At 40.0% G+C, this 261,061-nt stretch overlaps 4 protein-coding genes across 14 annotated transcripts; all 4 read left to right on the forward strand.

The window, feature by feature from the left end:
- The first annotated feature begins 35,155 nt into the window (after window positions 1-35,155).
- Window positions 35,156-41,697, forward strand: LOC127658728 (ATP synthase F(0) complex subunit C3, mitochondrial-like). Its single transcript, XM_052148181.1, has 4 exons — window positions 35,156-35,425; window positions 36,328-36,402; window positions 40,594-40,784; window positions 40,995-41,697. Exons 1-4 carry the CDS (start codon window positions 35,387-35,389, stop codon window positions 41,107-41,109), a joined length of 420 nt encoding a protein of 139 aa, XP_052004141.1. The 5' UTR covers window positions 35,156-35,386; the 3' UTR covers window positions 41,110-41,697.
- A 655-nt stretch (window positions 41,698-42,352) lies between these two features.
- LOC127658713 (cyclic AMP-dependent transcription factor ATF-2-like) lies at window positions 42,353-89,204 on the forward strand. The gene is made up of 12 exons (XM_052148155.1): window positions 42,353-42,379; window positions 43,209-43,278; window positions 45,961-46,057; window positions 46,150-46,268; window positions 52,595-52,720; window positions 54,259-54,440; window positions 56,270-56,384; window positions 61,110-61,196; window positions 71,278-71,445; window positions 72,266-72,463; window positions 75,668-75,773; window positions 88,735-89,204. The coding sequence occupies exons 2-12, from the start codon at window positions 43,231-43,233 to the stop codon at window positions 88,968-88,970; spliced, it is 1,482 nt and encodes a 493-aa protein (XP_052004115.1). The 5' UTR covers window positions 42,353-42,379; window positions 43,209-43,230; the 3' UTR covers window positions 88,971-89,204.
- A 3,597-nt stretch (window positions 89,205-92,801) lies between these two features.
- LOC127658714 (N-chimaerin) lies at window positions 92,802-232,268 on the forward strand. Of its 11 annotated transcripts, none has more exons than XM_052148159.1 (14): window positions 92,802-92,886; window positions 127,440-127,478; window positions 135,261-135,316; window positions 159,233-159,366; window positions 164,602-164,666; window positions 164,941-165,054; window positions 167,736-168,024; window positions 191,074-191,151; window positions 194,817-194,901; window positions 205,257-205,430; window positions 207,725-207,802; window positions 220,547-220,684; window positions 221,699-221,804; window positions 224,287-225,345. In XM_052148159.1, exons 5-14 carry the CDS (start codon window positions 164,662-164,664, stop codon window positions 224,456-224,458), a joined length of 1,239 nt encoding a protein of 412 aa, XP_052004119.1. In that variant the 5' UTR covers window positions 92,802-92,886; window positions 127,440-127,478; window positions 135,261-135,316; window positions 159,233-159,366; window positions 164,602-164,661; the 3' UTR covers window positions 224,459-225,345. The 11 variants fall into 11 exon arrangements, with proteins under 11 accessions (XP_052004119.1, XP_052004126.1, XP_052004123.1 ...); XM_052148166.1 differs by having other exon boundaries at window positions 164,602-164,633; XM_052148163.1 differs by lacking the exon at window positions 159,233-159,366.
- LOC127658725 (zinc finger BED domain-containing protein 4-like) lies at window positions 138,750-141,240 on the forward strand. The gene is made up of 2 exons (XM_052148178.1): window positions 138,750-139,167; window positions 139,976-141,240. The coding sequence occupies exons 1-2, from the start codon at window positions 138,758-138,760 to the stop codon at window positions 140,460-140,462; spliced, it is 897 nt and encodes a 298-aa protein (XP_052004138.1). The 5' UTR covers window positions 138,750-138,757; the 3' UTR covers window positions 140,463-141,240.
- Window positions 232,269-261,061: the final 28,793 nt, after the last annotated feature.

Below are 261,061 nucleotides of genomic sequence, written 5' to 3' on the forward strand. Positions count from 1 at the left end.
CGCCACCTTCGGGTCTCCGCCCAGTCTGAGCCTGGCGCTTAAGAAGGTACGCTATGCTTCCCGGGCTTAATTGGTTCCGCGGGCATGTCGCCGCTCACAGCCACGCCCCGGATTCCTTCCGGATGTGCATGACGAGCTGAACAAGCCCACCTTCCTCGCTCCTCCGCTCTCGCTACCCTCGGTGGTAGAACGGTCCCAGACCGCTCCCCCTGCACGCCATGGCCCCCTCCTGCAAGTCCACCGGGCCAGGGCACTTAAAATCTGCACTTGGGTGGTCCTGTTCTTGGCGTGCTGCAGGAACTGCACTCAAACAGGCGATGGCCACTCCGTGGTCCAGAGCGCAGCGATGGACAGGCAGTACGGGAGGCAGACAAAGCACGCTTTCTCAAAGCGCCCCGTCTCCCAGCTCCGTCCATTCAGCGACACCACTTGGCGACTTCACCCAGCAGTCCTCAGTGGTGAAGAAACAGACGAAGGCTATTTTCAAGCAAAAAGCATCCTGCCCTGCGCAAACCTGCGCCAGGGGCCATGCCCTGTCTGCTGCGCCGAGGCGTCCTCCTGCGGCTTTCAAGAAAGAAAGAAAGTGGTGCTCCGCCTCAACTAACAAGTGAGTGGGCCCAGCTCTCAGCCCCAGCGTTGAGCTCCCCGCAGAAGTTGGGCGCCCATCGTCTCCACGGACCCCCTTGAGGACCCAGAAGGCTCCCAGGCGCTCCTGAGATGACAGACCCAGAGACCGATACGTTAGCTCGGAGCTGGTAAGACCACTCTGTTCCCGGTGGAGGGCGGGAGGAGAATTTTTTGTTACATTCGTTACACTCTATAGAGCTATTTCCTTGTTGTCTCTGGGGTCACCTGGCCCGCAAATGCCGTTCTCACGGCACTCTGCTTTCAGGCCTCAACAATCCCGGCTCCATGGACACGGTGTCCCCGCCTTCAGCCCCACGACTGTTCCCCGGCCGGCGGTTCAGACGAGTCCAGAGGACGTGAACATCAGACCTCCTCCTCAGTCACGAACCCGCCCCCTGCCGGATGCGCGGAGCAAGGTAAGTGCTTTGAGTTTATTCTCAGCACCAGAGCCTCGGGACGCCACGTTGCCTCCCGACGCCGCCGTTACCTGTTCCGCACCGCTGCAAAGCCCCGCCGGGTACGTCCAAAAAACTTGTCCCCTTGGTGCCCCTAGCACGGAGTTTAGAGCAGTGGCTTTCACTGCCCAACCCATCACGCTGGCTGCACCGGACCATTCGACTCGGTTATGCAATTCAGTTTGACAGGTCTCCGCCCCCCTTCGTGGGCGTACATTTTTCCGCAGTACACGGCCAACATGCCCATTCCCTGCACGAAGAAATCACCTCCCTTCTATTAAAGGATGCGATAGAGCCTGTCCCTCCAACCGAAACGAAGAAGGGTTTCTAGAAGGTCCTTGTACCCAAGAAAGGCAGCGGCTTACGACCGATCTTGGACCTGCAAGTTTTCAATCGGACCTTGTCCAAACTCCCGTTCAAAATGCTCACCCAGAAACAAATTCTATCTGGCGTCCGGCATCTAGATTGGTTCGCAGCGGTAGACCTGAAGGACACGTACTTCCACGTCTCAATTTGCCCTCGACATCGACCCTTCCTAAGGTTCGCGTTCGACGGCCAGGCGTATCAGTACAAAGTCCTCCCCTTCGGCCTGTCTCTGTCCCCTCGCGTCTTCACGAAAGTCGCAGAGGCAGCTCTTGCCCCGCTCCGAGAAGCCGGCATACGCATACTCAATTACTTCGACGACTGGCTGATACTGGCCCACTCCCGAGAGTTACTATGCGCACACAGAGACCAGGTGCTCAGTCACCTCAGCCGTTTGGGGCTTCAGGTCAACTGGGAAAAGTGCAAGCTCTCCCCCGGTCCAGAGCATCTCTTTTCTCGGTCTGGAGTTAGACTCAGTCCCAATGACAGCACGTCTCTCCAACGAGCGTGCTCAGTCAGTGCTGAAATGCCTCGCTTCCTTCAAGCCAGGCGCCGTGGTCCCGCTAAAACGTTTCCAACAGCTCCTGGGGCATATGGCATCCTCTGCGGCGGCCGCGCCGCTGGGGTTGATGCATATGAGACCACTTCAGCACTGGCTCCGGACTCGAGTCCTGAGACAAGCATGGCGCCGCGGCACGCACAACGTAAAAGTTACCTCTGCCTGCCGCCAAACCCTGGACAGACCTCTGCTTTCTAAGGGCAGGAGTACTCTTGCAGCAGGTGTCCCGATGCGTTCTGGTCACAACCGACGCCTCCAAACTGGGTTGGGGTGCAGTGTGCAACGGGCGCGCAGCCGCAGGCCTGTGGAACCGAGGCCCGCTGTGCTGGCACATCAACTGCCTAGAGCTGCTGGCTGTTTTTCTGGCCCTGCAGAAGTTTCTTCCGTTAATTCGGAACAAACACGTGCTAGTCAGGACAGACAGCAGAACGGTCGTAGCCTACATAAACCGCCAAGGCAGAGTATGCTCCCTCCACATGTCACAGCTCGCCCATCGTCTCCTCCTTTGGAGTCAGCAGCGACTGGAGTCACTGCGCGCCACTCACATCCCCGGCAACCTCAATGTGATAGCGGACGCGCTGTCAAGACAAAGCTTGCCTGGCGGAGAGTGGAGGCTCCACCCCCAGTCGGTCCAGCTGATTTGGGACCGGTTCGGCAAGGCTCAGGTAGACCTGTTTGCCTCCCAAGAAACCTCCCACTGCCCGCTCTGGTATGCCCGGACAGAGACTCCCCTCGGGGCAGACGCGTTGGCACACAGCTGGCCGGCGGGGCTGCGCAAGTACGCATTTCCCCCAGTGAGCCTTCTTGCACAGGTGCTATGCAAGGTCAGGGAGGACGAGGAGCAAGCCATTCTGGTAGCCCCTTACTGGCCCACCCGGACTTGGTTTTTAGACCTCACGCTCCTCAAGACAGCCCCTCCCTGGCGAATTCTCCTGAGGAAGGACCTTCTTTCTCAGGGACGGGGCACGCTCTGGCACCCGCACCCAGACCTCTGGAACCCCCATGTCTGGCCCTTGGATGGGATGCGGAAGATCTAGCCGGCCTACCACCGACCGTCATAGATACAATCAATCAAGCCAGAGCCCCCTCTACCAGGCATCTCTACGCTCTAAAGTGGCTGGTGTTCTTCCCGAGCCAAAGACCCGCAGAAGTGCGCAGTTAGGTCAGTGCTCGTGTTTCTTCATGAGAGGCTGAAGAGGAGGCTGTCCCCTCCACCCTCAAGGTGTATGTTGCCGCTATCGCGGCCCACCACGACACAGTAGACGGCAAGTCTCTTGGTAAGCACGACTTAATCGTCAGGTTCCTAAAAGGTGCCCGGAGGATAACTCCCTCCCGGCCTAACCTGTTCCCCTCCTGGGATCTCTCAGTCGTCCTTACGGGACTCCAGAGACCCCCCTTCGAGCCGCTTGACTCAGCTGGACTCGGGGCCCTCTCTCTCAAGACTGCCCTGCTGATCGCGCTCGCTTCCATCAAGAGGGTCGGGGACCTGCATGCGTTCTCTGTTAGCGACGCTTGCCTGGAGTTCGGTCCGGCAGATACTTTCATGATCCTAAGACCGCGACCGGGCTATGTGCCCAAGGTTCCTACCACGCCCTTCAGGGATCAGCTGGTGAACCTGCAAGCACTGCCCCGGGAGGAGACAGACCCAGCCCTTTCACTGCTGTGTCCAGTACGTGCTTTACATATTTATCTGGACCGCACACAGAGCACCAGACGCTCTGAGCAGCTCTTCGTCTGCTTTGGGGGACAGCAGAAAGGGAACGCTGTCTCCAAGCAGAGACTCGCCCACTGGGTTGTCGACGCCATTTCCCTGGCTTATCACACCCAGGCCGTGTCCCCCCCCGCGGGTCCGAGCTCACTCCACCAGGAGTGTTGCGTCCTCATGGGCACTGGCTAGGGGCACTGCCCTAGCAGACATTTGTAGAGCAGCGGGCTGGGCAACACCTAACACTTTTGCGAGATTCTACAATCTCCGAGTTGAGTCAGTATCGTCCCGTGTTTTCTCAGGTACTGAGCCCGTAGAACTCGGTGGCACGCCCACGATCTGACCAGGTGAATCGCTTGCACCTAGCCCTTCCCCTAACCAGGGAAACAGTGCGCCTTCATTCCCAGGAGATCTCAGGTTTGGGACACTGGTTGATTCCTCACTAGCCCTCGTGGGTCACAGTTCAGCGGAGGAACTCGCTGACCCAAGCCACTGCGGGTACCGCAAGCTACCCTGTACTGGTATAGGTGCTCCACAGGTAAGGCCTCCTTCGGACTCCCCCTGTGTTTAACACCACGGTTCTGTCCCCTCTGGCGAGCTGACTCCCGTGTTTCCCTTAGGCAGTCATGGCTGCCTCGGTTGCCGTGCTGTATGTTCCCCCCTCTATAAGGCTGGATCCACCACCGCACCGACCTTTCCACATAGGCCCTAAGCAGGCCTCTGATGGTTTTGCCACTTAAACTTGCCTCCCCTCTTGGGTAGGCGTGGTCTCCGCAGGGTCTTCTCTGCCCTGAATAATGGTGTGGCAGCGGGGGCGTGGTCAAGCGCCCATCCGGGAGAGAAAAGCGGTAAGGGCGCTTACACCTGAGCTAAATTAATACCTAACACCTGTGTCTAATTGCAGCAGCGTGAGGAGAGCGGATAAAAAAAGCAGCAGCCACAGAACATCGAGAGAGAGAGCCCGAGACCAATGCCAAGAATTAACTGTGATGTCATTTGTTGTAAAAGACCAAAATACACATTAAAAGAAAGCTTACCCTTGAAGCTGATGCTGTTTCCTGTCCCTTCCTTAGTGGGAAAACGTTACACTGGTGCCGAAACCCGGGAAAAGAAGGAATTTTTTTTTTGTCCAAGCTATGGAACAGAGTCATAGAGTCCTCCCAGCTGGCGGAAGTCCTCCAGTCCCTCGCTACACTCCATCAGAGCCACCAACAATCCCTGCTTGAGCTCCGGCAAGACCAGGATCGTCGGTTCTTCGAGATCATGCGGGCTCAAGCAGAGGACCGGCTCGCCATCCGGAGCCTCCTCAGCCAGGAGGCCGCCGCAGCCACGACCCCGGACACCCGCGCCACACTGCCCCCGCCTGCGTTGCAGAGGATGGGGCCGGCAGATGATCCAGAGGCGTTCCATGATTTATTTCAACGTTCAGTGGAAATTTGGGGTTGGCCACAAGACCAGTGGGCAGCCCGCCTAGTCCCTCTCCTGTCCGGGGAAGCACAACTCGCGGCGCAACAACTGCCAGCAACAAACCTCCTGGCATATACAGACTTGAGGAAAGCCATCCTGCAACGGGTTGGTCGGAGCCCAGAAGAAAATCGCCAGCTCTTCCGGGCTATGAAACTGGATAAGTCCGACCGGCCGTTTGCGTTCGCCCAGCGGCTCCGTGATGCCTGTCGGAGGTGGCTGCTTGCGGGGGACCGCGACGTCGACGGACTTGTCGATCAGGTGGTACTGGAGCAGTTTGTTCAGCGCTTGCCCAGGAGAACGGCGGAGTGGGTCCAGTGCCACCGCCCGGCGTCGCTGGAGGAAGCCTTTCGTCTTGCGGAGGACCACATGGCGGCGATTCCGAGAGCGGATGAGCTCTCTCTCTCTCCCCTTCCCCTGTGTCTTCCCCTGTTTTTTCCCCTCCCCTGTGCCTTCTCGCTCTGCTCTCTCCCCAGGGCCCGTTCCTGCCCCGCGCAGGTGTGGAGGATACCCGAGACCAACTTCCCGGCCGTTGGAGAATCCGCCTACCCCTTCCCCATCCTTCAGCCGCTCTCCTCCTCAGGTGGGGGCGCCCGCCAGCACAGGTGCGGCCGTGGCGCCTGGGCCGGCCTGCTGGAGATGCGGAGACCAGGGCCACTTCCGGGATCAGTGTCCGCTGATGGAGGTGGGGATGGTGGTGCGGGTCTCCGATGTCCCGCAGGCTGCCCCCGATCGGGCTGGAGCGTACCGGATTCCGGTAAGGATCCAGGGGGGTACATACCAGGCATTGTTGGATACAGGCTGTAACCAGACCACCATCCACCAACGCTTGGTTCAACCCGGGGCTTTGGGCTCAGCTAAACGGGTGAGGGTGAGGTGTGTGCATGGGGATGTTCACAAGTATCCCATGGTGACTTTGGCGATCAAATTCCGGGGAAGAAAACATAGTGTGGAGGCAGCGGTTATTTCCTGCCTCACCCATCCGCTAATCTTGGGTACTGATTGGACGAATTTTAGAAATGTATTAGAGGGAATTTGTGCGGATGGGTCCTGCATGAAAGTGAAGAGATGTGTGATGTGCGATGCTTTGGCAGGGGAGGTGGAGCCGGGGCCGTCCTCAGCTGCTCCGAATGACGAGGGAAGGGGCGAGGTTGTCGCCCCTCCTCTCAGGGAATTCCCGGAGGGGGACTTCCCCTTGGAGCAGTCGTGGGATGAAACCCTTAAGCACGTGTTTGACCAAGTGAGAGTAATCGATGGTCAACAACTCCGGCCGGGCGTCGCCATTTCATATCCATATTTTGCAGTTATTAAAGATCGGTTAAACAGAGTGACGCAGGACGCTCAAACAAAGGAGGAGGTGACACAATTGTTGATTCCGCGGAGCCGCCGGGAAATGATTTTCCAGGCGGCTCACTATAATCCAATGGCCGGTCACCTAGGGGAAAGGAAGACACTTCTCCGTCTAATAGCCCGTTTCTATTGGCCGGGCATTGGCGGCGACATCCGCAGGTGGTGTGCGGCGTGCCGCGAATGTCAGCTGGTAAACCCACCGGCCACCCCAAAAGCGCCTTTGCGCCCCTTCCATTGATTGAAGTCCCCTTCGAGAGAATTGGTATGGACCTCGTCGGGCCATTAGAACGGACGGCAAGCGGACATCGCTTTGTGTTAGTCCTGGTGGATTACGCAACGCGATATCCGGAAGCAGTGCCTCTGAGCAACATCTCAGCACGTAGTGTTGCCGGGGCACTCTTCAAGATAATCTCCCGGGTGGGGGTTCCGAAAGAAATCCTCACCGACCAAGGCACTACTTTTATGTCATGAACACTTCACGAACTTTACGAACTACTGGGCATTAAGTCAATTCGCACTAGCGTGTACCATGCTCAGACAGATGGACTGGTGGAACGATTTAATAAAACGCTCAAAAATATGATTCGTAAATTCGTGCACGAAGACGCTAGGAATTGGGATAAGTGGCTGGACCCCCTGTTATTCGCAGTACTAGAGGTTTTCATTGTCTCACTGCCGTCCGCCGGGGGAGGAGCGAGCTGGCATCTGGAGTGCGGAGGAGTGGTTGAGGACCAGGCGACAGCATGTCCGGGAGCCGGTGAGCAAGTTCTTCTCTCTCTCTCATTGTCTTCATTGTCATCAGAGTTTTCCTGCAGGTTCACCACTATCGGTGAAGAGCTGCAAACTTCTGGCAAACATTTGCGGTGAATCACATGCATATTTGCATAAAAATATAATGAGTGGGAAATGTGCGGCAAGTTTGACAGAACTCTAGATTTTTTGTAAGGGTTTTCACACAGCGCATATAGTATAAGTATGTGCACTGGGACAAATCTGAAGACATCTATACACAGATTTAAAGCTGCTCTGTGCCTACTTAAAATTGTGTGTAAAGACACAAAGCCACATAAAAGCCAGACTAAATTGATCCTTCGCTAAACCCCACCTTAAAAGCGCTTCTGGCTAATCTTGTTTTAGCAACTATTGCCCTGCCGCCATTACTCTTTTCATTCAGTTATTTTTTGGAACCCATTCAACTTAAATATTGTTATAAACTGTAAACAAATACTAATGATGACAATAATAATAATAATACATTGTTATTAAAATTATTATTATTTACTTTTATTGAATTTTAAATATAACAGTAATATATTTAAATCGTGCACTTTTTAAACCTTCACGCTTTTATTTTGACATTCTGAACTCTCAGTAGTTTAATTTGCTTCTTGACTACCACACAGTAACAGATTTGGATCGGGCTCGTCGGACCGATACGTCTAAAAGCTTCAGTATCAGAGTATCGATCAGGTATCGGATCAGTGCATCACTAGAGATGACACATTTTTCTTTCTTTCTTTTTTTAATCTTTAAATAATCTGGAGAAGAGCATGTTATGGATTAAATGGTGTCAGCCCTCATTCCTAAATGAACATGTGACATATGCAACGCCACCTACATTTGCTCCAAGGTAAATTAAAGCTAAAACATTTACGTTAATTAATTTATGTATTGATTTAAGTCATAGTAAATGCGATAGTAAATAAACAGTTCACAGGATCAAAATGAGTGTGTTATGAGACATTATAAACAGCTCTGTTCATTTAAGCTAATGTTATAAGAGCTGTTATCATTATTAAATGATGTGTTTCTCTTTTCAAGTGACTGTAATAATCGTTTGCCTTGATTCTGATTCAGTCGCCAATGTTTTAAATTAAATTACTGTGTAATTTAACAATTTCTTACACAACAAACGTCAGATAAATATACATTACAATGTCACTCTTCATACCAGCCCACGAATTGTTCATGGCAATCTCCAATTCATTCCAAAGGGGAGTTCTGCCAGAACCCTTTTAATAAGGAAGCCAACAAGCTTTGCCTAAAATAGCCTAACGCAGCGGCCCCATAGACATATCATGGCGGTATACCGACAAAAGGCCATTCACTTTTAATATATGTCTATGGAGGAGATGCTTCAGTGTGCTGAATAAACTGCTTTTGTGAGTGTAACAAGACTGGTCGTTGTAGGAATTAGGAAGCGGGGTTCAGGTAACATCACACTCTTTTATTAACTCCAAAATAAACACTCTATGTGCTTGTAAACACTCTAATACATCACACTCCTGTGCATCTCTCTCTCGCCCTGGGCTCTGGCGTGGGGTCCTCTTATCTCTCTTCCTGAATTACTGCAACAAGAAACAGCTCTTATACCTAATTGTCACCCAGGGATGAATACTTACCACTTCCCCTCTCCCTGGATGGACACTCTACCATGCCCACGCCATACCCCCACTGCCCGACACAGGCCAGGGAGCCATGAAGAGGAAACCACAACAGCCATCTGTGCCCCCGGCCTGTGGACCACCTCATACTTAAAAGGCTGTAACGCCAGATACCAACGGATGATCCGCAACGACAGTATCCTTCATCCGGTGGAGCCACTGGAGCGGGGAGTGATCTGGTGAAGGCCTGCCCCAACAGCTAGTAATGGAGAGTGAGGGTGGCCCACTTAATGGGCAAGCATTCCTTCTCCATGGTGCTGTACTTAGTCTCTCTCAAAGAGAGCTTCCGACTAATGTACAGCACTGTCGTTCCTCCCCCCTCCACCACCTGCTAATTATATTCCAGTCACTGTGGGATTCATCTATTACTCCCATCTCAAGCATTGCATCCAATTCTTCTCATACCACTTTTTTCTTGTGCGCGGGAAGTTGGTAGGGATGAGTACGTACCACTACCCCAGGCATAGTCTCAATTTTGTGCTGTATGAGGTTTGTTCAACCAGGCAGAGGCAAGAACACGTATGCAAATTCTTTCTGTAATTTAGCAACCTCTGTGAGTTGAGACGGTGAGAAGTGGTCTCCACAAGTGACCGGGGTAAGATGATTGGCTTTTAAGTTCACCTCCATCATCAACATTAAAGGGATCGCCTCCCTCCATAATTTCAGGAGGTTGAGATGGTATATTTGATGTGCGTTACCTCTATCTGTTCGTTTTACCTCATAATCAAGATCTCCCACTCGTTGTGACCTCAAAGGGCACTTGCCGAGTAATTTGGAGCTCAAGGTTGGGAGTAATACAAGCACTTTGTCTCCTGGTTCAAATCCCTGTAGCCGAGCTCCCCTATCATACAGTTGCTCCAGAGCTTGGAGCAAATTCTCCTGTGTTAGCTGACCCAAAGTGTCTTTTCTCCAAGAACGTACTGAATAAAATGTTTATTATTTGAAGGTCCCTCCTGCCAAGCTTCCCGCATGACGAGGCTTGGAGAGGTCCTCTCAGACTGCAAATAACAGGGGATCAAGCCACTTATCCCAATTCCTAGCATCCTCGTGTACGAACATACGAATCATATTTTTCAGGGTTTAATTAAATAGTTCCTCCAATCCGTCTGTTTGCTGTTGATAAACACTGGTGCGAATTGATTTAATACCCAATAATTCATACAGTTTGCTTTGTGTACTTGACATAATAGTAGTGCTTATATCAGTGAGGACTTCTTTCGAAATCCCCACTCAGGAGATTATTCTGAAGAGTGCCTCAGCAACACTGCATGCCGAGATGTTGCGCAGAGGCACTGCTTCCGGACATCGTGTTGCATAATCCAGATAGTTTGTATCCAGAACTAACACAAAGTGATGTCTGTGTGCCATCCATTCTAATGGCCCAAAGAGATCAATGCTAATTCTCTCGATGCGGACCTCGATTAACAGCAGAGGGCACAATGGTGCTCTTGAGATGGCCGGTGGATTCACCAACTGACATTCACGGCATGCCGCACACCACCTGCGAACATCCCCGTGAATGCCCATCCAATAGAAACAGGCCATTAGATGGTTTAGTGTTTTTTCTCACCCTAAGTGACCCGCCATTGAATTATGTTGAGCCGTCTGAAATATGGTTAAAACCACTATTGACCGCACTGTTATGTTGCACTATTGTATGTTTTGTATGTCAAATGTTGTACTACGATCAAGAAACCACCATATTTGTTTAAATTTATCCTGTATACATGACTTTTATTATAAAGAGAAGATCATTTAAATTATTTGAGAGTTAGGAAGCAATTCGTCAGTGTTAGCAGGCAAGATCAAGTTAGCTAAAATTACACAGATCAAGCCTTAAGGCACTATACACTCACCTAAAGGATTATTAGGAACACCTGTTCAATTTCTCATTAATGCAATTATCTAATCAACCAATCACATGGCAGTTGCTTCAATGCATTTAGGGGTGTGGTCCTGGTCAAGACAATCTCCTGAACTCCAAACTGAATGTCAGAATGGGAAAGTCAGAATGTGCAATTTTAAGCGTGGCATGGTTGTTGGTGCCAGACGGGCCGGTCTGAGTATTTCACAATCTGCTCAGTTACTGGGATTTTCACGCACAACCATTTCTAGGGTTTACAAAGAATGGTGTGAAAAGGGAAAAACATCCAGTATGCGGCAGTCCTGTGGGCGAAAATGCCTTGTTGATGCTAGAGGTCAGAGGAGAATGGGCCGACTGATTCAAGCTGATAGAAGAGCAACTTTGCCTGAAATAACCACTCGTTACAACCGAGGTATGCAGCAAAGCATTTGTGAAGCCACAACACGCACAACCTTGAGGCGGATGGGCTACAACAGCAGAAGACCCCACCGGGTACCACTCATCTCCACTACAAATAGGAAAAAGAGGCTATAATTTGCAAGAGCTCACCAAAATTGGACAGTTGAAGACTGGAAAAATGTTGCCTGGTCTGATGAGTTTCGATTTCTGTTGAGACATTCAGATGGTAGAGTCAGAATTTGGCGTAAACAGAATGAGAACATGGATCCATCATGCCTTGTTACCACTGTGCAGGCTGGTGGTGGTGGTGTAATGGTGTGGGGGATGTTTTCTTGGCACACTTTAGGCCCCTTAGTGCCAATTGGGCATCGTTTAAATGCCACGGCCTACCTGAGCATTGTTTCTGACCATGTCCATCCCTTTATGGCCACCATGTACCCATCCTCTGATGGCTACTTCCAGCAGGATAATGCACCATGTCACAAAGCTCGAATCATTTCAAATTGGTTTCTTGAACATGACAATGAGTTCACTGTACTAAAATGGCCCCCACAGTCACCAGATCGCAACCCAATAGAGCATCTTTGGGATGTGGTGGAACGGGAGCTTCGTGCCCTGGATGTGCATCCCACAAATCTCCATCAACTGCAAGATGCTATCCTATCAATATGGGCCAACATTTCTAAAAAATGCTTTCAGCACCTTGTTGAATCAATGCCATGTAGAATTAAGGCAGTTCTGAAGGTGAAAGGGGGTCAAACACAGAATTAGTATGGTGTTCCTAATAATCCTTTAGGTGAGTGTATTTCACATGCTTTGCAGTTATGTAAGCTTACCTGTCCAATAAGAATAATGCCAATTCAAATGCCCGAATCTAAATCAAATGCCCTGCCGATGTTCACTCTAGTTTTCGCTCCACCACGATCATGTTCCCACTTAGCCAGATGGGATTCAGTAGAAGATTTTCCCAGCAAAAGCAACCCACTCCCTTCACATGAAAATCAGTCTACAGGCTTTAATAGGCAACCTAGGAAGTCTGGGAAGGGTTAATTTCTTAAGTATCGTTACAAGCCTTCCACACATTGGCAAAAAAAAGGTGAATATTACATGAAAATTGTTACATAATGCACCTTTAACTATGCTCAATGATATGGTCAGATGCATTACATTGGTTTCCCTGTTGTCGGTAACCCCATCAGAACTTGACCCTTCCGTTGAGAACTACTGCTGTAAAAGATCATCTTTGGCATTATGACATTGCAGTCCTCTTTGGAGTTACATCACAGCAGCAAGAGGAGTTACATCACAACATCCTCTTTTCCAAACACAAAAATATTACGACAGATGCCTATAATCAATATATTTACCAATATCTAACCGACAAACACTCACACTATCACCTCCTTAACGCTACCAAACATCCCGTGTGATTACTCATATGGCCTCCAGCAGCTTTTGACCTGATGCAGTCAGGGGTCAAAGGTTACATGTCCTCGTTTTAAATGTTTGATTGGGCCGTGTTCTAATTACTGTCATTGTCATACCACCTCTCTCTGCTTCCCTGTCTCTATCTTTCTCTCTTTTTATCTCTGTGGCATCCCCTGTGTTTGGCAGCCTTGTACAGGCATCATTTTGCCCTCCCCCAATCTGCTGATTGCCTGCAGAAGCCGTAGTAACGAGATGTCAGCCCACTATGAATTCTAATTTAGCTCAGGACAGTCGTGTCAGTTATTTGTACCATTCTTCAGCATCATCAGCCTGCCGAGAGGCCATGTAACAGCTCACCACCAACGCGCCACTGATTATGACTAAATTACTTGTTTTCTTCTCATTTTGGCTGCACTTCGCCAGCAACATTAGAGGGCCAAATCCCAGACGGGCACTATGCAAAGGTTAATAATCCTTTTAATTAATGAACAAACCTGATATTGTGCATAAGATATAATCGCTGAAGAATTACAACTCAAATTAGTAGAGTTGCGGCAATTAGACTGATGATTAACGTTTTAAGTGCGAGACTATGAGCCCACGTGCTCCACAATGGGCTGTAAAACCCATAATGTTGTTCAGGGAGGTTGTGGAAATGTTAGTGTGCGTATTAACCGTAGTGCGCGCCGCGGTGTGCGCCCGGGGTGGCTGTGAAATGGGCGGTCCCAGCGGGGGCGAGCAGCAACAGCTGGTCCCTCTCTATCCCGACGCTGCACGCAATATGATCTCTCCATCAGCGAGCTCTCACATTTGCATTCATCCAACAGTCTTATCAATAAACAGACTTGCAACCATTAGGCAAATCGAGGGGGGACAAAACCTTGATCCAGGAACAAAAACATTCCAGCCGCACACTTGAATCACTGTTAATTAGTAAGACAACTTCAAATCTTTTAATTCAACTTTTATTTGTAGGAAATACTGTTTCTGAGATGCTAATTTTTGGTCAGAGGTGGCGGGACACTCTCGATATTGCCTGTGTGGCCATTCGGGTTTGTGTAATTGTGTTTTGTCACCTACAGAGAGAGGTGAGGATGCCAGTTAACCGTACAGGGGAAATCTCTCCCTAACAATTATTGTCAAGCAAATTACCAGGTAGGCAATATCTAAACTGTCAGGAAAGGTTAAGAAGAAATGGGTTAAGGAAATGAGGCGCTCAGCTGTTCGTCATGGAGGCAGTTTCTGGGTCCAAATTAAAAAAAGTGTCATTCTATCTACAGGAATTAGAGGATGTTAGCTTTGCTTATCACGGCAGCTGACAGAGGATGGGGGACAAACTGTGTCATAAATGCTCTCTATCTCACTTTTACTATTCGGCTGTCCATCTAGAAATAAAACCAAATACAGCAGACTGTGAAAAACGCTGGCTATACAAAAGAGATTAACAGTGAAGGAGAACAGAAATCCCTCAATTCCTCCCGTTGTGGTATCAATGGAAAACAGTTTTGTAGTCACATGAGAGCTGTATACTGCCATCTGCTTCAGTCTCAGCATGGTGCCTGTACACACACACAAACACACACACTGGCTGGCTCACTCTGGTGCACATGCACATACACAAATGCAAAAGTATTCAGACACATGCAGATGTTTAATCGGGTGAATAGAAGAATTTAAGGAATGAATTCAGTTTGGTGGGAATCAGAATGAATCTATGCTTGACTAAAGTTATATCCTTTTTAAGGATGCCATGGTGCCATGTCTAGGATTGCATTTTATTTGAAAATAACATTATGGTAAACCATTTCTTCAGTTACTGAAGCTGTGGAAGGGTAAAAGTCACGAAACCATAGAAACAATTAAAGAATAAAATATAAATCCAGCATAAACAGGGGATTGGACAGCACAATTCACTACAGTCATTATAGAAATGTTAATATAAAGGTGCTTTATTAGTTGCATTTAGTCAACTTTTTTTAATTAGTTAAATGAATGTTCAATTATTTGTTTATTATCACCCTAACTGGGATCGTCATTGGTTTATGCCAGATAAATTCTGTTAAATTTATAGCAGAATTAAAATAATATGCGTATTATTTTATGGATATATTATTAATAGTGTTCTTCCTTTAATAGCTTCAACATACTTGTGAAGTGGCATAGCCCACCCAAATTAGACCCAGGCCCACCCAGAATATTAGAGATTATCCTTTGACTTCAATATATATTTAGAAAACTGTCAATAATGCATAAATTCTCATTTCTGAAAGTGTGAAAGAACAATTGAATGTGCTGCTTTCAGGTCAATTTGGTCCAAAAAAAAAATGAAATGTGGGTGAAAAGTTGACCCATCCATTTTTATAGAGGCACACCCAAAAGTAATTTTCTGGCTACACTTTTGGTCAGGACCACCACTGATCAGATACCATAGTTTGACATACATTATCAAGGTACTAAATAATTACCATTTTAATTTCTGTCATGGTATTTACATGGTAACCATGAAATAAAATGGAATTACTATGTACAAAAAAACGTGATAATAGTATGGAACTGTAGTTGTTATTGTGCTTGTTGTTTTCATTGGATTACATGAAGGATTTTGAATGCGCCATTTCATTGTTCAATATGTTGATCATGGTACGACTTATTCTAATTTTGCTTGTGAATTTTACCATATAAAATTCATAAGCACATTGCTGCAGACAGCAAAGGGTCTCATTGTGTTGTATTACTGCATTACAGGCGCTGCTAAGCTAAGCGCTAGCTTTATTTTCAAATAACCATTTAGCCGCCATGTTTCTCTGGACATTCGCCATTCTTGTAGTTCAACCTGTTAACTCAGGTTGAATTTGCTGTTGCCTGGATAGCACAATCTGGTTTTTATTATTGTTTTCTGTGAAATCGGCTCATTTTGAGGTTTAATGGTGGCGTGTAGTGTTAGCGCTGAAACTGCTCTCGGGGGAACATGGCATCAGGCAGCTGAATTTCCACAGCCATTAAGCAGTCTCCATTCAATTAGAATGCATAGAATCCTGACACGCCATAACTTACAGCCCTCTCGGCCAACATAAAGCATGTCTATAGTGCAGCTCTCCGCTCTAAAAATACTGAGCCAATCTGACCACCACTTTTATAGGAAGCTAATTACATCCTTGATTTTTTGTTTCAGAAAATTAAACCTGGATTAATGGTTCACCTTATGCGAGGAGGAGCGCAGCCCAGGTTTGTGTGCTTTAATGCAGATGGATACAGTGAGGCAGGAGGCGAGGAGATGATTTTCCGAGAAGAGTCGCACAGCCGTATACTCGCCTGCAATCAATTAGACTGCACCTCAGACTAGCACTCTCATACCTCTACGTCTAATAAATTATGCTACATATCAGAAATGGCACCGTTACCTATTTAAAAAGCAGAATTGTGTCAGGGAGAGCCATAAATATGAAATATGAAAGGCAACAAATTGAGACAGTCAATAAAATCTGAGATTTGTTACCAGGCTAAATGCTACGTGCAGAAAGGTGTTGCTGACAATCAGGAATTATGATGATAGAAATGGACTTTGATTGGTGTTTATTTTATTTATTTATTTATTTATTCGATGCAGCGTGCAGGTTTTGCTGGAGTATACAGTTCTTATTTACCACCTGATTAATAACATTCCAGTTCCGCCAAATATAGAAGTTATTCCTAATACACATTTTATTGTAAAAATCACCTCTTTTTGACACCAAGATTGCATTAATTTATTCATTATTATTCTTTAAAGAATCTCTGCTGGCTTTTAATTTGAAAATTTCACCTAGCTGTTAATTTTAATGAAGAAGTGCATAATTTGTTTTAATGGTAGCATACTTTCTCTTATCCCAGATTAATATACAGAGACAACTAGTAAGATATTTGTAGATTTATTACCCCAAAAGTGCACTGTAGATTTCAAAACATTACTGTTTGATTGAGCATCCTGGCTAGGTTTGCCTATGCCAACAGTCCGGTATTGGCCGGGACGTCCTGTAGTTTGGTGGTGCAATGCTCCAGTTGGACCCTTTTCATCTTTTTTATTTTTAACAATAAGATCGTTCCCTTTCCCACAGTTTATATACAAAGGTTTAAATATATAGATGTATATAAATGTAGGTATCCCAGTGGTTTCTGACCTTCTAATTGCTACTTACATAAATCTGTCCAGAAGCTTAAAATAAAAGCTTTTATAGGGCACTCACCTGAGCTCATGAAAGGCCTGTGAGGTGACACTGACAAACTCCAGACAGGCCACATTTGTTTGGAATTAGTATGACCACTGTGTGTGTGTGTGGGGTGGGGGGCTCCAAGTAGTGGATCACAGAGCGACAGATTTCTTTGCTGGTGGCCGATCGCAGGTGAGCCTTCCTGCCATCAAGAACAAAGTGTGGTCCAGCATGTTCACACTCTGAGGTCACCAGAGGTGCTGCTGCAGGTTCTGACAGTCTGACAGATTAAAAGAAGGTGACGCTGAACTGATGCTTTTTGGACCACCCGTATTCTCCATTCTGTTTGCATTAATGCAAAGGGAGTTGGGTTTAACCAAACCTCGAATAGTGACAGAGACATAAAACTAGATGGAATCAGATGTGATTTAGGGGGCCAATGGGGCCAAATCAGATGTGTTTTCATAGTGACTGCAGCCACGGCCCCCAATTCACACAAAATACAAAGAAAAATGTCTGAAACACATTCGGGGGATAATAAGGTGTATTTTGTCATTTAGGACAAAGTGAGCATAGTGTCTTTGATCACTAAGTGTGACATGCCCATTAAATGCCTTTACGATGAATCATGACAGATTTCTGGCAGAGTATTATTGAAATTACCTTCAGTACACTCTGAAGAATAAGCAGTCCATTCATTTCCCCCTTTTGCTCCTGTTTTTGGTGCACTATTGTCTCCATACAAAACTGAATTTTGAAATTTTGAAAACACATAGGACCAAAGGTATTATACCTGTATTTAGGGACAGTTATTACATTGTGTGCCCTCTGTAGGTTGAGTTTTATTTTCATTTTCCATATCTTCCGTCATGGCCGTTTCTGAGCATAAGGGAGCCCAAAGCAAAATCCCACTTGGAGGCCCCCGCAATCTCCCTTCCCTCTCGGGCCACAAGGGTGCCCCCATTTCCTGTCTAATTGAGACATAACAGCTGCCTGAGTCTTATTTGCAGGTTTTAGTATGTTAGAAAACAAAAAGACCTTGCATTGCGGGGCCCCCTGGTGGCTCGGGGGACCTAGGGGCCCACTTACACTGCTTATAGCTAGAAACGGTCTTCCATTGAGTTTTGACCTATCTTGGTTAAATGTATTTTCTTACTTGTCCTTTCTTAGAATTTTCAGGGTGATTTTCATTTTAAAGTATTAAGTCAACTCTCCCTTCATGTCAACAAAACCGCCACCTGGGAATCACAGGCAGGGATCAAATCAATGTTTGCATTAGCAAAGCTTCGAGCCATATCCATGAGACCATCATCACCCCTCTGCAGAACTTCAGAATCAACATCCAGCCAAATGCCTTTTCATAACAACATAATTTCCTTCATTTTCCCATACCTGATGGAGTTTTGTGATGGCCTTTGAACTACTGGAGGTATCGAAGGATTTTAAATATGTCTGAGTGCGAGCTCTGTGTTTCTACCAAACAGCCCTGAGCAGACTGCCTGTGCTCATATCTAGCGAGAGCAAATTAATGCTTATTAATGGGGCCTATAAAAGCGACTAATTGAGCATTCCGGAACTTGCTGAGTTTGGCATCTGCCGCTGACATTCCACAGCACAGGGCTCTCTCTCACACACACACACACACACACACACACACACACACACACACACACACACACACACACACACACACCTCGCTCTGTGTCTGTGTCTCTATCTCTCTCTCTCTTTCTGACATTAGGTCAGGCCATTAAAAATCAGAGGGGTTCGACAGGTTATTACTGTGACTGTCATATTAATGACACCAGGGTTCAGTGCAAAGCGAGCCATGCAATTTGTGTTCTTTGAAGATACCAGCGTTGAAGTGTTGTGAAATTACAATTACGCCATGTTTGTGGATTAAAAACACATATGTGTTTCCATGTCAGGCGTGTTCTGATTCACTGATGCACGTCTAGGAAAATTCACCATGACATACACGTGCAACTCCACCCAGTATTAAACTTAAACACTCAGCTGTCTAACATCTACTCTCTCCAGATGTCGTCAGGAGACCCATCTACATGCGTTTGTGTGTATGAGAGGTAACCTGGTCTCATAGAATCATGTTACTATTACTACATTTTTGCAAAGTGATTTCTTTGACCGGTGAACGAATACTGAAGAGGCAATACGTAAATTGTCTGCACTTATATTGCACCTTTTTAACCTTAGCGTTATGCAAAGCACTTTACACTGCATCTCATTTACCCATTCACACTCACATTCACAAACCAATGAAGGCAGAGCTACCATGCAAGGCGCTAACCTGCCATTGGGAGCAACTTGGGGTTCAGTGTCTTGCCCAAGGACACTTCGGCGTGTGGAGTCATGTGGGCCGGGAATCGAACCGCCAACCCTGTGATTAGTGGACAACCTGCTCTATAAGTTAGGTATAAGTTACGTTTAGGTTTTAGGTTTAGGGTAGGACAGTAGGTTTAGGATTTGATTTAAAACTACATAGAGCATTAACCCTAAAAACCTTATCTGTTTGGGAGAATATTTAACTCGCTTTTAGCGCCACACGGTGGACATTTCACCGTTGTGATACGTGTACTATTATGCGTAATGTCATTGTACAAAAATGTTCCCACAGTCATGTAATTTTCATGGGATCAGGCTGGTGAGTGGTGTGTGGTTTTAATGGAATAGTTCTTGCAACAACAAAAAAATCATATCCCTTTAATGTGACCATAACTCCTTTGCTGAGTACTGTAGAGGTCATGTGTCTTCCATTATCTGGGTTTTTTCTAATCAGCCTGCAGTGGCTGAGATTAAACAGGGAGGAATTCTCCAATCAAACTCAGTCGTCGTAAATCCAGCTCACCTTGGAGACCAGAAGGGAAGTGCACATCTGTAAGCCAATAATCGCTCGGCTACCCCTGTCAACTGCACTCCCACCCAGACGCACACATAGACACACTAACAGAGGAGTGTGCAGATGTATACAAAAACATGCACACTTGCCGTGCAAAAGGGACCCCATTTAAAAGAATAGTTCACTTCAATTAAAATCCTCTCCTTATTTTGTCTTGCTTACCCCTTATTTTCAAAACCTGTAGGCCTATGACTTTCTTTCTTCCGTGGAACATAAAAGGAGATTTTTAGCATAATGTTTACACCACTCTTTTCTTTACAATGAAAGTTAGTCAAGAAAATTACGTGACTGTGCCGACATTGTACAGATATGCGACTGACACATTAGCTGGTAAGTATTAAACTGCCTTTATTACGCATTTCGTGACGTTACAGTTCCCTGCTACGGTGGCCTCTTAGGACCCTAAAAGTGTCTCACAGAATATCCTTACATCTCCCTTATTCAGTAAACAAAAACAGATTCACTGTGCATTCTTTAAGCATAAAAATAACTAAATAATTTGGTGCCAGAGGTTGCCAGTACTTAGCACACCATAGGAGGACGGTCTTTACCACCGCCTCATTCAAGACAGACTGTGTCACGATTACTTTAGCCTAACCTGAGCATGGAACATGACTCAACCATAAGGCTATACATTACCTGGTGAACTCATGACCAGATACTAAGGCTCAACACATTTAATTTTTTTTTTTTTTTTTTTTAATAACAATAAACTTGTATACCTCAACTGTGTAATAATGAGCTTAAAGTCGTCTGCTATAAATCAAGTCTTTCAGGGGCATTTCTAATGCGCTCTGACCGTCTCTCTGGAGCTGCCTCTGGCTCCGTCATGACAGGTGCATTCTCCTCTAAAACCCCTGGCTGATTGCTTGTTGCTGTTCCATGCTGTGCACATTTGTCCCTGTACTCCTCTACTGAAGGAACTGCATTGCTGGCCTGTGTTTTAAGTAGCTGCAACCTGTTTCGTCTGACCAGAGCCCCGGTGTCCGTCTGGACTGCATAGGACCTCGGAGCCACTTCATTCAGCACTGTTCCAGCGCGCTGCCAGTCCTGTCTTTCTGTGTTGAAAACGCTGACTCTGTCACCCGCCTGCAGAGGTTGCATTGCTTTTGCTGTGCGATCAAAGTATCTCTTTTGTTTTTCCTTTAATTTTTTCATGGCCTCCAGCACAGGTGTGTGGACTTGTTTCTTCACTGTTGGGATCTGTGTCTGTAGTCGTCTGCCCATGAGCAGTTCAGCCGGAGACTTCCCACTCGCCAGAGGTGCTGCTCTATAAGCCAGCAGAGCCAAATAAGGATCCTCACCATTCTCTGTTGCCTTTGTCAGAAGACTTTTCACTATTTGAACACCCTTTTCAGCCTTGCCATTTGCCTGTGGAAAGTGTGGGCTTACTGTGATGTGTTCAAATCCATACTCTCTGGCAAACTGCTTGAACTCCTGACTGGCATACTGAGGCCCATTGTCCGAGACGACAGTTCCTGGAATGCCATGTCGTGCAAAGCTGCACTTCATGTGCTTAACTATTCCTGTTGCTGTTGTGCTCGTGAGCAAAGCCATCTCAGGACAGTTGGAGTAGTAGTCGATCATCAGTAAATACTCTTTTCCTCTGAAGTGGAACAGGTCCGTCCCAATTTTTTCCCAGGGGTGCTCCGCCCTCATGTCTGTGAGCAGCGGTTCTCTTTGCTGTCTGTTATGGTAAGTAAGGCAAGTGGCACAGTCATTGATCATCTCTGCTATGTCACGATTCATGCCTGGCCAGTAAACAGTCTGTCTGGCTAGTCTCCTTGTTTTCTCTATGCCCAAGTGCCCTCTATGCAGTATTCGGAGGACCTCCTTCCGCAGCTTTGTTGGGATGACTATTTGGTCACCTTTCAGCAACAGGCCATCAGCTACCGCCAACACATCCTGGAATGAGTAGTACTGCGGGCACGCTTGCTTTGGCCACTCATTTCGCATGTGCCATATCACTTTCTGGAGCTGGCGGTCCACTACCGTCTCCATTACTATTTTCTCTTTCAGGGTAGAGCTCACAGGTAGAGCCTCCACCACAGCATCCACGTGACCTCTTATGGCTTCATATTCCTCTGTGCTGTCTGTGTTCAGTCCTTGTGCTGGTCTGGCCCTTGACAAAGCATCAGCCACTACCAGGTATTTCCCCGGCTTGTATGACAGTTCATAGGTATACTTCTGTAGACGCATCATCATACGCTGAATGCGTGGTGTCATCTCATTCAAGTGCTTTTTGCTGATAGTTATGAGTGGCTTGTGGTCAGTCTCAAGTTCAATGTGTGGCAAGCCAAAGACATAAGAGTGGAACTTGTCACAGCCAAAGACGAGCCCCAGACACTCTTTTTCTATCTGCACGTATCTTTGTTCTGTTTCTGTCATGGATCGTGCAGCATAAGCCACTGGTTTCCAAGCCCCATCATGATACTGCAGCAAGACAGCCCCCAGTCCCGCTTTTGAGGCGTCTGTGGAGATTCGTGTCTTCTTACTCGGATCAAAAAAACCAACACTGGCTCTGTGCTTAAAATGTCCTTGATTTCTTTCCTCTCTTTGTCATGTGTCTGGTGCCAGGACCACTCTGTGTTTGACTGCAGGAGCTGGCGGAGAGCAACAGTCTTTGCGGCAAGATTAGGCACAAATCTTCCCATGTAGTTCACCATCCCTAATGCTCTTTGTACCGCCTTCTTGTCTGTTGGCTGGGGCATGTCAGTCACTGCTTTGATTTTGTTCATGTCTGGCTGTACTCCTGCCAGTGTCAGTCGATCCCCAAGTAACGTGACTTCTTGGGTGCTAAACTGGCATTTCTCCTTGTTCAATCTGAGCTCGTACTTGTGGACTCTCTGAAGTGCACTATGCACTCTGCTGTTGAGCTGTTCTTGGGTCTCCGCCCATATTATGACATCATCAATATAAACCCTGAACCCCTCCAGTCCTTCAAACACATTCTCCATTGCACAGTGAAAAATTTCTGGTGCTGAGGAAATTCCAAAGGGGAGTCTCTGATAACTGTAGCGCCCAAAGGTTGAAGGTGCATAGGTCTGCGCTTGCACTGTCAATTTGCAACTGCCAAAATCCATGTGACGCGTCAAGTTTTGTGAACCACTGTGCCCCAGCCATCTCACTCAGGATCTCTTCTCTCTTGGGAATTTGATATTGTTCTCTGAGGATGTTTTCATTGAGGTCTTTTGGGTCCATGCATATCCTGAGAGCTCCATTTGGCTTCTTTACGCAGACCATTGAGTTGACCCACTTCGTGGCTCCCTTAGTGGGTTGAATGACATTTAATGCCACCATTCTGTCCAGTTCTTTGCGAAGATCTTGTCTCAGTGGAACAGGAATTCGACGTGGAGCATGCACCACAGGTCTAGCATTATCCTTCAGTTTAATGCTGTATGTGAACGGCAGCACCCCTATGCCATCAAAAATATTGGGATACTGCACTTCCCAGTTGTCTGCTTGTGATGTGGTGACTCCTGCATTTTTCAGCTGCGGTGACTGTAGGCCTACTTTTCTCTCTGTCTTGGCAATGCTTAGAACACGTTTAACAAGTCCCATTTCCTCACAAGCTTGATCTCCCAGTAGGGAGTCCTTGCCTTTCGGCACTATCACAAATGGTAGATGTCTCTTAATGTGCTTGTTCTGGACTTGTAATCATTTACAAAAAACACTGTATCCGCAAAGCAACCAGCATTGTGGACGACCCCACACACCCCTCACACAAACTCTTTACCCTCCTCCCGTCTGGCAAGAGGTACCGAATCATTCGGGCCCTCACGGCCAGACTGTGTAACAGCTTCTTCCCCCAAGCCATCAGACTCCTCAATACTCAGAGACTGGTTTGACACACGTGTCCTGAGTTGCACTTTAATAACTGTCACTTTATAACTGTCTGCTACCTCAATAACTGCTATGTGCATAGAACATTATCTCATAGTATGTTATGTTTACATTTTTAGAAACTGTCATCTTTTTGCACTACTGAGTACTGGTCGGCGCTGCACTGTCTATTGTCCTGTTCATTGTCAGTAATTTGTTGTACTGTCCTGTACTTTTTGCACATGTTTGCACGTGCACTTTATATAGGTATTTTATTTCGTTGTGTAGTCTCATGTGGTCCTATGTTGGTCCTTTGTTGTTTTTATGTAGCACCATGGTCCTGGAGGAACGTTGTCTCGTTTTGCTGTGTACTGTACTAACTGTATATGGTTGAAACAACAATAAAAACCACTTGACTTGACTTGACTTGCAGACGCCCTGTGTTTCAATCATTTGTCCATTGTAAGCTCTCAATCCCACTTTTTTGTTTTCTATAACTGGCTTGTGGCGCAGAGCTTTGAAGTCTTTTAATGTGATAAGATTTGCCATAGCTCCTGTGTCAAGTTTCATGTGAATCTCTGTGCCATTGATTGAATCATGTGCGCTAGCTCTGCACATTCTGATTGCATCTTCTAATTTCAGACTGTCCTCCCTTAGCAGGCGTTCCCGCACCTTTTTATTGTGTATTCCAAATACTATCTGATCACGTAATATGGAGGACTGCATGTCGCCATAGTTACAGGATTGCACTTTCAGCCTTAGATCAGTCACATATGAGTCAAACGATTCATCTTGCTGCTGAACGCGGCAACGAAAAACATGTCTCTCGTATACTTCATTCTTTTTCGGACTACAGTATGCATCGAACTGCTCCAGAACTTTGTTCAGTTTGTTTTTATCTCCCACCTCTGTGAACTCAAACGTATTGTATATTTCTATCGCTTGTGTCCCTGCTATCGTCAGTAACAATGCCACTTTCCTCTCACCGCTCTTGTCGTTGGTGCCAGTTGCAGTCAAATAAAGTTGAAACGCCTGTATAAACTGTTTCCATGCATAATCAATATTTCCTGTGAGCTTCAATGGTTCTGGTGGTTTTATGACGTCCATCCCGTCTTTCTCACACAGACGTTAACTATTTATACTTTTACTCCTGGTACCATGTACAGATATGCGACTGACACATTAGCTGGTAAGTATTAAACTGCCTTTATTACACATTTCGTGACGTTACAGTTCCCTGCTACGGTGGCCTCTTAGGACCCTAAAAGTGTCTCACAGAATATCCTTACAGACATATTTGCAAAATAATTGTATGTGGTTCTTTACACATATTGTGGCAGTGCTGAGGTGAAATGTCCACTGTAGTGCTAAAAGTGAGTAAAATCTTTAAACAGATTAATATATTTTTACATTTCATTTAAAAACCGACCGACCTCCCTACCCTAAACCTTAAACCTCAAAAACGGCATATCCTTTCCAATATTATTCTCCAAAAGGTATTGAATTAGTAAGGCGGTATTATGGATTCAGAATGGTATCACTGAGTGGTAACAGTGAGAGGTCTGAAAGTAGCAGAAATAATAAGAGATATTAGATATACAGCTATAACAATAAACATTCACTTTTACACACGCAATAGAGTCTGATTATTTTACAGGATTAAAGCTGTTGCAGTAATTAGTTTGTCCACAAGATGGCGCCTAGAGCGCGCACATGGCGATAGAAAAGGGGCGCCATTTTAACGTGTCATTACAGGCAGTAACGACAAATATAAGAAACATGCATATAACTCAATATATAAACATATAAACAAACCACCATATAAATCCCTATTCATAAAAATTACTCAGATATTGATCATGAACAACACTAGCGGGAATCACCACGTTAATGAGCGGATGAGTTCAAAACACATAAAGTCCACTATTTAAGGAAACCGCAATTCTGCATCAGAACACAGTTCATCTTGCACTGGTTACCGGACACTGACTGACGTCACGATATCGAGCATTCTGATTGGATCCTTCTTAACAACCATGTCATTTTGTGTTGCTTCAATGACACTTTGGCTAATGCGTGCTCTTTAGGACTCGTACCCGATCGTTTACATCATAAGTGCAATGCTCTATTAGTTGAGCTACCATGCAATTTGATGTAACACAAACGTTAAAGTGTATCTCCATACAAGATGCATTTTAGTAAGTCATAAGATAACATTGTGTAAGGAACAGAGCGAAAAGTGTTCCTGAACTGATAAACTGCCGTTTTACTTGTGTCATTTCACCAGGAAACTGCCATGATATGTACAACGAGCCATGTAAAAATCATTTTGCAAAAATGTATTACATTTCAGTCTGTTTCCGACACAAAGCTGGCATGAAGCACACAAGTCACATGGACTACTTTTGGTTATTTCTGTAGCTTGAAAACCCCTGGTCACTGTATGCTTTTATTCTATGGAAAGGTGAATATAAGTATATTTTAACATATACTTTTTGTTTTCCATGGAAGAAACAAAGTCATATGGGTTTTGAAACAGTAAGACTGTTATTTTTGGGGTGAACTATATCTTTAATGCTGAGCAGATAGGCTGGAAAAATGACAGGGAAAGAAAGAAAGAAGTGTGGACAGCCAGTCAAGCCATGGGCTGTTTTTCTCCTCACCTTGTAGCCCATTTGACTCCAATAACACTTAATAGAGACCACACACACAAACACACACTGTTCATGTTACAACATCCTAGGTCATTTTCTCTTCTCACCAAACTCTCATTTAATGAATTCTGCAAATCGATCGACTTGATGATTCACTGTGTAATATTCGTATTATTATACCTAAGTATTTCCAGTTTCCAGTCAAAAACACATTTCATTGCTCCTAGGGGAATCTTTCACGTATGTACGAGAAAACAGACTCGTTTCTCTTGCTGTTACTCAGAGTGTGGAGACTGTTCATTTAAGAGACTGTTGGTTTTCTTATAGAGGTTTGGTGTCATTGGGGTGAAATTCAGGTAGATTACACTGATTTATGATGCATCACACGCTGGTCTAAGTGGTAACCTGCAACTATTAACTTATGGGACTAGATCCACTTTTTTTAACCCATTAGTTTTGTTGGTGTAGCCTGAAGTACACAGGCTTATTCAGTGTTGTTACTATAAATATTTTGTTTTATTTGATGGCAATTAATTTACATTTCAAACAAAATTAATAAAGCGCATCGGTGGATTTATAGTTATGTGGTGCTTACGAGTGTTGTTGCATCCATCAAAACATACACCTTCAAATGAGATGACAGACAGACAGACAGACAGACAGACAGATGATGGATGGATGGATGGATGGATGCATTTGTTTGAAAGAAAAAGAGAGTGAGATTATTTTCCTGTATGTGTAAGGCAGCCCAGACCAGTGCTGTAATAGATCAGCTAAGAAAATCAATCTTGAGACTACTAATAATATTTACATTTACATTTATGCATTTGGCAGACGCTTTTATCCAAAGCGACTTACAGTGCACTTATTACAGGGACAATCCCCCCGGAGCAACCTGGAGTTAAGTGCCTTGCTCAAGGGCCCAACAGTGGCATCTTGTTAGTGCTGGGGCTTGAACCAACCTTCTGGTCAGTAACCCTGAGCCTCAACCACTGAGCCACCACTGCCACCAGTCATTTAGATAGCTAAATCCCTTCAAACAGGAAGGAATCATATCCACTAAGACCACACAGCCTGAGACAAAAGCCAACTTATCCATCCACCCACACACACTAACAATTTTAGAAAAAGAAAAAAACTGTTAAAAAACTTTAAGAAATGTTTACAAGTGAGGACATCCACGGATTTCCCCAAAAGGAAGTTTTGTCAGAGCTAAATTCTGCAGAATTGGCATGTGTATTTTTGCCCATACACACTTGAATATATTGTGTATTATTATACATTACATTGTCTGAAATATAAATGATATAATGACAATAAAATATATTAAAAAAATTGTAATCTTACATGTATAGATAAACTGATCCTGTGTCCTAAAAATTGAAATATGACAGGCTTAAAATGTCCTTATAGTTTCTCTGATCCAATAAGTTAAATATAGTATGTGTTAACATATATATTTTATTGTATAAAAAATGACAATAACAATGAAAATATATAAAAAAAAAAAAAAAAACATGTATACTATATTATTTATACTTCAGATATGTGTATACAGTATTAATGTTATTTATTCATTCTTAAAACAAAATAAACATTCCCCACACCATTACACCACCACCACCAGCCTGGACTGTTGACACAAGGCAGGATGAACCCATGGATTCACGCTGTTGGTGCCACATTCTGACTCTAACATCTGTGTGCCTCAGTAGAAATAGAGATTCATCAGACCAGGCTACATTATTCCAGTTTTTAACTGTCCAAGTTTGCTGAGCCTGTGCCCACCTCAGCCTCAGTTTTCTATTCTAGGTTGTCAGAAGTGAAACCCAACTTGTTCTTCTGCTGTTGTAACCCATCTGCCTCAAGTTTGGACATGTGCATTCTGAGATGATATTCTGCTCAACACAATTGTCCAAAGTGGTTATCTGAGTTACCTTATCCTTTCTGTCAGCTCGAACCAGTCTGGCCATTGTCTGTTGATCTCTCTCATCAAGAAGGCGTTTTCACCCACAGAACTGCTGCTCACTGGATGTTTTTTGTTTTTTTCACACCATTGTCTATACACACTACAGCCACTACTGTTGCACATGACAATCAGTTACAGAAATGCTCAAACCAGCCCATCCGGCATCAATAATTATGCCAATGTTGAAATCACTGAGATCTAATTTTTACCCCATTCTGATGGTTGATGTGAACATTAAAATAAGCTCCAACCCATATAGTCCTTATTCACACTAGTGCCATCTTTGATTTTTAATGGGAATGACAATATAAAGCTCCAAGATCACATCTGATTTTCCACAACTCATGTTGTCTGGAGTTCTTTGAATGCCCTTGGACAGATATTTTATCAATGTTTTGTTTGTGGAGTGATTCAAAAACACTTTAAACTGCATTACAGCCCATTGAAGAGACTGTAAATCTATCCCTCTCAGCCTCGATGTTGTTCCCATTAAAAATCAAAGATGGCGCTACCGTGAATAAGGTCTAGCTGCATGATTGTATGCATTGCGCATGATTGTATGCATTGCACACGATTGGCTGATTCGCCTGAATAAGTAGATGTAAAGGTGTACCTAATAAAGTGGTCACTTAGTGTGTGTATATATAAATATATAGAAAGAGAGAGAGAGAGTACATTATTAAGTTAAACATTTCTCATACATGGAAAGGTATAGAGCAGCTAAGCATTAGCATTAGCAAAATCCTTCCAATGAATCTTTGGAATTTAAAACAAAATATTCTCTAACCTCTTGCTTTTTTTTCTGAATGTCTGTAGCCGTGCAGGCAATGCATGTACGGCCTATCTGCATGTGCTGAAGGAGCATGTAGGCCTATCTGCATGTGCCGTGACTGTCTGCATGTACTGATGTAGCACGTTCGTGTTTGTGTGTGTGTGTGTGTGTGCATGTGTGTGTGAGGGGCGAGTGTTTCTGTCAGTGTGCTGAATGCCTCTCACAGCTTGTCAGAGGTGTTGACCAGAACCTGCATGAGCCTTTTTCCTCTCTAACAACTCCACAACACACACACAGACTGCTCCATAGGTGCTCACTGACTCCTCTGACAGGATGTGCTGCTGGCACAAATTCATAAAGGTTAAGGGGGTCAATGCCTTTTATCAGCAGCTCATGTGTGTGTGAGTGTGTGCCGTCTGATGAGGGCCGCATGCAAATACACCCACTCAAGATGTTCCACTCACTGAAGGGGGAAGGGAGGAGGAGCGAGGAGACATCGGAGCATGAGAATGAGGTGTAGGATTGCTGAGAGGATCATAAAGAACTGAAAATAGAGACACAGAAGAAGAAAAAGGTGATAAAGAGGGTATACAGAGGATAAACGTTATCTCAATGACAGTGAAAGAGCGAGACGGACAGCAAATTGACAATTAAACATCCATATATTGTTCCCTGGTGATTAATCTGTTTGACGTCCACATAAAAAAAAACATTTCTGGCGTTTTTGTGTTTATGTGGGCACATTCCTGTCTTCATTAATAAACAAAATAGTTACAAAATAAAAATATGAAACATTCTGAAAATAAAATGAAAACACAAGAAAAATTGTAATTAACACTTTACATGAATGTTTACACTGATCCATACCTATTTTAATCAAAAACGCAAAATGTCCTAATTCATGATTTATGAATCCATGACCCAACCCAGTTCCTGAACCTAACCCAATTATCAATGATATAAATCATGGATGAGGTTCCATGTTTAACATTGTTGTTAACTGGTTAGGTTTAGGGATGGGGTTGGGTACATTTAGTAACAATAATTTAAATTAACATGACACATTTTGGAATGCACCCGACCCCACCGTTATGCCTAAACCTAACCATCAGTCAACAATGAACCCTTTAAAATCCTTTAAACTCCCTTGACAAATAGGTCAGAACATTCATGTAAAGTGTTACTAAATGATCTTTAAATACTTGTGAGCTGAATACTAGCTTACTGAATGCTGTACAGTACATATTAAACACTGCTTATTTGGATTATATGAAACAGTATGAAGTAAATGCAATGATAAACATTTTAGCATGCTGAACACTAAAACCATTTTTCATGTTTAATTCAGTGAGTGGTGTGAAGTTATCATTTTGGAAATAAGTATGGTTATTATACATATTTAATCCAATCGTATGTTTATATTATGTTTAGCATTTGGTAAGTTACTCTAAAAAAGTAATTAATTACTAACTACTAATTACATCTTCTACAGTCTAATTAGAGTACTGTACACTGTCTGTAAAGTAATTGCATTACTTATTTACTAATTACTTTCTAAAACCCTTATCAACCTCGACCAGATGAAAAAACAAGGATAGACTTGAAACTGTTCTTTTAATTCTTTCAAATAAATCATGTAAAATCAAATCAATTATTCATGAACTGGCCAAAGAATTTAAGGGGTCAGCGTTAAATTAGAAAACATTTTTTACATTAGATGTTAAATTTTGATTTCAAATTCATTATTGTTTTAACATAGAATTTCTCTATAGTCTATAAAGTATTTAACACAATTACATCAGAAGTAACTGTAATTAAATTACTGAAAATTAAGAGTAATCCCTTACTTTACTTTTCCCAATGAAAAAGTAATTTAATTACAGTAGTTAGTTGCTTAGTAATGCATTACACCCAACACTGATTATGTGAATGAGTCAAGAAAGAGTTGAATGTTTGATGTTTCTCTGGTCCACACTTGAAATGGACAGTCAAGTCAAGCACACTGCATTGTGCAATACGGTACTTTACACAGTACATTTCGGCCAATGTAGTTGTACAAACAATTTGCATACTGTGCATACATATGGTAGGATGCTATTCCTTAGCCTTAATTGACTGGTGTGTTCAGTAGGGGAACAGTGGGGCACTGGAGGCTCACTAACCCCCTCTGGTGGAAAGGTGACACAGGGAGCATCTTCAGAACAACAATCCTCAAGATTCTACAGAAAACATTGGTCCTTAGCATGTTATCAACTTTAGCTCTTTTAATTCATTTAAAAGTACATGTTTTTAATGGTACGTTTTAATAATATATTGTTTTGAAATGTATTATCTGAGTTTTTAATAAACATATATCAATTAAATAAAGTCTTAATAGAAATATTAAGATGTATTTGGAGGAGTGGCCATGGGCCCTTGCACCCCAATATAATACAGATAAATAGTAATATTTATCAGTTGTTTCTATTTAAAAACACAATGGTTAGAGATAATGTGATAAGATCTGGCTCGCTTTACTCACTTAGCCTAATATAATTGAGGTGTAATAACAAAACAACAATGCATAGGTTCGACACCTTTATATATGTCAGTTGCAGATAAATAATATACATGCTACCATGCAATACAAAAAAAAAAAACAACTTACATTTATAGTAAAATTGATCATAAAGTTTTTTCAGTGTAGGTTATTTTAGAGAGATGTTGAATGGTTTGTAAAGGGAAGCTTTGATAAATAAAACTATGAAAATGAGCATTATAATTTAGCTGGAATAAAACAATATTAAATATTCTTCTCTCTTAGGTCGATTTGAAATCTAACATCACGTCAACATCACAGTTTAACAATGGAGAAGCTACACAAACATTAAAATACTGTAATTGTGTGTGTGTGTGTGTGTGTGAGAGAGAGAGAGAGTTCGTTTTTGTGATTTACCAAGACATTTTTCTTAGGTTACACACTAGTAATTACGAGGCTATTTTGCTATAAATGTGGTTTATGATGACACCCCTAGTGTCCCTGTAATTCAAATGGCTATAAAACATACTAAGCGACGTACAGTATAGAATATACAGTATAGTTTGTACAGTATAAAAAGTATGCATGCGTGCGTGTGCATTATACTGCATTCAGTATATTACCTGCAAATATGTGTTATTTTGCATTGAGGCACCTCGGTAGGTGTGATTCTGTGTGAGTGTGGTGAGATTGAGTGCCTCTCACCTGTGCTGACACCTGAGACTCCAGCAGTGGATTACAGCAGTATTTCAGCTCATCAACACTCACTGCACTCATTACCTGAACCTCCACACGCCCTACGGAACCCACAAGCCATTCATCACCCTCAACTAGAAAAATACTGCATCTGAAACTGTACAACTTGAACCAGACGCTCAGCAACGAGCCCTCCAGGAGAGCATTACTTGCATCATACCTCTGACTCGGAGACTGAGAACAGAGACAAAAGAAGGAACGAGAGCAGAGTTAAAATTAATTCAATTAGGTCAGTGTTAATTAAAGAGGTAGTTCACTGGAAACACACAAACATTTTAGGTTTTCTTAGGCTGTCAACCACTGTAGACTAAACACACACACTTGAAAATAGTATAAAAAAAATTAAAATAAAAAACAATGTATTGATTTTTGCTTTCACCATTTTGTTAGTCTGTTATCCACGGTAATCCTGAGCAACCACTGGGTGTCGCCATGATGATTCGAATGGCCTGTTTTGTATTTCTGATCTCCAGATGACAAGTAAAAACTGCCAAAACGAGTGATCCAGTGAAGAACAACAACCACTGAAGTGTTGATTGATGTAAAAGTGAATTTCAGGCTCAACTTGTGCTATTGTTGTCATAACAACTCAAAGTATTTAATGAAATCAACGTAACTAACCTTGAACCATCACTTCATGTCACCTACACACTGCAAAAAATTATCATCTCAACTCTGGGACATATCAGCACATGTTTTTTGACAATTTAACAAATGTGATAACTTAAACATTACATTACCCGCTAAGAATATATGCTGATGCGAGTGAAAACACTTGAATCGTGGAACACTTCCGTCCGTGTTCAGGAAAAAGGTGGATAGCTTTTATTGTAAACTTTTTTTGCAAAGAATTATACAGAAGGTGCTCCACCTTATTTCACCTTGGCAAAATAATAAATTCATTTTACTCTCCGTTCTATATCAAAGAGCATTCTCTCTATCTTAACAGTGTATAGTAAATAGACAAACAGATCATGCATTCAGCATTACTTATAAAACATCACTTTTGGAAATAAACAAATAAAGGCATCATCAGAGGTTATACAGGTACATATAAACATAGGTTTAAATGGAGACAAGAAAGACTGCATCATCACAATCTCTGTAAACAAAGAAGCAGATTTAATTACAGTCTCTTCATTACAACAACACACAGCAACAAGTAACATTTTTTTTTTACTCTTTTACTATAAATGCTGATGTTAGAATGTTAACTGACATTGGCACATAATTCTGCTGTACATCATGTGGTTGTGTGATAGTTTACAAGCCCAGATCACTAAATTCTGATCACACTTAATTTACACTGTGGTCAATGCCAGCTCTACTTTCTCACATTCGCAGGAAATTCAGCCGCTGCTTCCGCGTTGCAAACTAAGGTGGATAAATGAAGTTAAACATGTATATTATTATAGCCTATATATGTTGAATGAAAATTCTTTCAAACACACAAAACCTTATGCCTAAACAGTTTCTTTGAGGATAATTAAACTGTTGTGTTTTTAAAAATGTTTTATACACACGTTTATGTCATTTTATTTAATTTTTTTCATGCCTGAAAATCTCCTCAAATAAAAGAAAGGTCTAAATATATATATATCTAAAAAAATATAGTAGTACATTTTTTATGTTATTGCTTTTGATTGTGTATATTACCTCCATTTCTCAAATAATATCAAACTGGTTTTGGATAAAGTGTAATTTTCTTAGTGTGTGTGTGTGTGTGTGTGTGTGTGTGTGTGTGTGTGTGTGTGTGTGTGTGTGTGTGTGTGTATCACTTTGTAGGGACCAAATGTCCCCATAAGTATAGTGAAACCCAAATATTTTTGATGCTGAGGAAAACAGCTTATAAATCATACTAAATTATGTTTTTTGAAAATGTAAAAATGCAGAAAGTTTTCTGTGAGGTTTAGGGGTAGGGGATATAATATATAGTTTATACAGTATAAAAACCATTATGTCTATGGAAAGTCCCCATAAAACATGGAAACCCAACATGAGTGTGTGTGTGTGTGTGTGTGTGTGTGTGTGTGTGTGTGTGAGCATGTATTTATCACTTTGTGGGGACCAAATGTCCCCATAAGGATAGTAAAACCCGAAATTTTTGACCTTGTGGGGACATTTTGTCGGTCCCCATGAGGAAAACAGCTTATAAATCATACTAAATGATGTTTTTTGAAAATGTAAAAATGCAGAAAGTTTTCTGTGAGGGTTAGGTTTAGGGGTAGGGTTAGGTTTAGGGGATAGAATATAAAGTTTGTACAGTATAAAAACCATTATGTCTATGGAAAGTCCCCATAAAACATGGAAACACAACGTGTGTGTGTGTGTGTGTGTGTGTGTGTGTGTGTGTGTGTGTGTGTGTGTGTGTGTGTGTGTGTGTGTGTGTGAATGTAATGTAATGTAATGTGAATAAATTAATATTGAAAATAAAAAAGTCACTCTTTTTTTAAAAGTCAATTTTAGCAAACTGGCATTGGTTTTAAAATAAAAAAAGATTAAATTCACAATTTTTTTAATTATGTTTAACAAAATATGTTTTGATAAATTAGAATCAAGATCGATAAAAATACAATCTTGATTGCAGCTTTTAATTAGAAAGTGCAGTGACTGAGTAAATAAAATAATAATTATAAAAGTTTAAAAAAGAGAAACCATAAAGTTCTTGATATGAAAATTTCATAATAAAAGGTAATTTTGATGCCATTAGCCTATGTCCAAGTCTCTTTTAAACCAGATTACAGAGTGAAACATTTTATTATTCAGATTGGTGCATTTATTATCACGCCAAAGCAAATTTGTAAAAAAAAAATAATAATAATTTTGGTTTTTCTGCTCTTGTCTCTATGTACTTGTCAATAAAGCTCGAATGAAGCGACCTTGTTGACGTCACACGCACATCTGTAGTGCGCATGTGCATTATCTCCGGCGGTTCGACCTCTGTTTTCGGTGAGTGAAACAGCGTTGACAGATTTCACCCTGAACACACCAATCTACATTCATCCGCTGTTTTTAACTACACACCGCGGCGGTTTGAATGAGAGTGTTGTTGTTAAGAGTTATTGTCCTCTTCAAGTGAGCCGTATTTTTGAAGTTCAAGTCCCGGGCCGATCAAAAGCACCTAAAGCTCAAAATGTTCACCTGCGCAAAGTTCGTCTCCACACCCGCCCTGGTGAGTAAGATTAACTTCATTAAATGTTTGTCTGCTGAACTGTCTGTGTTCGTGAAAGCTCCTCTGCTCGGGCCTGCAGGCTGAACTTGACGTCAGTCATTCATTCATTCATTTCTCGACGGAGTTTAAAGGGTTCCCATGAAATGTCACGTGAGGAATATATAGATTACCTTTGACCTTTTGCTTCAGTTTTAAAGTTGTGAGTAAAGGCCGAATGTTTTGCTAGTTAATCAGTCATTAATTGTCTTGTTCATTGACGGAGTGCTATTGCAAAGATGTAGCTGGTCATGCAGTTCATGCTTAATGAATCAATCTCTATTAGGCAGCTGCTGCCTCATATTTAAGTTGTCATTTTTACTGTGCACTTTCATTAAAAGCAACTCGCAGTACACTTGTTTTGAGCTACAGAGTCAGTGCCTCTGGAGAAAACTGAGGTGAGGCTTGTGTTTATCAAGGGCACAATTTTATGGTCATTGACATGTGGGATGTGAACCTATAACCTTTGAATTACGAACCCCCCTCCATAATCAAAACAAGCAAGTACAACCCCCCAATATTTATACCATGATCAATGGAAACATGTAAATGCTTCATGCTGCAACCCCCTAATGTTCAAGACAAATCTATGCCCTTGAATCCAGAGCGTTATCCACTTGGTTGCATCAAGTTTTGTTGCACCAATTTGTGAAAAGTGACATCTTCGTATACAGTATTAATACGCTATATGTTGACCTTTGTGGTTTTGTTCATTTAAACCTAGTGGAAAAACTTATCGACAACATAGTGTACATATTTCTTTGACTTTCCCTGATGCCTGTTATTCCGAAGACATTGAACTCTATTATGGCAGATGTTCTGTTCATACTACTATAAGTTAATCCAGTGCTATTTTGTATTTTTAGGTGCGTGCAAGCTCTCGTGCCCTGTACAGACCAGTTTCTGCTGCTGTCCTGTCCAGACCTGAGGTCAAACCAGAGGTGAGTGTCAGACCGTCTGAAATCCAAAAGGCAGTTATTTCTCTGAGCTCTTCTCAAATGTTTTACACTTTTTTTTTTTTGGATATCAACAAAATATTTTTCACTAGTTAAAAAGTGCTCATTTTGGATATCAGGATTTACATTCTGTTAACTAGTCGAGGCGCCGCTACTCTAATACCGAAATCACTATTCTGTAATTCTACACGTGCATTACAGGTCTTACCTGAACTTGGTGAATTCTGACAAACTGCCTGGTTTTCCGGCTGTGTTTGGGCAAAGTCTTTCTAGCGAGTCAGTCCACTTTCGGCCATCTTTGGAATGCTCTCTGGAGGCTATTTCTAGTCAAGCCACTGCAGCTCCTCTCTACTTGAATGGAGAAAGATAAAATCTCCAAACAGTTGGTCAAGACTACGATCAAATAACATATTTCAAATCAGCAATAACATTTTATAATTTTTACATCAGATTACGTTAAAATGCGCAACTTGTAAACGCATCCTGTGTTGTTTTGCTAATGCGCATGCTCGAGTTGATTTACTGGCGATGTCTGAATCTAAAAGGTGATTGGCTCTAATCCTTTAACTGTAAGGCGGGATTTCCTTTCTACATCCGTCGGGTGCTAGAGCTTCTTGGTTGGGCTTTCCAATTTCTCCCATTAATTTAAATAGAATTGGCTCAATTCTGCTGAATAGTGTCTGGTTTGGGTCAGTTTTTCAAGTATTGGGGCTGTTCAAGCATGCTTTTGTGTGTGTCTGCACTGTTTTTTTTTTTTGTTTAAAAAAAAAATTATATATATATATTATACTGTTAACACACAGTTGGACGGACGACTTTGTTGTGTTGAATCTCACTTTTTTTCACGTCTCTTGCAGGATCGCCACATTTTAAGGCACCATGTAAAGTTAAAAAGACCTTGAGTTTGTATAAATGCACCTCAAAACACCTGCGTGTGTTTCATTCATTGTGCTGCGTTCTCAAGAAGTTCATGTGACTGTTACACCATTAAACATAATTCAAGGTTGTTTGTTTCAGCGCTTGATAAACAGTAAGAGAGTGTTTTCTCTCTTTTGCTCTGGTGTGCATATTTATGTACAATGATTTGACAACTTTAAAGCCATTTAATTTTAAAAGAACCCCGAAGGCTGTTTAACGACAGCAGTGTAACTCCACACACGACAATACTTGCATTCGCTAATTATTGTACTAATATAGATGCATAGCTCACTTGAGGAAATTCCTTTGCAACAAACATTCTGTATTCCCGCATCCCGACTCTCTTCAAAAAGAGATTAACAGTTTGTGAAACCTTACTGTTTACCAAATGTTAAAAACAGTATCATTGCACATCCCTAATCACAATAGATGTAATTATTTGCAGAAATTTGCTTTTTTGATATCAAAAATTAAAATTCAACTATTAAAAATTTCAATGGTAATTCTTCATATCTGTAATTGCCTTTTCACTAGTAGAATTTCACAGTAATCTGTCATTGACTCCTGTTCAAAATGCAATTGCAGACATTCTAGTTGAAATTCTAATTTCACATATCAGCACTGCACTTCTTACTAGTAAAAATAAAAATGTTTATCAATAATATGATTACATTTTTACTAGTGCAAATGTCCATCGCTTATGTCAACAGTCAAAATTGTCATTTTTGATATAATTTGGTTTTCACTAGTGGCAATGTTAATTCCAGATATCTGTAGTGTGATTGTAACTGGTTAGAATGTCTTTGAAGATATCTTAAATTACTCTTCAATTTATTGATCTCTGAAATACCAAATCTACCTGTTGGAATACATTTACGGACATCAAAAATGAGCATTATCAATTCAATTGTTCATATCAGGAATGGCTATTTGCACTAGTAACAATTCAATTGTTGATATAAAATAAAATAGAATATATTGTTTTTACTACAATAGTCGATATGTGTTTTTGGAATTTCAGCTAGTAAGAAATTGCGCATAACAGCATTAGCATTGTGAAATTCTACTAGTGAAAATGCAGATCATGTATTAAGTAATTGTTATTATATCAACAATTAATGTTTTAACTATTGCAAGTTTAATTACTGATATCAAGCATTTCAACTTGTGAAAATTGAGTTGTTTAACTTCATATCCTGCATGTGATTGAATGTCGAAATGGCTTGTGATATATTTGTCAATTTATGTATATAGCACAGATAAATCAACGACGGTTGAAGGAAATAGCTTGTGGATAAAGTTAATTTACAAGGCATGGGATGTAGAATAAGACAAAAGATAAGGACTTCTAGGAATGGTTCACCCAAAAATGAAAACGTGCTGATAATTTACTCGCCCTCAGACCATCCAAGATGTATCTGAGTTTCTTTTTCATCAAAACAGACCTCCTCCTTTAACATTTACATTTATGCATTTGTCAGACGCTTTTATCCAAAGCGACTTGACAACCTGGAGTTAAGTGCCTTGCTCAAGGACACAATGGTGGTGGCTGTGGGGTTAGAACCTGTGACCTTCTGATTAACCTGTGACCTTCTGATTAACCTGTGACCTGATTAACAGCCCTGTGCTTTAGCCACCACTCCACCACCACTCCTTTAAACAATGCAAGTGAATGTACTCCATTTTTTTATGGTCCAAAATGCATATTTAAGGTGCATCAAAATAATCCAGTCGACAAATAAAGTTCTTCTGAACCCAAACCATTGATTATTTTTAGAAAAAAATACTTAAATAATTTGTAACTACAAATGTTCACTTCCGTACATCTGTGACGCGCGCTTATGAGAGGGATGACGTAATCTCATTGGTAAGGTCACGCGTCACGTGGCGGAGACAGGAAGCGCATCGTTGTTTAAAAAGGAGCAGCGCTGTACTAAAGTTTAATTGTCTTTGCTGTAGATTTGTATTGTTCAAAATGGTCCTTTGCCGTGTATTTCCTGGATGCTTCAAACTTCATAAATATTAACTTTTCATCGATTGTCTATACATGATCATGAGTGATGGAAGCTCTGGCTTATCGCGCTGAACCTGGATATCAGTACACCCCTACAGTCTCTCAAATATTGGAGGGTGTGCAGTGAACATTTTACCCCTGAGGATTTCAGACCATCGAAAGAAACAAAGGGTCGATATCTGAATTCATCGGCTGTGCTCGTGCCTTTTTCCAGCAAACTCATGTATGTGTGAAAATGTTGTAATTGTCACGTCTCCCTCAGCGCTCCGATCCTCATCACCCGATTTCTAATTCAACGAACCTGCACTCAATTCACTCGCTCATCACTGCTGCATATATAACTCTCCTTCACGCCACTTCACTGTCAAGTCTCACACAAAGGACTCGTAGTGTTTATTTATCTGTCTGTATTTGCTCTTGAGCGTTGATATCTGTTTAGTGTTTACTCTGTTGTTTCGCCTGTTACCTCTTCAGTTTGTGAAGCTTCTCAAAGCTTCACCTGTACCGTTGATCTCACTGTAAACACTATAAATCTCAGTAAACGCTCTCGCATTTGGTTGCACTAACTACAACTTGTATGGCTTGAATTCCTGACAGTTATATAGCCTATATTCTGTATTTCTGTTAAAGAACTGTTTACTGCAGTAATGTTTTAAAAAAAAAATTATTATAATTTATATTTTATATTGTTTTGGTTTGTGAACGGTACTTGGTGTGGAAAGTTTCTCTTGTAAACAATGATGCGCTTCCAGCCTCCTCCACGTGACCTTACCAACAAGCTTACGTCATCCCTCTCATGAGGGCGTGTCACAGAGATTTACGGAAGCAAACATTTGTAGTTAAAAATTAAGTATGTTGTTTCTAAAAATAATCAATGGTTTGGGTTCAGAAGAATTTTTGTCGACTGGAGTCGATGCACCCTAAATATGCATTTTGGACCGTCAAAATATTTTGTACATTCACTTGCATAGTTTAAAGGAGACCTGAAATGAAATGCTAAAAATCTTAAATTCTGTTTTGATGAAGAAAGAAACTCTGGTACATCTTGGATGACCTGAGGGTGGGGAAAATTTGCTGATAATTTAATTTTTGGTTGAACTATTCCTTTAGAGTAACAGGATAGTCATTGGCGTAGAGCTGTTCAGGCCTATGCTGATTAAACTCTGAAATCTTTTCTGCAATGGAAGCACAAAACATTTGCAAGTGTAATGCTTCTGTTCTTTTATAATCTTTTCCACATTTAGGTCGGTGCTGCTGTCCTGTTCCAGTCGCCCTTCACTCAGGTGGCCCTCAGAAGCTTCCAGACCAGCGCCGTGAGCTGCGACATTGACACCGCTGCTAAGTTCATCGGAGCTGGAGCTGCCACCGTGGGAGTGGCTGGATCCGGTGCTGGAATCGGAACAGTGTTCGGGAGCCTTATCATCGGTTATGCCAGGTAACATGCTCTGAAATTTCTTACACGTAAGTAAGTGTTGGATATTTTTACACAGCCGTAAATCTGTAATTTCTATGGTGGAACATTACAAAGAAATCTTCAAACAATCATACAGATTTAACTTGTCAAGATTTTTGCAAGTGTCGCTGCATGTAAATGTGTTTTTAGTAAAATTCTGAGGTTTGTCTTGCTTTATTATTTATCTTGCAGGAACCCATCTCTAAAGCAGCAGCTCTTCTCTTATGCCATCCTGGGTTTTGCTCTGTCTGAAGCTATGGGGCTCTTCTGTTTGATGGTTGCTTTCTTGATCCTGTTCGCCATGTAAAAAAACATTTGTGTACACGCATTTGGTACAGTTGTGACTACATATTTTTGCTGTTGTTACCAAAATGTCTGCTGGTTGATATTTTTAATTTTTTTTTAAATGTTAAGTCCACTCAGTAAAAAGAAGAAATCATGTAACAAAGAATTGTTTAACTATTTAAACCTTGAATCACGTTCATGCCCATTGAATGAGAAAGGCAACAGCTCCAATAGTGCTATTGGAACATCGACCTGAAATTCGAAACTATAGAACTTGATTGCACTTTCTGTACATCAGAATTGGAGAATTCAATGTGCAGACTGTAAGGGTCCACTCGGATAGCATGACTGTAAATATATACCAGTTGGTTGAAAGCCAGTTCAAAAACCTTAATTGCTTTTGTAAATTGCATTAAATTTAGATCAGTTACACAGACTTTGTGGTGCATTTTATTTTTCTTCACACACAGCTACATTCACCAGTCATGTGTAGTGGTGTACCAGCATGCAAAGTTATTGAACTTCTGTAAAAGCTGCCACAGATGCGTCTATGCTTGGCCTGCCCTGATGGCAATAAAACGGGTGATTTATGAAAGGATGGCTTTTAATTAAATACCAAAATCATCTTGATCAAAAATCATCCTGGTGGTCATTATGGTTTGCTTTTCTGGTAAGAGGCACAGGTTTTGCTCTGGAGAACTTGAAGCATTTTTCACCCATCAAAAACGGTTCACATTTTTAGTGAGTGAACTTAATTTGAAAACATTTAAAGCCTTGTTTATTAATATGTAATTAAGAATTTCTTAAATGTGTTAGATGCCGAAAAGCAGCATTGTGCTACAGTGGAATGGATCCAGCTCATTGACCTAAAATTGGCCAAATTCACTCCCGTTGTAAGTACTTCGCGGTAACAGATATTTGGAGGGACGTGTCGAAATAATGGAAAAAAGTGGAAAATGCTGTCGATTGAATTTGTTTGAATGAACCGAAAACAAGAGAACTACAGTAGAACTACAATAAAACACGGCGTTTTTGGTGAAGCGGTATGTCAAAAATTATTGAAATCTATGACTGATGGCGACACAATTTTAAAAACATACACAAACACTATAGAAAAACAAACTCACGAGACAATGTTTTAAAGGGCTTGACTCAAGGTCCAAATCTGGTAAAGCGTAGTTCCAATGTCTCGCGAGAGTTGGCATTAATGGCCTTTGGCTCTTAAAATTTTTGCTGTTTTCAACTCTCGCGATAGTTGCCATTTACAGTGGGCTCTTGGGTCCAGCCTGCGGGTGAGTGAGCTCATCAATACACCGTTTTTTAAAAAAACAAAACAAACGCGAGTTAAAAAAAAAGAACGCGATTATCCGTTTGTCGAAAGGAAGACTGCATATTAAACACAGATGTATGATATGTTAATAGCTTGCCGGTGCTTCTTTGTTATTAATATGGCGATGGGTATATAGCATGCTAACAGCTAGTTCAGATTTCATTGAAATGAATGGGAGATGAGGATAACGGCGCAAGCATTGATTAGCCTGCTGAGAGCTATGTAAACAAGCTGTTTAGTATTGATATAGTGCAGTTGTCACTGGAAATAGCCTAAAGGAATTCGGGGTTGTGTTGAGAGACCCTGGCGCTTTGGGTTTAGCTCCGTGAAAATACAAATACAGTCTTATTAAGTGGGATTTAAAGCAGAAAGTGACAATAGTCTGAGTTGTAATCTGAGTGAGCATCAGCCTGATCATTAGACCGCACTTCACTAATGTATATGAGTTACTGAGTAGTTTAATGAACATGTGGACACCTCTGAGAGGGGGTTGTGTTACATATAGAAAGTGATGCATGCTGTATTTCATCCTACATTTGGTCTTAAGAGCATCCTTAATTCACATCCATGTCCTGTCAAACATCCACTTGCTGTGATAGCATGATCTGACACAAAGCAAATCCATCAGGATTAGAAGACTAATATTCAATGTTGCACATTGTTTTAGATGTTGATTACTGGATAATGTATTTATGTAAATCTCCTGTTTTGGTTGCATTGAGTCAGTACATTGATGTTAAATTATCTAAAAATTGCAAGTTTGGTGTTACTTATATTTTCCAATGTTTTAGGTGGCAGACTGAAGCTGTGAATATGAGTGATGATAAACCATTTCTCTGCACTGCTCCTGGCTGCGGACAGGCATGTGATCAATGCTGAACACTTTAAGCACTCATATACAGTTGAAGTCAGAAGTTACATACACCTTAGCCTAATACACTTGAACTCAGTTTTTTACTATTCCTGACATTTAATCGTAGAAAGCATTTCCTGTCTTTCCTGTTCAGTTTGGATCATTACTTTATTTTAAGAATGTGAAATGTCACATTGAATTATTTATTTCAGCTTTTCTTTCTTCACTTTCCCAATGGGTCAGAAGTTTACATACTCTTTGTTAGTATTTGGTAGCATTGCCTTTAAATTGTTTAACTTGGGTTGAACGTTTTGGGTAGCGTTTCACAAGCATCTCTCAATAAGTTGCTGGATGTTTTGCCCATTCCTCCAGACAGAACTGGTGTAACGGAGTCAGGTTTGAGGGCTTCTTTGCCTGCACATGCTTTTTCAGTTCTGCCCATAATCAGATTGAGGTCAGGGATTTGTGATGGCCACTCCAATACCTTGACTTTGTTGTTCTTAAGCTATTTTGTCACAACTTTGGTGGTATGCTTGGGTCATTGTCCATTTGGAAGACCCATTTGCAACGAGCTTTAACTTCCTGGCTGATTTCTTGAGATGTTGCTTCAGTATAGCCACATAATTTTCCTTCTTCATGATGCCATCACAGGGTTTCCCGCAGAAAATGTGTTAGTTAAGGTGGTGGGTGGTGGTGGTTGTGCATAACTCCTGACACAAATTAAGACAAATACTGAAACTTGAGTCATATCTTTTTAATGATGTATTAGTTTGTCAAAGTAATAACATTACATCTAATAGTCCGTCAAAATGTGCAAAGCTTATTTTCAATCACTGCTTGTTCTGCAATTCACTTGCCTAGTAACCATATTAACGGTGCGCACGCTTTCGCGCTTTCTGCTATGACGTGGAGTGCGGGATGCACTCAACGTTGCATGAATTTTTAATTAGCCTGCATTAGTAACAGTTAATTTTGTTATGGTATGAACTTAATCCTAGTAAAGGCAAAAAATATATAATACCTTTGTAACGAAATCCAAGACTTTGTATACCAAATCCAAGGCTTTTAAGGCCTTAATTTGAGATAATTTTTCAATGCTTTTAAGATCCTGCGGGTACCCTGGTTAATGTGTCTTGTCCCCTCACAATGACAGTAAATTAATTATTAGGCTACATTACATCAGTCACGTCACATAGTGGTCTATTTTCAGTTCAAAATGGCGAAAATAGACAAAAGTTTATTAATTTGCCTGATTATTTTTGTGATTCGTTTAACATTTATGACCTAAAAAAAACTGTCAAATAGCAAATGTTTAGTTTAGCAACTTACATCTTATCTCGCACTTGACCGACCGTAAACTGAAGCGCGTCGAGTCGCTCTGCTAAAAGTCGCGCTGTGAACATAAAGCCCGCCCACTTTGATTTGATTGGTCATCTCAAATATTCTGACATTGACGAGCAGTGACAGACCAATGAGGCTCAGATGAACACACACACACACACACACACACACGCACACACACGCGCTCGGCGCCGCTGCGGAAGAACGCGCTGATAACAAGACTGAAGCGAACACGAAGGCTTATCACATATTTAAAGATGGAAAGGGAGAAAACAGGACAGAGTAACACGGCGAATATCGCTCATATATATTTTTTTGACGACGTAGTTAAGGCGGCAGGCGTGTGTTGCTTAGGCGGCCGCCTTAGTTTCAAAGTGCTGCGGGAAACCCTGCATCTATTTTGTGAAGTGCAACAATCCCTCCTGCAGCAAAGCACTCCCACAACATGATGCTGCCACCCCCTTGCTTCACGGTTGGAATGGTGTTCTTTGGCTTACAAGCCTCACCCTTTTTCCTCCAAACATAACGATGGTCATTATGGCCAAACAGTTCAGTTTTTGTTTCATCTGACCAGAAGACATTTCTACAAAAAGTAAGATCTTTGTCCCCATGTGCACTTGCAAACTGTATTCTGGGATTGTTTTGCACTATTTGCACCAAACTATGGTCATCTCTAGGAGACAGAATGCATCTCCTTCCTGAGTGGTATAATGGCTGCATTGTCCCCATGGTGTTTATACTTGCGTACTATTGTTTGTACAGATGAACGTGGTATGTTCAGGCATTTGGAAATTGCTCCCAAGAATGATCCAGACTTGTGGAGGTCCACAAGTTTTTTCTTGGATGATTTCTTTTGATTTTCCCATGATGTCCAGCAAAGAGGCACTGAGTTTGAAGATAGGCCTTAAAATACATCCACAGGTACCCCTCCAATTGACTTAAATTAGCCAAAATTTCAGAAGCTAATTTAGGCTTGACATCATTTTCTAGAATTTTCCAAGCTGCTTAAAGGCACAGTTAACTTCGTGAATGTAAACTTCTGACCCACTGGAGTTGTGATATAGTCAATTAAAAGTGAAAAAATCTGTCTGAAACAATTGTTTGAAAAATTACTCGTGTCATGCACAAAATAGATGTCCTAAACGACTTGCCAAAACTATAGTTTGCTAATATGAAATCTGTGGAGTGGTTAAAAAAATGAGTTTTAATGACGTCAGCCTAAGTGCATGTAAATTTCTTACCTTCAAATAAGCACTGCAGTTGAGATGCATGTTTTTATGATCATACTGAATCCACATTATTCAGATTATTCCATGGTTCATAACATAATGATTGTTTGCCTGCAACAGCGATTCACAAATGAAGACCACCTGGCTGTGCATAAACACAAGCATGAGATGACCCTGAGGTTTGGACCAGCACGCAATGACACTGCCATTATCGCTGGTAAGTTTGAAAAGTCACCCGTGCACAGAAATAGACTGTACAAACAGGCACTATTATTCCAGAGTTTATGGTTTTATGGGCTTTATATGCAGACCAGACACCAACACCAACTCGCTTCCTGAAGAACTGTGAGGAGGTCGGGCTGTTTAACGAGCTCACCAGCCCGTTTGAGCATGACTTTAAAAAGGCCACTGAGGATGACATTAAAAAGGTACACATCTCAATATATTCAACTGTATGTGATTCAGCTTTCACTGCATGTTTATAGTAAAAGTTGTTCCATGGCGTATGTCAAAAGACTAGATTTTCTGTCTTCACAGTTGATCAAAAACAACATTTCATTCTTATCACGCATAGCACAGATAAGACAAAGAAGCTATTTGAGTCTCTCTCATTATTATGCGCTCATTAACATACACTTTTTACATGAATACTGTTTTCTTAAAGAGACAGTGCCGATTGTTAGCACATGTTCAACAATGTAAATACCTGCAAATAATACAAATTGTGCAATTAAACAATAAACATGTAACAAAAAATTATATATGCAATATGATGCCATATTTATTGATTGAAAACATGGATTTGTTCATTTAAAAAAAGCTAAAATGTGTCCAAAATTATGAAAAAAAAATATATATATATATAATTAGTATTATAACTATATAATACTATATAACTATAATAACTATAACTAGTTATAAGGTCCCCTGTAAAATCAACAGCAATAGCTGGAAAATAATATCTTTCATTTGTAATCAAAATGAACATTATAACATAAAAAAATATCACCATATGATTCGATGTTGAATTGAAATCTGAATCGAATTGGGAAATCTGTATCAGCCCTACCCCTCAGCCCTACTCTCAAAGAACTTTTCTTCTTACATCACCAAAGCAACACAGGTGGGGAAAAATAACATTAACTAATAAATATAGCCACAAGCGGCAATTATCAGGGTCCAAGAATTTTTGAAAAGTGGAGAAAATATTGGATGATTTTAATCTCAATATGATTAATGAATGCACACACAATTATATATGTACTAGATACATTTTGTGAATGTATTTTACTAACCACAAACAAATGCCATTTGATTTGAATCTGTGGAATTCGGGATTGAATGATTGTGCAGCGATTTGTACAAATACAGACATGTTTGCAAATAAACATGTTCTGTTCTACATTAATAAATCAAAAATTGCTCAAGCAAAAATGAATCCGGGCATTTGTGGATCAGAAGACACGCGTGTATTTATTGACATCTTGTTCGAATCGATCGTGTTCGGTTCATTTGGATTTTGAGACTTCCTTTTCGCAGTTTACAGCATTCCACACACACACACACACACACACACACACACACACACACACACACACACACTAACTAACGAACAAGCCAGTGCTATTCATTAACGTGAACACGATTCGTAAATGGGTGTCACTATACAATGAAACAAATGCTTTTCAACCGGTGTCTGTAGAATTAAGAATTACATAAATGTGCAGCAATTTGTACAAATAAAGTCATGTTTGTGAGTATAAATGTTCTGCTTTGTATTAAAGTGTGACAATTTCCGCGTGCAAAAAGGAATCCGTGCATTTCTGGATCAGGCGGCACGCGTGCATTTATTGATTCCTTGTTCGAGTCGATCCTGTTCGGTTCATTTGGATTTTGAGACTTTCTTTCCGCACTTTCAGCATTGAGGATCCACACGTAACTGAAAGGCGAGGCAGGCAGCTACCACTAGATGGCAGTCGCAGAGAATTACAGAGTTGGCCTGCCCTGGTTTGAGAACAGGTGATAATGGACATTGTTCGCATTCTCCCGAAGAACCTTTAAAACATGGAAATACCATTTTAAACCAACAAGCTGGTTGGGTAAGTAACACTAATGTTTTTTTCTTTTTTTCTTTTATTGCATACTGAAAAGAAGAAAAAAAAGTAACTTCCTATAGACTAGCAAGTTAAAAACAATGTACATTTGATATATTTGACATATTAATTACATTTTATAAATATTCATTTGATGAGATATTAACAAAAACATGTTGGCTCTTCATTATGTATGTTAGATTATTGTTTAGAGTGCGAGCTGATCAGGGAGGAGAGAATGTTGGCGTGGCTCGTCTGATGTTTTCTGTACATGGAGAAACTGCAAGAAAAACAAAACTAAGGACACTTGTGACAAATGTCAAAAGGGGACAAATGTGTGGGATCTACTCATGGAAGGTAGAGACATGTGTTGACTTGAGTAATCGATCCACAAGCGTCAGTGAATGATGTGCAGGGTTTGCCCCCAAAACAGCCAGATGCCTTGTTCAAGTGAGCCCACTTTTAGGAGAATTCGTTCACAATGATTTTACAGCATGCTATTTTCATTATAGTTTTACAGCATGATATTTTTGCTCACAGTAAAACAAATATTGCTTTCTAAATCAGTTCGTTTTCCCACAGTTTAGCGAATGTTCATATTCTTTATTAACCGCTTTGGCCATTTTGGGTTTGGCCTATATGTGTTTCATACATGTCTAAGGTTTTTACTATCCATTGAAATACACATTGGTGATGTTTTTATAAGCTATTGTATTGATTTGTTTTTATTTTACAAAGAGAATAATTTAATATAAATAATCAAAGTTGCATCTGTAATTAGCTACAATAGCAAGTTCTGTGATTTTCGATGAACTAATACATTTTCACATTCATTAGAATTTAAATTTCGTGTCCTGGTGTTTATTATTAATATAACAGATTAATTTATTCATGGATTTCGATTCCAGTGGTGGCTGCATAGTTGTTTCCAATTACGTGTTGTCCAAACATTTCCAGTAACTCCAGAGCATTGTAAAGTCAAAAGTCAACATGTTTTGAAAAAATATAGATTTAATAATTTCCCAAATTCACAACATGTTTTTATCTAACGAAATATTCCGCCTCAATCCATGTTTGTTGGCGTTTAGACTTTCAAAAACATTTTCAATGTGGTGGAAAAAACTTGCTGGACACAAAGCGAGACGCGCACCTTCCGGGGCAGTCTAGCAGCTAATATATATAGGCCTATATATATTGTATAGTCTAGCAATATTATATATTACAAAAAAAGATTGTATTATATTGGACTATCTGCGTTCGCTTGGCGCTCCATTTAATCCATATTATTCTATTTTATTCAAATTGAGGATTTTGTTCGAGGATTTTGACATTTTTTAGGGTGATGTCGTCATAAAATATGACGACAGACATTAGAAGCTTCATTCTAAAACCTCAATAGAAGTGTCGAATGTAAATATGACATGACATTTGGTCCAGTATGAACGGTCAGAATGACCGCTATGGCCATTCTAGTAGTTATAGAATTTCCACGAGCATCTTCCTAATGGTCGGAGCCCCCGAAGTTACCTGTGAAAAAAAATAAAAATCTAAGAGACTTTCGCGTGCGCACGCGTTACAGTTTCCGGTGTGTGTATAGCTCTTTTCCGATTGCGTTATGGCCATCATTCATTTACTCAAAGATACTGAGAGCATGGATGCGCATGAATTTATAGAGATATATTTTAAACTTGGCCTTCAAAGACATTACTGTCTATGACATTTGTAATACTGTCATGTCTGAGACACGCTTTGATCTTCCAAAGGACACTAATCAAGCAATAGACTTGTACTTGCATTTAACACTAGAACTACCGGAATTCTAGAGCTACTAGAATGGCCATAGCGGTCATTCTGACCGTTCATACTGGACCAAATGTCATGTCATATTTACATTCGACACTTCTATTGAGGTTTTAGAATGAAGCTTCTAATGTCTGTCGTCATATTTTATGACGTCATCACCCTAAAAAATGTCAAAATCCTCGAACAAAATCCTCAATTTGAATAAAATAGAATAATATGGATTAGCTGAAGCTGAGCATGAGATAGTCCAATATAATACAATCTTTTTTGTAATATATAATATTGCTAGACTATACAATATATATATATATATATTAGCTGCTAGACTGCCCGGAAGGTGCGTGCCTCAGCTTTGTGTCCAGCAAGTTTTTCCACCATTGAAAATGTTTTTGAAAGTCTAAACGCCAACAAACATGGATTGAGGCGAATATTTCGTTAGATAAAAACATGTTGTGAATTTGGGAAATTATTAAATCTATATTTTTTCAAAACATGTTGACTTTTGGACTTTACAACGCTCTGGAGTTACTGGAAATGTTTGGACAACACGAATTGGAAACAATCCTATGCAGCCACTACTGGAATCGAAATCCATGAATAAATGAATCTGTTATATTAATAATAAACACCAGGACACGAAATTTAAATTCTAATGAATGTGAAAATGTATTAGTTCATCGAAAATCACAGAACTTGCTATTGTAGCTAATTACAGATGCAACTTTGATTATTTATATTAAATTATTCTCTTTGTAAAATAAAAACAAATCAATACAATAGCTTATAAAAACATCACCAATGTGTATTTCAATGGATAGTAAAAACCTTAGACATGTATGAAACACATATAGGCCAAACCCAAAATGGCCAAAGCGGTTAATAAAGAATATGAACATTCGCTAAACTGTGGGAAAACGAACTGATTTAGAAAGCAATATTTGTTTTACTGTGAGCAAAAATATCATGCTGTAAAACTATAATGAAAATAGTATGCTGTAAAATCATTGTGAACGAATTCTCCTAAAAGTGGGCTCACTTGAACAAGGCATCTGGCTGTTTTGGGGGCAAACCCTGCACATCATTCACTGACGCTTGTGGATCGATTACTGAAGTCAACACATGTACTCTCTACCTTCCATGAGTAGATCCCACACATTTGTCCCCTTTTGACATTTGTCACAAGTGTCCTTAGTTTTGTTTTTCTTGCAGTTTCTCCATGTACAGAAAACATCAGACGAGCCACGCCAACATTCTCTCCTCCCTGATCAGCTCGCACTCTAAACAATAATCTAACATACATAATGAAGAGCCATCATGTTTTTGTTAATATCTCATCAAATGAATATTTATAAAATGTAATTAATATGTCAAATATATCAAATGTACATTGTTTTTAACTTGCTAGTCTATAGGAAGTTACTTTTTTTTTTCTTCTTTTCAGTATGCAATAAAAGAAAAAAAAACATTAGTGTTACTTACCCAACCAGCTTGTTGGTTTAAAATGGTATTTCCATGTTTTAAAGGTTCTTCGGGAGAATGCGAACAATGTCCATTATCACCTGTTCTCAAACCAGGGCAGGCCAACTCTTTAATTCTGCGACTGCCATCTAGTGGTAGCTGCCTGCCTCGCCTTTCAGTTACGTGTGGATCCTCAATGCTGAAAGTGCGGAAAGAAGTCTCAAAATCCAAATGAACCGAACAGGATCGACTCGAACAAGGAATCAATAAATGCACGCGTGCCGCCTGATCCAGAAATGCACGGATTCCTTTTTGCACGCGGAAATTGTCACACTTTAATACAAAGCAGAACATTTATACTCACAAACATGACTTTATTTGTACAAATTGCTGCACATTTATGTAATTCTACAGACACCGGTTGAAAAGCATTTATTTCATTGTATAGTGACACCCATTTACGAACATTTCACGTTAATGAATAGCACTGGCTTGTTCGTTAGTTAGTTGTGTGTGTGTGTGTGTGTGTGTGTGTGTGTATGTGTGTGTATGTGTGGGTGGAATGCTGTAAACTGCGAAAAGGAAGTCTCAAAATCCAAATGAACCGAACACGATCGATTCGAACAAGATGTCAATAAATGCACGCGTGTCTTCTGATCCACAAATGCCCGGATTCATTTTTGCTTGAGCAATTTTTGATTTATTAATGTAGAACAGAACATGTTTATTTGCAAACATGTCTGTATTTGTACAAATCGCTGCACAATCATTAAATCCCGAATTCCACAGATTCAAATCAAATGGCATTTGTTTGTGGTTAGTAAAATACATTCACAAAATGTATCTAGTACATATATAATTGTGTGTGCATTCATTAATCATATTGAGATTAAAATCATCCCATAAGAAAATGCTGGAAATTCCCAATTTTGAAAGAACAGATCCGTTATTGACAAAGTAATTTCATTGCCAAGTACTCTAGTTACTTTTTTGAATTCCTCCTGGACCATTGGTCTGATTTGCATGAAATGTAATGCTTGTATTATATAGAGACCCGCTTGAAAAAACTGTGATTCATCATGCAGTACATTCAATAACCTCAACCCTCAAACCATCCTGGGACCATCTTGTCAAATTTGGTGACTCTAGGACTTGTAATACAATAGTGTTCCAGCACCTTTGGTGCTTGGACCCCTAAAAAAATGATTGCCTAACGTTGCACCACCCAATTAAATCGCATTTGATAAAATCACATCTCGACTCCCGCCATACATTCTTTCCCGTGAAATAATCAGTTTTATTTGGAAATACATGGCTTTTTTAGAATATAACTGTGTTGCGAAAGGCTGAATTGGTGAATTGAATATGTACACAAATAGTAATTTTGGGGTTTATTGCAGTTGCCCCTGGACTTGTCTCCTCTTGCGACTCCTGTTGTTCGAAACAAAATAGAGGAGCGCACATCCATTGAGTCTCACAGAGACAGTCCTCTTCCCCACCCTGAGTCTACAACCACTGATGACAAGGTGAGACAAAGTTCTGCTTTACAGAGGACTTCATAAGCACTGGCAGAAATTGGTAGGACTTATTTTAGGGGCCTCTCTGTGTGTTATTACTGAGTTAGTGCTTGTCATTTCCTAGACAGTTTTCATGCAAAGCAACTTACAGAACAGTCATTACAGTTAAAGTTTGCCCTGGAGGGCTGATATCATGCAAATTTGTGATACCAGTAGCCTAATTCCTTCATTCCCAGGTCACCCCTACCTGGGATGAACCAGTAACTTGTGTGATAGCAGGCCAGATTCATGTGTCTGCCACCTTCCCTGTGAAAGGAGTTTGCTGCTTGAAATATTTAGGCCAGGAGCAAGTTGGTTTTAAAATCCTTTTAGATTCACACATAAAAAGAGATTTCTTGACAATTAAATCAGCAAATCAACACGTTGGTCAGAATGTGTGAGACAGCTGGAATTTTCTTCCTGATAAGACACATGCACTGACATTAAGATTAAGAAGCTAAGTCATAGCTGCTATGAACAAACTCTGCGTTTTGAGCACCATGTGTTTTACTATTTGCTTCTATAATACTTTTGTAAACTCTTGATGTACTGAGATGATGTCCTCATAAACCCCCTGCAGAGGGCAGTACTTGATTATTTGCTGTGCTGTAAATAAATATTTCTTTAAACACCGCAAACAATAGCACACAATCAATATAATTGGAAAAAAGTGATGTTGTAATGGTGCGTTCACATACAACGCAAAGTTAGCGTTTCGCGTGGTGCGATAACATGCAAAGATGCGAATAGACGCAAATTCTCACCAGACGGCACGAATGGCATGACTCGATCACGCAAAATCGCTTCATTCTCGTATTCGCGCAAGTTGAAATTTTGAACTCGAGCGAAAAATCCGCATGACACGTTGTCGCAAGTGGCTATTAAAATTGAGATTGTCCGGATGTCACTGATGTACTGACGTAGTAGCAGATGAAATCTGGAAAAATGAATGAAAAAATTGTTTTAGCTGTGTGTGGGCACGCGGAATTGTATGACACAACGTCATACATGTACAGAGACCAGACGAAAAAAGACTACATGGGAAGTTGGAAATGTTGGACTACATGGTAAGTTCTGAAAATATGTGCGTCTACTTGATTTCAGCTATTACTCCAGTACTTTACTATGAACCAAGTTGTAGAAGCCCCTCCTCCTGGGGAATACTCGTGGGTTCTTTATATAATCCAGCGGTCAAACTCGCGTGAGCAATGCAAGGCAAAATGTTTCTTTGCGTTGTATGTGAATGCACCATTAAGGCATACTAACTGACATGGAAGTATATAAGTGATTGATTTTAAAAGCTCTTCATGGTTGTGAGCATCCCTAGGATGCCCAAAAACTTTGACTAAATGGGATGGCTTGGTTTTGGAACACAGTATATGCATAGAAATGTCTTAAATTGTCACAGAAATTGCGGTCTCACGGTCTATAGGTTAGTAATGTACAGGCAGAAATGTAGGTGTTGTGTGAGCGGTTGATGCAGCTTGGCTTTCGTGTGGTGTTTTCAGGAGGTTTCTTTGCAGCCGACCTCTCTGCCTCCATCCACTATAGTCCGTCCTGCCTCCCAAGTTCCCAATGTACTTCTTGCCAGCTCTGATGCTGGTGTTGTTATTCAGCAAGCTCCTCTCGCATCTCCAACAACATCTAGCTCTGTTATAACCCAGGTCCCGTCCTCTAATAGACCGATAGTGTAAGTAACTTCTAAACGTTACTTATTCTGCTTCTATTTCAGTTTCCCATCAATTCCTCCTACATGTCTAATTCGGTTTCGTTTTCGTCACTCATTTACTTTGAAAATGTATGATTTCATTTCAATTGCTTGTGATCCATGTGCCTTTACTTTCACATTGCTCAGTTGTTAAGTGCTCTTTTACCAGACAATTCATAGGTTTTATTTGAGCATTTTGTTTTGTTTTATCGACCTTACAATTGAAGAACACATTCTTGCTTTTTTTTAATGGTAACTTAAAAGTCAACATGAAATCAAGATTGACCCTGTATACTTCCTTAATACAAAACAAAAGCTTGTCTTCATAGTCTTTTATCAAAAATGTAGTGACATGGTCCACTTCTAAATTTACTTTAAAAAAGACCTAAAATTTGTCTTTGTCATTTTCTGCACTCATATTGGGAAAATTCTGCGGAACGGAATTCAAATGTGTTAAACTGAGTGTAGAATACACACTAATTGGTAGATAAAAGTATAATCAGATTAGCCAAAATATTGAATTCATGAATATGCAAGGGGTGTATTGTGCTAGAACAATGACTAAAGTATTTGAATTTGAAATTTTGTCATTTACATTTCTGGCATATATATATATATATATATATATATATATATATTTGATTTTTTTAGAGGTGTAATTAGCTGTTAAATTGTCAGATTATGAAGAAATGCAGAACTACAAATACAAATCTCTTGCATTCAGTTCTCAGAATGCCATTATTGAACGCCGGTAACACGAATGTAAAAGTTTAACGCAGTGATGGCAAATAAAAAATTACATCAAAAACAATAGATTTGAATGTGTGTTACCATTTGAATACATCAGGATGAGTGAGAATTTAATCTCAGCATCCATGTTCTGGTCCAAAAAACACCCTTATAAGTGGATGCCGGTGGTGTTTCAGGAGAGGAGTACCGGTAGCCCTCAACAATTCACTGCAATCTCACTTTCTGGTCTACCCCATTCTGGTAAAGAATCTTTTCACAATCCAATTCATTTTTGATGGTTATAGTAACGCCAGAAATATTTCACGTTATGGAAGTAAAATGAGTTGACAATTTCATGTTGTCTTTAAAGCATGGAGCTATTTATCTTTTTGCTGTGCTTATCTGAATAATATGTTGAATTGCTTTGTAAAACTGTTACTCTATTACTATATATATATATATATATATATATATATATATATATATATATATATATATATACAGTACTGTGCAAAAGTTTTAGGCACTTGTGAAAAATGTTGCATAGTGAGGATGTCTTCATAAATAATGACATAAATAGTTTTCATTTATCACTTAATGTCAAACAAATTCCAGTAAACATAAAAAGTTCAATATTAAGTGTGACCACCTTTGCTTTTAAAACAGCACCAATTCTCCTAGATATACCTGGACATAGTTTTTCTTGGTTGTTGGCAGATAAGATTCTTGGAGAATTCACCACAGTTCTTTTATCAATTTCAGCTGTCTCAATTGCTCTTTATGTAATCTCAGACTGACACAATGTTCAGTGGGGGGCTTTGTGAGGGCCAGGACATCTGTTGCAGGGCTCACTGTTCTTCTAATCTTTTCTATTTGCAGAAGGAAAGTTTGGGGGTCTTAATATTTATATTTCCTTTTGACACACTAAAGCTGAAGATATAAATAACCATCTTAAGACAAATGCTTTTGTGAAGAATCTTATGTGCCTAAGACTTTTGCACAGTACTATATATACAGTAAATATTAAAATACACTTGGTCTGAATATTGTTTCTGTGTTTCCCCCTGTCTCTTTTTCTTCAGTCCAGTGTCAGGCACATTTCCGGTTCTTCTGCAGCTGCCTAACGGTCAGACCATGCCAGTTGCTATCCCAGCCACCATCGCCAGCTCCAGCATACACATACCCACTGCCATTCCTGTGAGAATCCCCCACACCCCACACACACTCCACTCTTTAGTATGTGTTCATGCATTCAGAGACAGATAATTACTCATGCTCACACTGTCTGAGGCAGTTAAAACCCTGTGTAGTTGGTGGACAAAAAAGAGAGGTCCATAATATTTTCCTTTATGCCTATACAGTGAGGGAAAAAAGTATTTGATCCCCTGCTGATATTGTACGTTTGCCCACTGACAAACAAATGATCAGTCTATAATTTTAATGTTAAGTTAATTTGAACAGTGAGAGACAGAATAACAACAAAAAAATCCAGAAAAACGCATGTCAAAAATTTTATAAATTGAATTGCATTTTAATGAGGGAAATAAGTATTCGACCCCTCTGCAAAACATGACTTAGTACTTGATGGCAAAACCCTTGTTGGCATTCACAGAGGTCAGACGTTTCTTGTTGTTGGCCACCAGGTTTGCACACATCTCAGGAGGGATTTTGTCCAACTCCTCTTTGCAGATCTTCTCCAAGTAATTAAGGTTTCGAGGCTGACGTTTGGCAACTCGAACCTTCAACTCCCTCCACAGATTTTCTATTGGATTAAGGTCTGGAGACTGCCTAGGCCACTCCAGGACCTTAATGTGCTTCTTCTAGAGCCACTCCTTTGTTGCCTTTGCTGTGTGTTTTGGATCATTGTCATGCTGGAATACCCATCCACACCCATTTTCAATGCCCTGGCTGAGGGTAGGAGGTTCTCACCCAAGATTTGACGGTACATGGCCCGGTCCATCGTCCCTTTGATGCTGTGAAGTTGTCCTGTCCCCTTAGCAGAAAAACACCCCCAAAGCACAATGTTTCCACCTCCATTTTTGATGGCGGGGATGGTGTTTATGGGGTCATAGGCAGCATTCTTCCTCCTCCAAACACTTCGAGTTGAGTTGATGCCAAAGAGCTCGATTTTTGGTCTCATCTGACCACAACAGTTTCACTCAGTTCTCCTCTGAATCATTCAGATGTTCATTGGCAAACTTCAGACGGGCCCGTACATGTGCTTTCTTGAGCAGGGGGACCTTGCGGGCGCTGCAGAATTTCAGTCCTTCACGGCGTAGTGTGTTACCAAATGTTTTCTTGGTGACTATGGTCCCAGCTGCCTTGAGATCATTGACAAGATCCTCCTGTGTTGTTCTGGGCTGATTCCTCACCATTCTCATGATCATTGCAACTCCACGTGGTGAGATCTTGCATGGAGCCCCAGACCGAGGGAGATTGACAGTTCTTTTGTGTTTCATCAATTTGCGAATAATCGGACCAACTGTTGTCACCACCTCACCAAGTTGCTTGGCGATGGTCTTGTAGCCCATTCCAGCCTTGTGTAGATCTACAATCTTGTCCCTGACATCCTTGGACAGCTCTTTGGTCTTGGCCATGGTGAAGAGTTTGGAATCTGATTGTTTGATTGGTTCTGTGAACAGGTGTCTTTTATACAGGTAACAAGCTGAGATTAGGAGCACTCCCTTTAAGAGTGTGCTCCTAATCTTAGCTCGTTTCCTGTATAAAAGACACCTGGGAGACAGAAATCTCTGATTGAGAGGGGGTCGAATACATATTTCCCTCAAAAGATTTTTTTTGTTGTTATTCTGTCTCTCACTGCTCAAATTATCCTACCATTAAAATTATAGACTGATAATTTCTTTGTCAGTGGGCAAACGTACAAAATCAGCAGGAGATCCAATACTCTTTTCCCACACTGTACTTCTAAAGTACTAATAAAAAGCACCATGGTTTTGGTGTAAAAACAAACAATATAATAATATAAACAAATGGAATTTGAGCCTCTGGCGTTGTTATTCAGAAAGTTGTGCATGAGTGTTAAGCACACGAGATGTAGCTGTTACTGATCCATGACTGCATCTCATATAACAGTTAATAAGAAATACATATTAAAGCAAAATCACAAAACCAAAAGTGCTGTATGGCCTCACGGCTGTGATTCGAGTGTGATATCGCTTTTATTCAACAGTTCAATGAACAAGTATATAAAAAAATGTCACAAACATTAAGGACTGTCACACAAAATCATCAAATGCATAGCACTATCTTACACCACGGATCAGGATCTGCCGTTGATAGTTCAAAAGATACGCGCGTGCCTCTGTTAGTAACTCAAAAACGTCACTTCAGAACTAGTAATGACGGCTTGGGCTGTTTATAACAAGTTATTGGAGACACAAAGATGTGTGTTTGAGAGAGAAAGAGTGAGATTGATCATGTTTGATTACCTGCGTCTGTCGCGACTAGCATGCAGTGATGAACTGTAAAGCTGTAGCTGTTCAATGCTATTCCTCAGCCATTGTGTAATTGAAACAATTAAGGAAAGGAGGAAGCTGGGGCAGGCTTGATAAAACATGTAGACATTTATTGTTGCAATTTTCAGTCACAAACAATAAGGCCGCTTTTCAGCAGTACACAAAAGATTTGCTTTTCAGCAGCACCACACTGACACACAGACAGCTTTGTGAGTCTCTCACTCTCTCGTGGACCTCATTCACCACTTATCTTCCTGGCCTTGCTCTGCCCAGCCACCGCTCGCCACAGTATGTTAGTAATGTTAGTCAGCCATGTTCCTCCACCATGTTAAATGTTTACATCTCCCAACCAGAAACTCTGGTAAAATAAACACCTTAAGTATGTTTTTTGGCACTTTTCCACTGCACATTGCAGTTCGACTGGACTCCTGCTGCCTCAAAGTGGGTGGGATTATAAGCTGATCGTCATAGTTGCTCCGACCTCTACTTTCATATAGAGTAACGTCTGCACCTCAATCATTGACCAAGGCGTGGTTTTGCGCACAGCCATTTCTTTTTATGATTCAAAAGTCACGTGAACAAATGATACTGCTATCACTGTAGCTAACTTTAAAACTTGCGGGTTGATGTTCCGTGTCATAAATCCAGTGACGCTGGTAGTGACGATTTTGACGTCACATTAATGTCGGCTAGGCTCGCTTGGAACCTCGACCGAGGTGGTACTAAAAAAAGTACAAGGTATCAAGTACTATGCACAGTGGAAAACCCCAAATAGGGAGCAGAGTCAAATCGAGCTTTACCTTGCAGTGGAAAAGCCCCATTTGAGTACTCTGTCTGTTGTGTCTCTCTGCTGTGATATGCCTCAATGCTAAATCTATTAGTTTAACAGTTTTTCACATCTGTAGTGTAGTAGTAATCCAAGCGATAATGAAGTGAGAGACAATGCTGATGACTTCAAAAGAAACCGCTCACTGGCTGATGTGTGCTGACTCTATGCACATCAAACTTAATTGGCTCACAACACATAAAAATGGTCTTTTGTCGCCATCCGCTGGCTTACTTTGTCTTTAAAGACACTCATCTAGCTGCTCTTATCTGCGCTGCTCTCTTACACTTAGTTTAGAACACCACGAACACAAGCTGAGTGATACAAAGAGTGAAGCATATTTGGAACTTCTCTCGTACAATCAGATTTGAGGACATAACTAACTTATTTATAATTAAAATAAGCAAATAAAATTTATTTTTATATGGGGGTTTGTCAAGTGAAATGGAACTTAAACAGATATGAGTAGGGAGCAGTGAACACTATTGTTAGTGGTCCTCAGGGAATGGATTGAGAAACACTGGTCTAAACACTGCTAATGCTATGGTGTTCTTTTGAATTACCTTTGAGTATCATGTAAATACAGTGCTAGCCCATATCAATCAGACTACCATGATTTTTGTTTCAATTTATTTCAATTATTATCAATTTGTCCTCTCAATTTATGTTCATTTTAATTAGTTTTTACTATGACTATATATGTTTGTAGTTTTTACTATATATTTCAGTTTTTCTTTCAATGCTTTAGGCTGTCAATTTATGTTAACCAATATAATTTACTGGTAAATAATTTCTCAGTTCCATGTTGCTATTTTGTGAAAATGTCATATTAATTGAAGGCCAGTTGTTTTAAATGTTATATTGTACTATGTATAAAAAAACATTTATTAAATAAAAAAATATATATTTTATTTTAGTTAGATTTGGTGTCTTGGAAATGTATTTTAGTTTAATTTTGATTTTAGTTAAAGCTGAAGTATGTAATTCCTGCAACACCAAATGGAATTTCAAAAATTAACTGTTTTCAAAACAGCTTTCCGAATCCATCTGCTGTTCACGCCATTGGTCGAGTCAATGACTTGTTTGTATAGGTCGCTCAAAACAAACAGGATTTTCATTGCTCTGTAGAGAGACAGTGTTTACAGTTTTCAAGAAAATTAACCTATGAATGGCTTACTTATATTTATAAAGCATTTTTACAGAAAAAAGTTACATACTTAAGCTTTAACGAAAATGTTTTCATTTAGTTTTCTGATTAGTTTTTGTTAATGAAAGAACATTGACATGATTATGGAAATCATTCAGCTTTATGATATTTATCAAAGTACCCTGGTAACTGGTACCCTTGTATTTCCATCTGATACCATCTCTGTACCATGGTACTGCCACAGTACTTTAAAATGGGTCCTTTTGCAAATCCTCGTCCAACCAGAGATTTGAATGCATGCTGTTCTCTTACAGTGTGAGGATGATTGTGATTTAGGGTTTCTTGTTGTTTTCTTTTAGTTGTTTCCTTCTTATTCCTCATTATTTTTCTTTCCTAGTTTAGTGTGACAGAGACAACGACTGTCTGACCCACTTTATCTTTCTGTGTGTGTGTATGTATATTTGTACTTTCAGCTGGTCCGACCGGTCACCGTTGTGCCTTGTGTCCCTGGGATCCCTGGCCCCCCCTCTCCTCAGTCTGTCCAATCTGCAGCTAAGATGGTAATTTCCAAGTCTCATTTGCATATGCATGCACCTGTGAAACATTTTTTCCTTGAGGAACTGGAGGACGTACAATCTACCATATCAACACAACATTGAGCTTTGCACTGTAGTTCTCGTTTAGGAGCACTAGAGGGCAACTTTGTGTGTGTGTGTGTGTGTGTGTGTGTGTGTGTGTGTGTGTGTTTGCTCTGTTTACACAACAGACTAGCAGGAATTGTTTTGTTAATATAATGTTGGGTAGGAGACAGTTTGTTGGCATGAACTTTGAAATCTGTGTTAGACCAGCCATTCCTATGCTTACTGACATAAAATTTTTACAAATTGTGTTGTAAGCATTCATCAAGCTCAATCATTCGACCCAATACCAAAGTTATAGAATGAAAGTTGTGTGTAAATTTTTGTTATTTGGTGTCTCCTATCCCAGATTAATAACTATAATTAATTAAGTATCAGCTTTGTTTAATTTGTTTAATCTGTCATATTTCTTTCTAATTTGTTTAAATGATTATTGCTAGAAAATAATGAACTTGTAAAAATCAGGGTTTTAATCTGAATTCACACATCCAAAAATGGCAAACTTAATTTTAAATAAATATAAAAGACAATGGTTCATAGAATATTTAGTTTGACCTCCTTCTGATTATTTTTTTTATTTTTATTGATTCATACATATAACAAAGAAAAGAAAACCATATATACACAGAATCATCATTTAACCAACACTATTAGCCCTCCCCAATCCCCAACCCCACCCTGACTCCCAACAAACATCCCCGTGGTCACATATAAGTATACACACACAAAAAAACAAATGAATATATTATAATTACACATTTAAAACTATGCACCGAGAGCCCTCCAAAAATGCCAAATAGCTGCCACATTTACCATCAAAGGAATCCCAGATTGCCAGCAATCTACATGACACCTCCTCAAAAGCCACCACCCTCCCCATCTCTGAGCATCACTCCCAAAACGAGGGCACTCCAGCCGACTTTCATCGCATTAAGACAATCTGTCTACCGATCATAACACTGGTCAGGACCCAATTTCTTTGTGCTTATCCCCTATATTGATGACCGCCCCTTCGCTTAAAATACAGAGTCTGGGGCAAAATTAAATTTGAGTGCCCAATACGTCACACTTTCTCTCTGAACTTTCAACCAAAATTCTTGGATCTTAACACACCACCAAAAAACTTTGGTTGTGTCTCTATCTTCCGATTGGCATCGCCAGCAGGTGGGTGTGTCTTTAAGACCAAGCCTATACAATTGAGAGGGGGTCTAGAATCTATGTAAAATCTTGAATTGCATAAGGCACACCCTTGCATCTCTAGATACAGACAGGGCTAGAATCCTAGCCCACACTCCCTCCTCCAATACCAAGTTTAAATCTTTCTCCCATAATCTCTTGATAGAAGTTAAAGCTCCGTCCCCCAGACTCTGAATTAGCAGGGAGTAATACACTGTTGCCTCATGACCTTTTCCAAAAGCAGTAATCACCACTTCTATTGTATCTGCAGCTTTAGGGGGGTGTATGCTACTCCTAGAAATGGTACAGAGCAGGTGGCACAGCTGTAAATACCCAAAGAACTGAGATCTGGGAATCCCAAAATGTTGAACCAAATTTTCAAGGGATCTCAACACTCCACTCTCAGTGAATTAACCTTCCTCACAATCCACTCTGACCAACAGAAAGGGGACTTATTATTAGATAATTTTGGGTTCAGCCATATGCTCGAGGCAACATTTAAATAAATGTCCAAATGAAACACTCATTTGTTCATACCAAGTGCAAATGCAAGATAATGGGGTGTAACATAATTTCTCAGTTTGATAGAAAGGCTTTGCCATGGCAAAATAGGGGCAAGAACATCCTGTTCAATACAGAACCAGGGAGGGGCTCTCTCAGGTGAAAGCGACCAATGAGCCAAATGTCTGAGACCGAATGCATAATAATAAAACAAAATCATGTGTAGGCCTAGCCCACCTTTGTCAATCGGCCTGTGCAACTTACTGAAATGTAATCTGGGACGTTTATCATTCCAAATTAAGGGCTATCAAATTGCTTGAAATAAGAGAGGGGGACATCTACAGGGAGAGACTGTAGCAGGTAGTTGAATTTTGGAATACAATTAATTTTAATAACATCAAATCACTTTAATGTCACACTACCATGTACACAAGTGCAGCAGTAGGTGAAATTCTTGTGTGCAGTTCCGAGCAACATAGCAGTCATGACAGTGACGAGACATATACCAATTACAATAAACAACATACACAACACAATTTACATATAAAATGTACACATACTTACACAACACAATCATTATATACAATACACACAATATAGAATATACAATACAATAAGTAAGGAGTATATGAAATATATATATATATATATATGTATATGAAGTAGTATATTGAGGAGAATATGTTGACAGTCCAGTGTGAGATTATAGATTAATAAAGTGCAGTGCTAATTATTGATCCTGATAGATCAAGTGTTCAACAGTCTGATTGCTTGGGGGGAAAAAGCTATCATGTAGTCGGCTGGTGTGGGTCCTGATGCTGCGATGCCGCCTGCCTGATGGTAGCAGTGAGAACAGACCATGACTCGGGTGGCTGGAGTCTCTGATGATCCTCCGAGCTTTTTTCACACACCGCCTGGTATATATGTCCTGGAGGGAGGGAAGCTCACCTCCGATGATGTTCCTGGCAGTTCGCACCACCCTTTGCAGGGCTTTGCAGTTGTGCGCGGTGCTATTGCCGTACCAGGCGGTGATGCAGCCAGTCAGGATGCTCTCTACAGTGCTGGTGTAGAACCGTGTGAGGATGTGTTGGTTCATTCCAAACTTTCTCAGCCGTCTCAGGAAGAAGAGGCGCTGGTGAGCCTTCTTCACAACGGCCTCAGTGTGGACGGACCATGTGAGTTCCTCAGTAATGTGGACACCGAGGAACTTGAAGCTGCTGACTCTCTCCACCGGTGCTTCATTGATGGTGATGGGGCTGTGTTCTCCGTCTTTCTTCCTGAAGTCCACAACAAGCTCCTTGGTTTTACTGACGTTGAGGGAGAGGTTGTGCTCCTGACACCAGCGTGTCAGAGTGTGCACCTCCTCTCTGTAGGCTCTTTCATCATTGTCAGTGATCAGACCTACCACCGTCGTATCGTCAGCAAACTTAATGATGGTATTGGAGCTATGTGTTGCCACACAGTCATGTGTGTACAGGGAATACAGGAGTGGGCTGAGAACACAGCCCTGCGGGCTCCAGTGTTGAGGGTCAGTGATGAGGAGGTGTTGCTGTCCATTCTAACCACCTGACGTCTGCCTGACAGGAAATCCAGGATCCAGCTGCACAGCGAGCTGTTTAAGCCCAGAGCCCGGAGTTTCTCATCAAGCTTGGAGGGCACTATGGTGTTGAATGCTGAGCTGTAGTCTACAAACAGCATTCTCACATATGTGTTCCTTTTTTCCAGATGGGAGAGAGCAGTGTGTATTGTAGATGCAATGGCATCATCGGTGGAGCGGTTGTTGCGGTAGGCAAACATATTAGAAAAAATAGACTGTGTGTCAAAAACAAAATTATAAAGACCATATTCCAACATTAGTGCAACAATCAAACCATGAACTTCCCCCAGAACCAAACAAACCGAAGAAGAAAAACATGCGCATTAACCCCGTGCACGATAATGTCAACTGGCGTCCTTCCCTCCAAACTTAAACATCCATGTATGCCTACAAGAGCCCCCATGACAACTTTGCTACCGGATTGCTCAAATATGGTGTTTCAATAAAAATTGTGTGAGACAGAGTTACACAACAAAAGATAATCTATAAAATATACTCTTCCTTTAATACTCGCCTCATGTAACACCAGATCTTTATCGGATGATCTCAGAAATTTGGCCAGAATTGATTGGGGCCTGTCTCCCTCAGCGGATCGCCGAGCCGGAACCCTGTGAGCTCGCTCGATTTCCAACTTACGACCTTTTATGTCGAGCAGACCATGATAGAGGAATTTCACCATATCCTGTCCCTATTTGGCTTTAGGAATATCGACGATTCGGACGTTATTCCGCCGACTGCGGTCCTCAAACTTCTCCCAGACACTCTCCAAATCCACCTTGGTTACTAGCAGATTAGCAGCTAATTCCCTGTTCGATGACAACAGATAATTGATCCGTTTCTCGACATCCCCCACTCTTGTAACCACCTCAGAGAACTTTATCTCCATGGCAGTGATTGATCGACGTATTAAAGCAAGATCCTCCAAGTCAGCAATGACCTTCGTCAGCATTGACATGTTCAACATTTCTCGCCGAATTTCCCGAAACTCTCCGACCACATCGGCTCCCTGGTGTGCGGCCTTCTCAGGGGTATCAGCCTGAGTACGTAAGAGTCTTTTAATGTCTCCAGAGCCCCAGGATTTTGACTTCTTAGACATGTTGTCCTCTTAGAACAGTTATGAAACAGAGTGTATCGCACTGGTTTATGTCAATAATAGTGTTAAAACTAGCATAAAACTAAATAATTTTTTTACTTTTTCTTTTTTTTCATTTATGTTTGTGTATCAAGCCTAAAATTGTGAACATTTTAGTGTTTGTTTTTTTGTAATTTTTGTTCTTAAATGCATATGACAATAAATGCCTGCACACTTATTCCTTAATGCATCTAAACATTGTTGGTAATTGAATCTTCAAATAACACATTTTCTACAAATCCACCAATCCTCTAAAAATTTGTAATAAATAAGTAATCAGATTACTGACCTTGTTGATTAATTCATCAAAAAAGTAATCTAATTATTAATAACTTTTAATTTCCAAAACACTTTTTCCCAGATACATTTTTTTTTTTTTTTTTTTATGTAAAAATGTTTACATTTTAAGCTTTTCTTTAAAATAATTTAGTTCAGTAATTAAATACTTTGCAATTAGATTATACCCAATACTTCAATTAAACATTAAGAGAGACACTCATACCCCATGGCCAAACATGTACAACACACACAGCACATGAACACACACACACACACACACACACACACAACTCCCATCTTTTAAAGCCATTTAACATATGCCCCCATCCTCCATATAACCTCCATCTACAGAAACGCATGCACAAAACCTCAAGTCATCAGAAAACATCTAATGAGCCCTCATCAAGCGCAAACACCCACCATCTCTCTCTCTCTCTCTCTCTCCCCCCAGCCACACAGACATGGCACTTTACAAGGACTGATGATGCTGCAAAGACCACAATAATGATAATTATCTTGCTGAATTTAGAAGATTATGCTGTTAATTAGTTTCAAAATAAAGATAAGTAATAAAGGAGCAGATGGTTGAATAAAACCCTGGAGATGGAGGGCTACTGCTCTGCTGGGGCTCCGATGGCAGATATGAAATATGAATCTGACTGGCCCTGCACACATTGTTCACATATTGCCTCTGTCTCCCTCTGCCTGAGTCTTTCTCTCAGCCCCTGTATGATTTGTTCTACGTGAATAATTTCTTTCTAGCCATGTAGAAAGGTGGAGTTTGGGAGGGGTACTGCTCTATAAAGCAATGTTTATTTTATAAATAAATAAACTCTATTTATCTTCCTTCAAAATCTTTCAGAGTAAAATGGTAAAAAATGATCTATTAAGAAATATAGCTTTTCTGCCTCTGGGCCTCTGAAGACTGTTGTGCGGTGTGTGTTTGTGTGCATAGATATACACTGATCAACCACAACATTAAAACCACCTGCCTAATATTGTGTAGGTCCCCCTTGTGCCGCCAAAACAGCACCAACCCGCATCTCAGAATAGCATTCAGAGATTATATTCTGCTCACCACAATTGTAGAGAGCGGTTATCTGAGTTACTGTAGACTTCTGTTTGAACCAGTCTGGCCATTCTCTGTTGACCTCTCTCATCAACAAAGTGTTTCCGTCCACAGATCTGCCACTCACTGGATGTTTTTTGGTTTTTGGCACCATTCAGTGTAAACTCTAGAGACTGTTGTGTGTGAAAATCTCAGGAGATCAGCAGTTACAGAAATAATCAAATCAGCCTGTCTGGCACTAACCATCATCCATTTGATTGGTCTAATTAGACAACCATGTGGCAGCAGTGCATAAAATCATGCAGATATGGGTCAGGAGCTTCAGTTAATGTTCACATCAACCATCAGAATGGGGAAAATGTTGATCTCAGTCGTTTGGACCCATGGCATGATTGTTGGTGCCAGATGAGCTGGTTTGAGTATTTCTGTAACTGCTAATATGCTGAGTTTTTACCAAAAATGTTTTACCAAGATAAGCTGATTTCATCAAATTCGATTCCTTTCCACAAATCAGTTCTATTGAGCTGTTTGAATGAGCAATTAGTTTGCGTCATCGCTCAAACATTTTCACGGAAGTCATTTGCATGTCCTTTTACATGCCAATCAGAAAAGCCATCAATGCGCTTGTCTGATTCGCCGTGTGTTCAGAGGTTTATTGGCACATTGGTGCTCATACTTGCAGCGTGAGCGTGTCTCGTGGAACACGCATATGATGAGTTCTCACTTGATCTTATCTGTCAGCCATCTGGGAACATCATTTTAAAGATCTTTAGAGATTGTCACCTGGACGGAGCTTCCCATAGCGTCAGCAACTGACACAACGTCTCATTCCCTCCTTTCAGGAACAACATATTGTTCAGATAGGGTATTTGTTGTAAAACAATAGTAATTATAAAATTCAACATGGTTTACTACAGTAACTATGAACTATTATTTGTTGTAAAACAATGGTTCATTTTCATAAGGGATTTCTAAAGGTTTTGTGAGGGATATTAATGATTTCAAGGGAACACAAAACATATTGCAAAGAGAATGAGAAACAGTTAAAGCTTATTTGTACATTTAAATAAATGTGATTGAATCTAACTTTCATTATTTCGTTCAGCAAAAAACTGTGGATTTTTGTTTATCTAATTTCAAGTCTTGTATTGCATTTTATATTAACTATGCAACAAAGGCTTTTTGGTCGAAACAATAGTTCCTCTGATCACACATTTAAGCCAGTTCAGAGAAAATGCATACGTGGATATAGACACATGTATCGACTTATATAAAAATTATTTTCTTTTTTTGTTATGTTTCCCAGCCGTGTTGTCCTTATTGGGGGTTGCTTATAGTGAAGAAAACAGCTCTTAGCGCTGAGGTCTCTGTGCTGCACATGCTACAGTACGCCAGGGAAAGGCAGATTTCCCTGACAAGAGAAAATCACGCGTGTCTTCAGGGAATAGGGAATTGGCTACGACAGCTCGTACTCCTGTGCGAGAGCTCTAAGGGAAGCATCTGTTTAAAGCTGTGATGAATATGTTGTTTTAATCCTTGCCTCTGGTTTTCTGTGGAAGTTAATTATTCTAATATTCAGTTCTAGCCTCTCGCTAATGTAGTTTAGCCTCCTGATCCCTGAGAGAGAGAGCGAGATAGCATCATGTTTTTCTCATTACACTGCAGTTATGCTAGAAGTATACAAAAATGAAGAAGCTGTGATTTCATGCAAAAATGCTGTGCTCATGTAGTCTCGCCTAGGCTTATTCTGTCCATGAACCACCCTCTTAGATGGACAGAAACTGTCTGACATACGAAATGACAAGTCTCAGTGACTTTTAGGGGTGGGTTAATCTGAAATTGAACACAAATTTGAGAACAAAGTGGAATATGCAGTTGAGCTCAAGGATAACTTGGTAATATGTTTTTTTATTTTTAAAGAAACGCCTTCATAATATTTTGAAGATTTGATGCCTTGAACTTCAGAAACTTTAGAGACTTCCTCAGAATAGTTCATTGGTACCATCTGGTTCCTTCTAAACAAGACTTTGTTATCTTGCAGACTGATTCAAATTTGTGCACCCTGACTCCTGGAAGCCAGCCAATGAAATTGGAAAATATTTCAGCTTCTTCTTGCCATTTTTGTGTGCAATAGTTTCAGACATGCCCATGGGCCATTCATGGATTGTCTAGTGCATGAGACTAGTGCTCATGTAGCTAAAATAATGGTAACATTTGTAAGGAAATACAGTTATACCCAGTAAAGAGACCAGTATGATCAATAGCCTAGTTTGCATCCACTTTTCACGCTATTTTGTTATCGACAATGTGAAAATGCATAAAAAGAATTTAGCTAAATTTTGCATCTTCTGCCTGTTTCCATTCAAATGGCCTTTTATCGATAAAAATGGTGTGCGTGATGTAAAAAAACAAACACTTTGTCTCTAAATCTGCCCTTAAGGCTTTTCCATACAGAAATGTGTTTTTATCGCTAATTCACTTTCCAGATGTCTCAATTTTTCCTCTGAAGTTTGGGTAAAATGGGGAGAGTATTGTGACAATTCATTGAAATTAGCAGCTTAATGTCATTTTAATTACCAAATAAAAGCAATCAGAAGAGGAGGAATTGCAATCAAAAGGGAGCAGTTGCCCTTCTGATAGGACTGTAAAATTGGTCCTGATGTTGCACCTATCGCAGGTTGTCACCGGTTCTGACCTGAAAGCGGATCGTCATGGCCCTGTTCAAGCTGGCAAACTGCACCAAGTATTGGAAAAACTTTCGGTCTTAATATAAAGACCATCCATCGATGTGTATATGCTGTGTGTACAGCTATTAAAGAAACATTGATGCAGTGTAATATCAGGGTTTACATATGATACATTCCTGATATTCAATAAGCTATTTTGAACAATCATCTAATCTAAAGCATCACCATCACAACTACATTATGTCCAGCATATTCATCTAGCAACTTTAAGTGACCAACTGAACTTGATTATCATCTAAAATGTATTTTATTATCATAATGCAATTGACATTTTCTGAAGAAGCTCGGCAAATGCTGTCTGAGGTAAAGATATATGCTGTCTTATGTAAAATATTTAAACATTGTAAAATGTTCAAAAGATCATTTTCTGAAAGTGAACTCATTGGACAAATAGTTCTGATAGTTTATAGACTTGAAAAAAGTGCAGAACATTCTAAGAATGTCATTCAGCCAATTTTTTTCATCTACAGAACAGGGTAAGGCTAATTTAAGTTTGTGGCACATATAGGTCTAATAATATAATTGATTTAATTTTGTAATTAATTTTTCTAATTTAATGCTTTTTTCGTTTAGTAATTTATTTAATTTAATACAGTGAATTTTGCCGGCATTTTTTCAAAAGTAAGCTGAACAATATTTTTATAGAATTGGGCTATATGTTAGTGTTCCAAAAAAGCACACTGATGCTGTTCTCCTAGTATTGTGTATTTATTTTTAATTTAAAACATCTATGTGCATACAAATGTTTTTTTTTTTTATTATGGGTTAATTCCATGAATGCCGTCAGATCTATATGCCGTTAAGATCAATCCATAATCACGGACCATAAATTAGCTTTCAAGGATGTCGCTTGTCGTCATGATTAACACAGGCTAACGATTGGGGCAAACTCTGTCATGTCACACTACATTTTTGCGTTAATGCCAATTTAAAAAAATAAAACGGTTTCCAAACCAGTTTTTCATGACATTTGAAGTATCGACATAAAAATTTTATGTGCTAGAGTTAAATGGAAAAATTGGCGTCCAGTTCCTCTGACTTAGTCACATGATTCTCAAAACTACAAACAATCCCTCCAGTGACATCATTAGGCAGAACACAACATTGGCTATCTATTCTCTCATGGTTGAGATACACTCACTGGGACTCAGGCCTATCCAGATGTATGTTTGTTCTCTGGGAGGCGGACTAAATGAGAAAGCACTGTTAACAAGCAAGAATAAGAACTCTACACAGAACTTTATAATGCCAAACAAGTCTATAACTAGTCACAAGTGTAATTATTAGTCATGAATTACTATCTAATTTCTGATCCCTAAAATAAAGTGTTACAAAAATAATCATAGTGTCTACTGTATTTTTCTTTTTCTTTAAGGGGCATTTACTAATTGGGTTCACTGAATGTATTATGTTTTAGAGGCAGCTAAGTGGACATTACCGGTTGCTAATGCATACAATTTGAGTCTTGATATTAACCTCTCACCGGTTTTCCTCATCTGTAGAAGCTGAAGGCAACCCTCAGTCAACAGCTTCCTCAGGTAACCAATGGCGATGCAGGTGACATCCAGAGCAGCTCTGCCAGCCAAACCCCACCCCCAGCCCCACCTCCAGCTGAGGAGCCACGCCTAAAATCACTACAGCAACCAGCTACATCCACTACAGAAACTCCTGTATGTACTGTCTCCAGTTGGCACTGTTTAACAGTGCCAAGCATTAACTGTCTTTGGCAAATAATGAATAGTATGTCTATGACAAATGCAAATCAAATTTGGCTGTGGAGTTACTAGACAGTACCCAGTTACTTTATTAGAAATTGCAGCGTAAAGCATTGTTTAAATCGCAATGTGATAGCCTGATCTTACTGTTGAAAGTGACATCAGCAAATTAAATGCAAAGAAAAATACAGACAGACAGTGTACTAAATAAAAGATCAGTGAGTGATTTTTTTTTTTTCTTTTCGCTTTTAGTACAAGTCAATCGTCAGCATTTGTGGAATGTTGATCACAACAAAAAAATATTTACACATCCTTCATTGTTTTTTGTTTTTTTTATATATATAAATAAATCTTGAGCTTCAGTGTGGCACTTATTATAGAAGTGAATTGGGCCAGTCCATAAACTCCCCGTTTCAAAAGCATTGCCACTGGACATAAACATTATTGGTGTTTACATGATTTTAATATGAAAGCATTGCTTACTACACCTTAACTCTGTAAAGTTATATGCAATAATATATAGGCTGATTTTTTTTTTGTATATATATATATATATATATTTTTATCACACTAAAAACATCTTAATTGTAATCATATATGCTATATTAGTATGCTGTTTCTCATACTATGTTTGTTTTTATTTATCTGCTTGTGTTTATTTTTCATGTTTTCTCTTTGATCAAATTTAGAATCTGTTAGACTTCTTTTGATGAGGGTGGTTTTTCTTCTAAAATATTCTAAAGTGTCTATTTTTATGTTTTGTTGTCCTGTCTAGGTGTCTCCAGCCCAGCACACGACCAGCACAGGTGGGCGGCGGCGGAGAACGACCAGTGAGGACCCAGATGAAAAAAGACGAAAGTTTCTGGAAAGAAACAGAGCGGCTGCGTCCCGCTGCAGGCAAAAGAGGAAAGTCTGGGTGCAAGGGCTGGAGAAAAAAGCTGAAGACTTGAGCACCATGAACGGACAGCTACAGGTACAAGCACATACATTTACCTGTGCGGGTGGGTTTGATTGTATTTAACATGCGTGTTTGAGAGCGAGACAAAGATGGTGATGAAGTCATTAATGAAAATTAAGAAGTGTGTTTGCATGACAGCCATGGCGTGATTGTTCGAGTCTCCTACATCGATATGGCCCTGTCAATAAAGACGTTTCCTCCAGATGTCATCGGCACACAAGCGTGTCGTCTCTTCTGTCGGAGCGTTTGTGAGCTGCCCTGGAACTCTCTCAGGGAAAGCCGTCTCTTTCTCAACCCCCGTTTTGTAGCAGGCAATTAGGATCCACCACTGACAAGTTCGAAACAGTTCAAGTAACCGTTGTCACCACTGATAACTGAGAGTGCGACTCGGCGCCGGCGCATTCCAGACAATATAATGATGAATGTGCCACGGTTTATTTGCATGTTGTCTTTTTTATTTGTCCGTTTAAACAAAGCGCAGTGGTTTAGCGAAGGGGTGGGGAAGGGGGATTAATTTGTGGGTTATATGAACGAATAAACTAACACAAAACAGATGGAGCACTGAAGAAGGCTGTTGGGTGAATAACAGAATGTTTGAGACTCTGAAAACAAGCGTGACTATGTTTCATCGGAGAGAAGGTGTTTAATACGAGCGCATTTATCAGCGCTGATGGGCTCGTGTAATTGTCCCTCTCTGCCCCGTTGGCCCAGCTGATTAGAGTGTAGAGCTCTAATGATGCTCAATTACGGTAACATCTTCCTTAACTGGCTTTTTAACGAGGTGTCAGGGTTTGCCGACCAGCACATGAAAACACTCGAGCCAAACATCCCCCCGTGCTGCATTTATGGATGCAGCCGGTCTGTGATAACATTAAACACTTTAATGGTCTAAACGGGCCTGCTCTGCCATCTCTTTGAAAACTGGAGATTTTATACATGTCATTTGGTATTTGTTGTTGTTGTTAAAAGGCAGGGTGGGAGGACCAAATCTAGAGCAATGGTTAAGTTAAGCTGTTCGCCTCATAGGAAGTTTTTATGTGTTTCTAACTCAATTCATGCCATTTTATATAGGAACCTGATGAAGGAATAACTTGAAACAAAGCAGCACTTTTTTGTGACCATGGTTTCCATTTTTTTGTTTACAAAATATCTGAACTAATGATAATGAGTTATCGGCCTGGCCAATGAAAAGATATCTGCCTTTTTAGATTATTAAAAGAAGGCCAGTTTGCATATTTTGCAACCGTAAATTTTGGGTGGAATAAATGTTCTTTTTAATGTCAACAGTTTTATATAAGGGGTAATGTACAGTCAGTTGGGGTCCTGATCACCAAATCAGGGTTTCATTTGCAGTAATGACCAAACTATTCACCATCCTGCTTCTTACACTGCTACTTGCTAAATAAATACATAAATGGACATGAAATATTTAAAAAATAATTTTAGGATATTTAACAGTGTTTACAGTGTGACTAATTGTCATGTAGTTGGTAGCAGTGGTGGGGATGCTACTTTGAAACTGGAACTTCTTATAGTTGTTAAACTTACAAAATCATAGTTACCACAAAATTAACCCATGGTTACTTTATGAATACTACATTATTACTATATTAAGTAGTTAACCAAATTAACCATAGTTAATTTTTATAAGAGTTGCCCAAATAGTGTGACAACATTAAATTAAACATAACTTTTATGCTTCAAAAACTGAACAGCATTATGGTGATAAATAGCAGCAATACTCTGCTATAAATATTTGGCTTCAGAAAAAAGGCAGGGGACTTAAGTGAATCAGCAAATCATTTATGTGAACTAGTTCATGTACATGAATCGTCCGACAGAACCAACTATCTAAAATGAATTGATGTTCCCAACGATTAAAGGGATAGTTCACCCAAAAATGAAATTTCTCTCATTATTTACTCAACTTCATGCCATCTCAGATGTGTATGACTTTCTTTCATAAGCAGAACCCAAATGAAGATTTTTAGAAGAATATTTCAGCTCTGTAGGTCCATACAATGCAAGTGAATGGTGACCAGAAATGAGAAGCTCCAAATATAAGTCTGCATAAAAGAAATCCATATGTCTCCAGTGGTTTAATCAATGTCTTCTGAGGCGATCCAATTGGTTTTGGGTGAGAACAGACCAAAATTGTATTCTTTTCACTATAAATCTTGACGGCAGTCTCCTTGACTATCGTGATTTCAAGCTCGAATACACTTTGGGGTGAACTAACAATATAAAATAAGGGAATCATTCATTTTATCTGAACGAACCGATTCACTTAAATGATTTGGTTTTCCCAGCGCTACATGGACAGTTTAGGCGTGTGTTTGACTACTCCCTCGGCTCCATTGCTCCAGCGCAATACAATGTAAATGTCAATGTAGCTTTTTATGACTCCACAAAGCTACAGTACTTATAGGAAAATGTAGCTCATTACTGGAAAAGCTACACTATTGTGAAAATAGCTGAAGTACTGTCACACTACTGATAAATGCAGTTAAGTTAGCATCACTACTTTTATTTAACTACTCCACTGATTAGCTGAGTTTTAGACATGCATATTAACTGAACAATGCTGGAAACTCAGGGACGCAGTGCATTTTGATTTGATGTGGAAAAACTGAGAACCAGAAAAGAGCGAGTAAGTGGGAAAGAGGCCACTTTTGTGGTCGTAATGGAAGATGGCAGAGTATAGAGTACATTTTGTCGACGCGGACTTTCAGTATTGGAGCAGCTGCATTCAAATCTGCTTCTCTGCTGCCCACCGTGCCAGCGCTGCCATGATCAAACAGATGGAATGAAATGAACTTGCACGCTTTTAGAGATTAAATGTCTGCCATGTTTCTAAGAGATTGAGGAAGTGTTTCAATTTGTAGTGCTGTGCCCTTCTCTCGCACCCGTTCAGCTCTCTGTAAATCCTGATAAAGTCACCTTGACTGTTAAACAGACTGTCTTTAGCGCATACAGAACAGCACGGCCCCATGGGAGCCCTAACGGCAGCCGAGAGTAAATCTCACCAGAATGGGTGACAGTGTTTCGCTGATGGAGGGGAGCACTCTCTCTGTTTCTCTCTCCTGGGATTCTGCCATTAAGCAGCTATAATTGTGTCCCAAAAAAGCACAAATGAGGGAGATGACAATCTTTTTGATTCCTCACTAATCTGGCCGTCTTGGCGGTTAACGTGTTTCTTTTCTCTTCTTCTCTGTGCAGAATGAGGTGACTCTTCTGCGTAGTGAGGTGGCCCAGCTAAAACAGCTATTACTGGCTCATAAGGACTGTCCTGTGACGCTGCTGCAGAAGAAATCAGGATACCACCGTGAGTACTGCACCAGCAGAGCAGATTCACTTCTGCAGGCCAAAATGCCAACAGACACAACTGATCCAACAGAAAACAGGCCATTGCCCTCAACACTATCATCAGACTCCATTGTACTTTTAGAATATTAATTTGAACAAGTGTGAACACTGTCACCTGAACCTTGATGCACACCAAGCAAGCGGACCGAGACCGCCTGAAAAGTGGGTCTCGGTCCACTTCCAAATTAACTCTGGTGCAGTTCGATTGATATATGAACGCAACATGGACAAAAGACGTCTAAACGTACCAAAAACAGGAAGTAATTTGCCTAATACTGACCTCAAGCATACCTGGTTCTTCTCATCATAGAAGCTATGTTGCCCATTACAGTTCGATTATGTCGGAAACGCCATCAGCCGTCCTTAAAGCATATCTTCGCTTGTTTGTGCAACGGAGGAATTTCTGGTGCTGTTTTGACTCATTTACACATTTCATTAACTTTGTTTGTTCTCAGCTGGTAAAAATTCCACCATATATACATGTATAAATATAACGAGCGCATTTCGCCCAGAAGCCAGCATTGTTTTGGATGACCAGCAAGTTCAGTCAAAAATCATACGTCATAAAAGCTGTCCAATCAGGATGTGCCTTTTTCCTGATGCCTTTGGTTTTGTATCTTTAGGTTCGGTGTTAAAAATGCCAGTGTGAACGCTAAGCGAACCAGGACTAAATGTATAATTTTCCTTTTTGGTCCAGCCCATTCACTTCCATTGTAAGTGTCTCACTGGAACCCAGATTTTTTTCTTTTTTTAAAGAAAAGGAGGGATGAGTCACAATACATTTTTGTGATAATCTACATTATGCCACAAATGCTGTCAATTGAGTTTCACTTGTATTGAACCCTGATAATTCCTTTAATGGTATAATCTCATAGTTTATTTCCTTGTGAATATTTTTTCTTATTGGAAATTACAGAGATTAAATACATTGTGGAAGTCATTTAATGTTGTCTTTAAAGTAGTCTCTAGCCTGAGATTTACTACACAAAACCCCAGTTGCAGTTGGCAGTGAAACTTTTTTATATTAATATATTGTTCAATGTAGCTCAGATTTTGAGACATATTTATTCCTAGCTGAACTGACTACATTTGAGTGAGATAATATCTCTGGACTGCCAGGCCGGCTTAATGGGTTGTAAGGTTTTTGTTTTTTTGGGCTGTAACAGATGAGCATTATTCCTAATGAGTGTTCTGTGGGATGTTTGATGAAATGTGAAGAGTGGAAAAGGAACCAGCCCTGAGTGTGAAATAACACTGATTCATCTCGTCCCATTATTACTGTAGAACAACCAAGGACTCATATGTTTGCATAACTGTGATGTTCGCTACCAAAATTATCTCTGCTGTGTGTTGCACCATCCTCTTTAAAATGAGTGATAAAGAGGCATTCAGAAACTGAGGGCTGCTTTTGTTACACATGCATCTTTGGCCTTATGCTTTAATGGCACCTTGTGAAATGTGCAGATCTGCGGTTCGTCTGCCATATGCAGCCAATTCATATCAATTAGCTATTGTCACGGGGACAGAGAAGCGGTTGAGGGAGTGATTGCATGTGTATGGGTCTACTGCAGCACTTGCACGGGCTTCAGAAGACACTAACAGCTGCATATGCTGCTCTGCTGGTGCATAAGCACTTTTTGTAGATAACTTTCAACACTTTTATACCATAACCCAGCACGTGTTTGAGTTTGCATTTGGCTCACTCCGCAACCTAGAGCTGACTTGTATTGACAATGATTGCCTCTGAAATGAGTGTATTATAGTGGTGAGCCTGACAGAACTGCAGTTTCACAACTCCGATGTGGCGCTGCAGCCGTGCAGTTCATTATACGACAGCATTGTTAAGCAGCTTGACTGACAGGTCTCATGCATATTATGTGCAAGATGGTTGCCGGGTGAGATTGGGTTGTCAGGTTGCGGGTTCATTTGCAGGCATCTGGTAGGTCTTTGCGAGGAAGAGAAGAGTATGGAAATGATCGAGACCATTCCTCAATCCTGTTTATGCCGCCAATGTCACTGAGCACCATGAGGGGTCATATATTTTTCACCTGTGCAAATGAGACTCAAAAAGAGCAGCGTTCCATCTTTGCCGGATTTGTAAACAAGGCTGGTGTGTGCCACATTCATCGCAGGTCGGTGAGCACAGCAGATGGTCATCACTTGTCAGAGAATGGTCTTAATATGGTGAAGAAGTGCAGTCTGAGTGATGGGACAGGACAGGTTTCTAGTGCTCACGTTCAGTCACCATAATGCCCCAGTCTTGTTTCCTCCAGTCCTGATTGTGCTGCTGTCTAGGTCCTACAAGTGATGCTCTGTCATGTGACCAAAAGTTGACAGTAGGACTGGGAAAATATAGATTTTTATTTTTAGAGGCATCTCAATATTGATTTAAGACAATCACTTGTCTATACAACCAAATTAGGCACTGTGCAACTAAAAATGCCTTAGATTTGTCATTGGATTATACATTTTCAGATTTATTTTGCCAGTGATTAAGTTGAAGGCGAAGAAGTTCAGTACCAAGATCCTTTCCCTGCATGTTGAAAGTAAATGTTTGGTTTGTTTCCCAAGATGAGATCCACACACTCCATTTTTCAATATCTCTTTTAATATCCTTTCTGTTCTTTACAGTCAGTTGTTCATCAAAAACAAGAAAAATAAAATAAACATTTAAAGTAGGGCTGTCAATCAATAACAAATTTTAATTGAATTAATTACATGGTGTCCCGATTAATTAATTGCGATTAAACGCACATACAAATATTTGCTGAGAAAGCCCCTCATATAACAATAATTCAATATATAATGATGAAATAATGATACATAGTTATCTTTAAATATAAAAAAATTATATATTTATATATATAAAATAAAAACATATTCAGATAATTTAAATGCATTACATTCTTGTAGCAGAAGAGTTCATTATAGAAAAGACAATACAAAAAGCAGCATTAGAATACAATGTATTGTTTACTACCATATTATTGATCATAAGTCAATCATTGACATACAGTTCACAGCAATCCATTCACAAGTGAATTTGTCAATCAGTTGGAGATTTATTATGAGGACTTGTTTAAGGACCCATCAATGAACACCTGCATCAGACATGCTTGTGTAGCGTCTTGGAATGTGTTGTGTCATAAACATAAACTTTTTAGGTCACTGTGTCAAGTTAAATATAGTTTAATTTTTAGAACAGTTTAGAAATTTTAGCTGTTTAAAAAGTCTACAGCTGTCACAGAGAACGGTGCGATATCTCAGGACACATTTAATTAATATCTAGGAACATATTTGGCATACTTTTCCATGAAAGAATCGCTTGCATAATTGCTTCATAATTTGAATCGCACATAGCACAGATGCGGTTCAGAAGCCATTATATTGTTAATATGCGCTCAACCTAAACTCTTCTGTAAGATGCTCACTAAACTGACGCTATTCTTTAAAAGACTGTACCAGTTTTTAGCACATATTCTACAAATCAATGTAAAGACTTAATAATTGTAAAAATTATGCATTTAAACAATAAACTTGTTTAAAAGGATTATTAGGAACACCTGTTCAATTTCTCATTAATGCAATTATCTAATCAACCAATCACATGGCAGTTGCTTCAATGCATTTAGGGGTGTGGTCCTGGTCAAGACAATCTCCTGAACTCCAAACTGAATGTCAGAATGGGAAAGTCAGAATGTGCAATTTTGAGCGTGGCATGGTTGTTGGTGCCAGACGGGCCGGTCTGAGTATTTCACAATCTGCTCAGTTACTGGGATTTTCACGCACAACCATTTCTAGGGTTTACAAAGAATGGTGTGAAAAGGGAAAAACATCCAGTATGCGGCAGTCCTGTGGGCGAAAATGCCTTGTTGATGCTAGAGGTCAGAGGAGAATGGGCCGACTGATTCAAGCTGATAGAAGAGCAACTTTGCCTGAAATAACCACTCGTTACAACCGAGGTATGCAGCAAAGCATTTGTGAAGCCACAACACGCACAACCTTGAGGCGGATGGGCTACAACAGCAGAAGACCCCACCGGGTACCACTCATCTCCACTACAAATAGGAAAAAGAGGCTACAATTTGCAAGAGCTCACCAAAATTGGACAGTTGAAGACTGGAAAAATGTTGCCTGGTCTGATGAGTTTCGATTTCTGTTGAGACATTCAGATGGTAGAGTCAGAATTTGGCGTAAACAGAATGAGAACATGGATCCATCATGCCTTGTTACCACTGTGCAGGCTGGTGGTGGTGGTGTAATGGTGTGGGGGATGTTTTCTTGGCACACTTTAGGCCCCTTAGTGCCAATTGGGCATCGTTTAAATGCCACGGCCTACCTGAGCATTGTTTCTGACCATGTCCATCCCTTTATGGCCACCATGTACCCATCCTCTGATGGCTACTTCCAACAGGATAATGCACCATGTCACAAAGCTCGAATCATTTCAAATTGGTTTCTTGAACATGACAATGAGTTCACTGTACTAAAATGGCCCCCACAGTCACCAGATCTCAACCCAATAGAGCATCTTTGGGATGTGGTGGAACGGAGCTTAGTGCCCTGGATGTGCATCCCACAAATCTCCATCAACTGCAAGATGCTATCCTATCAATATGGGCCAACATTTCTAAAGAATGCTTTCAGCACCTTGTTGAATCAATGCCACGTAGAATTAAGGCAGTTCTGAAGGCGAAAGGGGGTCAAACACAGTATTAGTATGGTGTTCTTAATAATCCTTTAGGTGAGTGTGTATATATATGTGTGTGTGTGTGTGTGTGTGTGTGTGTGTGTGTGTGTGTGTGTGTATGTATATATATCTATATCAGAATGAGCTTTATTGCCTAGTGTTCTCACATACACAAAGCATGTTTTTGGTGATAGGAGAAACACAGCACACAGAACATTGCAGTAAGACACAGAATATAAAACAAGGTGATTGTATAAATAGTCATACAATTAATAGGACGTGTAACAGAAAGGCATATGTACATGTGCAAGTGGTAATGTATGTGCAAAGTAGGGGTATGTACAGTTATTGAATTAAATATGTGAATTTACATATGTACATGAGATATGTATTTACATTATTGCACAATGGGGGAGTCCTGAGGCAGTTTAATTCATGTGGAAAATGGCCTGAGGGTAAAAACTGTTCTTGTGCCTGGTACAATAAATATTTGTACAAGCAAGTCATACACATTATACATGTAACATTCTGTGTATTTTGTATCCAAAGACGAGACCACCTTTTTCATTTCATGTCTCTTAAAATCCTTTCTGTTATTTACAGTTAGCTGTGATGAAAAAACAAATATTATTTCTAATCATGCATTGCACGGATGAGGGGAAAAACAACCTTGAAACGTCTCTTGTTAACGTGCGCTGCGCTCATTGAACCGTAAACACTTGCTTATCGAGCGCCCATTCTCTTAAAAAGACAGTACTAATTTAGTACTTCAGAAAACACTGAAAAATTCAGTAATTTAGCAAATAGGCTTGTTCCACGTCTATGCAATGGTTTGGTAAAACTTATTTTTTTTGCATAGTAGTTTTGTTATTGTAGCACTTAAATTATTATTTTTATAATATCATTATTAATTCTAGGTTCATTAGGTTCCAACTTTGTGAATATTTTATTAACATTTTTTATGAAGTTTAAAACCGTGACAACAGCTTGTATCATTGTGACATCATATAAATTGATAAAATGTGATATTTGACATGAGTGTGAAATGTCCACTTCTAAGTCAACTACTGTCATGGCACAGCAACAGTTTGAAAAGAATGTTGCTGAGCAAGAAATGTAAATCTAACCCCAAAGTAGAACAGTGGAACCGTGTTTTTTGGTCTGAAGTGTCCACATTTCAAAATGTTTTTTGGAAAAAAAACAAAAAAAACAGCCATTGTGTTCTCTGGGCCAAAAAGGAAAAGTTCCATCCAAGCTGTTATTAGCATCAGGTCCAAAAGCCAGTGTCTTTATGGGCTAGGGGTGTGTCGGTGCCCATGGCATTGGTAACTTGCACATCTGTGAGAACAATATGACTGCAGACAGATATGAACAAATTTTGGAGCAACATTTACTGTCATCTAGCACCATCTTTTCCAGAGACATCCCTGCATTTTCCAGTAGGACAACATTTTAAGTATTTTAAGTGCATGGCTGTGTGAGCAGAGAGTGCAGGTGCTAGAATGGCCTGCCTGCAGTCCTGACCTGTCTCCAATTGAGAATGTGTGGTGCATTATGAAGCACACAATACGGCAACAAGGACCCCGTACAATTGTGCAGCTAAAAATTACTTGGGAACAATTCCACTTTCTAAACTTAACAAACTTGTGTCTTCAATGCTCAAATGCTTAATAAGTATTATTAGAAGAAATTGTGACTTTCACAGTGGTAAACATTCGACTGTTCCAACTTTTATGGAGTGTGTTGCAATCATCTGATTTAAAATTGCTGTACATTAAAAAACATCATATAATATGTAGTTGTTGTGCTTTCAATATTGCAAAGGGTGAATATAATTTACAAATCACACACATTTGTTTTTATTAGCATTTTTCAAACTGTCCCAACTTCTTTGGAATTGGGGTTGTATATTTAAAGCAACTTACCTGAACTACTTTTAAAGGTACTGTAACTATCGTCCCAGTACTGAGATTTGTTACCGCCACAGTAACACAAGAACATGCTTGCAACCTCATACAACAAATTTCTGATCTCTATCGCTCACTTGAGTATTGATGTTTGTTCCAGTTCCAATGCAATGGTCAGGCATTCTCATCAGTTCACTTGTGTAAATTATGTTACTATTTCTGGTCTTAATCTCTCGGGCAGCGCTGCCCTGGTAGCAGGTGGGGAAAAATTACCCAGGTTGCCCTACAAACAGGGCGGGCCATGCCTCCATTTGGCATTGCACAAGCCCCATCTGCTCGCAAAAGAGACGATCCGAGAGGAGGTGAGCGGAGAGCTATCTTGAGAGCATGTAATGCTGTGTATGGTGTTATATCACACTCTTTCTTGCTTAATTCCATTAGGAGTAATTACAGACGTCTGAATACAGAGTCGGAGAGAAGAGAAAACCCGGCTCTGATTTATGCCGAGTTCGACCTTATGTGCGCAGGCCCGGCGAGAGTATTTACAACCCCGTGGCATACACGTGTAGTGAATCACCCGATCAGAGCCCAGTAAATTCAGATGTTACACGTTTTATCAGAACTGTGCGCACAATAAAATATAGCCACATTAATTGCCAAGTGCCATTTCAGCCATGCTTGCTTCATTAGCTATATTAATTATCATGGTAGTCTGCATTTCTGTTCGAGTCAGAGCGAGAGCTGAGCTTTTTTCATTCCCTTCCTCATCAGGAGCCAATTAATTCAATGCAACTGCAGAACAGCTGGTGGCATTTGGACCGCGCATCTCCTGTGTGTGAATCATTAAAATCAGGTGCAGTAATTATCTGTCGCTGCAGTAGTTGGCAGGAATGGAAGGGCATGTTAAGGAGGGGTGCGAAAGTCTGGCCGTACATGGTCGGCTTCTTAATACACCCTGATGATGTTGGTTTAAAATGACATTGTAACTTTAATTAAAGGTTACAAAGCAAGCACAGGGATTAATAAAAGACAAAGCGTTAGACTGGGAAATTCTTTAATCGTAATCACAGCATTGATATAACCAGCGCAAAATAAGTTGAGATGTTTACAGGGTCCTCTTTAGGTCCCTGAGTATGACTCGCATCAGCTTTTCTCAACTCTGTCAAGCTGCTGCAAGCACCCTAGTGTTGCACTCCGGTCAAGTGTTGTAACGTGATGATCTGATATTGCGTTCAATTTTGCATACTGTCAGAGCAACGTTGTCAGATGTAAAAAAAAAAAGTATGTTTGTTAGCTATGCAGGTGAGTAGTATGAACACATTCCCAGACATCCTTCACCCGGTAACATGGACATTGTCCCGTGACCCGAATATGTGTAGTAGTAACAACAGCTGCACAAATAATTTGCTCTGGTTTTGTTAAATAAGGACAATATAACCACAAGAAGGATATTTTTTGCTATATATGTATAGCACTTACAGTTGAAAAGGGGCACCTTTTCAGACGTTGTTTATTTTTTAAAATAAATTCAGCATATATGAATAAGGCGTCTCCTCCGCTTTCATGTCCTAATGGAAAAATACAGCATCCAGTGGATGTGCATTTCAAGATCGCTCCGGATGTGGTACATCATCTGAGTATATCTTGTCTGCTGTATATGAATACTGAGGATTCGGACAGTTTCTCAGTTGACATACTGCTTTTGGCGTACTATATATTAGTGAAGTTTAAATATTCTCTGGCAATAAACCCACTTCATCTGTTCTTAATAATATAATAAAGTGTGTTTCTTCTAGCGTGTGTCTGTGTGTCTACCAGCAAATTATTTGTAATTTTAATTTGATAATAATAATATTTGAATACGCTAATGGGAAAATTAGCTAAATATAATCTTGACATAGTCAAAGGCATCAGCTATTGGTGATTACTCTGACCATCTTCGATCCACGAGATCATCTTCTGTCGGCACAAATCTAATGTGCATTTCTCTCTATAAATTAACAAAATGTTCAGACAGTCTCTTGCTGGTTTTTCAGACACATTCAGGGTCATTACAGCTTTTGCCGGTGTCGCTGTGGCTCGCTTCGTGCATGCGCTTGTAAAATTTATATTTTAAAGGCTCAATATTACGGTTTAGTATTTCTCTGTAATGTAGAATATTGTTAGCAATGTTACTGATAACATTCTTTCTCAGCCCTGAAACTCAAACCATTTTCTGAAGCCCCCCAAAATATCTATATACAGGTCCTTCTCAAAAAATTAGCATATTGTGATAAAGGTCATTATTTTCCATAATGTAATGATAAAAATTAAACTTTCATATATTTTAGATTCATTGCACACCAACTGAAATATTTCAGGTCTTTTATTGTTTTAATACTGATGATTTTGGCATACAGCTCATGAAAACCCAAAATTCCTATCTCAAAAAATTAGCATATTTCATCCGACCAATAAAAGAAGTGTTTTTAATACCAAAAAAAGTCAACCTTCAAATAATTATGTTCAGTTATGCACTCAATACTTGGTCGGGAATCCTTTTGCAGAAATGACTGCTTCAATGCGGCGTGGCATGGAGGCAATCAGCCTGTGGCACTGCTGAGGTGTTATGGAGGCCCAGGATGCTTCGATGGCGGCCTTAAGCTCATCCAGAGTGTTGGGTCTTGCATCTCTCAACTTTCTCTTCACAATATTCCACAGATTCTCTATGGGGTTCAGGTCAGGAGAGTTGGCAGGCCAATTGAGCACAGTAATACCATGGTCAGTAAACCATTTACCAGTGGTTTGGGCACTGTGAGCAGGTGCCAGGTCGTGCTGAAAAATGAAATCTTCATCTCCATAAAGCTTTTCAGCAGATGGAAGCATGAAGTGCTCCAAAATCTCCTGATAGCTAGCTGCATTGACGCTGCCCTTGATAAAACACAGTGGACCAACACCAGCAGCTGACATGGCACCCCAGACCATCACTGACTGTGGGTACTTGACACTGGACTTCAGGCATTTTGGCATTTCCTTCTCCCCAGTCTTCCTCCAGACTCTGGCACCTTGATTTCGAATGACATGCAAAATTTGCTTTCATCCGAAAAAGTACTTTGGACCACTGAGCAACAGTCCAGTGCTGCTTCTCTGTAGCCCAGGTCAGGCGCTTCTGCCGCTGTTTCTGGTTCAAAAGTGGCTTGACCTGGGGAATGCGGGGATGTTTCTACTCCAGACTCAGTCCACTGCTTCCGCGAGGTCCCCAAGGTCTGGAATCGGTCCTTCTCCACAATCTTCCTCAGGGTCCGGTCACCTCTTCTCGTTGTGCAGCGTTTTTTTGCCACACTTTTGCCTTCCCACAGACTTCCCACTGAGGTGCCTTGATACAGCACTCTGGGAACAGCCTATTTGTTCAGAAATTTCTTTCTTTGTCTTACCCTCTTGCTTGAGGGTGTCAGTGATGGCCTTCTGGACAGCAGTCAGGTCGGCAGTCTTACCCATGATTGCGGTTTTGAGTAATGAAACAGGCTGGGAGTTTTTAAAAGCCTCAGGAATCTTTTGCAGGTGTTTAGAGTTAATTAGTTGATTCAGATGATTAGGTTAATAGCTCGTTTAGAGACCCTTTTCATGATATGCTAATTTTTTGAGATAGGAATTTTGGGTTTTCATGAGCTATATGCCAAAATCATCAGTATTAAAACAATAAAAGACCTGAAATATTTCAGTTGGTGTGCAATGAATCTAAAATATATGAAAGTTTAATTTTTATCATTACATTATGGAAAATAATGACCTTTATCACAATATGCTAATTTTTTGAGAAGGACCTGTATATTTAAGTAATAAAATGAACATCATAAACGTGTGACAACTAGTCGACTAATGGCTTAAACTAACGACTGCTAGTCGACTAGGAAAATCTTTGGTCGGGGCAGCCCCAGTGGAGAGGTGCATAGAAGCCCTCAAGAGAGTCAAGTGTTTGCACACACTTGTGAGTCTTATAATCATTTCATTCTTATGTTTATGCTCTCTGTTCAACGGGACTGAGAGTCTGGAAGGCCTGCATACCCAATCTCATCTCTACAATGGGTTGATATTAGCCTGCAAAACATTTCCACTGTGTTAGTAATGAGGCTACTTATGGTGATCTGAAAATAGCAGCTCATCAGTTTGCATAGTAGTGTTAGTAACTTACCATTCAGTAAGACAAAATGTAAAACACTAACTTTGAAAGGTAGACAGTCATCATTGTCTATGTTTGGAATGGAATGCTAGCATACTGCTTTTAACTAATTATAATTTTTTTATTATTATTATTTTAATTAGTACATTTGGTAACACTAGTGGCACTTTAGCTTTAAGATGTATCTTGAGACACACGTATTTTGCCCCATTTCCGACAGTTTTGCTCACATTTGTGATTAAATTGCAATAACAGATGACCAGATTTATTTCTAAATGCCATTTCCACCTATAAGGAGCATTGCAACCATGAACATCTACAGTGAGTCGATCTGCTTTGCACTTGCCGTTGAGACAGTGCCACGGTCGCTGTAATGCTCTTTCTGCTCTGCGTACTCATCGTGCGGCTACGCTCAGTAGTCACGCATTACAGCCTGCAAAAGAGAGAAACTGATATGAACAATAAAACTAGATATTATTCTGTTTGCCCTCTGTGAATTCCCAATGTGCTCTTAACTCCTTGTGGTGGCATAGTGACTCCAGGAGATGGAGGATGAATCTCAGTTGCCTCTGTGTCTGAGACCATCAATCCGCACATCTTTTCACGTGGCTTGTTGAGTGTGTTACCGTGGAGGTTTCACGCTATTCTTCGCGGTATCCACGCACAACTGACCACACGCCCCACCGAGTGCGAACCACATTATAGCGACCACAAGGAGGTTACCCCATGTGATTCTACCCTCCCTAGCAACTGGGCCTATTTGCTTGCTTAGGAGACCTGGCTGGAGTCACTCAGCTCGCTCAAGATTCAAACTCATGACTCCAGGTGTGGTAGTAAGCGTCTTTACTCGCTGAGCTACCCAAGCCCCAATTCAACATGCTTCTGAGATTCAGAGAAACGCCACAGTGAGATGCTGTCCTCTATTAATTCATATAGGTCTTCTATAATTTAAACATTACAATTAATATGTTAGTAAAAAATGTTTTTTTTTATATATATATATATATATATATATATATATATATAGTAGAAAATAAGGACATACAAATTATGGGGGGCAGGCAAATGGCCAGTTAAGAAAATTACAATGGTGTTGCAGCACCACTATTTATATATACAAAATGTATCTCTGTAATGTATATTTATAGTAATAAAATACACCAATAAATCAAATAATTCATTAAAAAATATATTGTTGAGATTGTATCAAAACTATAGTTGTAAATAAAATAGAAAATGTAATTATTTAAAATAAATGGTTTTAATCATACTCATCTGTGTGCTAATACATTTAAATGTATGCTAATTAGGGCTGTCAATCAATAAAAAAAAATTATCAAATGATTTTCATGGTATGCTGATCGCTATTAATCGCATATAAATATTTTCCAATAAAGGGCCTCAATAAAAATGATTATAAATAATTATTTTTAAATTAATATAAAATAATTCAGTTAATTAAAAAATAAAAAAAGCTATTATTGTGGCAGACAAGTACATGTATTGTTTATTTCCATACTATATAATTGGCTTACAATCCACAGCAATCCATTTTGCAACTGAATTCTTCAATCTGTCTGAGGTAGACTTATATTATGAGTGCTTTTCTAACGATGCATCTGTGTACCATGCTTCAAATGGATGCTTTTGGAAGGCCACGCTTTGGTTGCATCATGTCGTAAATAGTATTTTTAGTTTGCCGAGTCAGGTTGAACTTAGTTTGAAGAGACCCATGCATTCAGAGTTGCGTTCCATCCAGCTGTATTTGAACATAAGAACATGACCTCCTCTTGCGCTGTCTGCTGTCAGTAAGTGTATTTCGTTGCCTTTATATAGCTGCAGTTGAGACTTGTAAAAACATGAAGGTGGCACTTCAAACTTGAAATGATCTGATGGTAGGAAAATTCCTTATAAGGTTTCGAGTACATTATTAATTGCATAAATCTTTTTAAATACATTATTATATAATAAAACGCACTGAATAATAATCGGCAGTCCGATTGCTAATTATTATTTTATTCACAAGCAACAGTGCTAAACGTACAGCCATTATTGTCTGAGTATTAGACAGCACTACTTAAAATACAAAAATGGTTTTAGAAACTGCATTAAGCTTGCAACTGTGTGAAAGTTTAGTGATGGTGTCTGTGTCTTTATATTTCAGAGTTAGATAAGGAGGACAGCTGTGGAGAGATGTCCATTCCCAGCAGCCCACAGAACGAGGCCATCCAGCACAGCTCTATCAGCACATCCAACGGCGTCAGCTCAACCACAGCAATCACAGCGGATCTCACATCCGGCCCCTCTCAGGGACCCACTGCAGACCACAGCACAGAAGAGGAGTTGTCGTCACAAGAGGGCAGGGCTTCTGCCACTCATGCACAGTCTTCAGGAAGCTGATCAGACCTCTGAATGGTCACTTTGATTCCTGGTAGCCATGTTGAAATAAGGGGATAGGAAAAGTTCCTTGGAGAACATTCCTGTCTGTTTCCCTCTCAGATATCATTTGAGCTGTTTTCAATCCAATGCATTTCCACTAAGAGTGAGTACAGGAGTTGAGGAAGGCATTTGGGGGGTCATGAAGAAATTAAACTGATTGATTGTGTTTTTTAGTATGTGGTGTATTTGTTACCTTTATATAAAACGCTGAGCGCTGTGTAGGAAGGATCACGAACAGTTCATTCACATGAATCCCTACAGCACAGAGGAAAGGAACTTATTAAAGCACTATCAGAGGCTTAAGGTCAAGACATGGCCACTTTAATTTTTTCGCATTTTATATTTTACACATGAGGAGAGTGAAAGTTTTTTTTAATATATAGTCATTATTTTTCAAGTGCTTGTTGACAAGAGCAGTTCTAGCAGCTTTTAGGAGTTCTTACTAAACTTATACTGAATCATCATCTTAGACTTCTTGAAAGAGTGATGTGCTGTTGTGTGAATGTTTCTTATGATTCTTGGCCAGTTACAAGAAGTCTTTAGGAAAGTCTTCACATCAAAAAGATCTTGAGCGGAGCGATTGTTCTTCATTGATTGTAAAAGAGCATTTTTCACCATGTAGACTTTCCAAATGCTCTTTGTGTGCCGATATTCAGTTATTTATTTTGTCTAATATATATGTTAGTTTTTTATAAAAGCTTTATGCTTTTTTAAAATTTGTTATTTTCTGCTTGCTACAAAGTGTCTGACTTTGTATTTGTGGTGTTTGACTTTTAGAAACGCGGGGGGGGGGGGGGATTAGTTAATGCACTTTGGTTGTCTTTCTAATTACAGTGTATTAAGGAAGCACTGTAAATGCCATTACTGATGACATGTATGTTATCTCTACTGGTATTATGTGTTTGTCTTAGGATCATAATGGCAACCATTTTAAAATAAGTAAAAATAATAATCACCTGAACAAACCATTGAGGCTTTCCCTGCCCGACCTGTGGAAGCAATTCTGTCTTAGAATAAAATTCTTAAGATTGAACTGGAACTGGAGCTGCTCTTCAAAAGAAAAAAAAGAAAAAATAAACAACACTGAGACTTAAGGATGTTTTTCTAAAGTTAAACTATTAGCTTGGCTAGGGTTATGCTTAGTGACAGTTACTAAGTAAGAATAGGTGACCAGTCTTTCATTATTATCACTTTGCATCCGTATCTCTCTTTAAAATCTATTCGCTTACTACTGTGTAGTGCTAGTCAAGACTTTGCTGTATTTTTCCCGCTTTAATGATCTGCTATTTGAAACTTGATTTTGAAGGTACTTTGTATGACAGCTATCTGTTTACCTGCACGACTGAATTCTCTGAGAGAATTTGACCAATGTTTCAACCATGTCTCTGTTAAATTATTGCATTAGAATTATCTCTTAGGTTTCTCAGCCAGGAAGTGGCGGCTTTTCAAATTGGATTTTGTTCTCTACTCTGGATCCAGTTTGGGAAAAAAGGATGTGGTTTTTGTTGTATTGGCAGTCAGCTTGTAACTTGTGAAAAATTATGTATGAAGTAAAATAAATTAAAATGTTGTAATAAAACTTTTAATAGCTATTTAAGGCCTTAAAATCATTCTGTGATTTTTTTTTTTTTTTTTTTTTCTTCAGTCAGTCTGATCTTTGCTTTGTATACTCTGCCATCTTGTGGTGACACCCAGGAAAATTCAACCCTGCATTTTATTATTGTCACATCAATTACTGTTGCCTTCAATAGATTATCATCTAGCCATTAATAACCTAAGCATAGATATTCTCTAATAAGCCAATCCCAAGCAATGAGTCCGGGGCTTCAGATAGCACTAGATCTTTTCATCTAGAAAGCATCACAATCTACATCTAAAGATCTAAAAAATATCATGTTTATAAACTTTCTAAATAAGAAAATCTCAAAGATAACTGCTGAATGCCTTATTGACATCCAGTAGGAAACGTCTTATAGATGTATTGCAGATGAGCAAACAACCTAAAATATAGAATTTTCCAGACGTAAACACACATCATATAGACGTCTGGGTGATGTACATGTGCTGTCTGGAGACTAAATGTAAATCGGCCATCGAAAAACGAATTGAACAATTATGAGTAAAAAAGAGTGTGGGAAAATGCTGAGGCTTTATGGTGGTTATAGCATTACTGTGCTAACATGCTATCCACAGTTTTCCTTTAGCAACCACTGGGTGGCGCTATGATGATTCTAATGGCCTGTTCAGCGCTTTCATTTCAGGTCTCAAGACGCAATGTAAAAACTATCAAAACGAGCAATCGAAATGGAGAACAACAACCATTTAACTGTTGTTTGGAATAAAAATGTATTTCATGCTCAAAATGTGCAGTTGTTAATGATTTCAACATGACTAACTTTGGACCATTGCTTGATGACACACTCACATGAGGCACTGTCAAAAAAACAACAAAAAAATGGTTATCTCGAGTCTGTGAAGTTTCAGCACATTTTTACAAATGTAATACTTCAAACATCACTACAAATATACGCTGATGCGAGTGAACACTGGAGACCGTAAATTGAAAACAGGCAAATCGTGGAACACTGCAAACATGCCCCTGCGGGGCCCACGCTGGCTTTTTGTGGGCACAGTGGGCTAGGGCCAGCCCACGCCAAACCTAAACAGGCCCAGTGCGGGCTTGCCCAGGCGAAGCCCACAGCTTTGGGCTCATTGCGGGCTATCAGTGAGCAGCCCACACTAGCGGGCTGCCCACATTAAGCCCATGATGGCCCACTGTGGGCCATCCCGTTCGGGCCCAGAGCAGGTTTTGCACCTTTGGGCCCATGCAGGGTTTTTTTTAGGTAGCCCACTTTCATTAGGCTTTTGGCTCTTTTTAAAATTTATTCAAAACCTTCCATTTATCTGCTCAGAAGGAATAAAAAGAAAAAATCCATTATTTGCATTAGACATTGTGTCTACAAGACAACGCATGATCCCTTAAAAACGCTAAGAACAAATCTTTCTTTAAAAAGCCTATTATTTTGATAATTGATCATTCACATGTAACGTGAACACGTCACCGCATCAAAAACATGATTGCGTGATGAAAACATGAAAAATACCACCTAAACATAGCCTAACTGAAAGAAAACATCGAACAAATAGAGTAGCCTGCGCATACGTCTATCTCGCGAATTTAGCTCTTCATGCTAGTCTTCTTCATGCCATCTTCACATTAGCCGCTTTTCCATTGCAGCGCGAACACAGCGGCCGAAATCATGCCGCCTTACGGCACTCCTGTAAAAAAATAAATCGCTATACAAAATATCAGACGCTGCCATTTAGTCTTCATTTACAAAAGTTGGACACCACACGCGGCTATTGACTGACCACGAACAGGTGACTTAGCCTACTTGCATTTTTCATTCGTTCGGTCTTGGTGTTGTTGTTGTTTTTTTTTTTTTTTTACAATTAAAACTACACGCACACACACACATTTATATATGCCATTTAGATGAATATGTACTGCGCGCTTTTCTCTTAATAGCAATACACACAACAAATAGTCTGACAGTGGAGAAAAAATAGGAAGTGTTTGATCTGATCATATCCATGGGTGTTTGCACCAGCTCTGCGATTCAGCACTCCTGTCACATCATGTTTATTTATACCAGACTTACAATATCCTATTGCTTTAAAGGTGCAAAACGCAGGTTTCTGAGTTTTTGCAGAACTACGCCCCCTCTGGCGACAAGCGAAAATGCAACCAGAGTTGTGCACGCTCATAGACCACACACACACACACACACGCACGCATGCACGAGCACGAGCTGTTCATAACTAAAGGAGCATCTGCCGCACAGATCTTTGGTGTACAGCCAAAATGTCTTCAGAGGTAATAAAGTTATAAATCTGCAAGCCATTTCAAATATATGGAAGGAAAGACATTTGAGTAAATTACTCTTATGTGTGAGGTGAAAACGGGGGTAGTAGAAAACTTTGTTTATGTGTTTACTGTAGGCTACTATCCACCTATGATTGTATTGTTATGAAAACACGTTCATGAACAATATAATTGATTAGGGGAGCGCGGGGCACAACCTAACGCGGGGTTAAATGTAACACGGACCTTTTACATAGTTAGTCAGGATCAAGCAGGTTGTGTTTCCGCACTTTTTCTCTCGCTGCCAGAAGGCGGTCTCCCGCGAATTTGTGGAAAGTTTTGATAAGATTTCGTGAAGATACTGGACAAAGAGTGTTTTGACACCATGCAAGTACATTTTTTCATCATATGTTTTTTTCGGTTTCTGAGTTGGATGTGTACGTCACCAAATCTTACTTTATATTTCCTTAATCACCGTCTTGTGGGCTAAAACATAGCACTGTTTTTAAACATGTCAGCAACTCCTAGCAACTGTTAGCTAGGCTTAGAATATTTTTTACACAGCGGGGTTAGTTGTAGCACATTGTAACAACTAAGCCGCCAAGTGTACAATAATAATCAAATGAAAACAGGGAGCAACAATTTTCTTTTTGCTTTGGCATACCAGCAGCAAGGTCGGCCTTGCCCCAATTTTCACTGATTATTTATTTATATATTTATTTTGCCACATTTAACTTTGTTGGACTTTCACAAACAATGTTGGAATTACAATTTTAAAATGTTGTTTACTATGCATTGATCACTTGTTTATTTATTAAAAATATAGACTGTTTTAGTGTTTTTCAAGCAATAAACCCTTTAAATGCTTGTTTTTATTATTATTACTGTTATTATTATTAATAATAATAACTTTGCATGCAGCTGCCACACACAAATATAATTCAATTACAATATTTGATGATTTTAATAGATTTTACGATTTTATTTTTTTTAATTTGATTTTTACGCGAATTTAATTATTTGCGCGAGTGGATTACATACAAAGTCAATGCAAAGACGCGAATAGACGCATCATTCGCGCCGGGCGTTGCGAATGACGCGAATTGGGCGACGCGTTTGCCGCGATTGTCTTCCGCGCAAGTTGAAAAATTTGAACTCGAGCGAATGTTCAAGCGTCTAACTAGACGCGATAGAAGCGTATTTGACGCTCTATTCACGTTCGTTGTGAACACACCATTAGACCTATCCAAAACTTTTCTTTTGCTATTGTAACGGGCGTGCCTTGTCTTAACTGTTTGTGTTAAATTTAATGCACGTCCATCAACCCTTATTTATTCTGCGTTGTGTTCTTGTAGTGTTGAATGAAGACTCAAACCACGACCAACTGCTGGTTGCCCTTTTAATGAAGGCAGAACAGCGGATTTATCTGTACAAATCAACAAAAAAATACATAAAACTCGTCACATGCAGTCTCCTCCACGCAGTACATTGATTTCAAGCTCCTGTTAGTAGACAAACATACAGAAAACCCTGTAAACTAGCACGTGGAAACATGTATACTTTAAAGCTTGCAAAAAGTCTGTTTACAAGGTTTATATTCTATAAACACATTAACTGCATGTTCACAACTTAAAAACTAACATTTAAATATGTATAAAACAAAGTTTACATCGTCCAAAACTAAAATAAATGTTTTAAACTGACACGCAAAATAATACATTACCTCCTCTCAGCTAAGGTGGCGCAGACTGAGAGAAGCACATTAATGACGACCTCTTAAAGTGACAGTACAGGTATTAACAACATAACCTGGAAACAACATCTAGGCATGCATATAAGCAATAAAACACATCTTAAACATCTATAAAACAGTGTTCATCAGGATTTGGTGATATTTCAACCATAAAAGTAAAGGTATAATTTCAACCTGGTTACATTCACCCCTCCTGAAATTCACCAACATCCTGATAAAGTGGAGTCTCGGGACTGTAAAGAACACATAGTATGTCTGCTACTGACACAATCTGAACCAAATTAAATAAAAAAAATAGACCTAGTCCACAGTCAACTTAGAAGTCACCTCACATACAAGGTTCAGGGAAGAAAGAGGTTGATCAGGTCTCTGAATCCCCTTAGATCAATGCGACGCCTGATACGCCACACAAATTTGGCCAAAAACACTTGTCCTACATACATTTTCAAGTATCAATGCTCATAACGCAGTCCAAAAAAAAAATAATACATACACATATATATCTATATATCTATCTATCTATCTATCTATCTATCTATATATATATATATATATATATATATATATATATATATATACTACAATAACATCAACATATATCAAGACTCATATCTGCAAAACTTTATGAACGACTCCCAAACAAAATGTTTGAACCCCTCAAAAATGGTTTCTGAACCATGGACTCTATTAGTCTGTTCACTGATTTCACTACTCTCCCTGCACGTGTTCTAACATGACCATCAGCTGTGGTCTGTGTGTTCGGTCAATGTGAACCAATGTGTCAGCATGTGGTGAATGTGAAATATCTGATCGTGGTGCAGGTGAAATGGATGGGTAATCAGCAATGGCACCAACAGGACTGTGAAATGGACTAGACTGGTCCAGCTCTTCTGAATCAGCCGACTCAGATTCAAGTTGGACTTGAGGTGACAAAACTGTAAGACTCTCACAATCTCTGGAATTTGACAGGTTCTGTGCCCTGTCATCTTGAAGCAATAACTCAGACACTGAAGATATATCATCACTACAGTCTCCTGAGTAGACTCCTCACTGACAAAAGACTGATCATTTGCATGGTTATCCTGGCTCTCAACCATTCCAGAGATTGGCAAGAAGTTGACCTCCAACAAAAGATTTCTGTGCACAACTCTTGTGTGTCCCTCTGCATCCTGTATTCTATATACATGGATATTGGGATTTGCACCAACAACTGTGTACACTCCATCCTCCCATTTGTCAGCCAACTTCCTCTTACCTCGTTCTCCTTTATTTGCTACCAAAACACGATCTCCCACAGAGAGGTAAGTACCCTTGACTCGTTTGTTATACTGCCGGGCCTGGTGCTGTTGCTCAGTGGAAGAATGTTTCTGAGCGATTTCCATAGCACTTTTGAGGCAAGAAAGCAGGGACTTGGCATATGAGTCATAGTCAACAATCCCTGGGTCGTTCAAAACACTCCTAAACATAATATCCACCGGCAATCTAGGTACACGCCCAAACATCAAGAAGAAGGGAGCGTAACCCGTAGTCTCATGAGCGGTGGCGTTATAGGCAAATGTGAGTGTCTGAATTTGTTGTGGCCACTGATGTTTTTCCTTAAGGGGAAGGGTACGAAGCATGTTCCCTAAAGTACGATTAAATCGCTCTGTTCCCCCATTTCCCATTGGGTGGTAGGCTGTCGTATGAGACTTTGCAACACCAACTAGACTAAGGAGTTCTGCAATCAAGTTGCTCTCAAAATTTGTGCCCTGATCAGTATGTATTCTCTCAGGAAACCGTAAACACAGAACACATTGTCCCAGAGCTTCTTAGCAACTTGCTTTGCCGTTTGATTGGCACAAGGGAATGCATGGGCAAGTTTGGTAAAATGGTCGGTGACCACTAGGACATCCACAGAACGCTGCTTACTATCCTCCATCGACCAAAAATCCATGCACACTAACTCCATCGGGCAGAACTCTTGATGCTCTCTAGGGGAGCACGAGCAGCAGGTTCTGGCGACTTCCCAAACACACACCTTTGACAGCATCTAACATGTGCCCTCACATCCCTCTCCATATCAGGCCAATAAAATCGCTGCCTTGCTAGTGAGAGAGTACGATCCAGACCTTGATGGCCTGCCAGATCGTGTATGCCCAACAATGTCTTTTCCTTTAGACTCAAAGGCAACACATATTGAGATCTTCTCTGCTTGGACACAGGATCTCTCGACACCCGATACAACATCCCGTCATGGACTTCCAACTTGTCCCACTGCTTGAACAATCTGAGGACAGTCGAATCAGCGCCATGCCTTTCCCGCCTTGATGGTCGCTTCCTTGCTGCAATGAAAGGTAACACCTTAGAAATGCCGGGGTCTTGCTCTTGACTCAGCTGCAGCTCCTGAGCGGAGAACATGGGCGTAACATCCTGACCACTCGACAGCTGTTGGACGTGTTGGGCCAAGTAGAGTGCCCTGGATTCTGCTGCATCAATCCAGTCACAGTGTGCCTGACAAAGAGCTCTGATCTCAGCTGAATCACATGCCACCTTGAATGTTGGATGGTCCCCTGATCTGTAGCGTTGAGACTGGCAGCTGACCCTGAAAGCATCCTGCACAGAATCCTCCTCTATCCCATTAGCTTCCTGAATCAGTGTGGGATATGGTTCTTTCAGCAGCCTCTGACAAATGGGCTTTGTAAAGGGGTCACGACTCAAGGCATCAGCCACCACATTCCTTTTCCGGGCAGGTGTTTGAGATCAAAGGAGTAAGATGCAAGCTTAGAGACCCAGCGGATTTCACATGCGTCAAGCTTTGGCTTTGTTAGAAGGTATGTTAGTGGATTATTATCCGTCCAAACTGTGAAGCTACGGCCTTTCAGCCAGTGGCTGAACTTTTCACAGACACTCCACTTCAAAGCCATGAACTCCAGTCTGTGAGCTGGATATTTCCGTTGTGACGCACTGAGGGTCTTGCTTGCAAAAGCAACTGGTCTAGCCTTAGACTCTCCTTGTGGCACTTGAGAGAGCACTGCTCCAAGTCCGTTCAATGAAGCATCGACTGACAGAATAAATGGCTCATCGAAGTCTGGATGAGCCAGCACAACACATCCCAACAGCATGGTCTTCAACCGATCAAAAGCGATTCCACATTCCGCCGACCAGTCTGCGGGAGTAAGCTTGCGATAGGCCCCTGAAGGCTTCTTATCTCTAGCTGACCGTCCCGCCTCTTTTGTCCAGCCGTAAGTGCAAACAAGGGCTTTGCAACGGAGGAACAGTTTGGGATGAAATGTTGGTAGTAAAATACCATGCCAAGGAAAGATTTGATTCTTCGGGAGAAGGCGTGCACTCATCATGCTCCATGAGGTCTTTTACTGTCATCCTGTTGATGACCTCCACTTTGTCAGGATCGACTGCTACACCTTCGCCACTAATGACATGTCCAAGGAATCTGACTTGTTCCCTAAGCAGATGGCACTTCTTTGGAGCTAGTTTCAAGTTATTCTCCCGCAACCTCTGGAACACTGTTTGGAGTCTGGACAGGGCCTCATCCTCTGACGATGCAAAGATGAGAAGATCGTCAAGATAACACAGGAGTTTTGTGAAATTCATGTCCCCAAAAATCCCAATCATCATCCTCATGAAGGATGCTGGACTGTTACACAGTCCCTGTGGCATCCGATTATATTCATGCAGTCCAAGTGGGGTTGTAAAAGCTGTGTACTTCTTGTCATCCTCGTGCATTGGGATGTTGAAGAAGCCAGAAGTGAGGTCCATTGTGCTAAAAAGGCAATTGCCACCAAGAGCAGCCAGACAGTCAGACTGATGCGGCAAGGGATGGGCGTCCTTTAAGGTTCGGGCATTCAGCCACCTGAAATCAGTGCAAATCCGCAACCCACCGTCTTTCTTCCACACCATCACCAGTGGTGAAGCATACTCGCTTGAGGATTTCCTGATAATCCCCTTTTCCTCCATATCAGTGAGAACCTGCCTCAAATTCTGATAATGGGCAGGAGGGACTCTCCTGTATGGCAAGCGAAAAGGGCGATCATCGGTGAGATGAATACGGTGTGTATATCCCTTGACCTCACCACAGTCCAATGAGTGCTTAGAGAAGATGTCTTGATACTCAATTAATAGCTGTGCGAGCCTAGACTTACAGTCTTGACTGACCTGACAAGAATCTATGTCAACATCATTGAGACCCAACTCTGACAGGCTTTTAGCCAACTGATCAGCTAAATGGGCACTGGGCGATGTGTCAAGTTGCCGTTGCGGTATGTCATGTACTTGTTTCTCCGTATGAGATTGCTGTATTACAATGTCAGGCTGTTTGCTGTCAACGTCTGGGTGTTTTTCTGAAGGCACATGTAGACCCTGAGATGCAGCTAGATCCTCGATTGCCAAGCATGGAAACACATCAGCCAATTTGCAATTTCTCTTCAATGTGACAGCTTTGTCTGATGGGTTAACAATTGTCATTGGCACCCATCTATCACCCCATAGAGGTGTAACAAGACGGCCCACTAGAACACCTCGTGGCATGGCTTTGGAGTTGGTTGGTTCTACTACAACAGTGCTTCCAGGTGACATTGGCACGCTATAAGGGAGTCTACCCCAAACCAAGTGTTCATGCCTGGGTAGAAGCATCACTGCTTGGGTGAGCTTGACAGTGCCTATTTTTCCAGGAACCTCACTCCCTCTCCATTGCTCAACATTGGTGAACATCGACAAGAACTGTTCAACATCGGGATCAGACTGATGCTCAGGTCTGTAAGCCATGCGCCAATAGTCATTATCACTTTTCAGAACATGAATCACGTGTTTGATGACATTTGAGCCCAATATGAGATCATCATGCTGACCAGGCACAACCAAGGTAGGTACAATGAAGCAAGTGCCGTAAAGTTGCATCTCTAAGTCATAAAACCCTCAGGTCGAGTCTGCAGACCACCACAGCCAATCAAAACTATATTTTCTACAGAGTGCTGCTTCTCGGGCAAAACACCACTAGAGCTAAGTTTCTCCACCGCATGTTCACTGATACTACATGCCATAGAGCCAGAGTCCAACATGCCTTTAAGCTGCACACTGTGATTGACAAGGACAGTAGCATAAAACAACTCGCTGAATGTTTTGATTTTCTGTGTGGCTTGAATGACTATTCGGGTCCCCTTAGGTGCTTTGACACAGCAGTCCTCATATAGCGAGCTGGGTCATGTTCTTCAGAGAGGGATTCATCCACAATACCCACACCGCCTCCCAAGATGTGGGTTTTCTAGTTTAACTGCTGATCCAGTCCACCAGCTGTTGGAAGGTTTAGAGCGGCGCTGGTTGGTCTGATCAGGGCAGTCCCTCTTCCAGTGTCCAGGTAATAAGCACTTTAAACACCTGTTCTCTCGCCTGCAGTGAGACAATGTAGAATGACCAGAATCCCTACAAACCCTGCACATTTTTTGAGAAGAGTGAGGCACTGTGGCTTGAAATCTGGGATTAGCCGGCACTGGTGTATGCTGTGTAACCAGTCGGTCTAACAAGTTCACCAAACTCCTCATGCAGACATTGTCAACACCTGCAATCGGAGATGGCACTGACGGAACAGTGGTGTTTGGGACTGGTGTATTGTCAGCCATAGGCAGATGAGACTGGGAAAGGACTTTGTGTTCTGCTGTGCTCAGCTTAAGTGGCTTAACAGTCGCAGCCTGAGTTTTCTGTCCCTGCATGTGCTCATCAAGCCTCTCTTGGATCTCACATGCTGACCATTTCTCTGCAGACTTGAACTTGAAAACACTTGCAAGAGACCTGTCTGGGCAATATTTGATGAACATCATACTGACTTCATGGCCCGGGTCATCAATGCTTCGGCCCTGCCTTCTCAGATACTCATCCGCTACATCAACTGTTTTATTTAATCGAATCCAATATTCCATAGCATCTTCACCTGGCATGGGCAGTGTATTGTAGAAATCTGCTAAAGGCATGCTTGAGTAAGTCAGTTCGCTAAAGTGTTGTTTTAGAATATCAAAAATCACATAGGGATTTGCAGCATGATCAATAGATGTGTTGTTACGCAGCTTTATCCTCACCACATCCCCTGCTTTGCCCATAAGCTTTGCCAGGACTTCTTGTGAATGTTCAATCACTGGAATAGCTCTTTTTTTTAAATACAGAGTCATAAGATTTTCCCATTCATGAACTGTGAATTTGTCTGAGCTATCACCCCTGAATATAGGAGGCTCTCTTACATCTGACTGCATGACAACCTTAACGTTAGGCAAAGTCATCTCTGAGGGCTGCACAGGAGTACTGGTGTTGTGTGTGCACTTGTCAGATTGTAACTTAGCTGTAATGGACTCACCTAGCTTCTCAGCTAACTGTGTAATGAGTGAGCCTATGTCTGGATTATGCTCAACTTGACTTGGCATAGCACGATCCACATAACGTGTAGAGGTAAACTGTGGGGTGTGTAATGCTGTGACACTAGGCCCTGGTGTTCTGGATTCTAATGGTCTAAAAACAAACCCCTCCCCACACCAAACTGGTCTTCGATAGAGTCACGCTCAGCATTGTCAACTACACCCTCTGCAAAATATGTGTAACCCTCTGCCATATTTCAGTCACTCATACACAGAAGAGTAAAAAAAACAATAAAATAAAATCTTAATGGTTAAACCAGAAGAGCACAAAGATCAACTCTAGATAAATCACATCTATCAGCAATAAGTGAATATCATTAAAATGCTCTCTTAAATGCTGTTATATTGAAGACGACAAAAAACAGGTTGCAGTCCAAGTGAATACCTGACCACAGTAAAAGTCAATGCAGCTTCCCACGGCGAACGAGCTGACGTCGATCTCCAGACCAATCCTTGAAAGGTCACGGCACCATTGTAACGGGCGTGCCTTGTCTTAACTGTTTGTGTTAAATTTAATGCACGTCCATCAACCCTTATTTATTCTGCGTTGTGTTCTTGTAGTGTTGAATGAAGACTCAAACCACTCGACCAACTGCTGGTTGCCCTTTTAATGAAGGCAGAACAGCTGGATTTATCTGTACAAATCAACAAAAAAATACATAAAACTGCGTCACATGCAGTCTCCTCCACGCAGTACATTGATTTCAAGCTCCTGTTAGTAGACAAACATACAGAAAACCCTGTAGACTAGCACGTGGAAACATGTATACTTTAAAGCTTGCAAAAAGTCTGTTTACAAGGTTTATATTCTATAAACACATTAACTGCATGTTCACAACTTAAAAACTAACATTTAAATATGTATAAAACAAAGTTTACATCGTCCAAAACTAAAATAAATGTTTTAAACTGACACGCAAAATAATACATTACCTCCTCTCAGCTAAGGTGGCGCAGACTGAGAGAGGCACATTAATGACGACCTCTTAAAGTGACAGTACAGGTATTAACAACATAACCTGGAAACAACATCTAGGCATGCATATAAGCAATAAAACACATCTTAAACATCTATAAAACAATGTTCATCAGGATTTGGTGATATTTCAACCATAAAAGTAAAGGTATAATTTCAACCTGGTTACACTATAGACTATTTATTTGTGCTATACTTTTTTTCAATTTAATTAAAAGATTGAAATCAAGCTTCCTTGTGTTTTGTAAATGTCTAACAACAAACTTACCCCATTGTACGTGAAATAAATGTTTGTCAAAAAATATTTATTTTTATTTTTAAATTGTGCATTTATAGTGTTGCAACGTCATTGTCCATGTTTCTGTGACTTTTATGACAAGTTTTCGTTATTATAGTCTTTCCCATTCATTTTCCATGGTGTCAAAAAGACACGGACATCCTGAGTGTGTAGGCTATTTAAAACATATAACATCCAGATAGACTATTGTATTTTTATTTTTTACATTTCTAAATTCCCTCGGCCGCTCTATTAAAAACACTGCACTTTTATTTTATTTTATTTTATTTTATTTAGTCATTTAATGCCGGGGTACAATAACGAAAGGTATTTTAGATGTATACAAAACATTTTTTTGAAATTAAAAAATATATAAAGTTTATAAAATTACAGATCATAAATTATCACTCGCATGGCAAGCCCGCGAAAGAATGCAGAGGGCATATATAAAGCTGCAGTCAGTGCCCTTCGCCCACATAGCGGACGGACATCTCTTCTGACATCTCTTCTGACTGGATCACCACGGACGACTGAGTTTTCCTGAGGTAAAGTACCTACTTATCACTATCAGATTATTTTAATTACCTTAAAGACTACATTTAATTAAATAAACAGATAGGCTATGTAAATGATGTAAAACTAGCTATAAATAGGTTATGACATTTCAAAATAAGACCAGAGTAAATAATAAATTATTTTAGGACGCAGTTTGAACAGTTTTTTTTTTCTCAGCTATTATAACAACTAAACATAAATAACATCCGTTTTCTCAAATGAAACAAATTAAATGGTTAAAAGGTTGTCGGACAGCCTTTTCCACACACAAACAATGACTTTCCGCCTTTTTTCAACATTAGGCCTACAGTACAGTTAAATGCCGTTAAATTCCGTTAAATATGCGTGACGTCATTTGCACCCAAGTTATTTAAACCCCCTCCCTCTCTCTCCTTCCCCCTCCCTCTCTCTCCTCTCTCCTCCCCTTCCCTCTCCTCCCCCTCCCCTCCCCTTCCCTCTCCTCCCCTCCCCTCCCCTCCCTCCCTCCCTCCCTCTCTCCCTCCACTCCCTCTCTCTCCTTCCCCTCCCTCTCCCCTATATCCTATAGCCTACAGGTGGGAAAACTATTATGAAGTCAGCCACACTTGTCATTTTGTAATAATTATTGATGCAATAATGCATATATAAAATATTTAGACCAGTATATATCAGGAAATGTTCTATTGCTGTTTACTGTCACTGACTAGCCTACTGTATGTCTAAAGTAACTTAAAGTAACATGTCTAAAGTCACTTTTATAGTAGTGGGCCTACTTAATAGTACTTAATAGATTATTTTTTTTGTTGGAAAGTCTCATCAAATGCATTTCTCTATGAAAATAATTATTCTCTTTTCTCTTTTTCCAGCTTCAGCATCTGTTTGTTGGTAAGTGACCATCCTGCATCTGTGATTTTTTTGCCATGTAGCTACATTCTGATTAGTATATTGTGGTGATGTCTTAATGTCATGCTTGCCCACTCACTTCTTATGTCATGCCCACTCTTTAATAATTGATGAACAACCAGCACATTTAAACAGAGGTGTAAAGTCCAGGTTCAGAAAGTAAAAGTCCACCTCAGTATTTTTTTCTAATCGTTATAATTTTTATAATCGCTATAATGCAACTGAATGATTAAAAATAAGCTTAAATGCGTATATCTTCTATAAATGTTTTTTTATTATTCATTTTATTTTCTGACATACTCCAGTTTTTTGTTAAAACTCACTACACGTTTATTCTGTGCATTTTGAGCAAATAGAAAATAAAATAATAAATAATTCAAATAGAAATCATTTCTATTTTGTCCATCGAAAGGGTGCTTTCACTTTAATTGAGCGTGAGCAGCGCAGCACAGCAAAAACTAGACTCAGTGCCGAAACCGACGCTTCACTGCACACACTTGACGCTCACGCTCTGCTCATGCTGCCGTTGTGAATGCACTCATTTGTTAACATGTACTCCGAGAAAAATATGCGCCGCTCACGCTTGCGGTGTGAAACTGCTGTGATGCTGATGTTACGCGATGGTAATCATGAGTGCATTGACTGGCATAAGATCGGCATATGGACTGACCGGCCGGTCGCCGGTCATGGCCGATCACGGGAAAATCGGCCCATTCCGGTCAATCTGTGCATCTCTATTCATTAGCACATTTCATATTTTCACCTATTACAGATACAGTAGTATTTTAACAACATTAGTTGTCATGTATATTTGTAAAGGCTATGTATCATTATAGTACAGAGAAAGTGACACAGAAAGCCACAAAGGCTATGTTCAGACTGCAGGCATTAATGCTCAATTCCGATTTATTTCCAGATCCAATTTTTTTTTTTGACTGACTGACTGACTGACTGACTGATTTTTTAAATGTGGCCTGCATGCGCAAAAGAGTAAATTACGTAAATCGAGTTTATAGCTGGCCTATTATTCTGCTAAAACGGTCTCTGTGCTCAGTTTTAATTGTTTTCTTCCTTTTCAGGTATTGATAGATATTTAGTCAGTACACTAGAGGAGATTAAGGACAGGCTGACTATGCTGGAGAGAACAGTGGCAAATATCTCTCGATCAAGCACAAAAGAGGTCACATTGCCAGATGACGTCATATTACCCCTCCAAAACTACCAGGACATGGATATCTTGGAGCAAAAAATGGAAGATCATCAATGTCGGAAAGACTTGGTATGTCAACAGTAGCTCTTCTCAAGACAGAAATTACTTTGAACTAGCATTGACCGAGCCTCTGGCTCTAACTATATGGACAAAAGTATGCTATTACACCCTCAATAACTTCAATGGCATGCCATTCAAATCCATATGCATTAACATGGACTTGGTCCCCCTTTGCAGTTGCAATAACTTTCGCTCTTCTGGGAAGGATTTTTACAAGATTGTGGGGTGTCAGTGGAATTTTATGCTCATACATCCACAAGAGTATTTGGGAAAGTTGTTGCAACTGCAAAGGGGAACCAAGTCAATGGGTCTACATACTTTGTCCATATAGTGTATCTACTAGGGCTGAAGCACGTCTACACTGCTCAATGACTAAACAACTTAAAACATTCCATAAAAGCAAAAACGGTAACAACTTAAATTTAACTTAGTTTTTTCAAACTCTTTTAGACACTTAGTATTTAACAATTTGGTCTTAAGTGTTGGAATGTGCACCAAATAAAGTAATTTCTTCTACGTTGAAATCATTCTAAATTATTAAATTTTCAGACAGGGGCGTCATGCAAGCCAAAATTCTGGGGGCACAATCTGAGACGTTGCAATTGTTTTCTGACGGGTGATATGGATCATGTTAGGAGGGGTCAGGGGTTTCTCCCCTGAAAATGTTTAAATTCTGGCTGCTAAACATACCATTTCAATGCAGCTTGGGAGGGACAGAAATACCTTAACGGAGCTAGCAGCAACCCTCCTCTATCTGAGGACTAAGTTAAAGTATCTATTTTGTAAGTTTATGTAAAAGACAGGTTGATGAAAGAACTGTAAGCTCAAATTCAAAAGTCTACTTTTGAAGTCTACTTCATTAAAGCATGTTTACACACACACTTACTGTACACTTAGGCCTACTACACATGATTTTAAAAACAGTACCATTGCAGTTTTTATGTTATGATTTTAAATTGGTATGTGACCTAAGAACGATCTTACATTAAAGGTACATAAAGGTGCTGAGGTCTGACTTTGTGGTGCTCTGAAATTAAGTTATTTTAATATTAATATGTGATGAAGGACTTTGAAAGAAGTTTGACAGATTTCGTTAGGTTGGATTTTGCAGTTAGCCTACAACAAATTTAACACCCTCATTTCTATGAAGCTGAAAACAATTGAACCAGCTGGAGACTTTGACACAAGACAAAACAGAACAGATGTTTCAAAACCGATCAGATAACGTTACTATTGCTTATTGGCTTTGTATGGCAGGCAGTAACGTTAGCCAACTAGTTTTCGGTTAGACTAGGCTAGCTATCGATAACGTTACACTGACACAACTTAAGTTAATGCTCTGAATTCGCAGCTAATATCAAATCCATAACTTTTTGATCAAGTTAAAATTTCCAGGTCAACCACAAATAATCCCACTACCCTTTAATATCATCCGATAACTAATTCAATGCCGATTTGTTGCTTTGCCCACGTACCACTTCAAGACCATCTGTAAAACATTGCCAGCTCAACGTGCGAGACGAGTGAGTTGCTTGAACATACACAGCAAAGATTCTAGAGTGCTACGCGTGTAGATTTGATATACACAGACACCATATTAGGAAAAAGGGGCGGGCTGATGCTGACCGATTTATTACACATCCAGAAGAATACATTTGAGTCGTTATAGGCTCTGGTAATTATGGAGCATAATAGGAATAAAGTTGTGACAAAAAAATTATCAGGGAGGAAAAATCTGAGGGGGCACGTGCACTTTGAATGGGCATGATGCCACTGTTTTCAGATTTTTATGCAGAAACAAAAATTGATCGACATGCTCAGGGTTAGGAGAGTGACAGCAGAATATCTCGCTTAACTTCATCATACAACCGGGGAATTGCCGTTTCTGTTAAAAACTTTTATGCTTATTTAAGACATAACTAACTGTGTTTAGAGGATACTTACCAAAAAAAAAAGAGCAGGATGTGCTTTATATTGAAAAGAAATATTAAAAGTGTGATAAGTCGGAAAGAGAACAGAATTCTACTGGCAGGATGCTGTGCACATGCTCCAAGCGCAACACAGACAAGCATAGCCTTTGTCTTCGTTTGTGCACCTAAATGGCCAAATAAACCTAAAAATATATCAAAATGCCAAGTCGAGTATTCACGTAAACACAGTAGATGTAAGTGCTGTGTGCATTCTCTCTCCTCTCTCTCTCTCTCTCTCTCTCACATGCAGACAGAGGATTTATGCTCATCAACCTCACAGTCACAGTGAAAGCCCTTCAGCATTTAATCATGTATTGAAACTTTATTGTTTGCTGAATATTTGTTTGTTTTTAGTTGTCTATCTATGGACCTAATAATTAGCTGCTGTTGAAATTTTATTGAAAAATCCCTTTTTAATTTGTGTATGTTCCTTCCTGTTAGACTGCCTATCTAGGAACCATTGGTGGGTGTAATGTCCAGGTAGCAACTAGGAGAATATTGACAACATTGATTGGCCATTCTTTAGCCACTCAATTGAACTGGAATGGCTCAAACCAAAAGAGACCTTTTCAGAACCTGAGTCTAAGGAGGGTTGTAACAGGTAAGCATGTGGTATTAGAAATGGCATATATTAATTACTTCCCATACACAGTGTTGTTTTATGCCTATTTGCTTTTCAGAGGCTGTAAGAAAATGTTCCTTTCAGCCAAGTCCTCGTGATTCTGAAATTGAGAGTGAAATAAAGGTGTGGCTGCGGAATTCAAGAGACAGAGCGGGTGGACGAAAGGAGCGGTACCACCGTCTGCTGACTAGTCAAGAGACCTCAGGGGAAGAGTGAACTTTGCCAATGAATGATTAGCACACCAAAGATTAGCACACCAAACATATATTTTTTTTTTTCCCAGCAAAGGTATTTTTATGTTTATTTGAATTATTTTTATATTTGTATAGAGGATTTTTAGTCCCTTTCAGAGTGTTAAATTAGCTTTAAAGCTAATAATTATTAACCTGTATTAACCTGAATTGAATGTTTTATATTTTGTAATTAATAAATATATTGATTTGAAATCCCTTTGACTACTGTATATTTTTGAAAATACAGAAAATAGTTATGTGGTGACTGCATTCATTCCAGATGTATAGAATAATTGTTTTTCCCAAAGACTTATATAGTAGCCAAAAAGTATTTATAGTGAAACAGATTAATTGTGAACAAGATCTATTGTTGTAGATTAATAGTGCCCTGTGTGTGCGGGCCCTGTGTGGGCTTAGTGAGGGCTTCCTGGGGGCTAAGGGAGGGCTGCCCATGCAGGGCCAACGTTTTGCCAATGAGCAAATTCTCATGGGCCCTGCGCTAGCAGCCTGCTGGGGGCCCTTAGGCTAGCCCTAAGTGGGCCCGCAAAGGGCCAGTGCGGGCTTGTTTGCAGGGACACGTTCAGGAAAATGGTGGACAGGTGGCCATAATGTGCTCTGATTACATTCTGTTATTGTATTTTATGATGAAACTGATCAAATTTTGTGATCACTGGATGTTAGTAGTGTGTCACTCACACAGTCATTCAGTTTTTGTAGTGTGAATTTGATTCTGTGTATATAAAAAATTGCCTACATAATGGACAATGGTAAAAGCTTCTGTTGTACCAGTGAATAACAAACCTACATATAATGATATAGTAAAACATTGTATCTCACAAATTATTACATTTGCTTAAAACAAACTGCAAACAGTCATCATGAGTCATATGTAATACATTTATATGTTTTTTTTTTTTTAAACTGAAAAGATGTAAAAGTGTGTCATTATAATTTTTTAAAGCACAGAAGTTTAAATAATTTAGCAAAAAATGTTTCTTCCCATAATATTTCTTGTCAGCACACCCCTTCCAATGTCCCAACTCGGAAACTCGGGTATCATCTAAAATTCAGAGTTTCCCACTTGTTAATACGACTTCACTTGGTCATTCATGTGCTCATAATGCAGCTTTAAAAAGAAAGTTTTCTTTTGTATTGCTTTTTTTTTTTTTCCAGTAGTATAAATAAAATAACAATGTGTACGGATTGTTTTTCTCAATTTTCTCATTCAAGAGGGTAATGTGGCATATCAATCACCAGTTCTGTTGTATTTGGCCAAATATTCCAATCAGTTTCTTCTAATAATCACAGTATATGCTTGTTTAATATTTTCTGCATAATTATTCAGCACAGCTAAATACTTTTCCTGGTAGATCAATCAAGCGAAGCTGCTGAAGGAGCACTGAAATGAGGGGTGTGTTTTTTTGGCTGTTGAGTTCAAATATCAACAGTATTTCTCAGGAATTGCTTACTCCACCTTTAAATGGCATGAACGGTATAAAGCTGTGAAATTTCTTAGATCACATCTGATTTAAATGGCACAATCATGCTATCTGATTCCCTGTTACATGGAGCTCACCAAAAAACAACACAAGGACCGCATGGGCATAAACAATTGTAATAGAGTGATTTAGGGCATTTCAGACCTGTAGCTTGCTTGGTTTGTTTTGAAAAAGGGGCTAAAATAGTTACAATGTTGCATTTTCTTCATAGTTCGGTTCGCTTTCACAATGTTATATTCTAAAATAGACCAAAACTGTCACGGAGCTCTATCTCTCCCTTTTACACCCGCACACTGAAGGCTGTGTCTCATTTGGAAGGCTGCGTGCTAGGTAGGATGCGTCCTTTGAAGGCTGCAGTATACTGAGCGTCCTCCTTTAAACAAGCCTCGTTTAAACAAGATGGCCTTCGTAGGACAAACGGAAATGGAACGTAACATGGTTACTATGACAGCACACCACTCTTTGACAAGCACGAGCGCTTTGAGTGACAAGTGAACAAAAAGTTCCTTTAGAAGGGAATGTATGAGGTTGTATTAATATAATTATACATATTATATACTCTGCACCCATCTACTGAGGTACTTCAACTTGGGAATTAACATTCATTGCGTTTGAACATCATATTTACATTTTTTAGACATTTCCGTTGAAGTAAAGAATTGTGGGTTGTGAGTACCTGTTACGTTCCTGTGTTGTCTGCCCTCTGTTCTCTGTTTCACTATCACGTTGATTTCACGTTTCCTTGTTGTCCGCTCCGTGTTTTCCATTTCACCCGTCACCTATCCCGCTCCATGTCACGTTTTCCCTGTTGTCCGCCCTGAGTCTCACTGTCCGTGTGTTAAACTACAATTCCCACAATTCCTGGCCTCTCTCACTGCCTGCACTCTTCATTGTTCTCACCTGTGTCTCGTTTAGTCTTCATTGTGTTTGTGTATTTAACCCTGTTCGTTTCTCCTTTCCCCTGCTGGTCTTTGTTGTAAGTAGATGCCTGTTTCCCTTGCTTCCGTGATTGTTTCACCGTGGTTATCCCCGTGTATGCCGTCCGTGTTATGTTAACCTTTTGTTTGCCTTTCGTGTTTTGTTTACCTTTTCCCATCGTGGTTGTTTTCTTTCATTCATGTTTTGTATTACCCCTATTGTCTAAATAAACCTCCGCTGCAACTAGATCCTCACCCTGTGTCTGCCTCCACCTACGATCCTGACAGAAAGACCAACCAACCAAATGGATCTAGCAGCGGTTTTTCTTGAACTGGCCCAGGCAAATCTTCCCGTCCGTGAGTACTCACGACTCTTCTCCACGGTCGCCATCCACACCGGCTCAACGACGACGCCCTGAAGTCCATCTACTGGGTCGGGTTACCGTCATCCCGATGAAGAGTGGCGCCGAAATCCAGAGAGCTCCCGTGGAGGGAGTACGTGAGCCTCGTTCTGAGGAATCTCGCACCCGAGGAACCACCCCTCGTGATTCCGGCTGTCGAGCCTGAGCCCCTGCCTACCCAGATGGATGAGCCAGCGCTGCCACCTCTTCCGCTCTCCAGCTCACATCTGCCACGGTCAGCGATCCTGAGCCCACGTCTGCCACGGTCAGCGAGCCAGCGCCTACGCCTCCCACGGTCAACGATCCTGAGCCCACGTCTGCCACGGTCAGCGAACCAGCGCCCACGCCTGCCACGGTCAGCTAGCCAGCGTTGCCTGTAGCCTCGACCGTCCCTGAGCCAGCGCCTGTAGCCTCGACCATCCCTGAGCCAGCGCCTGTAGCCTCGACCGTCCCTGAACCAGCGCCTGTAGCCTCGACCGTCCCTGAGTCAGCGCCTGTAGCCTCGACCGTCCCTGAGTCAGCGCCTGTAGCCTCGACCGTCCCTGAGTCAGCGCCTGTAGCCTCGACCGTCCCTGAGCCAGCGCCTGTAGCCATGACCGTCCCTGAGCCAGCGCCTGTAGCCATGACCGTCCAAGAGCCAGTGCCAGTAGCCATGACCGTCCAAGAGCCAGCGCCTCCTGAGCTTTCCAGAGCCCTGCCTTCCGAGCTTCCCGAGCTTTCCAGAGCTCCGCCCTTCGAGCTTCCCAGAGCTCCACCTTCCGAGCTTCCCGAGCTTTCCAGAGCTCCGCCCTCCGAGCTTCCCAGAGCTCCACCCCTCAAGCCTCCCGAGACTTCCACGGCTCAGCCTCCCGAGCCTTCTACGGCTCCACCTCCAGAGCCTCCTACGGCTCCACCGCCCGAGCCTCCTATGGCTGTGCTCCCAGAGACTCCAGAGCTTCCTACGGCTCCGCCTCTCGAGCCTCCCACGGCTCCGCCTCTCAAGCATCCTACGGCTCAACCTCTCGAGCCTCCTACGGCTCCTCTCCCAGAGACTCCTGAGCCTCCTACGGCTCCGGCCCCAGATCTTCCTACGGCTCCACCTCTCGAGCCTCCCACGGCTCCGCCTCTCGAGCATCCTATGGCTCCACCTCTCGAGCCTCCTACGGCTGCTCTCCCAGAGACTCCTGAGCCTCCTACGGCTCTGGCCCCAGAGCCTCCTACGGCTCCGCCCCCAGAGCCTCCTACGGCTCCGCCCCCAGAGCCTCCTACGGCTCTGCTCCCAGAGACTCCAGAGCCTTCTAGAGCTCCGCCTCTCGAGCCTCCTACGGCTCCGACCCCTGAGCCTCCTACGGCTCTGTCTCCTGAGCCTCCCTTGGCTCCACCTCCAGAGCCTTCCAGGCCTCCGCCTCTAGAGCTGCCTACGGCGCCACCGCCCTCAGCTCCATCTCATGAGCCTCCCTCAGCTCCGCCTCCTGAGCTTCCAGAGCCTCCCTCAGTGCTGCCTCCTGAGCCTCCCTCGGCTCCACCTCCTGAACCTCCCTCGACTCCGCCTCCCGGGCCATCCTCGGCTCCGCCTCCCGGAACTCCCTCGGCTTCGCCTCCCGAGCCTCCCTCGGCTCCGCCTCAGAGGTCCTCCTTGGCTCCGCCTCATGCGGCTAAACCGGCCTCCGTCCTGTGGCCTCCTCCCCGGCCCCCTGAACCGGCCCTTGCCTTACGGCCAGCCCCCGGGCCATCTAAACTTGTCCCTGTCCGGTCGATACCTCCCTGGCCTCCTGGATCTGTCCCTGCCCGGTCGATGCCACCCTGGCCTCCTAAACCTGTCCCTTTGTGCCCCCGTGGACTGCCTAATAGCCCCTTGTGCCCCCGTAGACTGCCTAATAGCCCCTTGTGCCCCCGTGGACTGTCTCATTTCCCTTTGTGCCCCCGTGGACTGCCTATTGCCCCTTGTGCCCCCGTGGTCTGTCTCCATGTCCCTGGTGCCCCCTTGGTCTGTCTCCGTGTCCCTTGTGCCTTCTTGGTCTGTCTCTGTGCCCCTTGTGCTCCCTTTTCTCTGTCCGTGTCCCCCCGGGTCTACCCCCTCACTCCTTGGATCTTTTGTTTTTGTTCTTCTGTGTGGGTTTTCTTTTTTCTTTAGGACCGTCTGGAATCCGGTCCTTTTAGGGGGGGTTATGTTACGTTCCTGTGTTGTCTGCCCTCTGTTCTCTGTTTCACTATCACGTTGATTTCACGTTTCCTTGTTGTCCGCTCCGTGTTTTCCATTTCACCCGTCACCTATCCCGCTCCATGTCACGTTTTCCCTGTTGTCCGCCCTGAGTCTCACTGTCCATGTGTTAAACTACAATTCCCACAATTCCTGGCCTCTCTCACTGCCTGCACTCTTCATTGTTCTCACCTGTGTCTCGTTTAGTCTTCATTGTGTTTGTGTATTTAACCCTGTTCGTTTCTCCTTTCCCCTGTTGGTCATTTTTGTAAGTAGATGCCTGTTTCCCTTGCTTCCGTGATTGTTTCACCGTGGTTATCCCCGTGTATGCCGTCCGTGTTATGTTCACCCTTTGTTTGCCTTTCGTGTTTTGTTTACCTTTTCCCATCGTGGTTGTTTTCTTTCATTCATGTTTTATATTACCCCTATTGTCTAAATAAACCTCCGCTGTGACTAGATCCTCACCCTGTGTCTGCCTCCCCCTACGATCCTGACAGTACCCATGAAGGATACACCACATGCATGAATTCCCATGAAAGGTCACATTGGAAGGCTGCATTCGAAGTGTCTTACTCCCTTTTCTGAAATGAGACAGCCTCGATGACGTATGCAGCTGACAAATGCGACCTCCGGAGGACGTATCCTTCCAAACGAGACACAGCCACACATATACACAGAAAGAAACCATCCTGAAGCCGTCCTACCTTTGTCTGTTCTGCCACTATCCAAAAAAGAAGTGACTGTGAAGAATGATCTGTATCTAATATAGCCACAGAAAGGCTATATCAACGTTTTGATGATGAATTACAGTGACAAGTTGACTGACAGATTTCTTCCCCGTCCAGTTGATCTCAGACCGACTGTATTGGAGTGGATCTGAGTGTGATTGCAGTGTTCATATATGCTTATACGAACTGAACAAAGGAAGAAAAACACACCAGGTTCTGAAACAAATGCACCAAAACAGCCAGGATTCATTGAGTAACTTTACATTGTAAAAGTGTGTGATTGTGTATTTATCCCCTTAAGGCATGCCGTTTCGTAAAAGAAGAAGCTTTGGTCATTGGTCACTTGAAGAGAACACAAGATCCTGCCTCCTGTCCATTTTTTTTTTCTAACTGTACGTCTCCACTTGTGCGTTGTGAGCGAAGCTGAGCAAGCATTTTCAATTTATTCCAATGAAATGGCAAGTTGTCCGAGGCAGATTGTGGGATTGACAGCGGTGCGGAGCATGCTGTTTCCTAGCGATGTGAGTGGCTATGAGCAGATTTTTCTGCGCCAGTGGAAACGCAGCGTTACAGTATTTATGTGCTTTTTATGTTAAAAAAGCTGAGAGGACTGAGGGATTTCCCAGGGCTATGGATCACTGCTGTCCTGATAGTGTGAGCGTACTGACCATTCAGTGCTTCTGGACATTAACTGTAGGATATGATTTTGATCTGTTCATTGCACTTGTTGATTAGATCATAATTTAATAACAAGTAAATTAAAGGAGTTTAAAGGAGTTCAAGGTGCCCAAAATCTGAGCAAGCAATTTCCAAAGTCAAGGTTTAAATTAGCTAGAAAGAAGAGGTGTGCATCCAAGAACACAGTTCAGGGTAATCATTGTTCTAAATTAACTATTACTCCAGCCAATACACATGACGCACCTTTTACCTCTTTTTCAGTCTTGTAGCATTCAGCAAACTCTAGTGTATTTATTTGTATTCACCAGCAGGAAATGAGGGCTGAACAATAAATGTGGTGTCATGGGGCTGTCCTCTGAGCATTACCGCGGGGTTGCTATTGTCTTAATTTCCTGTTAGTGTGTGTCCTCACTTACATTTCTGTCAGGTCAAGATGACACAAACCATCTGGGGAATGCATTGGGAAGTTGGTTTCACTTAAACCAATACTGCAAGGTACTACACGGTAAAGAAAGGGTAGAAAATGCATTTTGATTAAGACTTTATTAACATATTATTCTCTGTTCAAGGATGTGTTTTGAACCAGTTGAATGTAACCAGGGAGATACTGCTCCAATTCAACTTTTTTCAAACCAGCAAATGTGTCTTTAATGATTCCTTTGTTAAGGGATTATTAAAGGAGTTCATGAAAATACATTATAAATTATTACTTAATTTTTACCTCACATGTTATAAATCCTTAATAATGCTAATACAACATTAGTAGGCTATGAAATGTCCCTTAAAATAAAGTGGACAAATATGAAGCATTTATTAAGGAGTAGACAGGGTCTATTACCCGGAAAATGGACAGCACATCCTCAGATTTTGAACAAATCTGGAGGAAGTTCTGCAGAGCGGATGTGGACCTGTTTGCTTCGAGCGAGATGTCACACTGTCCCCTCAACAGGGCTCTCTTTTGAATAATGGTATATCCCCCTCTGTGGTTTCATTCTGAATCCTAGAGCTCCATCAAAAAGGAGGCTATATACATTTAAATAGCGTATTTTCACTTCCTGGTGTACTGCACTAAGTGAAAATCCAGTTCACTGCCCAGTTGGTACATTGCTGGAATTTTTGGCAGGAGCGTTTTGGGGCTGGTGTTGCCCCTGCAACACTTAAAATCTGTGTTGCCACTATAGCAGCTGAACATGTGCTTATCAGAGTCGCTGTTGGTAGACATTCTCTCATTTTATGCTCTGGGTATGCAGGTCTAGACATTTTTTTCCTGTCCGTTCTCTTTATGGGATTTATCTGTTGTGTTAGAGGTGCTCTCCGGTGCCCTGTTCAATCTCTTGACAACAGTTATAGCTATGTTTTGGAGTCTTAAAATGGCCCTGTTAGTGGCAATGGCATCTTTTAAGAGAGTCTGTGATTTGCATGTCCAGTCGATCAATCCCTTGTGTATGTACTTTGTGCCAGGGTGTTCAAGGGTTGGGTTTGCCAAAGTTTATTTGTACATTATTTAGCTTGCAGACCATTCATTTTCAGGCTTTGTCTCCACCCCCAATTGAGTCAGAGGAGCATGAAATGTTATATATGCTTTGCCAGTTCATGCGCAGTAAGTTTATGTTGACTGTACAAGGCAGTGGCATAAATCAGAACAGTTGTTTGTGTGCTTTGGTGGCTGCAACAGAGGTGTTTTGTTGTGGAAGCAAAGAATGTCTCATTGGCTTATTGATGCAATTTTATGTGCTTATGAAGCATGTGGTTTACCTTCGCCTTCAGGTATTTGAGCCCATTCTATGAGTAGCATGGCATCCTCATGGGCTTTGACTAGAGGTGTGTCCTTGTATGGTGGCAGGCTGGTCCCTCCTATGATTTTCTATTCTGGACGAGGGTTTGACTCCTACTTCCCAGGTTCTCTCTGTTGCAACAGAGGTAAATTCATAATGCCTTTTATGTAGACACTTTAGATTGTTTGTGTGGCGCTGTTTGCTTGCCACACAGGCTTAAACGTCTCGGTTGCAAATGTAACCTTGGTTTCCTTAGGGGAACAAGATGCTGCGTAGCAGGCCAAATTCTCTAGCAGCTGCATAAGCTCGTGCCTTTTGCTCAAAATCTGATTCAATGGCGCGAAAGCGAGCACTTTAATGGAGCCCGTGACTTGGCTCCCCAGAGGTGTCCCATAGTGATCATACGCAGCTCGCGCACACTCACACACACACAAACTCCCCAAAACCACTAAATAATGACCCCAAAACCCAGCCTTTTGCTTTCCACCTCCTCGAAAGCTACCACACTCCCCATCGCCACACACCACTCCAGAAATGATGGCACTCCGTCCGACTTCCAGCCCATTAAAATAATTTGTCTGCCATTCTATACTGGTCAGAACCCAATTTTGTATGTTTGTCCCCCAGATTTATGACCGCCCCATCGCCCAAAATACAAAGTCTGGGGCAAAATAAAAATTTTTGGGAGTGCCCAAAACTTAACACAAATAACTCTGAACCTCAACCAAAATTCTTGGATCTTAACACACCCCCAAAAGACATGGGTTGTATCTCCAATTTCTGATTGTCACCAGCAGGTGGGTGTGTCTTTAAGATCAAGCCTATAAAATCTAGAGGGGATCCAATAAAATATATGTAAAATCTTGAATTGCATAATGCGAACCCTTTAGATGCAGACTTTTTAGAATCCTAGCCCTCCAATACATGCTTAAATCTTTCTCCCATAATCTCTTGTGAGATGTTGAATCTCCATCCCCCAGACTATGAAGTAGCAGGGAGTAATACACTGATGCCTCATAACCTTTTCCCAGAGAATCTGCTGCTTTGCGGGGGTTGTTACTCCCAAAAACGATTCAGAGCAGGTGGAGCAGCAGTAAATACCTATAAAACTGATATCTGGGAAATGTTGAACCAAAATCTCGAAAGATCTCAACACTCCACTCTCATACAAGTCACCGAGTGTAGTAACCCCCCTCACAATCCACTCTGACCAGCAGAAAGGGGACATATTAATACATAATTTAGGGTTCAGCCATATGCTTGAGGCAACATTTAAATAAATGTTAGAATTAAACACTTCTCTGATTAGTTTGATAGAAAGGCTTTGCATTGGCAAAATAGGGGCAAGAACTTCCTGTTAAATATAAAACCAGGGAGGGGCTCTCTCTCAAATGGAAGTTGCCAATGAGCCAAATGTCTGAGACCAAATGCATTAATAACAAAACAAAATCTTGGGTAGGCCTTTGTCAATCCGCCTATGTAATTTATTGAAATTTAATCAGGGATGCTTACCATTCTAAATTAAGGAATTCACTATCAAATTGCTTGAAATAAGAGAGGGGGGCATCTACATGGAGAGATTTTAGCAGGTAGTTGAATTTTGGAATACAATTCATTTTATTAACATTAACCACATTAATCATAGATAAATGTAATGAAGCCCACCTGCAACATCACTCAAAAACCTTTTTATTTAGGGGTCGGAATTAACTCTAACTAAATCAGACAAATATGCTGGGAATAAAATACCCAAATACTTAATGCCCTGTTTAGGCCTCTGGAAGGCGCCCAGCTGGAAAGTCGTTACTGGCAATACGCTGTCAGAGCAAAAGCTTTGGATTTAGACCAATTGACTCTGTTCCCCAAGAACTTAGAAAAGGAATTAATAATTCTATGGAGGCAAGGCATAGATCTTATGGGGTCAGAGACGAATAATAAAATAGCATCTGCGTGAAGCAAAAGCTTATACTCGCCACCTCCCGCCACCACCCCTGGAAAATCATCTTCCCTTCATATCGCGGCTGCTAATGGTTCCAGGGCAAGAATAATGGGGATAGAGGGCAACCCTGCTGGGTGCCCCTATCCAGAGAAAAATAATCTGAAATGTATCCATTTGTTTGTACCACCGCTAACGGGTGTCTATAAAGTAACTTAATCCATCCAATAAAAGTATTCCTGAACCCGTATTTCCAAAATCTTTAAAAGATAATCCCATTCTACCACATCAAACGCATTTTAGATGTCAAGTGGAGTAGTGGTGTAGTGGTCTAAGCACATAACTGGTAATCTGGTAATCAGAAGGACGCTGGTTCGATCCCCACAGCCACCACCATTGTGTTCTTGAGCAAGGCACTTAACTCCAGGTTGCTCCGGGGGGATTGTCCCTGTAATAAGTGTTGCTTTGGATAAAAACGTCTGCCAAATGCATAAATGTAAATGTAAATGAGATAGCCAACACCGGAGTCTGATCATTCGCCTCTGGCCACATAATATTGATGAAATGCCTAATGTTATCAGAAGAGCTATGGTCAAAAATAATCCCAACCTGATCTATATGTATAAGAGATGTCATAACTTAATCATTAGCCAGAATTTTTGACAATATTTTTACATCTAGCTGGATCAGGGAAATTGGAAGCTAACTCTTACACTAGCTTGGATCTTTGTCCTTTTTAGGATCAGACAGATCCAGATCCTTGTGTCATGGTTGGAGGAAGCTTTCCATTCTTTAATGATTCCATATAAACATCTAACGAAAGTGGAGCCAATTCTATAGCATAAGATCTTAAAAATTCTACGGCAAAACCACCTGGCCCCAGAGCCTTACCTGTAGGCAAGGCCTTAATTACCACGACAAGCTCTTCCAAGGTTATCTCAGAATCAAGAGATTTTTTTTGCTCATTCGTCAGTTTAGGGAGATCTAATGGTTCCACAAAGTTTCTAATATCTTCATCAGTAGACGAAGATGTGGAACTATAAAGATCAAGATAGAATTCTTTAAAAGCATTATTAATATCAATGGCTGAGGAAAATATTTCCCCACCAGCAGATTTCACTGAGGGAATGATAGAAAAAGACTCTCTCTGCTTTATATATCTAGCCAAAAAGCTTCCCTGCTTTGTCCCCTGACTCAAAGTATGACTGTCTTGCCCTGAATAGTCAAAACTCCGCTTTCCGTGACAAAATAGTATTATATCTTTATTTTAATCAGGTCAAGTCTCTGAGGCCATCAAACGACATTCAGCTTCGGCACTTTTAATATTCCCTTCCAACTCCACAAGTTCACGTGCTTTGGATTTTTTGTGAATGATGCACACTGTATGATCCAGCCCCTGAGAACTGCTTTAAGTGCCTCCCAAGCCACACCTACAGAGGATACTGAGGACCAGTTGGTCTCCATATAAACATTAATTTCAGCCTTTAACATCTGTTGAAATTCAAGATTTTGCAAAAGGATACATTAAAGCACCAACTATATGATTTCTTTTTTTCTGTATGTTGCAACACCTCTAAACTCACCAGAGCGTGATCTGAGACTAAGATGTTTCTAATTGAGCAATCAACAACAGATGAAATGAGGGACTTAGATTTTTACACATCCTGAGAAGCATCAATGTTGCTCTAGGGGTCTTGCACACTTTTGCTTCACTACGATCAAGTACTGAATCCATCTCTTACTTGAGCCAGCACTAAAGAAAAGATGTCCACCCCATATCTTCCCAAATGTTTCAGCTTCCTGCGGGGAAAGATGCATTTCTTGAAGAAACACTATATCAGATGCTGCACACTGGTGGTGGTTGAGGAGATTCCCCCTATACTATGTAAAAGCACTTTGAGTGCCTAGAAAACCGCTATATAAATGTAAGGAATTATTATTATTATTATCATATTTCATTTAAGAAAATAAATAACCTTCCTTCTTGTTTATGGGGTGCCCTAATCCATTCACATTCCACGTGGAGAGAGGCAATCCACTCATATTAACATTTGACATTTTGACATATAAGAAAAAATAGATTGTGTGTCAAAAATACAATTATAAAGACCAAATTCCAATATTAGTCAAACCCTGAACTTCCCCTTGAACCAAACAAAAAGGAAAAAGAAAAACATGTGCATTAACCCAGCGCATGACAGCGCCAACCAGCATCCATCCCTCTAAACTCAAACAGTCCATGTACGCCTACGAGAGCCCCCGCAACAACTTTGCCATCGGATTGCTCGAGTCAGATGCTTCTGTACACATTTTGTGAGACAGAATTACATAACAGAAAATTATCTATAAAACAAACTCCAGCCATTAGGCAGAATAAACAAAAAGAACACATAGATTCATTTCGAAGGTGTGTTCCTCCACAAAACAAACTCCAGCCACTAGCGGAACCAGCACACACACACACACACACACACACACACACACACACACACACACAAAAGCTGTTCAGTTTCCTCGGGCAGTCAAACGAATGCTCAGTGAGCCGGCTGTTTATGAGAGCAGCAGATGACCTAATCCTTCCAATGTCCTGCAAAAAATACTCCACAAAACTAACTCCAGCCAATAATAGGCATAAACACAAGGAACATGCAGATTCATCCGCAACTGTCCCTAAGGAGTGTTACTCCACAAAACAAACTCCAGCCACTAGGTAGAGCCAGCACAAAAAGAAACAAAAAGGCACCTAACTTCCTCGGATGGTCAAGAGAATGTTCAGTGAGTCAAGCTCACGTGGGAGCAATGTGAGAAACACATGACTTCCTCAGTCCACTGATTTTATGAAAATCGGCCTTCGTCATACTCAGGAATTCCAACAATTCGGACGTTGTTTCACCGATTACGATTCTCAAGGTCTTCCAACTTTTCCCAAACATGGTCCAAATCTACTTTGGATGCTAGCAGATTAGCAGCTAATTCACTCTCCAATGACTCCAGATAATCGATCTGTTTCTCAACGCCCCCAATTCTTGTAACCAACTCAGGGAATTTCGTCTCCATCGCAGTAATCGATCGATGGATTACAGCAAAATCCTCCAAGTCCACCACGACCTTCGCCAGCATTACAGACATGCTCGACAGTTGATGTTGAATTTCTCCCAGCGCACTGTCCAAATTGAGTCCCTGTCTGGGGTATCAGCTTGAGCGGGTAAGTGTCTTTTAATATCTCCAGAGCCTGAGGATTTTGAATTCTTTGACATGTTGACTTCATAGGACAGTTATATAGCAGGGTGTATCGAATCTCACCGGTTTATGACATAAAAATAATTAAAAAGTAGTAGTTTTTAGTGCGCAGAGCTCGCCATTCACACATCCGACCCCTGCATGGCGCCACGTGACTCTCAGAAATTACTTCTTTAATGTTTTTGAAATAAAATGACCAACTCCTTTGTCGTCCTTTGGTTCATTTCATGACTAACATTGTATGTATCCTAAATACACACAATTAAATAATATTTTCACACTTTTTGCATAATTTGGCAAAATTAGAGCTTGATTGGAAATGATGTACAAAAATATTCTGCTCACAAGTCACAAGTGATAGGCTATTTATTTTTTTATTTATTCTAGTACACAAAATTTTGACATTTTGTTTGTTGTCGTGGAAATGATGCCACAACTGTGAGACAGTTGTAGTTTAAGTAAAAAAAAATATTGAAATATTTTTCACACAGTAAATATAGAAACGTTTTATGTTTATTTGACCTTCTGTTTAGAATATTATAGTTTTAAAAATGTAATAATTTGTATTATTATTATTTAATTTTTTTACTTTCATTGTTTCATATACAAAATCTGGCTCTGGGACAAGGCTAAAACGTTGAAAGACCAAAAATAAAATAAAGATAAATGGCAGATATTAAAATGAATAAATAAAGATGAAGAAGAAAAAAACGGTTGGACCTGACCTGTTACTCCACACAGCATCACCGCCTTATGGAATGAGGTTGTCTCCATGGTAACGCGCCATGTGGCGTCTGCAGCCCTTGATGATGAGCGCGCGTGTGAGTGTATGGATCTGGTCATGTGGTCTCACAAGATGGCGATTTCAGTGTTTGGATGTAAGGAGTGAATCAGAGCTTAAGAGCGTTCACTACATTTGTCCATCAGGATCTGTCGGCTCGCTCATACGGGACTCATATGTGATCACTAGTTAATCTTCAGTCGTGTGTGTTCAGTTGTTGTCTTTGGACTCTGTAGAGATCAAAGTTGAGCTCGGCAACAGCTTGGATATTGGACATTGAACATTGATCAAAAGCCGCTGTTTTGAGAATATATAAGGATATTTATCAGGCATATTCCACATGGATATCAGCATAAAAGGCAGATTGTGTCTGTAGTTACAACCTTTGTCCGTCGGGATCACTGCAAGCAATGGCCATCCATATGTTTGGTGAGTCGATCGTTTTTAAATGAACAACAATTTGCAATGTTTGTGTGTAAACGTATGCAGTAACAAAGATCACGTGTTCACAAAAAACTTAGACTTCATCCGCAGTCTCACATTATTCTGCTATTAAACACACCGAAACGGTGATGTCAGGGTATTCTTCTCATGTTTAACCCTTTATCTCCATTATGTGTTTAGTTGAAGTGACCACACTATAAATATTGAGTGTCCTCACCGACTGTAAACAGAAGGACCATGACAGATAAATGATTATTGGAGCAGATCAAATTAATGAGCTTTAAATGGGCAGTTGAAATGAAACATGCTATACTCCATCTAAAACTATTTTAAACAATGTTTTGTTAATTATTTTGTAATTGTTATGCATGTTATTATAACCTCATATTATTTTGGAGACTACATGGCTTATGTATGCTTTAAAAAACATGTTATGTCACTCTCCTTTAATTTATTTATATATTTATGATACAGGACCATCCACTCATTGACACCAACAAGTGTTTGAGGCTGTATCCAACATCAAGACCATGTACATGTCCGGTCAAAATCCTATGTTGAGATATATGTACACTGGCAGCCAAAAGTTTGGAATAATTTACAGATTTTGCTTTTATGGAAAGAAACCAAAGGGGCATTCAACTGAACACAATGAATAGTCGGGACATTAATAATTAAAAAACTGTTCAGAACTTCTTAAACCACTTCAAAGAGTTCGCATAAAAAATCCTCCACGTGCAGCAATGACAGTTTTACAGATCCTTGACATTCTAGCTGTCAGCTTTCCAGATACTCAGGTGAAACTGGTGTTGAGCGGGTAGAATTCAATGAAGCTGTCAGCTGAGGACATGTGAGGCGTCTATTCTCAAACTAGAGACTCTGATGTACTTATCCTCTTGTTTAGTTGTACATCTGGTCTTCCACATCTCTTTCTGTCCTTGTTAGAGTCAGTTGTCCTTTGTCTTTGAAGACTGTAGTGTTCACCTTTGTATGAAATCTTAAATTTTTTGGCAATTTCAAGCATTGTATAGCCACCTTTAACATCACCTTGACTTAATACATATTTCCATGGAAAACCTGAAAATATCAATGAAGTTTAGGTCTAGAAAAAGCATAGAAATTAGTATTCTTCAAGGAAAATATTGTGTTCAATACAAGTTCAGCTCAATCGACAGCATTTGTAGCATAATATTGATTACCACAAAAAATTATTTTGACTGGTTCCTCCTTTTCTTTAAAAAAAAAGCAAAAATGTAGGTTTGAGTGTGTAAGTCACGTGAAGGGGGCCAATTTTTGGAGGGTTTAAACAGAAATGTGAAGCTAATAATTTTAGAAAAGAACTTACATACATTCTCCTGGTAAAGTCATGTATTTTTTTAGCTTTTTAAAATTTAAAACGTAGATTTTAACAGACACTTTAGGGTTTGCGGCATTACGTTGTCATGGCAACAAAGTTGTAAAACTGGATTTATCTTTACACAGAAAAGTAATATGTTAACATGCATATTGTTTGTTTGTTATACTTTTGAAACAGTGAATACTTTAGCATTTACATATTGTCCCCCATTCTTTTCCATTGTAAGTGACTCACTGTAACCTCCATTTTTGCTTTTTTAAAGAAATGGAGGAATGAGTCAAAATTCATTTTCTTCGTTATCAACATTAAGCCACAAATGCTGTTGATTGACCATAACTTGTTTCGAATATGGAAGATTCCTTTAAAAGTAATGGAAAAATCATGGAAGTTTATATTGATATTGAACAGTACGGAAAAATATTGTGGTTCTATTTTTATCACCCAAAGCATTGTCTGATTTGTTGGCGAATCCTTCGTTTGAGTCTGTTCTTTGCAGTTATTCAGTCAAAATGGTTCACAAAACGGTCTGAATGATTCATTAGTGAATCAGTCTGAATCAAAATTATTTAAAAAAAATATATATGTTTTTCCAGAAATGACTTGAGAAGTCATGGAAATTCATTGGACAGAAAGAGTGTGAAACCTGTAAATACACTTTCCCATGTACAGTTTAACCTAAAATCTTGGATGTTGATTAAAAAAAAGTCATCGACATTCATGACATCAACTACCCAATTGAACGCGTCGAACTCTTCTCCATCTCAGGGTCTTTGACTCTTTGCAGACTCAGACTGCACATTCTTCTTATTTAAATGATGCGTTGAATTTAATGAAACACTTAAATCTTAGAAGTACCTTTGTGTGAGGGACTTAATACAGAACTGATCTCTATTGTGGATGTTTTTGTGAAGGGAAGAGGAAGCTGTCAGCAGGTCCTTCCTCAGAGAGTGATAGTGATTTTGTGCAGTGATGTGAAGGGCCTCTCCCTCTCCTGCAGGCTATTGTTCGTGAAGTGCTGGTTTTCCTGTACCGTTAATTCTGTAATGAACACTCTCAAGAGCTATTAAGAGGTGTATTAGAATTAACGGTGCAATGATTGCTTTTAGGGCTGCACCTAACAGTTAGTTTTTTATCGATTAATCTAACGATTATTTTTTTCGATTAGTCGATTAATCTAACGACTAATTTGATGGTAATATTTTATTAAAAAAACATTTTAATTATCAAAATAGGTCTAAATAATGAAAATATCTCTCCCTTATTTGTCCGATTTACTTTTGATCCATTGGACTTTCAATGTTTTGTTTTATTTTGCTTCTTTTGTTACCCAGCTAACCTGTATAGCTATTATAGTATAGTATAGTAAAATATTTCTGCCTTAAATTTCACACATTATTTTAAGGCTCTCTGGTTAACTCACAAGCCCTTATTTCTCATGAAGGAAGACTTTGAGATTGTGTTTCTTGCATTTGATAATCTCCACAGAAATAGAGCAGCGCATTTCCTCTGTCTCACTGCCTGTTATTAACACTGCGTGAATAAACTCACAATGACCACGGATATTTGACATTACATGGCCGTAAAGTGAAACTGGAGCACTTTGCGTTCACAAAACGAATTTGTTTAAACCTTGTTTATATTTTCTCGGGAGTTTCTCGCATGCCTCTGTAGACGGCGTGCTCATCAGAGTGCTTGAGAAGTGGTTCATCTTCACACACTTTCAAGAGAGCTGCTCTTGTGACGTCCATGGTGAAGTTCCCTGAGATGTTTTGTGTTCACTGGCGAGTGAAATGTTAAAATTGACTTGGCAGTGGCTAACAACAGACGTTTTTGCTTGCATAGTGCGAAATTTATATAGAGGGCTGCATGGCCGTTAAAGTAAATGGAAAATATAAAATGGCCAAATAACAAAAATATATGACGCATGGTGTAAAGTTATGTTGGCAGCGGTGCAGAAATTACTTTTAACACGGGGTGATGAGGAAACAATTAGAAAATCTATTTTAAGTGACTACTACTAACAGAAACACGTGTTGTAATACTATATCATGTTTGGGTGGGGACAAAAAGTAAACAGGACTTACGTTGCTGCCGTCTTGACAAGCGATCCGGGATGCTTTCGCTTCAAGTGTTCGTTCATGGCAGTTGTACGGCTTTGCATATCTTACACAGCACCACATGTTGGGACTCCGGCTAAAATACTCCCACGCTTTAGATCACCGTGGGCTGCAGTTTGTTCTTCAGGGAATCCATGCTTAAACCGGGTGATGCCATTTTAATTATTCCATTGCGACGCACCAACGCATGTTATGCTAATCAAAGTATTTCTGTAATCGATGACTCGTCCCAGCCCTAATTGCTTTCTAAATTCATCCAGACCTACCATGCAAAAATATTTTTAGGGTGAATTTGGTTAAAAATAACAATTTATTATAATTTAGTTATAATAATAGTTGGGCATACGGCATATGCCTGCATATGCCCTAGACTACACTACTGCCAACTAGTACTTCCACTGTCGAGCATCAGAACAGTTTAGTCGAATAGTTTCACACATCTCTAGTTTATACACTGATCTATATAAGTCTGGTATTATCTAGAAATAATTTAAAGGAATAATTCACCCAAAAATGAAGATTTTCAAAACATCCAAGAGTCTCTTTCTTCATGAAAACAGAATAAGATTTTTAGGATTTCATTTCAGGTCTCCTTTAAACTATGCAAGTGAATGTGCTCAATTTTTTGACGGTCCAAAATAGGGTGCATCAAAATAATCCACACGACTCCAGTCAACAAATAAAGTTCTTCTGAACCCAAACCATTGATTATTTTTAGAAACAAAACAAGAAATGTTCACTTCCGTACATCTCTGTGACATTAAAAACACAAGTGACAACATGCCCCGAACTGACTTTCTTGAAGAATACCTTTGTCCTGAAAGTTAGTTGAGCCTTGCCTGAATGTATGCCAGTGTGGTTTGATGATGTTCGCTTGTTTACCCAAGAGCTTTTATAAAAACATAATTAAAGTGAAAATTTACTTTGGATGGAAGAATTTACAAAAATATTCTAACTTAAGAGTGTTTTGAACTAGCTGTTCTAGACTTTTGACGGTTTGATTTCAGGTTGTCCCTCTCATTGGCAGTGTTGCCTGTGTAAATGCATGTGATAAATGAAGCCCAGATGTTTATGTGGATGAGCAACCCCTCCTGTAATTTGTATTCTGCTGTTGACTGTTTTTACACTTCCTCTGCCGCTTTCATCATAAGATAAATGGAAGAGAATCGCTGTGAATTCCCCCAAGTTACCATAAACAGGTGTGCAAGCTCTGTAAAAATCATGCAAATAATACTGCAAAGTTGAGTGTATTGACTGTAGTTTCCAGCAGAGGGCGCTGTCACACAATTCCTGTGAGGTGTTCAAATGTAAGATCACGGGACACAGATAGAAATCATGGATTTGATCATCTGCTCAAATGAAAATATTCAGACACTGTTGGTGTATAGTGCTATATTGTTCTTTGCACACAAGGTGTAACATTTAGTCCTTCAATACACGAGAGACGCGTAATGCTGAGATCGTTTAAATGCCTTTACTAAAAGTGTATATACAGTACTGGCTTGACTTTTCAATGAATGTCATCTTAATATCATGTAAATTGATATTTTTAATTGAATGATATGTCTTATTTCTCACAGATAATGATGAGTACAGACCCCCTGTGTGGAAATCCTATTGTAAGTGGACTTTTTAATACATATGAAATATAATATTTTTAAAATCATGTAATATAATGTTTTTATACTTTTTTAAATGTATAATAGCAAAACTGTGTGCAAGTAGTACTTTGTGGTTGACTACTTTGTAGTTAGCAAAAATATATGTCAGCAGAATATAATTCTAAAAGAAGAATATATGATCTTTTCTGGAGCAAATACAGATGAAGTCAGAAGTTTCCATACACTTGGGTTGAAGTCATAAAACAATTTTTTTTTAACCACTCAATAGATTTTATATTAGAAAACGAATCGGTTACCTAACGTAACCTCGGTTCTCTCTAGATGAGGGAACGAGTATTGCATAAGCTAGCTTACGCTACGGGAAGGATTCATCTTTTCTGAGATATTGAAGCCAAAAAATTATCCTTAATTTTGTATCATTTGTCAACGCAGTGCAGCAACTGCAGACCTTGATCGGGCTAGCTAGCGAGCTCATTGGTTGCTCTGCGGCAACTGCTGCAGCCTATAGACGAACTTGGGCGAACTCGTGTCCAATGAGAGGCGTCCGCGCGCTTACTGCATCAAAGCCCGCCAAAATGGGCGTGGCTAGAGTGCATATAAGCGTAGTTCGTAGGCTGGAACTCTGGTTTTCATTGAATGAAGCGAAAGTCGCCGTGGCGCTGAAGCACGGCCAGCTACGCAATACTCGTTCCCTCATCTAGAGAGAACCGAGGTTACGTTAGGTAACCGATTCGTTCTCTTACGAGAGGTTCTCTCGTATATGCGTACGCTAGCTTACGCTCACGGGAACCCATTGTCAACGCCGTCGCGCTCAAGCATCCACTGCATGAGCCCGGGGTTGGGGGGGACCCGGGGGAGCCCTTGTGAGTGGGGAAATAATATTTGGCCGGCAAGAGTGCGGGCCAGTGTGTGTGTAATACATAAGCACATAGTGGGAAGGAACGATGTGCCGGTCTGTGTGGAATGAGTCCCATCAGTGCAGCTCACCAGGGGAGCTGTAGCGTATTAAACCGCTAGTAGTTTTGCCTGCAGGGCGGGCACTTCCAGATTGTAAAATCTGACAAAGGTGGAAGGGGAAGCCCACATATGTCGTGAATGGAAATCCCGCTGGACCATGCCCACGATGAGGCCATGCCTCTAGTGGAGTGAGCCCTAATGCCCAACGGGCATGGCAGGTCTATTGACGCATATGCGGCAGCAATAGCGTCCACTATCCATCTAGACAGTGTCTGTTTCGAGGCGGCGAGACCTTTGGTGCGCCCTCCGAACGAAACGAAAAGCTGCTCAGAGCGTCTGAAAGAGGCGGAGCGCGCAGTATACAATCTCAGTGCTCTGACTGGGCAAAGGAGATTGGCGTCGCGTTCAGCTATCGGATGCTGGCAGCGCCGATAGGGAAATGACCTGTGCTCTGAAAGGAGTACCGATCACCTTGGGAACATAGCCGTGTCTAGGCTTTAAAATGACCTTGGAGTCACTTGGTCCAAACTCAAGACACGCAGGCTGACAGACAGCGCGTGAAGGTCTCCCACAAGTTTGACTGATGACAGGGCAGTCAGAAAAGCGGTTTTGAGTGAAAGGTATTTCAAATCCACGGATTGAAGCGGTTCGAAAGGGGGCTTTCATAGTTTCGAGAACTATAGAAAGATCCCAGATAGGAACCGATGGGGGTGTGGGGGTTCATCCTGCTAGCCCCTTGAGGAAGCCGGATGACCAGCTCGTTTTTCCCAGTGACTGGCCGTGCAGGGGTTCAGCGAACGCCGCGACGGCCGCCACATACACTTTGAGCGTGGATGGGGATCTGCCCTTATCCAGCAGCTCTTGTAAAAACACGAGCAGCGACGACACCCCACATGTCCGTGGGTCCAGGTCTCTGTCGGTGCACCATTTTGAAAACACAGACCATTTTGACGCATAGAGTGTTCTCGTGGAAGGGGCTCTAGCGTGTATGATGGTGTTTATTACCCCTTCTGGCAGAGCGACGGGTAGTCGTTGATCACCCACGCGTGCAGCGCCCAGCGCTCTGGGTTGGGATGCCAGATCGTGCCGCGAGCTTGAGAGAGGAGTGGGCGGTTGGGCCAGTCCTGGGCCAGCGCGTCCTCGCTTTTCGAGAAAAATATTGGGCAGTGAGAGTTCTCTTCTGACGCAAAGAGGTCTATCTCTGCTCTGCCGAATATGCGCCATAACTTCTGGACTGTTTGAGCGTGCAGGGACCATTCCCCTGGAGGAATATTGTCTCTGGACAGTCTGTCTGGGCCGTCGTTCAGGTGGCCTGGCACGTGCGTCGCCCTCAGCGAGCGCAGGTGGCACTGGGACCAACTCAGTATGCGTTTCGTCAGATGGAAGAGGTTCCTGGATCTGACACTGCCCTGACGGTTTAGGTAGGAAACCACAGCTCTGTTGTCCGAACGGACCAGGACGTGGTGACCCTGAATGACCGGGAGAAAGCGCACAAGCTTTTCCTGAACTGACCATAGGCCAAAAACCGGAGAGCCCTCGCAGACCGCGCCCCAACCCGTGTTGGACGCGTCTGTCGAGATGACTTTTCGGCGAGATACAGCTCCCATCGTCACTCCCCGCTGATACCATTCGGCCACTGTCCAGGGCTGCAGAGCTGAAATACAGGTCTGAGTCACCTTGACCGCCTGGCGGCCTGTGGCCCAAGCCTGGCGAGACGCGCGGGTGTTTAGCCAATGCTGAAGCGGGCGCATGCGCAGTAAACCCAGCTGAAGTACTGCTGCGGCTGAGACCATGTAACCTAGCACTCTCTGAAATTTTTTTTCAGAGAGTGCTAGGTTACATGGCCTCAGCCGCAGGTCCAATTGACTGCAAGACCCAAACTGTCCAGATGGCTGAGGAGTACTGTTCTGTGAGACAGAAGCTCCGTATGTGACTGTGCCATAATCAGCCAGTCGTCCAAATAGTTCAGAATTCGCAAGCCCTGACTCCGCAGGGGTGCGAGCGCCGCATCCATGCACTTCGTGAAAGTACGGGGTGCTAAAGACAGGCCGAACGGAAGGACGGTGTATTGATAAACCTGGCCGCCGGCTGAATCTCAAGAATGGCCTGTGACGGGATTTATCTGAATCTGAAAGTAGGCATCTTTCAGATCGAGAGAGATAAACCAGTCCCCCTGGCACGTATGCGTGAGGAGTTTCCTGATTGTAAGCATTTTGAACAGTCTTTTTGCAAGCACCTTGTTCAAACCCCTGAGATCTAATATTGGTCTGAGGCCGCCGTCTTTCTTGGGAACAAGAAAATAATGGCTGTAAAACCCTGACTCGCTCAGCGAAGGCGGCACTTTCTCTATGGCCCTTTTGCACAGAAGGTTTGCCATTTCTGAACGAAGCATGCAGGCTGCTTCCGTGTTCACAATAGTTTCACAATAGGGGAGGGCGGCGATCGAACTGTAGCAAATAGCCCTGTTTTATTGTGCTTAACACCCATTTGGATATCCCTGGGATAGCTTCCCACGCTTTGAAGCGTAATGCTAGAGGGTGAATGGCCAAATCGCCCTGATTGCCGCACACAGCGCGCTGAACAGAATGTGTGAGCGTGCTTACTGTGCTTATGCATGACTGCTCACAGACAGCAGGGACAGGCTGTTCTGTGAGTGACTTCCCGATTGAGGTGAATGGGGAAAGAGTCACATCTTTTAAGTGATGTGCGAGCATAGTCACGGGCACGGGACTTACATACAGAGAAGTGTTTGCTGGCCGTGTGACAGAGCGGGCAGAGAATGGGCGCGCGCATGTATTCGTGAGCGCGTTTATTGACTCTAACACTCGAGCGGTTTGTGTCCGCTTTATGTGAGTGGGCTCTGATCGGGACACGGGAAGTGTAATGCTTGTGTGTAGAGGTGAACACTGGATTGTGGGCACATTTTCTACACATAAGGCTGGTCGTGTGACAGAGCGGCCAGAGAAGGGCGCGCGACGGATTCGTGGGCGCGTTTATTGACTCTAACACTCAAGCGGGCTGTGTCCGCTTTATGTGAGTGGGCTCTGATAGGAACACGGGAAGTGTAATGCTTGTGTGTAAGGGTGAACACTGGATTGTGGGCACATTTTCTACACATAAGGCATGTTTGCTCTTTACAAGATTTCTTTGGGTCGCCGTGAAAACGGCGTTTGAGTGCAGGCAAGCGGGCAGTATCACCTGCTTGTTGGCTGCTGAATCCACCACTGTAGTAGCCTGAGAGAGGGGGACTGACAGGGGGTGAAGCTTTGACGGTGGTCCGGCCGCGGTGGGACTGAGCCGTCATTTTTTTTCAACAAGGCTAGGAGGACTTCGGTTGCTCAGGTTTCAGCGCAACCTTAGACCGAGGCCCGCGGGGGGGCGGCGGTCTGCGGCGGCTGTCTGAGCGCGATCGAGGGCGGCCGCCCTGTCGACGCTGAGAAGTCGGACTTTGTTGAGCTGGGCGCTGTGAAGAGGCTCGTGCAGGAGGCTGGTCACGTGGGCGGCCTGCAGAGGAGCTAGCGCGACGCGGCAGGAAGAGGTTCATGGCTTGGGTGGCTTTCTGGACTTCTGAAAAGCGGTCAACAATGCCACTCACCGCGGAGCCGAAGAGACCGGTCGGAGAGCGCTCTGCTTCTCCCATGTCGGCTAGCGTTAGCCACAGGTGTCTCTCGGTCACAGTCAGCGAGGCCATGCACTTCCCTAGAGCTTGGGCTGCAGCTTTGGTGGCGCGAAGGGCGAGGTCCGTCGCGCTTCTTAGATCCTGGTCGAGAAAGGCGCGTTCCACGACTTTGCAAGCTCAGTGTGGAGTTCCGGCAGGAAGGGAGCGGCCCGGGCCGCGGGTGTTGCGCGGCGACGGCTCTGAAGAAAGCAGCTGTCGAGTCTGTTGGGAGCCTGCTCAGGGGGTGGTGACCACTCGAGCCCGAGGCGGTCGACGGCCTGTGTGAGGCGGCGTGTTAGTTCCCCTTCGACTCCGGCGCGGGTCCTGCTGGATTCCTGGGCCGTGGAGGAGGCGTGGGAGCCTGACCACTCCTCACTGTCTGAAGCCATGATGGAACAGCCCTTATCCTTCGCCTCGTCCTCCGAGATGGCAGCAGTGCGGCCGCTGGGCGGCAACTGCGCGTCCCGGGGGGGCGGGGAGGGTGAGAGCGATGCTCGAGGGAGAGGCTCCGGCGAGGCAGTCGCTACTATCACCGGTTCTGGCAGCCTTTGGGAGCGGCGCTTTTTCCTGCACGGCAGAACGGAAGGCGGCGCGGCGGCTTCGGTTCTGAGCGCTTCGAGTCGAGCCCGCAGGGTCGACATCGGAAGCTCCTCGCAGAGGTCGCATCCGCCTTCAGCGAGGGCGAGCTCTGCATGCCCCAGTCCCAGGCAGAGAGCGCAGATGATGTGGCGGTCTCCGGCGCTGAGAGGGGCGCGGCATGAAGCGCAAGTGGTGCGAGGCATCTTAAAAAAGACGCTCGTTACTCTTTTGTGAAGTTCGTTAAGAACTAGCTTGCTCTAAAAAAGGATACGTCGCCGGATGGCGTAGCTCGCAGGATGGCTGAAGGTGGCGGAGACGGCCGGCTTCTTCGAGCGCTGTCCAAGCTTGCTAGATGCCCCTCGAACGGCGCCGCGGCTTCCAGTTCAGAGATGCGAAGAGCTTCGCTGAAGAGATGAAATCAGGGTTCCAGCCTACGAATCAGGGTTCCAGCCTACGAACTACGCTTATATGCACTCTAGCCACGCCCATTTTGGCGGGCTTTGATGCAGTAAGCGCGCGGACGCCTCTCATTGGACACGAGTTCGTCCAAGTTCGTCTATAGGCTGCAGCCGTTGCCGCAGAGCAACCAATGAGCTCGCTAGCTAGCCCGCTCAAGGTCTGCAGTTGCTGCACTGCGTTGACAAATGATACAAAATTAAGGATAATTTTTTGGCTTCAATATCTCAGAAAAGATGAATCTTTCCCGTAGCGTAAGCTAGCTTACACAATACGAGAGAACCTCTCGTAAGAGAACTAGTTTTGGCAAGTCGTTTAGGACATGTACTTTGTTCAAGTAATTTTTCCAACAATTGTTTCAGACAGATTGTTTCACTTTTAATTGACTATATCACAATTCCAGTGGGTCAGAAGTTTACATACACTATGGTAACAGTGCCTTTAAGCAGCTTGGAATATTCCAGAGAATTATGTCAAGCCTTTAGAAAATTAGCTTCTGATAGGTGGTGTACTGAATTGGAGGTGTACCTGTGGATGTATTTTAAGGCCTACTTTCAAACTCGGTGCCTCTTTGCTTGACATCATGGGAAAATCTAAAGAAATCAGCCAAGACCTCAGAAAACAAATTGTGTCTTCACAAGTCTGGATCATTCTTGGGAGCAATTTCCAAGTGCCTGAAGGTACTACGTTCATCTGTACAAACAATAGTATGCAAGTATAAACACCATGGGACCATGCAGTCATCATACCGCTCATGAAGGGGAGACATTCTCTCTCCTAGAGATGAACGTAGTTTGGTGTGAAAGTGCAAATCAATCCCAGAAGAACAGCAAAGGACCTTGTGAAGATGCTGGAGGAAACAGGAAGACAAGTATATATATCCACAGTATAGCTTGGCCTATAACATAACCTGAAATGCTGCTCAACAAGGAAGAAAACCATCATAAAAAAGCCAGACTACAGTTTGCAAGTATGCAAAGGACACATCACAACCGTGAAGCATGAGGGTGGAAGCATCATGTTGTGAAGAACGAAAATTATGTAGCTATACTGAAGCAACATCTCAAGAAATCAGCCAGGAAGTTAAAGCTCGGTCGCAAATGGTTCTTACAAATGGACAAAGACCCCAAGCATACCTCCAAAGTTGACAAAATGGCTTAAGAACAACAAAGTCAAGGTATTGGAGTGGCCATCACAAAGCCCTGACCTCAATCTGAAAAGGCGTGTGTGAGCAAAGAGGCCTAAAAACCTGACTCTGTTACACCAGTTCTGTCTGGACGAATGGGCCAAAATTCCATCAACTTATTGTGAGAAGCTTGTGGAAGGTTACCCAAAACATTTGACCAAATTTAAACATATTTAAAGGCAATGCTACCAAATACTAACAAACTGTATGTAAACTTCTGACCCACTGGGAATGTGAAGAAAGAAATAAAATCTTAAATAAATAATTCTCTCTACTAATATTCTGATATTTCACATTCTTAAAATAAAGTAGTGATCCTAACTGACCTAAGACAGGGAATGTTTTTTACGATTAAATGTCAGGAATAGTAAAAAACAGAGTTTACATTTATTTGTCTAAGGTGTATGTAAACTTCTGACTTCAACTGGACAAACGTTATTTCACTTAACAGCATTTTGCAAACAGTACGGGCACATTATAAAGAAATATGCACTTAAATATCATGTACTAGAAATATTTTGGCTTGCATAATATATATTTAAATATTGTTTTATTTAAATACGCACAGTCAAAAGTGTGGACACCACTCATTCATTGTTTTTCATAATATTTTTCACATTTTAAAATGAGAGTAAAGTCATCAAAACCATGCAATAACACAAATGGAAGTACAATACACTTTTTTTTTCCTGAATTATTATTCCAGCCTCTTCGAAGTCACCCTGGACACTTGTAGGCTGATTTTCATTCACAGTCCACTCCAACTTCAAACTCCAAAATTGTAGTTTTGTAAAAAAATAAATATAAATCTACTAGACCTAAAGGCGTATGCGTAAATAATTTAAATTAGTTTATTAGACAATATTATTCCTTCATTTATTTTAAACATAAATTCAGCTAAGTGTGTTCTGACTGAAATGCTTGTCCTTTGTTGTTGTAATAGTGTACCAGCTCCAGCAGGAGGCGCCACATCCACGCAGAGTCACCTGCACATCTGAGGTGAGTTAGTGGATTGAATGGCAAGTGTCTCCAAAAATGAGTGGGGGTTAGCAGCCTGGATGTTGTCTCGGATTGGTCCGGTATGATGGGTCTAAATAGTAATTCTTCTATTTGAATTGGTCAAGATGGACCAAATCACAGTCTTCTGTGATTACTTATCATAATGAATCTTTTTGTAGAGGTTAGTGACAGAGATGTGCGCAGACATTTAGAGGGGCAGGGGCTCCAATCCGAGTATAGGAGCAGTCAAAATATGTCTGTCAATGGGGCTTGTGGATATCATTTTATGTAGATTTGTGTTTGTGTGTGTGTGTGTGTGTGTGTGTGTGTGTGTGTGTGTGTGTGTGTGTGTGTGTGTGTGTATTGCAAGTGAACAGTCAGTTCTTGAATTTCATGTGTTGAAGCAGGAAAACTGGGCAAGATTAAGGATCCGAGCGGCTTTGACAAGGGCCAAATTGTGATGGCTAGACTGGGTCAGAGCATCTCCAAAACGGCAGATCTTGTGGGGTGTTCCCGGTATGCAGTGGTTTGTACCTACCAAAAGTGGTCCAAGAAAGGAGAACCGGCGAAAGGGTCATGGACGCCCAAAGCTCATTGATTTGCGTGGGGAGCGAAGGCTAGCCCGTCTGGTCCGATTCCACTGAAGAGCTGCTGTAGCACAAATTGTTGAAAAACGTAATGATGGGTGACCTAAATAGTATTTAGGTCACCCATCTTCTTTGAATTACAAATTTGCCTCTTAATTGCAAGATGGTCTAGGCTTCTTTTCAAGTAATCTCTAGAGGTGAGATGCAATATATACAGTAGCAGAGAGCAACTGCAAGCAGTACAGATCCCCCCAGCCGTCCTAGCACTGCTCGATTAGTCAGGGAGATAGAGGTTGTAATTAAGGAGCAAGATAATGCTTTTGAATTATTCATCTGTATCATGATAATCATGTGTATATGGAGAAGACACAGCCTCTAGTCCATCTCTGTTTGGAGATGGGGCAAAATCACCCCCTCTGGGGAAAAATATTTAAACTTTTTCCCCAGAGGAAAAAGTCCTGTCCTTTCTCAGGTCCTTTCTCAGTTCTCAGTTATTTGATATTAATCATGTGAAATTGGAAGTAGAGAAAGGGATAGTAGGAATGTTCCAAGCACTTTAAGCTTTTTTATTCTTCACGCAGTATATTTGAGTGCTACTAAACTGATTATGCAAAAAACAACACTGGTATCCGCCGATACTGAGATTTCCAATATCAGAATCGGATCGGAAGAGAAAAAGTGGTATTGGTGCATCCCTATTCTCTAAGGATGGATCGATCAATCGGACACCAATCACGATCGACTGTCATCAGTGATCATGCCTAGGTTCAGGTACTATATTTTTTTTATTTGCAGGACACACAAAATCACTCATACACTGCTACACTAATGAATTAGCACTTGCTCAGCCCTCGAAGTGTGACATTCGTGGCCGCAGGAGGGGGAGTTATTGGTAATTCTAAGTAGGGCCGAAACAATACGTTTAAAAAAAACGTCTACAATTGTTTTTTTGTCGAATAGTCGTTTGATCTCATTTAACACAACATGAGATCACATTAAACTCCAATAATGATGTGTGAGAGCAGCACTGCAGTCCACGCCTGACTGAGAGGAAGAATACACAGATCACAGTCCAGATGCACTCTGGTGTTGAGCGGGTAGAATTCAATGAAGCTGTCAGCTGAGGACATGTGAGGCGTCTATTTCTCAAACTGGAGACTCTGATGTACTTATCCTCTTGTTTAGTTATTCATCTGTTTGGGCTGCACAATTAATCGAAATACTAATCGTGATTACGATTACGGCTGCCACGATTATGTAATCGTAAAAACTGACGATTACAGCATTCAATTTAAGTCTGGTCTTAATGGTTTCTATTTAAAACAATTTTTTTTTGCAGTGGTTGAGTATTCTAACCAATCACTAACATGTCCGTTGGGCAATGAAATGGCAATGGCCAATCAGAGCCCGCATACATTAGTCCTCCGTCCTGTCTGTAATGACAACTGAACCTAATGCGCAAGTTTTAAACCATCTGAATGCCCAGATGCTTGCTTTATGTTCTTGCACTGTTCATGCAGTAATGAAGAACATCACCTGACACTTGAAAAAAGCTGTAGAACAAGAGCGAAAAGCACTTTGTAATTATTTTGGATTCATTGCATGTTGCACCGCTTTATTTGAATGTAGATGTTAAATACACTGAAAATGATCAACACGACAAAACTAAAACGATCCTGTTCTAATCAAGGCAAAGGTGTGTGTGTAAATAATTGATTTATTATGTTGATTAGACAGTTTTGTTTTTAATGAGAGTAGTGATGCTCCGATTGATCGGCCGCCAATCATGATCGACCGATATTGTCTTTAAATAGCTCAATCGGCAACCCCCAAAAGCGCCGATCAAAAAAGCCGATCACGTGATGTAAATAACTCGCGCAACTTTTCTGCATGTGGCGCGCATGGGAACACAATAGCAGAGCAGAGCTGGGTAGACAGCAGCAAAATGACTTCTCCTTCTCCCGTCTGGAGGTTTTTCAAAGTGTCAGACAAAGACATAAAATTAGCCATATGCAATACATGTCGTGCTGAAATCCCTCGAGGTGGAATACACCAACGGCATTTTAATACAACCAACATGATTAGGCATCTTCGAACACGCCATACAACAGCTGAATATGCAGAGTATGAGAGACTAAACCAGCCGACGCAAACATCCCCATCCCTCAATCAGCCGACTGTGAGTGATGCCTTTAAACGACGTGAACCATACAGCCGGGATAGTAAGAGATGGAAAGACATCACGTCCAGTATCATGGAATTCATTTGCCTCGACGAACAACCTCTATCCGTTGTGGAGGATAAAGGGTTCCGTCGCCTGCTAACCTGCCTTGATCCACGATACGACCCCCCCAGGCAGGAAATATCTAACTGATGTGTGTCTCCCCGCGTTGTACAAATCCGTGCACACACACATTGACAAGCTTCTGAATGATAGCGTACATATTAGCTTCACAAGCGATATATGGAGTGCAGACGCCTGTCCAATGTCCCTGCTAAGCTTAACAGCGCACTTTATTGACTCAAACTTCAAAAGACACAACATTGTGCTACACTGTCAGGATTTCACGGGGTCACATTCTGCTGAGGCTTTGGTGAACGCATTTAGCGGCATGTTTCAGTCATGGGGGATCCAAAAAGAGAAAATCCACGCAATTCTAACCGACAACGCCAAAAACATGCAGAAAGCAATGAGAGACGCAGATTTCCCTGGCCTGCCGTGTATGGCACACACTCTCCAGCTTGCTGTGCATGAGGGGTATTGTCCCAGCCAGTATTTTGGATATCACAGCCTCAGGGAGACGCATAGTTGGGCACTTTAAACATTCGCCGTTGGCTTACAGCCGGCTGGAAAATGTACAAAAGCAACTCGGCCAGCCTATTAAAAAACTTCGCCAGGATGTGTCCACTCGATGGTACATTGTACATGCTCCAGAGTCTATTAGAGCAGAAATTGGCGCTTGCAGCATATGCTGTAGAATACGAATTGCCATGCACGTTTACAATTCACCAGTGGAAATTAATCGAAAATATGATCTCCATCCTTGCCCCGTTTGAAGAGCTGACACAACAAATCAGCTCCTCAACTGCGTCAGCTGCGGATGTGATTCCGTGTATAAGAGCTCTCACCCGACTCTTGGAGAAGACGGAGTCTGACCATGGCGTGAAAACATCAAAAACAGTGCTACTGGAAGCTGTCAGAAGACGATTAGCTGACATTGATACACAGAAGCTATATGCAATTGCGACTATCCTAGATCCAAGGTAAGAGAAACTTATCACTTATCATTAGTCTTCCATTGTCTTTCAGTCTTAGGCCAACTACCTCTTTGTTTAAAATACGTAATTATGCTTTTCTTATGCCTTATTTGAAGGGATCAAATATATTATTAAATTAATATAGTAGGCTTGCTAGGCTTTAGTAATCTAAAATATTTTTAAACTATGTCATATTTTTTGTCATAGTTGGAAATACTTTCGAGTAGGCCTATTTCATGTTTTGAGATGTAACCTGTAGGCCTGTGCATTGCTCATATTGACCGTTTAACCGTTAACCTAAATTTTTTTGACCGATTAATAGCCTTTTTTTTGCTGCATGGTTAAAAAAAACTATATGGCTATGCCTATATTTGTTAACTCAATGTGGCGCATCGATACGCAACTATAGCCTACAGACATATTTCAAAAAAATAAATAAATCCGGTTTTCAGCTGAAAACTGATTCAGTGTTTTCTTTTTGTCGTCATAATTTAATTAAGTTAAAACAATATTTATTTTAGGCCTATTTTATGTTTTTTATTTATATTATTCTGTTTTTCTCTGTTGACACTGTCAGAAATGCTGCAGGTGTGTGAACATTTTATATGAATCCAGATTCTGTTGTTGATCTGTTTGCACGTTAAACCCGTGATTTTTTTTATTTATTTTTTACGGGTCACAGACACTCGTAAATTAAATTTTGTCTGTCGAAAATTAACCGAAATGAGCATTCTGACACACATGGATGTGTGCATGGCATGTCACTGTAATTGATTTTACATAGTTTTCAATTTTTACATCTATTTCATTTCAGGTACAAAGACAGATACTTTCCAGAGGCACTCAAACCAACTGTTCATGATCTGTTTCGGGAAGCCGTTGGAGCCCATTGCAGCACTGAACTGCCAAGCAGCGTGGAGGTGCCCGGTTCCAGCAGGTCAACAGACAAAAGCCCACCAGCTTGCTCTTTACAGGCAATGTTTGCTGAACTGGTGGAGGAGGATACAGGACAAACTGATGAGGAAATCACAATAGTCTCGCAGATCAACCAATATCTAGCAGAGCCCGTAATGTCACACAGTGGACATCCACTTGCTTATTGGCAGGCGAATAAAGGCCATTTCGCAGCACTTGCACAGGCAGCAAGAGCATATCTTTGTTCACCGTGCACAAGTGTGGATAGTGAGCGACTATTTAGCACGGCTGCAAACGTTATTGATGACAAAAGAAACCGTCTGACATCAAAAAATGCAGAGATGCTCATAGTCATCAAGAGAAACTTGCCTTTAGTTTATGATTGAGACCTGAATGATTTTGTCCTTTGTGAGGCCAAGCAAGTTTTTGTTTGAAACATTTTGTGGCCAATTGTTTAATTTTATTACATTAAAAAACACTACATTTTACAAGTAGCCTGGGCCTAAATGTGACCTCATCCTATCCCAAGTTCATGTGGGTTGGTAACTATCTGCTTGGCCTCCTTTTGTTTCTCTGCCTTGTTATTTATGAAGGATGGCATTGGCTTACAGTAGGTAATCTAGCTATACATTATTTTATTTTTTGGATCTGATGTAGTTAGTTCCTCAACTACATCCATTGTAGTCTGCCTGACCCCTCTTTGTTTTGAAAAATGTTACTCTGCCTTATTTGGAAAAGATGGCATACAGTAGCCTTATGTTATCTTGTTTTCTAACTACAATCAAATAAACATTGGTGGTTCTTTAAGATTTTCTTGACTCTAGCATATTTCTACTGATAAAAGATTCCCATTCCCCTGCCATTCTGTGATCGGCAGTGATCGGCAATCGGCAGATCATGATTTTGGTGATCGGTAATCGGTGATCGGCCCCAAAAATGCTGATCGGAACATCACTAAATGAGAGCATTCGTGAGAGTGCAGAACTAAGTGCGTCACTTATCTTGCGTCGAAATGCAGGTCTCAATCAGTTTAAACCCGCAGTGAGTGACCGCAGTCATTGTAATGGGAGAGTTTGTCACGTTGCTCGATTTCTGTGTACAATTTATTAAAAATGTAATAACCGTTTTGTTTTGTCATGTTAATCATTAGGCCAATGTGAATTTGATGGGACGAGTAAAGATGCTGACTACCACACATGTAGTCGTGAGTTCGAATCCAGGGTGTGCTGAGTGACTCCAGTCAGGTCTCCTAAGCAACTGAATTGGCCCGGTTGCTAGGGAGGGTAGAGTCACATGGGGTAACCTCCTTGTGGTCGCTATAATGTGGTTCTCGCTCTTGGTGGGGCGTGTGGTGAGTTGTGAGTGGATCCCACGGAGAATAGTGTGAAGCCACCACATGCGCTATGTCTTCACGGTAATGCGCTCAGCAAACCACGTGATAAGATATTGACGGTCTCAGACGCAATGGCAACTGAGATTCATCCTCTGCCACCCAGATTGTGGCGAGTCACTACGCCACCATGAGGTCTTAGAGTTGGGCATGCCGAATTGGGGAGAAAAAGGGGAAGTACAAAAATGCTGTATCTAAAAATCCTTTAAAAATGATGCATTAACATGAGGTGCAACATATACGATATTTAGACTTGCTTTTAGAGAATAGATCTTGATTAAGTGTATTTTGGGGGGTGTCTATTACTTATGGGTCCTTGACAAATTACACCCCAAATTAAAATGAGAAACCTTTTAAAAATCTAGTTTAAAGCACTTGTCATATTCTCAGAAATGTAATCTTTGTGTCCAATTTTGTTTGTGTAAAAAGTGTTATAATACTTTGCACCTTGTATACATGAGCGTATAAACAACAATCATTAATTTCAAAAAAGTTTTCAAACCAATATAATATATAATATATAATATTTCAATGAATTTTATTTTTAAATAAATATGAATGTTTTAATCAAAAATATCCAGAATTTTTCTCAGGGTTACACCAAATGAGCAAAATGTGCCTTTTGTCATGTCAAAATAAATATCAGATGTTTTTATACATCTTACTTGCTACATCCGTTGACCGCTGGCCTTTCCAATATCTCCCATTCTTTTTAATAGAAGTGGCCCATCTATACTAAACAGTCTCAGTACCAATTTTATCTCAGCAAACTAAATACTGACAAAACAATATTTTACTGTGTTTTATAGTTTTTATGGTCAACATAAATAACAATATGGCTACCTACATATTGGTTAAACCCAAAGATTTTGATTTGGTGGCCAAAAAGCATTTTCAAATATGAATCATATTTTAAAACGTTTGTTTCACTGTTTATTTAAAAAAAATATATAATACATTTTATTTTGCGCTAGTCATGCCAAATTTTTTTTCAGGAATTTCAGATTTTAATGAGACTGACTCATCTTGTTTATATTTCTATTAATTAAAAACAGTGTGTCAAAATTAATGTTTTCATTTCTGCTCTAAAGTGACGTCACGTTAGACCTGGCCTCGCCTACAACTGGTGACGGACTCCACCCTATTATCATAGATCCTCCCCTGAGAGATCTACACACAGTCCAACATTTTTCTGTGGTAGAGCATACAATGAGAAGAATAATGTCTCGGCTTTGTAAGCATCATACGCTTTCTGTTGTTGGCTGTAAAATTTAACATAAGAGTCTTCATGTACTCCCGGCATCAGAGCCACTGAAGACGCAGTTTTGAGTTAGTAAATTGACTATATGCAGTGATGGGCTCATATACTTGAAAATAGTATAAAATTGACTATATGCAGTGATGGTCACAAATACTTGAAAATACTACAAAATACTGTGAATACTGTGGAAAAAATTTATCAAAATAAAATACAGTATTTTGTATCTTGAAAATACACAAAATACATGTAAAATTGTCCATTCACTGAAGTGTCACTATTAGGCTGAAATCTGTCTGGACATATTCTGAATGCAAAAAAAAAACAAAACATGTTTTGGTGTGCAACTGCTTAAAAACTTTTGTTTTTATTTCACCTACGACTTCAATCAATTAAAGTCAATTATATATACATTGGTGGCCAAAAGATTGAAATAATGTACAGATTTTGGAATCTTATTTTTCGTAAGGAAATTGGTACTTTAATTCACCAAAGTGGGATTCAACTGATCACAAAGTATAGTCAAAGTATAGTCAGGACATTACTTAAGTAAAAAACAGCATCAACACTATTTGAAAATAGTTTTTTTGATTCAATGTAGAAAGGCCCCATTTCCAGCAGCCATCACTCCAACACCTTATCCTTGAGTAATCATGCTAAATTGATAATTTGATACTAGAAAATCACTTGCCATTATATTAAACACAGTTAAAAGCTATTTGGTTCATTAAATGAAGCTTAACGTTGTCTGTGTTTGTTTTTGGGTTGCCACAGTATGCAATAGACTGGCATGTCTTAAGGTCAATATTAGTTCAGAAATGTTAAAAAAAGAAAAAGCTTTCTCTTGAAACTTCTTAGTCAATCGTTGTTTAAAAAAAATAAAAAATTCTCCCAAATTTGTAATGCCCAATTCCCAATGCGCTCTAAGTCCTCGTCATGGCGTAGCGGCTCACCTCAATACGGGTGGCAGAGGACGAGTTGTCCCTGTGTCTGAGACTATCAAGCCATGCATCTTATCATGTGGCCTGTTGATTGCATTACCGCAGAGACATAGCGCATGTGGAGGCTTCACACTATTCTCCACAGCATCCACGCACAACTCACCACGCACCCCACAGAGAGCAAACCATATTATATCAACCATGAGGAGGTTACCCCATGTGACTCTACCCTCCCTACCAACCGGGCCAATTTGGTTGCTTGGGAGACCAGGCTGGAGTCACTCAGCATGCCAGGATTCGAACTCATGACTACAGGGGTGGTAGTCAGCTTATTTACTCTCTGAGCTACCCAGGCCCCCAGTCTCTAGTTTGAGAAATAGATGCCTCACATGTCCTCAGCTGACAACTTCATTGAATTCTCAATTCTCAACACCAGTTTCATGTACAACAGTAAAGAGAAGAATTGCAAAGAAAAAGCCACTTTTGAAACAGAAAAACAAAAAGAAAAGTTTGGAGTGTGCAAAGAAATACAGATATTGGACAACAGATAATTGGAAAAGAGTGTTATGGATCTTAACCCCATTGAGCTTTTTTGGGGTCAGCTAGACTATAAGGTGCGTGAGAAGGTTCTAACAAGACTATACATTGTGATCAGCAGAATGCCACTTTGGTGAATAAAAGTACCAATTTCTTTCCATAAGAGCAAAATCTGTACATTATTCCAAACTTTTGGCCACCAGTGTAAACTTTGGTTGCACGGTATACCGGTACTAATGCTACATACCGCAATACCAAAACATTAAAAACAGTATGATATCATCAACACAACACACACTACTAATGCTTGATTTTCATGCAGTGTGTCCAATAGTATCAATCTGCAAAGCCACAGAGCATTGTGTTAGAGTGTAAACTGCTGTGAACTCTCAAATGAACTCTTTCTTCGTTGCAGCTTGGAGATTTCTGCTCACGTGTCATGGGAAGCTTGATATAATGAACCCTTCAAAAACAGGAAGAACTTCAAAGGTCTTTAAAAATAAAAGGCGTGCTGAAATAAATTCAACCGCATGATCAAATTAGTCGCAATAATACTCCTAATAGCAATAATATAATATTAAATGGTTATATGATTAGTATTATTATCTGTAAGCAAGTTTACTGAATATCAGCCTTTTGCCTCAAGTAATCAGATTGTTTTCATTTAATGTTGTCATTAATACTGTAAAGCTCTGTTGTGCATCTTTTTAGTTTTTTACCAAAAATGATCATCATCATATATATATATATATATATATATATATATATACCAATCAGCCACAACATTGAAAGCAGCTGCCAAAAATCCCAGGAGATCAGCAGTTACAGAAATACTCAAACCAGTCCATCTGGATCTGAATGATTCTATGCACTGCTGCCACATATTTGGCTGATTAAATAACCAACATGGATGATTGTTGGTGTCAGACAGGCTTGTTGAGTATTTCTGTAACTGCTGATGTCCCGAGATCTCCAAAAACATCCAGTGAGGGGCAGTTCTGTGGGTGGAAATATCTTGTTGATGAGAGAGGTCAACAGAAAATGGCCAGACGGGTTCAAACTGACAAAGTCTACAGTAACTCAGATAACCGCTCTGTACAATTGTGGTGAGAAGAATATCATATTCAGAATGCTATCCTGAGATGAGGGTTGGTGCTGTTTTGGCGGCACGAGGGGGACCTACACAGTATTAGTTAATGGTTTTAATGGTGTGTGTGTGTGTGTGTGTGTGTGTGTGTGTGTGTGTGTGTGTGTGTGTGTGTGTGTGTGTGTGTGTGTGTGTGTGTGTGTGTGTGTGTGTGTGTGTGTGTGTGTGTGTGTGTATACACACTCACCTAAAGGATTATTAGGAACACCATACTAATACTGTGTTTGACCCCCTTTCGCCTTCAGAACTGCCTTAATTCTACGTGGCATTGATTCAACAAGGTGCTGAAAGCATTCTTTAGAAATGTTGGCCCATATTGATAGGATAGCATCTTGCAGTTGATGGAGATTTGTGGGATGCACATCCAGGGCACGAAGCTCCCGTTCCACCACATCCCAAAGATGCTCTATTGGGTTGAGATCTGGTGACTGTGGGGGCCATTTTAGTACAGTGAACTCATTGTCATGTTCAAGAAACCAATTTGAAATGATTTGAGCTTTGTGACATGGTGCATTATCCTGCTGGAAGTAGCCATCAGAGGATGGGTACATGGTGGCCATAAAGGGATGGACATGGTCAGAAACAATGCTCAGGTAGGCCGTGGCATTTAAGCGATGCCCAATTGGCACTAAGGGGCCTAAAGTGTGCAAAGAAAACATCCCCCACACCATTACACCACCACCACCAGCCTGCACAGTGGTAACAAGGCATGATGTATCCATGTTCTCATTCTGTTTACACCAAATTCTGACTCTACCATCTGAATGTCTCAACAGAAATCGAGACTCCTCAGACCAGGCAACATTTTTCCAGTCTTCAACTGTCCAATTTTGGTGAGCTCTTGCAAATTGTAGCCTCTTTTTCCTATTTGTAGTGGAGATGAGTGGTACCCGGTGGGGTCTTCTGCTGTTGTAGCCCATCCGCCTCAAGGTTGTGTGTGTTGTGGCTTCACAAATGCTTTGCTGCATACCTCGGTTGTAACGAGTGGTTATTTCAGGCAAAGTTGCTCTTCTATCAGCTTGAATCAGTCGGCCCATTCTCCTCTGACCTCTAGCATCAACAAGGCATTTTCAGCCCACAGGACTGCCGCATACTGGATGTTTTTCCTTTTCACACCATTCTTTGTAAACCCTAGAAATGGTTGTGCGTGAAAATCCCAGTAACTGAGCAGATTGTGAAATACTCAGACCGGCCCGTCTGGCACCAACAACCATGCCACGCTCAAAATTGCACATTCTGACTTTCCCATTCTGACATTCAGTTTGGAGTTCAGGAGATTGTCTTGACCAGGACCACACCCCTAAATGCATTGAAGCAACTGCCATGTGATTGGTTGATTAGATAATTGCATTAATGAGAAATTGAACAGGTGTTCCTAATAATCCTTTTGGTGAGTGTGTGTGTGTGTATATATATATATATATATATATATATATATATATATATATATATATATATATATATTGGGACTGTCAGGTGGCTTACATTTTGGGAATTGATTTATATATGATTATTGGTCTTAAAATTATTTCAAATTAAAATAAGCGATTGGTATCAGCCGAATCAGAAGCCATTCTGTATAGATGCCATACATTATATATACAGTCTTTGTGATGGTGTCAGTATGCTTTATGCATTTTATGTTCTCATTGAATGATGAAGAACATCTCCCTGATATAAACCCAAATGCCCTAGTGACCGTGTCTGCGGAGGGAATTTTAATAGGATGTTGATCTGCTGATGGAGGCATGGTGTCTCCTCCTGTTTGCACAATTCAGCAGGTATTTTACGCACCCTCCTCCCCCCCTCCGCCCTGCCTCAGCTGACTGGACGTCTGCTCAATTAGTGGTGGATTAACATTGAACAGATGCACGCTCCTCAAGGGCTTCTTAAGCATTCGTTCTGGACCGTGCTGTTACTTGAAGCTGCTGGCCACTTATATGCTCCTGTAATGCACATCACTCCTGTGTATGGAGGAGAGATTTAACCCTGAATAATCAACTACACACGACCCCCAAATTTGACATGTTCTGAATAATAAAAAGTAATATTGTAAATAACTGGTACTGTCAATGAAATACATATATGTGATAGCATAAAAACACATGATCTGGAATCATACTGTATGCCGGCCGGGGTGAAAGACTAATATCTTCTTTCAATATCGACTGCTGACGCTCTAAATTATCAGGACGACTTGTGATGTCAGAGATTCATTAACAGATATATGTGCAAACATTTCTGTTCATAAGTGAATAAGAACCTCAGTCTACCCTCTGTATGTAAGTGTTAAAGAAATGAGGCAATAGCAGATGCTGTTGTTTTGTCTTTGGTCCGTCCTGTGTCCAATCATCAGGGCTTTGGTAATTAAATTGATATGCGTTGCTGTGAGCATCATCTTAATCCTTATTAAGGGTTTGTACATCTTAAATGGAGATCTACTTTGAATGACCATATTGCTTATAGCTAATATTAATGTTTTTATTATTATTATTACACCAACAATACAGGGGGCTTCTTTTGAAATTAAGTGGATGTTCTCCTGTTCCAGTTCTGAAAATAAATATACATTTGAGGTGTTTGTTCAACATCAGGCACATTTAGCAAAGTGGATTTCTAGAAAGTAAAGTCTTAATAAATTTTTTTTCAAACTCACTATTTCTTTTTTATTAGGCTAAGTAATGTCTGTCGGTGTATGTACATGCATCACTGGAGATTTGTCATTTCTTCCCTGAAATCAGTGTGATGTTCTGCACAACATGTGCAGAACAATTGTGTTTAATACAATTCTGTGTTTTATTTATTTATTTAAAAAGAAAAAAAAGCAGACTTGAAGTACTTGAAATTACTTTATTACTTTTTTTATAGTGAACATTTTATGTATCCTAAATACACAAAATTCAGTAATATTTTCACACTTTTTGTGAAATTTGTCAAAATGATTCCCAATAAAAATATTCTGCTCATAAGTGATATTTCCCTTGATTTTTCTTTGGTTTCTTCAAACAGCACTCATATTTTATCTCAAGCATGCACTTCACCGGCACTTTTGTCTACTTTGATAACAAGTACACTAGCTTAAAAAACTTGGAAATCAGTTTGGTGTGGTGGAAATAACAGACGTAATTTCTGAAAAATGTATAAGATAATTTTTTCATAATAAATATGTTTAATTCATTATTTGTTTATATTATCATAGTTTTAAACAAGTCATAATTTTTATTTTTTATAATGGGTTTTCATAGTTTAATATTGAAGGTCTGGGACAAGACTAAAACTGTAAAATCTCAGCATTTGAAAAGTAGCAAAAATAAATTATGAAGGCCTAAAAAGTTCAAATGTCAGTTTAAATGTGATCTTCATATAATAAAAAGGATAAAAAATCAACCCCTGGGACATGAAAATGCCCGAAGTTTAAGAAACCGCCTTTTATTGCTGTTTCATTATCAAAAAGTAACATGCTACATGAATATTTTAAGGAATAGTTCACCCAAAAATTTAAATTATATTACTTGCATTATAAGGATCTGACAGAGCTCGATCGTCTTCTAAAGATCTTCATTTGTGTTCTGCTGAAGAAAGACAGTCACACACATCTGGGCTGGCATCAGGGAAAGTGAATATTGAGATAATTTTCATTTTTGGGTGAACTATTCCTTTAATGATTCAGAACCACATTATATATCAATGTACTATAGTATTACCATCTGAAACAACCGCAATACTTTTTTTGTAAGGGTTTGAAATCTGATTGCACATAAATCAATATTTTTATCAATTAGAATAAATAGTTTTAAAAACTATCTTGTCACCCTTGGGACAGTCAGGTTGTGTGCGTTCATATGTGGTTTTGTCAGGTATCTTGTACGTTATTTAATACATCTTTAGAGTGCCAGTGTATCTTGTGCCGCTTTTCGCCTGTTCTGTTTCTGACAAGCTCGCTGCACCACGCACAACACATCCAGTGCGAGAGAGTCATGAACAATGACTGTTTTGAACTGGGTCTTTTTCATGAATCAGCCGAAAAGAGTGTTTGAACTCAGGAGCTCAGGTTAGCAGTTTGAATCAGATTCACTTTCTCAGGTGAGCTCACAACTGGGAGTGCAGACATTTCATAAGAGTCCCGTGTGTATTTTGGGCTTCTTTATAATTAAAAGTCCCTTATTGTGTACCACTTTTTTTTTGTTCTGTTAATTATTGATTGGGATTGGAGTAGCTCAATAAACTGTATCTGGGATTTCATTCAATTTGCACTGTTGTAGTTTCTGGGTCTGGGCCATCTGGTAACAGTAAAGAAAGCCTAAATGTTTGGAATGGTGTATAGATTTTACTCTTATGGAAAGAAATTGATACTTTTATTCACCAAAGTGGCGTTTTTTTCAACTGATCACAATGAATAGTCAGAACATTAATAATGTGAAAAATTACTATTATAATTTGAAAAGAATGTTCAGAACTTCTTAAACTAGTTCAAAGAGTACTCATCAAAAAATCCTTCACGTGCAGCCACGACAACTTTGCAGGTCCTTTGCATTCTAGCTGTCAGTTTGTCCAGATACTCAGGTGACATTTCACCCCACACTTCATGTAGGCCTAGCACTTGTTATAGATGTGTCTGTCTTGTTGGGCACTTCTCACGCACCTTAAAGTCTAACTGATCCCACAAAAGCTCAATGGTCCATAACACTCTTTCCAATTATCTGTTGTCCAATGTCTGTGCTTCTTTTCCCACTCTAAAATTTTCTTTTTTTTGCCAATTCTTCCCATAATGCACCCCTGAGTCTTCTCTTTACTGTTGTACATGAAACTGGTGTTTAGCAGGTAGAATTCAATGAAGCTGTCAGCTGAGGACATGTGAGGCATCTATTTCTCAAACTAGAGACTCTGATGTACTTATCCTCTTGTTTAGTTGTATATCTGGTCTTCCACATCTCTTTCTGTCCTTGATAGAGCAAGTTGTCCTTTGTCTTTGAAGACCGTAGTGTACACCTTTTGTATGAATTCATTTTTTTTTTTTTTTTATTTAACATAAAACAAATAAGAACAGTAATTGACAGGACAATAAAAAAAAAGAAAAGAGGGGACCTGATCCAGAGGCACGCAGTGCCAGAACCCCTCTCCACTTCTGCTCTCCTCTGCCCCCGCCATCAGTTGCTATTCTATTGACGGGCCAGCTCATCTACCCACCTCACTATCCCTGTGTTATGTCTTCTAGGGTCTAAATTAAGTCTAAGTGCATTAAAAGAGGTGCGGCGCAAGGGGTAGAACTTATTCAGAACCACCTCAAGCACCACCCATTTCCCTACCTATTGACTGATTGTGTGATTAAGTGAATGATATGAGATGCATTAAAAAGAAGTGGGGGCAACAGTGCAGGACCTCTTCAGGCCCTCCACTCAGCACACCCTAATTCTTAAGTACGAGTGTGAATGTTGGCCATCTAACATGAGGAGCATTAAAAAGTGAGGTGTACAGAGTAGAGCCGGCCCCAGCAGTTGCAGTGGAGGAGGAGGTCTGTGGAGGCACGATGAAGAGGGGAGGCATATTCTCCCTCAGGGTAAACACCCCCCTCCAAATTTGGACAGTACTAGCCAAGTGGATGGGGAATCATTTGAGTTCTTTCTAGAGGGGTTATTTGATATTTCTATTGAGATGTGATCCAAAAGTAAGTTTTTCCAAATAGTGATATCGATTTTGTTTTTTGTTTTCCAATTCATGAAGATGGTTTTCTTGGTGACAACTAGCGCGACCAGCAGAATTTTACTGTTCATGTGATTCAGGTTGATTGTGGAGATGTCTCCAAGTAAACAGAGAGATGGGGACGATGGGATGGGGCAGCCGAAAAAGGCAGATAAAATCCTTCTAACCTTTTCCCAGAGTTGTTTTATAGGAGTGCAGTGCCAAAGTGCATGAATATATGTGTCCCTGCAGTTTTGAATGCAGTGTGGACAGGTGTCTGAGGTGGAGCCCATATGAAATAATTTCCGTCCAGTGAGGTGAGTCCTGTGAATAGTCTTGTATTGTATTAGCTGTAAGTTAGTATTTTTGGTCATGAGAAAAGTATTTTTGCAGACTTGAGTCCAGAAATCGGCATCAGTGTGAATAGATAAATCCTATTCCCAGTTAGCAGTGGGGAGACTTATGATAATGTCTGTTTGTATCACTATTTTGTAGATTTTGGATAGTAGTTTTTTGGAGGATGGAATATTAATTAGTTGTGAGATAGTTGGGGCGACTTCTAAATTGACCATTGGAGTGTTAGTGGTTGGTTTAATTAATGATTTAATTAATGATTTAATCTGTAGGTATTGTAGGAATTGTTTGTCGGTGATGCCAAATTTCTGGACCAAGTCCTCAAATGTAGTGAAATTGCCATTGACAAAATATGTTGCAGGTGAGTAATACCTTTATCTTTCCAGGAATTGAAGTTAAGTGTTTTATTATTGCAAGTGAAATCAGGGTTATTCCAAATCGGGGTGAATTTCAGATGCGAAAGCTTTGTGTTAGTAATATTGTGGAATTTCCACCAGGCTGCCAGACTTGAGCTAATTGTGGGTGCTTTGAAACAGGAGTGTTTTCAGTTTTTTGACAGTTTTAACGCCATGGAAATCTAGGCCCGCGGACGGGCCCTTAAATGTACAAAATAAAAGTATGCGATAAACAAAACAGCTGTGTGTTACATTGGTACACATGCCACATATCTTTGGAAAGCTACATTTCTTGATTTTCTATTGATATAAACCATTTTAAGATACAATCACAACAGTAGGTACAATCTATATCTTTGTCAGACCACCAACATATAAACAACCAATAACAAAATTTAGGCAACTCACCTATGATGCCTCATAGTTGTACACTGAGCCATAACTTCCCGACAAAAACGGTGTTGTTTCATTGTCAAATGTCCAAATGATCAAATCAAGTAAAATGTTTAGTCCAAATCACAGTATTACATCAATAAATATCCACAGACTCTTGTTGCATCATTTCAAAGCACCTGGCAGCTGTACCTAATCTTTCACATATTACCGGTTATAACTTCAGTTCAGATGTAAACATTTCCTATATCCGGTATCAAAATGGAAGCACGCACTCTGACCTTTCGATTGACACCTCATTTGACCCAATAGGAGCTTCCATGTCCTGTCCACAGCCTTCAATACCCAACCACCATCTGTGTCGAGTGTAAGGGCATACCCACTTTCCTTTGTTTACTGATCAAACCAATTACATTGAAGAGTGGAAATGACTGACGCATCGTATAGCCAATGAAATTCTGAAAACAGTGATATGCGGCTTTAGTGGAACGATTAGAGGACGGCTCTGTTGTGTGTGTGCGCAAAGTTTCCTCGAGTTTACCCACTGCTATGGCCTCCAGCGTAAATGCATGCAGAGCTGCTTTGGAACTGTTTACACATTTGGCGATTTAAATATGGTGAAACGGACGCTGAAAAACAGGATTTTCACCCCAGGATGTGATATAAGAAGGCATTCATTGTCAAAATTCTGAGTTTGGAGATGAAATTTCTGAAAACAATACAGATGATTCAGAGGCAGATGGAGAGATGAGACATGGCTCTGGACAAGTAAGTGTTTTCTTGTGTTTATAACATATATTACTGTATATTCCGCATAAATAAGCTTTAGTTTGAATAATGAATACACATTTTGTAATTACCCTTTGTCGTGTGTTTCCTCAGTGAGTGTTTGAACCGTTTGTGCGTGTTTTTAGTTCATTGTTTGTTTCAGATCTATTGACATGCTATATAGATGTTTTGTATATTTACTGTAAATATATATATATATATATATATATATATATATATATATATATATATATATATTAGTAAATAAATCAATAAATATAAGTTGAAAATAAGAATATATGTTGTGTTTGAGAGTCTATTTGTTACAATGCGGGGAGGTGGGGGAGGTGTAGGGCCATCTATTTGTTACAATGCTGAATTCATGGGGGAGGTGTAGGCCCATCTCTTTGTTCCATAGTACATTGGCAAAGTATACAGTATTTACAGTAAATATACATACAATAATACATTTTTACACACTCGAAAAGAAAAACTAATATATATATATATATATATATATATATATATGAATACAGAAAAGATGGAAAAGTTGTGTCTAGCTTTGTAAATTACATTTATTTATTATCTCCCACTCAGCAAGCGGCCACATAAAGTGGAGCAGCAGGACAGCACCTCATCAAGAGAGGAGGGCTTTCAGAGAGACCCTTGCTGAGGAGCTGGCAGAGTTGGGGTCTCAATCCACAGCCAGACCCGTATCTCCTGCTCCACGAAGAGCACATCACAGGCCGTTGCACATCACCAAATCTTGCACCGCTGGTCGTCTGAAGTGCAGGCAGTGTCATGCAAAGACACCAGTGAAGTACTCTCCTGTGTTGTGCCTATGTGCTTTGTACACAAATGTGACTGCTACAATGACTGGCATGTTGCTAGAAACATGTACAATTTTATAATGGTTTGTAAATACTTTATGTAAAAATTAATGTAAATAGTTTGTTGTGTATTTTTTATATAAACAAATTGTCCACCATAGCACTAGTTTTGACTCTTTTATATGCACAACATTTAGTTTCAAGAAGGGAAAAGGCACTCTAATGTGTTTATGCATCAGTTACTCTGTGTCAGCAAAACTAATAGTGGATCTGGATATGGAATATGATAGCTCTAAGTGTCATCTTTCATTAGAGCCCAAAATTATGACTGTACGTTGAAGCGTTCAAAAGTTGCAGCCTTTTTGTCCTAGGTTTCCAAAGTGTCCTTTTGGAGTATCCAAAAGGCACTTTTGTAAAACGCCTGGGTGTACCCTTAGAAAAACATGTGTAAAATATTCATTTTTTATGATATTGTTATAACATTTGAACCTGGACTAGGTAAGGATTCATGCTGTGATCCCATTGTGTTCTCAAGCTAATAGCTACAAGTTATAGTCATCTGCAGGCATCTGTATGCAAAAAAAATTTCAGGCGGAAAAAAAAATTCTATTTCATTGTGTTCAAACTTCTATTACTCAAAATCAGTAGCACTTACAGTAATTCTGACTGCTGGAGAAAAAACTTCAGAGTGTCCCCTTTCAAATGTGACCAAAACCATGCATGTACTCCAAACGGTTCAAGAACAGCTTTAAATTTACTTTGGGTATGCCTTGATTAGGCGTTTTAGGCTAATTTTACAGGATTGGGAAGAGGTTAAGCATTGTATAGCCTTCATTCCTCAAAACAATTATTGACTGATGAGTTTCTAGAAAACACCGTTTCTTTTTTTGCCATTTTTTAACTAACATTGATCTTAAGACATGCCAGTATTGCATACTGTGGCAACTAAAAAACAAACGCAAATACAACGTTAAGCTTCATTTAATGAACTAAATGGCTTTCATCTGTGTCTGATATAATGGCAAGTGATTTTCTAGTACCAAATGATCAATGTAGCATGATTACTCAAGGATAAGGTGTTGGAGTGATGCTGCTGTCTAGATTTGATCAAAAATAACTTTTTTCAAATAGTGATGATGCTGCTTTTTACATCAGTAATGTCCTGACTATACTTTGTGATCAGTTGAATGCCACTTTGCTGAAGTACCAAGTTCCTTCCGAAACAGCAAAATTTGTAGATTATTCCAAACTTTTGGCCACCATTGTGTGTGTATATACACTCACCTAAAGGATTATTAGGAACACCATACTAATACTGTGTTTGACCCCCTTTCACCTTCAGAACTGCCTTAATTCTATGTGGCATTGATTCAACAAGGTGCTGAAAGCATTCTTTAGAAATCTTGCAGTTGATGGAGATTTGTGGGATGCACATCCAGGGCACGAAGCTCCCGTTCCACCACATCCCAAAGATGCTCTATTGGGTTGAGATCCGGTGACTGTGGGGGCCATTTTAGTACAGTGAACTCATTGTCATGTTCAAGAAACCAATTTGAAATGATTCGAGCTTTGTGACATGGTGCATTATCCTGCTGGAAGTAGCCATCAGAGGATGGATACATGGTGGCCATAAAGGGATGGACATGGTCAGAAATAATGCTCAGGTAGGCCGTGGCATTTAAACGATGCCCAATTGGCACTAAGGGGCCTAAAGTGTGCCAAGAAAACATCCCCCACACCATTACACCACCACCACCAGCCTGCACAGTGGTAACAAGGCATGATGGATCCATGTTCTCATTCTGTTTACGCCAAATTCTGACTCTACCATCTGAATGTCTCAACAGAAATCGAGACTCATCAGACCAGACAACATTTTTCCAGTCTTCAACTGTCCAATTTTGGTGAGCTCTTGCAAATTGTAGTCTCTTTTTCCTATTTGTAGTGGAGATGGGTTGTGCGTGTTGTGGCATCACAAATGCTTTGCTGCATACCTCGGTTGTAACGAGTGGTTATTTCAGGCAAAGTTGCTCTTCTATCAGCTTGAATCAGTCGGCCCATTCTCCTCTGACCTCTAGCATCAACAAGGCATTTTCACCCACAGGACTGCCGCATACTGGATGTTTTTCCCTTTTCACACCATTCTTTGTAAACCCTAGAAATGGTTGTGCGTAAAAATCCCAGTAACTGAGCAGATTGTGAAATACTCAGACCGGCCCGTCTGGCACCAACAACCATGCCACGCTCAAAATTGCTTAAATCACCTTTCTTTCACATTCTGACATTCAGTTTGGAATTCAGGAGATTGTCTTGACCAGGACCACACCCCTAAATGCATTGCAGCAACTGCCATGTGATTGGTTGATTAGATAATTGCATTAATGAGAAATTGAACAGGTGTTCCTAATAATCCTTTAGGTGAGTGTATATATACTGTATATAAAATCAATCTAAAACGAGCAATTCTGTGACAGCCATTTGGCTCCTTAATGTTTCAGTTTAGTTTCAAGTATTTTTTTCAGTTTCGAGCCCTGTTTTTTAATACCACAATACTAAAATATATTTTGAGTAACACAGGAACACTGATCTTTTATTATTTATTTTATTGGCCAAATTCTTATATTGGTGTGTCTTGCTAAATAGAGTCACATATGACTGTATTTTACTGCTCTATCACCTTAAACCTGCTTTGAGACAGTTCTGTTTTTCTGCTCTCAGTTCACACTCTTCTGTTATATGAAGCTCTGTGAGACTGAAGGAGGGCTGGGTATCACTAACCAACTTAAGATACAATACACACAGTATATCACGATTCGATATATCGCAAAACATGACATTGAAACCAAATGCGTGAGAGAGATCCAGCATGAAAAGAGACGCGTGAATTGTGCATTCAGTTTCAGTCTGTCGCACCACATTGAAGTGTTTCTGAGTTGCATTGCGAAACAACGATCTCAAAGTTTGTGCTTCTTTAGATGTCCTGCTTCTTCAGGAGGGTTTAAAGACCGAAACGTGAAGCTCATCATTTTATAAAAGCACACATTAATTCTTCATTTAAAGTCATGTATTATTTGAGCTGTAAAGTTGTTTAAATCATCATTTTTGTGTGGAATACTATAGCTATTACAGGATTTACAGTGTTACATCATCATGGCAATAAAGTGGTGAAATTTGCTATAGCTTTACACAGATGTGGTTAGTAAGTGATTTTGTCTCACTAAAATCATATTAACACACATGTTGTTTATGTCTTGCAGTTCTACTTTTGAGACAGTGAGTATTTTAACATTTACAGATTGACCCCATTGACTTCCATTGTAAGTGAATCACTGGATCCCAGATTTTTATTGGCTATAGTTTCATTGCATATTATTATTCCCCACACTCATGGCCTTAGTTACATCAGCAGAAAAGGAAAGTTTCTGTGGTTTTCAGAGGCATTTTGATCAAAGAATAAAAATAAAAAACATAAAATGATGCACACAATAAGACTAAAAAATTTTATTAATAAATTAAATAAGGTCAATTTAGGTTGTATGTTGCCTTTAAAATGAAAATGGCACATGTGTTGAGAGGAAAAAATGTGGTTAAACAAGGTATATTGTTGGAAAACATTCAAAACAATTGAACCTTTTCTAAGCTCCGCCCCCTTGGCTCTAACAAGCTCTGCAGAACTCCCCATTGATATAAATAGGAGATTGCCATGAAGGAAAAAACTTTTTTTGAAAGTTTTTTGGGAAAATATTCTCATAAACGGAATGGATGATATTGTTACATGAGCTGGACATTTTTTGTTAAAGAAATCATTAAATTACACAGTAATTGAATTAAAAACTGTTGAATTAATCAGGATCAAGGCAAATGATTATCACTTGAAAAGAGAAAAACTTAATTTAAGAGCGATTACACATCTAATAACTGAACAGAGCTGTTTATAACACATTCACTATGATGCTGTGAACTATTTACTATCACCTTTACTAAGACTGGAATCAATACATTAATTGATGTTAAGTTATTAGCTTTAATTTACCTTGGAGCAATTATAGGTGTCCTTGCTGATGTTCATTCTGGAATGAGAGCTGACACAGTTAAATCTTGCTCTTCTTGAGATTTATGTAAGCATGTATTACAAATGACCCGGCAACATAGTGTTTTACATATTTTGGATCATTTTGATAAAATCCTGCTGAAAACTACTCAAACACACATTAATCCCGTAGACTCTCATTATAAAAAGGCGAGTGTGTATTCATTGTGACTGGGTCATTGTTGATATTATCGCTTCAGGACGGCTGATAGAGAAACCCAGACAGAAATCAGATGCTCTCATCCTTCATAAGGCAAATAGTGCAAACTCAGCAGCGTGCACACACACACACACACACACACACACACACATCCTGTAATTGTTCAACTTTGGCTTTCGTGATTGATTGGCTCTAGTGTATCTGATTCCCCTCATTAGCTGGTTTTATTACCCTGTTGGTCATTTCACCTCCAACACACACACGTAAACACACAGCCCCACTTTAAGAAATGCTTTGCTGCTTTTATTACCATCAGGAATTGATATGCTTCTCCCTCCATCCCACATCCCATTTACCCAGAAACACTACTCTTTCACTGACTGACACTTCTCATTGTCTGGGTTGATTGATTGTCTCAATTTGCTGGTTCATTCCTCCTTGATATTATATAATTTAAAGGAATATTATGGGTTCAACACAAGTTAAGCCCAATCGACATCATTTGTGGTATAATGCTGATTACCAAAAACATTATTTCAACTCATTCCTGCTTTTCATAACAAATAAATAAAAATAAGACCAAAAAAAAAAGGAAAAATCTGGTTTCAAGTGAGGCACTTACAATGGAAGTCAATGGGACAATCTGTAAATGTTAAAATACTCACTGATGCAAAAGAATAAATACAAGACATCACTTACTAACCTTTTCTGTGTAAAGATATTGCCATGACGACATAACATCATAAACACGTAAACCCTGAATTGACTGTAAAAACTAGATCAAATAATACATGATTTTAAACAGAAGAATTAATGTACGTGCTTTTATAAAATTATAAGCTTCACATTTCTCTTTAAACCCTCCAAAAATTGACTCCATTCACTTCCATTAGATGTCAGAATATGCAGAATATGCATGAGCTTAATAATAATCTGACTCTGATGTGGGACCTTTTGTTCATCTCTTATGTCGTTGTTGAATTGTACAAATATACTTTAACCAGAATCCCCTATTGTCAAGTCATTTTATTTGTATAGCGCCTTTCACAACACACACCATTTCCAAGCAGCTTTACAGAAGATCAGCATTAACACAAGATAAAACTGTAATGTGTATAATGTCGATGAGTCATCATTGTGTAGTTTGAAATGATATGATTGTAAATTGTGTTTAAAAATAAGTAATTAAATAATAATTGTATTTATAACCCCAGAGAGCAAGCTGAAGGTGACTGTGGCAGGAACACAAAACTCCATAAGATGTTGGTTAATGGAGAAAAATAACCTTGGGAGAAACCAGACTCACTGTGGGGGCCAGTTCCACTCTGACTAACATCATGAATATAATGTAAATATTACTTATGTATAGTTAAAGTCATGGTTTAAAATGATTAAACTAAGTGTTAAGGTTTAGTGTTTAAACAAAGATCTTGTATGAACTGTAAAATTAATGATTAATGTCTTTGAAATCCATCCTGGATTAAATGCAGAAGTTCACATATAGATGCAAGTGTCCTTGTTATTGGCTAATTTAATGTTTTGTTGGCAGTTAATTGATTGTAGGGATGTTTAGAATATCTTTACATTATTGTGTGGAAATAATTGGGAGTACTCTTTAATATGTAAAGAATCACAAACCTCTAACTACACAATATTTTATTTCAATATTTATATTAATAAATGTATAGCTTATTAAGAAACACTTTATTATTAACTAGTATACTGGAAAATGTAGCCGCAAAATTAACAGTAATTCCAGACTTCAAGTCTTTTTTTTTTGGCAATTTTTTTTCAGCTGGACTTTAAAGGATTCAGATCTCTTTTTTTGTTCAGTTTAGTAGCTGATAAAGATATCAGCTCACTTTTCATTCACAGTTATTTTTTGTAACACATTCAACAAATAGTATTATTATCATTTATAAGCAAATAATAATATATCATGATAGTAATATATTGTCATTTATCTCAATCGCGCACATTTAACTTTTAAACCCTCATGCTTTTATTTTGACATTCTGAACGCTCCAGGAAGTCCTGTAAGTGTCTGTTTGTAGGCAACTTCTCAGTAGTTTAATTCGCTTCTTATTCAAATTCTGGCCAAATGCTCCTCCAGTGCCATCCTAACTTTTGAGCATGTACATCTGAGATGCTGTTCTTGTGTAGCGCTCAAATATTGCACACCATGTGAAGGCTAAAAATAGCCGCAAGTGTGTGTGTGTGTAAACAGCAGCACCATTCACTGATGTGCTGGAGCTGCATGTGCATTTTGTATATATTTATATTTACTTACTTAAATACAGCCTTTTGTGTAGGCAGAGATCAGTGAGGTGCATCGCAGTTCAACCTGGCTGGTAATTTCGGTGAGGTCTATCCTAAATCCAAGGTTCAGACAATGGCATATGAAGTATCCCATGTCTTATGGTTGGAGTTGGCATCAATTCATCCTCCATCCATCGTAATAGACTGAAGTGATGTTTGGCTGGCACCGGCTGCATTTAGTCATCATCATTCAGCGACACGTAGCAATGGAGTCCAACACGAAGCAGGAATGGAGCTGGATCCAGCTGGTTCTGGTGACCTCAGGATAGGAGAACCAAGGTTGAGACAGGGAAACAGATTAGGGATGGGCATTCATCAATAATTTGGTATTCAAATATTTAAGCTCATAAAAAACAAATATTAAGGTAATTAATGAGAGAGACATTGTAAAATATTTTTTTTTTAGTCATAAAGGTTGTGTCACCATTAAAAAACAAGCTAATTATAATCAAAACAAGCTTATATTAGGTCCTGTGTGTTTTAAAAAAATATATATTTAAACAACCAATGCGTGAAAACAAAAAAAAGAATAGAATGAAAGCATTTAAGCTCACGCAAAGCGAAGAAAAATAAACCACTAATTAAGTAGACTGATGCATGTTAACGTACAGGACGAATATAAACACGTCATATACTAGTTATCATGTTTATATTGTATCTCGTCTCATGTTTTTGATAAGCATATCCACGTGCTCAGTAAACTATACTCATTTATATTCACTAGTTTAAATGATGGAATGTCCCTTACCTCAGCTAGCATAGTCTTTCTCGGTTGCCATGTTTGCTGTTTACAGAAGCGTCGCTGGGATTACGTTGCTTTCTGACGAGCTGCACGTATGCGAGAGTAAAGTGTACACTGCTTATCCAGTACATTTAAACAGGAACCCAGCTTTCTCACAGTAAGCCACATTCTCACAATAACCCGCTTTTCTGGTGTCCGTACTGACAGAACTGTTTGCTCAACAAATGTGATCAACTTGTGTCCACACTTAACAGCGCCACCCAGTGCATTCTGTTATATTTGCCCGATTTAGTTTGTGTGTTCAGGATTTAACATGCATCTCACTGTATATATGGCCAGCAAAGCAAAACTTTGTGAAATTCGAATAGTATTTTTACTATTTGAATAATTATTGCAGAACGAATATTCAAATATTAGACTACTCGTGCACATCCCTAAAACAAATAGAATAATATTAGCATAGATGCCATGAAATTTATTGCAGGGTTATAGATTATGAGAATTCTTTCTGGTTCCGGCAGACCCAACTAAAGCAGCCTAATTGAGGGTTGGAGGATAAATTAGGTGTATGCCTGTTTAAATAGATGAGTCTTTAGTCTAGAAAAGACTACTCTTTACTCAGAGTGTGTGTCTGCATCTCAAACTGTGTTAGGGGGACTATTCCATAGTTTAGGAGCCAAATATGAAAAGGATTTACCTCCTTTTGTGGATTTTGATGTTCTAGGGACTATTAACAGGCCAGAATCTTGTGATCATAATGAACATGATGGAATATAGCATGGTAGAGGGTCAGTTAAGTACTGTGGAGCTAGAGCATTCAAAGCTTTTCAAATGAATACAAAATGTAACATGTAGCAATTTAATGATGATAAAATGGGGCTAATATGATCATATTTCTTGGTTCTTGTCAGCACTCTGGCTGCTGCATTTTGAACCAATTGAAGTTTATTTATTGAACTTCCAGTACATCCTCCCAGTAATGCATTACAAGAATCTTGTACACATACACACACACACACACACCACTGTGCTTCTGCCCTGCATTGGTGTTTCCTATAATAGATTTATGTGGGATTGAGAGAGAGAGAGAGAGAGATGGGGGAAGGGAGGATGTATTGTGAATGCAGAGCTGCTAGATGCTCAATAAATGAGTGAATGCCTTTTTAATCTGCATCAGGTCTCTCTCTCTCTCTCTCTCTCTCTCTCTCTCTCTCTCTCTCTCTCTCGAAGTACTTAATCAGCACGATTGTGTTTACATACAATATTGCCAAAGCATAAATACACAAAAAAATTATAAAACGGTAACAAATAACAATAAAAATAAGGTGCTAGTTAATGTATAAAATAAAACTATAATAACAATATGCACTATACAATATAAAATAAAATAAGCATTTAACAATACATTATGAACATAAAAAAATACTCTCTCTCTCCCTCTCTCTATGTTTGTTAGGTTAATCATAGGGAGGTGTTGTGGGGTTTGTTATGATAATAGATTGCAGCTCTCTGTTGTTGTTGTTTTTGTTTGCTTCTGTTGATGGAAAATGAGTTAAATGTCACCAATGAACTTTCGCAGAAAAGATACGCTTGTTTTTCTTTTTTTTCCTTTTATTAATTTGTTTAAAGGTCTTTACAGACTGTTATTAATGTCAGTATCGCGTTATAGAGTCCTTTGGTGGTGTAGAGCTGAGCTTTATGCTGCATGTATTCAAACGCCTCCTATGAAAACCTTTTGTAAACTTGCTTCTACTTACCCTTATCAAGCAGTGTATCTTGAATTGTATCAGGAATGAATAAAAAAAACATTTAAAATAACGAATGTATTGATTAAAACATCGTAAATTGATTAATACATCGTAAATTGTTAGTGCTTAAATTATTTTTTAGTCCATGTCTGTTAGCTTTGAGGTCATCTACATGATAGCATGTTCCTAAAAGTTGTGTTTACCATTTGCAGATACACGTTTTTCCAATAACATTCACAAGAATGAGAATGCCGCTTGCTCTGACTAGCAATAGCAGTAGCAAATCATACTTCATGGCTGTTATGTAAACTAAAGGCTAATGGCTGTTCAAAAATAAAAAAAGGAACAATCCCTTCAGATATGTCCCATCCCAACTTAATGTTTCATAATTTACTCCCCCTCATACCATCCCAGATGTGTATGACTGACTTTCTGCAGAAAACAAATAAAGATTTTCACAAGAATATTTTAGCTCTGTAGTTCCATACAATGCAAGTGAATGGAACTTCTGAAGTGATATGATAGGTGTAAGTGAGAAACAGATAAAAATGGTAGTCACTTTTTTCCACATTCACTTTCCCTTTAACTGGAAAGAAAACTGCTTCCATAAAACCATTCCATGCTGTCTTTAATGACTTTATTAGCAGATTAATTAAAATAATTTCAGTAAATCATTTGTGTCAGTAGACTAGGTTGGGAACCAAGAACCAGTTCTAATTCAGGTAATTCCATTTTGTAAGAAAAATACCAGAAACAAATTAATTAACGGTTCTCCAATGTCCATTCTTCAGCCCATGCAGACAGAACACCATACTAAAATACTCGTAACAGTGTTTAATGCAGTGCAATTCAGTGGCACTGAATTAGCAGCGCAAAAGATACAGTGCGACCAACGTAGTTCAATGCCTGAATGAATAACTCTAATGAGCCGGATAATTTGAATCAGCAGTGCAAAACACACAGCAAACAGTGTAGTCTGATTCCTGAACAAATATCTCTTATTAGCCAGTTCATTTCAATCAGCAGTGTGAAACATACAGCATGACCAGTGTACTACGATTCCTGAACAAATGACTTTTAAATCTACAGTGGGATACATACTGCACGACTACTAGTATAATTGGGTTCCCCAAATAATGACTCTCATGAGCCGGTTCATTTGAATCTACAGCACAAAACAAACAGTGTGACCAGTGTAATCTGATTCCCGAACAAATAACTGTTATGAGTTGGTTAATTTCAGTCAGCAGTGTGAAAAATATAGCACAACCAGTGTAGTCAGAATGGCGTATGAAATATCCCATGACTGAGACATACTGCATGACTTATATAATGAGGTTCCCCAACAAATGACTCTTATGAGCCGCTTCATTTAAATCAGCAGTGCAAAACAATACAGCGTGACCAGTGTAGTCTGATTCCCGAACAAATGACTCTTATTAGCTGCTGCTTCTTAGTGAATAAAAAAACTTACTGAGCCTTATCTTACTGAACTTACTGAAATAATTAATTTTTTGACTGCCAACTCGAAATGGACCAAGTTACTGTGTAATGTGTCTTTAGGGCTCCTTTGTAATTAATGGATGGCTGTTGACATGGTTCTCTAGTTAAACATGCACATTGTGAGTTTTGTTGTTTTAATCAGTGCATACTGTCCCTAAATTGACTAAATGGACTCCCTAAATTGACATTAATATGCTGATATTCTCAAAATATGTGTTCTAAATTAAAGACACCTTGAGATTGATAATAAATGTTTTTCTCGTTTCTGCAGGTGGAGAATCGGCCCAAATACTACGGACGAGAGTGAGTTCATAACCAGCTTCAAAATCCAATGCTGTGGGTGAAGCATTGACTGAATCCCAGTTTGTGTGAATTTATGCTTTTTGTAATATTGCCCATAAACTGTTGCTCAATGCAAAGGGATTGTTTGCGACAGTTATCAAGACATTACAGCACATCCCAATACTGGCGTATACTGGCTTATTCATACATTAAAGTACACCAGCGCAGTACAGACTTTTCATACTGGAAGAATGCAAATTAGGATTCAGCCCAGTTGTGGTGGTATTAATAATATAAAAATTCTGTATTTTTCTGGTTCCCTATGAAGGTATCATGGGATGATCTCCAGAGAGGAAGCAGATCAACTGCTCAGTGTGGCTGAAGGGAGTTATCTCATCAGAGAGAGCCAGAGACAACCGGGCACATATACCTTAGCTTTACGGTACATAAACACTCACCTTTGACCTTTTATAATTCAACTTCACTCTCCATTCAGAGCCAAATTACAGAGCTCTCTCTCTCTCTCTCTCTCTCTCTCTCTCTCTCTCTCTCTCTCTCTCAATCACTCTCTCTCTCTCTCTCTGTCTGTGTATGTGTGTGTTCCTCAGGCATGCAGTTCCTCTGAGAAAGCATCTGTCCTGTACCCAAAAGCTTTAACATCAAAGAGCTCTTTTGTCATCAGGCTTTAATGAAATTCGCCTCTGTACATGTGTGTTTGTGAGTGTATATCTGTTTGAGATGCGTTTGCATGTGTGTGTGTGTGTGTGTGTGTGTCTGTATATGGTGTGTCTGTCTCCATGTGGGAAGCAAGAAGTAATAAATAAAAAATATTGACATGGGTTTTTCAAAAGCAAATTCCCCACAGTCTTGAATATTTGGTTATATCCTTGGTGTAAGGATCTGATTTTGGGGGTGTACATCTGGTTGTGTGTGTGTCTCTCTGGGATCGTAATCAGACTTGAACAGGAATCACGGCTCAACTGACCTGCGATTTCCAGTGGTTCATTACGTTAGCAGCTCATGAAACAACAGATAGACTATATCTGTTTATGTTGAAGGAAAGACCTTCTGTGTTCTAAAACTGTTTGATATAAATCCATCCATCCATCCATCCATTTTCTTCCGGTCATCCGGGTCTGGGTTGCGGTGGCAGCAGAATCAGCAGGACAGTCCATACATTTTTTTCCTCTCTACATCCTCTAGCTCTTCCTGGGGGGGATCCTAAGGCATTTCCAGGCCAGCCAATACACATGTTAAATATTTTTGGATTCATTAAGATAGTTCTCTTCTTTCCAGTCATGTAGCCAGAACATGCTCTATCAACTGAAGGACTTTGATGTGACCATAACATGGAAAGCAGTATTTGTCCTGCTTTTCAAATAAGAGTTATATGCAGTCCACCAAAACCATTTGTTGAAACTAAGCTGAAAAAAAGCTTGTTCAGAAATCTTGTGGTTATGATGTCAGAGCCATAACAGTGCCTGCTCAAATTTCTGATGTCTTGGTTCCAGTAGTACTTTCCCCATAACGGTTTAATAAAATCCTTCATAAAAGAGTTGTAAGCCATGAACCAAAGCAACCAGCTCTTGAGGTGAATCACAGCATTACAAACTTCAAGTCGAAGCAAAACGTATTTACAAATTGGACAAAAAGAAAAGGTACAAGACTGTGTACTTACCATCTGTAATGAAGGAATGAACTTCAATCCCAAGAAATACATTTTATATTATTAAAAAATATCAAACGATTGATTTAAATTTGTTGATTATAAGAATAGAAACATTGGGTCTAAAGTATATAGCAAAATATTAAAATATGTAAAAATATATAAGTAGTTTGAGAGTGAAGGAGACACGATTGCATCATTCACGGTGTGTAATTGGAGTGAATTGTCGGTGCACAGCTCTTTTGGTGAACTTCATATGCCACGATTCTCTGATTGGTGGAGCATTTCTCTTTAGCATCATGGGAAGTGTAGTTCATTCTGTTAATAAATGTACATTTTAAAAAATTTTGTTGAAATATCATAGACTGGTGACTTACACAGAACAATATATAATCAATGAACAACCTCGAAGCTCACGGTAGGTCTGTCTTGAAAGGTTTATAAGTGAGTGTTAATAATTAATTCCCCCTATGGAAAAATGTTATTGACTTTTTACTTCCAGAATCAGACTGTTGCACTCTATTGACCTGTTTCATTGAAGTAACTTTTCCCTGCAGCCGCCATATTTGTGACCATCAGTGGGAGGAAACAATGGCGGTTAATGGAAAAACACCTGAAAAACTATATCAAGAGAAACATCCATCCAAGCCAAGTCTCGGAAAAAGTTAATACAGGTCTGAGGACAGCACAAATATTGCCAAATTGAACTTTCGCAGACATTTAAAGATGTTTTGCCCATGAATCATCTCTGTACGGCGAGTCTAATGTGTGACCGGCGAGTACAAGCCCACCGGTCATGACCGTAAACATCTCTCATTCAGAAGTTACACATGTATTTTGTTGTTTTCTGGCCTGATTTTGTCACAGTGATAAAAATGACTGTGATGATTCGTCTGTATGAATGTAAGAGCTGCTTTTAACTCCTGAAGAAGGTTTATGTTGCATCTCATAGTGCAGCTCAATGAAGGTATTTGGAATATTGGTCAAAAACATGGCAGTGTGGTCATACAGTGATGTCACATGAAACTGGTCAATACCGACCATGATGAATAACAGTTCTTGGAGATCAAGGCCTGTTCACGTAGTTAGCCAGTCATAACAGAGGTCATTAAATGTATATATTTTTATACAGTGTATATATATATATATATGTATATGTGTGTTGTGGTGTAGAGTAAACCAGGTCATGAATTGTGTGCGTCTGTGCGTGTGTGTGTGTGTGTGTGTGTGTGTGTGTGTGTGTGTGTTAGAGGAACAGTGTCTGTTCCTTATATTGATTTTTATATACGAGCTCTTCACTCTCCATTCCACAACTACTAAAAGCCAAGTACAGGAAAATGATAGGCCCACAACCAGACGTGTTCCTGTGTGTGTGTGTCCATGTTCTCATTTTCACATCAGATCTCTTCACAGCTGTGTATTACAGCTCTCACAGACACTCATTCTCTCTCTCTCAGCTTTGGGAATCAAACCCGAAACTTCAGACTCTTTTACGATGGAAAGCACTTTGTGGGGGAGAAGCGCTTTGAGTCGATCCACGACCTGGTGACGGATGGTCTCATCACGCTGTACATCGAGACCAAAGCAGCAGAGTATATATCGAAGATGACCATCAACCCCATCTACGAGCATGTGGGCTACACCACCCTGAACCGAGAGCCAGCGCTGAAGAAAGCCCCGCCCGTCTGCAGAGGTGCACCCGATGGCAAGGACGCACCCGGAGAAGAGACGGGCCTGGAGGAGAGGGTGAGATACTTGATGACCATTACAAGTGATCGACCAGTATGGGGTTTTAACTAGACACAAGTGTGGCCAATGCTGATATTTAATGATAGAAAAGAAGATTTATAATTTCAATGAACACATATTTTACACCACATTTACTTTAATTCTTTCAAATCTTGCATGAATTGGCCAAGTTGGCACAATAATTGGCCAATGCCCAAATATCGGTCTGTCGCTTCACATTATTTAGCTCTTGATCAGCTTGTAGACTGTGATGAGAGTCAACTGTGATGAGATTTAATTAATTTTGCCCTCAGATAACCTCAGCCACGTGTGCAGCTGCGGTGAAGAGTTCAGTTATGACATTTATGAACATGATTTCTACTTTTAAATATGATCGCCATCTTGGCCTTGCGCACCACACTTCTTATTAAATTCTCAATTTATGTGTTGTTTTTGGCATGTAAGAAGGATGAGAACCTCAAAAAAAGGGTCAGCCTGATGTGGGCCTGTTCCTTGATCAGTTTTGGTGTGGTTTCTGCTTTTGCATTGCTCCTTGGGCGATATACTGTGTGTCCTGAAAACTCACAAGTTCTCACGAGTCCTGAAAACTCACAAAACTCACAGTCAACTACAGTCAATCTAGGTTTTTGAAGCAGTAGTTAGCTGCTCTACAACTTACCAGTATATATGAGCTTCTAAACAACTTTTTTTTTTTGTCTTTTAAATTTATCAATATTTTATCATATTCATTTTCACAAATTTTAGTCAGTTTTACTCTGGCTAAAATGCCATCTAATTTTAATTGACGATAATGTGCAAAATGACAAAGACCCAATTTTAACCAAGTATTCAACTGTTTTGAAAAATGTAGTGTTGTCAAAAGTACCAGGTATTCGGTAACAAGTCGATACTAAATTAAATAAGATGTAACAATACCAGTGTTTCTACAGCACCGGTAGTACCGAACATGACAATTCAGTACGCACACGCTGAAATGGACAATTAATCAAATTAAAATCGTGATTATGTCCTAGTGTGATTATTAAACTGCAAAAGGCTGCAATGTTAGTCTGAATGAGCTATGTTCTTTAAATGAACGTGTGTAGCAGACCGCTCATACTCCACAGACATTGAGAATCATTTATGTTGTATGAGATGACAGAGCAGAGCACTAAACCACTGTAAACACTTTACATGTAGACTATATATTTTTATAATTAAATCATAGTATTTGTGCTTTAACGATCACACTGGGTCATGTAGCAAACTGTTCATCTGTCAGAAGTGAAGCTTCCGTCAAAACCACACATCAAAATAAAAGCACGATTCAAAATAAAAGCACGATTCAAAATAAAAGCTTGGCACCTGAAATTGAAGTAATTGCAATAAAAATGTATCACAACTGTATTGTAAAATGCTATATTCTCTATAGTAATATTATTAATAATAATAATGATTAATTAATAATGATAATAATAGTAATTATAAAAACTAAGCAATATATCACAAGCAGGAGTGCATTTGTATTAAAAAATGCAATGGCATGTTGAAAAGTAATTGTTCTATTTTTTACTTTAGTTTAAACTAAAGTTTTAAAATTTTTAAGGAATTACTTTGATTATTAGTACATTTGTATGCTAAAATTTAATTAAACTTTAAAAATGAAATTCTTGAAAATAATAAAAAAAAGATATATTTGAGTAGAGCCCTGCTTAAAAACACTTAAGCAATACATAATTAATTGAGTTACATTTGAATTTCTTTTAATTTATTATTTACATTTGAAATGTAACTTTAAATAGGCTAAAGCAGTGTGTTCAATAGCACATTACCATATTAGCAAATTTTTGCTGTGGAATCAAATTTAGTATCGAGAACTGTGAAATTTCACTGGTATCGGTACTGACTACTGAAATTTTTGTATTGTGACAACACTAGAATAATGTATAAACTACTTAGTTATTTAAAAATGTATCAAAGATTTTAAAGATTTATGTATTTAATATGTAGCCTAAGGTTAAACCCTAGAACACATATGTAACTTCTGAAAATACCCAGGTGAAATCTAGATGCATATTCTTTATAAAACTACTAATCTTTTTAAGGGAAAATTAACTGTAATTATCTTTTTTATTTGTAAATTAGTACAACTTTTTAGTAGTTGATTTTATATTTTATTGTATTCTGAAGAGTTTCAGACACATTGCAAATGGAGTAGGAGTATTTGAGTAGGGTGACTGTATAATAAAATACATGGGCAATTTCCATGTTTGGTGGTAAAATATAAAATATAAAACTCTACCCACACAAACACATACATAGACAATGGACTAGGATAAGATGTTTTTCTCAGCAACAAAAAAAATTGTAATAAAAAAATATTCTAGTAAAAGTTACAAAATCACTTAACATGATAGAAGACCTTAACTGAGGAATACCTGGAGTGACAGATCAACAGACCACTTCATGCAAAAAATTATGTCTTAAAAACCAGAGGCTCCACATACATTCACCTAAAGGATTATTAGGAACACCTGTTCAATTTCTCATTAATGCAATTATCTAATCAACCAATCACATGGCAGTTGCTTCAGTGCATTTAGGGGTGTGGTCCTGGTCAAGACAATCTCCTGAACTCCAAACTGAATGTCAGAATGGGAAAGAAAGGTGATTTAAGCAATTTTGAGCGTGGCATGGTTGTTGGTGCCAGACGGGCCAATCTGAGTATTTCACAATCTGCTCAGTTACTGGGATTTTCACACACAGCCATTTCTAGGGTTTACAAAGAATGGTGTGAAAAGGGAAAAACATCCAGTATGCGGCAGTCCTGTGGGGGCGAAGATGCCTTGTTGATGCTAGAGATCAGAGGAGAATGGGCCGACTGATTCAAGCTGATAGAAGAGCAACTTCGCCTGAAATAACCACTCGTTACAACCGAGGTATGCAGCAAAGCATTTGTGAAGCCACAACACGCACAACCTTGAGGCGGATGGGCTACAACAGCAGAAGACCCCACCATGCATCATGGGAATCGTGTGGCAGGAAACACCGCTAGATACCTGTAATTTGATTGTTTTGCACATTTGGAGGAGGATTTAGAGAAGAGGATGGTTCACTCTTGCTGTGTGGTCGATTGTACGGCTCGTTGGGGGCCTGATAAAAAAGTTTTTTCGAATTCCCTCCGAAAAGGATCGCGAAAAACGAAAGAAATGGTTGCGTGCAATTAGGCGATTGAACCTGGACGCTCCGAAGAAAGCCTGGATTCCTGCAGCTTCTGATCAAGTTTGTGAGGCTCATTTTGTTCATGGTAAGTCTTAGTGACTATGTATTTATAGAAGATTGAAAAAAAAAAAAACTCAAATCAACCGAGTCATATGTTTTCGCGTTCTGATTCAGGTGTCCCAAACCGCTATTGAAAGTCTCACACTGAACACAATTGAATTGGTACAACAGTCACTACATTTTCAATAAATAAATAAATAAGAACACTGATCAATGAAGACTTACCCGGCTTTGCAGTCGCAGTGATTATTTCGCCGTTCTCTTTGGCGATCACCCACGGGAGATGCGAATCACGCTGTGACTCTGCTTGGCCAGGTCTTACCTCTGCTTTTAGCACGATCACTGCTTTCTGTTTGGCAGAAAAGATCGGCCCAACTTTTCGAGAAACAAAATAATCATAGGCCTCCAGACTTTTGAAAGCCTTTAATCTTTCATGAGTGAAGGGTCCAGGGGTTTCTATTAAATAAGAATAAATGTCACCCCAGCAGATTGGTGGCCAAGACACGGGCGAGTCGGACCAACCTTTTTTGTCATCCCAGATCTCATATGGGCTTTGAATAACTTCGATTTTGTCACCAATACAAATTTTGAGCTTCTCTCCAAACCTCCTCTGGTCTTCAGATGTTAAAGTGCTTATATATTGTGGATTTCGCCCGCTAACTCTCTTGAAAGTGCTCGTCGCGTCTTTACAGCCCGCCATACTGTTTGTTTTGTTGCCACACAACCACTCGCGCATGCGTACAAAGATGTCAACAAAGATCCTCCTATAGAGCATCTTTGGGATGTGGTGGAACGGGAGCTTCGTGCCCTGGATGTGCATCCCACAAATCTCCATCAACTGCAAGATGCTATCCTATCAATATGGGCCAACATTTCTAAAGAATGCTTTTAGCACCTTGTTGAATCAATGCCACGTAGAATTAAGGCAGTTCTGAAGGCGAAAGAGGGTCAAACACAGTATTAGTATGGTGTTCCTAATAATCCTTTAGGTGAGTGTATAAACTTGTACAATCTAGTACATTCCATCTTTTGTCAAAGCCGTGACTTGTTCATGACAGGAAACCTGTTTGAAAGCAGTCTTTACTATGCATCTGAACTCCACTCTGCAGCTTTAAGCAGGTGTGTGGGTGATTGGTCATGCTGTATAGCTGGGATTGGTGCTGAGTTAATGGACAGCAGCTTACAGAAGCACAGAGTGAATATATCTCAATTCATGCATATAATCAGACAATCAGCAGTGATTTAAATGTGCACTCATTACTCACAGTGGCGCCTCGCGGGCCTCTTTGTCAGAGTCATCACTGATGCTGAATCTGGACATAAGCAATGGTGGGAAATGGCATTTCAAGGGCACAGATTTTATGATTAATGTTTGTACTGAATATTAATCTGAAATGTGATATGTTCACTTATGTTTAGAAAGAACAAGCACCAAAACATGTATTACATCAAAATATTTCTTTCTTTTCTCTTTCTTTGATTTCTGTCTTCATAAGCACATCTGAAAGTCATATAGCTATGTTGTGGATAACGGTGCAATTTCATCACAGTTGTCTGATCACCGTTTTGGTCAGGTTTTATAAATGGCCGTTTTGCTTTTAGGGTTGCACCGATTCAATCCAATCGTGGATGTTTAATTTTTCAAAGATAAGCCAAATTGAATGTTACAGCGAAATGCACCATATTTTTTTCAAAGCAGCTTTACTGAAATGATCCTGTAACAACAAATTATGCTATTGAAGTCCTTATTGTGCAATTATAATGAGTAACATTATTAAAAAGGTGACTGTGGCAAGAAACACCAAACTCTATAAGATGTTGGAGAAAAATTACCTTGGGAGAATATAAGATCAATGATTAAATGTATACGAATTCCATCCCAAATGGTTTGCAGAAGTGCATGTAGATGCAGGGTCCATTTATTTGGCTGATTAAGGCTGTAGTTGGTATTAATTTATTTTCTGAGTATTCTATTATAAGAGAGTGTATTCCATCCTTTGGCCAAGATGATGCAGGCAGAGGTCAGCAAGGTAATTGGTGGTTCATTTCGGTAGAGTCCATTGTAAGCCCAAGGTGCAGGCAGTTGACAGTGAAGTATCCCTGGTCTAACTGTTAGAGTTGGAAGCAGTTACTTCTCTGTGAAGTCCATCGTAGAAGACTGAAATGCAGTCGGTGATCATCGAAATGCTCCTTGGTGTCTCGGTGGCACAGGCTGCAGTTAGTAGTCATCACTCAGTGACACACATAGCAGTGGGAGTGGGACATCGGGCTGGGCTGGAGCTGGATCTGGCAGACTCTGGTAACCTTGGGATATGTATGTATGAGTTTGAGACAGGGAAATAAATAGAATAATATTAGCGTATATGCCATTCACTTTAAAGCAAAGTTATAGAATATGATAAGTGTTTCCAGTTCCGGCAGAACTAACTAATGCAGCATAACTATGAGTTGAGGGATTAATAAGGTGCATACTTAGAATAGATGAGTCTTTAGTCTAGACTTAAACAGAGAGTGTGTCTGAATCCTGAACTGTGTTAGGAAGACTATTCCATAATTTAGGAGCCAAATCAGTAAGGGATCTACCTCCTTTTGTGATCATCATCGGCATGCCCACTAAAGGAGCATTGCCTTTTTCACTGTATGCTCTGTGCTGAGCTCGCTTCCAGGGAGTGAAGAGAACGAAATTGAGTGGGGCAAGATCGGAATTGATAACTCTTGTCCATGTTGTTCTCTGTCTGCCAACAGGTCGTCTTTGGGAGACCTTTTATGATGGTGCATAGTGCTCGTGCATGGTCTTCTTTGGTTGCTGATCAAGCGACATGTCCAAAATATTGTAGTTGCCAGCTACAGATCTTGACTATAATCAGCCCTTCTCCTGTGTATCTTAAGATCTTTGCATTTTTTCTACACTTGAGATATAGGATATCTTGAATCTCCTTCTCAAGCACCACTGGTGGATTGAGTTGAGTTTCTGGTTAAGTGTTGTAAATTAAGGACCATGTTTCTGCTCGTAAAGCAGGACTGGTAGAGTGTAGGTGCCATAGAGGCACATTTTTGTTTGAAGTGAATTAAAACATTGGCAAGTGATGCCAATTTGCCCTGAGACATCAGGTTCGCTGCTGTATTGTCTGTCAGTGAGCACAAGTAGGTGAAGGACTAAACCACTCCAGCTGGTTTCTGGAAATAGGCACAGATGACAGGCAGGTATTTGATGAAACAGTTGTCTGGTTTTATTCCAGTTGACCTGCAGACCCAGCTGGCGTGCCATCTTGTCCAGAATCTCCAAAGACAGTACAAGGACTTCCAGCATCTAAGCAAGGAGGGCAACATCAGCAAATTCCAGATCAGTAAATGTTTCATTGCCAAGTGTTACTGCTGCATAATCATGATGGATAGTTCTTTCCACGATATGATCCATTGGCTGGAGGAAGAAGTTGGGGGCAATCCGGCAGTTCCGCAGTTTATGGGAAACCAGTCAGTCAGAAAGCTATCATTCTGTACCATGCTCAACGTGCCCGTGTACATTTTCCTCACCAAATTCACGATCTTTAAAGGAAGCCCAATGGATAACATCAGTTTCCACAGTCCGGCTCGATTCACTGAGTCGAAGGCCACTTTCAGGTCAACGTATGCATTCCATAACAGCTACTGAAATTCTTTCCTGGTCTGGGTCAGCAGATTTAGGGTAAAGATTCTGTCCATCGTGGAGCAGCCTGGTGTAAAGCAGCTTTGTTCTGTTCGTTGTCTGTTCAGTAGGTGCTTTTTGACCCTTGACAAGTGTAAGAAGGCAAAGATTTTCACTGGCACCTGGAGGCGAAGATTTTCCCTGGATTTTGATTGGCATTTTTGGTGTGAACGAGCCTTTACATTCGCTCACCTGGCATATACTAATGATTAATAAAATAAATTAAGTTGGTCCAACATAAGAAAATTAATTGAGTAAAACCTTAGTAGATTGAGTGTGACAAACTTAATGAAGTTTAATTAAAACTGCTATAGTACATTGATTTTGGATCATATTTGGAATAAAAAAGAAAAACATCAAATTACAGTCTGTAAAGCATGAAAAATTTAAAATACACTAACTTCTAAAAAGTAGCTAATACTTCAGAATACTAATACTTTATTTATTATTTCAGGAGTTTGCTTTGTTGTATCTTATATATGTGCGATGCATGTTTAAATTTGCCTAAATGTTTATAAAGTATTTCTAAATATGAATATTTTATCAAAGTGTCTGTTACAGTTTGACAGGTCATTTTGCACATTATTCTAAAGTAAATTGTGATTTTCACTGACTAAAATTAAATGTTGTTTCAGTCTAATTAAAACTGACTAAAATGAACAAACATGACATGATGAAATACTGACTAAATATAAAGGACCTTTTTGTCAAAAGAAAATAAAGAACTGTAAAAATGATCACTGTTCGTAGTACATTTTCATGATGTGACCTCAGTAATTCTATCCTTGATACATTGACTGTCAGAAAGATTTTGTATCTTCTGGCACATCAAAATAGTCCCCGTTGTAAGGTTTACATAATTTTGAGTCATTTTGAGTTATTGTGACAGGGTAGGCTAAGCCATTCCAATTTGTTCTGATTGGCTGAGAATACTTTGATTTAGCCAATCAGCTGCTTTGTTTTTTGTTTGGCGGTGATAAGATGGCAACATCAAAGAGGGGTACTGCTTCTGTTTAACAGACAATAAGTCTGTCCGTTGTCTCTTACAAAACCAACTCTTTTCACACAGAGACAAGGCTCGGTCTGGTGAGCAACCTCCACTGAGCAGCTGAAAGCTGATTGGTTGTTTGATGGCACCTCATGATTGTGTAACTTGGCAGCATTCTGCAGTGACAGTCTATTCACACTCATTAGGCCTGTTAGAAGATTATCACACGGTTGAAAACAGCTTTCACACACCACTTGCTCACAGTGTTATTTAAGTGTGCAAATAGTGTAGAGTAAATATATTTCTCCATGATTTTTCTTGATCTCTCCGGTGTAGTGGAAGCCCCAGGGCTCATTAGATCAAGCAAAGGAAGTCTGACATTTGTAGAACGCAGTGGACAAATGCAGTTCCAGTGTGCTTCAGCTTTGAAACATGAGTGCATTTACATGCACAGCAATACACTGAAACTACCAAAAATCCGCGTTTTCAAAAAATCTGTCAAAAATCTCTTATAAAATAATTTACAAGAGACTTGAAATCATCACAGCAGAATCTCTGCTGTCCCAGCCCAAGCTCTAAAGGTCAGTGTCTTTTCTTCCAATGTCACTATTCACATCACACTTTTTCCACTGGCTGATTAACAAACAGATCTCAAATATCTCAAATATATCTAGTACTTTTTATGTCATGGTTACGCATGGCACAGAATGGGCACTCCAGATGTTGCACTGCAGATAAACATTGTCCGTCACACAGAAGGGAACGAGTTGTAAAGTTACCGTTGTGGTTATTTTTATCCGTCATTTGTTGCTTTTGCGTTATTTCTGAATTAAAAAGTACCTTCATGGTCAAGAAGCTCACACTCTCTCACACGCCCACGCCCACACACAAACATACACACTTGCACACACATACACACTGAAAGAGTGAAGCCACGTTCATTTCTGTCATAAAGTGTTAAGGGTCAGAGTTTAAAGCACAGATTTTGTATGAACTGTAAAATTAATGATTAATGTCTTTGAAGTCCATCCTGGATTAACTGCAGAAGTTCACATAGATGTATTGTCCTTGTTAGTGGCTGATTTAATGTTTTGTTGACAGTTAATTGATAGTCTTTGTATTCTATTTCAAAAGTGTAGTTCATCAGTACACAAAGGTGATGCAGGCAGAGATCAATGAAGTGCATCACAGTTCAACCTGCAGGTCATTTCGTTGAGGTTTGGTGAGGTCTATCCTAAATCCAAGTTTCAGACAATGGCATTTGAAGTATCCCATGTCTTATGGTTGGAGTTAGCATCAGTTAATCCTCTGAAGCCCATCATAATAGACTGATGTCATGTCTGGCTAGCACCGGCTGTAGTTTGTGTTCATCATTCAGTGACACGTAGCAGTGGAGTCCAACACCAAGCAGGATTGGAGCTGGATCCAGCCGGTTCTGGTGACCTCCGGAAATAAATAGAATAATATTAGCATAGATGCCATTCAATTTTTATAGAGATTATGATCATTTTTTCTGGTTCCGGCAGACCCAACTAAAGCAGCCTAATTGTGAGTTGGAGGATAAATTAGGTGTATGCCTGTTTAAATAGATGAGTCTTTAGTCTAGAAAAGACTACTCTTTACTCAGAGTGTGTGTCTGCATCTCAAACTGTGTTAGGGGGACTATTCCATAGTTTAGGAGCCAAATATGAAAAGGATTTACCTCCTTTTGTGGATTTTGATGTTCTAGGGACTATTAACAGGCCAGAATCTTGTGATCGTAATGAACATGATGGAATATAGTGTGGTAGAGGGTCAGTTAAGTACTGTGGAGCTAGAGCATTCAAAGCTTTTCAGATGAATACAAATTTAACTGGTAGCAAATTTAACAACGATAAAATGGGGCTAATATGATCATATTTCTGGGTTCTCATTAGCACTCTGGTTGCTACATTTTGAACCATTGAAGTTTATTTATTGAACTTGCAGTACATCCTCCCAGTAATGCATTACAATAATCTAGTATTGAGATGACTGCCATGACCTAAACCATGCTAAAGCAAGTTTCCCAAATGCCAACATAATTCTCTATCCTATTCAAGAGAATGTCATGATCTATCATGTCGAATGCAGCGCTAAGATCTAAAAGCACTAGAAGTGAAATATAGCCATCGTCAGATGATAAGAGCAAGGCATTTGTAACTCTGATAAGTGCAGTCCGTGTACTGTGATGGGGTCTAAATCCTGACTGAAATTGTTAATATAAACTATTTCTCTGTAGAAATGAACATATTTGGAAGGATACTATCTTTAGTATTTTCGACATAAAATGGGAGATTTGAAATCGGTCTATAATTAGCCAGTTCTCCAGGATCAAACTGTGGTTTCTTGATAAGCGGTTTAATAACTGCCATTGTCCTAAGGATGTCCTAAGGATAGCGAGGAGTTAATAATATGAAGAAGAGGTTCTGAGATTACAGGGAATACCTCTTTTAAATTTGCAGTATGTAACATTCAGAAACTCTTGTTTTTGACATCTGTGGCCGTTAAATGAACTGCAGCCAGCTACAAGATGATTGTGCTCGCGCTCATGCACACACTCCATTGGGATGGGAGCGAGCATTGAACAAAACAATGATGTAACTAACGTACAAAGTGACTGAATGTGATTCACCAACATCATTCTGACAGATGAGGTAGCATAATTAAAATTGCACAGTTATGAACTAAAAGTACTTATCAGCTAACATAGCATACTGATACACACGTACAGCTACATACTACTGAATTATACCAGACAGTTTACTGTTGCACTGTTATGTTGCACTATTGTATGTTTTGTATGTTATATGTTGTACTACGATGAAAGTTAGAATCAAGGTAACTTGCAATTCGTCAGCGTTAGCAGATAAGTTCAAGTTATCTAAAATGAAAATTACACAGATAAATCTTTATGGCACTATATTTCACATGCTTTGCAGTTATGTAGGTTTACCTGTCCAATAAGAAGAACACCAATTCAGTGTTGTTTTGATCCCCAAAACTGAACGAACGTCCCTCCAGGAATCAAATGCCCTGCCGATGCTCACTCTAGTTTTTGCTCGATCACGTTCACGCTAATCCAGATTGGATTCAGTACAAAAATGGTTTTTTTTGTTTTTGTTTTTTTGGCTTACTCTTGAGTTTGTGTAGGAGTCGGTGTTGTGCTGGGAGACAGACATGATAATGTTACCTAGTGTTGCAGTTTGTTGTCACTGTTGAATAGTGGAAGAGAAGCACTAAGGCAAGGCACTCAGGAGCACGCATAAACGTCACATCCTTTGGATTTTCCTGGCAAAAGCGACCCACTCCCTTCGCATAAAAATCAGTCTACAGGCTTTGATAGGCAACCTAGAAAGTTCGAACAGGTCTCATTTTTTAAGTTGCATTACAAGCCATTCACACATTGGCAAAAAAAAGGTGACTATTACATGAAAATTGTTACATATTGCACCTTTAAGAGCTTAGTTGGATCTAACATACATGTTGTGAAATTTGATTTCTGATGACATGACCCCTTTAGTAAAGCTCACACCTGAAAATCACTGGAAACATCGGATAGTGTGAGGCTGGCTTAACGTAATATAGCACTAAATTACAGATGCTCTGACATACTATATAGTGTACACTCATATACATATTGTAGAGCAGGGGTGGGGAACGTCAGGCCTCAGGGCCGTATTCGCTATGTGCACAGGTGACGCGACGAACGTTCGAAATCTGCGTGGTGGGCGGGGGGACTTCCGGTTTAGGTTACTACCGGTATTTCCGATGTAGATGTTGTGGAAGAGTGAGTGGCAAGCTATCAGTGAGTACCGTATGTAAAATGTTAACAGTAAATAAGAAACATCTTACATATCAGTATCAAATTGGCAACTCTAAATTACATTGTAGTGTTCCTCGATGTGCCGTTTCATTGAGGTATAATTCTGAAGTTTTCATCGTTTTCCGCATCAGCCTGAGGTACGAGCTCAGTGGCTTGTCAAGATAAGACGCGAGAACTTCACTCCTACCGATAACACCCGGTATGCAGTCGACATTTTAAGCTAGAAGATTTCATCATAACCACAGGACCTGAAAACTTGTTCAAGGAGCTGTGCCATGTCTTTTGAGTGGAACAGTTTTTGTTTACCAGCGCCAAGGACTGTATTTTTCTCTATGAGCTTCCATATACTGCTTATATATTTTGTAATTTACTATGCTGTTTGTTTTTTTGTATCTTGTGATATACCTTTCAGAATTGTCTGAAATATTGACAATGTTTACATGTCATTTATTGTCTTTTACACTGCCAGGAGGAACACAAATACATGAGTTAATTCAGACATTTATTATACAAAGACACAAGCTGTCATACTACACTCAACAATAACATGGCTCCTATAATTGTAACATTGTGATGCAACGTTTGACATTTTGTATGAGTTTGTAGATAACTAGTCCACATAACTGCACATAATACAGTACTCAACAGTACTTTAATGCTTCTTTGCACTTCTGGTTGGATGTCAACTGCATTTCATTGGCTCTGTACCTGTACTCTGCTAAATGACAATAAAATTTAATGTAATCTAATAACTACTAACACTGAATTCATAATAACAAAAGGTACCTTGTATAGGTTTGTTGTTTATGTACATACATGTGCATTTCTTGAAGAGAACTATTTACATTGATTTTCACACAAACACATGTTTTGTACAGTCTGATACAGTAATGCAACATTATGATTAAGGCTCTGCCAGCCACACAGGAGCACTCGACCTCATAGAGCTGAACAGGGGTGGAGTCTTCTAGGACAATCTTTTAAAAACAAAAAAGTGTGTTATAATCAGCAGAGATCACAAACTGATCAGATATCTCAAAGTCAAAAGTGCATTTTGCATTATTTTTCAAGTTAGCTACTATGAGTTAGAGAATGAGGTTACTTTAGGGTTAGTAAGAAAGTAAGTAAGTTAAACACAACACAATATAAACAGCAAAGCAACTGTCTCAACAACCAGCTTCTGGGGTTTCATATAGGAATGGTAGGTCTACTAGAACACTAATAGGGCAGGCACGTGTCATCATAGTGTTACCTACTTCAAACGTTTGGCTAGCTAGATAGTTGTCTAAGATGTTCAACTTGTTTAGGTAATTATACATTTGTTTGCCAGTTTAACCCATCATTGCCAAATTGAAGCCCCAGAACATAACTGGAACAGAACTGGTTGGATCAGACGAACAACTGAACTGTCTTTCATCCTACTCTGATGGTGTGAGGTTTCTCATGTTTCCTCAAAGATCTATGACAGGTAGCACGGATGCTGACTCTCCCTGTCTGTCTTTACTTGATACTGGGGATAACCAAATACTGTCAATACATGTAACTGAACAACACAAGTCATTAGTATATGGGTGATTCTTAGACTATGGGCACTTTTATGTACTTTGTAACCAAAAATGTCATTTTTTAAAAATATGACCAAAGTACAATTGATATGGATTGCAAGAGTAGATTTGTGTAATACTTTTTATATTATAATACATTACAATACTTTTTATATTTAGATTATAATATTATTTTTATTTCTAAATTATACTTTTATATTAATTGATTTCATTTAGATGAATGAAAATTCAATTTTGTTGCATCATTTATTGCTTATATTTTTGCCTTGCCATAAATTGTGTCAGTTATTTACACGCACTGTAACCGTTCATCTTTGAGACAAATCAGTTGTATACATCAAACTCAGCACTACACTAAAAACAGTTGTGGTTATGTTTAATGGCTTTGTGAATTGAGTTTACTGAGTGTGATGAGTTTAATTGTTTTTCTAATAAACATCTCCACTGTTTCTCTACATTCACGTTAATTCATTGTAATTTCCATCACCACCCACATTTTTAAAAAATATTTAAAAGTTCTCATCACACATTAAAAATGTATCCACAATTTACTGAGATCATGCTCTACTTAATATAAAAATGCAAGTCATTTATTTTCTAATAAGCTCTTGCCCAAACCAGTATTACATTTCAGAGTGTGACAGGTGCACAGTTCACCGTTTGGTCCTTAGGGCAGTTCATTTATCTCATTGACAAATGTATAATTATTGTACATTGTGGAAAAACTGATAAAACTAGTTACAAAAATGATCCTAGACAATTCTTGACTGACATAAGTTATTCTGTTTTTAAATAACAGCATTGAGATGTGGTGGAAATGACATTTCACTGCTGTTATCTAAAAACAGAATAACTCATAACTTCTTAGTTATGAGACTAACACAGTCTCATAACTTCTCTTGTAATCTAAGTTTGTCCTCTTACAGACCTTAAAACTAGACAAATAATTTAAACTTATGAGACGGTGTTACGTGACTTTTGAACAAGTTTTTTATTCAACTTCACAAGCCTAAAAGTGCCCCTTGTTGAAGAAACGCCCATACATTTATTCAATGTCAGATAGTAAAATGAACATATAATAAACCACATGTGACCAACAACTAAAATTAATCGTTTAATAAGTATTTTGTAAAGGTTACTTTCTAGCCTAACGTCACCTAGCATCATCGCTAACGTTAGGGCTACAGCTAGCTAAAGACATAGCATAACTTACCTTCATAATTGTCAGTGAATGAAGAGACGTATATCTTGAAACCCTTTTCCCTCTTGGGAGCCGATGATGACGCTTGAATTATTCGGTGTACGTCATTTATCGTTATCCTTGGCAGATGTTGAAGGGATCTGGTGTAGAAAGCCATGTTTATCTGGTCCTAGTCTTACCTGACAGTTACCGGCGTCGTCGATGAACCTAACGTAGCGTTAGACCGGAAATACCATCGCCCACCAGTGACGTCTGACAATCATGGAACGTTCGTAAAATCAGCTAGCCAGTAAGGCCCTCAAGACCATTTTACCCGACCCTCGAGGCCATTAGAGAAATAATTTGAAAATCAAAAAATGCCGTTGTTATAGCAACATCAGGAGTTTTCTACATGTAAATTAGGCTGCTTGAGCATTCAGTGTCAGATCAAGTTTTGAAAAGTAATGCTGTGTTCCATTCAACTCGGAAAGACGGATTTTACAACTTCCTACTAAGAAAAGTGCAATGGAATGCATCTTGAAGTCAAAATTACAACTTGTAGGCTCGTGCAGAAATTCTCAACTCTGATTTCGCCGAGATGCAGGTGTATGATGTCACACAAGCATGTCCACACTCAGGGAGATAAACAAAGTAAGTGATAAACATTCACTTTATTAAGTAATACTGATAAATGTGTTTGTTTCCACATTACATGAGATTAAAGGTTGTTTAACAAATGCCTGCAGAAACAGCTGTATAAAACATTATAAACTCTTTTGATAATCGTACAGCGCTGCAGCATTGTTTATCAGTTGGGTTGCTAGGAGACGTCTCTAACGAGAGTCAAACCCCTGCTAAGGTAATGGATCATTGCCGTTCTGAATATCGGAGAATGGAATGCATTTATGGTCGGATATATCAAGTAGGAATATCCCAGATCCAACTTGAATGGAACGCAGCATAACCGTGTACCCTGACAAACTAAATTTATTGCAAATATTATTAGAGAGATTTTTCCAGGTATTTTAGACCTCCTTGGTAGATTTATATGAAATATTTAGATTTTTTAATGTCTGTTCGGGAGACGTTCATTTCCCAAAACAGTCATGCTTCAGTTAAGCTTGCTTGAGCATTAAGTGTCATTTCAAGTTCTGGCTTTCGTGCATGGACATGTTTTTAAAATGTCATTTGGTATTATTAGTTAGCCGTGACAATGTATGATGCCCAAAGGCTTAGGGTGTGTTCATTGTGAAACTGTGTTTTCTTAATTGTATGAATCACAATGAAGGCCTAGACTTAAAACACTAAATATTGTTTAATAGACAGATGATATTGTTTAATAGTCGTGTTTGAGCACGTAACAGAAAGATGAATGTAAATAAAGAGGAAAGCCAAAATATTAAATGCAATGGGTCAACATTAACTGAGTAATCCGTTGTTCAGTAGAAGAGAAGTCAAAATGACAAGCATCACTATTTAATTTAATTTAATTTTTCACAAAGATAAAGAGGTCTCTTACTAAAATCAGTTGACTTCAGCAACCCTTGTTGCAGTACATGCCAACGATGTGAGTCCAAAAAATTTAGAAAAAAAACACAATTTTGTGTTTTATTTCCATAATCAAAGTGCTTATAACTCCAGAGCTATTAAAGATGTCTTATCCTTTTATATTCAGGTTCAGGACAAAATGTTCTTTTTTTATCTACATTTTTAAGGCCCTATATGGTTAAATCTCAGAGATATGGAGCTCTCAATGTGGCTCCTTTCAAAAAAAGGTTAAATGGTCTAAAAACAAATGTAGGTCACATGATATGAAGCTAGTTTTATTGTCCAACATAATACATTTGAGAAGTTTTCATAAAAATAATGAGGTCTCTAGTATTTGTTTTCTTTGGAAGGGTGAGCACTTTGCTCATTACCGGAATGTGAAATAATGATGCATTATGAAATGTATACGTTATAGGAGCACTCCCTTGATAGAGCTTTCATTTTAGTTGATTTTAATAATAATAATAATATTTGTACCACCTAGTAATCCTGTAAAAATTATGATAATGAGAATATCATTGAAAACCATTGAAATAGTAAAAGTGCAACATCCGGGCGTGTTGCGGCAATGAGAATTTACTAAAATATGGTGAAGTGTAATATAACCAGGACATTTTCTTGACATGTTTTGTGAGAATCACCCCTCTGCACACTTGTTTTTCTCACAAAATAATTCTTGATGTAAATGTATTTATTTATATTTGATAATATGCAGTTCACTGGTCATTATTCACAAAATGAACCCCTTCAGTGCCATACAAGACCCCTCTTCTTCAGCGTACCCTGCTAATTGCAGTACATTTTCCTTAACTTAGATATGGAAAGCAAGCAATCTTAAGATGTATGGTTTACAAACACTGTCTCCAAGTGTATATGTGTGTGTTTCTGTCCTTTCTCTCCAGTCATGCGGGGGAGACAGGAATGTAGCTGAGTTGCGTAATGCAATCAATAGGCGGTACTGTGTGATACAGCCGGAGGAAGAGATGAGAGTTAGTAGAGAGAGACAGAGTTACAGGAGCAGGACTCTAAACTCACAACATTATAAACTTACTCCACCATCAACTTCAGTGAAACACCTCATCAGAATCCTCATGAATCAGAAAGAACTTTCCAGATTAGAAGCTAAATATAATTCACATCCTTTGATGTGTTCATTCCAAACTCTTTAGCATAGTAACAGGCAATGTCTTAACTTGTGATGGAGTCTTGGGGAATTTAACAATTCCAGATTCCTCTTAATGATTCAGATTCCTTGATGGTTCCATTCCTACTTTTGAGGAAGAAATATTTTGCCCCCAGTATTTCATTTCGAAGGGATGAGATCATTTTAGATTTTTAACAGAACAGATAGAACAAATTGGAAATACATTTAATACAATTCTTTATACGTTATAAGTGCATAAATGCAATCCAGTAGTTGGTTTTACTGTAACTATATAATAAAACAGTTCTTAACATACAAAATACATTTCTGTACACATTGTCACATGCATAACCTGTCAGTAACTGTTCTGCTTGTTTCAAGTGTCACGACATAACACAGTAACAGTACTGGGTTTATTTCGAACTGAACATGTCGTTAGTCAGATTTGTTAAAAGAAACGGCTCATGAGTCTTTCTATGGTGAACCTCATTATACTGGTTGCAGATTAAAAAGAACCGGCTCATAAAAGTCATTTGTTAGAGAATCAGACTACACTCATCATGTTGTATGTTTGCACTGAAGATTTAAAGGAACCAGCTCATGAGAGTCATTTGTTTCGAAACTGGACTACACTGGTTTTGCTGTATGTTTTGTGCTTTAGATGCAAAAGAACCGGCTCATAAGAGTCATTTCTTCAGTATTCAGACTACACTAGACACGCTGCATGTTTCACACTGTAGATTCTAAAGAACTGACTCATTGGAGTCATTTGTTCGGGATTCGAACTACACTGGTCCTGCTGTATGTTCTGTAGTTACAAATGACCCTGCTCATAAGAGTCGTTTGTTCATCAGCTGGACTACACTGGTTGTGCTGTATGTTTTGTGCTTCAGATGGAAAAGAGTCACTTTTATTGTGCTTCGCTCTGTAGATTCACTAACAATAATAAATCTCTTTTTTTTTTTTTTCAAGTATAACACTGACCAAGAGCCAGTCAACCCAAGAATCGACCTTTGAATGGCTTACTTTATTTGGCTCTGCATATTTAGCTGAGATAGCCGAAAGTAAACTTCCTCAGAGAACATCAAACTCATCTAAACCCATCAGGTGTTTGGTGTCGAGGTGAATAAGTGATCACGCAGATGGACTTTTACTGGTCTCGTGGGAGAAGAAAGGAAATGGCTCCACCTGTTTTATGACCAGCGTTTTGTGCAAGACACATTTGAGAAACCAGAAGATCAATGTTGTCAATTAGAGATCGGTCAAAAAGCCCACTTCCTGCCAGACAGATGGCCAGACACAGCAGTATTCAAACTCCCTGCTGCCACACAGTAGAGCCGTGTCCATATGAAAGGATCCTGGTCGCTGTGTGACCCTAGCTGGTGCAGGTATCCATCAAGGTTTAGGGCTCCGTCAGGTGTCCTGGGGGATCGGCACCATTGGAGGTTTCAGCGCTGAGCGTTTCATCTTGGCTCGAGTGGTTTCATCTTCTCTGTCTTTGTTTGGCTTATTGGTCTGAAAGCCAGTGGGCAGGAGGTCTCTTAAACAGCCCTCCATTTCTGCTTTTCGCGCTCTGGGGTTGCAGAGAATCCATTCCTCTGGTACTGATCAAAGGAAAATGCCTAGTGTGTTAGCATGTCTGGATCCAGCATACTGCTTTCAGAAGAGGAAGCAGATGAGTAATCAGACTGAGACAAGAGAGAAAGATTAAGTGTATTTGGTTTGAATGAATTCAGAGACAATATAAAGAGGCGGCGATGGACCACTTGTAAAAAATGAATGAAGTCCGGCCTTTCTGTTGATAAAGATATTATCTGTTTATTTATTTATTTACTCATGAATGTGCAGATACATTGGCCTGGCCAGCTTGGAAAATATGTATATATATAATTTAAATTATTTTTTTTTTGCTTGAATCAAACAACATTTATACCATCCACCCCAACGGAGCAGCCGCGGCTATCCGCCGGAGGAAGCGAAGGAATGGCCGCTGACCGCGAGGGGAGGAGGGGCTCCCAACCAACTTTCTGGAGCGGTTACTGCTACCAGGGGCGGGGGAGTCCCCTACTGTCCACTGAAAACGCGCAGCCAATTGCCGGAGGTCTGCCTCCGATCTGTCCAGGGAGGCACGGCTGTCGTCCATTAGAGGGTGGAGGAGTGGCCAAGGACCAAGCTACGGCGTATCGGAGAACCGGCGAGGAAGTGTTTTTTTTTTCTCTCTCTCTCTCTTCTCTCCTCCTCTCTCTCTTCCACTGCCACTCCGTGTTGGCGTTTTCCTCTCTTTTTGAAATGTTTTGTGAATTTGGCATGATCGGCGTTACAGTGTGTAGGTGCCACACTTTTTTTTGTTTCCCTTCCCTTGGTTCTCGCCTCCTCCTTTCCCTTAATCCCTTTACAACAAGTTAAGCTCAATCAACAGCATTTGTGGCATAATGTTGATTGCCACAAAAATGTATTCGTCTCATCACTCCTTTTCTTTAAAAAAAAGAGGCCAAAATCTGGGTTACAGTGAGACACTTACAATGGAAGTTAATGGGGGTCAATCTGTAAATGTTTCAAAAGTGTAACCACAACAAATAAACAATATGTGTGTTAACATGATTTTAGTGTGACATAATCACTTACTAACCTTTTTTGTGTGAAGTTATAGCCGATTTTACAACTTTGATGCCATTATGATGTAATGCTGTAAACCCTAATACCCTAAAATGACCATAAAAACACTGATTCAAACAACTGTATAGCTCAAATAATACACACATTTTAACAGAAGAATTAATGTAAGTGCTTTTATAATATCAAAGCTTCTTTAAACCCTCCAGAATTTGGCCCCATTCACGTCTATTGTAAGTGCCTCACTGCTTCTTTCAGTTTTCTTTTCTTTTAAATAAACGGAGGAAAAAGTTGAAATAATTAAATCGATAAATAAAGCTTGGACACAACAAAGGATCAGTGGTATCAAGATCCCTAGTCTATTTAATGACATGTTAGTTCATCCCAATACTGGGGTCTTACCACACACACAACAGTAATGCTGCATCGATACAATCATATATCAATACTGTATCGATTCTTTACATCCCTGTAATCTATTTATGTATTCATATCATTGAAAATTTGTATTGAAGCTGATCCTACAAATTCACTCTTTTGCTGTCGTTTCAATTGCGATATGGACATTCCCATCACCGGTGAAGTATATATTGGGATTTTGTGCAATCAATGGGTAAATTCAATTCTCTCAGGGGGTATTTGAAATAAAAGAACAGCACAATAAAGCTACAGCGTGGTGTTATAGATGCTGAATTAAGCAGCGCACCTGGATCTAGAGGCGTCTTAAATCTGAGATGAATAAATCAGATCATATATAGTATAGGGTACAAAACACTGAAACAGAGACACTGATTACAAGTCATCACTATCTGATCTTTTTGGGAATGATCCATAACCTTTTCTCTGGTGCTGTCATTGTGATTTATGAAGGCAGATCTGGAGGATCAGAGGGGTGAGATAGGGGAAGGACTGTGATGTGCTTGTGTATGAAGCAGGAAGTTGACTTAATTGCACACAGTGAGCAGGTCAGGCCTGGCAATGCTTAGTGTCCAGTAAAGAAATTATATTCTTTTTGTGGTAAAGTGATACAGTAATGTAGAGGCAGCCGGTCATTAATGCAAAATAAATCCAGAAGCGGAGGACTCTTGTTTGACCCTGAATGACCAGCTGACAGTACAGTATCACATGTATTACATGCCAGCTTACTAAATAAATACATAAATAAAATGAAATATTTTTTTATGTGAAAAGAGAGCTCAGAGTGATACGTGAGATAGGGATGGCCGTTATAATGGTTAAATCTTTAGACCTGTAGAAATGTGACCACTATATAATTTAAAAAAATATATTACTCATTGATAAAACAGTCAATATTATTATATTTTTGCAGCAGTTTGGCATTGTAGCATATCACAGATATGTTGATTGTTGCTTGCTTTCTGTGGTTAATACATGGTTGATTGTTGCTTGCTTTCTGTGGTTAATACATTTAAAGTTTAAAGAAGAGGGTTTGTTTTGTTTTGTTGTTGTTTATTCATCTAAGAGGGCCAGTGTGATGCTGATCGTTTAGGCACTTCTTAGGTCATCTGATGTTTAAACAGCAAGTCATTCAGGAACAGTTCTTGGCTTGTCTTGGATGTGTAACTGACATGAAGAATACAGCATGATGTAGATCCACCTAAAATCAGTATTTTAATGTAAATTATATTAATCGAAATTAATCGCAATTACAATATCAAGGGAAATAATAGTTCAATTGGATTTTTGTCATCGTGCACCCTAACGTTTATGTAAAATGCCGCTGAATGGTAGATAGACATGTGCCGATATTCTGTAATATGGTGTACTGCGATCATTAAAATGCATGGTTACGTGATCGTGGATACTCAAACACTGTGGAAAAAAAATCTAGATAAGCTATTAGCACATTTTTAACATACAAATAATGCTAAATACTATTTTAATTACTGGGAAATCTGTATCTGTATCCAGCTCTAATAATCATGATTATTTTATTATTATTATTATTTTTATCCATCGTTAGTTTCTTTTACATTTACATTTATGCGTTTGGCAGACACTTTTATCCAAAGCGACTTACAGAGCCCTTATTACAGGGACAATCCCCCCGGAGCAACCTGGAGTTAAATGCCTTACTCAAGGACACAATGGTGGTGGCTGTGGGGATCAAACCAGTGACCTTCTGATTACCAGTTTACCAGTTATGCACTTTAGACCACTACACCACCACCACTCCAAAAGGTACTTTTACAGTACCTTTTTCTCACAGTCTTGGATGAGCACGCTTCCATTATATTTAATTTACTTATAAACACCTTTTGTTATTTTTGAGTACTTTTAAATCACTTTCCATAAAATAGAATATTGTGATGTGATTTTCTACAGTTTAATGGTAATTATACATAAATGTTTGACAGCATATTGGTGCGGTTTTAGGACATTGATAAGATTGTGGCTTTGTGCTTTTATTAGTGGAGTATGAGCTCATTTATCTCTCATGACTCACCTCTCATCACCGCCCCACTCCTTATCATCTACCCCTATGCGTCTCTCTCTCTCTCTCTCTCTCTCTCTCTCTCTGCCCACTCATGCAGTGGATTGGGGAGGGGGATGGCCGCTGTAGAGGAGGGGTGAGTTCTCTGATAAACCGCATCCAGCTCTGCCGGGATTGGCTGGTTTGAGATGTGTAATTCAGTGTGACTGTCGCTGGGTCCTCCACCGCCCATCTCTCTCTCTCTTTGAGGCAGCGTTCCAGAGAGGATATCTGCTGCTTGCAGGCAGGACGGGATTAACTCAACGACTCACCTCATCTGCATATAGATGCTTAGGGAGTACGACAAACAGGGGCTTCACACATGCGCATTTAGTGGACAAACTGTCTGTGACAGACATCAGAGGACGCTTTCACACACACATACTTTGGGGAGGAAACTCTGTTTGTTCTATATTGGTTTGGCATCCTTATTCGCAGCTTTCCGTTAAACAATGTAGAATGGTCTGTTAAGGCAGTGGAAGGAAGTGTATCTTAGAGTCTGCATCATAGTCGGTCTCTTTGCCGTGGAATCGGTCTTTAAGTGTGGGAGATGCCGTCCCGTGAGTCCTACATGCTCCATAAGGAGGAGAAGTCCCTGGTGCACAAGGCCAAGGCAGAGGGCAAGGAGCAGGGGATGGTGGCCGTGGCTCTAGGGATGAAAATGAGTCCTCAGAAACCTCCTGCCGCTCTCTGGCAGCCTCTCAAACTGTTTGCTTATTCACAGCTCACGTCGCTGGTCCGCCGAGCCACACTGAAGGAGAGTGAACGCGCACCCAAGTACGAGAAAGTCCACAACTTCAAGGTAAGAGTACTCAAAAGTTGTTGGTTATGTGACTGAAACTTGTGTTTACATCAAGACTTTATTAAAGTATACACTGTACATAACTCTAAAGATTTAAAGCAAGATATATTTACCTGAGAAGAGAAATTCTGTAAGATAATTGTGGCTTGTTTTCAGAGAATATATCTTGAATTAAGTTTATTTTTCTTACCCCAAAATGAAGTTAAACCTCACTACATTTTGTTGATGAGAAGCATCTATTTACTAAAGGGTTAAGAGAAATAAACTAAATTCAAGATAAGTCTTTAAAAAGTCTTGCTGTTTTGTAATGTGTATTGTTTTACATATGTTTTGATATTTTTACTGGCAAATGATACAAAAATACTCATTTGACGTAAAAGTACTTTTACTTACATTCATTAACAGTTCATCTTAATATGGTTCAAATATAGCAACTAATATTGTTTATGGTCTCTATCTTAGTGTTCACTTGCGAGCTTTTCTTGAAACCTATCAAGAAAATGTCCTTGTCATATTTAACTCCAAATAAAAAAATGTACTTATGTAATTTTTCATTACCGTAACGCACCCAGTCGTTTTCTTTTACTATCCCCATTGTTTTCCATGATGATTCTCATTACCGAAACACACACACATATATATTTATTATTATTTTTCGCATTGCGGTAATGAGTGTATCATAATGACCATCTTTTTTCACATTGTGGTAATGATAGTTGGGGGGTAAAATGTGTTACTGCCATGAAAATTACATAAAAAATTGTAATGGTCCGAAATATATGCTTTATATTCAATGTCATTTCTTATTTCTATCTTTTGATTTTAGAGTAAACTAGGACATTTTTATGACACATTTCATGAGAATATTCCCACTTACTGTTTGGGGTGGATCAGAATTGTATTGCATTTTTACAAAGTTACTTAATTTTACAGTGATTCAGAACAATTTTGAGTAAACATTTGCTTGTTATGACTCACTTCTGGCACGTATGTTATGCAAATTGTACCCAAATGTGATTTAAAAACGTCTCCAGGGATGTGTTGTTGCCGTGGTAGCGGGTGCAGGCTCAGGAGAAGGTTTGATAAAGTTACCATAGTATGAGTAATGAATCGGTTTTAGACGGGTTATTTACAGGCAGTTTAGCCAGATGTTTAGAAAAGTGTAGGTTTTTCTGGGTTTGTATCAGACCCAGGATAAATGGAGGTAAAGAGATATAAACAGGCATTGATACAAAAAGAGAGAGAGAGAACTCTGTTTATACACAGAGCAGCACACCCAGAGAGTGAACCTTTAAAATATTCAGTGGACAAACATCAGCTGATTGTATCGATTCAATTCAGACAGGCAAAATTAAAACAAATACAAAACACGACTCAAGAAGAATAGACAAATCAACCTATTTCCAAATAATTAAGACACATTATAAACTGGCACCATATCTGACCAAATGAAAGACCACCATCACAGGAAGTTTCTAAAGAAGTATTGTGTGAGTGAGCACAGTCTGCTGTAGAGAAGGGTCAATACAGACAGAACTGGAGACCCAGAGAGGACAGAATGTGTTCACACTGAACTCAAGCAGTCACAGATGAACATTAGAAACACACTTTATACATTACTGTTACTCATTGTTCTCTGTAGTTACTTCTCTTTACACTTGATGCACTTAACCTGTATGCTTATTATTATTATTACAGAATGCTTTGGCAACATTGTACATTGTATGCAGTCATGCCAATAAAGAGAGAGAGAGAGAGAGGTTGTTTGGGGTGACAGATGGAGAGATTATAAACGAATATAGGATTTGTTAACATGGCAGTGTTTCCTCCTTTTGGATTCTATATTCAGCAGGTACTGCTGCTCCCTCTCTCCCCCGCCCCTCTCCTATATTTTCAGTTGGTCTGGAGTGTCCTGAGTGAGTCTGAGGTCCCGCACAACCTCACAGACTGCTGACTTCACAAAGAGCTCTTTCTACTCTTTTCTTTCTCTCACGCTTCTTTTTCTATTCATCTCGTGGTTATTAGTCATTTAACAGAAGCTTTCCCGATGCTCCCATACTTTAATTTCTGCTTTGACTCGTCTCATTTGGACATTTAGTGAAAGATCTTGGTTATTATTGCTAGACATTTAGATTAAAGCACCATTAGCCTTTTTACCCAATAAAACCCTATAAGTTAGAGGTCATTTACAGTCAGCCAGTTATTATCGAAACGTAAACCCCCAATGTGAAGCAGAGGGGGCTTTTATCACCTTATTTTGTAATAATGATGGGCTGTCTGTACATTGTCCTGCCTAACACATGGCTACTTAAATTAGTGAAACTGAAATAATGATTTGTTGAATTTATTTTATTATGTGAAACAAAAGGCATCCCATAGTAATTAAAGAAACATGAAAACATGCCAATAAGAAAGTGATCATTTAGTGATCATTATACTGAAATATGTGGCTGCAGAATTCAGCGATTGACCAATCAGAATCAATCCTCCTAAAAAGCTGTGCAAAAATAGGAATTAACATTTTAAAAATATCAGAAAAAGAAGCGCTGTCAATTTAACATGTTAATTCAGTGTGATTCATTAAATAAAATAAATATTATATAAAAATGTTGCGATGAAATATTTTTTTTTACCATCAAAACAATTCTAGCTTGAAGTACCAACTTCAGGGTGAATTCACTAAACAATGGCGGTTTGTGGTATTTTATTACAAAAACCTACCCTTATTTCCTATCAACCCACAATGAACTCTGAGCAGGCGCAGTAATCATCGCTGAAAGTCTTCATGGTGGCGTAGTGACTGTCTCAATCCGGGTGACAGAGGATGAATCTCGGTTGTCTCCGCATCTGAGACCGTCAATCCGCGCATCTTATCACATGGCTTGTTGAGCGTGTTGCCACAGAGACCTAGTGCGTGTGGAGGCTTCATGCTATTCTCTGCGGCATCCATGCACAACTCGCCACACACCCTACTGAGAGCGAACCACATTATAGTGACCACGAGGAGGTTACCCCATGTGACTCTACCCTCCCTAGCAACCGGGCCAATTTGGTTGCTTAGGAGACCTGGCTGGAGTCACTCAGCACGCCCTGGATTCAAATTCGCGAACTAGCGAACTCCAGGGGTGGTAGCCAACGTCTTTACATCCTTTCAATGTAAAGTAGGCTCATTATTTTGCTGACATTTTGCAAAGTTTTCTTTTAACAGCTAAAATGTGTACATTTTTAATCATCTTTTGATAAGTAGGGCACTTCTCAGTATAGTCTGCTGGTGTCAGTTTCATGTACACTGATTTCATCATCTACAGTAAGATGCAAACCCTTCCAGTTTCCTCTGCCAGACCTAGAGGGGCTGCAACAGGAGCTCAGAGCACCAGCGGTCCGACCCATAGGACGTGTTTCCACATTTTTGATTGGACGAGCTGTTACCTGGTGGAGAGGAGAGAGCAGGGCTTGATTAATGTTCTCTCTCTCTCTCTCTCTCTCTCTCTTTCTCACTCTCTCTCTCTGCTGATTAATTGTGATTGGATTAAACAGCAGTCAGATTTGGCATGGCTCTAGCGTCTCTGATCACACATTAATCTTTATTAGCAGGTTTACAAGTCTAATTGGAGCAGAAGTTATTAGTGTGTTGTATATGATTGTGTTTGGATGTTGTATCACAGGTGCACACCTTCAGAGGGCCACACTGGTGTGAGTACTGTGCCAACTTCATGTGGGGACTCATCGCTCAAGGAGTCAAATGTGCAGGTAAATGAACAGACAAACCCAAATGCAATCATAGTTTCCAACATAATTCCACAGTTTAAACAAGTATTGTTTCTTATGTAAAGCCATAATATAATGTAATGTAATATTATATAATATGAGATATGATATGATATATTTGATCTGACCTTCCAACAGTCACACTTCACTCATACAATCAAAGTAGCTTTCTGAAGCATCATTTAAATGTATTTTCAGTGGAGGTTAACACCATGCACATTTCTATATTACTAGAAGAACATAAGCACTGTGGCTCTGTGGCATTATCCACATTGCTCTGTTTGGACAGCCCAACACTGGCTCAAGCAATAACATGCTTTAGCCACCACTTTTTCAGCTGTCTTGGTTCCAGATGTTTTTTTCCATATTTTTATTTTTTTCATAGACTACATAAAATCCTTTTTAAAACAGTTCTAAACCATGAGCCAAACCAACCAGCTCCGAGGTGAATCACAACATTAGATACTTTTATTTGAAGCAAAAAAGTATTTGAAAATTGGACAAAAAGACAAAGGTGTGCACTCAATGTCTGTCATGAGGAAATGAACTACAATCCCATGAAGCATTGCGAATGATGTAATGATTGAAAAATATAAAAGTATTGATATCAATTTGTTTATTGTTTTAAAATAGTTGCTAAATATTCAGACATATTTATAAATAAACTAGTAGTTTCACAGTTTATGTGGTCACCGCAGAGCTCTTTTGGTGCACTTTGTTAGCCGCAGTTATCTGATTGGTGGATCCTTCTCTTCAGGATCATGAGTAGTTTATTTTTTCACCACAAATGTAGCATTTAAACACAAGTTAAAAATAGTGTGGACTGATGGTGTCAACAAAAAAATATACCATCGATTAACAACCTCAGTGCTCACAGTAGGTCTGTCTTTAAAGATGTATATGTATTAATTACAAATGAATTCCCCTATGGAAAGTGAATGGGATTTTTACCTCTGAAACAGACAGTGGGGCGTGGCTAGCTGTTTTGCTGATCAACGGCAGTGTTAGAGAAACCTGTTTGAAAACAGTCATTATATTTGCAAATCTATTCAGGTCTACTAATGCGCAGAACTTACAGATTTAAGAGGAAGGTTTCTTGCATAAAATAACTGTACCAGAATCAGCCAACTGTTCCACAACAACACTAATATTTTCAAACATCCTAACTTCTGTCAACCAAAACTATGCAAGTATGTCCTCCAGGACTACACGTGGAGGCGCATACTTGATGTCGCTTATCAGCCATCAATTGCTACATATACATTCATATGATTTTATAGAGGGTGTAGGAATGATTTGAAAAGTGGGCTAGACACATTAAGGACAACGGTCTTAAAACAGCAATGATTACAGGGTCTCCCAAGAAGTGGACATCCACTAGATTTATGATGATTGCTACACCCCTGTGTTTGTAATATAATGTGTGTGTTAACCTGTACTCTCAAAGCACCCTCTAAAGTGTTCAGTAGTTTCTTCTGAGTGCATTAGGCCAGATTAGGGCTTGTATAAGGGACTGAAGGGAGGATTCTTCAGTATGGCTCTGATGATACTGCAGTGATACTTGTGTTTATTCACACACATGATGAGTTTGGAGTGCTTGATATTCAGAGCTCATATAGGTCACTATGTTCACTCTGCCTGATGTATATGTGAATGCTCATTAGCCTGTAGAGTGAACATAGACTGGCCTACATCCAGAGGAAACCGATTTTTCTGAGCAGTGAAATGAGCACATCACAGACAGAAAAAGACATTTCGAATATACTTTGGATCCCTTGTACAGAGAAACATTGGTAGTGGAGATGAAATACAGTTGGGAAGTTGACATGCTATAGTCCATGTAAGACTATTTTAGACAGCATTTGGCTAATGTTTTTATACTTATTACAGTGCGCATGCAGCTTTTAGGAGCTCATATTAATTGAGAGACTACATGGAATATTTGTACTTTCAAAAAATTCATTTGTCACACAGCAGGACCATTTAAATTGAACTAATGATGGCATAAATGTGATTTACAACCATTACACTTCCCCATAAACCTTCATAGAAATATGAACCTAAAATGTTTAAAGTTCAGGGACACATTAAGCATCAACTACCCACATAGAAATAGATCATTTGAAAAGAATTTCCCTTTTTCATTTAAGCATCATTCGAGGATTGTGCTTCTTTTTTATCATCCTTCATTTTATTTAGCATTTCTTTCATTAATTTTTTACTTTATTGCTAGTTTAAACTAATCATTGTTTTCATCCTGTAATAGTTTTCTTTATCACACCTTTTTTTTTTTTTTTTCATTGCATACAAACAATTGGCTGTTTTTAACTCATTAGCTGTAAATATGGCTTCGTTCTTCTGCAAGGAAAGAACTTGGTCGGTTGTGTGTCATTTAATTATTTATTTATTGGAAATGTGAGCGACACATATGTTTTCATGAACGAGCCTCATGCATAATGGATGAATCTATTCTGAAAGCAGCTTGTGTTCAAAAACCTTTTATTCTAAGACCTCTTTTACGCTACTTGTTTCCACCTCATTTTCTCACCTCTCCCCCTCTCTCCCTCTCTCTCCCTCTCTCTCGTTCTCTCTCTCTCATTCTGTGATGCCACCAGAAACTAGGGCAGTGAAATCTTATTTGACATAGATATTTGCATTCAACGTTGTGTGTGTGTGTGTGAGAGAGAGAGAGAGAGAGCGAGAGACTGTGAGCTGTTATTTTGGCTTGCTGCCAGTGTGCCAGCCCCAGTGCCCAGGCATGTTGTGCCACATTGCCTCATAAGAGGATAAATCCCGCCTCCTCTCCCTCGGCCGAGTCCATCATGGTAGAGACTGAAAACAAAGCTGGCATATCTTTATAATTAGAAGAGGGGCTGAGAGCTCACAAGCAGCTCCACTTCACACACACACACACACACACACACACACACACACACACACAAATTAAAATTCACGGCTCATAGGCGCACTGGGTCACAGAGTGCATGTGAGAGGGAATTTCAGGATAGAGATGCAGCATTGAATCAAAATACTCTCACAATGGAATAAGAAGAACTCTGAATAGACTGTGATATTTGCCTTCATTACAGTTTTGGGTAGCACTTTAAATAAAATCTGTACATGTAATGCATTATAAAGGTATTGTAGTTATTCTAAATCGCATATGAATTATTCTGCATATTCTAAATTCTGGTCATTAAGGTATTGCGAGTTTTCTAGAAAGTTCTTCTCTTATCACTCTGTGATCTCCATTAGTGAGCTAATAAAATAATTTCAACTCAAATACAATTTTGGATGTGCATTTGTTTATTTGGTAAGTAGTCAGACAGTCATTTTTGCAATATAAACACCAACAGAACTCAAGACACAAACCGGAGGTTGAATTCAGCTGTTTCTGGAGATAACATAAGTTCAATGCAAATCAATAGTTCATGTTCATTTATTTATTTATTGGTAGGTAGACATGTGATAAGTGCTGAGCATTCAGAAAGTATTCGGACCCCTTCATTTTTTGCACATTTTGTTATGTTGCAGCCTTAAGGCCTTTTCACACTAAACATGAACCTTCGACGGGATTTCTCACCACCATTACATTTTTTTTACGGAAACAATAGATTCCCAACAAGCTCTTCACACCTTAGACTACACTGATGTGAGTGTGTCCTGATAGTCATCTCTTCACCTGAGGGTAAGGGGGTCACTAGGGATCAGCCGACCTCAGCTGACAGAAAGAATGCATTAGAGACGTGCCCTCTTTTAGTGCCCGTCTCCTCTAATTATCAGATCCCTCGCTCTTTTTCTTCAAAAATAATTACAGTTCTGTATGTCTGATGACAACGGAGCTGCTCATGGGGCCGTTTTTTAATCACACACACTGCAGAATCTTTACATAAGTCAACCAGATTTAATTCAGTATTTGCATTGAAATATTTAGAATAGACTTCATTCTAATTATAGGAGATAAAGGGGGAATAATTATCCACACTTATTGTGTTTTAGGCCTATGACACAGTACTCATATTTATATCCAGATCTATTAATTTATTCAAAAATACTTTTAAAATGCAATTTATACAGACAATGATGTCACCTCCTGTTTTCAATTTCTAAATTATAATTTCTTTTTTGTCAAATTGGTCAGTGTGTTTTAACCATCCTGAGATTGTAATGAGGAAAATGTTTCTGATTCCCGCTTGATTATGTGCCACGGTTGTTAAAAATGTCAGAAAATGTGACTTCCTGATAATGCAAGGTTAGTTCAGGTTGTCAAATGGTATATCTCCAAAACACTTCATGATATTAATGATTTTTAAAAGCACTGAAACAACACCTATTCTATGATTAACATATTTTCAATTTCAAAATAATACTTTTTTATATATTTTTTCATCAAATATGTCAATGTGGTGTAACCATCTTGAAATCATAATGATCATAATTTTATATATATATATAACTTCGGTTGGCGAAGTGACTCGCCACAATCCGGGAGGTGGAGAATGAGTCTCAGTTGCCTCCATGTCTGAGACCGTCAATCCATCTTATCGCGTGGCTGGTTGAGCGTGTTGCCGCAGAGATGTAGCGCAAGTGGAGGCTTCACGCTATTCTCCGCGCCATCCATGCACAACTCCCCACGCGCCCCACAGAGAGTGAGAACATTATAGTGACCACGAGGAGGTTACCCCATGTGACTCTACCCTCCCTGGCAACCCAATTTGGTTGTTTAGGAGACCTGACTGGAGTCACTCAGCATACCCTGAATTCGAGATGAATTAAACCTTGAACATGTCCCTTTATTGATAAATATGAGAAATTCTTGAAAAAGTATGTTTTATTTTTCAGAAGTTTAAAAACCAAAACGTCACCGAATTATAGGAGTGACCCAAAAAAACAAAACATGAAACCAACATGAATACACAGATTGCATTTTTAAGGATTTGGCACATGTATTTAAAACTAAACTTTCCTTTACATCGTCTTGTACGTCCTTATTTGTCATTGGCCCTTTCATAGACGATCAGAAGTTGATAAAAGAGTTTAGAATTAATCTTACGGGTTGAAATCTTAAAGGCAGCTGGAGTGTAGAGTGTCTGTTCTACTTACTGCAGGAAATGAGGTCTGCTGTAGCCTGCAGGACGGACAAACACTGCCCACTACACCATTATGTGCCAGCACAGATCTGAAGAGGAATACAGACAGCTCATGCTGTTCGGTCTCTCTCTCCTCCAGGTCACATTGAGTCGCTCACTGGGTGCTCCTCACATTAAACACATCTGTCCTGGGCTCTCTGTTCTATATTTTTCCTTCCTAATGTTCCCTCCCTTTCACTTTTCAGTCTCCGTTTTCTGTAATTCACCATTCCTCTCTCTGGTACCTGCTTTGTAGCAGCTGGCCCATATAGGAGGCCACATTATATATTAATGAGCTAATTTGCCTACATTTGCATAATGTTGGCAAATTTGCAGTCTGTCTGGACTGGCTGGATGAGGGGGGATGGGATAGTGTTTGCTGTTTAAAATAACTCAATTAGCTGTTTTCAAGTTAAAGCTAATGTGTGTCATCTTTTCGATGTTAAAACACTTATTCCAATTGAATGTGCAGACGCAAGTACACCATTCATGTGTTTCCCTAAGAAGTGTAAATACTGTCAAATGATTGATCATTTGATTACTGTCAAATGAGTAGCCTGACAGCAACATTGGTGCAACCATTGTCCTGAGTTTGGGGTGCAACTCTCTGTTTGTGTGCACAATGGAACTGTTTAAGAAACCTGTTTGAAAACGGTTATTTTTTCAATTTGACTTGGTGACACTAGTGGTGCAAAAATTACACACAGCAGGCCTCGATCATGAAACATTATCAGGACAAATTTCTGTGTAAATAATTCATCACAGTTGTGAAATACCAAAACTTCATGGCCATTCCCACTGACTTCACGCTTCTGACTTCAAGCCTAGCATTGTGCTTTTTGCTAGTGCTCTTAGAATAGGGCCCCATATGTTACCGTTATGAATGGTTTTCATTCTGCTCATTTTTCATAAATGAGGCATTGGCTTATGTTTTCAAGAGACCAATTAGGTGTGTTTATTCAGAATTGTGTCTCCTAAAACACCATTATTTCCATTTAAATTACTAATTGTTAAAAAATATATTTTGATTATTTTGTACTATTAGCTATAAATAATTGACTATTGTTTATTTCATTTTTTCTGCATTCTATATGCATAACACTCCAGATTTTCAGAGATTTATTTTTAAGGATTATGAAGCTATTCGCTATGTGCACAGGTGACGCGACGAACGTTCGAAATCTGCGTGGTGGGCGGGGGGACTTCCGGTTTAGGTTACTACCGGTATTTCCGATGTAGATGTTGTGGAAGAGTGAGTGGCAAGCTATCAGTGAGTACCGTATGTAAAATGTTAACAGTAAATAAGAAACGTCTTACATATCAGTATCAAATTGGCAACTCTAAATTACATTGTAGTGTTCCTCGATGTGCCGTTTCATCGAGGTATAATTCTGAAGTTTTCATCGTTTTCCGCATCAGCCTGAGGTACGAGCTCAGTGGCTTGTCAAGATAAGACGCGAGAACTTCACTCCTACCGATAACACCCGGGTATGCAGTCGACATTTTAAGCTAGAAGATTTCATCATAACCACAGGACGCCGAAAACTTTTTCAAGGAGCTGTGCCATTAAATTTTTGTTTACCAGCGCCAAGGACTGTATTTTTCTCTATGAGCTTCCATATACTGCTTATATATTTTGTAATTTACTATGCTGTTTGTTTTTTTGTATCTTGTGATATACCTTTCAGAAAATTGTCTGAAATATTGACAATGTTTACATGTCATTTATTGTCTTTTACACTGCCAGGAGGAACACAAATACATGAGTTAATTCAGACATTTATTATACAAAGACACAAGCTGTCATACTACACTCAACAATAACATGGCTCCTATAATTGTAACATTGTGATGCAACGTTTGACATTTTGTATGAGTTTGTAGATAACTAGTCCACATAACTGCACATAATACAGTACTCAACAGTACTTTAATGCTTCTTTGCACTTCTGGTTGGATGTCAACTGCATTTCATTGGCTCTGTCCCTGTACTCTGCTAAATGACAATAAAATTTAATGTAATCTAATAACTACTAACACTGAATTCATAATAACAAAAGGTACCTTGTATAGGTTTGTTGTTTATGTACATACATGTGCATTTCTTGAAGAGAACTATTTACATTGATTTTCACACAAACACATGTTTTGTACAGTCTGATACAGTAATGCAACATTATGATTAAGGCTCTGCCAGCCACACAGGAGCACTCGACCTCATAGAGCTGAACAGGGGTGGAGTCTTCTAGGACAATCTTTTAAAAAACAAAAAAGTGTGTTATAATCAGCAGAGATCACAAACTGATCAGATATCTCAAAGTCAAAAGTGCATTTTGCATTATTTTTCAAGTTAGCTACTATGAGTTAGAGAATGAGGTTACTTTAGGGTTAGTAAGAAAGTAAGTAAGTTAAACACAACACAATATAAACAGCAAAGCAACTGTCTCAACAACCAGCTTCTGGGGTTTCATATAGGAATGGTAGGTCTACTAGAACACTAATAGGGCAGGCACGTGTCATCATAGTGTTACCTACTTCAAACGTTTGGCTAGCTAGATAGTTGTCTAAGATGTTCAACTTGTTTAGGTAATTATACATTTGTTTGCCAGTTTAACCCATCATTGCCAAATTGAAGCCCCAGAACAGAACTGGTTGGATCAGACGAACAACTGAACTGTCTTTCATCCTACTCTGATGGTGTGAGGTTTCTCATGTTTCCTCAAAGATCTATGACAGGTAGCACGGATGCTGACTCTCCTTGTCTGTCTTTACTTGATACTGGGGATAACCAAATACTGTTAATACATGTAACTGAACAACACAAGTCATTAGTATATGGGTGATTCTTAGACTATGGGCACTTTTATGTACTTTGTAACCAAAAATGTCATTTTTTAAAAATATGACCAAAGTACAATTGATATGGATTGCAAGAGTAGATTTGTGTAATACTTTTTATATTATAATACATTACAATACTTTTTATATTTAGATTATAATATTATTTTTATTTCTAAATTATACTTTTATATTAATTGATTTCATTTAGATGAATGAAAATTCAATTTTGTTGCATCATTTATTGCTTATATTTTTGCCTTGCCATCAGTTGTGTCAGTTATTTACACGCACTGTAACCGTTCATCTTTGAGACAAATCAGTTGTATACATCAAACTCAGCACTACACTAAAAACAGTTGTGGTTATGTTTAATGGCTTTGTGAATTGAGTTTACTGAGTGTGATGAGTTTAATTGTTTTTCTAATAAACATCTCCACTGTTTCTCTACATTCACGTTAATTCATTGTAATTTCCATCACCACCCACATTTTTTAAAAATATTTAAAAAGTTCTCATCACACATTAAAAATGTATCCACAATTTACTGAGATCATGCTCTACTTAATATAAAAATGCAAGTAATTTATTTTCTAATAAGCTCTTGCCCAAACCAGTATTACATTTCAGAGTGTGACAGGTGCACAGTTCACCGTTTGGTCCTTAGGGCAGTTAATTTATCTCATTGACAAATGTATAATTATTGTACATTGTGGAAAAACTGATAAAACTAGTTACAAAAATGATCCTAGACAATTCTTGACTGACATAAGTTATTCTGTTTTTAAATAACAGCATTGAGATGTGGTGGAAATGACATTTCACTGCTGTTATCTAAAAACAGAATAACTCATAACTTCTTAGTTATGAAACTAACACAGTCTCATAACTTCTCTTGTAATCTAAGTTTGTCCTCTTACAGACCTTAAAACTAGACAAATAATTTAAACTTATGAGACGGTGTTACGTGACTTTTGAACAAGTTTTTTTATTCAACTTCACAAGCCTAAAAGTGCCCCTTGTTGAAGAAACGCCCATACATTTATTCAATGTCAGATAGTAAAATGAACATATAATAAACCACATGTGACCAACAACTAAAATTAATCGTTTAGTAAGTATTTTGTAAAGGTTACTTTCTAGCCTAACGTCACCTAGCATCGTCGCTAACGTTAGGGCTACAGCTAGCTAAAGACATAGCATAACTTACCTTCATAATTGTCAATGAATGAAGAGACGTATATCTTGAAACCCTTTTCCCTCTTGCTCTTGGGAGCCGATGATGACGCTTGAATTATTCGGTGTACGTCATTTATCGTTATCCTTGGCAGATGTTGAAGGGATCTGGTGTAGAAAGCCATGTTTATCTGGTCCTAGTCTTACCTGACAGTTACCGGCGTCGTCGATGAACCTAACGTAGCGTTAGACCGGAAATACCATCGCCCACCAGTGACGTCTGACAATCATGGAACGTTCGTAAAATCAACTAGCCAATTAGGTGCCTGAAATTGTTCATGCATTTTTTATTAGGAGCCATTTGTATTGCTGATATGTTCTGTCATTTTCAAGGTGACTCTTGAAATCTGCCAATCAGAAAGTGTTGAAATGACCTATCAGAGGTCAACAGAGGTCACTGATTAAGCAGAATGAAAGCTCAGCATCCTGGAAAAATACTGGGTCTAATTTAACCAGACAATATCAACCTCAGGATCGATAACATCCGCCTCAAAACTGCTGCTCTGTACACAAGACACTTATTCACTGATTTCAGCATATCACTGAACATACTGTGTGCACTTACTGTTGTATTATTTACTGGTTTATTGCAGTAATTTAAGAGCTGCAGATTCTGCAATTAATTCAGCTTGAATCGCTTAGGTTTGTGCTGTCTGTTTTCTATCATCTAGTTGTTTAATTAAAAAGATTATATTTTGAAAATGTTATCATTCTAATATTTGCATACTGAACTGTATTTAGTCCTCTTTCTTGCATTTATTTTCTTACTGAATTGGGATCAGTCTTTTCGTTAACCTCATTAACCATCTATAGCAGCACTTACACAGCAAAAACTTGCATGTTAGAGGTCTAGAGCATGTTTACATAGTAAAACAATTGGAAAAACAGCGCAGACGGATGCAAAACGCATTCGATGTGAACTGCCCTTTATGTGTACAAAATTCATTTTGAGTGTCATTTGCAAAGAACAAAAAACTGGATTGGTTATACTTGTGGGGAATGCAAATCTAGTTTACTCTTAAACGGCATTAATAATGAACTTAATGAAGATTGGAATAGACACGGTTTACCGTAAGTTCCCGTGTATTCAGCTGAACTATACAGTATTTGATCTTTCTGTCTGTTTGTCCTCAGATTGTGGCTTGAACGTTCATAAGCAGTGCTCCAAGATGGTGCCAAATGACTGTAAACCAGACCTGAAACACGTGAAGAAGGTTTACAGCTGTGACCTCACTACTCTCGTCAAAGCTCATAACACAAAACGACCCATGGTGGTGGACATGTGCATTCGTGAGATCGAATCACGAGGTTAGACAACGTCCCATGTTTTTTTTTATTTTTTAATGGATGTAACGTTATGATGTAATGGATGTAAATCCATTGGCAGTACTTTCTTAAAATCCACATGACATTAGCAACCCGTCTTACTTCCATAATGCCCCATATTTCCAATTGAAGGTTAATTAACAGTATAATTCTCATTGGGAGTTGATGATATCCTGAAAAGTTTTTTTTCTTCACTCTTTTCACCCCAATTTAGAATGCCCAATTCCCAATGTGCTCTTAAGTACTCGTGGTTGCGTAATGACTCACCTCAATCTGGGTGGCGGAGGACGAATCTCAGTTGCCTCCGCGTCTGAGACCGTCACATCTTATCACATGGCCTGTTGAGCGCATTACCACGGAGACATAGCACGTGTGTAGTAGGGCTGGGATAAACGATTATTTTTTAAACGATTAATCTAGCGATTTATTTTTTCGATGCATCGATTAATCTAGCGATTCATTTTTCCAGTCCGATTCGATTTCGATTATCTCCCCATTAATTGACTAATAGCAATTTATACATGTTGATTTACATATCTGCATGAAAAAAACATGAATTCCTTAACATTGCAATATATGTTTATTGCTCTTAAAATTCCAAAATAAAAGACTATACAAGTGCAAAGTAATGCATTCTTAGTCAGAGGTAGCATTCAATAAAACCTTGATGCCTTGAAAACACATAGGCCTAGCTTACTGAAAAAAAGTGCATCTTGTAATTCTTCTTTCAGATTAAAATAACAACAATTTGATGTCTAGCATTCAATAAAAAAAATAAAAAGGTCACCCAAAATACTTCTTTAGAGCAATTGAAAGAATACAGTAACCAATGTAAACTTGAGGGCTGTAAGCTAATACAGAGAGTGCTTTTCCAACAAAAAATAGGAGCCAGCAGCCTGTCATGGCGTCCTTCCTGAACCAACAGAATTGAACATTTATGTTGAAAACACATAGGTCCTAGCTTACTGAAAAAAGTGCATCTTTTAATTCTTCATTCACATAAAAATAACAACAACATAGTAATACACTCTGCCACTCACCTTTTTCATAAACTCAAAATTCAAAAATAAAATTCAAGTAAAAGTGTACAAGAGCAAAATAATGCATTCTGATGTCTAGCATTCAATAAAAAAATAAAAAGGTCACCCAGCCACCCTTTCTTAGAGCTATTGAAAGAATACAGTAACTATTGTAAACTTGGGGCTTTAAGCTAATACAGAGTTATTTTCCAACAAAAAATAAACATTCAGAATTCAACATTTATGTTGAACATAGGGCTAGCTTACTGAAAAAAAGCATCTTCATTCACATGCAAATAACAACTTGCACTCTGACACTTTCCTTTCACCTTAAGAATACTGTGTGTGTGCGCGCGCGTGTGTGTGTGCGCGCGCGCGTGTGTGCGAGCGTGTGTGCCGGGTGGCGCCTCTTCAGGTGCTGGTGCATTGCCGTGGTGCTAGAATGGAAGGCCATCTCCATTTTGCAAAGATGCCATATCACGGAATTGTTTCCATTTAAATTAAAGAATTCCCATAATTTAGAGGAACGAGTGCGTGCAGCCTTGCACTTCTGATAGTTTGAGGAGCCACTCATGTTGCTACTACTCTCCGGCGCCGCCATCTTTGTTTTGGGTCTGACGAATCGACGCGCATATTTTGCGCCGATGTATTTTTTGCGTCGACGTCATCGACGCAAGTGTGGAGGCTTCACGCTATTCTCTGCGGCATCCACGCACAACTCACCACGCACCCCACCGAGAGCGAGAGCCATATTATAGCGACCACGATGAGGTTACCCCATGTGACTCTACCCTCCCTAGCAACCGGACTAATTTGGTTGCTTAGGAGACCTGGGTGGAGTCACTCAGCATGCCATGGATTCAGACTCACGACTCCAGGGGTAGTACTCCACTTCAGTACTTGCTGAGATACCCAGGCCACTCATTTGTTAACATTAACCATTTCGCTTTCACAGCCTTCGTGACATCAATGGAAAAGGAAAGATTTTTGAGATTCAGAGCAAGTTTTATATGAACGTACACAATAAGACCAGGAACATGTATTAAAAAAATAAGCTTTCATTTTTATATAATGTTGCCCGAAAATGACACTGAATCAGCAGGAAACGTTAAACCGCTCTAACAAAAAAGTACCAAAAATTACCTGGCTGAATGGAACTACCTTGTTTTTTTTTTTATGGAAATGGTTGTCAAATGCCATTTTGTATGTATTAATACTAGCATAAAATGGTCTTAAATGAACTTTCTTGTCTCTCAGGTCTGAAGTCAGAGGGTCTCTATCGGATCTCTGGATTCAGTGATTTAATTGAAGATGTGAAGTTGGCATTTGACAGAGGTAAGTGACCTTACACGGCCATTTTCTCCATTACTCCATTGGACGCCCTTGCAACGATCAGGTGTTGATTTGGCTGACGTCATTGGACTTCCTGTTTCTGACGGCACAGCACGCACGCACGCTGCACGAGAGTTTGTTTGTGGCCTGCTTAGCACTGCTTATTCTCATACGTTCAACGTTATAGTCATCGTTCATAGTTATATCCTTTGTCATTTTACCGCGTCGTTCATAGTTATATCCTTTGTCATTTTACCGCTTTTTCTCCCGTTTCATCTGCGTGTATTTTACCGGTTGCTGCTGACACCTAGCTAGAGTCTGTGTTTGTAGCCTTTAATCCTTAAACATCTGCCATTTTTAAGCACGCATCGGGTCTTCCCGTATTATTCTCTTATCGGGATTCAACTGCGCGCATATTCCATCTGTATCCGCATTCTATTTTTTATCGCGGTTAAACTGCATGCATTTTTTCAGCGCGCACCCGTTTTTTCTCCTCTGCGGTACACAGATTATTGCATCGATCTCAAAGCACCGCTTATCAAGAACAACCACCACCAACAACAAACAATTTTGTGAGGGATTCAAATCAATCTCAAAACCCTCACCGCTCAGGAACAACGAACAATTTGCGGTAAGTCATGGCATTGGCTCATGTTATTTGTTTATGCATTGCATGTCACATGTTTAAATAGCCTCCTCCTTCAGCAGTGAGGGATTCACTTGTGATAAATGTAAGGAATTAGTCAGGCTGACGGAGAAGGTTAATGAGTTAGAGACTCGCATCCGAACGCTAGTAGAGGTCAGTGAGAAAGAGAAGCCGTTAGATACTGTTTCGGATGCGGGCAGTACAGACAGCAACACACACTTTGGTTCCGGTTATAGAGCCCCTGCAGCAGGGCATTTGGGTGACGTCTCGGCGGCATACTCGTTCAGCAAAGAGACACCACTCTCCCGCTCCTGTTAGGGTTTCCAATAAATTCTACCCACTCAGTGATACACCCACTGAGAATCATATTGAAAAACGTTGTTATCGGTGATTCTATTGTAAGGAATGTGGAAATAGAGACTCCAGCCACTATTGTTAATTGCATTTCGGGGGCCAGAGCGTCTGACATCAAATCAAATTTACAAGTGCTGGCTAATGCTAAACGTAGAGTTTCTAAAATTGTTATCCATGTCGGCACTAACGATGTCCGGCTTCACCAGTCGGAGATCACTAAAGATAATGTTAAAGAGGTGTGCAAATTTGCAAAAACGATGTCAGACACTGTAATATGCTCTGGTCCCCTCCCTGCTCGTCGTGGTGACGAGGTTTATAGTATATTAGTGTCACTGAATGGCTGGATGTCTGAGTGGTGTCTGCAGAATAAAATTGGATTTATAGACAATTGGAAATGTTTTGGGGGTAGACCTGACCTGCTAAAGAGAGACGGACTCCATCCCTCCAGGGAAGGTGCCACTCTCCTCTCTAGTAATTTGGCTCATAGACTTAATAATGATATTAATTGACTAAATGGGGCCCAGGTCAGGAAGCAGACAAACTGGTTAATCCGAACGTCTGCCAGCTGCCTTGAGACGTCACACAGGTCACATAAACTACAACACACAGAGACTGTATCACCTAGATATCTCATAGAGACTGTGTCTGTTCCACGAACTACGAAACACAATACACTCACTAAATCATTTAGAAAAAATTTGATTAAGGTCAAACTTGAACAAAACAAACAAATTAAAAATGTACATCATATAAAAATAGGGCTACTAAACATTAGATCTCTTTGTACCAAAGCACTAATTGTCAATGAAATGATTACAGATCATAGATTGGATGCGCTCTGTTTGACTGAAACCTGGCTTAAACCGGATGAATATATTAGTTTAAATGAATCTACTCCCCCAGGTTATTGTTATAAACATGAGCAACGTCTGAAGGGTCGAGGAGGAGGTGTTGCTACAATTTACAGTGAAGTTTTTGGTGTTACTCAGAGGACAGGATATAAATGTAAGTCTTTTGAACTAATAATGCTTAAGGTGACACCGTCAAATATAAATAAAAATTCTCTGTCGTCCTTTACCCTTGCTACAGTGTATAGATCACCCGGGCCTTATTCAGATTTCCTTAGTGAATTTGCTAATTTTTTATCAGATCTTGTAGTTACTGTAGATAGAGCCTTAATTGTTGGTGAGTTCAACATTCACATAGATAATGAAAATGATACTTTGGGATTAGCATTTATCGATATTCTCAACTCTCTTGGAGTCAGACAAAATGTAACAGGACCAACTCATCGCCAAAATCATACGCTAGATTTAATTCTTTCATATGGAGTTGATGTTGATAATATAGAAATTCTGCAGCAGAGCGATGACATCTCGGATCATTACCTGGTCTCTTGCATGCTGCAATCAGCTAATGTTACTCAATCTACACCACGCTATCGTTCAGGTAGAACTATTCTTTCGACCACTAAAGATAGCTTCACTAATACTCTTCCAGATCAATCTCATATACTCAATAAACCCCAAAGCCCAGAAGAACTTGATGAAATAACAAAAAATTTAAATGCAGTCTTCTCTAGCACCCTTGATGTTGTCGCCCCACTTCGATTAAAGAAAATTAAAGAAATAAGCCCTGCACCATGGTACAATGATCACACTCATGCTCTCAAGAGAGCAGCTCGGAAAATGGAGCGCATGTGGAAAAATACAAAATTAGAAGTAGTTCAGGGTGCATGGAAGGATAGTGTCTGTAGCTACAAACACGCACTCAAAGCTGCCAGGTCAGCATATTTTTGTAAACTCATAGAAAATAACCACAACAATCCTAGATGTTAATTCAGTACTGTGGCTAAATTGGTTAGGAATAAAGCCTCAACCGAACCAGATATTACATCACAGCTCAAGAGTAATGACTTCATGAATTTCTTCACAGATAAAATTGAAATAATCAGAAATAAAATTGGAATTATGCAATCATCTGTCATAGCACCTCAGAAAACAGTGTTGAATAATTTCCCTCATGTGCAACTGCAATCCTTCGCTATCATAGGTCATGAAGAGCTAACAAAACTTATCGAAACATCAAAAGCCACAACTTGTTTGTTAGATCCTATACCAACTAAGCTCTTAAGAGGTATCGCCTGTAATATCAGAACCTCTTCTTAATATCATTAACTCCTCGCTATGCTTAGGACATGTCCCAAGAAACTTTAAAATGGCAATTATCAAACTGCTAATTAAGAAGCCACAACTTAATCCTGGAGAACTTGCTAATTATAGACCGATTTCAAATTTCCCGTTTATGTCAAAAATACTAGAAAAGGTAGTATACTCCCAAATATGTTCATTTCTACAGAGAAATAGTATATATGAAGAATTTCAATCAGGATTTAGGCCTCATCACAGTACAGAGACTGCACTTATCAGAGTTACAAATGACTTGCTCTTATCATCTGATCGCGGCTGCATTTCTCTCCTAGTGCTTTTAGATCTTAGTGCTGCATTTGACACGATAGATCACGACATTCTCTTGAATAGGCTAGAGAATTATGTTGGAATTTGTGGAGTGGCATTAGCATGGTTTAGGTCATATTTAGCAGACTGCTACCACTTTGTCTATGTAAATGAGGAATTGTCAAACCAAACAAAAGTAAAATATGGAGTGCCACAGGGATCAGTTTTAGGGCCTCTGCTTTTCTCCATGTATATGCTTCCCCTTCGAGATATTATCAGGAATCGTGGAATAAGTTTCCACTGCTATGCTGACGATACACATTTTATGTGATTTTAATGAAATAAAAGATTGGATGGCCAGAAATTTCCTTCTACTCAATTCTGACAAAACAGAGGTTCTAATTATTGGACCAAAAAACTCTAAAAATAAGCCACTAAAATATAATTTGACTCTAGATGGATGTACTGTTACATCATCTTCAACAGCGAAGAACTTAGGTGTTATATTTGATACCAATCTGTCCTTTGAAAATCAAATTACAAATGTTTGTAGAACAGCATTCTTCCACCTAAGAAATATTGCTAAATTAAGGCATATGCTCTCGGTTGCTAATGCCAAAAAACGAATTCATGCGTTCATGACCTCAAGACTAGATTATTGTAATGCATTACTGGGAGGATGTCCAGCAAGATCAATAAATAAACTTCAATTGGTTCAAAATGCTGCAGCCAGAGTGCTGACGAGAACCAAGAAATATGATCATATTAGCCCCATTTTATCATCGTTACATTGGCTACCTGTTAAATTCCGTATTGATTTTAAAATTCTGTTAACTACTTACAAAGCTTTGAATGGTCTAGCTCCGCAGTACTTGAGTGATCTTCTTCCACGCTATATTCCAACACGTTCATTAAGATCGCAAAATTCTGGCCTATTAATAGTTCCTAGAATATCAAAATCCACTAAAGGAGGAAGATCCTTTTCATATTTGGCTCCTAAACTATGGAATAGTCTCCCAAACACTGTTCGAGATGTAGACACACTCTCTCAGTTTAAGTCTAGACTAAAGACTCATCTATTTAGCCAGGCATACCGTAATTTCCGGACTATAAGCCGCAACTTTTTTCCCATGCTTTGAACCTTGCGGCTTATACAATGACGCGGCTAATATTTGGATTTTTTCGGCTTTCAAATTTTATTAAAAAAAAACAAACAAACAAAAAAACATTCTGTGACGTGCTCAGTTTTTTGGCGGCGTGAAGCTTTCATTAGACCAATGAAATTGCCGAACGGGTTAAGGTCAAAACAACTTTTTTTGTTTACTGTTTAGATTAAATCAAGCGCGCTCAAACTTCCCATCATTCTGATTACGGTAGTAATTCTGTCACCCTCACCATGGCAAAGACATGGAGAAACGCATATGATGCTGCTTTCAAGTTGAAGGCGATTGATCTGGCTGCTGCACGGGAGCTTGGTCTTAATGAGTCGATGATAAGACGTTGGAAACAGCAGCGTGAGGAATTGACTCAGTGCAAAAAGACAACTAAATCTGAGGCTATTCAACTCCGACACCGAAGGAGATGACTTCAGTGGTTTCATGTGCACAAGAGGAGGAAGATATTGACCAATGACTTTCTTGGTAGGCTACTGTTTACTGCAAATGTTTTATTACAAGCCGTGTGTGGCAGCGGGCGTGGTCAAGCGCCTGTCCGGGAGAAAAGCTGTAAGGCGCTTACACCTGCGCTAAATTATGTCTAACACCGGTGTCTAATTTCAAGTGCCCTGCTTCACGTGTCCTTCTTGGGAAAACTGTCACACGGGCACCAGTGTGACAGTTTTCAGCAGGGCACTTGACGTTCCAGGTAAGGCTTTTAATGGCCACAGCAATGTTTACAATCAATTTTATAAAGTTTCTCAATTCTTCTATGCGCCAACACTAGACTGACGTGTGTCACTTTCTCAGCTCTGTGGCTGCTGCCTTTTTATGCCGCTCTCCCCATGCTTACTGAAATTAGACACCGGTGTTAGACATAATTTAGCTCAGGTGTAAGCGCCCTTACCGCTTTTCTATCCCGGACGGGCGCTTGACTACGCCCCCGCTGCCACACCGTGTTTCGTTAAAGCCTATTTATTTTAGTTACAAGCCGTGTTTCGTTAAAGCCTGAGTAAATTTAATTTGTTTCAATGTACCGGTAGGCACCTGCGGCTTATAGACAGGTGCGGCTTATTTATGTTCAAAATAATATTTTATTTAAAAATCAGTGGGTGCGGCTTATATTCAGGTGCGCTCAATAGTCCGGAAATTACGGTACACCTAATTTATCCTCCAACCCACAATTAGGCTGCTTTAGTTGGGTCTGCCGGAACCAGAAACCAGAAACATTGAGCATGATCTCTAACTCTGCAATAAATTAAATCGCATCTATGCTTACATCTTTGTATTTGTTTCCCTGTCTCAACCTCGGGACTCCTATCCTGAGGTCACCAGAACCGGCTGGATCCAGCACCATTCCTGCTTCATGTTGGACTCCACTGCTACATGTCGCAGAATGATGATGACTAAAAGCAGCCGGTGCCAGCCAAACATCACTTCAATCTATTATGACGGACTTCAGAGGATGAAATGATGCCAACTCCAACCTGCATCACCTCGGTCTATTTATGGACTACGATCTTGAAATGAAATGCTTTGACTAACTATTGCCAACAAAAGCCTTCATCAGCCAATTAACAAGGACAATTGCATCTATGTGAACTTCTGCAATTAATCAAGATGGACTTCAAAGACTTTGGTCATTAATCTTACAGTTCAAACACAATTGATGTTTAATCACTGACCCTTAACACTTAGTTTAATAATTTTAAACCATGATTTTACCTATACATAATTAATATTTACATTACATTCATAATGTTTGCCAGAGGGGAACTGGCCCCCACATTGAGTCTGGTTTCTCCCAAGGTTATTTTTCTCCATTAATCTACATCTTATGGAGTTTTGTGTTCCTTGCCACAGTCGCCTACAGCTTGCTCACTGGGGTTATTAATACAATTATCATTTAATTATTTTTAAACACTATTAAAAATCGTATTTTATCTAAATTACACAATGATGATTAATCGACTTTATAGACATTACAGTTTTATCGTCTGTTAATGCTGATATTCTGTAAAGCTGCTTTGAAACGATGTGTGTTGTGAAAGGCGCTATACAAATAAAATTGACTTGAATTGACTTGATTACTGTACAACTGTATTCATCTGACAGTGTACAGTATTGATCCGGCATAACCCCCACATTCCTACACACAAATCTCATCTTTCACACACGGTCTCTCCGCTGCTTTTTTACAGGGTTTATGTATTGTGAAATACTCTGAGCTGCTTAAATGTGACACATTTGTGTGAGGATTTACATCCATCTGTTCATATTCAGAATATGCATTACTGTTTCTTAATGACAGTCAAATTACATGAAGACAGGATCAGAGACAATGGGAAAGAGAAGGAACAAGCTAGAGAAAAGAAGATTTTCTGTTTGTTGGCCAATTGAAGATAGAGGGAACAGGAAACATGAACAATTTATTACCAGCCAACCTAGTGAACAAAAACTAAAAAATGAATCATATTGACATTTCTATGGTAATGTGGTACCAATTTTTGAAACAGGAAAACAAAGCTAATATTTGGACTATTATGATTACCAATAGGATAAAACAACCCTGTAGGAAACGATAAGGAATTTTAAGTTTAATTTTACAGCATGCAAACACTGAAATACAGATATCACCGGAGCATAGTGATATAGAAAAACTTGACCGATATTGGATTTTGCAGGTGGTGAAAAATATACATAACAGATTAATTGCCCAATAGTTTTTAAAATCGATTTTATAGAATGACAAAAATTATCTTAGTCTTTCCTTAATGTGATGGGCAGAGATATAGAGGCTGCAAGAGTAAAAAAAAATTAACTCCCATATGCAGTTTATTGTTCAACCAAAGTAATAATAACCAGAAAAAAAGGAAGATTGGGTGCTTAACTTGGGACTTTTAACTATAAACTTAAAAGGGACCAGGGACTCTTATTTTAAAATTGATGGTCACTCGGCTCTTTTTAAGACAAAAGTGTTCTGGTGCGGTTGCCAGATACTCAATCCCGGAATCATCTTACACAAATAAGATGTTGTATTTTCATTATCTAGTGTCTACCATCAAACATTTTGGTGAAAGTTGTCTATTTTTAAAGAATCCCAAAATTGTGTTTTTAAAATGAGCTAAATTTTTGAATGAAACTCTTGCTACACTGCTCATGTGCTTCAGCTTCTCTTTGGAAGAGGGAGCGACACACGTGCTCCTCGCATATGCGCTGTTCAGAAAAAAACTGTTCAGTAAAACAATACATTTTCTCACTTGAGATGTATACAAGATGTATTTTTCTTTCTGCCTGATTTTGTGCTCATTATGAAAGAAGTATTCTAAAAGTGTTCTAACAGAATTTTATAAAGTAACTATTCTGAATACAGGTGCTTGAAAACGTAACAAGGGCTGAACCCTCATAATTCGAAACACTGTTACATGTATTCTGTGTCAGCCCAACCCTGGTTCCGTTACAATGCTGTATATGCAATTATTACACGGTTCTCTGGAATACTCTATTCTGACAAGTCAATGACGCTATCAGCGGTCAGATATTGCTCTGTAACAACCGCACATCTGGGGATTAAGACGTATCAGACCACTCATCCAGGTTCTGCGACCCATCTCTCCTCTTGTCGGGCCTCTCTGACTGGAGGCTCTGTGTCTGCTTTTATGCCGCTCTCCTCGTGCTCACTGGAATTAGAGACAGGTGTTAGGCATAATTTAGCTCAGGTGTAAGCGCCCTTACCGCTTTCCTCTCCCGGACGGGCGCTTGACCACGCCCCCGCTGCCACATACCCCCCACCGCCCGACTCAGGCCGGGGTACCATCCGGCCTGTCTACCACCCCCCAATTTCTGGAGAGAAAGTCGGCGACAGCCATCTGCACCCCCGGTCTGTGGACCACCTTGAATTTAAAGGGCTGGAGAGCCAGGTACCAACGGGTGATCCGGGCGTTAGTATCTTTCATGCGGTGGAGCCACTGGAGTGGGGCGTGATCCGAGCAGAGGGTGAAGGCCCGCCCCAGCAAGTAATACCGGAGGGTGAGGACTCCAGCCACTTATCCCAATTTCTAGCGTCATCGTGTACGAATTTACGAATCATGTTCTTGAGCGTTTTATTAAACCGTTCCACTAGGCCATCAGTCTGCGGATGGTAAACGCTAGTGCGAATCGATTTAATGCCCAAGAGCTCGTAAAGTTCGCGGAGTGTTCGTGACATAAAAGTCGTGCCTTGATCGGTGAGGATTTCTTTCGGAATCCCCACCCGGGAGATTATCTTGAAGAGTGCCCCTGCAACACTACGTGCGGAGATGTTGCTCAGAGGCACTGCTTCCGGATATCGTGTCGCGTAATCCACTAGGACTAACACGAAGCGATGCCCGCGTGCTGTCCGTTCTAATGGCCCGACGAGGTCCATCCCAATTCTTTCGAAGGGGACCTCGATCAATGGTAGAGGGCGCAGTGGCGCTTTTGGTGTGGCCGGTGGGTTTACCAGCTGACATTCACGGCACGCCGCACACCACCTGTGGACGTCACCGCCAATGCCCGGCCAATAGAAACGGGCTATTAGACGGAGAAGTGTTTTTCGTTCCCCTAGGTGACCGGCCATAGGATTATAGTGAGCCGCCTGGAAAACCATTTCCCGGCGGCTCCGTGGAATCAATAATTGTGTCACTTCCTCGTTTGTTTGAGCGTCCTGCGTCACTCTATATAGCCGATCTTTAATCAAGGCAAAATATGGGTATGAAATAGCGATGCCCGGCCGAAGCTGTTGACCATCAATTACTTTCACTTGGTCAAGAGCATGTTTAAGGGTTTCGTCCCACGACTGCTCCAGAGGGAAGTCCCCCTCAGGGAATTCCCTGAGAGGAGGGGTGGCCACCTCGCCCCTTCCCTCGTCACTCAGAGCAGCCGAGGACGGCCCTGGCTCCGCCTCCCCTGCCAAAGCATCGCACACCGCACACCTCTTTATGCAGGACCCATCCACGCAAATACCCTCTAAAATATCTTTAAAACTCGGCCAATCAGTACCCAAGATTAGCGGATGAATGAGGCGGGAACTAATCACGGCCTCCACACTATGGTTTCTTCCCCTGAATTTAATTGCCAAAGTCACCATGGGATACTTGTGAACATCCCCATGCACACACCTCACCCTCACCAGTTTAGCTAAACCCAAAGCCCTGGGTTGAACCAAGTGTTGGTGGATGGTGGTCTGATTGCAGCCGGTATCCAGCAAAGCTTGGTAAATACTCCCCCTGATCCTTACCGGAATCCGGTATGCTCCAGCCCGATAGGGGGCAGCCTGCGGGACGTCGGAGACCCGCACCACCGTCCCCACCTCCATCAGTGGACACTGACCCCGGAAGTGGTCCGGGTCTCCGCACCTCCAACAGGCCGGCCCAGGCGTTGCGGCCACACTTGTGCTGGCGGGCGCCCCCACCTGAGGACATCTCAAGACATTTTCAGGTTTTCGTCCCTAAAACGCTCGGATGCAACACCTTGCTTTAGTTCAGTCCAAGCTTTTGTTTGCTATTTTGGAAACGTGACATTAGATCTAGCAATGGAGGATTGTGAGGCTTGCACTGCTTTACCGGAGTGCTTATATGAGTAATAAGGTAGTGTGTTTTTGTGCGTGTATGTGTTTGAATTGTTGCAGCTCTCGTCAGAAGATCGCTTCAAAATCGGCAAGATGTAAGTTTAAGCACTCTTCTCCGCAGCAGCGATTGTGGCCATTTTTGTATAAAGCTTTTCCATTGTAAACCTTAACAACTGTTTTCAACCCCACTAAGATGCAGATGTACGCTGACATAAGTCAAGTTGTTTTTATTTATATAATGCTTTTCACAACACATATTGTTTAAAGCAGCTTCACAGAAAACCATGCTTTGACAGTGGTAACGATCTAATAAATAGAACCTAAACCAAGCTAATGCCTGTCCACAAATGCCAACATAATTCTCAAGCCTGTCCAAGAGAATGTCATGATATATGGTGTCGAAGGCAGCACTAAGATCTAAAAGCACTAGAATAGAAATGCAGTTCTCAGGATCAAGTTGTGGCTTCTTAATAAGTGGTTTGATAACTTCCATTTTAAAGTTTCTTTGGAAATGTCCTAAGCATAGCGAGGAGTTAATAATATTAAGAAGAGGTTCTGAAATTACAGGCGATACCTCTTTTAAGAGCTTAGTTGGTATAGGATCTAACAAACATGTTCTGGCTTTTGATGTTTCGATAAGTTTTGTTAGCTCTTCATGACCTATGACAGTGAAGGATTGAAGTTGCACGTGAGGAAAATTATTAGACACTGTTTTCTGTGGTGCTATGACAGATAATTGCATAATTTTATTTCTTATTATTTAAATTTTATCTGTAAAGAAATTCATGAAGTCATTACTCTTGTGCTGCGATGTAATATCTGGTTCTGTTGAAGCTTTATTCCTAACCAATGATTATTTTCTATGAGTTTACTAAAATATGCTGACCTGGCAGCTTTTAGTGCCTGTCTGTGGCTACAGACACTATCCTTCCATGCACCACGAATAATATTTTTCCACATGCGCTCCATTTTCCGATCTGCTCTCTTGAGAGCATGAGTTTGATCATTATACCATGGTGCAGGGCTTATTTCTTTAATCGAAGTGGGGCGACAATATCAAGAGTGCTAGAGAAGACTGCATTTCTATTTTTTGTTATTTCCTCAAGTTCTTCTGGCTTTGGGGTTTATTGAGTGTATGAGATGGATCTGGAAGATTATTAATGAAATTATCGAAAGAATAGTTCTATCTGATGCGGGTGGCAGCATCATGTTGTGGGGGTGCTTTGCTGCAGGAGGGACTGGTGCACTTCACAAAATAGATGGCATCATGAGGAAGGAAATTTATGTGGATATTTTAAATCAACATTGAAAGAAATAAAATCTTAAATAATTATCTCTACTATTATTCTGACATTTCACATTCTTAAAATAAATTAGTGATCCTAACTGACCTAGACAGTGAATGTTTTCTATGATTAAATGTTCGGAATCGGAGTTTAAATGTATTTGACTAAGGTGTCCGTAAACTTCTGACTTCAAATGTATATAGATAATTTCAAGGACGTAAACAATAACAAATGAATTAGAATGCTACTCTGCATGTCTTGCCCTGAATCATTTCCGGTCACAGCATTTTTGTAATCCAGAACTGTCAAAATAAAATGACATTTTGTTAAAACTGAGGGTCTACGTGAGAGAGGCAATGAAATTGTATTGTAATTTATATGTTCACAATTATTTCCGCAACAGACTTGTTGGGAATATTGTATCGCTCCTATTACGTATAATCAATGAAGCTGTTGACGCTGTAAGAGTGTGACTTGTAGACAAGATAAGGGTTGTTTTGTTTTGTTTTTTTCAATAATAATACTGCAGATATTGTTGACTTTTGAATGAAAATGTTTTCCTGATTTGTAAGTCACTTCAAAGCATCTGCTAAATGACTATAATGGTGATGATCTATAGTCACTTTTACATCCCGTAAAGAAACACTCAGACTTAACTAACAAGCTAAACGCAAACTATCAAACTTCCTATTAGTTGGCATAAATGTTGTTCACCTCCAGAGATGAGATGTGTGCTACAGTTATTACTGCACATATACAGCTGCCTCGCTAACCCTAACTGCAGCTGTTCATGGGTCCGTTTGTGGTTGCTCTTTCGGTGATCTAAACACTTTCATTTTCTTTAGTTTCAGTCATTCAAAGGTCATCCAGCCACTGTACAGCATAGTCCAAATTTTAATAATGACATTCTATTACAATCACGTTAGCGTTAGTAGTGTTTATCATGTTTAAGTCATTATGAATGAAGCACCTCCCGCTGTTGTTTTGAATGAGTTTGACAAATAGTAGGAAATGTTCATGGGACAAAGACTTTGCTTCCTTACATGATGAATTGTCATTGATATGGTCTATATAGGCTGCTGTTTTATGGTTGAATTAAGTTGTTCAACTGTAGAATCCTCCAGCGTCAGCTAACCTAACCTTAATGATTGCCATTAACCGTCTGTCCTGATCAGAACAGTTCCCATAACTTACAGTGTACCAGAGGATTCACTTCCCCTACAGCTCTGGGTAAAGTGTCTTTGATGTGTTTGAATGTGTTCAGATGGAGAGAAAGCTGATATCTCACTGAACGTGTATGAAGACATCAACATCATCACAGGTGCTCTTAAACTGTACTTCAGGGACCTGCCCATCCCTGTCATCACGTATGAAGCTTATCCACGCTTCATCGAGGCTGCCAGTGAGTCACACCTCACACACACACACACACACACACACACTTCTGCCTCATGACTCACTGTAGAGTTCTCTATTTATGAATTTGTCTGATGGTGAATACTGGGTGAATGACCTGAAAGTCTTCTGTATCACAGTTGTAGTTTGCACCGTAATGGCCGTCTGTATATAATCTGTGTTCTCTTCGTAATTTTTGACTGACTTTTTTTTTTTTTTATCAAATTTATAACCTGAGAGGTATAGAACTTGTGACTTTGTCTAAACACACATTACAAATTTGAATAGATTCCAATAAAGGAATACTCCAGGTTCAATACAATTAAGCTCAACATAACACTTAACATTATTTTGACTCGTCCCTATAAAAAAATCGAGGTTACAATAAGGCACAATAATACAATAATGGAAGTGAATGGGTCCAATTTATGGAGGGTTTAAAGGCAGAAATATGAAGCTTATCATTTAATACAAGTACTTGCATGAATTATTCTGTTTAAACTAATATGTGTATTATTTGAGCTTGTTTTTACAGTCATTTTTGGGTTTATGGCATTACATTGTCATGGTAAAATTACAACTTTGCTCAGTAAAGGTTAGTAGGTGATTTTATCAAACTAGAATAAATTTAACATGCATGTTGTTTACGCACTTTTGAAACAATGTATATTTTAACGTTTATGGATTGGCCCCATTGACTTCCATTGTAAGTGCCTCACTGGAACCCAGATTTCTGCTTTTTTTAAAAAGAAAATTAGGGATGAGTCAAAACCCTAACCCAAATGCTGTCCATTAAGCTTGTGTTAAACCTAGAATATTCCTTCAAGTTTTGGAAGTTTAAAAAAAAAATAATTACATTTCATGTTCGTGGTACAATTTGACCCGACCCTAGAAATCCCTTTCCCCTCACAAGACTTGTTTCCTCACAAACACTCTCTCGGCATTTGGCTCTCAGTGTTGATGTAGTGATCAGTGTAGATGTAGTGATCAGTTTGTGACCAGTTTGTTTCCTGTATCTCAGAGCGGACAGATCCAGATGAGCGTTTGGAAGCGCTGCATGAAGCTCTAATGCTGCTTCCTCCAGCTCACTGTGAAACACTACGATATCTAATGGCACATTTAAAAAGGTGAGGAACACGTGCTCACAGTCGCTACACATTCACACTTCAGAGCAGTTCTTGGGTCATTTACAAATGTGGTTGTTGTAGATTTTTCAGCCGAAATTAATTATTAAAGATTATCAAACTGTTTTAATTAAACCTACTATTGACGACAATATGGCGGGGGGAAATGGCAAGATATTAAAAAAGTATTTATTCATTTATTTATTCATTCTAAAGTTTGAAAAATCTTAAACTATTGTTTGAAATAATTCAGTCACAGTACATTGTGGATTTCCATGCTTGAGATACTTCTACTACCAGTTTAGTAACCTCACTGAATTACATCCTATAAATGTGACATCATACCATTGTCTATTTGATTACTCGATTCTGATTGGTTAGGATGTGTGCATTAAAACTGTTTATTGCATAGGTAGTTTCAGTCTGTTTATTCACAGTTTTAATTTTTTAACTCTGCTGTCCTCCATAATGAGACATTGCGAGAGTTTTATGCTTCTGGAAACTGGGACCTATCAAAGGCCTCTTTCATTGTCTGGCCAGACAAAGATGGGGTGAGTACGTGACCCTGGTGCATAATCCAGAAACAAAAAATCATATGGATCCCACCATGTAGGCTAAGGAAAATGTAAATAAATTGACTAAATTAACTAAAATTAATGTTCTTCTCTTTAAATTCCCATAATAATGCATTACGGGTGTGACGATCATGGACGCTCCATATTTGTTGGATAGTCACAGTCATTCGTTTACCATGGTGATTCTGATAGATCGCTGACTATTACAATGATCTGTGACGTATTTTAATCTTTCTGAATTCATTGCCACCATTTCATAAGGGATTATTTTGACAAACATTGCAAATTGAATAGTAATATGATAAACATAATCTAATATTGCTGTCCTGCTCAATATGTGTGCTAGAGGGCGCTGCTCGATCACACATCACTGACTGAAGAGCTGAATGGGGAGTGTTTTATGAAACGCTGCTTTTTGTGTAAGGCCACATTGTGATTTAATTCTTAATTCAATCAATCGTGCTGCCATATCAGATACCATATGGACGCTTCAGAGGTCAAAGTGCTCTAGGTTTAGAGCATTTTGGATGGTTTTCCCTCATAATGTAAGTGCATTGTCACATCCACATGCCGTTTTTCTTTTTTTTTCCTAATTACTGTGAAAATGCCAAAAATAAAATATTATGTTCTGAGTACAAAGCCTTCTACATTCTGGCTATTATTATTTCTGGATTGAGCATTGAAAATCACAGTATTACAGAGTGTTTGGTCTCCAAAAAACTCATGTCCATTTTTCCAATTATTCTTACGACTATTTATTTCATTAAATCAAATAAATGTAATAATATTACTTTATCTCAATGATTTAAATCAGGCAGAATTCTAGATCTAATGACCCAAAGATTAAGGTAACCATTATTGTTAGTCTTCCAAATTTGTGATGAAAAAATCAATAACAGCTGTAACTAATTAATGCTGGCAAGTGACCATAGTTTAAGCACTATAATCCATGGCTAGGTGAGCATTAAGCGATTTGAATGCGCAAAGCGCAGCGTGGAAGCAAAGAATCACCCGACTTACATATTAAACAGATTAATCTTTAATATGCGTTATAAATGTTAAAATAATTATAAGTAGTTTTATAAATTTTTCAGAATATTTGAATATTTGGTTAAAGATGGTGTTACAGTGTGTCGTAATCGTCAACTAAAATATATATATTTTTAAATCAAATTAGATGTCATTTTAGTCAAATTAGATGTCATCAAAAACAAAAATTATGCCTGAAATAAAAAAACTGTATGAAAATTAACACTGAAAAAAGGAAAAATATGAAAAAAATTTGAGTTTTACAACACACAAGTTCTTAGAAAGGTAATCTTTGGTATTAATGTGGTTTAAAAAAAAATATGATAACAAACATTTTGATTTGGAGTTAAGTGGTGTATTTTCTAAGTAAAAAGGAGTTAGCATATTTTCATTACTCTTTGTATAACATTTGACAACCTCATCTAACCGTTCGTGTCATCTAAATTTCAAATCTTTGTGATAATTGTAAGAGACATATGTGGCATCATTTCCTGTTTTATGCTTTCCGTGTCACATGACTACAATTTTGGTTATATCTCAGTTACGTTAGTTCGGCAGGCAAAAGTTTTCAAATACTAATAATTGGCCAATTATAAAAAAATATATAATAATAAAAAATGCTTCACTAACTACTATTTAAAAAAAATATGAATACAATATCACAAAGTGTTTTCCCCTCCACTCAAGAATTTCCCCTTTTTGAACTTATTTTCACAATTACAATCTCAAGATGGATTCACCACTTTGACATTTTTATTTAAGCTCCACAAAAAAAGTTCAAAATAACATTTAATTCAGATATTTAAAACATGTAAATCACAGAAGAGGGGTATTCAAGTCACTGTCAATATGAATTTAAATTTAAGTGTGTTTGTGTGCAGGGTAACTCAGAATGAGAAAGATAACCTGATGAACGCTGAGAATCTGGGGATCGTATTCGGGCCAACCTTGATGCGATCGCCTGATCTGGACGCCATGACGGCTCTGAACGACATCCGCTATCAGAGGCAGGTGGTGGAGTTGCTCATCAAGAATGAAGACATCCTCTTTTAGTCAGGAATGATGCAAGAGACTCAGAGCTGTGTTCTTCTACTTTGACTCGGTCTGGACATGAATATGAAAGGCTCTTTTATTATTGTACTTTTTTTTTTGGATCAGTACCTACTGACATGTACCCGTCTCTTCCCTGTCTGGACTATCTTCCTGTATTTTGCATGTATTTCTCCCCATTTTTGTCGGGGGTCGTTGAAGCTGAATTTTGGAGCTCAGTGTGAGCGTGGTATACTTCAGCATTATAATGGGATTGTTCTGACTTCTGCTGTGTGTGGCCAAAAGTGCTGGAGTCCGGCAGATCGTACTTCTGTTGTTCCTTTCGCACAACAAACAGGGGTTTTTGTTTTGTATTTGTGAAACAAATGTGAATATGGATATAATAAAGTGATTTTTGGAGGCACTTTATCTGAGGAGCCATAAATATGGTGGGTGATCCATTGTGCAGACATAATCTCTTGATATGTTATACATAAACTCTTTTTTTCAGACAGTCCCTGGTAATCATTCATAATGCTCATTCACTTAATCTGTCAATCATGCTGAGGTCGTGTACTTGCATTTGAGAGGTTTGTATATGCTTTGAATGCTCTGCAGGTAAAATGCATCACCAGTGATTTTTAAAACTCAGTTTTCTGTTTATATTTAGTTTTTGTGTTTTTTAATCTGACTCTGCTCTGCCTTTACACGCCAGACCTCTTCATGAAAGTCGGAAGAATTATTATTTATACTGTAGAGAGATTTACAGTCCGTGTATATTTCAGAATTCATGATCGTAGATTTGCCTTTATAAAACCCATTTGCACTCTCAACAAGTTGATGTTATTTCGTTCTATGTTTTTGTATTTGTTTTGAGCATGAATACATTAATTTAATAAAATGTACTTTTAGTATGGTGTAGTGTTCTGTCAATTCATACACAAAACTGCGTGACACTTCACATTTGTTAAGAGCCCATTAATGACTCATTAATTTTAAAATGCATCAGAAATATGCTGTTATAACTGAATGAATAAAAAGGGTGAGCCATTCTACCATACGTTATAAATGCTTAACACTTATTAAACATTAATAACCTATGAAAATGTACTTTAATGTAAAGTGGGCAAATTTGAATCATTTAGAATTACCCAGAACTGTTATTTATAGTGTGTGTGTGTATATGTATATATATATATATATATATATATATATATATATATATATATATATATATATATATATAAAGAATCTCCAAGGATCACAGCTGGAGAATTGCAAAAATGTGTTGGGTCTTGTGGTCAATGTCTCAAAACTACAATCAGACATCACAAGTTGTTTGGGAGGGTTTCAAGAAAAAAAAAGCTTCTGCTCTCATCCAACAACAAACTTAAGCATCTTCAGTTTGCCAGACACTACTGGAACTTCAAATGACACAGGGTTCTATGGTCAGATGAAACAAAAATAGAGCTTTTTGGCAGCAAACACCAGAGAGGTAGCCATATTGAAAAATACCTAATGCCCACAGTTAAATATGGTGGATCTTCAATGTTGTGGGGCTATTTTAATGCCAAAGTTCTTGGACAACTTGTTTGGATGTATGATATTATGGACTCTATCAAATATCAACAGATAAAAAATCAAAACCTGTGCCATAAAGCTTAAAATGAGCCCTGGTTGGATCTTCTAGCCAGACAATGATCCAAAACACATCAAAATCAACACACAAATGGTTCACTGACCACAAAATCAAGGTTCTGCCATGGCCATCCCAGTCCCCTCACATGGACCTCAGAATTTGATGGATCTGGAGAGATTCTGTATGGAGGAATGGTCTCAGATCACTTGCCATGTGTACTCCAACCTCATTATGCATTATAAGAGAAGACTCGGAGCTGTTATCTTGACAAAGGAGGTTGCACAAAGTATTGAATAAAAGGGTGCCAATAATTGTGCCATACATATAGTATATTTGGCAAAAATATTTGTTGTTGTATTTACAATTGTTTTGAAAATAAGATCAAAATTATAAACAGAGTTTTTTTTCACAGCCTATTTGCATATTTACCAAGCGTGCCAGTATTAGTGGAGGGCATATACACTCACCTAAAGGATTATTAGGAACACCATACTAATACTGTGTTTGACCCCCTTTCGCCTTCAGAACTGCCTTAATTCTACGTGGCATTGATTCAACAAGGTGCTGAAAGCAACATGCATGTTAACATTATTCTAGTTTGATCTCAGCACTGCTTTGACACTGTCCTGAAATATCCTGCAGTCAAAGACTCTGGCTATTTCTCAGCAAACATTGCCATTTGTCTCCCCATGACTAATATAGAATTATAAAATTAAGAGGGAAATCATTTCAATATTGTGAGTTAATGTGATCAATGAAAATCACTCTGGTACATTTACCTCTGAAATTTGTATCAGAATATCTGACAATTCGAATGTTCCCATTAATCACCCTTATATTTCAAGGGGTTGTGTAGAAACAATTTGCTTTATTTGCATATAAAGAAACTTTTTTGCTAATAAAATAACCTTTTTTAATAGTAGAAAAACCCACATTTGTTGACCACTAATCTTAATATTGGGGGACGCATTACCCTGTGTTGATTCCCCAAGCCTGTTTCTTGCTGTATGATGTAAAAGAGTAAAGTAATAATCTTAGAAAAATAGTTAGCATCATTTTCCATCAATGATTGGGATGGGTCATATTCAGAGCTCTGGTTCACACCACTGCCTTCATACAAAATGGCCAAACAGTATAATTATTCAGGGAAATTATTGTATATATTAGTAATCCATCTCCATTAGTTAATTTAATTATTTATTTGTATTTGCATGTGCCCCAAGACAAAAGTGGCCTTTCTGTGTGACTGAAGTTAATTCAGAATTTCCCCACATTGAAAGCTCTCCAAAGTAGGCAAATAGTCACATTGAAATAATCTAGAGTGTTCCAGTGACCTCAAATGTGCTGACGTCCATTTTCTCTTGGTCATTTCAGGAATTAAAATACTTCTTTGGCCATCAAATATGTTTTTTAGTGTGAAGAGTGAAGACAATAGAACAATTTGAAGATCTGCAAAAAGATTTGGACGTTTTGCACAAACTTTTGAGAATGAAGTGAGAACAGCAATGAGACATCACCAATAAAACCAGCACTGCTTTGACACTTTACAATAATTCATAGATATTTATTATTATGAGGAGTGTTACAGGGTTAATAAAAGTTCTATTGGCAGCATTTCTGGCATAATGTTGATTATAACAGAAAATTATTTCATCCCTAAATAAAAAAAAAATCATGTGCAGTAAGTAAACGGGATCTGTTTACAAGAATATCTTTTTTTTTCTAGTGCCAAACTCCCAGAAAATGAAAGATTGAATGGATAACAACCATTGATCAACCAGAGTCTTTAACAGATTTGCCAGCCACATAAGTTCTGGTACGTACTGTGTGCCTCATCTGTTTTGAGGTTGAAGAGGACATCAATTGTTAGGCGGGGAGATCTTCCAAAGAGCTGGTACAATTATAGGCATGGATCACTTTGGCCAAGGAACTCTTACCGTCAACCTTCTCTTCATCAGAAAGGGTACAGAGCATGGACAGTAGAGTCCGATTAAAATGCTCTTCCTGCCTGTTTCTTTGGGAATGGTAAGATGTTGTGTGTGATCCGTGGATTCCACAGAGTTCTTTCAATTTTGTCAGCAATTTGTTGTCAAATTCTTTGCCCATATCATGGTGAATTTTGCACGGGAAACCGAATTTGAATGTCAAAAAGTCATTGAAAATCTTTTCTGCAACAGTCTTAGCAGACTTGTTTCTGGTTGTGTAGGCCTGTGCAAATCGAGTAAAATGATCCATAACTCGATCAAACTAGAATAATGTTAACATGCATGTTGTTTACGCACTTTTGAAACAATGTATATTTTAACGTTTATGGATTGGCCCCATTGACTTCCATTGTAAGTGCCTCACTGGAACCCAGATTTCTGCTTTTTTTTAAAAGAAAATTAGGGATGAGTCAAAACCCTAACCCAAATGCTGTCCATTAAGCTTGTGTTAAACCTAGAATATTCCTTCAAGTTTTGGAAGTTTAAAAAAAAAAATAATTACATTTCATGTTCGTGGTACAATTTGACCCGACCCTAGAAATCCCTTTCTCCTCACAAGACTTGTTTCCTCACAAACACTCTCTCGGGGTTTGACTCTCAGTGTTGATGTAGTGATCAGTTTGTGACCAGTTTGTTTCCTGTATCTCAGAGCGGACAGATCCAGATGAGCGTTTGGAAGCGCTGCATGAAGCTCTAATGCTGCTTCCTCCAGCTCACTGTGAAACACTACGATATCTAATGGCACATTTAAAAAGGTGAGGAACACATGCTCACAGTCGCTACACATTCACACTTCAGAGCAGTTCTTGGGTCATTTACAAATGTGGCTGTTGTAGATTTTTCTGCCGAAATTAATTATTAAAGATTATCAAACTGTTTTAATTAAACGTACTATTGATGAGAATATGGCGGGGGGAAATGGCAAGATATTAAAAAAGTATTTATTCATTTATTTATTCATTCTAAAGTTTGAAAAATCTTAAACTATTGTTTGAAATAATTCAGTCACAGTACATTGTGGATTTCCATGCTTGAGATACTTCTACTACCAGTTTAGTAACCTCACTGAATTACATCCTATAAATGTGACATCATACCATTGTCTATTTGATTACTCGATTCTGATTGGTTAGGATGTGTGCATTAAAACTGTTTATTGCATAGGTAGTTTCAGTCTGTTTATTCACAGTTTTAATTTTTTAACTCTGCTGTCCTCCGTAATGAGACATTGCAAGAGTTTTATGCTTCTGGAAACTGGGACCTATTAAAGGCCTCTTTCATTGTCTGGCCAGACAAAGATGGGGTGAGTACGTGACCCTGGTGCATAATCCAGAAACAAAAAATCATATGGATCCCACCATGTAGGCTAAGGAAAATGTAAATAAATTGACTAAATTAACTAAAATGAATGTTCTTCTCTTTAAATTCCCATAATAATGCATTACGGATGTGACGATCATGGACGCTCCATATTTGTTGGATAGTCACAGTCATTCGTTTACCATGGTGATTCTGATAGATCGCTGACTATTACAATGATCTGTGACGTATTTTAATCTTTCTGAATTCATTGCCACCATTTCATAAGGGATTATTTTGACAAACATTGCAAATTGAATAGTAATATGATAAACATAATCTAATATTGCTGCCCTGCTCAATATGTGTGCTAGAGGGCGCTGCTCGATCACACATCACTGACTGAAGAGCTGAATGGGGAGTGTTTTATGAAACGCTGCTTTTTGTGTAAGGTCACATTGTGATTTAATTCTTAATTCAATCAATCGTGCTGCCATATCAGATACCATATGGATGTCTCAGAGGTCAAAGTGCTCTAGGTTTAGAGCATTTTGGATGGTTTTCCCTCATAATGTAAGTGCATTGTCACATCCACATGCCGTTTTTCTTTTTTTTTTTTAATTACTGTGAAAATGACAAAAATAAAATATTATGTTCTGAGTACAAAGCCTTCTACATTCTGGCTATTATTATTTCTGGATTGAGCATTGAAAATCACAGTATTACAGAGTGTTTGGTCTCCAAAAAACTCATGTCCATTTTTCCAATTATTCTTACGACTATTTATTTCATTAAATCAAATAAATGTAATAATATTGCTTTATCTCGATGATTTAAATCAGGCAGAATTCTAGATCTAATGACCCAAAGATTAAGGTAACCATTATTGTTAGTCTTCCAAATTTGTGATGAAAAAAATCAATAAAAGCTGTAACTAATCAATGCTAGCAAGTGACCATAGTTTAAGCACTATAATCCATGGCTAGGTGAGCATTAAGCGATTTGAATGCACACAGCATGGAAGCAAAGAATCACCCAACTTACATATTAAACAGATTAATCTTTAATATGCGTTCTAAATGTTAAAATAATTATAAGTAGTTTTATAAATTTTTCAAAATATTTGAATATTTGGTTAAAGATGGTGTTACAGTGTGTCATAATCGTCAACTAAAATATATATATTTTTAAATCAAATTAGATGTCATTTTAGTCAAATTAGATGTCATTTTCATCAAAATACAAAAATTATGCCTGAAATAAAAAAACTGTATGAAAATTAACACTGAAAAAAGGAAAAATATGAAAAAAAATTGAGTTTTACAACACACAAGTTCTTGGAAAGGTAATCTTTGGTATTAATGTGGTTTAAAAAAAAAATATGATAACAAACATTTTGATTTGGAGTTAAGTGGTGTATTTTCTAAGTAAAAAGGAGTTAGCATATTTTCATTACTCTTTGTATAACATTTGACAACCTCATCTAACCGTTCGTGTCATCTAAATTTCAAATCTTTGTGATAATTGTAAGAGACATATGTGGCATCATTTCCTGTTTTATGCTTTCCGTGTCACATGACTACAATTTTGGTTATATCTCAGTTACGTTAGTTCGGCAGGCAAAAGTTTTCAAATACTAATAATTGGCCAATTCTAAAAAATATATAATAATAAAAATGCTTCACTACCTACTATTTAAAAAAATATGAATACAATATCACAAAGTGTTTTCCCCTCCACTCAAGAATTTCCCCTTTTTGAACTTATTTTCACAATTACGATCTCAAGATGGATTCACCACTTTGACATTTTTATTTAAGCTCCACAAAAAAAGTTCAAAATAACATTTAATTCAGATATTTAAAACATGTAAATCACAGAAGAGGGGTATTCAAGTCACTGTCAATATGAATTTAAATTTAAGTGTGTTTGTGTGCAGGGTAACTCAGAATGAGAAAGATAACCTGATGAACGCTGAGAATCTGGGGATCGTATTCGGGCCAACCTTGATGCGATCACCTGATCTGGACGCCATGACGGCTCTGAACGACATCCGCTATCAGAGGCAGGTGGTGGAGTTACTCATCAAGAATGAAGACATCCTCTTTTAGTCAGGAATGATGCAAGAGACTCAGAGCTGTGTTCTTCTACTTTGACTCGGTCTGGACATGAATATGAAAGGCTCTTTTATTATTGTACTTTTTTTTTGGGATCAGTACCTACTGACATGTACCCGTCTCTTCCCTGTCTGGACTATCTTCCTGTATTTTGCATGTATTTCTCCCCATTTTTGTCGGGGGTCGTTGAAGCTGAATTTTGGAGCTCAGTGTGAGCGTGGTATACTTCAGCATTATTATGGGATTGTTCTGACTTCTGCTGTGTGTGGCCAAAAGTGCTGGAGTCCGGCAGATCGTACTTCTGTTGTTCCTTTCGCACAACAAACAGGGGTTTTTGTTTTGTATTTGTGAAACAAATGTGAATATGGATATAATAAAGTGATTTTTGGAGGCACTTTATCTGAGGAGCCATAAATATGGTGATCCATTGTGCAGACATAATCTCTTGATATGTTATACATAAACTCTTTTTTTCAGACAATCCCTGGTAATCATTCATAATGCTCATTCACTTAATCTGTCAATCATGCTGAGGTCGTGTACTTGCATTTGAGAGGTTTGTATATGCTTTGAATGCTCTGCAGGTAAAATGCATCACCAGTGATTTTTAAAACTCTGTTTATATTTTTCTGTTTATATTTAGTTTTTGTGTTTTTTAATCTGACTCTGCTCTGCCTTTACACGCCAGACCTCTTCATGAAAGTCAGAAGAATTATTATTTATACTGAGATTTACAGTCCGTGTATATTTCAGAATTCATGATCGTAGCTTTGTGACATGGTGCATTATCCTGCTGGAAGTAGCCATCAGAGGATGGGTACATGGTGGCCATAAAGGGATGGACATGGTCAGAAACAATGCTCAGGTAGGCTGTGGCATTGAAACGATGCCCAATTGGCACTAAGGGGCCTAAAGTGTGCCAAGAAAACATCCCCCACACAATTACACCAACCCCACCAGCCTGCACAGTGGTAACACGGCATGATGGATCCATGTTCTCATTCTGTTTACACCAAATTCTGACTCTACCATCTGAATGTCTCAACAGAAATCGAGACTCATCAGACCAGGCAACATTTTTCCAGTCTTCAACTGTCCAATTTTGGTGAGCTCTTGCAAATTGTAGCCTCTTTTTCCTATTTGTAGTGGAGATGAGTGGTACCCGGTGGGGTCTTCTGCTGTTGTAGCCCATCCGCCTCAAGGTTGTGCATGTTGTGGCTTCACAAATGCTTTGCTGCATACCTCGGTTGTAACGAGTGGTTATTTCAGGCAAAGTTGCTCTTCTATCAGCTTGAATCAGTCGCCCCATTCTCCTCTGACCTCTAGCATCAACAAGGCATTTTCGCCCACAGGACTGCCGCATACTGTTATGAAGGTAAGTGAGGACCCAAAAGCGATGTATAAAAACAGAGTCTTTAATGAAGCTCAGAAAATAACGTCAACACAAAGTCTTCTCCTTGAGAGGAATACAAACAAAAGCAGCCCGCAGAGAGGGCGATAACAAAATGGCAAAACAAATGCTTCCTTCGAGCTGTAGTTAGTCCACGGGTAGCTGAAGTGTACCACTCTCTCCTGGCGTCAGGTAACTGGGCACAGAGATAGGGGATGGCCCTTACCGGTGAACAGTTTAGTGACGGCGGATGCCAACAGGACAGGACTCTGGACAGAGACTCACAGGGCTGTAGTTGCTTCTAGAGATAGTAACACAGAGTGAGAATCCGACAGAGAATGTAGTGAGAGCGAGGAGAGAAATAGAGAGCTAATCAGAGGAAAGAGGGAACAGGTGGATTAATGAGGAACTCAGGGAAGATGAGAAACAGCTGGGAGCGGAGGAAAGGAGAGGGAAAGTAACATAGAACGACCAACAGAGGGAGACAGAGTAGAGGGAAAGAACAGAAGTGAGACATAAAATGACAGTACCCCTCCCTCAACGAGCGCCTCCTGGCGCTTCCAAGGAGGAGACCTGGCGGCGACGGAGGAAATCATCGATAAGCGAACGGTCCAACACGTCCCGAGAGGGAACCCAACTTCTCTCCTCGGGTCCGTAACCCTCCCAATCAACCAGAAACTTATGACCACGACCCCGAGCGCGCATGTCAAGAATCTTGCGGACCCTATAGATAGGAGCGCCTTCAACACGAACGGGAAGAGAGGGGGGACGAGTGGGAGCGCGAATAGCGGGCTTAACACAGGAGACGTGAAAAACTGGGTGGACGTGGCGCAGATAGCGGGGGAGAAGAAGTCGCACCGCGGCGGGGCTAATAACCTGCGAGATGCGGAACGGACCGATGAAGCGCGGAGTTAACTTACGCGAGACAGATTTAAGGGGAAGGTTAAGGGTGGAAAGCCATACCCTCTGGCCGCGACAATATCTGGGGCTCTTAGTTCTACGCTTGTTAGCCGCCCTCACAGTCTGTTCCCTATAACGGCAGAGAGCTGATCTAACACCCCTCCAGGTGCGCTCGCAACGTTGGACAAAAGCTTGAGCGGACGGGACGCTGGAGTCGGCGATTTGCGATGAGAACAGCGGAGGTTGGTACCCGAGGCTGCTCTGAAAAGGAGACAGGCCGGTAGCAGACGACGGAAGCGAGTTATGGGCGTATTCAGCCCAGGGAAGGTGTTCGGACCAGGACGCGGGGTTACGGAAAGATAGGCTGCGCAAGATGCGGCCGACAGTCTGATTGGCCCGTTTGGCTTGACCGTTAGATTGAGGGTGGAAGCCGGACGAGAGACTGACGGAAGACCCAATTAAGCGACAAAACTCCTTCCAAAACTGGGACGTAAATTGCGGCCCTCTATCCGAAACAATATCAGAGGGGAGGCCATGAATCTTGAAAATATTCTCGATGACTATTTGCGCCGTCTCTCTGGCAGAAGGGAGCTTAGCGAGGGGAATAAAATGGGCCGCTTTAGAAAATCGATCGACGACAGTGAGAATGACAGTATTGCCCACCGACGCAGGGAGTCCGGTAATGAAATCTAAGGCGATGTGTGACCACGGTCGAGAGGGGATGGGAAGTGGTCTGAGAAGTCCGGCCGGAGGGGAGTTCCCGGATTTAGTCTGCGCGCAGACGGAACAAGCCGCCACGAAACGACGCGTGTCGCGTTCCCGAGTGGGCCACCAAAAACGCTGGCGAATGGAAGCGAGCGTGCCCCGAACGCCGGGGTGACCAGCCAATTTGGCCGAGTGAGCCCACTGAAGAACGGCCAGGCGGGTGGGGGCGGGAACGAAGAGGAGGTGTCTAGGACAGGTGCGCAGCGAGGGAGTGAGAGCGAGCGCTCGTTTAACCTGCCTCTCTATTCCCCAGACAATTGACCCAACGATACGGGCCGTAGGGAGAATCCCCACGGGGTCCGTGGAGACTTCGGGGGAATAGAGACTTGACAGGGCATCGGGCTTAGTGTTCTTGGAACCAGGGCGGTAGGAAATAACGAAATCGAACCGGGCGAAAAACAGAGCCCAACGAGCCTGGCGTGCATTGAGTCGTTTGGCGGAGCGAATGTATTCCAGGTTCCGGTGGTCAGTCCAGACGACAAAAGGAACGGTCGCCCCCTCCAACCACTGTCGCCACTCGCCTAGAGCTAGGCGGATGGCGAGCAGCTCGCGGTTACCCACGTCATAGTTACGTTCAGGCGGCGACAAGCGATGCGAAAAGTACGCGCACGGATGGACCTTGTTGTCCGAGGGAGAGCGTTGGGAGAGGATGGCACCCACGCCCACCTGACGCGTCAACCTCGACCACGAACTGTTTGGACAAATCAGGCATAACAAGGATGGGCGCAGACGTGAAGCAGGTCTTGAGGAGATCAAAGGCCCCCTGGGCGGAACCGGACCATTTGAAGCATGACTTGACAGACGTAAGGGCAGTCAGGGGGGCAGCCACCTGACTGAAATTACGAATGAATCGTCGATAAAAGTTTGCGAAACCGAGAAAGCGCTGCAGCTCGACGTGCGACTTAGGAACGGGCAGTCTAAAACGGCTTGGACCTTAGCAGAATCCATCTTAATGCCCTCTGCAGAAATGACAGAGCCAAGGAAATTAACGGAGGCGGCATGAAAGGTGCATTTCTCAGCTTTAACGTAAAGACGGTTCTCTAAAAGGTGCTGGAGGACGCAACGCACATGCTGGACATGAATCTGGAGAGATGGAGAGAAAATCAGGATGTCGTCGAGATAAACGAAAACAAAGATGATTAGCATGTCTCTCAGGACGTCATTAATTAGTGCCTGAAAAACGGCAGGGGCGTTAACAAGGCCGAACGGGAGAACCCGATATTCAAAATACCCTAACGGCGTGTTAAACACAGTCTTCCACTCGTCCCCCTCCCTAATGCGCACAAGATGGTAAGCGTTACGCAGATCCAATTTGGTGAAAAATTTGGCTCCATGCAGGATCTCGAAAGCTGATGACATAAGAGGGAGCGGGTAATGATTCTTAACTGTTATGTCATTCAAGCCTCGATAATCAATGCAGGGACGTAAGGAACCGTCCTTCTTCTGCACAAAAAAAACCCTGCCTCGGCGGGAGAAGAGGAGGGGACAATAGTACCGGCCTCGAGAGCTACGGATAGATAATCCTCGAGAGCTTGGCGTTCGGGAGCCGACAGCGAGTAAAGTATCCCTCTCATGGACTTATGTCAGCCCACAGCCCCGGTGGTGATACCTGGACGAAGTTCGAAACTACAATCATAAGAACGATGGGGGGGAGGGAAGTGGCCCGGGAACGACAGAACACCGTTCGCAGATTGTGATATTCCTCCGGTACTCCCGACAAATCACCAGGCTCCTCCTGAAAAACAGAGACAGAGGATACAGGGGGAACAGCAGACATTAAACATTTAACATGACAAGAGACATTCCACGAAAGGACAGTATTCTTAGCCCAATTAATAGAGGGATTATGTTGAACTAACCAGGAATGGCCTAAAACAATAGGGGCGAAAGGGGACTGAAAAATAAAAAAAGAAATGGTCTCGCTGTGATTACCGGAGACAGTGAGGGTAAGGGGTACCGTCTCACGCTGAATCTTAGGAAGGGAACTGCTGTCCAGGGCAAACGGGGCTGTGGGCTGACATAAGTCCATGAGAGGGATACCATGTTCCCGAGCCCAGGTGTCGTCCATGAAGCAGCCCTCCACGCCAGAGTCAACCAACGCCCTGCAGGTGGCAGCAGAGCCCGTCCAGCGGAGATGGACAGGAAGAGTGGTGCAAGACCTCGAAGGAGAGACCAGAGTAGCGCTCACCAGTAGCTGTTCTCTTACTGGCGAGCACTGGCCCTTTACCGGGCAGGAGGTCACGAAGTGTGAGGCAGAACCGAAGTAGAGGCAGAGACGGTGGGTGATTCTCCGCTCCTTCTCCTTAGCCGAAATGTGGATGCCCCCCAGTTGCATGGGCTCAGGAACCAAGGTGGTGGAGGAGGGTGGTAGTGCAGCGGAGAGGGGTGCAAATGAAAATGTAGCCTCCTGGTCGCGAGCTCGGCGACGGCGATCGAAACGCCTCTAGGCAAATGGCGAGCTCGATCACAGCATCCATGCGGGAGGGTACCTCTCGGGAAAGAATCTCCTCCTTTACCTCCGTGCAGAGACCATCCAAAAAACGCGCGAGCAGCGCCGGCTCGTTCCAGTCACAGGAGGCTGCGAGAGTACGGAACTCAATGGAGTGGTCAGTAATGGACCGCTTACCCTGACACAAAGACGACAGGACCCGGGATGCCTCCTCCCCAAAAACAGAGCGGTCAAAAACCCGTATCATCTCATCCTTGAAATCCTGATAACAGTTAGTACATACAGCTTTCGCCTCCCAGATGGTAGTTCCCCACTCTCAAGCCCGTCCAGAAAGGAGAGATATTACGTAGGCGATGCGAGCTCTGCTCTGGGAATAAGTAGTGGGCTGGAGAGAAAAAACTACATCACACTGGGTGAGAAACGCGCGGCACTCTGTGGGCTAACCAGCATAGCACGGCGGGTTATTGATCCTGGGTTCAGGAGGCACAGGAGTCTTGGAGGTGACCGATGAATCAAGGCGAAGAAGGTGTACCTGACCTGTGAGGTGGGCGACTCGAGCTGCCAGGGTCTCGACAGCACGTTGCGCAGCAGATAGCTCCATCTCGTGTCTGCCCAGCATCGCGCCCTGGAACCTGACGGCAGAACATAAAGGATCCGGAGTCGCTGGGTCCATCTTGGTCAGATTCTTCTGTTATGAAGGTAAGTGAGGACCCAAAAGGGATGTATAAAAACAGAGTCTTTAATGAAGCTCAGAAAATAACGTCAACACAAAGTCTTCTCCTTGAGAGGAATACAAACAAAAGCAGCCCGCAGAGAGGGCAATAACAAAATGGCAAAACAAATGCTTCCTTCGAGCTGTAGTTAGTCCACGGGTAGCTGAAGAGTACCACTCTCTCGTGGCGTCAGGTAACTGGGCACAGAGATAGGGGATGGCCCTTACCGGTGAACAGTTTAGTGACGGCGGATGCCAACAGGACAGGACTCTGGACAGAGACTCACAGGGCTGTAGTTGCTTCTAGAGATAGTAACACAGCGTGAGAATCCGACAGAGAATGTAGTGAGAGCGAGGAGAGAAATAGAGAGCTAATCAGAGGAAAGAGGGAACAGTTGGATTAATGAGGAACTCAGGGAAGATAAGAAACAGCTGGGAGCGGAGGAAAGGAGAGGGAACGTAACATAGAACGACCAACAGAGGGAGACAGAGTAGAGGGAAAGAACAGAAGTGAGACATAACATGACAGCATACTGGATGTTTTTCCCTTTTCACACCATTCTTTGTAAACCCTAGAATTGGTTGTGCGTGAAAATCCCAGTAACTAAGCAGATTGTGAAATACACTGGCCCGTCTGGCACCAACAACCATGCCACGCTCAAAATTGCTTAAATCACCTTTCTTTCCCATTCTGACATTCAGTTTGGAGTTCAGGAGATTGTCTTGACCAGGACCACACCCCTAAATGCACTGAAGCAACTGCCATGTGATTGGTTGATTAGATAATTGCATTAATGAGAAATTGAACAGGTGTTCCTAATAATCCTTTAGGTGAGTGTATATATATATATACACACAGTATATGTATGCATGTACAGCCATGGCTATTGTATTGGCAGTGACATAAATGTTGTGTTTTGCAAATTTTTCACGTTTCTATGGTGTACTGGAAAACAATGGTAAGCATTTCATAAGTTTGAAAGGCTTTTATTGGCAAAAACATTCAATATATGCAAAGAGTCAATATTTAGTGTTGACCCTTGTTCTTCATAACCTCTTCAGTTCGCTCTGGCATGCTAGATATCAGCATTTGGGCCAAATCCTGACAGGAAGTTTTGATACCATTCTTTATTCATAGCAGTGTTTTTGGGCAGAATTGTGAGAGAGCCCACTCCCTTGGATGAAACGCAACCCCACACATGGATGGCCTCAGGATGCTTCACTGTTGGCATGACACAAGACTCTGAACTATCGATTTTCCAGATGTCCCAAACAGTCGGAAGGGGGCTTCATCAGAGAAAATAACTTTGCAACAGTCTTCTGCTGTCCAATCCTTGTACTTCCTGCAGAATTTCAGTCTGTCCTTGATGTTTTTCCTTGGAGAGAAGTTGCTTCTTTTCTGCCCTTCTTAACAGCAGGCCATTGTCCAAAATTCTTCGCCTCACTGTGCGTGCAGATGCACTCACACCAACCTGCTGCCAATATTCAACAAGCTATGCACCTGTGGTGACACGATTCAGTAGCTGACTCCTCAGGAGGAGACCACAATGATTGGAAGCACTTCTTCCCTCCTTTTATAGCAATCAGTCTGCTCTTATAATCCAATCAGAATGATAGAGTGATTTCACTTGACTAGTACTCGTTCACACTTTCCCAGGTGCTGCTGATATGATCAGTGAAATGATGTTGGCTGGTCATTTTTGCCAGTGCCAAAAAACAGTGAAATGTGGGTTTTTTTGATAAAGTTAATTTTTTTGGCCAATGAAGCTTTTTGCAATTATATAAAATGCATCTGATCACTCTAGAATAATCTAGAAACAATGTGAAACAACACCACAACAACTGAAGCAGAAAACTTTGCAAAACACAAAATGTATGTCACTGCCAATACTTTTGGCCATGGTTGTAAGTATATACTGTATATATATATATATATATGTGTGTGTGTGTGTAACCCTGTTACCAAAAGCTGTAGTACAACCAGTAATTAAACATATATTTTACTTTAATTTATGGTAAATATTAATCCATCAATAACTACAAACCAACAGTTAACACTAAACCAGCTAGCTGCTACTAGGTAATGGCTTAATTTCAGCTAAATCTGCAACTATTTCACTAGTTTAGTGAATTAATTTTTTTATAAGTTTATTTATTTACTTAATGTTTATTTTATTTTCATTGCTAGAAAATAATTAAATCACACAAATCTGGGTTTTAAACCTGGTTTGTTAACAGGGTTGAAAAAACTGCAAACCTCATGAAAATAAACAGAAAATAAAACATAATATAAAATCCTCTTTAGTTTGTCCTCCTGAGACTAGCCCTCTTTTGGATGCTATGCATGGAAATTGCTGCATATTGTCGGAAGTGCTTTGTGTTTGTAGTCAGAAAGCATGTCCTTGATCAAGCAGGACTGTATGTTTTATTATGTTTAATGAGTGACAGTTCATCTGAAGTCCAGTGAGCCCTACATCTCTGTCTCAATTATACTGATGTGTTCAGAGATTAACACAGACATCATTGGTCCTGAGGCAGCCCCATCTTACCATTCACAGCCATGTTTGTAATTACTCAACGTACATGCAGACAACATCAGAGGAGATTTGCATAGCTTGTCCTGAATGAAGCAACAGAAATGCTGTCACTCTCATTACCAGTCAGAACATGTCCGATGAGAGCATGTACTGCATTGTGTCTGGGCTGTTTCTGATGTCATCATCCCTTCTCTCAGAGAGCTGTGCTTATATAGACTGCAACGGTTCAGGTCAGACGTGCTCCCACATTTGTGACCCTTCTGTCAACTGCTGGGTCTTGATGTTCCATGACATCCATTAAATTATCTCCCATTGTTCTGACGTAACCGAGGAAAGACAGTCAGAGATCCGGTCATAAAAAGACATGAAGCTTGTCAGCCCTTGATCAGTGCATGTCTTTGATTTTGCCAGGCTTTATTTATCTGTCTCGCATTTGTGTGATGCTTAAACTAAAGGTTTTAGGGTTACTTTATATGTAATTTGCACACAAAAAAAGCCAGCAAAAAAAAAAAATCTGTCATAAGATTTCCAATGTGTAAAGACACAACGAAGGCTTTTATACACTGCACAGTAAACACACACTGTCCTGAAATATCCTGCAGTCAAAGACTCTTTGGCTATTTCTCAGCAAACATTGCCATTTGTCTCCCCATGACTAATATAGAATTATAAAATTAAGAGGGAAATCATTTCAATATTGTGAGTTAATGTGATCAATGAAAATCACTCTGGTACATTTACCTCTGAAATTTGTATCAGAATATCTGACAATTCGAATGTTCCCATTAATCACCCTTATATTTCAAGGGGTTGTGTAGAAACAATTTGCTTTATTTGCATATAAAGAAACTTTTTGCTAATAAAATAACCTTTTTAATAGTAGAAAAACCCACATTTGTTGACCACTAATCTTAATATTGGGGACGCATTACCCTGTGTTGATTCCCCAAGCCTGTTTCTTGCTGTATGATGTAAAAGAGTAAAGTAATAATCTTAGAAAAATAGTTAGCATCATTTTCCATCAATGATTGGGATGGGTCATATTCAGAGCTCTGGTTCACACCACTGCCTTCATACAAAATGGCCAAACAGTATAATTATTCAGGGAAATTATTGTATATATTAGTAATCCATCTCCATTAGTTAATTTAATTATTTATTTGTATTTGCATGTGCCCCAAGACAAAAGTGGCCTTTCTGTGTGACTGAAGTTAATTCAGAATTTCCCCACATTGAAAGCTCTCCAAAGTAGGCAAATAGTCACATTGAAATAATCTAGAGTGTTCCAGTGACCTCAAATGTGCTGACGTCCATTTTCTCTTGGTCATTTCAGGAATTAAAATACTTCTTTGGCTATCAAATATGTTTTTTAGTGTGAAGAGTGAAGACAATAGAACAATTTGAAGATCTGCAAAAAGATTTGGACGTTTTGCACAAACATTTGAGAATGAAGTGAGAACAGCAATGAGACATTACCAATAAAACCAGCACTGCTTTGACACTTTACAATAATTCATAGATATTTATTATTATGAGGAGTGTTACAGGGTTAATAAAAGTCCTATTGGCAGCATTTCTGGCATAATGTTGATTATAACAGAAAATTATTTCATCCCTAAATAAAAAAAAATCATGTGCAGTAAGTAAACGGGATCTGTTTACAAGAATATCTTTTTTTTTTTCTAGTGCCAAACTCCCAGAAAATGAAAGATTGAATGGATAACAACCATTGATCAACCAGAGTCTTTAACAGCCCTCAATTAAGCCTTCCTCTGGTACCCAGAAATTAGTACCAGAGGTAGGCTGCTGAACTAGTTGCGTCTCTACTAAAAAGTCCCTTTGAACTAAAGAAGGTTTGCCTAAGTAATCGTAAGTAAACACCAACTGTCTCTGCCTCTGTCTCTGTGAATAGAATCTCAGAGTTTGTGGCGGGTCATTCTTGGACCCACTGCCAGATACACCCTTGTCACTATCAATGTCATGACTAGAATGGTCCTGAAGCTGAAAGGGCAAATCCTCTTCCCAAGTCTGTATCTGAAGGGGCAAATGCTCTCCAACAGAACATTTGTGACCAGAATGGTCCTGAGGCTGAAAGGGCAAATCCTCTTCCCAAGTCTGTATCTGAAGGGGCAAATCCTCTCCAACAGAACATTTGTGAAGGGACAAATCCTCTTCTACGTTCTGTGTTTGAAGGGGCAAATCCTCTTCTTGAACTAGTGAATGTTGTCTCTGAAGTGTTGCATGCAAAGGTTGGAAGGGTGATGCTCTTGGGTTGAGAGGCATGCTATTCCACATGGCACTGCTGTCTTTTCCTCGCCATTGGTAGGTTAGTGTGTACCCCTCCTCTGAATCTGGGTGATGGCAATTCTTATGTCTTTCAGTCTTGTTCTTTTTAGACCTTTTGACTGCTTTTTGGCTGTGGTCCAACACTTTCTTCTCTCTCTAGGGGCAAGAAGACATACAGAAAGAGGTGATTTTTGTGAACAACACGGGTCCTACCTTTGCCACTCTCAGGTCTTACTTCATAAACAACACTGTCAGCATGCTTTCTCTCCCTGACCACATGCATATGACCCTCCCAGTATGACTCCATAGTCCCTGGGCCTCCCCTTGGAGTCAGATTGCGAATAAGGACCCAGTCGCCAGGCTGGAGATCCCTCCCTTGAATTTTTTTGTCATAGATAGCTTTCCCATGCACTGCTTCTATTACGGCTGTCTATGTGGCAGTCTGGTATGCTTCATTCATTCTTTTTTCCAGCCAGCCACATAAGTTCTGGTATGTACTGTGTGCCTCATCTGTTTTGAGGTTGAACAGGACATCAATTGTTAGGCGGGGAGATCTTCCAAAGAGCTGGTACAATTGTAGGTGTGGATCACTTTGGCCAAGGAACTCTTACCGTCAACCTTCTCTTCATCAGAAAGGGTACAGAGCATGGACAGTAGAGACCGATTAAAATGCTCTTCCTGCCTGTTTCTTTGGGAATGGTAAGATGTTGTGTGTGATCCGTGGATTCCACAGAGTTCTTTCAATTTTGTCAGCAATTTGTTGTCAAATTCTTTGCCCATATCATGGTGAATTTTGCACGGGAAACCGAATTTGAATGTCAAAAAGTCATTGAAAATCTTTTCTGCAACAGTCTTAGCAGACTTGTTTCTGGTTGTGTAGGCCTGTGCAAATCGAGTAAAATGATCCATCACCACTAAGATGAATTTGAAGACATGTTTGCATGACTCCAAGTGCAAAAAGTCAATTGAGACCATCTCAAATGGGAAAGTGGTATAGATTGTGGTTAAAGGTGTTCAAGTATGTCTGATTGGCTGTTTCTTCTTAAAACATTCACAGAACTTTGTGACAAAGTGTTCCACATTCCTCTATATTTTCGGCCAATAAAATCAATCGCTGATGAGACAGTGTTCTTTCCACTCCCAGATGACCCATTTTCTGGTGTAGCTCTCTTAGGATCAGAGAATGGTAAGACTTAGGAATGAGAAGCTGTTCTCTTTGTCTGGTTTTACTATGCAGCACTCCCTCCTCATTTACATAAAGCTTGAACCACTGTTTCAAAAGTATGGCCACCTCAGGGTATTCAGATTTTACTGCTTCTCTGCATGGCCACTGGTACTCTTTTTGTATTTCAGGATACTTCTAATGATGCTGTCACTCTCAAATTTGGTATGGATACAGAGGCGGCCCAAGTTATTCGGGTCACTTTCCTGGACAAGACTTAAAACATCAAGGTGCACAAACCCTGTTCCTTCTGAGGGGCTTCCACTCTCCTCCACTACCCCTTCCACTGAGGCCCTCAAGGCACTCAGTTTGGCAGTGGTGAGCACATAGTTTAGAGGATTCTTATCAGTATAGACAATGAAACATAGGGTGTAGTACAAGTAGTGATGAAAACACGTACAAACAGCCCATTTCAGTGCCAGAAATTCAAGATTTCCAGAAAGTGTTTGGGATCCATAGGCTATCACTACCATCTTTCCATTTTGGCACTGGTACAGTACTGCACCTAGCCCTTCCTGGGATGCATCAAAGTGCAATATAAATGGCTGAGTGAAGTCTGGAAAACCAAGGATTGGCAGCTTTGAGAGACAATCCATCAAGCAGTTTTGTGTGTCTTGATGGGACTGGGTCCAATCAATCAAAGTATGTGATGATAGATGGCCTTCTCTTCTCTTACGGCTTGGCTTGTATTTCTGTGACACTGGCTCTGGCTTGGTTGAGTCGCTTTGTTTTGTTGTCAGTAGCTAGTATATTGGTTGTGCAATGGGGGAGAAGATGAGAATGTAAGAGCAGTAATAAGTGGTCACCGACTGTGGATGGCATCTTTTCCTAATCGACTACACAGGCACAATCTCTGCAGGGTCCATGGTATAACATTCACCAGACACCATCTTCCCCAACTCTTGGAGTGAGCTTTACAACATGCATTTGTATCTCTGTGTGACAGCGCGGAGGGCGGGGCCGGGTCATGATTCTACACACCCGGTCCCTTATTAGGCTAATCAAGCCTCTGAGAGGGATAAAGGCCGATTGCGGAGGATGGTGCAGGAGAGAGAGATAATTTACGGACATGTCTGTCATGTGTGTGTGTTTGTCTTTGGTGGTCCGCGGCTTTCCATTGAAAGTGTGTTTGTCTTTTCCCTCTCGGGGGGGTTCTACATTGTTACAGGAAGTACCCCCCCATTTTTATTATTTCTGTTTCCCTCCCCTTGTCCACTCCCTAGATGGGGATGACCTGCTGGCAGACGGGGCGAAATGCACACCCCTCCACAGGGAAAGGGGGGGGGGATGTACGTCAGCCTGAGAGAACGAGGGAGGAATGTGGCAGGGCGAAGGGTGGGGCCGGGTCGTGATTCTACACACCCGGTGCCTTATCAGCCTCCGAGAGGGATAAAGGCCGATTGCGGAGGATGGTGCGGGAGAGAGAGATCGTTTAAGGACATGTCTGTCATGTGTGTGTGTTTGTCTTTGGCGGTTCTCGCCTCTTTCTTTCCATTGAACTGCGTTACACTCTGCAGCACTAATCTGACATGACCCAAGTGGTCTTCAAAACTGTTGCTATGGATCAAGCTATTGTCTAGGTATAGCTGACAGATTGTTTCCATGAGACCGAACAGACAGCTTACCATGATTATTTGAAATTCTGCCAGTGCTGAACTGAACCCGAATGGTATGCTTTGCCCTGACCCAGAACAGAAAACCACGTGCTTCCACTCTTGTATTCTGGAAATGGAATCGCAATCACAGCATAACCGTAGGCTACCAAAATTTTTCCTTACACAGACTACTGGAGATGAGTATGCAGATCTGGAAGGAGTTACCAACCCTCTATTCAACAAGTCCTGCAAGTATTCCTTTACTTCAGCATGCAAGGGCTTTGGAACAGACATGTAGGTTCTATCATCTAGGTTCGATGGAGTGGTGGTGGCATAGTGGGCTAAAGCACGTAATCAGAAGGTTGCAGGTTCGATCCCCACAGCCACCACCATTGTGTCCTTGAGCAAGGCACTTAAATCCAGGTTGCTCCGGGGGGATTGTCCCTGTAATAAGTGCACTGTAAGTCGCTTTGGATAAAAGCGACTGCCAAATGCATAAATGTAAATGTAAAGGTTCACATCTTGTTCTGGGTTTTTATGAGTTACATCATAGTATGTGCCTCTCTTTGTGTAATAGAGAATGCAGTTCTCATGGTGCAAAGCGTTTTCCTTTTCTTTTGCTCTGGTGTTTCCTGTCCTTTTTACCACCTCTTCAATGACATTGTAGCCAATTATTGGATCTTCAGCTACTGTTGGGTCACTGGAAACCAATATTGGCACTTTCAACAGTGGTGTTGGGATAGGTCCTTCATCCAACTGAAAGTTTATTTCCACCCAGCCTATAAATAGAATTGCTTTGTTGTTTGCAGCCAGGCCAGTCAGTGTTGCCTCTCCTTGTAATTCTTCAAGAGGCTGAAATATAGTGTCTGGGAGGTGCTCTTGTCACCAGGTATCATTTACAATGCTGGCCTGAACCACAGTGTCCCACAGTGCCTCCACTGGCAGATCATTCAGGCAAAAGCTGACTATGCATAATATTTCAATCAAACTGAAGAGCTGAGGTGGAAGGTAAATAACAGTACAGAGTTTAGTTGTGGCTTGTACTGAGGTAAGATTAAGTACAGTTGTGAGATTACTGATGTTCTAGGGTGACATCGCCAGAGAGTCTAGGTGATGAGGAATGGGACACTCAGGGAGGACTACTGATGGACCCATCTCAGCATCCCTTGCTATTTCCCGAGTGTAGGCTCTGTACTCTGCACCCATGTGAGAAGATGCCTGTTTGTCCACATTTAAAGCAGTGTTGACAGTTCTCACCTACTTGCTCCTCTTTTCATTTCCTGCAGAAATTTTATTTCCCAGTGAGTGTAGACAATAATCATCGGAGTTCATCTAAGAATGCCCTAAATTGCTTCAAAGATATTAAACATTGGCTGGCAAACAATTTCTTACAATTAAATGAAAGCAAATCCGATGTTCTGATTTTAGGTTCCACCATGTCCTCCTTACCTGGCCTGGTTGCCCAGTTAGGTCCTCTGTTGTCGAATGTACAAGAACATGTGAGGATTATTGGAGTGATTTTAGACTCCTCGTTACTTTTCAATAAGTAGATCAGTGCTGTGGTCAAGGGTAGCTTTTTCCATCTGAGATCTATTGCTAAAATAAAACATTACCTTTCCCATATAGACTTGGAAATTGTGATCCACTCACTTATTACATCAAGGTTAGACTATTGCAACTCATTGTACATTGGTCTGCCCCAAACTACATTATCCCACCTACAGCTAGTTCAAAACGTAGCTTTTAACAGAGTCAAGAAAGAGGCATCAAATTTCCCCGGTTTTAGCATGTCTACACCAGTAAATTCCAGTGAATTTCAGGGTTGATTTTAAAATTCTGATTTATGTCTACAAGGCACTATCAGGTCTTGCGCCCCAATATATCAGTGACCTTCTACACCCTTAATCCCCCACCAAAGTGCTCAGGTCTTCTGATCAAAGTTTATTAAGGGTTCCCCGTTGTCGCTATAGATCTAAGGGTGACCGTGCCTTTTCTGTGATGGGTCCTAATCTCAGGAACAGTCTCCCTTTCCATGTGAGGTCAGCTTCATCAATAGCCATTTTTAAATCTTCTTTAAAAACATATTTTTATTCTGTAGCTTTTGAATAGATCATTGAATAATTTGAAATGGAAAAATACATGATGTTGTATCTTAAATGTTTTTATTTATTTTATTATGTTTCATATTTAAGCTTAAATAAATCAGTTTTTATATCACTCTGTAATTTTGTTTGTTTGACTTGTAAAGCACTTTGGGTCAACTTCTGTTGTTGTTAAATGTGCTCTATAAATAAAGGTAGACTTGACTGTCTTCCCTATATCTAGATTGTATTGTCTTCTTACTGGCATCCATTGCAGCTGTGAATATCTGTTTCATCTCAGCCCTGAGCTCCTCCATGATCTTTTGAGTGTTTGGAATGTCCATTTTTGCAACATTGAGTTATTTAGCCTTTGGGTTAAAGCTCTAATAACAGCCTCAATTATTTCAGTGTCTGAGTGGCCCTTAGCGAGTTCCACTTTCATCTGGCAGATTAGGCTAGGATAGGACAGCTTGTCTTTTTGCCTTCTTTCTTCAATTTGCCCCCAAATCTTGAACTCCCTTCTCAGTGTCACTTTAGCCAGAGTTTGGGCTTGTTAAGTTTTCTTGTCATACTTTGTGCTACTTTAAAAAGGTTTGGGGCTGTCTGTTTCCACTCTTTCATTCTTACAGCAACTCTTTACCTTGTAGACAGTTCAGGTACTTCAGGTACAGCCCTCTCATCTGAGTGGCTTCCTCTGCTGTCACTTCCACATCAGTGATCCCTTGTCTTACCTCACTCACAAATGAGTGCAAATCTTTGAAGCATTAGCTGACCTCACTTTCATCCTCATTCTCCTCTATTTTATCCAACACGCTATCAGCCATCTTGATAAACATACATCTTAGGGCTGGGATAAACGATTATTTTTTAAACGATTAATCTAGCGATTATTTTTTCGATGCATCGATTAATCTAACGATTAATTTTTCCAGTCTGATTCAATTTCGATTCGATTATCTCCCCATTAACTCTTTCCCCGCCAAACACGGAATTTTCCGTGTTTTATGAAAAAACGCTTCCCCGCCAAACACAGAATTTTCCGGGTTTCCGTGTTTTAGGTGTTATACGGTAAGGAAGACCCCTGCGCATGTTTTGAAAGAGTACGCAACTCTTTGATCAAAGTAACAGACTGCGATCATCTCAAACATGAAGAAGTGGAGTATTGAGAAGCTCAAAATATCAGACATAAACATGCCTTTTCTCAGCTTTTTGTCTGAAATGTTGTTTTTGACAAAACCTACCTCTGTTCAAGTCGCAATAAAAAAGAACAAATAAAGATAAAATAAAATCTTTTTTTTGCCTAAAAGCAGAGGCTCAGATCTTTATTGTGATATATAGCATCTTCATATATTCATGGAAGAAAATATTCTGCGGGCCATTAAAGTTTAGCGAAAATCGTCAAAAACCCTGGCGGTGGCTGGCAACTTTTTTTTAAAAACGCTGGCGGGGAAAGAGTTAATTGACTAATAGCAATTTATACATGTTGATTTACATATCTCAATGAAAAAAAAATGAATTCCTTAACATTGCAATATATGTTTATTGCTCTTAAAATTCCAAAATAAAAGACTATACAAGTGCAAAGTAATGGATTCTTAGTCAGAGTTAGCATTCAATAAAACCTTGAAGCCTTGAAAACACATAGGTGTAGCTTACTGAAAAAAGTGCATCTTGTAATTCTTCTTTCAGATTAAAATAACAACAACTTAATGTCTAGCATTCAATAAAAAAATAACGCCTCTTCAGGTGCTGGTGCATTGCCGTGGTGCTAGAATGGAAGGCCATTTCCATTTTGCAAAGACGACATATCACGGAATTGTTTCCTTTAATGTAAAAGAATTCCCATACTTTAGAGGAACGAGTGCCTTGCACTTCTGATAGTCTGAGGAGCCACTCGTGTTGCTACTACTTTCCAGCGCCGCCATCTTTGTTTTGGGTCTGACGAATCGACGCGCATATTTTGCGTCTACGTATTTTATGACGTCGACGCGTTGTCCCAGCCCTAATCCATCTGTTCTTACTTGAGGGCCAATCAGCATCTAACCGTCACATTTTTGTTATCAGCAAACATCTCGCAGATGGTCCTCCTCCAGGGCTGCAAGGTCTCACGTCCTATAAAACTTGAAAACAAATATTTATATATGCTTTAAATATGTGGGCCCCAGAGCTTATACAAGGCCCCCTCAACAGGTCCCTGTGACCATGAGGGACCCCAGCCCTCTTATAGGACCCTTTTGCCTTCCTGTTTCTAATAAAACATTTTGAAGAGCTCTTTAACCTAATAACGCCATGCATATCATATTTGATATATGACTTTCTAAAGACTCTACATAATTTCTATGTATATGAGATGTCTCCAGGTGAAAGTTTCCATGCTCTTCTGGAAGTAGAAGACCTTGTAACATAATTTCCAAAATAGCTACCTTCGTGTTTAGATGCACTCATCTTTTTATGTGAAATCTTTGCTGAATTTGATCAAGTAAAATTAACGATAACATTTATATTGTTACTGATATTTCAAGTTCTGATTTAGTATTAGTGTTTATTGAATTCAAGCATCATGTGCTAAAAATGTCATTATTTTATAGAAAAAAGGTTTAAAAATAAAATGTTCTTACTATTTTTTTATATGTTAGGCTTTATATGGTTAAGCTTTATACTTTGTATAAAAGGGCTGTCAAATAAAAACGTTTACTATACTATTCATTGCTATAACTGCTGTTTGCCCTATGCCCATAATGTTGGTCTTGCAAAACCTTGTCTGAAAGTTTTCAATATACTTTAAATAGTTTTATTAGCATTTAGTTTTAATTGCTTTAAAAAAAAATACAATAAGAAAGAAAGAAAGAAGAGAGCATCTTAAAACATATTGAAGGGCTTGTGTAAATTTTGACAGCTGAAGTTTGAAATTACAAACATTCCAAAACAGACTCATAGCCTATTTAAACATTCTGTCAATGTAATGTAGTCTAGGGCAGGGATTTTCAAAGTCAAAGGCAGTGAGCATCCCATGTGACACAATGTACACAATGTTCAGAGAGTGGAATAGAAACAAGCTTAGAAGCCGCTGCCTCTCCTACCATCAAGGAACACATATCTTTGGCTGCCAGCAGAATCAATGTCTATCCGATGTTATGTGCTTTGTCAGCCTTGGCAATACACAGCGCATCGTGATATGACGCTTCAGTGGCCTTTACATTTAATTTGACAACTTTTTTCTGACCTTGAAAGGCTTGAAGTTTTCTTTGGAAAAACAAACTATCTCAGCATGCTTGGTGCCAGGTTTCTGCAGAGCTTAGCAGGTCCCATGCTGTCATTAGCTATAATCTCCTGACAAACAACACATAAAGGTTGTGGTGCATCAACTGATCCTGTCCATGTAAATCCTAAACTTAAATACTGCTCATCGTATCATTGTCTTTTGGGTTTGACCCCTGAAACTGAAGGATTTGAATTTAGTGGTCTCAGAAACCGCTCCATTGTAATTACAGACTAATACGTCATATCTGCTTTATTGGTAGGCTTCACAAATATCAGATAATCTTCACAAAGATTCTTGATATATATATATATATATATATATATATATATATATATATATATATATATATATACACAGGTCCTTCTCAAAAAATTAGCATATTGTGATAAAGTTCATTATTTTCCATAATGTAATGATAAAAATTAAACTTTCATATATTTTAGATTCATTGCACTCCAACTGAAATATTTCAGGTCTTTTATTGTTTTAATACTGATGATTTTGGCATACAGCTCATGAAAACCCAAAATTCCTATCTCAAAAAATTTGCATATTTCATCCGACCAATAAAAGAAGTGTTTTTAATACCAAAAAAGTCAACCTTCAAATAATTATGTTCAGTTATGCACTCAATACTTGGTCGGGAATCCTTTTGCAGAAATGACTGCTTCAATGCGGCGTGGCATGGAGGCAATCAGCCTGTGGCACTGCTGAGGTGTTATGGAGGCCCAGGATGCTTCGATAGCGGCCTTAAGCTCATCCAGAGTGTTGGGTCTTGCGTCTCTCAACTTTCTCTTCACAATATCCCACAGATTCTCTATGGGGTTCAGGTCAGGAGAGCTGGCAGGCCAATTGAGCACAGTAATACCATGGTCAGTAAACCATTTACCAGTGGTTTTGGCACTGTGAGCAGGTGCCAGGTCATGCTGAAAAATGAAATCTTCATCTCCATAAAGCTTTTCAGCAGATGGAAGCATGAAGTGCTCCAAAATCTCCTGATAGCTAGCTGCATTGACCCTGCCCTTGATAAAACACAGTGGACCAACACCAGCAGCTGACATGGCACCCCAGACCATCACTGACTGTGGGTGCTTGACACTGGACTTCAGGCATTTTGGCATTTCCTTCTCCCCAGTCTTCCTCCAGACTCTGGCACCTTGATTTCCGAATGACATGCAAAATTTGCTTTCATCCGAAAAAAGTACTTTGGACCACTGAGCAACAGTCCAGTGCTGCTTCTCTGTAGCCCAGGTCAGGCGCTTCTGCCGCTGTTTCTGGTTCAGTGAAAAAAAAAAAAGTGGCTTGACCTGGGGAATGCGGCACCTGTAGCCCATTTCCTGCACACGGTGGCTCTGGATGTTTCTACTCCAGACTCAGTCCACTGCTTCCGCAGGTCCCCCAAGGTCTGGAATCAGTCCTTCTCCACAATCTTCCTCAGGGTCCGGTCACCTCTTCTCGTTGTGCAGCGTTTTTTGCCACACTTTTTCCTTCCCACAGACTTCCCACTGAGGTGCCTTGATACAGCACTCTGGGAACAGCCTATTTGTTCAGAAATTTCTTTCTGTGTCTTACCCTCTTGCTTGAGGGTGTCAATGATGGCCTTCTGGACAGCAGTCAGGTCGGCAGTCTTACCCATGATTGCGGTTTTGAGTAATGAAACAGGCTGGGAGTTTTTAAAAGCCTCAGGAATCTTTTGCAGGTGTTTAGAGTTAATTAGTTGATTCAGATGATTAGGTTAATAGCTCTTTTAGAGACCCTTTTCATGATATGCAAATAGGATTTTGAGATAGGAATTTTGGGTTTTCATGAGCTGTATGCCAAAATCATCAGTATTAAAACAATAAAAGACCTGAAATATTTCAGTTGGTGTGCAATGAATCTAACATATATGAAAGTTTAATTTTTATCATTACATTATGGAAAATAATGAACTTTATCACAATATGCTAATTTTTTGAGAAGGACCTGTGTGTGTGTGTGTGTGTATATATATATATATGTATATATATATATATATATATATATATATATATATATATATATATATATATATATAGCCTATTATTTTCAGAACTGTTTAAATAATGTTTTAGTTAAAGTCAATACATATATATATACACATATTCATTATTTAATATAAAAATTTACCACACGCCACACCGCCCCTGACATGCTCTAGTGCCCCCCTGGGGAGGCACACCCCACACTTTGAAAAACCCTGGCCTAGGGGATTTTTGGACACTATGAAAAGGCTTAAATGATGCCTCTGCAAGGCTTATCGATGGAATAATGATAATGGTAGCCAAGCTGTAGGGTCTTTCCAAACAGAATTGACCAAATGACCACAATTTTTCAGCCCTTCAAAGCTCTTACAATGGAGGGTAAAATCTTTGAAGGAAAGAGGGTGTAGGGATGGAACGCACCCCATCATTCAGATGAGTTATAGCAGCACGAGCCAGAACTGTCTTAACTCTTTGCTGAATTTCACCAAACCCTTGCATTGATACTGTAGGAGTCTACCGTATTTGTTAAATTCATCAATATTTAAAGTGTTTGAAGTTAAATATTTCAAAATGTATAATGGCCCCTTTAAATATATGCATTTTGTATGCATAATTTGAAGTATTTACTTTGAGTTTACATGATGTATAATAAACATTAAAATGGTACTGTCTCTTTAAGAACAGTGGTTGTTCAGCAAACATGTTTCGGTTGAGTGGTTTCTTTACCACATCCGTGCTGTGTGTTTGAATTAATCTGACTATAAATAACAGAACAGTTATTAAAAGCGACTTAAATCAATGAAAATATATTGCGTAGATCTCAACTTTAAAATATAATTGGACCGTGAGCCTTAAAAGAAAATTGGCCCCAGGGCCCTTGCTAGTCATAATCTGCCCCTAGGTGAGGTACATGTGTACTGTTCATTGCTGGGTAGATTACTTCTGAATTGAAATCATGTACTATTTACAAATTACATGACTGGAATTATAGTCTATAACCAAATCTTATCTTATTCTTGTTTATTTGATGTCACATGCATTTGAGTAGGATACATTTTGACATTATGCTGATTACTCTAAATGCATTAAACTTATTTAATGGATCAAAATATGAGAATTTACATTATTTGTGTGTGTGTGTGTGTGTGTGTGTGTGTGTGTGTGTGTGTGTGTGTACACACTATTTGTCTAATTCTGAAGGAAATTAAATTTGAAATATTGTATTTTTTTGGGCAATTTTGGCATTACAAACACCATCGATGAGTGTTAAAAAAAAGGTCATTTATTTTTGTGAACCAATGTCTCAAAAGCGTATCATGTAAGTGTTTAGCAAAACTTCAATTATCTTTACTGCACTAGTATTTATGTGTGAATCAACGAACCATTTTCAGTGTAATTATGGCTGGTCGCTCTTACAGTATCAGGTCTGTGTGTGCAGTAATTCATAAACAATTTACTGCTCTTGCCTGATTAATGTATATAATCTTGTAATCCATAAAATGTAACTATACATTTTTTATGAGTGTTTTAATATGTAATTTAAACAAATATTAATAACCCATCATAATTCTTTTTCAAAAACATGTTTTGTCCCAACGTCACAAGGTTGAAGGTCATTATGGCTAATAACAGTCGTATCATTTCATCGCGCCACTCCACATTATTCACTGTCCATATTTTTGTACTTTGTGCCAAGAAAAACAATTCCATATATTTAAAAAATAAAAAAAAAACTTTAAAATGTTAAAATAATTAATGGGTGCATGCAAATTGGCTGATAATCTGATAAAAAAAAAAACAAAAACAAGCATTTAATCCTAATGTTTTATTTTCAACATAAGTTTGCACGTTAAACTCTAATCAGAGAAAGGTTTATACTATAGATTTAGCTCAGTTGTATCTTATTAATTATGTCAGTACATACTCATGTTGGCCAGTGGCAGTTGGATAAGTAATTCAAAAGTAATCCACAAAAAATATTATTTATTTCTCTAAATTAGAATCAGATTACTTTAATGACTACTTAATTGGAATTACTTTTCTGTTACTTTTTTAAAAACTATTTTCACATAAAAGGTTTTGTTTTTCTTGTCAACAAATAATTCTTAATTGTTTATTTACTTGTGCAAGTCATAGCAAACAGATGTGCAAATGAACATGTATTCATGTATTCCACGTAAATATTATTTTAGAAATGTGTGTAAACAGAGTAGTGTACTTAAAAGTAATAATTTAATATCAATAAATGTAATCTGATTATTAAAAGTGTGCATTTTAATAAAAAAGATAAGTAATTACACCCACACGGGGCAGTCGTAGGTCATGGGAACACATGTTTTATAATATGTTGCATGTAAGCCCATATCTTGTGTGCACAGTTAAATACTTTGTTTTTAACCACTAAAATTATGTATTTGTAAACCTCTTAATGTTCTCATATCCAAGCTGTCTGATGCATTCGTTTCTGGAACAAACAATACAGAAGAATATTATAATACACTTTAATGCCCACAGAGTGACCTACTGTATAATCCAGGCTGGGCCTGATGTGTGCGGTGAAAAAGAGCAGAGTTCAAACGGTCTGAACATGGCTAGCAGATGTTCAGCATGGTCCTCATGCTTAGACTGAGCTTTTAAAAGGCCGGTAATCAAGTGTAAATAGCAGATTAGGAGAAGGGTGGGCTGTCCGCCCCTGCTGTCATGCAGGAGCCTTGTACTGTGGTTAAGAAAGCTCTGTATTTGACTTCTCTCAAGGTGGAAGGAGTTTAATATTTGAAGATGACCCATGTGGGGCTGCAATTCATGTGGCGAGTGGTGTGCAGGGGCGGGTGGGGTACTGATCTCTCTTAATTCAGTGGTTGCCAAAGTGACAGTCCGGCCTAAGTAAGATAAATGAAGCACAGGTGTTGAGTGGGCTCTGTGAATGTGAGGAATGGGGTTTGGCTCACCCCATCAGCAGCTCAACAGGGGTGGGGGAGGCTTTTAGACCATGCAGAGGTGGGGGTGCTTCTTCCATGGGGAAGGTTTTTGGTTTGGCAGGAAAAAAACAATAGATTTTAGTGTGCGGGGTGGGCTCTGCATTTATTGGGATGAAACTGGGTTTTGGTAGGTTTAGGAGCGAGGGCAGAAGGTGGGGGCAGGTTGTGTTGAATTGATTAAAGGCGGTCGTGTGAAAATGGATGTCAGATCAGCTATTTGTAAAATGAAAATCAAGGCATTCTATCACCTTTGTGAGGTAATGGAAAAGGTCTGTGTGTGTGTGTGTGTGTGTGTGTGTGTGTGTGTGCATGCATTTAAATTCCAAACATGCCCATTCAATAAATATATTCACACAAAAGAACTCTGCAATGGCAATAACAAACCCCTAAAAATAAGGATTGTAGCGGTACCATGGAACAGATAAGGCCTACTATAATCATCATAGTGAAATATGGAAAACGAGTGTGTCTTTCAACATGACTGCCGGCAGGGTTGGGAGGGTTACTTTTGAAATGTATTCCACTACAGATTACAGAATACATGGTGTAAATTGTAATTTGTAACATATTCCGTTAGATTACTCAAAGTCAGTAACGTATTCTAAATACTTTGGATTACTTTTTCAGCACTGGTACAGTGAGACAAAATACACGTTTAAAAATACATTCTCTGAAAAAACATAAATATCTTATGCAGTGTTGTTTCACCAGTTAACTTATTTTAAAGATTTTTAGATATTTTTACAGGAAAACAATACAAATATTATCAAGAATAAGATTTTTGTCCTAATATCAAAGGAAAAAAGAAATTATGATCTAATTTTTAGATAAAAAATCTTGATAAAATATATGAGCGTGTCTGGTAACATAAGCATGTAAAATGGCTAGAAATAGCATTTTAGCTTAGCGTAAAACTGACAAGGTTTATTTCCCATTTCTTGTGCTCCAAACGTACTTCTCTGTCTGCTCGTATGAATGTAACACATCATAAGAAAGTGTTTCACTATTTAAATGCACTTTGGATCGCATCATTTATATGTATAAATATTTTCCATCTGAAAGGACTAAATATTAAATTAAAGGGTAACTAAACACCTGCTCAGAGTCTGACTCCACCCACTCGAAATATTTGAAAATGCAGGAAAAGTGGGGGCGCGCACCTTAGACTCGTAGTGACGGATTAATTGACAGCTCTATTTATTGACTCTATGTTATTATTATTCCTCACACGGTCGCAAGACGACATGTACATGAATCTGGCGTGGTGAGCTGGAACCTGCTTACATCAGCTGTTACCGCTTACGTCACGAAGTACCGCAACAGCCAATAGGAAAATTCAACTGCAGTAGCCACCGTTCAACCAGAAGAGGGCAGCACTCAGACGTTTTTACACCATATATTGTAGAATTAAAACACTTTATACACAAATGTCAAAAAAATTACTTGAATCAATGACCAGTACTAATAAAGCCCCATGCTTACAGATCATTAACTAAAAAAAGGTTGGTTTAGGGTTTAGTTACCCTTTAAACTAGTGTTGTCACGGTACCAAAATTTCAGTATTCGGTACCGATACCAGTGAAAATCCACGGTTCTCGGTACCAAACCAAAGTTTAATTTAGACTAAATTTACAAGAAAAAATCCATGGTTCTCGGTACCAAAGCAAAACACAAAAACATGCTAATTGAACAACACACTATTTTTATTAATAAAAGGTAAACAATGCCATTCTTTATACTTATTTAAAATTGTGTTTCAAGTTTTTCCACAACTAATAAATGAAAATAAATTACACACCTAAAAAACACAACAATAAGCCATGACTGAATAAACAGTGTTATATTTATAAACTTAAACATTTTTATAAATTAAAAGGTCATTTAAAAAAACATTCATGTCCTCCTGTTTTTTTTTTTTTAACCCTAATAAAATGTATAGTAGCATTAAATAGTTAATAAAGAAGCTTAATTCTAACATTCATTATATTTGCGTTAGCTGCACCACGGAACGTTATGCTAATGATTTACTACACGGCTAACATTGTGTTTATTTCAATCCGACATTCAAATTAAAATATGGTATATAACTCAAAACAGAACCTCTAAATTTGAAATTAATTTGAAACTTACCTGCTTGAACTCTTTCATTAGATCCGGGTGTAGGTCTTTAAGGTGTTTTATCAAGTTTGATGTGTTTCCTGCTTTTGAGAGAAAACTTCGATGACATCGTTTGCAAATTGGTTTTTGATGATCTCTGATGTTCCCCTCGTCATCAGCCGCAAATCCGAAATATTTCCACACATGGCTCTTTCCTCCTTTCTTATCAACAAGAGCAGTCACCACAGCAGCGCCGGCGTTCGCCATGTCTCAGCGCTTACATGAGGAGGACGCAACTTCACGCGTTTCGTGCGTGCATGCGCGAACTTTGACCGGGTACTCGGTACCACTGGTACCTGGTACCGAGACGTTTTTTTTTTTTTTTTTGTACCGACTTGGTACCGAAGTACCGAATATTTTGACAACACTACTTTAAACAAATGTCAATAAAATGCAAAGTAATCTCTTCAGTAATCAAAATATTTTTTGAATGTAACTGTATTCTAATTACCAAGGATTTAATATGTAACTATAATGGAATACAGTTACTTATTTTTGTATTTTAAATACGTAATCCCTTTACATATTACTCCCCAACCCTGACTGCAGGGCATTAATTTATATTTACATATTCAGAGATAGATTTATATATTCTGGATTTATATGTTCAGATTTACAACTATATATTCATATTGTCACGAATGTAAGGCAATGAAGGCTGACGAAGGTTGAGGATCCAAATGCAGCTTACTTTATTGTTAACAAAAACACAAAGGAAAACCCTCAGTGGGGAAATAAACATAAATAGAGAACTTGGGCAGGGAACACAGACCAGGCTAACAACATTCACAAACATTCAACGATAGACAAGGACTGAACCAAAAACCGGGGTATAAATACATGAACAAGGGACAAAGGGGCCAATGAACAAACAGAACTCAAAACAAGATAACAAGATGACAAACAGAAGCAAATGGCAAACTAATGAGGACAGGTGAAAACAATGACTGAGAACACGAACGCTAACAAGAAGACTGTGGAGCTACAAAAGGGACAAAAGTGAAAAATAAGGAGTACAAAAGTGACAAAAATGGTAAACAAAAGGGCAACGGTGGAACAAGACAGGGTATACATAACACATATTTACAACTAAATATACTTAAAACTACATTATATAACTATATATTGAGGATTTAATGCTATATATTCAGATTTACTAACAAATTCTGAATTTATAACAGTATATTCAAATGTACTACTTTATTTTCTTTTTTCAGAACAGCTAGGCCCAAACTGTCACGGGCAATCAGAGAGGCAAAGCGTGCACACGCCCAGAGAATCCACAGTCACTTCCAGGACAGCTGTGACACGCGGCGCATGTGGCAGGGCATCCAGGCCATCACCAACTACAGGACAACATCAGTTGCCTGTGACAAAGATGCCTCCCTTCCAGATGCGCTGAACGACTTCTACGCTCGGTTTGAAGTGCAGAACGACGTGATGGCGAGGAAGTCCACCCCTCCTCCCAACGACCAGGTGCTCTGTTTTACCACGGCAGATGTGAGGAAAACTCTACGTAGAGTCAACCCACGGAAGGCTGCTGGACCAGACAACATTCCTGGCAAAGTGCTCAGAGGATGTGCAGACCAGCTAGCAGATGTTCTTACCGACATCTTCAACATCTCTCTGAGCAGCGCCGTTGTTCCAACGTGCTTCAAGGCCACCACCATCATCCCCATGCCAAAGAAGTCTTCAGTGTCCTGCCTCAACGACTACCGTCCCGTCGCACTTACACCCATCATCATGAAGTGCTTCGAGAGGCTCGTCATGAGGCAGATTAAGACCCAGCTGCCCCCTCACTAGACCCACTGCAGTTTGCGTATCGTTCAAACCGTTCAACGGACGATGCCATCACCACAACCCTCCATCTGGCCCTCACCCACCTAGACAATAAGGACTCATACGTTCGAATGCTGTTCATAGATTTCAGCTCAGCATTCAACACAATCATTCCCCAGCACCTGATTGGAAAGCTGAACCTGCTGGGCCTGGACACCTCCCTCTGCAACTGGATCCTGGACTTCCTGACTGGGAGACCTCAGTCAGTCAGGATCGGGAACAGCATCTCCACCACCACCACACTGAGCACTGGGGCCCCCAGGGCTGTGTGCTCAGTCCACTGCTGTTCACTCTGCTGACTCACGACTGTGCAGCAATGCACAGCTCGAATCACATCATCAAGTTCAGCCGATGACACGACCGTGGTGGGTCTCATCAGCAAGAACAACGAGTCAGCATACAGAGAGGAGGTGCAGCGGCTGACGAACTGGTGTAGAGCCAACAACCTGTCCCTGAATGTCGACAAAACAAAAGAGATGGTTGTTGACTTTAGGAGAGCACAAGGTGAACACACTCCGCTGAACATCGACGGCTCCTCTGTGGAGATCGTCAAGAGCACCAAATTTCTTGGTGTTCACCTGGCGGAGAACCTCACCTGGTCCCTCAACACCAGCTCTATCACCAAGAAAGCCCAGCAGCGTCTCTACTTTCTTCGAAGGCTGAGGAAAGCACATCTCCCAACCCCCATCCTCACTACATTCTATAGAGGGACTATTGAGAGCATCCTGAGCAGCTGCATCACTGCCTGGTTTGGGACTTGCACCGTTTCGGACCGCAAAGCCCTGCAGAGGATAGTGAGGACAGCTGAGAAGATCATTGGGGTCTCTCTTCCCTCCATCAAAGACATTTACAAAAAACACTGTATCCATAAAGCAACCAGCATTGTGGACTGACCCCACACACCCTCACACAAACTCTTTACCCTCCTCCCGTCTGGCAAGAGGTACCGAAGCATTCGGGCCCTCACGGCCAGACTGTGTAACAGCTTCTTCCCCAAGCCATCAGACTTCTCAATACTCAGAGACTGGTTTGACACACACGTGTCCTGAGTTGCACTTTAATAACTGTCACTTTATAACTGTCTGCTACCTCAATAACTGCTATGTGCATAGAACATTATCTCATAGTATGTTATGTTTACATTTTAGAAACTGTCATCTTTTTGCACTACTGAGTACTGGTCGGCGCTGCACTGTCTATTGTCCTGTTCATTGTCAGTAATTTGTTGTACTGTCCTGTACTTTTTGCACATGTTTGCACGTGCACTTTATATAGGTATATATAGGTAGTTTATATAGGTATTTTATTTCGTTGTGTTGTCTCATGTGGTCCTATGTTGGTCCTTTGTTGTATTTATGTAGCACCATGGTCCTGGAGGAACGTTGTCTCGTTTTGCTGTGTACTGTACTAA

Source organism: Xyrauchen texanus, chromosome 18 (genome assembly GCF_025860055.1).
Source record: "Xyrauchen texanus isolate HMW12.3.18 chromosome 18, RBS_HiC_50CHRs, whole genome shotgun sequence".
NCBI classification, from domain to species: Eukaryota; Metazoa; Chordata; class Actinopteri; order Cypriniformes; family Catostomidae; genus Xyrauchen; species Xyrauchen texanus.

What these genes read in the sequence shown, in the direction of transcription:
- LOC127658728 (XM_052148181.1), top strand. Translation starts at nt 35,387, where the DNA reads ATGTTCACCTGCGCAAAGTTCGTCTCCACACCCGCCCTG. An exon ending in TCGTCTCCACACCCGCCCTG is followed by an intron (nt 35,426 to 36,327) that starts GTGAGTAAGATT and finishes TTGTATTTTTAG; the next exon opens with GTGCGTGCAAGCTCTCGTGC. An exon ending in GACCTGAGGTCAAACCAGAG is followed by an intron (nt 36,403 to 40,593) that starts GTGAGTGTCAGA and finishes TTCCACATTTAG; the next exon opens with GTCGGTGCTGCTGTCCTGTT.
- LOC127658713 (XM_052148155.1), top strand. Translation starts at nt 43,231, where the DNA reads ATGAGTGATGATAAACCATTTCTCTGCACTGCTCCTGGCTGCGGACAG. An exon ending in TCCAATCTGCAGCTAAGATG is followed by an intron (nt 61,197 to 71,277) that starts GTAATTTCCAAG and finishes CCTCATCTGTAG; the next exon opens with AAGCTGAAGGCAACCCTCAG. An exon ending in GAAGAAATCAGGATACCACC is followed by an intron (nt 75,774 to 88,734) that starts GTGAGTACTGCA and finishes TTTATATTTCAG; the next exon opens with AGTTAGATAAGGAGGACAGC.
- LOC127658714 (XM_052148157.1), top strand. An exon ending in TCGTGAGATCGAATCACGAG is followed by an intron (nt 205,431 to 207,724) that starts GTTAGACAACGT and finishes CTTGTCTCTCAG; the next exon opens with GTCTGAAGTCAGAGGGTCTC. An exon ending in ACGCTTCATCGAGGCTGCCA is followed by an intron (nt 220,685 to 228,707) that starts GTGAGTCACACC and finishes CCTGTATCTCAG; the next exon opens with AGCGGACAGATCCAGATGAG.
- LOC127658725 (XM_052148178.1), top strand. Translation starts at nt 138,758, where the DNA reads ATGTACAAAAGCAACTCGGCCAGCCTATTAAAAAACTTCGCCAGGATG. An exon ending in GCGACTATCCTAGATCCAAG is followed by an intron (nt 139,168 to 139,975) that starts GTAAGAGAAACT and finishes ATTTCATTTCAG; the next exon opens with GTACAAAGACAGATACTTTC.